The 227970-nt window shown below is 54.4% G+C and overlaps 6 protein-coding genes, 1 long non-coding RNA gene and 1 pseudogene across 19 annotated transcripts; 3 read left to right on the top strand and 5 right to left on the bottom strand.

The window, feature by feature from the left end:
- Nucleotides 1-625: 625 nt before the first annotated feature.
- KIFC3 (kinesin family member C3) lies at nucleotides 626-35008 on the bottom strand. 8 transcript variants are annotated; one of them, XM_045533616.1, is made up of 21 exons: nucleotides 34889-35008; nucleotides 30912-31122; nucleotides 27990-28132; nucleotides 24106-24244; nucleotides 21093-21295; nucleotides 12757-12822; nucleotides 12178-12324; nucleotides 11773-12012; nucleotides 11092-11265; nucleotides 10416-10563; nucleotides 10202-10332; nucleotides 8473-8584; nucleotides 7169-7350; nucleotides 6335-6439; nucleotides 4581-4711; nucleotides 4087-4210; nucleotides 3385-3514; nucleotides 3068-3297; nucleotides 2612-2746; nucleotides 2114-2222; nucleotides 626-1308 (listed from the first exon to the last, which is right to left on the bottom strand). In XM_045533616.1, the coding sequence occupies exons 2-21, from the start codon at nucleotides 31081-31083 to the stop codon at nucleotides 1283-1285; spliced, it is 2847 nt and encodes a 948-aa protein (XP_045389572.1). In that variant the 5' UTR covers nucleotides 31084-31122; nucleotides 34889-35008; the 3' UTR covers nucleotides 626-1282. The 8 variants fall into 8 exon arrangements, with proteins under 8 accessions (XP_045389572.1, XP_045389573.1, XP_045389571.1 ...); XM_045533617.1 differs by lacking the exon at nucleotides 34889-35008 and adding an exon at nucleotides 31724-31804; XM_045533615.1 differs by lacking the exon at nucleotides 34889-35008 and adding an exon at nucleotides 1520-1548 and having other exon boundaries at nucleotides 30912-31129.
- Nucleotides 35009-83713: 48705 nt separating this feature from the next.
- CNGB1 (cyclic nucleotide gated channel subunit beta 1) lies at nucleotides 83714-146524 on the bottom strand. The gene is made up of 33 exons (XM_045533613.1): nucleotides 146126-146524; nucleotides 143920-144098; nucleotides 141301-141361; nucleotides 140989-141061; nucleotides 140111-140198; nucleotides 139995-140025; nucleotides 139738-139783; nucleotides 137985-138060; nucleotides 137675-137714; nucleotides 137105-137255; nucleotides 135920-135995; nucleotides 134407-134443; nucleotides 129195-129351; nucleotides 128028-128258; nucleotides 121537-121561; nucleotides 121001-121040; nucleotides 116357-116519; nucleotides 110816-110923; nucleotides 108699-108856; nucleotides 107417-107572; nucleotides 106250-106458; nucleotides 105291-105341; nucleotides 104747-104833; nucleotides 102692-102756; nucleotides 102320-102442; nucleotides 99527-99668; nucleotides 98668-98827; nucleotides 97430-97527; nucleotides 97252-97335; nucleotides 94414-94532; nucleotides 94016-94162; nucleotides 89354-89573; nucleotides 83714-86550 (listed from the first exon to the last, which is right to left on the bottom strand). The coding sequence occupies exons 2-33, from the start codon at nucleotides 144088-144090 to the stop codon at nucleotides 86251-86253; spliced, it is 3693 nt and encodes a 1230-aa protein (XP_045389569.1). The 5' UTR covers nucleotides 144091-144098; nucleotides 146126-146524; the 3' UTR covers nucleotides 83714-86250.
- LOC123625480 lies at nucleotides 113629-114052 on the bottom strand (annotated as a pseudogene).
- Nucleotides 146525-148327: 1803 nt separating the features above from the next.
- Nucleotides 148328-167950, bottom strand: ZNF319 (zinc finger protein 319). 5 transcript variants are annotated; one of them, XR_006730444.1, is made up of 2 exons: nucleotides 163253-167523; nucleotides 148328-148371 (listed from the first exon to the last, which is right to left on the bottom strand). XR_006730444.1 is itself a non-coding variant. In XM_045533610.1 (2 exons), the coding sequence occupies exon 2, from the start codon at nucleotides 165372-165374 to the stop codon at nucleotides 163626-163628; it is 1749 nt and encodes a 582-aa protein (XP_045389566.1). In that variant the 5' UTR covers nucleotides 165375-165630; nucleotides 167751-167950; the 3' UTR covers nucleotides 161771-163625. The 5 variants fall into 5 exon arrangements, 2 of the variants coding, with proteins under 2 accessions (XP_045389566.1, XP_045389567.1); XR_006730443.1 differs by lacking the exon at nucleotides 148328-148371 and adding an exon at nucleotides 155768-155813; XR_006730445.1 differs by lacking the exon at nucleotides 148328-148371 and having other exon boundaries at nucleotides 161771-163397; nucleotides 163519-167523.
- On the top strand, nucleotides 150304-157649 carry LOC123625268 (testis, prostate and placenta expressed). The gene is made up of 8 exons (XM_045533612.1): nucleotides 150304-150503; nucleotides 151282-151506; nucleotides 154820-154881; nucleotides 155137-155311; nucleotides 155719-155780; nucleotides 155940-156004; nucleotides 156363-156395; nucleotides 157478-157649. Exons 2-8 carry the CDS (start codon nucleotides 151284-151286, stop codon nucleotides 157506-157508), a joined length of 651 nt encoding a protein of 216 aa, XP_045389568.1. The 5' UTR covers nucleotides 150304-150503; nucleotides 151282-151283; the 3' UTR covers nucleotides 157509-157649.
- Nucleotides 167951-168240: 290 nt separating the features above from the next.
- Nucleotides 168241-185652, top strand: USB1 (U6 snRNA biogenesis phosphodiesterase 1). Of its 2 annotated transcripts, XM_045533607.1 has the most exons (7): nucleotides 168245-168934; nucleotides 169794-169960; nucleotides 175618-175801; nucleotides 179677-179730; nucleotides 182044-182149; nucleotides 183381-183464; nucleotides 184529-185652. In XM_045533607.1, the coding sequence occupies exons 1-7, from the start codon at nucleotides 168837-168839 to the stop codon at nucleotides 184631-184633; spliced, it is 798 nt and encodes a 265-aa protein (XP_045389563.1). In that variant the 5' UTR covers nucleotides 168245-168836; the 3' UTR covers nucleotides 184634-185652. The 2 variants fall into 2 exon arrangements, with proteins under 2 accessions (XP_045389565.1, XP_045389563.1); XM_045533609.1 differs by lacking the exon at nucleotides 183381-183464 and having other exon boundaries at nucleotides 168241-168934.
- On the bottom strand, nucleotides 184707-188519 carry LOC123625266. Its single transcript, XR_006730442.1, has 3 exons — nucleotides 188255-188519; nucleotides 187834-187941; nucleotides 184707-184910 (listed from the first exon to the last, which is right to left on the bottom strand). It is a non-coding gene; the product is annotated as an uncharacterized LOC123625266 (long non-coding RNA).
- Nucleotides 188520-189750: 1231 nt separating this feature from the next.
- MMP15 (matrix metallopeptidase 15) lies at nucleotides 189751-208320 on the top strand. The gene is made up of 10 exons (XM_045533606.1): nucleotides 189751-190096; nucleotides 199790-199938; nucleotides 200579-200707; nucleotides 202020-202327; nucleotides 202656-202817; nucleotides 203692-203945; nucleotides 204270-204408; nucleotides 205152-205302; nucleotides 205426-205541; nucleotides 206665-208320. The coding sequence occupies exons 1-10, from the start codon at nucleotides 189935-189937 to the stop codon at nucleotides 207111-207113; spliced, it is 2019 nt and encodes a 672-aa protein (XP_045389562.1). The 5' UTR covers nucleotides 189751-189934; the 3' UTR covers nucleotides 207114-208320.
- Nucleotides 208321-227970: the final 19650 nt, after the last annotated feature.

Here is a 227970-nt window from a genome sequence, read left to right as displayed (position 1 = left end):
GTCGGAGACCCAGCAGCTGTACACTGCAGGGGGCCGAGACCCCAGTACCCTCCCCCAGGGCCTGCACGGGCAGGACTGAAGGACAGCGGGCCGGACAGAACGGGTTCCCTGCCCCCGTGGTCACTGCTAAAGGTAGACCCCTCCTGCGCCCAAGGCCCCCGCTGGGGGTTCAGCCCCCGTCAGGGAGAGGAGACCCCACTGGGCCCCTGCACAGGTTCCCCCAAGGCTGGGGCCAGGTACAGGCCAGCAAAACCCTGGGGGGGGGGTGGGGAGGGCTGTACCGGTGGTCAGGGTCCCCTGGGCACTGGGAGGAAGGTGGTGCTCGCTTCTGGCCAGGGCAGAGGGTGGCGCCAGGCCTCTGAGGAGCCTCTGACGACCTCTTGAGCCTCGGTTCCGCCAGTGACCGTGGGCACACAGTGGGCAGCTCAAAATGATAACTGTGACTACAAACAGAAAAAGTTACCCAAGGTAGGGGCAGTGCTGGCTCCCCTCCAGGTGTTCAGGACACCGAGGGGACAGGGATGCAGGGTGACCAGCCAGCAGTGCGGGTCCACAGAACAGGCCCGTGTCCTGCCCCCATGAACGGACCGAGAGGGGCTCCCAAGACCAACTCTTTCAGACTATACTTGTGCAAAAGGCTTTTATTTTAATAAGTAAAAATGGCTAAGCTTCCAAAAGTTCTTAAATAGGATCTCGGAGACAGGAAACCGGCAAGAAGCCAGTGAGCAAGGGCAGCCCGGTGCCCGCAAACGAGGGAGCCGCCCACTGGCCTCCTGCCAGCCATAAATACAGCCCGGCCCCGTGGCAGGAGGGCCGTGCCCTATGTACACCTAGGGACACTCTGTACAGGCCCACTGTGGGGTCCCCTCCTTCGGGGACAGTGGTGGGCAGGGTTGCCCTTGGTGCCACCAACCAGCCCCAGTTCCACGGCTCCTGTGCCTGCCCAGAGGCTCCTAGGTACCCCCCCAGGAGGGCGCCCAGCCCTGCCGGCCGGGAAGGGAGGGGGCCAGCCCGGCGAGAGGCCACCTCCCACACACTCCTGCCCGCCCCACGCGGGCCCAGCTCTGACGGCCAGGCCTGCCCTTCCAGCCCACGCCGCTTGCACCCAGAGCCACAGCCGAGAGCCACCGTTTCCTTCTGAACATGTTTCTCAGCTGAGGGGAGACAGGGCAGAAGAGGAGCCTCCGCTCTTGCCTCGGCCTCCCGGGGTCCTGGCGTTGCGGCAGGAGCAGACCAGCAAGGCCTCGGGGATGAGGTCCCGGCCTGACAGGTGGCGCGTCCCTCACACAGGCACCGGCCTCGACTTCCCTGCAGGAGCACGAGGATCGTCAGCCTCTTGGCTGCTTCCTGCGGACAGTGGCCCATGGCAGGTGCCACCAAGAGCAGGAGGGAGCCCAGCAGAAGCACAGGGACAAGCAGGCAGCGGAAGGACGGCCCCAGCCCTGAGCCGCTGGACTCCCCGGCACAGCCCTGCACCCCGAGCGGGCGGGCCGCCCTGGGCAGCCGGCCCCACACTCACCTAGAGACTCTGCAGCCCCAGCCGTCAGGCTGAAATCAAAGCGACAGGCGTCTCACTGGTGGACTTGCCTCCGGCCAGGACCCCACCGGACTCTGCTCCCCTAATGCCCCTTCGGACTCAAGGACTGGCCAGGCCCTTCCCTGAGTGGGGCCTGGAGCCCTGGATTCTAGTGCTGTGGGGGGGCTCACCCCTCATCGGGGACATGGAGCCAGCCCTGCCCTTTCCACCCTCACCCCAGGGAGCCTGAGGCCTGGGGCAGGGGCACCAGGCCTGCCCTGGAGGGGCTACGGCATGAGCACAGCCAGCCACCCTCGGAGAATCGGGCGGGCCTTGGGTCAGCAGCCCCAGCTAGGAGGCTGGGTTCTTCCTTACGCTGCCCCCTCCCCCTCCAGGGGCCTCAGGTGTCCCATCTGTAAAATGGACACGGCACAGTCTGCCCTGACTACTTTCCAGGGGCAGGGAAGACTGTCTATACGATTTTTCCAGAAAACTGTTTAATGTTTAAAAATGAAAGAAAAGCCCATGCAGGTAAGGCAGCCTGGTCCCCCGGTGGGGATGGACCCCACCCACCCCGGCCGCTCTCTCTGGGCTCACCTGAGGGCTGCAGCTTCCTGCGGATGGAGCCAGGGCGGCTCGAGGGCCCGGAGCTGGGGGCCGAATGGGCTCGTGCTGAGGGCTGTGGCGTCTGGCAAGCGGGCTCCCACTGCGGGCAGGGACGGGCAGGTGGGCAGGGGCCGTGGCTGCCCCCCACCCCGCCCCACTGTGCTTCCTTAAACTCAGTTTCCTCGTCTGCAAATGGGCGTGAGGATGATACCCTGCCCTACAGTCACTGCCGGGATTAGGTAACGTGGGTAAAGAAGTGAACTACTCATTACTGAGCACCAAGTGTGTGCCAGGCCTGCAAACCGCCCCATGACAGGGTGATCCCGGCAGGTACCTCTGAGGCCAAGAAGGAGCACGAGGACGACAGACGCTACTGAGTTTGGGTTCAAATTCTGGGCCCCGCCCCACCACTCCAGGCTGTCCTCGTGGGCATGTCCTCCTGCCCATGACCCGGAAGTCTCTGACCCAGTGCCAGCCTGGTCCTCATACCTCTAGATGCTCCTGGCTCGACCAGGACCCGAGCTCTGCCCGGCGTGGCCCGGGGCCCAGCTCCACCGAGCGCACCCGCTCCGCAAACTTGAGGGAATAGAGCGTCTCGCTGGTGTTCTTCTCCACGGGGGACACCTAGGGGGTGCGAGAACTCACTGCCACCCAGGCCAGCTGGCCAGCCCCATGGAACTGAAGGGGGCAGCAGGGTCACCGGAAGGCACTTGGCCCAGGGAGGCGAGAAAACTTCCTGGACAAGACTGAGAGGGACAGGCCGGAGGGCCATCAAGGTGGCAGAGGGGACGCAAAGGCGTAGAGCGACTGAGGTACACAGGTGTGTGTGGCCAGAGCAGTGGAGGCCGAGGGGCGCATGTCATTGACGCGAGCTGCTGACAAGGGGCCCTTCGCACAGCCTGGGGGGGCCCGGGTCTGGGTGCTGCCCCACCCCCAGGCGCTCACCTGCACCACCATGAGGGTCTTGCTGTCACCACTGAGTGAGTCCTGCAGCAGGTAGGTGAGCTTGGAGTTGCGAAAGGGCACGTGGCCCTGGCGGGAGCGCAGGGCAGCAATGACGTCCCCCAGCGCCGACAGCGACTTGTTAATGTGTTGTGCCTCCCGCAGGCGGCTGCCCTCAGCCCCGGACTTGCCCACACGCTCCGAACCAGCCAAGTCCACCAGGTTCAGCTTCCCTACAGGGCAGGCACCAGGCAGATCAGGGCTGCGTGCAGGGGGGACGCAGGGGTCCCCGGGCCAGGCCGCCTCCCGCCCCCGCTCACCCGTGGTGCGCAGGCCCGTGCTGCAGTCCACGCCGCGCACCGTCACGATGAGCAGCGCGTGCGAGCGGGAGCTGTGCTCGTTCAGGTTGGTGAACTCTGTCGTTCGGTTGGTGTGGCCGAACTCAAACACCTGGGGGTGGGGGCGGGAGGGGAGGGCGGAGGCACAGGGTGAGAATGAGGGTCTTCAGAGTGGCCCTGCCCTGGGATCGCTTGAGCTCAGGAGTTCGAGACCAGCCTGAGCAAGAGCGAGACCCCGTCTCTACTAAAAATAGGAAGACATTAGCGGGACAACTAAAAATATATAGGAAAAATAAGCCGGGCATGGTGGCACATGCCTGTCGTCCCAGCTACTCGGGAGGCTGAGGCAGGAGGATCACTTGAGCCCAGGAGTTCGAGGTTGCTGTGAGCTAGGCTGACGCCACGGCACTCTAGCCTGGGCAACAGAGTGAGACTCTGTCCCAAAAAAAAAAAAAAAATCACCCTGTCCCCCTGAGCACCCCATGAGGAGTGGCAGCGTCACCCTCCACGTTTTACACGAGGAAACTGAGGCTCAGAGAGGCATGGGGACTTGCTGAGGACACACACTCAGGACCCTGAGTGCTTCCTGCACGCAAACAAGGTTCTGTCCTCTGAGCAGCTCCGCTGTGGTCGGGGGTCGCCCCAGCATTTCCTCGGCCCCCCAGGTCCCCAGCAGCCCCACACCTTGTTGATGTCATCCACGCTCTGCACCTGGAACTCCGTCAGCCCCGGCACGTACAGCTGCCCGCTGCCGTCGGGGCACAGCCGGATCTCCAGCTTCTCCTGGGGCTCCTTCCCCAGCAGGTCCCTGGAGGGGCAGGAGAGAGTCACTCCCTCCTCCCACTTTCAGCCCCTGCCTGCACTGCACCCAGCCCATCGAACCTTCCCAAAGGCTCCTCTGACTGTCGGGCTAAGGCCACTCTCCCCCTCCAGCTCCTCCCCTCACTCAGCTGAGGCCCTGACTGTCGCCCAGAAGTCCTGGGGACGGTGCTGCTCCCGCCTCCCCGTGCACTGAGCCCCTGGGGGCAGGGCCCTGGCACCACCTGGTGCAGCCCGCAGGCAGGGGAAAAGGAGCGCCCGGGTCTGGGCCTCCGCGGCAGGCTCAGAGAACCCCTCCTCCCCCCTCAGGGTCCGCCAAGCCCCTTCCAAGCCCCCGACTCCACGCTCGGGCCCCGCACCTGAGGACCTCGTTGTAGATCTCGGCCGCGCTCACGGTGATGGTGTACTCCCAGTCGGACGCCTTCTCCTGCACCTCAGAGAAGAGCAGCTGCAGGGCCCGCTGGTTGATGCCTGGGTTCTCATGGGACCCCTGGGGGCAGCAAGAAAGGTCCCAGAGAACCAGGCCTCCCCGCGGACCCGGGCTGGGCCGTGCCGATACTCACAGGGCAGCTGTCGGCCCCAACCCCCTGGGCAACGCTTCACAGGTGAGCCTCCCCCCGCCCAGACCTCCCGCCTGCGTGCCAGCCTGCCCAAAATGCCCTCCACCACGTATAGGCAACGGCACCTCCCTGGGCCTCAGTTTCCTCACCTTTCAAATGGCATCACCCTGCCAGGACTGCCCTGAGACTTAGAGCCCGGGGGTGAAGGCTCTGGCCCTACTGGGCCACCAGAAATGAATGACTCCCCTGCCCACCACCCAGAGGGGGCTGAACGCCAGGGAGGCTTTGAACCAGGCTCTGTGGGTGGCAGAGGGAAGGCACAGGGAGGGGAGAGGTGCCCTGGGGTCGGATGGGCTGGCCCGCCTTTCTAGAAGGAAATATAGAGTCTCCCACCCCCAGCCCTCGCCTCTCCTCTGACGGCCCCTCCCACCCCCCATTCCTGCCGCAGGGCCCCCCCCCGTGCCAGGCCTCCAGTGCACCACGTGTGCCTCAGGACAGCCCGCGGGCTCTGCCCTAGCACTGCCTCCCCAGGGGGGCTGCCCACACTCCCAAACGCCGCGTCCCTCCCTCCCAGTCCCTCGTCCCAGGCCTTGTTCTCTCCCTGCCCCCAACGGCAGGTGCTGTCTCCTGCTGCCAGGTTGGCTCCGTGGGGGCAGGGACTCTGTTCTGGTCTCAGCTGTGCCCCGGTGCCTGGCACACCTCAGGCCTCAGCAGATAAGCTTGGAGAATAGAGGGGGTCACCCCAACTCTAAGCAACCCCACAACAGAGCTGGGAGCCCAGGAGGGGCTGCACCCCTGCCCCCACTAGTCCCAGGACTGAGAGAGAAGCCGGGTCCAGGCGGGGAGAGAGGGCCACCAAGGCAGGCTCCCGAGAGTGCTGACAGCCCTCTCCTCTCACCCAGACACCGGGAGACCTGCCCCCCTCCCTGACCTGGGAACCCCACGACACCCCCTTAAGAGCCAGGGAAGCGGTAACAGCCGGGGGCAGCTTTCCACGGCTCTGTCCACAGTGGAGCCTCCTCCTGGTCCCGCTCGCTGCCACCACGGAGGCGACTGGCCCCCGCAGGGAGATGAAGCCCTGCCTGGACCCCGGGCTGCAGGGAAGAGCGGGGCTTCCCCCGACCGCCGGCACGTGGCCTGTCTCTCCTGGGCCTTCCTGCAGCCCAGGGTCCCCCAGCCCAGCACGGGGCAGCCACAACCCAGGAGGGCACTCAGGGAACAGGCATGGGCGAAATGCAAGACGTCGTGGTGGCCTGTCCTGGACGCTGGCCCCAGGCTGAGGTTCCTCTGACGACCGAGGCTGGTGCCCAGCGTGCGCGTCCCTGCCCCTGGCCTGTGGGGACCGTCACAGGTGCTCTTGGGCAAGGCGGCCCCTGGCCTGGTGCCTCGGGGCTAACACAGGTAACTACGCCTCTGCTTTGGGGTGGCTGTGAGGACCCACTGAGGCAAAACACACACTGTGCAAGACGCCAAGGCCAAGGAGGGAACCCCCATCGGTAGCAGCAGGGGGTGGTCTTCACCCTGAGCCCCTGGCCCGGCTAGTGGGCACCCACCTCCATCGTGTACGTCTTGCCGGCGCCCGTCTGGCCGTAGGCGAAGATGCAGACGTTGAAGCCGTCGATGCAGGAGGTGATCAGGGCTTGGACCTCCTGGAACACCTGGGAGGGAGGGAGGACGGAGGTGGGGGCTGCCAGGGCCACTAGGGCCAGGGACCCCCACCAGCTGCAAGTCCAGCCACCTCCCCTGACCACTCTCTCCTTCGGCGGTAACAGCACGTGTGACTGCAGTCACCTGGTTCACTGCTGAGGACTCGGGACTAACGAGTCACTCGCTCAGCCATCAGAGACAGCCTGGCTACCACAGGCCCCTCCAGCCGTGCCCCGCTGTCCCGTAGAGGGCTCAGCAAGGGGAGGGCAGAGGCTGGCACATGCCGGGCACCGCTCTGGCCCGGGCCTGCCGGTGGACAGAGGACGGGGAGAGGTGCTGGAGCCGGACGGGAACAGGAGGGCACAGGGAAGACAGGCCCCGCAGGCTGCCCGGGCGGCTGAGACCAGCAGGTGCTGAAGCACGTGGGTCTCACACCGCTGAGGCCCAGCGCTGGGGCGGGCGGCGGGGAGGGTCCCCAGGAAGGCCTGTGGGACTGACGCAGAGGACGCTCCCGGCTGGAGAGGCATGCGAGGTCGCGGAGATGGGAGGGGCCGTGCCTGGATCTCCCCTAAGGAAGCCTCCTGGGACCTCGTCTTAGCTTCCCGTCCTCTGCTCTCCTCCCCAGGAGGGACCCTGGTTCCTCGCGTCTCAATCCTGCCCCCCTCTCTTACACCTCTCTCCCCATCTCTGCTCTGTGCTCCCCTTCCCAGCAGGGGTCCTCCCCCACGGGCCACACTCACATCCTGCTGCGAGGCCCGCGGGGAGAAGACCTTGTCCAGCTCGAAGGACACAGGCTTGCCCTTGTGCAGCAGGTGGATGATGGAGTCGTCGTCGGGATCGAAGGTCACAGCATTGGCTGCCTCAGGTCCTTCCCCGTCTTCTTTGGTGATTGGCCGGACACGAGCAATCACCCGGATGTTCCCTGGATTGGTTGGGGATGGAGGGGTGGGCCCAGGCACGGTCAAGACGAGACAGCCTCTACTCTGGCATGCACTGATGTCCTGGGGGCCTAGGGGTCCCCTGCCTTTTATGCAAAGCCCCCCAGGGCAAGGTGGCCTACAAAGCTGTTATCAGTCACTCACACTATAGTATGAATTCATTTAGCACATTTTGTTCCTAAGCAGACCAGTTGAGGGTACAGACCTTGCCTTGAGGACACGCAGGAGAAGCCAGCTATAGAGCTCAGCACTGTACCCATTCTAGATGAGACACTAAAATGGACACTTTTTCTCTCTGGACTTCAGTGTCCTCATCTATACAGTGAGGGGCTTGGGTCCCAGTGAGCCAAGGGCCTTGTCTCATCGGTCTAAAAGGCACTGTGAGTGCCAGGACGGGGCCTGGGAATCAGGGGTGCAAACAGGACCAGATGGCGGTGTGTGGCAGCACGAGCTCAGCATGCCACCCCCTCACTTCCAGCCCTGTGCTCTTGGAATGAAGAGAAAATGCCCCCTGCCCCCGCAGTCTGCATGGCCCCACCTTCCCTCCCTCCTGACCCACCCACTCCAGCAAGCCCCACACTCCTGTCTTTCCCAGCCCTGGTGCTGGGGCAGTGTCAGGGTTCTCTGGGTGATCAGCAGCCACCGTCCACCCTCCCAGCTGACGCGAGCACCCTGAGGCAGTCAGTCTGAGGGGCCACGGCCGTATCCTCAGCGTCTGGAACAGCACCTGGCCCGGAGCAGACGCTCCCCAGACCTCTTTGCACTGAATGGTGGAGTCTCAAGCTTGCCCAGGCCCCAGGGCAAAACAAGTGGCACTCCAGCCAGCCACCACCCAGTGCTCAATACCATGCCCCTCGGCCACCCAGGGCCTGGGGAGTAACCTGCCACGGACACTGGGGCAGGCGCTTCAGAGCTGGACAGATCAAGTTCAAATCCAAGGTGGACCATTTCCTAGCCATGTGGCTTTGAGCAAATTCCCTGACTTCTCTATGCCTCCATTTCCTTATCTACTAGAGCAGGGCTATAATAGCTCCTTAATGACGGGGCACAGCTCCAGGGATGTCTGCCAAGCCTGGTGGGGACCCCTATGCCAGCACCCTAGTCACCTTTTAGCCGCACGAGCTCGTTGTGGCACTTCTTGCGTAGCTGCAGCTCCCGGCGGTACTTGCGCAGCAGCTCCTGGTTGTTGCTGTTCACCTCCTCGATGGCCTGGCCGATCTGGTGGGGGGTGCACGCTGCTGTCAGGGGGCTGGCCCCATTAGCCTCGCTTGCCGGACTGCCCTCCCGACACGGCACTCACTGCCTCCCGCCCCGGGCTGAGCATTTGACATGCGCCGTCATGTGTCAAACTGTCCCAGTCACTCCTCTAGGTAGGTACTGCTACTATCCCCATTTTACAGCTGAAGAAACTGAGGCCCAGAGAGGTTAAGCCAATAGCTCAGGCTGCTAAATAAGCCAAGAGCCAGGACTCAGCCTTCGCTTCACAGCACTAGCACTCGACTCCAACATGATTTGGCTGGACTCAAATTCCAGCTCTACTCCCGAGTGGCTGGGAGACCTGAGACTATTGGCTCAATTTTCTCATCTGTAAAACAGGCATAATACCATCTAACTCATGAACCTGTAAAGAGAGGGTAGGTAAGGCTCTCCCAGTAACATTTCAAAGGGGAAAAAAAGCAAGATGCAAAACCACTCGTACAGTATGCTGGGGTGAAAGAGATGCACATACAGTTGTCTGTTCCTCAGTATCTGCAGAGGATCGGTCCCAGGACCCCTGCAGATACCACGATCTGCGGATGCTTGAATCCCTGACATAAAATGGCGTAGTATCTGCATATAACCTATGCACATCCTCCACGTACTTCATTTATTTATTTACTTTTAGCGAGGGGGTCTCCCTCTGTTGCCCAGACTGGAGTGCAGTGTGGGAGTATAGCTCACTGCAGCCTTGAACTCCTGGGCTCAAGGGATCCTCCTGCCCCAGCCTCCCAAGTCGCTGGGGCCACAGGCACGAGCCACTGCACCCAGCCTCTGTATACTTTAAATCACCCCTAATGATTGTTATACCTAATACAATGGAAATGCTATGTAAATAGTTGTTATACTATATTGTTTTTTTCTATTATTTTTTATTGTTGCATTGTTATTTTTTAATTTTTTAAATATGTTTAATTTGCGGTTTGTTGAATCTGCGGTGTGGAATCCGTGGATACAGAGGGCCTGCAGTGCGCTCGGACACGCACATCAACAGCCTTAATTGCGCTCAGAAGGCCCTGGCCAGGCGATGCTGGGACAGGCCGCCTTAGGGGGTGGGGCGGGGCGGGCTGGCAGCGAGGCCTCTCCTGTTCACCTGATGCCCTCGTGCAGGGCCAGACTTCGCACCACGTCCACGTATTACTGATGTGATTTCTTTAAAAGAGAAGAACTATTTTCTATTCCCAAAATATATTAGTCTCTGCAGAGCTGTCAAACAAATTCAAGGAGCCAACAGCTATAAAAGGCTCCACACGTGGGAGGCACTTAAGAGATGTTGGCTATTCTCATACTGCACAAGTACAACCTTAAAAAATTAAGTTAAAGCTAACAGGTGTGTGTTTGACATACACGTAACGGGTGTGTCTGAAGAATCACAGTAAGACGAATACCTGCCCCCCCAGTCTGTTGTCAAACGGGGCCTCTAAGGGCAGCAGTGCTGGGGCGGGGGTTGCCTGGGGGGCTTAGTCTGAGCTTTGGGAGGGAGGCCTGGTGGACACTGTGTCTGCGGCGGTTCCAGGCCTCTTCCCGGTGCAACCCCCGCCCCCACGGGCCTGGGTCGGCCACCCGCCGCCGGCTCACCTCGGCCTTGACGCTCCTCAGGGCCTCCTGCAGCAGCAGCGGGAAGCTGCGCACCTGCCGCTTGAGCCCGTTGTAGTCGTTCGTGAGGGTCCGCAGTGCTGGCTGCAGCGTCAGCAGGTTGGTCCGGACACCTACGGGCACACGAGGGGTGTGAGGCACACGGGGACCGAGGGGCAGCGGCGTGGGGCAGGCAGGGCCCAGCCCGCTGGCTCACCTGCCAGGTTCTCGTGCACGGCCTTCATCTCCACCTGGGCTCTGGCGAAGGCCTCCTCGATGGCCCGGTTCTTGTCCTCCTCCAGGGACTGCATCTCCTCCAGCATCTGCCCGTGCGCCCGCTCCAGCTCCGACTCGTACATGGCAATCTGGCAGCCGGGCGGGAGAACGCTCAGTGCCGTGGGGCATGGGAGGGAGGGCAAGTACCACACCGGGAAAGAAGCCCACCAGTCACCTCTCGTGCACATGCCGAGACAAGGGCTAGAATATGGCCTCCTCTCCCCACACAGGGCCGTGAGCTCTGTGCAGCGACTACCTCCCTGCATTAGCCCCGGCACCAAAACGGTCCCAGGCACACACCAGGTGCACGAGCCATGGGCCCCAGGAGAGCAGGGGCGTGCACGCGTATGACAGTGGCAGGAGCAGCAGCAGAGCTTACTGGGCACAGTCTGTGTGCTGGGCCCTGGGCGAACAGCCTTTTGGGATCACGTTCTCGAGTCCCCACTGTGAAGTGGGTTCTGGAACCAGATCACATTACATATGAGGAAACAGAGGCCTAGACACAACTCGCCCCTGGTCACAGGGCCCCTGGGGAGACGAGGGACTGGACCCTAGGTCTGCAATGTCCCGAAGGACCCCTGTTCCCGGCCCACACGCACCCCATGCAGCCTGCACACCTGCGCCCGGAGCTGCATGGTCAGCTGGTGCGAGCTCTGCAGCTGCTGCTCCATCTCCTTCAGCACCTGCCTCTGCATGGCCACCTGCTCCTGCAGGTGCTGGTTCCGGGCCTGGGACTCACTGAGGGCCTGCTTGGTCTTGGGCGACTCCACCTCTATTGTCTTGATGACGTACTGCAAGGCGAGGGGGCGAAGGGCACATGGAGGCCTGTGGGCACCTTGACCTCACCCGAGGGCCTGAGACACAGCTTTTTTCTGGGGCAGGAAAAACTGGAGGAGCCTTAAGGTCCTGGCTTTGCAAAAAGCTGTAGGACCTCCTGGAACCTTCTCATCTTAATGAGAGGCTACTATGAGCCTGGCTGTGGCCCCAGCCTGCGTACAGAACAGAGCAGAAGGGCCAAGACGAGGCAGAATGCAGAGGCTGCACTGCATGCGCCTGGCACGCGGTGGGCACCTTGGTTGCAGGATACCTACTCCGTGCCTGGCCCTGGACAGCGGGAAGGGGAAGGGGCCAGACCGAGCACAGAAGAGGAACGACTGCTGCAGCCACTCCCACCTCCTCGTTCACCAGGGCGAGCCCCTCTCGCAGCCAGCCCCGCCCTGGGCGCCAGGGACCGAGGGCCAAGGCACAGGCCAGGCTCACACGGGGTGCCACCCTCGGCCGCCCGGGCCGTGGCTCACCTTGACAGGCGGGGACTGGGCCCGCAGGCTGGCGATGGTCTCGTGGCTGTCGCGCAGGCGCCGGCTGAGCCGCTCCTCCTCCTGCGCCTTCTCCGCCAGGCAGTCCTTGAGCCGCAGCTCCACCTCAGCCAGCCGGTCGGTCTTCTGCTGCACCTCCAGGTTCAGCTCCGACAGCATGCCTTTGTTCTCCGCCACCTCCAGCTGCAGCTGGGACAGCCTGTCCCGGAGCTGGGCACTCTCCTGTAGGCGGCCGGGAGGTGCAGGACAGGCAGGAGGCAGACAAGCAGGGGTCGCCATTAGGGACTGGGGTCACCATCAGGGGCTGGGGTCACCATCAGGGGCTGGGCTCACTGTCGGGGGCCGAGCCCTCCGGGCGCAGGGTGGCGGCCGCGGCCGCCTGCTCACCTGGCTGTGCTCGCAGCCCGGGCAAGGGGAGGCTGCTGGCGTGGCCCGCAGGTCCTGCAGCTCCGCCTCGCAGCGCCGCATCTCTTGCCTCAGCCGCTCATTCTCCACCATCAGCAGGTCCCGGTGCTTCTCCAAGTTGGTGCCCCCCTGCGGAGAGCCAGGGCTGAGGGGCTGCGTGTGGCAGGGCAGGTGGGGGAGGAAGCGGGCAGGGGAGAGAGGAGGAGAGGCAAAGAGAAGGCAGAGGGAGGGAGAGCAAGAGAAAGGCGAACACAAGGCCAAGTGCCAGGAGAGAAGCAGAGAAAGACGCTGGAGGGGACAGGGGAGAAGGGGTGAAGCAGGGCCCGCTCCCGCCGCACCCACCCCTCGCTCTATCTTCCTGAGTGTGAAAGTAACAAGAAGTCATATTTATACCAGAGTCACACTCCCATTTTATGCTGGCAAACAAGAATTCACCTCCCTCCCCTCGGCATCGCTGGGTGGTGACAAGTACTCGGGGTGGGTGTGTTGAGATAGGTGGGGGGGTGTGGGCAGGGAGAGAGGGGGGTCGCACCCTGCACGGCCGGGCCAGGCCGCACTCACCAGCTCCGCCCGGAGTCGGCTCACTTCCTGGGCCTGGCTAAGGAGCTTCTCCTTCAGGCTCTCCACCTGCCGGCACAAAGCCAGGGCCACAGTGAGCCTCGGTCCCCACCCCGCCCACCCGGCACCAGGGGTGAGCGACGTGGCCTTGGCCCTCCCTGTGTTCAAGCACCACGTCACACCTGGGACTCCCGGTGACAGGCCCTGGGCCAGGGCCTGACAGCCTGCGGCACCCTCTGCCCCCGCAAGGCCAGGTCTGGAGAGCAGGCACTGCCCGGGTAAGCCCGACGCCACCCCGGGGACCCCTCACCGGCACAGGCTCCCTTTGTATATGTAACTTCCCGTTCTCTTTCTCTCAAACGGCCCCCGAATCGTATAAACTCCTACAAACCCCAGACCTATTCTTGCCCAGCCACCCAAATTTTCCACTTTGAGTGGTTTCCAGCAAGTCACCCGTGGAGATGGGCCTCCCAGCAGCCAGGGCACGTTTGGGACCCGAGTCCGCCCTGGCTCCCAATCTGCCTTGCGGGAGAGCCGGCCAGCGGGCTGTCAGCGAGAAGGGGCTGTGTGCCCCATCAGGAAGCCACGGTGACCTGGCTCATCCGGACCCCGGCAGACGGGAAGACCACCACGGTGCCAGCCCGAGAGGACAGAGCCCAGGAAGGCCACCCTTCCCTGGAGCGTCCTCCGGCTGCCGTCCCCTCCCAAAGGCCCAGACCCTGGTCTCCCATCAGCCCGTCTCCAGGAACCTCTCCTCGGGAAATAACCCAGTCAGACTTTGTCACTCGCGTCCAGACATCAGAGCACGTTTGGGGTTTCTCTCGCAGAATGTCCTGTGGTGACCACACCTCACCTCGGAGAAGCTGCAGCGAGAGTCAGACTCGCCCTGGGCTGGTACGACGGGTTTACACGAGCAGGCCGTGAAAGCACTGGGTTCTAATTACTCAACAACAACTACGTCCTAGGTGACAACGTCCCCTGCCTACGGAGGACAGCCAGGTAAGGCTGGCGAGGGGCTGGGCAGGGCCGGACGCCCAACGGTGACCTAAGGAGGCAGCCACGACACGCTCCTCTCAGACCACAGCCAGGGAGGAATGCGTTTCTGAGCAGTGTGTGTGTAACATCTCCCTGCTTTACGTGGCTGAGATGTCATCGAACCACAGTCTGTGGCAGCACTCAGCCGTGAAGGGCCCTGTGTCCTGGGGCTGCAGCGAGTGGCGGAACCACAGCGCTGGGCCCAGCTCCCCTGGGCAGGCAGGCAGGGGCCAGGGGCCGCCCCACCTGTGACAGAAAGGCCGGCGATGCCAGCCCCGCTCCCTCGTGGCGGGGAGGGGTATTCCACCATGCAAGACCCAGCTGAGGGGCTGGGAGGCCCAACCAGGCTGCCCAAGGCCTCCGGGCGGACAAGCAGGTGACCTACAGGCTGGGCCCCAGGAGGTCACCTCTGTCACTGGCTGCACCAGCATGTTCCTTCCCAGCAACGTGCTGGGCCACGGGCCAAGCAGGGAGGCAACGCTCGTGCCACTTCTCTGCCCACTAGTGACACCCGTTTCTGCGGCTGAGCAGCGGGTGTGGGGAGCGTTGCACAGTGGGTTCCCCGGGTGCACAGGTGGCGACACCCCGAACCCACCGTGAGCAGCGTGGCGCGTGCACACATGCTACACAGACTCTACGCAGTCCTTAGGGTCACGTTTACCGAGTTAGAATGACACGGGCGAAGGCTCATCAACACACTAAGTCAAAGAAAAATCTGGGGAAAAAATCGAGTGTACGATACTAAAAAGGGGCCTCTGTGCTGTGGAAGTAGACTTGGCAAATTCCTTGTGTTTCTCAGTCATTGTAAGGCTTGAAGAGTATTTATTCCTCTTGCACTCCCCCCTCCCTGATGTACGGGGGCCTACTTCCCCTGACGAGGCGGGGGTCCCCCACCCGCACTCCCCCCCAGACGGGCTGCGGCCTCAGCACAGGGCTGGGCCTGCTGACCTCGACTGTCTCCGCGGCTGCCAGGTGCTCAGACCCCGACACAGGAAAAGCGGGTTTGCCAGTGTCTGCTGGGGGGGGCGCCCACCCACCACCCACCACCCGCCACCCACCACCAGCCTGTGGCCCAGGCTCCTGCCCCCTTCTTGCATCACAATGGGAACCTGGGTGCTCCCGGGCTCTGTCTGGAACCTCTGGGGGGTAAGGGGCCCCCGAAGCAGGCGGCTGCACTGGGGCAGGCGTGGGGGAGCGACGGGGGGTTGAAGAAGGGGCTGTCAAAGACCCCTCGGTCAGCAATGTCAGACAGCAGGTCATTGGCTTGTCTCCGGCAGCGGGCAGCAAAGCCAGGAGACGTGGCTGAGAGGCAGCACACCAACATGGGAGCCCTGGCCAGGGTCACCTGGCGGTGACCTTGTCCTGACCAGCCAGCTCCATCCGGGGCCGGGGACTGCTTTGGAAGGGCTTACGGGAAAGACACCAGCTTTTCCCTGGACTTGAAGGCGGAGTGGGCAGAGGCAGGGAAAGCAGGCAAGAAGTCTGAGAGGAATGGAGCCACCCGGAGAAAGTGGCAGGAGATGGGGCCAGGAACAGCAAGGGCTGCGCCTTCACACACTCCCCGCAGCCCCGGGCCAGCCGTGGCCATCTGCACCCGCAAGCCCAAGCCGGGAGGGTCCCGAGCGAGTGCCAGCATGCGGTCAGCACACAGTAGGTGCTCAACAAATACTTGAACTGACCGCCAAGGGGCAGTGTGCGCAGTCCTGAGCCAAAGAGCCAGGCCAAGGGAGAAAGCAGGAGTCCAGCCAGGCGGCTGAGACGGTCCTGGGACGGCACCCGGGCTGGGCCTTGGGCAGCACCGTCCGGGCCCGGCTCCTCAGCAGCCGGGGAGACCGAGCTCTGCCCTGCTGAGGGAGGCGGCGCCGGGCCGCCCGCGACCTGACGCGACCTGTGTGCACCGTGCGGGCAGGGGCAAGCTCAGCGCGGGGTGGGGCCGGCCCGCCCAGGTCTGCCTGCCCGCAGCTGTCTGCTCCTGGGGCGGCCCGGCCGACGACGGGACCACCTGCCAATCACCTCCCTACCCCCCACCAAGCCCGGCCAGCCACCATCGTCTGCCTTCTGAGGACAAGAGAAAGCTGGGAAGGCCGGAGGGGCTGGAGCCCAGAGGCCACACGCCCCTTCCTGAAGGCTTGATGCTGGCTCTGCGACCACCCACCAGCCCTGTCTGGCCCTGTCCACACCCTGCTTCCACTGCCAGCCCTTCACATCCAGGTCCCTTTGCCACAGAGGGGCAGTAATAGCTGTAGACATTTCACATTCTCAAGCCAGACTGCCCGGGTTCTAATCCAGACATTTCCGTACCTGCTGGGTAACCTTGGACAAGTCTCTTAACCTCTCTGTGCCTCTTGCTTTCCTCATCTGTATAATGAGGCCACTTCATCGAGGTTGTCTTGAGGATTAAGTGAGATGCTGTAGGTGAAGTGCTTAGAAAAGGACCCAGCGCATTTCTCCAAGGAAAGGCCTGTGAAGGCAGGAATTTTTGTCTGTTGTGTTCAGTGCTGTGTCCCCAGCACCTGGGACAGTGGCTGACACACAGTAGCTATTCAGTGGGAAGAATGCTGACTGCGTGAGGGGCCAGGCAGAGCGAGGTCTGTGGGGGAGGTCGGTAAGCAGGGTGGGAGGCAGGAGGCGGGGGACTGGGCTGTGCTGCAGGACGCTCACCGCGACTCAGAGGCAGGAGCTGCCACTCGACTCCAGGCAGCGGGTGACACGTGGGAATGTCGGTCCAGAGGTGCCACCATTTTCCAGTATTTTATGACAAAAAGGAAGTCCAGATTTTTATGTGACTTTAATTAAGATTTAAATATTGGCAACTAATTGGATTTAAAAACCAGGCCAACTAGAACTAATAAATTCAGCAAAGTTGCAGGATATAAAAATCAACACAAAAATCAGCTGCATTTCTGCAACTAACAATGAAACAGTCCAAAAAAGAAATTAAGAAAACAATGCCATTTATAATAACATCAAAAAAGAACAAAATACTTAAGAATAAACTTAACAAAAGAGGTTAAAGACTTATATAATTAAAACTACAAAATATCGCTGAAAGAAATTAAAGAAGACACCAGTAAATGGAAAGACAGCCCATGTTCATGTATTGGAAAATTTAATATTGTTAAGATGTCAATACTACCCAAAGCAATCCACAGAGTCAATGCAAACATCAACGATGTTTTCTGAAGAAATGGAAAAAAATCTTTCCTAAAATTCACATGGAATCTCAAGGGACACCAAATAGCCAAACCAATCCTGAAACAGAAGAACAAAGCTGCAAGTCTCACACTTCCTGATTTCAAAACTTACTACAAACCTACAGCAATCAAAGCAGTGTGGCAACTGGCATAAAAACAGACATAAAGACCAATGCAATAGAGTAGCAAGCCTGGGTGACTAGCAAGACTCTTTCTCTAAAAAAAAACAATAAATACATTAAAAATAGAATTACCATATGAGCCATGCTTGCCTATTGGGATAACCACCCACCAAGAAAAGAACCACCATATGATTATGATTATGATCTGAGTATACACCCAAAAAAACTGAAAGCAGGGATTGTGTACTCATGTTCGCAGCAACCTTACACACAATAGCCAAGAGGCATAAGCAACCCAAGTGTCCATCAAGGAACGAATGGATCAACACAACGTGGTATATACACACAATGGAATATTACTCAGCCTTAAAAAGGCCACTGACTACTGCCTATAGAAAAAAGATAGACGAAAAAAAGGAAGGACATTCTGACACATGCTACAACATAAATGAATCTTGGGGACATTATGCTAAGTGACATAAGCCAGTCACAGGACAGATACTGCATGACTCCGCTCACAGGAGGCAGCTAGCGTAGTCAGACTCAGAGACAGCAGAAATGTGTGTGGGCGGGAGGCAGGGAGAATGGAGGGCACCATTTAATGGGGACAGTTCCAGTCTGGGAAGCTGGAAAGAGCTGTGGAGACGGACGGTGGTGATGGTGGCACAACAGCGTGAAGGTACTTACTGCCGCTGAACTTTACACTTGAAAGTGCTTAAGATGGCAAATTTTGTATTTTACCACATTTTTTTAAATGGTGAAAATGGTGAAAAAGTGACAAAGCAGGCCAAACAGGACACATTTGAGGGCAAGATCTAGTCTGTGGTCTCTGAGGACATTTTTTAAGGTTCCATGTTGAGGTGCAGGGGCAGGTAAGGGGTGGGGGGACACTGGCGGGAACCCAGGAACCTTGGGCTCGTGGCTTTAGAGACACCCACAAGAAGACGGGGGAGGGGAGCTCAAGGCCCCCAGAGCAGTCCTGGGACACGTTGGGGAGGGTCATCCCGACAGCCACAGCCTCCTTCGGCCACCAGACCAAGACCAGCGGCCCCTGTGGCCTGGGTCAGCCGGGCACCCGGGAACTGCAGACCTTTGGCCCAAGTGCACCATGAGCACAAGCACCCCTGCATGTGACACTTAGCGATGAGGGGACCTGAAAAGACCCCTGCAGTCCCCACAAACGAGCCCAGGTCCCAGCGGTGGTAACAGAGGCCCATCTCCCCAGTCAGCTTGGCCAGTGCGGCAGGCAGCGGGCTTCATACGGCCACCACCTTGAGTCCCCCAGTAATAGGTAGGTACTACCAGTATCCCCATTTTACAGGAAGAAAAACCGAGCTCCCCAGAGGTTAAGCCTTGCTTAAACAACTTACTTGAGGTCACCTGACCCCTCAGTGGCACGTGGGGTAAACTGTACTTTACAGTTTACCATCTTTTCCCTCTCCCCTCTCACAACTGTGCCACCCCATAACCACAAATAAAGAGAGATCTATTAGCCCCCGTTTAGAGACTGGGAATGAAGGCTGGGAGAGGAAGCGACTTCCTACAGCCGCACAGCCAGCGCATGGCACAGCCAGGACCGGAATCCTGCTCGCGGGGTTCCTGACCCAAAACTCTTCCCAGTAACGCAACCCCAGTTACTCCCTGGGGACCGGCTCACTGTATACGCTTATAACGTCCATTTCACAGATGAGGAAACTGAGGTGCGGAGTGGTTATTAACTAGCCCAAGGTCACACAGCTAATGAGCAGTGCCAAGGACAGAGTTTGAACCCGGCTCCAGCCCCACGTGGCCGGCCACATCGCACAAGCTCAGACCTTCCAGAGAGTAGCTACGCAGACCAGGTGCATCCTCTCGGAAACTTCCAGAAAAGAGCTGGCAGTCACAAAATCCAAGGACAAAGTGAGAGCAAAGACCAGAACCATTCCGAATCCCCAAGTCACAGGGGCAGGGGGTGGGGTGGGGATTTCTCCTAAATGGGGCTGGAGAGCGGAGCCCAAAGCCACCAGAAAGGCCAGTATGCTTCGCCCTCAACTTCCCTTCTTAAAAAGTAGCAGATTTTGTTAATTAAAGTAAAAAATATTTTCAAAACCTTGTTTAGAGACGCAAAAGGCTACATATTACTTCATTTGAATGAAATGCTCAGAAAAGGCAAATCCACAGAAACAGCGGGCAGATTAATGGCTGCCAGCGGCTGTGGGGTGGGGGGGGGGAACGCGGAGGGACCGTTAGGTCGTCTGGGGGGATGAAAATGTTCTGAAATCACAGTGCTGAGGGCTGCATCATCCTCTATATACTTAAAACCACTGAATTGTACACCTTAGAGGAGCGAATTTCATGGTATGTGAACGGTATCATCCCACCAAAGCTCTTTTTAAAAAACCTGTTTGAAAAATGAAGTGTCTGAACGGCCTAAACCAGGGAAGGTGGGGAAAGGAGGAGGTGCCGCCAGGCTCTCGCCTTGGGCCTGACACGGTCCTGCAGGGTGGGCCCTGGACTCCAGCCCCTCGAGCAGCACTCCAGCCACGCCCTTTCTGCTGCCACAGTCCCTTTGCACTGGCTGCTCCTCAACTCAGAGTGCACGCCCCTCTGCTCTGCGCCAGACCTCAGCTCCAGCACTGCCTTCCCAGGGAGGCCGACCCTGACCTCCACAACGGGGTCATGACCCCCTCGGACAAGCACTTGCAGCCCCATGTGTGCCCCTCCCAAACACCCCACTTTACGTGGGTATGTGGAGCGAATGTCTGTCTTCCCCCAAACGCAGCCTGTTTGCGTATGTCCGGGGCCCAGCTCAGGACAAAAGAGGTGCACGCGAACATCTGGGGAAGGCAGACGGACATGCAGCAGGCAAGAGGACTGCAGAGCTGGCCTTGAAGAGCCCCCGGTCAGTGGGGCAGACAGGCCCAGAGACAGCCCAGCAAGGAGGCGAGAGGACAGGGGGGAGACAGAGTACGAGAGGCGCCCAGGAGGCCCACTCAACAGGGGCGGGTGGGCAGGACAGGCAGTTCTTGAGCAGAGGACACACCTGTCAGGTAGAAGCAACGCTACATCTCAAGAGTGCACACAAACGACCTGCTGCCCTGGAACTGGGAACAAGCCACAGCCTCCTGCGAAGTGCCATGACAGACGGTCCACACGTCTGGGTAATGTCTCTCCTGGGACAGAGAACTTGACCCGACCGGAAGGCAAAGTTGTCAACAGAGAGCTCTGGGCCCAGAGCTCAGGGACCCAACGGCCAGGCCACGGTGCTGACTCCAACGTGGGGAGGATGTGGCAGACTGGGTTGGGGACCCTGGGGAAGTGTGTGAGGCTCAGACGCGGGCACAGAGACACTGAGGGTAAGAGAAGGGGGCCTGGGGCCTGCACGGAGCAGGGAAGGGGAGGAGAGAGAAGCAGCCATGCTCGCCAAAGAGGGCAGCAGTCAGCCCCACAGGGCAAGCAGCCCACAGGCCGAGCGTCCCCAAATGTCCTTCTGGACAGCCAACAAAGCAAACGACATTCACCGGCATAAACCCTGACTCTCCCTGGCTTCCAGAGGTTTGAGAGATCTTCCCCCACGGACACTCAGACCAGCCTCTGCCTTTGCCAAGAAATCGAGAGAATGAGAAGTGTCCTGTGGTCTCCCGTGGGGTGACCGTCTGCAGCGAGCTTTGTCCATGCAGCCTGCCCCGTCCAGGGCACCGTGGAAGATGGAGGATCAGCACGGGCCCCAGGGCGGGAAGCCTCCCTGCACCTTCCTGCTCCACTCAGGTCTACCTCACTCCCGAGGGGCAGGTCCTGGCCCCGGCAACCACCAGGAGATGAAGCAAAACGATGACCCGGGTGGGCGGCACAGGCCGCTGACTCTCAGCACCTCCCAAGCCAGGAGAGGAGACCCCACCTGTCTCCTCTTGCTATGCCGGCGGCCTGGAGGGGCCAGGTGCCCAGGCTGGTCCTCGGACCTGCCCTGCGGTGGGCAGCGGCCTCTGCCCATTCCAGCATCCCCAGGTACCTGGTTCTGCAGCTGGGCGGATGTGGCTTGCTGGTCACTGTCGCGGAGGACCAGCTGCTCCTGTAGGACCGCCAGCTCCTCCTGGAGCTGGGCTTTCTCCTCCTGAAGCTGGGACATGGCCTCCACCATCCTATGCACCACAGGGGCCGCACCTGGAGACCCCGCCAGGCTCGAGCACCTCCCGCTGCCAAAGAGCCGCCCACCTACGAGCAAAGCAGCGGCTGATGAGCTGGGCGGCAGAGGTCTCACAGCGGCTGGCGGAGGACGGGGGTCCATCACGGTGGGGCAGGCCATCGGGGAGCGGGAGGGGACGCAAGCAGAGGGTGTGGGGTGATCATCTCGGGCTGGAGTGGCAGCATGGGTTAGCCGGGGCCTGTGTCAGAGGAAGCCACTTTGGTGGGCAGCTTCTAGGGGACAGAATTGCCTGGCTCAGGACTTCGAAAACAACTTTCACTGACTACCCCTCTCAAAGCAGGTCTCAGGGGCTGCTGGCCCCTCCGCGGCCATGGTGCAAGGAATCGCAGCCCAGAAAGACGAAGGGTTTTCACCGGGAAAACACCATCCTGGTAGGAACGCGGTTTCTTTAAACCTCAAACCCTCTCAGGAGCGCACAGGAGAGGAGCGGGGCTGCCCAGGCTGCCCCGGCGGGAAGCGGTCCCCTGCACACGGGAGGGAGCAAGGGCAGCGTGTTCGCGTGTGCGGGGCAGAAAGACCAGGCACAGAGGCAGCAGCAACGGGCAGGATTGCAGCCAGGCCGGCCCCTGCGCTCGCTTGAGAGGACCCAGCACAGGGACCACACAGGCACAGGGAAGTGGTAAATACCGAGCTGGGCAGGAACTCAGCCTTCCTCCTCCTCCTCCTCCCCCCCCTGGCCCTCCACTGTCCTGTCCCCAGGAGCCAGAGACAGACAGACAGATGGACGAAGGCAGAGACACAGAATCGAGGCCCATGACCTGCCGCGGGCCTGGGATGCTCATCACAGCTTGCTCCCTGGACCCCAAGCACGGCCAGGTCTCTGCAGGCCGGGAGCTGGAAGAGTTTGGGGGCCAGAGACAGAGGAGGGGGGAAGGGCAGGGGATCTGCGTCCTCCCTCAGGCTGCCCAAATGGAGGCTGGCAAAGTGCCCAAGAGCAAAGAATGAAGAGGAGTGTCACAACTGCCAGCCAGATGGCCCCCTCCCCCCACCTCGGAGCCCCAGAGCCCTGAGCTTTCTGGAACTAGGTCCCCGGGATTCCCGGCCCCGTGCAGGCTGGCGGGGCAGGCATGCACGTGAAGTCACACACACCCTTGGCAGCCCTGACTGGGGGTGTGTCGGCTGCTTTGCAGGGACGCCAAATGGACCAGGCTGGACAGGGGAGCTGGGTGGGGGTGCCCTGCAGGCTGGGTGGGAGGAGGAGGGGCAGGTGGGCACAGCCGGGCTCCACTCTAAGAGGACAGGAGACCCTCCAGAGAGCTGCAGCAGGGCAGTCCCCAGTTGGATGGTGACCCTGGCTCTGTGGCCTGCACGTGACACAGCATGCACGTCACACAGAGCTGGCCGAGCTCCTGCGATCTGTTCTAGAGAGAGCCAGGTCAGACGGACGCTTCCAGGCCTGCACACGGGGCTGCTGTGAGCGGCATGTGACCTGCGTAGCCCTCAGCCCTTTGCAAACGGCTGTGGTGCGGCAGGGAACCCACCGGCCTCGGGCCGACAGCTGGGCCTGCCACTTGGGATACCTGTGGGAGGGGGCCGCAGGGTCTGCCCACGTGAAATGCGGACAACGGGCTCCGCCCAAGGGAACCCAGAACCGTGGGGATGCCCAGGTGTGGGCGAACGTTACACGACAGGCCACAGGGCTGAACTGAGACATCGGAGAGCCTGCTCGTGTCACAAGAGGCCACCCCTAGGGGGCTCAGGCAGACCCCAGCACCGCCGTGTGCAGGCGCAGGGCAGCTGACAGGGGGCCCAGGGAGTGCTCATGGGGGCAGAGAAGATCCTCAAGAAGCCGAGGCAGGGTCCGAGGCAGGGGAAGATGGGACGGTGAGGCGAGATCAAAGGGGCAGTTGGGTGCAAGGGACAGAATGGCCCTCATGCTGAGGAGGCTGCAGGCGCAGGCTGGCCTTGCCGATGGGGGCGAGTCCTCGCTCTTGGTTGGAGCTGGCTTTCTCCTCTCTGCTGTCCGGGGAGGGAGGCGCCCCGTAATCAGCTGGACGATGCCCCCTCCCAAGGCCTATCTGCCCACACCCCCCCCCCCCGCCAGGCCCCAACACCTGCTGCCAGACAGGTGAACGCGGCTCTGGCACCACCTCAGAGTACGGAGCGGCTCCTTCCACCACCCGGCAAGTTCAGACACACGGATTAACCCCTTGGAGACAAGAGGAGAGAAACAACACAAAGACCAGCTACCTTTTCCTCCACACGCTCTTGGCCTTCCCCTTGGGCTCCCTGAGGATACTGTGCCCAGTTGCCACTGGGGACCCCAGCATGGAGCCAGGGGACTACACATAACGCTCGGGGGAGCCTGGAGAGGCTTCCAGAAGAACCGGCCTCCGGATGCCACGGCAGGCCTTGCCAGCAGAGCGGAACCAGCGGCTCCTCGTTCTCAGCCTCCAGGCAGGAGACCCAAGGCCCTGTCCTGGAGCCTCCAGACCCACCAGCCCAGGACGGGAGGGAGGACGCCAGGCTCTCGGCAGGCAGTGGCGTCTCTGAGGCTGCCGCCCTCACCCTGCTTTTGACAGGCGCTGGGAGAGACAAAAAGCAGGGAAATTCAACCCCGGCCTGCAGTGGCCAAGGCCTCTTATCACTGGGTGGGGCCTTGGTGGCTTTGGGAGGAGGGTGGCACTGAACAGGGAGGTTACAGACACATCGCTGCCCCCAGATCCGGGGGGAAGCAGGCTGGGGTCTCCCAGGGCCACGTCAGGCAGCCAGCGTCTGGCTGGGCAGGACAGGGTTTGGGGACAGCTCAGCTGCCACAGGAGTCCTCCTGCGCTGGCCTCGCCAGGGTGTTCCGGGTCAGCGGGCAGACCTCCTTTACCTGTTTTCTCTACATTCATGGTGCCACCGGCTTCCGGGGCCTCCCGGTCCCGCCTGGGGGCCGGCGCCTGCCTCTTCGGGAGCTTCTCTTCTTTCGTCCCCTGACTCTTGCTCCTGCACCCCTTGTCCTGCAGGGCCTGCTGCCAAGACACAACCAGAATCCTCGCGTGAAGGGGACTGCGCTGGGGAGCGAATCCCTCACGCCTGAGGACGGTGCACACCTGGAGCCAGGGAGGACCCTGGGGCCCAGCAGGTCCAGTCTGTCACCGTGTGAGTGGGGACAACGAGGCCTGAGGTCTGGAAGAAAATGTGCCCAGATCCCACAGCAAGACAGCAGCAGTGGCTTCTCCCGGCCCCCTTGGCAGCCGTCCCTCTGCCCCAGCAAAGAAGGCTCGTGGGCACTTGAAGGCTTTAGGGGAAGCTCAGGCCATCCCCGCGGGCTCCAGAGGCAGGAGTCTCAGCAGCCGGCTTGATTCGGACCCCCAAGCCCCGCCGCTCACAGGCAACTGTCCAGCCCCACCACACACATCAACCTCAGGCAACTCCCCCAGGATGTCACAGCTGCCACAGCCCCCCACCTCCAGATGGTGACTGCCACAGAGGCTGCACACAAAGCCACCCAAGCAGGGGGAGGGCCCTGGCCCTGCCTCCTTCGTTCCCCCGCCCCGCGTGGCTATCTGGGGACCATGGGACCCCGACTCCTGGTCAGGGAGGAGCCCAGGCAAAGGAGGCTGGGACAGAGCACACAAGTCACAGGCATGGGGAGAGACCAGAGACAGTCACCTGCAGCTCGCACAGAAAGAGCCCCAAGGCAAGTGACAGAACCACACGGAAAATTCACTAATAAACATAGAACAGGTGCGGAAAACAATCTGGAGAAACACAGACAGAGGTTCTGTCTGGGAGGTGGGGGTGACGGTGTAGTGGCTGCGAGTAGAAACAAGCGTCATTTAAACGTTTTGCAAATAAAAAGAAACTTCACAACAGAGAGGATGGGGGAACAGGGGAAAGGAGGAGGCCTATCATTGCACTTTGAAACTTTCTGGCATTTGAAGTTTTAACCTTAGGAACACCAACACTCTTTTGGGCTTTTTAATGTCAACAGAGGTCATCTGGGAAGAGGGACTGCTGACAATTTTTGTGTGTCTTTGTGCCCTTTGAATTCAAAGCAAAATGACAAATGTTAGCTTTTAACAAATGCTCAGTCTAGAGGTGCCAGGCCTGGTGTGACGCCTGGCTCTGCCTCGCGTACGCTGTGCGACTGCGGGCAAGTTACTCACCTCCCCTGGGCTGCGTTTCCCTCATTCTTAAAATGGAAACTGCAGCAGCCCTCGTCTCAGCGAGACGGTGTGAACAGTAACTGAGAGAGGACTCGGAAGGCGTCTGGCAGGTAGTAAGAGCCCGACACAGGGTATAGCGGTATGGTTACGTTATTGCGGTAATCTTCACTTTTTTCACTTTGGGAATCAAAAAGCCAATAAATAGAACTGAAAAGATGAGAAAATCGACAACAGCAGGCTTGGCGGCTGACCGCCCAGCCGGTCCCTCTCGACCCCACGTGCCACTGGAGAAGGGAGGGTGGCGAGTGCCTCCCCTTGGACTTAGAAACATTCCCGCCAACTTTATTTTGTCCCCTCCCTTTGGCCAACTGCCACACCAGGCTCGTCAGGGCAGCAGCAAGGGCAGCAGCTGGGAGTTCCTGTCTGCCGACCAGGGTGAAGGTTACACTATTTCTGGCCTGCTGGCCGAGCCACAGGAAGGGCAGACGGCCCCCGGGGGGGTTGGGAATTTCTGCAGCACCTCGGTGGGGGCCCGGCGAGTCACCAAGCCTACTCGGTCACCTCACTGTGCTTGGGACCCACTCTGGCCCCGCATCCATGACCCGGGAGCACGTATAAACATAACAGAGCTTTATGGGGGCCCGGAAGGACGTGAACATGGAAGCTGGTTGCCAGTGGCACCATCTCAGAGATCCTCAGCAGATCTGCTGACCCCAGGACTCGGCTGCAACCACAACTCAGCACCCCGTAATCAAAACTCAACAGAAGAGCCACCACCCAGCTTGAGGCTGCGCGTTTCTGACCGCCACGTCCCCATTTAACTACCAATGGCTCAAGTCAGAGCAAAGACCAGGTTCTCTGGTTTCTTTAACTGTTCTCTCACCAGACCTGCTTTTCTCACGACCTTACAGATAAAAGGAGGACCATTTGGTTCCGTTTTCAGACGAACCAACCACAGGAGAAGGGCTGAGAAACACCTCGAAACACAAGACTGTCCCCGAAGCAACACCAACCGCTGGGCCTGTGTTCAGATTAGGGGTTGGGGCGACACGCCACCCGGGCCAGGGCTTAAGTCTGCACTAGAGAGGACATGTACGCTGGGAGGACACGTATGTTTCCCACACCCCATCCTGCCCACCATTTGGGACGTGTTCCGTCAAGGCTCTGCGCAAATGGGGCTTCCAGAAAGGGCGGAATCGGTGTGTGTGCACGTCAGGAGAACGTGAGCGAACCGCAGGCCCTCTCGCACACAAGCTTTCTCGGGGAGGCCTTGGCAACGCACCCAGACAACGCTGGTTCTTCATCCTCTGCCACCGCGTTCATTGGCCCTTGCCGGGTTTGTGTTCGCACATTCACGATCCCTCGGTTATGCTCTGCTGCCTCCGCTACACTCACATCTCTTTCCCTTCTTCACTGTGTCCCTGCACCTAGCACAGCACTGGTCACGGTGGGCACTTCATAAACACCTGCCGGACGGGTGTGTTCACCAGAAATGGGCAGAGCCTACGCTGCCCTGAAAATACTCAGCACTAACAGCTGCAGGAACGCACAGATATTGGTTTAAGGAGCTCACTGCAATCAGAAACCTCCCAGAGGATCGGTTAGATGATAATTTATGGTAAACCTTGTAGAATATTATGCAGCAGTTTAAAAGAATGAGGTAGTTCTCGACATGCACAAAGAGATCACCAACATTCACTATTGAGGGAATGAACTGGTTGCAGAATAGTATGTAAAAATAAATAATAAAAATCATCTAAATGTAACTAAGTGATTATGCAGGAAAAATAAATGGATAAAAACCAAACTCTTAATAGTGAATTTCTCAAAGATACAGGGCTACAGGAGGCATTGAGTTTCTAGGTACTAAATATATGCCTTGTGGGAATTCCTTATACCATGTCATAAGGCCAGTTCAGATCCCAGCTCACTGAGTGACCAGCAGCAAGTAACTTAACCTCTCTGAGCCTCCACGTCCACATCTATGAAGCTCAGATAAAACAGTAACCATGTCCTGGGACTGTTAATGAGGATTATAAGGACGGATATGAGATATACAATGCCTGGCACAAAGTCAGCGTTCAATAAACAGTGGCTATTATTAGTGTTATCATTACATATTAGCTCTACAACCAAATATACATAGGTATGTAAAGTTTGTCTTTTCAAAGTCACTTGGTGATAACGACAAGGGCAAGGAACCCGAGTTTTGGTGAAGGCCCCTGCGCAGCTTTGGATTCTCACTTCCAACAGGGCAACACGAGTACTGTCCCCCTCAGACTCACACGCCTGACGGGGAATGAACAGCTATCCAAAACCTGACTGTTTTCTCAATGCCGTCTCTGGGCTCAGCTCATCCCAGACAAGGCCCCACACTTCCCATTTCGACACCTCAGCCAGGGCGTCGCTGCAAAGCTTCTGTCACCTCCTGTAAGATTCCCCCCCCTCCCAGATAACGTAACAAAGCAAACTGCTCCATCCACAGGGGCTCGTGGGTGGGATGGGCTGCGAGGGGCTTGGCAGAGAGGCACAAGGTGGGTCCCCAGCTCCCCCTCGGCACCTCCTTCCCCCAGGAGGCTGGCGGGAACCGAGGTACAGTGCTTACCTGCACGGTCAGGTAGAGCCCGTGAGGGCTCCCGGGGCCAGTCCAGTCCACACTAAGGGCTCGGCACTGAGCCAGGGCTGGGCGAACTGTACTTCGGGCACTAGATTCCTCGTCACCGCAGACTGGGGTGTCTTTTCCACGCCCTGCACCGGAACAGAGCAATAGGTAAGACTTGTGGGCTGCTGGCTGAAGACGACTGGCCGGGGACCACTGGCCAGGGCTGAGGCTGAGCTCAGCCATCACACGCTCCCGGCTGGCCCAGGCAGGACCAGGAGGGACTCACATGCCCTCACACGCTTGCCCTACGCTCGGAGGGGAAGGCCTGGCACGTGGCAGGGGCTACACTCCTTCCTTACCAAAAGCCCTTCTTTTCCAGAAGGGGCCCAGGACCCCACCAGGGGCTCCCCGCCCCCCACAGTGGCTTTGGGGGCTGGCACTTGCTCGATAGAGCGGCAGAAGGAAGCCCATGCCAACTGGCCTGCGCAACACTTCGAGGAGGTGCACCGGGGCTGCGGCTTCATTACCCCGGCTGCCTCTAGGTGGCAATTTCTCCCCTGCCTTCATTAAGACCAAACCCATGCAGGGCGGCCAGTCTCTGCTGTCTCCGAAGGCATATTCCAAACAGCTAAAGCACATCCCCTCATGCCTCTGACACACCACCTCCCCCTGTGTCGGGGAGAAGGTGGACCCCGGCATGAACGCCCCCTCCACCCCCTGCCGCAGCCTGCAGAGCCGCATGGGGGACACGGGCGCACAAGGGCAAACTGCAGAGGGACAAATCAATATCCTGAGAGCCAGCCACTGCGCCAAGTGCTTTCTGGGCCCTACAGCCCTTCCTGATCCTCAGTTTACTTGTCAGTAAAACGGGGATAACAAACCAACCTTACGGCCCTGTGGTGAAGATGAAATGACATGAGACATATAAAGTGCCCACACAGTGCCAGGCACCCAGAAAGTACCCACAGTACAGGCCATTAGGACCACAGCTGCAATCAGCTCCTCACAGCCGCCCGGGGAGCAGAGAGCCACAAGGCAGGTCCCTGCCTCTCCCCCGGTGCGTCCTGACAGGCAAAGCACTGGAAGCCCAGAAGCATTAACAACATGTCCAGGGTCACATGGAGCCCGTATTCAAAGCCCACGTGCTAACTAACCCTCTGCCAGCCTACCCCTCTCCGGGTGGCAGTAAGGGAGTTGGGAGGGGGTGCTCAGAGGGGCCCAGGGGCAGCTGAGTTGGCAGAGACCCCACTCAGGGGCAGGTACTGTCCTTGTGTGTCACATACAGAATTTCATCTGACCTCTATCTTACGTGGATAAAAGTCTGTATGGTCATGTAATCTTTATAATACTGATTTAATAGGCTGGGCATGGTGTCTCACGCCTGTAATCCTAGCATTTTAGGAGGCCGAGGCTGGAGGATCATTTGGAGCCAGGAGTTCCAGACCAGCCTGAGCAAGAGTGACGCCCCATATCTACAAAAAATAGAAAAATTAGCCAAGTGTGCTGGTGCACACCTCTAGTCCCAGCTACTGGGGAGGCTGAGGCAGGAGGATCACTTGAGCCCAGGAGTTTGAGATTGCAGTGAACTATGATGATGCCACTATACTCTAGCCCGGGTGACAGAATGCAACCCTCTCTCAAAAAAAGAAAAACTTCATTTAATAGACCTATATGCACACACACACATACACAAACACACAGGAATGGAAGCAACTATATTAAATGTTCAGTAACTAACTTAGGTGATTTTTTTTTATATTTCTCTGTGGTTTTTTGTTTTCCAAGGAAAAACAATGTCTTACTGGAAAAGCAATACTCACGTTACATTTGTAATCCTTAGGACAACCCTGTGGGGTACAGGCCACCCTCTGCCCCTTTCGTACAACAAGGTCTACCTGACCCAAAGCCCAGCCTTTTCCCAGGGGCCCCTGGGGCCCTCCCCGGCCAGGCTGTGCCGTTCGGGTGTAACCAGCTCCTGGCAACCACAGAGGCAGAGACCTCTGAAGGCATCGCCGTGGCTGCCACCGAGAGCCCAAGTGTGGTGGGAGAGAGGAAACAACCAGGCGCTTGCTGTGTGCCCTCTCTGGGCCTCAGTTTCCCCTTATGTACATCAAGGGGCTTGGACCCGATGGCCCAGAGGGACTGTGCCAGCTCTGACAGGCTGATGATCTAAGCCCCTTTCCCTGTAGGTCAGGAGCGACAGAGAGCAACTCCTGAAGGCACCTTGCCTGGAGAGCCCCCCCCCCACAGTACCAGGGTGACCTGCCCGCGCCAAGCTCAGGAAAGGGTGGTGGCTCCCAGCCCCCGCCAGGAATCAGAGCAGCCACTCGCTTCTTGAGTTCGCGGCACCGGGGGACGTGACCCAGAAAGGCAAGCTGGCGCTGACAGCTCCCCGGGGGACAAAGGGGGCCCAGACTGTGACACCCCTTCACAGCCCACCTGCTGCCGGGGGCTCTACAGAAGCACCCAAGATGGAGCACATGGCACCCAAGTCCCGCCAGCCGCGCTCCGAGCAACCTCGGCCGGCTCCGCACGCCGAGCCCAGGCGGGATCAAGTGTCAGTGGCGGCGTGGACGCCAGGCAGCCACTTCACCTACCTTGTTTACCAGCCTCGGGCAGAGACGGGCGAGCCCTTGCGTTGGGCCGAGGACCGGCGGCGGCAGCGCAGGGCTCGGACCGGCTGGGCAGGGCAGCGCCGCCGTCCCCGCGCTGCGGCCCGCGTTACACTTTAACCCGGCTCCCGGGCGCCTCCTTCCAGCCAGGGCGCGGGCAAGGAGCGCCCGCCCGGGCTCTGGGCCGCCGGTTACCCTGTAATTACCTGACAGCTCTGACCGGGTTTAGGAACCGGTGAGAAACCTCAGTCTCATCTCTGGGATCTGGAGGAAGGAAGGGAAATAAAGAGGCATTTTAAAAATGCGGACTCACCAGTTCTCAACCTCCCCGGGCCGGTGTGTGGGAAAGGGCGGGCGGCCGGGCTGGCTGGGGCTGGGGCGGGGCGAGCCATCCCCGGCGCGGGCTCCCCGGCCCGGCCCACTCTCCACAGGCCCCGCAGCGAGGGCGTGGCTCCCAGGTTCCACGTCCTGCGAGAGGGGACCATGGCCCGGGGCTCAGCAGCCTCCTCGGGGCGCCGGGCAGCCTGCGGAAAGAACAAGGGGAGACCAGCTTGAGGACACGACCGGCACCTCTGGGCAGAGCCGGCCATCCGGAAGGACACCCGTTACCCAAGGCTGCAGACCCCGCTGCAGTGGCCCCCAGGGACCCCTGGGCTCACAGGACGAGATGCGGCCTGTACCCATCTGATGGAGTTTGTCACCAAACAGGGAGGCCCGGAAGTGGGCAAGGAGCATGGCAGGTGTGTCTGCGGCGCCCTGCGGAGACCCCACACCTGAGCCTTCCCTCCCTGAGCCCGGCAGCACGAAGACACGCCGGGTCACAGCCCCACGGGGAGGAAGCGCCAGGAGTCGGCAGCATCTCGGTAAGTCTGAGCCTTTTTCTTCAAGACGTCTTATTTTCCTAATGGCACCTAACCACAGGCTTAACCCTTAGGCTTCAGGCTCCTCCACCAGCCCTGTCCGGCAAGCAGCCAAGGCCCTGAATACGAACATTTCACTCAGGGAGGGCCACAGCAAGTCCTCTGCGAGGCAGCCCACTCACATGCCAACTGGCCTGCACTCCGTGCCCAAGTGTTGAGATACACAGATTCAGCCAGCCTTCACTTAATAATTACATATAAATACCTGCTAGATGCCAGGCACCTGCCAGGGGACCTCTGTGGCCTCAAAGCTCCTGGCCAGAAGGGAGATAAAGACTTCAAAAACACCCTCACAATCTGAACAGGATTCAGGGAGGCGGGAGGTATGTGCCAGGTACCAGGTGGCACGGGGAATGGGGGGGACTGGTTGAGGATAGAAAGCCCCACAGGTCCCTCATGAACTGAACAAATGAATAGAGTTCAAGCATCCACTGCATAAGCCTTTACTGAGCACCTACTATGTGCAAAGCAGCCTTGAGAGCATTTAAGGTGATCAAACTACTGTCCCAGACTCACACAGGGATGTGCCATTTGCAGAAAAAGTGAAGTCAACTTGGAGAGGCAACGTGGGGTTTGCTCTTCGTTTTGACTGAGCTGAGGGCACCCGAGGGACTTCCTAGTGGAGCTACCTGGGCTGCAGACCCCTATCCCTGAGGGCAGGGCTCAGGGCAGCCAGCCTGGAGGTGCACCCAAACCCAGTATTCTGCAATGGCTTGTTGGGTGAACGTCCTGAAACACACACACACACACACACACACACACACACACACACAAGCTCGGATTAAAGCCCAGAAGAGAGGTCAGGGCTGGACACCAAGACTCAGAGGTAAATAGGGTCACCGATGCCACAGGTGGGGCATCAGCCACCAAAGGCTGAGCAAGAGGAGAGACAGCTAGGTGGGGACGGAGCTCGCTCTGGGGGTGGGAAGTTGGAGGTCAGAGGTGGCAGGCGTGCCAGGCACATGCAGAGTCCTCAGAAGTGGCCGGAGGGCGTGTGGGAAGGAGAGCACGGTCAGTTCCCAGCGAGCCATGCCACAGAGGCACGGACGGCTGGAAGAAGCTGCAACAGGCAGAAAGCCCTGGGGGCTCTCAGAGAGAGAAGCGTGGTGGGCAGACTTGGGGGGCTCAAGGAGTGGAGGAGGAGCTGGAGGAAGCAGCCACTTCCTTCTATTCGGGGAAGTTTGGCCAGGACTCTACGGGAGGATGTGGTGTTTCGAGCAGGGGAGAACGGCGCAGGGGAGACCGAGGGGCAGGAACGACTGAAGCATTAGGAATCTGCCATCTGACGTTTGCGGAGCCCAGCCCTGGAAGAGCGCCAGGCTCCTGGCCAGCGAGTCACAGTCTCTTCCTTCCTTGACTGAAAAAAGACAACTAAGAGAAGGAGGGGGCTCCTGGGTGCAGTCGTACTGGGAAGGGAACAGGAATGTGGGCCAAAGGACAGGGCAGAGGCTAATCCAAATACGCGGGCCGGCTCTGATGAAATTAAGATGGAGCAGTGTGGCATGGAGGAAACCAAGCGTCCTCGTCCCCAGCTTGTCTGGCACGGCACTGGACACACAACCAACCCCGCAGAGCAGCTGCCCAGCAGGCAAGGGAGGAGAGAGACAGGTCCGTCTGCTTGTCCAGGGGCTGGGAGGGTGGGATGGTGCAGGGCACCAAAAGCAAACTGCGAGGTGGAGGGAGAAGACTTTGAGGGAGGTCTGTTAAGTCTAAGGGGCAGGGACAAGAGGAGATAACACTTCTGTGACTCTCAGGAAGGGAAGTTGGGGAGGCAGCCAGGAAGATGTCAGGAAGAAAGAGGAAGGGTGTGTGCTAGATCCCAAAGAGGAAAAAGCAGCTGAATTTAGCAGCCAGCGGGGTGTGAGGTCAAAAGTATCAGTGAATCTCAAATAAGCCAAGAAGGAAGCACTGTCTTGCTCCTCATTTGCATGGGCATTTGATACCCAACCTAACGTCCTAGGACCTCTACCAACCTAGGATTCATGGGGTAGGGCAGAGGGACGGGCTCAGAAGCCTGCTGGTTCAGAACCTGGCTCTACTATCGACTAGATAGGTGACCTTAGGAGAATCGCTGTGCCTCATTATTTCCATCTACGAAATAGGGGAGAACTCCACCTTATGGGATTGGTGAAAAGATTAGACAATGCTCATCGTATAAAGCGTTCAGAATGATACTGGCACATAAAAAGAGCTCAAGAATTTTATTTTTCAGTGACTCCACTCCAGTGGTGGGTGAATGCAGAGGGGCTGGAGGAAGAGAGAGTATCTAGCTGTCTCTCCAGGTTTAGGCCCTGGGGGCAGAGCTGCAGCCCTCCCACCTGCCCGAGACCAGGGACATTGCAAAGCATGGGGCACAGACTTGAGGGCTGCCCAGAGCCTCCTGCTGGGGAGGGTTCGGTCCCCCTGGGAGAGCAGACAGAAGGTGGAGGAGGTTGGACAGGGGCTGGCATCTCCCTTGCGCATGGTCACACATCCTGGTTTTTCCAGAGCAAACCAGATTTCAAATCCTCCGCCCCCTGGTGCCATATGAACAGCAGAACTCACCACCCTGTGCCCCTAAAGTTCAGTCACTGCAAACACAGGGCCCCATTCTGGAGCTGCATTCCTAGCAAATGACTTTCCCTGACCAAGGAGATGGCAACTGTCTCAAGGGCATGGGGAGTCCCTACAGACAGAGGGAAAGCCAGGGCAGGTGAAAGGCCACGGGTGGCCACAACCCCCAACCCTGAGACACATGTGTCGGGGGGTGGAGGTGAGGAGTGACAAATGGTACTGGAGAATTGAAATACAGCTTCCTCTTTAAAATCTCCCAGGACCAGGCCCTCCACTGCGCCAGCCAGAGTTCTGCTACTGGCAATGTGGGCTTGGAGGGGGTGGCTTCCGGGTTCACCCTCCCTGCTGAGACCCCCCAGCTACGGCTGTCAACGGCCCGATTCCTCACCGGCCAAGGCCCTCCCTCCTAACCTCGGGGCTGGCACAGTCCACCCCTGGCCCTGCCAAGCGTAAGGCGAATTGCCCAAGGGACGTGGCGGAAGGAACCGGCCTTCAAGGGAGCCCCGAGGGCGGGGAGACCCCGGCAAGGAGAGGGGCGGCGCTGACACTCGCGGTGGGCTCCGTGCTCCCCCGGAACCGGTCCGAGGCTGCTCCGATCCCACAGGACACGCCGCCCCCGCCTGGCTCTCGGGGCGAACGCTGCACCCGGGGCCTCGCAGGCAGGGCGGGTCTCGGGCCGGCGCTCCCCGCGCCCCCCGCGGGTCCGGGCAGGCGGGTCCCACGGGCAGGGCCGCGCGGACACAGCGCCCCGAGCGGGCCAGGCGGGGCCCGAGCGCCCGGCCGCCCCCAGCCCACCCGGCCCCGACTCCGGACTCACCGGCCTGGCGGACGCAGGATCCCGGCGTCGCCGCAGCGCCCGGCCCGCCGGGGGGAGGCAGCTCCACGCCGCCGCCGCCGCCGCCTCTGCCCGCTCCGCCCCTCCCGCACACTTTCCACAGGAAATGATTAACTCGGGCCGCGGCGCGTTCCCATGGCAACCGGCTCCGACCCCGGCGGGGGGCGGCGTGCGTGCCGCTTCCACGCGCACGCGCCGGCCAGGGCACGCGCCCCCCGCACACCCGCACGCTCACACTCCCGCGCGGGGCCTCCGCGCGCCCCGCACACGCCGGTGCACACGCACCGAGGCACGTGCTCGTGCGTTCCCAACCGGGCTCTCACTCTACTCCACGCCCGCACCCAGGCTCGCACACACGGTGGCACACACAGCCCCGCGCCAGGGGGCCGCGCGTACTTCTGCACAACCTCAAACCGCAGTGCAAAACTTTCACGTGCGGGAGCGACACACGTACACTTCTCACTCGGGCTCCCACATTGCCTGTGCATTTCCCCCCATTCCAGCACAATCACACACCCACTCTTACACACGACATGGGGCACGCACACACCTTCCCGTGTCCCCACGCGCGCTTGGTGCAGGCACATGCTCTTGCTCGTCTGGCACCAGCCGTAAGCCAGGCTGCTCCCCCAGCCACAGCCCCTCTGCCCCGACCCCCAGCCCACCCCTGCAAATGAATATCTCCAGAACAGAAAAGCTGGTTGGGGTCTTTTAAGGTAAAATATTGTTTCAAGCTCCAGTTAAAACGCCGGTAGTGCCGCAGCTCCCAGCCTAGCCCCAAAGGCCACCTCACACAGCCCAGAGCCTCAGCAGCAGCTGGGGGACGCCAGGGCCGGCGAGCAGGAGAGACAGCTGACCGGAGGAGCCACTGTGTTCTTTGTCTCCCAAACAGAGGCGGCATTTTATTCCAGAGCCAGCAGCAATATCCACCCCCCCAATACACACACACACACACACACACACACACACACACACACACACACACGGTGCCAAAGAGGAGAAAGAAAGCCGCTCAGGACCCAAAAATGACCTGTGGGATGGGCACTCTGCCCCTTTCTGCTTGGCTGGGGATGGCCCAGGGGGAGGAGCCCAGAGAGGACTGGAGCGGGGTCTCCAGGTCCAGGTGGGCTCTGTCTCCTGCAGCTGCCTGGGCACTGGGCTGGCAGTCAAGAATCCTGACCAGGGACAGAGCCAAGGGCCTGGGCCTCAGATTGTCCTGGATGTCAGACCAGGACACTCACAGTCCCCCAGCTGGAAGTGGACTTGTGCGTGTTTATTTTCTAACTGAGATTCCTGAGTGAAGGCCCAGTAGAGAGTAAATGTCACTCTCCTGGACCCGTTCCCTGGAGAGTCAGATTTCTAGCCAAGAACCCAGAGAACCCTCCCAATGAGAGACAAAGCCTCACTTTGAGAGACACCTTCTCTGAATCCTCCCGCCTCTGCCCCCCAAACAGCAGTGGTTGGATGAAGGTGAAATTTCTCTAGATTTCTGACCATGTATCTCCCTTTGACAGTCTCTGTTAGTTGATGGGAGGGGTGGGGGTGGGCAGCGTGCCTGTCCTTACGTCCTGGTATAAAACCAGAGGACTTGTCTTACTCGGGAGTTGGTACATTGACAGTAACTCTGCAGGTTCCTTCCGACAAAGCCAAAGCTACATTTTAAAATAATAACATTTATTGTGCTTTTTCTCTGATTATAAAAGTAATAGATGTTCATTGTAACCATAATCCCACCCACTGGAGATAAATACTACCAACACTTTTATACAATCTTTTTTTGTGTGCACATAATAGATACCATTTATTCAAAGCTAACACTGTGCCAACCACTGCACTAATCTCTTTATAAACAAATCCCAACCCTGAACATCCTATGAGGTGGGCACCATCATATCAGGAGAGGAAACTGAGCCTCAGGAAGTTCCTTCACAGACCTAGTGTGTGCTGGAGCTGAGCTCTGAGTCAAGTGGGTGTGTGTGTACACAAACATACAATACTGTCATATCTACGTAGGCATAGAGTTTATTAAGATCAAAGCACCAGTAAAGGGAAAAGAAATATTGAGGTGTTAAGGAGGAAGCATTTTTGGAATTCTAGCTAAACTCTGACATGAAATGTACAAGTTAATTATTTCATGATTGTTGGAATTTAAGAATGCACAGTGTCACCAGGAACTACATACTGACTCCAAGGTCATTTCTATGCCACAAACTTCACTCATGGTTTTACGCAGAGGCGGCTACCTCTCCTCTGGCCACAGGGAAGGTGGAGGATTTGCTGACACCTGGCCATGCCAGCACTGAGGTCCCGAACCTGTGAGTGAGGACTCAAGTTCGGCCTTTGGCCTTGATCCTTCCTGCCCACTTCTGGCAGAGGCATAGCTAGTGAGGGAGGGCCAGATGAAAAGCAGTGGGCAGCACACTGCAAATCCACACCCACATCCACCCTGCCCCCAGGCAGGGGTCAGTAGTGTCATCTTTGAGTTCAAAGGGCCTGAAACCCCTCACCTCTCAGGCAGCCATCAGAGGAGTACCCAACAGCCCTGAGAGTTCTTCTCCCCAAAGGGAAGGAAAGAGGGGAGAGGAAAAGCCAGATTGTGTTTGATCTGATTCTCATAGCAACCCAACTTAAAGCACAGATAAGATTTACATGATTTTCCAGTTTTCACATTTAACTTGAGATCCAATCTCCTCCAGACCTTTGCAAATGTTGTCCTCCCTGCCCCGAAGGCCTTTCTCCTCCACTCCACCTGCCTCCACTAACCTTTACCTGGCCAATTCCTGCTCCACCCTCCTTTAAGTTTAGGGGTCACTTTCCTTGACCCTCCCAGGTACCGGCAGGCGGCTCACCTCAGCCCCTGCGGCATCTCTCCCACTGGATTATACCGGCTTTTCTGTCTGCACCATCTGCTTCTTGAGGGCAGGGCCCTTTCCTGACTTGCTCTCAGGGAAAGCCTCAGCGGACCCTAACTCATGACCTGGTATCACGACATGTGCATAGAACAAACCCACAAACCACGGAGCATTCAGGGGGGGAGAACAGAGAACGTGAAACACGTCCAAACAGACTTTCCTCCCATGTCAAGTAGTGATAATTCTTACCAAAAGGATCGTTAGCATTTATTTTAATTTGGTCAGTGAGGAGTACACTGCAGCTGTGAAAAAGGTGTGTCCCCTCATGATTCTGGGTTCCAGACAGTTTCTTGAAGTTAGAGAACATCATTCTGGAATTAAGAGTTGCATGAACTGCTGTCTTGAACCCACACTTTCCAATACGGCTGCAATCATTTGTCAGGGACACTGCAGGAAGAGCTGCAGGGGAACCCCAGGAGGAGAAGGGCCAGGCTCTGCACCCAGCCCCACGAACATGAGTCTGATTCCCAGCTTTGTCCCTTGCCAGCTGCAGGACTTGGGCACATCACTCGACCCCTGAGCATGTTAGCGGGAATGGCACAAGGCTCACCCCTGCTAGCGCCTAAGCGCTAGGTCAGGGGGTGGTTTTGGCTACCCTTGGCGGGACTGTAAATTGCTTGCACCCCCCCCCCACCCCGTGTGCTCTAGACTCAGCTCCAGCAGCTCGATCAATATTTGAACAAATGGTACCGTCCGCACTGTTTTCCCCATCCCCCTCCTGCTGCCTGTGTCCCTTCCTTTCTAAAAGCTGTGTTAATAAGAGGAAACAATTCTCCCATTTTCAGAGGTCCCTGCAAAGAACCAAGGCAACCTCCCCCTACCGCCCCCGCCGCCTGAATAAAACCACCTTGCTTTCAAATATCCAGACGATGGGGGAGACTGGACTCAAGAGAGCTGCCCTAACTCTCAGGTGAGGGCAACCTAAAACCTCCTTATGATCCGGGGAAGAATTTCACAGATTCCCTCCCTCCTGGCACTCCAAGGTTGAAAGCAAAGACAGAGGCCTTTTTTTTTACTTTATCATTTCCTCTAGTCTGAAAAAATGAGAGGAATGCAAACACTGAGGAGATAATGTACTTAAGCACCAGGTAATAAAAAGATTTAGCAAGAATGGCCCTGCCAGAAGCCCGGCCAGATAAGCTCCGCCCCCCCCCTCTGACTCACGGGTCCTCCCACCGCCACCCAAACACTCCCTGGCCTCACTTCTGCTCCTAAATCGTTCTATCTTCTGGTTCTAAGCCAAAACATGCATTATTAACGCTGTTCCTACTTTTTCCCCATTTCCTCATTCATTTCTCTCCATCTGCTACAGATTCTAGGTGGTGGTTTTTTTTTTTTTGTTTTTGTTTTTAAGACAGTGGCTCCTTCTGCCAACTGGGCTAGAGTGCCGTGGGGTCAGCCTAGCTCACAGCAACCTCAAACTCCTGAGCTTAAGCGATCCTCCTGCCTCAGCCTCCCAAGTAGCTGGGACTACAGGCGCATGCCACCATGCCCGGTAGTTTTTCTATTTTTAGTAGAGACGGGGTCTCGCTCTTGCTCAGGCTGCTCTCGAACTCCTGAGCTCAAGTTATCCTCCTGTATCAGCCTCCCAGAGTGTTAGGATTACAGGTGTAAACCACCGTGCCCGGCCTGTTTTTGTTGTTTTAAAACTTTACATTTTTTTCTGCACACATGTAATAGAAAACCAAGAGAGAGGGTAAAAACCCCAAATCCCAAATCCCACCACCCTAGTCTATTGTCATTGGCCCAGACTATTCTTTCTGGTAGCTTGAGCAGACATCATTTCTGTATTAAGGAGAGACAGTATAGAGTAAGGGTTAAAAGTAGGTTTGGGGCCAGGCAGACCTGGGTTTGAATGCTGGCTCAGTCACTTCCTCTGTGCCTCAGTTTCTCCTGTGAAATCAGGGCAGTACTAGTACCGAACCCACTGGCTTACTATGCATGTAAATTAGAGCAAGCCCAGCGTCTGGCACACAATCAGCCTCTCTAGAAACACTCGCCGCAGTTCTGGTGCTAAGGAGAGAGTGGATAGAATTTTCTACTCTGCCTTTTCTCACTTCAAATACCATAATAAGTGCCAGGTGTGGTGGCGCACACCTGTCATCCCAGCTACTCCGGAGGCTGGGGCAGGAGGATCACTGCACCCAGGAGTTTGAGGCCAGCCTGGGCAACACAGTGGAATTCCATCTCTTAAAAAAAAATTTTTTTCTTTAACATTTTCCATGTAACTTTTTCCTACTGAAGTCTGCTCTTTTCTGAACTACAGACTCGAAACTGAGGATGAGGCTGAGGTCCCATTCAGCACCGGGGTCCCAGAGCCTGGGGCACACCTAAAAATGACTGAGAAGTGTCTTAAATGGCTGTACAATGTTCCACTGACAGGCTCTGCCCCGACCGAGCCGCCCACCCCAGGGGGGCCCGTATCTGAGCGGCTCCCATTTTCTTGCTTTTGTGAACTGCATGGCTGTCACCATCTCGGCCCCCCCCCCCCCAGCCAGTTCACTCCGGGGCAGCGGGTAGAGGGGAGGGAGAAAAGGGGTTGTCAATTTCACAAACTCATTCTGAATAAAGAGTCAGAGGATTTTTTTTCCACTTTCCAAACATGTTGACAGATTGCCCCTCAGAGGGGGTGTACCAAATTTACACTGCGGCTGGCAGCATTCTTTGACGAGAACTACTTTTCATGCTAATTTATAGTTTTTCTCTTGGATTTGGAATTCTCGCCCTGGCTGGTTCTCCCGTGAAGCATGAGGCATATAAAAAGACATCTGAGCGATGGCTGTCACCAGAGGGGAGTGTCTAGTTCCTACACGGGGTGCTCGGGCAGGGAGTTTCTGTCTGCTGGGCGGGGCCGGGCGGGGCCGGGAGCACTGACTCAGTCCTCCTTTCCCTGCCTGTAAGCCCCCATGCCCTCCTAGGTGGGTCCTGGGACATCCCAGCACCCTGAGGTCCAGGAGCACTCGGGCAATCCTAGACGGATACTTCTGGAAGAAAACTCCCCCTGGGTGGGGAGGTGGGGGCAGGGCAGCAGCCAGGTAAGGGAAGCCAGGGGCCCCCGGGAAACCCCAGCCACAGCCTCTGACCACCCTGCCGAACTCCTGGCCCCGCTGCCACTGCTGCCTTTAAACTGTAGCATCGCCTTGCCCCGTTCTGTGGCAGCCCCAGCATCTCCTCCCAACCCCTCCTCCTCCTCCGAGGGTGGCCCTTGTTTGCAAACAGCAACGGGAAGTTTTGACGCTGCTGATGAACCAGACTCCCACGGCTCTCGGGGGCTTAGTCATCACCACCACGCTCAACCTTCTGCCTGCCCCACCGACATCCCCAGCTTCCAGGTGACAGGGAAGTGACGGGGATCCCTGTACTTTCAGTGGCTTCCATCTGCCGGCTTCCAGGGGAGGGAAGGGAGGAACTTCCACCCCCCCACAACAACTAGAACGTGCAGGGCCCTGAATGCCAGGGTGGGAATCTGATCTAATTCAACTCAGCTTTCATCTGCCTGCCAAGCACAGGGCCAACCTCCACACACAGGACTGGCCTCGCTTTCATTTAATCTTCGCAATATTCCCTCGTTACAGATGGAGAAACTGAGTACTGTGGTGTAAGAATGGCCAGGGGAGGGCGGCTTGGAGTGCTGGCAAAGGTGAGTCCATGACACAGGAGATGAGTCCCCAGCCCCCTGTGCGAACTTGGGCAGATTTCCTCCCCTTTCTGGGTCTCATGCCACCCCCTGGGTAAATGAGGGTGGTGGGCTGGTGACCTTCCCAGTTCACAGCCCGGAGGAGGTGAGTGGGTCAGTCGGAAGGGAAGCCTGCAACTCTGAGATGCTGCAAGCTACAGCCTGGTCCAAGGGACGGGTCATCGCACCTCAGCACCTGGGCTGGCTTCACTGTTCACAGTGGCTTCACCAGTGAACGCCAGTGCAAGAAAGACCAGTGGTTGCCAGGGGCTGGGAGGTGGCAGGGAAAGTAAGGAGTGACCGCCAATGGGGCCTCTCTCGGGGGTGATAAAATGTTCCAAAATTAAATTATGGTGATGGTTGTACAACTCTGTGAATATACTAAAAACCACTGCACTGAACACTTTAAATAGGTGAATTGTATAGCATGTTAATTATATCTCAATAAAGCTGTTTAAGAGAGAAAAGGAAGGAAGGAAGGAAGGAAGGAAGGAGGGAATGAAGGAGGGAAGGAAGGAGGGAGGGAAAGGGAGGGAGGAGGGAGGGGAAGGGAGGAGAGAAGGGGGGAAGGAGGGGAAGGAGGGGAAGGAAGGGAAGGAAGGGAAGGAGGTCTACGGAGGTTGGGCCACAGCTGCCTTTGGGCTTTGCCTTCTAGGAGTGGGGCCCCAGCACCCAGCCCCCTCCCCGATATCCCCGTCCAAGCTCCCCAATTCCAGAGACCGGGAAAGGTATGTGTGAAGACACTCAACTGGCATGCAATTGCTCCAGCTGCCGCCCCGCCTGGGAGTGACATGAGTCCTGGCTTTGGGTGGTCACCTTCCTCCGAGGGGAAGAAGCATAAATCAAACAGCAGGTGCGTGGGGACCTGGAGGAATGAGGGGAAGCTGGTGAAAAAAAAAAAAAAAGATGGAGGCCAGAGCGGGAAGCCCCTGAGATGATTCAGGGCGAGGTGTTGCTCAGACAGGGAGAGCGGAGACAAAGCCTGAACTGGAAACGCCGGCTGGCCAGGCGCTCTCAGTTGCCTGGAAACATCTCGGCACTCCAGCAAGTGTGAGGAAGAAATACCTGCTGCTCCGGAGGGGCCCCCACCAACTGACAGCCGTGTCTGCTTGGCAGCAGTCGGGGCGCAGACAGCTGCAGCCCGCCCAGGGCAACGCCAGCCCAGACTGCACCCCAAGCCAGGGGCACAGGTGCAGGGCACCCACCATGGGAGCGAAACTGGCCAATAAGAGGCAGGAACTCATTCCACTCCTGCTGTTTGGGCAACTGGCTGTTGAAAGAGGAGAATCCCCGAGGGCCTTGGAGGCACAGCTTCCCTGTCTAAATCTCCAAAGGCAGACGGCCCAGAAAACAGCCCCCATGCCTCCCCCCAACCAAACCTCCCCGTCCACACAGGCATGTGCTCCCCATACCCTCCTCCTGGGGCAGATGGCCCTGGCTGGCCCCATCCTAAGTGAACAAAGGGAGACTCTAACCACCTTCTGAGAATCCCAGCCCTGGGGTCAAACCCGCGTGCCTGCCAAGTGCCTGCACGGCAATAATTAGGGTTTCACTCTGCTACGAGCTTCCGGCCTGGCATCCTGCTCATGCCCAGCAACTCCTGGCAGCCGCGCACCGTGCACCCAGGTGGGCTCGGCGTCCTCACAGCCCCTGCAGCATGTGCCTTCACAAGGAAGAGATCTGGGGACTCGGGAGACTCAAGGCATCTCGGGAACCACAGCCCGAAGACGGAACCGAGCGCTCTCCTGGGTACAATAAGCCATGTGGCGCCTGGCAGAGGTGGAGGAACATACCCGTCACTGCGGCCTGTTCCTCCTGCTATGGGGGGCACACGCTGCTACCGGCCCGATCTATAGATTTCACCCAGGCAGGCTGGCTCCAGAGTCCAGGTCTTGAACCACTGTACCACACTGCCTCTCAATGGTACAGTCAGTGGGGTCCTTGTCACCGTGGGTCACTCCTCTGCATGCACTCAAGGCTCTTCACCACCTTCTTGCAGCCACCCTGTCCAACCTTTTCTCCCACTGACCCCCGCCACCACCAAGGCACCCTCTTTCTGGTCCTTGAGTTTCTTACCTCCCTGCCTTTGCACTTACAGTTACCTCCATGGAGACAGCCCATTGACCTTGTGAGGCCCGATGGAAATATCACCTCCTCCATGGGGCCTTCCTGACACCACCCAGTCTGAAGTCCCGTGGGACCACCGACCCTTCCCTGAGCTCACCTAGCACTGGATTGTGAGGGACTGTCCATCTCCTACATTAGACTGGAGCTCCCTGATTCAGACTCTCATGCTGTGTGACTTTGGGAAAGGCACTTGACCTCTCTGAGCCTCAGTGTCCCTAGAAATGGGTAATATTTATTGAGCACTCACTATGTGCCAGGTATTATGTGCTAAGTACTTTATGTGCGTGATCTCATTTAGTCCTTACAGCACCTACAAGGTGGGGACTATTAATATCCCACATTACTATCATTAGGACTACCGCCATCATCATTATTGCCGTACTTTCTGTCTGCCACAAAGCCTAGCATGCAGCAGACACTCAAACTCAGTTAAATTCAAATACGGATGGAAATAGGATGGGCCTTGGATAGGAAGGAGTTCCAGAAACAGAGCCCTGCACATGCCCCAGAATGCTCCAGCCTAGTCCTGTCCTGGCTCAGCGACATCATCTTTGGAGGCTGATGCTGGCAGACTGCTGTGACTGGGGACCTGAGGTCACCTGCTCTCACTTCACCCACCAGCCTTTGCTCTACCTACAGACACAGACTCTGCCCAAACCAGCCCTGCAATGCACAGAGCCCCAGTGTGAACAGGCCAACTGGGTAAAAGGTGACCAAGATGCTAGGGGTCCCAGGAGATTGCCAGGAGGCAGAGTTGTGCACATGTGTAACCAGAGTCGCTTCAGGTTGGTTTTGCCAGCCCAAGGCCACAGGCCCAGAATGCCCTGCATCTCTGTGCTCCAAGCTCCAACCTACTTGGTGTTTTCTAGGATCCACCTCCAAACATTTCCCAGCAGCCCCAGCGGCTGCTTGCAAGGTTCTCTGCCCATCACCCCCCAACCTGGGTGGGCTGGGACCACATCAGCACCTGGCCTGACTCTTCTACCAGGATGCCCTCCAAGACCAACGCTGCCACCTGAGTCCCCTCACCAGGGTTGCTGCAGTGCCCCACGTGGGTGCTGCACCTGAGGTTGGAGATAGAGGCTCCAAAAACGAAAGTGGCGTGAGCCTTCCTGCAAAACATTCCTGCTGGGGCCTGGGAGAAGGGGAGCAAGTGTCAGTCTGCTCCAACTCCGCCCAGCCATGGCTTGTCCCACAGCAAAGCTGCCTGGCTTCATGGGGCCACCAGGTTCTTCTAACTCACCACAAATACCCCGAACACCCCCAGACTCCGTTCCTGCCACTGCCCCACTGCGGGCGGCACGCAGTGCTCAGCGCCTGGATGAGGTCCGGACCCTGTGGGGGGTAACTGGGGGCTCCAGCGTCCATTCTCGGACAGACTTGACTGGGCGGCCCCTACTGCAAATGGACTTTTACATCCTTGAACTTCACATGGGTGGAGGGTCTTCAGGGGTCCTGTCCCTTTTCCCCCTGGGGCCTCCTCAGTGCTGATGTAAATCTGTGGCCATGAGCAGGCACTGGCAGAAGAGGATGTGGTCAAACCCTGTCACCGGGTATGTGGGCCATTCGACCTGCTGCTGGAGATGTTGGGGAGAGAAGAGGGCACCCCCACTTCTAATAGCTCAAGTCTTCACAACATCCCCTTTCACAGATGGGAACACTGAGGCCCCAAACGAAGAAGTGGCCAGACCAAGGAAAGGGCCAGCACCAGGTATGCCGAGGCCGTTTCTGTCCACTGCCCGGGCAAGGAGAAGCCACTTCAACCCGAACCGCGACACTCCTCGCCCCAAACCCAGGAGCGGCGACAGGCCTGAGAAATGGAGTCATATCTGTCCTCCTCGAGTATCTTTAGCGTCCCGGGGGCCCGTCTCTCCTCCCTCGTGTTGAGCAAGGCCTCAGGAACCCCGCCTTCCGTCTGAGGGGAGGGGCGGAGAGGCAAGGGTTTTGGCTGCCACGAGGGAAACTCGGCAGTTAAGCCGAGATGAGTCACGGTCACGGCCGGGTAGCAGCTGACGTTCCCGTCTGCGTTACAAAACCACAACAGGCTGTGGAGTGACAGCCGGCTGCTCGAGTGTCGGAGGAATGTTGTCGCCAGACAGGTTTATGAGGCATCTGGGAGCTGTGTGCTCCACAAACCAGGCCTGGCTGGTGCCACGCCAGGCAGCCTCCGGGAGGCCGCCCCCGCCCCTCCCCACAACGAGGACTCACGGGGGACCCCCCTCCCACAAACCTCAACATAACCCCCTGCAAGGATTCATGGAGGGCAGCCACCCCTCCAGGCGAGGGCTCATGGGACACCATGACCCGGGGATGCCATCTCTCCCCACCCTGAGCAAGACTTGGCGCCAGGGAAGCCGCTGGCTGTCCCCCTGCCAAGTCTGTCGGAATCACAGTCGACCCTGAACCAGAAATAAGATAATACAGGAATGATAACAATAAGAGCAACAGCTGACCTTATCGCGTCCCACACGCTAGGTGCCGCAGCAGCGAGCATTTGTCCGTGTAATCACGCGCGTCTGTTTCCTGTGGCTGCTGTAACAAGTCACCCCAGATTGCACGGCTTGAAACAACAGAGATGGGTTCTCGCACAGTTCCGGGGGCCAGAAGTCCAAACTTAAGGTATCGGTAAGGCCATGCTCCCTCCAACGGCACTAGGAAAGAATCCTTCCTTGTCTCTTCCAGCTTCCGGCGACTGCTGGCAATCGTTAGTGCTCCTGGTTTGTACACAGATCACTTCAATCTCTGTATCTTTGCATGGTGTCCTGCCTATGTGTCTATGTCTCTGTGTCCAAATTTCCCTTAGGACACCAGTCGTACTGCATTTATGGTTCACTCCAATCCAGTACGACCTCTGTATACACAGGCAAAGATCCTATTTCCAAATAAGGTCACATTCACAGGTTCTAGGTGGACGTGAATTTTGGGGGGAGACCATTCGACTCAACATATCACATGTAATCCTTTCAACAAGACTGATACTACTCTTACCCCCATCTTCTATACAAGAGGCTCAGAGAAGTTAAGCAACTTACCAGAGGTCACACAGCAGGGCTCGGAACCCAGCCTGATTCTAGAACCCACACTGTATTTCCCCACCCATCATCACTGCCATCACCATCTCCTCATGGGGGCCCAGGTGTTCATGATTCACAAAACTTCTCCTGGGCTGGGCGCGGTGGCTCACACCTGTAATCCTAGCGTTCTGGGAGGCCGAGGAGGGAGGGTCACTTGAGCTCAGGAGTTCGAGACCAGCCTGAGCAAAAGCAAGATCCCATCACTAATTTAAACAACAAAAAAAAAAAAACTCCTCCTGGCCATTGTCACATTTTCTTTTTGCTGGCACAACCTTGAACGGCCTGGGTAAACAGTTTACAAAGGAAACAGAGGCTCGATTAATTAACTTGGCCAAGGGCACACAGCTACAGAATGGCAGGTCTTTTGACCCCAGGTTGATCATGCTTCATTACACAGGCCCCAAATAGGGACCTAATGGGGACATTCCAGGGCTTTGCTAAGCCAGTGGAGGCTATTTGCCCAGCGTGATCGATGGCATTGCTATGTTTACTGATAACACCCACCTGAGCTGCACCTGCCAAGCTGATAAAAGGTATTGTACATCTGTGGCTTAAATTCACCTCCTCGGGTAGCAACCTCTCATCCCCTGGCAGTTCTAGGTCAGGAGCAAGACCGGCTGTTTGAGCGGTTACGACAAAGTGGACAAAATTTAGGTCGAGAATGCACAGGGCCCTCACGGCTTACAGCTGAGCCGTGGAGGCTGGCGGGGCAGCAACAGGTGCGGCAGGCGCTGCTACTCCGCCGCTCCCAGTGGAGAAGGAGTGAGATACAGACACGGCCTGGCTGTTAGCCCCGTGTGGGACACGGCTCCAGAACAGCCCAGAATTTTCTCATTTAATGTTCACAAGGGTCTCACCAAATCGGTACTGTTGGCACTTCCATTTTTCCAGAAGAGGAAACTGAGGCTCAGAAGACGCTCAGTCTGCAGACACCTCACGTCTGGACACCACTGCATGGCAGCCAAAGTCTTAACATACGGAAGACAGTGCATCACCTTCCGACTTTAAAAGCCCCTCAGTGGCTCCCCGTGGAGCTTGCCACGGAACCCAGACTTTTTGCTGTGGTCCACCAGGTCCTGCAGGTCTAGCCCAGTGACCGCCCCACCTCAGCTCGGCCCCGGCCACACTGACTTCCTCCTTGCTCCCCAAGCATGTCACCATGCCTTTGCACTTGCTGTTCCCTCTGCCTGGAATGCCATTCCCATGCACACTGGATCCTCAACCTTAGACTCTCAGCTAGGCTGTCCCTCCTCAGAGCGGCCTTAGAGTAGGTGGCCTTATTCCTTGCTGACCCCAGCACCTAGCACAGTGCCTCGCACACAGTAGGTCCTCAGTGCCTATTTGTTGAATAAATAAATGGATAGATTCAATAGGGAATACAGAGTCACAGGTGGATGACAAAAAGACTGGGAAAAGAGTGGGCTGGCAGGTGGAAGCTGGGGAAATATTGGGAGAGCAGAGGGGGGCGGCTGGGCCTCAAGCCAGGAGGACTTCCTGGAGGAGGGGAGCCAGACCCTGGGAGAAGATACTCCGCCTCTGGCTATAGCTTTGGGCAGGGCAGGGAACAGGAAGGGGAACCAGGTAACTCTCTGCTGCTTCAGCTACAGCCACCACCATAGAGACCAGACCGGGGAGGAATTTCTTAGTCCATGTCCTGCCCCAGGCCCTGAGAGGGACTCGGGTTAGGAGGCAGGTTTTTTAACTCGAAGGGCGAACTTTCACCCTGCAATCGTCTGTGCCCATCTGCTGGCAATCTGTGCAAAGTGCTGACGCTAATTGCGCCCTTGTTGCTTGCCGGCCTGGGGAAGTACAGAGGTCAGAGTTCTGATTTCTATCAGTACATGGGGGTGGAGGGACTCACGGGTAGGACATGGCTGGGGACCTTGAGGACAATTTGCTGACCTCAGAGTTCCAGAAGTTAAAAGAAACCACATCTGCAAGTAAAGCACCAAGAAAATTCCCCAAGGCACGCCTGCCCGGTGGTTAGAGAATGGGCTCCAGGGCCGCCTCTCGTTGGCTGAGCAGCCTCAGGCAGGCCCCTTGGTCCCGAGCTGCTTCCTCCTGTGCAAAATGGGAGTCATCTTGCTTGTCCCTCAGGCAGTTGCTGAAGAGACGAATGAGATAATGTACAAGAGGAGCCTGGAACCTAGTAGATGCTCAATACGCGGGGGCACCTAGGGGGCCAGTTCTGTGCCAAGCACTGCTGGAGGGTCCCTCATTCTACAAGATATGTGGACTGTCCTCTTTAAAAATGTCAATGTCATGAAATACATTGGAAAACTCAGGGACTGTTCCAGGTTGAAGGAGACCAAGAGACGTGACAACTGAACGTAACACCTGAGCTTGGATTTCCTTTGGCCGTGAAGGGCATTCTTGGGACAGTTGACAAAATCCCAATAGTCTGTAGATTAGACAGCAGTATTGTTTCAACATTAACTTCCTGATTACGATCGCTGTACATTGGTTATATAAGAGAATGTCTTGTTTTTAGGAAAGACACACTAAAGTATTTAAGGGTAAAGAGGCATTATGTCTGCAACTTTACTCTCGAACAGTTCAGAAGGAGAGGAAAAAAAAGATAAACGCAATGTAATAAAATGTTAATACTTGAGAAACCTGGGTAGAGTGTATCTGGGTATTGTTTGTATTATTCTTGCAACTTTTCTGTAAAGTCTGTAATTATGAAAAAGAAGAAGAAGAAATGCCTGGCCCCCGCCCTTGATGGGATGCAGTCCCGGGAGGGAGAGTACGTCCTGCTGGTGGCAGGCTTCCAGGGAGGGTGATCAACCGTCCAGGTGTGTCTGGGACTGTCCCAGTTTTAGCGCTGAAAGTCTCGCATCCTGGAAACTCAGTCCTATGCAGACCGGGATGATCGGTCACCCTACCCCCAAGCGAACCCTGTAGGTGAATGACACCAGCACACAATGAGCCCCAGGGAGGCTCCCTGCTGTGGGGGAGCCGGGGGTGGGTTGCCATAGTGGGCTGAGTACAGACTGGACGTCTCAGCCCACCCAGCACAAGCTGGGCCAGCGCCTTCCTGGCAAAATAAGGTGTTCACTGCCCTTTGCCTGGTCACTGCCGAAGCCCCACAGTGGAATGGAACAGGCGGTGAGGCCCACCCTGCCCGGCTGGCACCTCTTAACTAGGTCCTCGCTCAGCCTCAGGCAAGTAGTTAACCTGCATCCCAAGCCTACTCAGCTGTCACCGCGGCCAGAACCCAACGAGAAGGATGGATGGATGTCAGCAACCTGCGCCCTGGCTCCGTCAACAGGGCACTTCACAGAGGAGGAAATGTGGCCAACAGCACCACGCGACCCCAGCCTGGCCCTGGAGCAAGCCCCAGCTGCTCTGCAACTCCGATGGCCTCCCAGGGGACTTGCCTCCTGTTCCCTAGCGAGGGGCAAGCCTGAGTGAGGTAGGGAGAGGTGCCACTGTCTGTCCTGGCTTTTGTCCCTCCCTCACAAATGCCAGGCGTCTGGGCCAAAGCAGGACTCTGGCTTGCTCCCAGCCTCGCAGGGCTCCGAGGAGGGAAAACAGGGTTTGCACGGGAGCTTTGAGCTCCATTCATGAAAACCTAGATGCATGTAATTATTACGAGGATACGAGCTTGCACGCAGCAGGCTCTTAAACACCACAGGGAGGACGCCACTCCACTTGGCTCCTGCGGCCGCTGCGGGGCCAACTGTGAGTCAGGCTTTGACCTCGCCACCTTCTTAATTTAGAGGAGTGGCAGCTGCCCACCCAAATTAGCTGCCCCGTGTTCCTCCTCAGCTCTGCAGCTCACGTGCCTGTATCTGCCTGGGTTATTCTGAAAACCAAGTCAGCACGTTGCACCGGGAGGTCGTTTGCTTGACTGTTTGTAAGCCAAACAGGTTCAAACGGTGCAAACGATGGTGAAAAGTCAGTGTCCCCTCGCCCCAACCTCTGCCCTCCACCCACCTCCTCTGAGACAATCACTGTGACCAATGGCTGCAGGATCCTTCCCCAAAATTGTCCCCACGTATAAGCTCACACTAAAAACTTGTCCCCTCCCTCACAAATATTAGCACCGTTCGCATGCTGTCCTGCATTTTGCTCCCACACTAACTCCTGGACAGCCTGCCACGCTACACAGACGCGCTTTGCGGGTTTGCTTTTTAAAAAAGAGTGGATGTACCCAACTGATTTAACCAGCTCTCCACTGGTGGATAATTGAGTTATTTCTAGTCTTTTGCAACCACACGGCTTCCAGAAATGTGCTTGTACCTAGATCCTTGCTCTCATTTACAAGTATAGTAGATATTCCTAGAAGCGAAACTGCGAGCATTATCATTTTTAAATCGTAGGTAGGAACCACCACCCTCTTGAGAATCTCATGAAAATGAAGCATCCTCTCTCCGGAAACAGACCCGTGCGATTATTTTGCATTCGGTTTCTGGAGGGAGACTCGCAGACTTCCTTTAAAGGAGTTGAGGAGAACGGAATACATGCAGGAAGATTATACCCGACCATCACGTGTGTGTATGTGTGTGTGTGTGTGTGTGTGTGTGCTTGCGTGTGTGCTTGCGTGTTTTGATTTGGTCGCCACACAGGAAGCAACCAGTGTGTTCTGCTCACTGTCACAGAGACACCCAGCAGAGCTCCGTTCCGATTCCAGAAGTCAGATTCTCTGACTTCTCCGCCGCCAGGGTACGTACCTCTCACTGTCGTCATGGTCCTTGACCCCAGACTCCGGCGCATGCTGCTGAGCTGAAGTGCCGGGCCTCGCGGGGGACACCGGGGACTCTGGGGCCTGCCGCAGACCCTGCCCACAGCCGCTGGGAGCCGTGAAACCAGACCCCGCCGAGGAAGCCTCCGCCGCTCACACGCTCAGCCGGGCTTTAATATTTTATGCCAGCAGCCAATAAGGACTCAGGTTCACACAAGTGGCCTCAGGAAAGCACCGTGCAGAAAGCACAGACCCTGTCACCTCTCGTTCAGGGTCCGCAGCAGACTAAAGCGATGGCACAAGGGAAGAGCTTAAAGGAAACAGAGTCGCCAACAGCCCGAGGCTGGCAGGAACCCGGCGTCAGTGAGCTCAGGGTCTGACTTCGGCGCCCCTGGGAGCCTGGAGCTTCCCTTGGGCCCCGGCCACAGGCCACATCCTGGTGTCCAGATGGCTGTACATCGGAGGGCACTGCCACCACGAAGAGCGGAGGCCGGACAGCCGAGGGCCCTGGCAGACCGTCCGCGGGGCCGGCCACCTGGCGGAGCTCCACGCAGGGCAGTTCCCACGAACCCGGAGCCCAGACGCTCCGCACCTGCCATCCCGTCCCTTCCTGCTGCCTCTCCCTCCGAGTTCCTAGAGCCTGAACTCTCTGCAGAGCCTCCTGCTGCCCTGCGACACGTCACGGCCGTTTGCTGAGGCTGAGCAGTCAACAGCGCGGGCTTCACCCGCCAGGCTGTGGATGGGCAGAAACCCTCCCGCGCTCCCTGAGTGACAAACCTCCCAGCGGGCAGAGAACGTGTGTCTCACACGTTGGAAAGGAAGGAACCAAGAACTCCCATTTCTGGAACCTCATGTCAGTTCTAGAACGTTCTGTCTAGAACTACTAAAGCCAATTTGCCAGCTCCTGCCTCACACTCTCCTGAGCACTCACTACATACCACGTGCTGAAGCACTTTAGATATGTTCATTTATTTCTTTCTCCCAAAAATCCTTTGCGGTAAGTTCTATTATTGTCCCTACTTTTCAGGTGAGGAAACTGAGGCACAGAAAGATGGAGACCTTGCTCAAAGTCACGCAGCTGGTGAGCACGAGGGCTGGGATTTGCAACCCAGGCTGCCTGGCTTTGCCCGGGGCCCTCTTGGGGGCTGTTCTCTGAGCAGCCTCCAGCACAGACAGGGCAGGAACCGGCAGCTCTGTTCCTCCTCCTCCTCCTCCTCCTCCTCGCGAGGGAGCCCCTGCCCGTGCCTGTCACTGCACAAGCGCTTTCCTGCGTCAGCTCGTGTCACCTCTGCCACGGCCCCGTGCGGTAGGAAGCGTGCCAACGTCCCTCTCGCAGGCGAGGATGCCAGCGTGAAGCAACCGGCCCAGCAAGGCGGGGACAGAGCCAGGGCTCAGCCCAGGGCTGTGCCGTCTGGGAAGCCCAGGCCTCGCCGGGCATCGCACGTGGGGAACCACGTGCAGACGTGACGTGAGGACACAGAGGGAGGGAGGCAAAGGCCGGGACGCAACGTGGGCGGCGGGAGCAGGAGAGAGGCTGGCGACGAAACCTTGTTTACAACTTTGCCAAGAAGATCTGCTTGTCGTCACCTACCGGAGGGTGGCACCCCTGGAGAGACAGCCTGGGGGGTGCCCACGGCACTGGGCTGGGGTCCGAGCCGGGGATCTTGTCCCAGCTCTGCCCTGACGGATCCAGTCCTTTCGTGGGCTTGGGCAGAGGGCAGGCCCGGTTGTCCCTCTGGCCCTAATGCTTTGTGACGCTGGAGCAGGAAGCAGGGCCGACTGCAGAAACCCTTGCCCGGAGTGGCCTTTCAGTAAGTGCCGGGGAAGCAGCCCACTCCCCAGGGCAGGCATTCGCCATCCACACATAAGCCCCTCACCCCCCAACAGAGGGCAGCGACGTTAGCATTGCTGACTGAGCACTAACTAGACACTAGCAGTCATGGAGCTACCTCTCTGTTAGCCACTTCCCATAGATTAAAGCAGACACTGCTTCTATACCCATTTTACAGATGAGAAAACTGAGGCTCAAAAGTCAACTCGCTCAAGGTCACCACAGACCCAAGCACCAGGCCAACTTATCCAGTAAGGTGCAGTAGACACAGTGCCTAGGGCACATAAAGCTTTTAGGGACCCAAAACATATTTTAATTTCACTTAAAATCAGAAGGGAAAAATGGACTTTTAGGACAAAGAAAACATTTTCATGTATAATATGAATATGTTCATCTTTATACCAATGTAGTCGTACAATCTATTTTTAAAATTTTCCTTTTTTTGGTGAAAAAAGGAAAATTTTTTTCTGGTGAAAAGGGCTCACAAAGACAGAAGTGCCCAGGGCTCCCACAAGTCATCGTGCCGCCCTCAACAACCAGGACTGGAAGCCAGATCCATCCCATCCACAGGCTGTGCCTGTCAAAGAAACCTCTGGCCTCTCCCCCTCAGTGTCAAAGGAGCCACCAGGGCAATCTCGGGGAAGTGCAGAGTTGACACCTGTCCCTGGAAGGGTCCCAGCCAGACGGCCACTCGGCCATGGGCATGTGCCCTGCTGGCCACAGTCCGTGGTGAGCAAGCGTCCCGGGCTCAATTCCTGGCCTTCCAAGAAGCCACTAGAGCAGAGAAGCCACACTGCAGGGGCCAAGTCACTCACGGGGAGAAGGGGAGGACAAGGTGAGCCCTGGGAGGCGCCTGCCCCCGAGCTGGGAGTTGCAAGAGAAGATGACCGAGATCATCTGGAAGAACATTCTGGCTTTTCTTCCTCACATGAAAGAGAAAACAACTGACAGCTTCCACCATGGGGATTCTGTCTTTGAAAGTGCAGACATGGCCCGGGCGAACCAAGAGTGCTGGCTTTGGAGACACACAGACCTGGATCTGGGTCCTCACTCTGCCATTTAGTTTGCGACTTGACCTTGAAAAACTTACTGTACCTCTCTGACTCTGTTTTTCCTTCCGTGAAATGGAAATCATAGCAATCCTCCACCCCCATAGGGCTGCCGTGAGAACTGGCTGAAATAAAATGCTTTCTATATAGTGAAGCAGTTGCAAAACGTAAAAGCCAGAAGAATATTTATTCACTTGTTCGGGAAACAAAAAAAATTGATCCCCACATTCCTAGGGCTCTCAGTAATTGCTATGCCGTGGGCTTGGCTGAGACATTGACACTTCTGAAGAAGCCAACGTAGTAATAACTGAGGTCACACCATGACATCAGCCTTTTTTCCCTTTCATCTTTAAAGGGACAATTTAGGCAGGAAGTAGGGTTCTTGCTAATGAAAGAAGAGCCACGCCTTCAATTAAGGTGTCATCAGAGTCGGAAATTCAGCAGCCGGGGTGACGGTGACCCATGCCACACTTGAGCCCTGCCAGTCCAGCATTACACAACCCAAGGCAGAAACCGTGAAACCAGAACAAAGGCCTGAGGAATAAGCTGACCCAGGGGTTCCATCCAGGTGAGTAGCCCTGTTGCTCAGGTGAGCCTGCCTCACCATGGAGACTGGGCGCTGTACTTAGAACACAGCTGCTAACCCAGCAGGGGAGTTTCTCGAGGTGGTGTGACAGCTCTCGGCAGTAGACACTCCTCTGATGACAGCACTGCCCGCCTAGCCCTGCTCTCTGGGAACGGCGCTTCTCCAACTGCACCGTGGGCTGGGCGCGGTGGCTCACACCGGTAAAGCCAGCACTCTGGGAGGCTGAGGTGGGAGAATCGCTTGAGGCCAGCAGTTCGAGGCCAGCCTGGGCAACATGGTGAGGAAAAAAAAAAATGTAGCTGGGCGTGGTGGTGGCCTCCGTAGTCCCAGCTGGTTGCTGGAGCCCAGGAGTTTGAGGTTGCTGTGAGCTACGCTGATACCACTGCACTCTAGCCTGGGCAACAGAGCAAGACCCTATCTCCCCCCTAAAAAAAAAAAGAAGAAGAAGAAATACTATACTGTGCACAGGAATCACCTGGGTTATTGTTAATGCAGCTTAAGCTTCAGTGGGTCTTGGGATTCTGCATTTGACAAGCTCCAGCTGACGCGGATGCAGCCGGCAGGCAATGAAGGCCTCGACATTCCTCCCACCCCACCGACCCCTTGGGCTGCCCTTCCCCACTGGACCAGGGAGCCGTGACCGGCTCGTACTCCACAACCGGGATCGGAGGAGCCAACAGCACTACTGTACACTGGCTCCTCCATGATTTCCCTGGGGGTGGGGGGAGAGGGATGGGATACAAAATGAATTAAACATGAACATTTCTGGCGGGATAATTTATTGAAAGGTCAGTTTTTCTCCCAGCATGCCACTGCCCACCGCCCATACTCTTTTCAGCTAGCAAGATTCTGGGATGCCTTCTTGCCACAGAGATTTAAAAATTACAACGAATTACAGTCATCAGACATTTTCCTTTTAAAAACAGAAGACTCTAGATAAAGGCCAGCCCTCTCCCATCTCCCCTTACGCCCCACCTTAGGACTTCCTTGCCTACACCTATGGAAAGGTATTTTAAAAAGGGAGATTTTTGCAGACTCATCTTGGGTGGGCTCTTCCTTTCTTTTATTAAAAATATAAGCCCAGGGGCCCAGGATAGCAGAGGGGACAGTGGCTCCCCAATCCCATCTTGCGCAAGATGTGCTTGGCCGGGGGCGGGGTGCAGAGAGGAGTAGTGATGACATCAAAGGGCCCATCAGCTCCACCAGGACCCCTTCCCCTAATTCTTGAGCATAGTTTAACCAGAGCATTCTGGGGGTATGAAGCCCAGCACCCTCGGGGAGAGTCCTTCCTGTAGGGACAAGCCCTGTGCTGGGGAGCAGGGGTGTGCACGCCACTAGTGCAGCTGGGCAGGGCTGAAGCCCAGAGGGGAGCTCCCAGCCACATCCCAGGCCCCTGCCCCAAGTATCCTCTGCCCCCACAGACTGCCAGGATCCAAAGGTCAGGGCACCCATGGTGTCAGCATCAGAGACCATGACACACAGAAGTGCAGAGCTCCTGCCCTGACTCTTGGTGGGTTTCCCATTCTGGTGACACCCGGGAGGGGCAGGGACCCCGATATTACCGAACAGGAATTTACAGCCACCTCTCTCCAAGGGAGCTTGGGGTCAGACCTAGAGAGTATCAGTAGTAATTTCTAAAGTGGTATCATACACACTGCAAATATTTAGTTTAATGATATTCGATACTTAGAAATGCATTTACCATTTTACTTTTATGTATTTACTTACTTAGAGACAGGGTCTCACTCTGTTGCCCAAGCTGGAGTGCAGTGGCATCACCATAGCTCACTGCAGCCTTGAACTCCTGGGCTCAAATGATCCTCCCACCTCAGCCTTCATAGTAGCTGGGAATACAAGGATGTACTACCATGCCCAGCTAATTAAAAAAAAAAAGTTTTTTTTTGTAGAGATGGAGTCTCATTGTGTTGCCCAGGCTGGTCTCAAACTCCTGGCCTCGAGAGATTCTTCAGCCTCAGCCTCACCAAAGCACTGGGATTAAGGGTGTGAGCCACCGTGCCCATCCCCATTTTAAAGTACTACATTCACTATAGCTTACGAACACATGATCAAATAAATTATCTGAAAAAAAATTGCTAAAGGTTACCATCTGTGAAATATAATCTCAGGGCTGTTTTTAAATGGAACTCTCCTTGTTTTAACTATTATAGACCTAGAAAACATCAATTTGTACCTAAGCAAACTGCATTCTCTGACATTTTTAAAACATTAAAAAAAATTATTGCAAAGGTTATAAACATTATACAGTTCATTCATTATTCAACCAAATAGTCGCCTTTCAAGTGTTAAAATTCTGAGTTCTCTGTAAAACAAAAATACCTTCAAATGCCATCCAGACCGGTGTCACCGATCAGTGTCTGCTGCACTCGACTCCGCAGAGGCAGCAATGAATTAGTAACACCCAGACTCTGCCATCGCTGCTGCCCACTGTCCTCCAAGGAGGGAGATCTTGCAACGGCGGGAGATACCCGGATGTGATAGTAAAATTCAGGAGGGAAAAAAAATGCAAGAAAAAAAGCTTCTTGCGCTTTTCTGTCTGGCAAGGCTGACCGAGTCCCCACAGGCCCCTCCGCCCCGTGAGTAAGAACAGAGGAAGGTTCCCTCTTTTGTTCCAGGCACACAGTCATGGGAGAGATGCTGCCTCTTCCCTCCAGGCACGACAGCCCCGGTATTTGAGGAGTCAGTGATACCTGATTTCATCAGAAGATTCTGGCAACAGGAAAACAAAAACCAACAGGCTGCTCTAAAAATGAAGCTGGAACGCATTTCAAAAACCAACAAAGACGAAAGCCTGGAAAGTTAGGGCACCTGTCTTCCAACTATGGAGATTTGATAGTACAGTTCTCCTTGGTGGATTTTCTGTAGAGACCAATATTACTCTCCTAAGTGCTAACGTTTAGTGGTACATGGTGGCATTTTGTGTAGTATTTTATTAGATTATCAGAACAATCCAGTGAGATGAGTACTGCTCTTGTCAGCCCTGTTTCATAGACTAGGAACAGAGGAAGTGATTTTTTTTTTTTTTTTGAGACAGAGTCTCGCTCCGTCACCCAGGCTAGAGTGCTGTGGCGTCAGCCTAGCCCACAGCAACCTCAAACTCCTGGGCTCAAGCGATCCTCCTGCCTCAGCCTCCTGAGTAGCTGGGACTACAGGTGCACGCCACCACGCCCAGCCAAATTAAGTGATTCACCCAAAGTTTTGTGGCTAACAACACTCCACTCCAGCCCAGCACCTGTCTCCAGCCCTTGCTCCCCACCCAGAATGCCCTGCACTCCAGAGTGAGACCAGCCAGCAGCTAAACCTGGCCCTCAGGTTACGCTTCTCAGCACAACTCAAAGGTTGGTGCAGGCATTTTCTCACTGGTCTTCATCAGAGTCCCTTGGAAGGGCTAAGAGCGTTATTTTCTCTTGACAAAGAGCTAAACCTCTGGCTCAAGAAGTTGAAGGGCTGATCCAAGGTCAAGAAGGGAATTAATGGTAGAATCATTCTGGTCTCAGGTTGAAAATTCCGTCTCATTGAACCATCCCAAAAAGGCACAAAAAGAAAACAAACGTACACTCTTGCCCCAAAAGCATTTTCCTGGCTTTCATCTCAGCCCTTTAAAGGTGCATCATTGGCTCTGTTTTTGTCAAACCAGTGTGTGTAGTGTGTACAGTGTGTATGTGTGTGTGTAGTGTGCACAGTGTGTATGTGTGTGTATAGTGTGTACAGTATGTGTGTATAGTGTGTACAGTGTGTGTGTATAGTGTGTACAGTGTGTGTGTGTAGTGTGTAGTGTGCATGTGTGTGTACAGTGTGTACAGTATGTGTGTGTGTGTAGTGTGCACAGTGTGTATGTGTGTGTACAGTGTGCACAGTATGTGTGTGTAGTGTGTACAGTGTGTGTGTGTATAGTGTGCACAGTGTGCATGTGTGTGTATAGTGTGTATGGTGTGCGTGTTTTGAAAGGGCAGCAGCGTTGGGGAGGGGGACAACTGAGGAATTCAATCATCTCAGTAGGAAAGAACCATCACAACACTGAAAATGTAGCAGCAAATATGACATTAGGTTGCCATAGCAACCACTTAATTGACATTTTCATTTTCCTAGCATTTGTTCCGGCCAGGTGTGGGCAGACACATGTCCTCAGGGACATGTGAGGATGCGGGTGTGCCCACTTCCCCCATTTGTGTTCATAACTGGGGGGCTGGTACTGCTCCCAGACGAGGCCTTTGGAACCGGGTCTCTACTGGTGCACGGAGAGCCCTGTCTCGCGGGGTCCACAGTACGCAGAGCCAACGTCACTGTGGAAAGACAGTGGAGGAGATGACATTCCTGAACTTGCTCATTGCACGGATGGGAAGCCGAGGCTCAGAGTGGCTGTGACCAGAGCCCAGCCCAGCCCCAGGCCCCCTGACTCCTGGTGGGCTGTTCCACACTGGCTTGCTAGGCCAAAGTCAAGTTGGGGGGGTGGGGGAGGCGGAGGTGGGCGGAGGTGGGGAAAAAATGAGATGAGGACACAGTGTAGCATAGCTTAAACCCATGGAGAGTGAGGGTCACCTTTTATCCTCTCAACGAGCAGTCATTTTCTGCACCAAACCACACACTCCCAGCAAATCTGCTGTCAAAGGACAAACAGCAAAATGCAGGCGACAAGCGGCATCTCCAAGCTCAGCAACCGGGGACGGAATTAAACTCGGATTTACCTGCCAGCGCAGCTGACGTTCCCATTACAAACCTCCTCCCGGCAGCCTCTGCCATTCAGAATTCATGTGTCCCTCGAGCTGCTCTGCAAGACGAGAGGCAGCCCTGGCTGGGTCCTCGCAGCCACGCTGTTTTTGAGGACGACGCTCACAGAATACTAAACACATGCCGGGAGTTCCAGACACGGCCGCCTGGTTACAGCCCTGCCTGCTCTTGTCTGCAGCAATTTCTCTGAAAAGTGAGGCTCCGTGCGTGTCCGTTACCAAGCGTGTGCACACAAGACAGCGTTCTGAAAGTACAATGCCACGTAGGGAAATCGGAGCCAACAGCAAATCATTTCAGCGGGGACAGGAAAATCTTTCGGCGGAAAATAATGCTTTCATGACTTCCCGGAGAGGGAAGAACAAGCTGAAATTGCTATGCTGCTTCCATATCCCAAAAGGCACAATGCTTTCTAGAAGCCCGTCGGGGTTATGCTTTAGCATAGCTTTCCTTAATCCATTTCTTGAAGGGTTTTGCCCTGTCATCTTTGCTTCCTGAACCATTCCTGCATCTTAGAGTCACCACAAATCTCATCATATGAAAATCTGCAGCATCTCTGTGTGTGAAAACCAAACAACAAAAAGGCACCGCCACGTGCAGGTGCGTTAAGCTCTTGGTGGAAAGAGGACTTGGATGAAATGGCCCCTGGGAAGTGCATGGAAGGCCCAAATAACAGGGTACAGGGTCGAGGTAGGGGGACACAATGGGCCTCTTCCTAAAAACTGAGGACAGCACCTGGGCACTAAGCCTTATTCTCGGTAGTGGCTTCCCTCCCCTAAAATATTAAGGATTATTTGTAAATGTCTCTGTAATGGAAACAGCCCCCTCCAAAAACTCCTCTCTATTGGAGACCACTCTCATTATCATTCACTGTATTTTAAATTTCATTGAAATTTATCTTAAATCATTTCCTGGGAGTTGAAAATGCAGGCATTTTGGCTAACATTATTCTTCAATGCTTTATATTTGAATTCAATAAAAGCATCAGGTTATCCAAACTTATTCAGATGGAGGTTTTACTTTTTTTTTTTTCCAGGACCTAAAATTCCATCATACTTGAGCAACTCATGTTTGTCAATTTGACAGTTTGGGCACTATTTTAAGCACTTTCTTTATCATCACCATCTTTTTCCATTGACAGCTCCACTCTTAGCTAACAATTCCTTCCTTAGCCATTGGCCCGTCCCCTCCCTGATCTTTCTTCCCAGCCTTCCCAGTCACAGTCAATGGCCTCGATTACTCAAGTCAAAAACCTGGAGTTCTCTCCCTCCTCAAAGCCACACGCCAGCCATTGGCCAATCCAGTGGGCCCTTCATGCAGACGGACATCAAACCCGACCACTGTGTTCTTCCTTGACGACTTTGGAAGCCTCCTCACTGCGCCCCCCGTGTCTGTCCTGGCCCCCCCAAGCCAGCCCCCCTCCGCCTGGCAGCCAGAGGGACCTTGTGAACACACAGCTGACACCATGTCACCCTCTTCAGTCTCCCCTTCAGCAAAGACTGGCAGGCCTCCTGTGGGCGGCGCTGTCCTGGCACTTGTTGGAACTTGCATTCTCGTCAGAGAACAAGCAGAAAATTAAAGAGTGAAAGGCAGAGTGTGGTAGAGGATGAGAACCGCAGAGAAAAATAACTCAAAGAAGGAGCACATGGCGTGGTGGGTGGCTGCATTCATTCCGGCTCTTCAGGGGGTTGCAACTTCGGGTAGGGTGGTCGGGGGAGGCCTTGATCAAAGGCATCCGGAACCAAAGGGGACAGGGGAGCAATCCATACAGCACCCGAGGGAGGAGCTGTCACCCTCCTACGGCTCCCTCTTACACTAAAATAAAACCCAAACTCCTTACCTTCGCCCATGAGGTCCTCCTATAGGATCGGGCCTCTGGAATCTTCTCTGCCTTCAGTTCCAGGCCTCCAGCCACATGGGCCTCTTGGGTCTGTCACCTTGCCAGGCTCTTTGCCCGAGTCTGGGCAACCCCGTCCACCCCCTCTACAGCCCCTCCAGTCCCCAGCTCTTCTCCTTTTCTCACTGGCTGGCTCCCGTCTACCCTTGGGGCTTACAAAGGTCACTTCCTCAGAGAGGCCTTCCCTGCCCACTCCCACCTCCCATCACCCACCTCCTGTCTGTGTTTTCATCTCATCAGGGTTCTTATCACTGCCTGAAACTATCTTGTTTACCCTGCTAGGAATGCGAGCTCCAAGGGGGCAGGACTGTGCTGGCCTGCTCAGGGTCAGATGCCCCCTGCCTGGCTCGGTATGGAGCAAACATTCACCGCGTATTTATGGGGGGAAGGACTTGATCAATCAAGTAGAAATAGGTAACAAACTTGTAAATAATTCACGCAATCAGGTGCAGCAAATCACTCAAAAACTCACATCCAATCCCCGTCTCAGGGGCTACCATTTTATCAACAACAATGATAGCAATAAAAACAATTCAATAATTTGATAATTCAATTGCACTGTTCAATCCTACTCATAATTCGAGCAGTGACGCAAAGCCCTTGGCACTCACTGTCTCTTTTCACCTTCCTAACAGCCCAGGGAGGGGGAAGGTCCATTATTCCCATGGTAATATGTCCAAAAGCAGGTTTAGGAGATGTTTGGTGACTGGCTCGAGAGCACACAGCCCGGAGGGGGCAGAGCGGGGACCCCAACACTGGGCTACACAATTGCGTTCAAATCCCTCCCGGTAAGTATCATGGAGCACCCACTGTGTGCCAGGAACCGCTTCAGAAAGAATTTCATAGACAAATTAGGGTAAAATGTTTCAGATAAAAGTTTTCCAATTAATTCTGAACCACTTGAGGAGACTCAACCATAGGGTGGTTGGAATGCTTCCTGTCAAGGCCCTGGGCCAAGCACTTCACATGCTTTAGTCTCATTGCTGCTAATTACCATCCCCTTTGCACAAGGGGAGGAAACTGAGATACAGCATGGTCCAGTGACTTGCCCGAGGCCCCACGCCAGGAAGTGGTGGGGCTGGGTTCTGAACTTAGCCCTGGCTGCATAGACACTTAGCATTAGAGAAACCTGGTGCTCCGTGGGTCAGATCTGGGCAGCGGCAGGGGCTTCTGAGAGTACAGAAGGCACCTTCAGACATGTCTGCAGGGCCTAAAGGAAAACATGCATGCTCCACCCTGGAGAAGGTTCTTCCCTTTAAAGGTAATGGGCCCCTCTGCTCCTTACCTGCAAGCCGTGGCCTGGCGTCTCTGAGATCAGAATGCTTCCTGGGGAGGGGGCTTGGAGTCTGGCAAGAAAATCTTCATTGGAAGGGCCTGGCCAGTTCCAGCCGGGGGCCTCCTCCTGGCCCATGCTGGGGTCTCTCTCCCACACTCCCCTCTGCTCCCTCCTCAGGGCCCAGCTCTTTGAGCTCAGCCACACCAGGGCTGGGACTACAAACATGGCGGCCCGCGGCCACTCCCTCTGCCAGCCTTGGGGAGAACAGCTTTCTAGGCTGGAGCCCGCAACAGCCTGTGCCCTGGAATTTTCTGCTCGGTTCACCAATTCCTAGCTGGACCCTGCAGCGGCTTTGCTGCTGAACAAGGCGGGTATTCGGTCTTTAGTTCGGCAATTGAAAGGCTTTGATGACAGGATCTTCTTCAGCATCCAGGGATGGCCCGGGTCACAAGCAAGGGTCTTGAAACGTTGCCCTTTGGGTTTTCTAGCCAGCACGCTCCTCTGCAGTCCACAGGGTCTTCAGGAGAGTTAGAATTGTTACAGCAGGGGGGCAAAAATAAGTTAATTAGGTTCCTGACATCCACGTGGGAACTCAAAACGTCCAAAATTGAGCTTTGGTTTTCACTCTTCCCCAAATTCCGCCTCACCCTCAGCCTTCCCAGCCCACCTACTAGCAACTGCATCCTTCCAGCGACTTCCATGCAAACTTTGCCAGTGTCTTTGCTCCCTCTCTCTTTCACCCTCCACCTCATAGCAGTTGCAACTGCTGTCGGCTCTACCGTCAAATGTTCTCCAGAACCTGACACTTTGCATCAGCTCCACTGCTCCCAGCTGGACTCCTCAACGGGCTCCAGCCTCAGACCCACCACAGCCACCTCTCAACTCGGCAGCCACAGTGATACCGATAAAAGCCGAATCACGTTACTCTCCCGCTCAGTCTTCCGTGGCCCCCATATCACTCCAAGTGAACGCCAAGGTTTTACAGTGGCCCCTCCAGCCCTCTCTGCCCCAAACCTCCCACCGCTCCCTCACTCTGCTCCCAAAATCCTCCAGGCACCTTTAGGGCCTTCGCATTGGCAATTTCTTCCACCTGGCTCCCTCCCCGCGTCCACACCTGCTCAGGTGCCCTTCCTCAAAGAGGCTCTCCCTGAACACGGTCCTCTCCCACCTCCACCCCCAGCTCTTCTTGGTCCCTTATTCTGTTTGACTGGGTTGTTTTCAGTCATAGCACTTAACACCTTCTAACATGCAAAAGGATCTATTTGTTTGTTGTGCCCCTCATTTAGTATCTGTTTGCCCCTTTCAGGGCGAGTATGATCTGCGAGGTGGAGATCTTGGTTTACGTTGTTGGCCAGCACATCCCAGGCCGCTGGCACGGAGCCTGGCATGCACATGGGGTTCTGGGAAGATTTGTAGAAGGAAGGGAAGCCCCGAGAGGGCATGGGGTCGTTGTCGAAACCAAGATGAGAAAAAGAGAGGGAATGTTTTTGACTTTCCTGTCCCTTGGGGAGATGAGATGGGGAGAGTAGGTACAGTGAGGGTCTGGGGACTATGTAGGCACCCACCCCCACCACAGCCCTGACACTTGTAAGCCTATGCCCACCCCCACCCCCACCCCACAGAGCGGGAAGGTCCTTGGCCTCCAGGGGTGGGGACCCAGGTGAAAAGAAAGCTCCACCCCCATCCTTGGGTGGGGCTGGGCGGTAGAGGACCCTCACCGTGGGGTCCCCAGCTACCCTGAGAGCACCGTGGGGCTCCCGTGCCCGACCTGGAACCAGGCTGGGAGAAGCAGACGTAGGATGCACCCCTTCCTACCTGCAGCCTCCCAGCTGCCTCCAACCCGCAGGGCCTCGCAGGCTTGCTAAACAAGCAGCATTGCTCAAGAAGGCGAGCGGTAGAGAGTGACCCCAGCAGAAGTGGGCTTGCCACGAACCTGCAACGCAAGGTTCTGCTGGGAAACCCGGCCACCCGGGCCGAGAGCGGACCGCACTGTTCAGCCCGAACAGGCGCAAATTCTCTGGTCAAACCCTTTAATGAAGCTGGTCGCAGACAGCCCGTGCTCCCTCCTTCCTCTCCATCTGGTTGTTAATGAGAATGAGAAAAGCAGATTAGAAGTGTCACCCCTGCGGCTGGTCCACGGGTCCAATTTCCTTCCCAAACACACACTCAGGTATTGGGTTTTGAGAAACTTTCTACTTAGATGAATTTCACGAGCTTGCCTATGACCTGGGGTAACTCTATTATGAACAAAACAAACGAATGAATTATACAAAGGAGTTTGTTTTCCTTTGTGATCCCGTGGTGTAAGAAATATATTTAGCGTTTGTCCCAGGTTCTTGGCACAGAGCTCCTAAAACCCTCGGAATTTCCTAAATGACAGGAGTGTCTTTTGTTACTGGTTAGGAGCCCCTGTCAATCACTCCTGAGTTTATGCTAATGAGGAGTCTTAGGGTGGAGCCCCTAGATAGCCTCTGGATGGGGCTGGTGACAGGAAAGGGATTAAAAGGACAGAACTTTAAGCCCCAGCCATGACCTCGGGGAAGTGCGGGGTGGTGCTGGAGATTGAGCTATTTAAAAACTCTTTAAACAAGATTTCAAGAGCTTCCTGGTTGGGGACTGGATCCACTGCCTGGAGGGTGGCCCACCCCAACCCCAGGGGACAGACCTTGCTCTAGCTTCCTCTACTGCTGAATCCTTTCTAAGAAACCAGTCAATTTAAGTAAAGTGGTTTGCTGAGTTCTATAAGCTGTTCTAGCAAAATATCGAACCTGCCCCTGAAGGTACAGCCTGTGGGTCAGAAGTCCCGGTGGTCTAGGACTTGCGACTGGCACCTGGAGTGGGGATAGTCTCTGGGACTGAGCCCTTAACCTGTGGGATCTGAGGCTAACTCCAGGTAGTGTCGGAATTGAATTAAATTGTAGGACACCCAGCTGCTGTCTCAGAGAATCAAATAATTTGAGGAAGAAAAACACACACACACACACGCGCGCGGTGCTAAGAGTATTCTATGGGCAGAAAGAGATCAGAGATTCCACAAATTGAGCCTGTGCATGTCAAACACACAGGGGATTTGCAGGTGATACTGGGTGCGTAAGAGAAGATCAAAGACTTGCTTTCCCTTTGCCTTATTGCTGAGTATATATTTTTAGATTAAGTCCAGATGCCAGAAGAGACCTCTGCAAAACAACTTTAAAATACTCTGAGAAATTAGCTTTGGAGCATCTTCATTGTTAACTAAGAAATAAATCAGAAGCCAAAGGTTTTTTATGGTTATTTTCTGTCTAATGCCTTGAATTTGCCGTACATTTTGGAGAGTCTATTAATGCTGCAAGCTCATTTTGTTCAGATGAGTATTCATTTGTTTTTATGATGCCCTGGGAAGAGGTGTCCCGCATTGTTGTCATTTAGTCATTGTTTTCTTTAGTCTAAAGCCGGAGAGTGATTTAACTGTCAGAAAAAGAATGACACAGACAGCCAAAATTCAGGACGGGCGTTAAGATGCCCATGTGAATCTAATCTCCAATTCTGTGTGCAGACCACTCAAGTATCTCTTTTGAGGCAGATGAGGTGGCGCACGCCTGCAATCCTAGTACTCTGGGAAGCTGAGGCAGGAGAATTGCTTGAGGTCGGGAGTTCAAGACCAGCCTGAGCAAGAGCGAGACCCTGTCTCTACCAAAAATAGAAAAATTAGCGAGGTGTGGTGGCGAGAGCCGGTAATCACAGCTACTTGGGAGGCTGAGGCAGGCGGATCGCTGGAGCCTTGGAGTTTGAGGCAGCAGTGAGCTCTGATGACCCCACTGCACGCTAGCCAGGGGGACAGAGCAAGACTCCCTCTCAAAAAAAAATAAAAAAAGAAAAAAGTGTCGCTTGCTACACAGAAGCCCTAAGAGTGACTACACAAAAAGATTGAGCCTGTCCTAGAACTTTATGCTTGTTAGACCTTCAGGCAGCCATAAGGAAAAACTGCTGAGGTTTTTCTGTAACAAAAAAAAATAATACTAAAGAATTTAGATTCCCTGGAGGCCATGACCTTAACTTGTTTGTTTTCAGGGCAGATAATACTTACATAAAACTAAGCTTTCTGAGAGAATTTCTATGATGATTTAATTTCTTCTTTCTTCCCCCGCCTCCTCCTTAAACATTGATCCTAGAATCCTAAAAATGTTCTTCCCTTAGATGTCGTAAGGAACACACTTTTCATGTGCTTTTGCACAGGCAGAGAACAATAGCGGCTGAGTGATCGGATGGTACAGGGATTAGCTGAGGAGTTAGTAATAAGCTTAGAGGTTTATACCTCTAGCTCCATTAGTCAGAATTAGAGCCCTATTTGTGGGAGATGAAAAAAAACCCCTGTTAACCAATTCAAGGCAATGACCACAATAGTTTCTTGATAATTTGTGCACTCAGGAGAAAGGGTGAGTTGTAAATAAGCAAAGCGGCGAAACCCAGATTTCACTCATCAATGTACTCCCTGCAGACCAGTTTAATTGAGATAAATTGCCTTGTAGATAATGGCAATGTAAACTTACACACACCAGATCAATTGAGATGAACTGCCGTGTGTGTATCTGTGGAAGCATTTACTTTGCCGTTACTGATTTAATTATTTTAAAGTCCTTATTAAGTTTTCCGTGGGTACCTGGTGGCACTTCTCCAAGAATCTGAAAGTCAGTATAGTCTTTTAAATCACAGAGTTAGTGCTCTGTGTCTTAGGGAGGGAAGGAGGACATGAACTTGCTGCTTCTAGGTGTGAGTACAAGTGCTTAGAGTGTTCAATGTTCTAAACAGCATGGTTTTCTTTTATTTTCTAATTTTTTTTTTAAGAGACGAGGTCTCGCTCTGTCACCCAGGCTAGAATGCAGTGGTGCCCTCGTAGCTCACTGCAGCCCCGAATTCCCAGGCTCCAGCGATCCTCCTGCCTCAACCTCTCAAGTAACTCGGACTACAGGAGGACACACCAACTTGACTAACTTTTCTTATTTTTTGTACAGATAGGGTCTCGCTATGTTGCCCAGGCTGGTCTCAAACTCCTGGCCTCAAGAGATGAATCAGTGGGACTGCAAGCATGAGCCACCTCACCCACCAGACACAGGATTTTAAGATTCAAAGGATTTTCAATGCTTCACTCTTGTTTGTAATGGGGAATTTTGTAAAGGGGGAACTTTATTAAAGGGAGAGATCAGCTACTTTTTCTCCTTCACTGATACTTTTCCTTAATGGTGGAAATCTCTGAGTAAAACACGCTGAAAATATTAATACCTGGAAGTGCCCGAGATGCCCACGTCCTTACAGAACGAGTCTTTCACCCGCGGTGCTCAGTACTCAGCGGTCAGTCTCCTTTCAGTGCTTCAGCCGTGGGCAATTTTTCCTGCGTTATTTCTTTGATATTTTTCTCCCTTTCATTTTCTTTGTCCTCTCTGGAATTCCTTGGGCTCAGGTTTTTTGACTTGCTGACTTAATTCCTTTCTTTTCTCTTCTCTCTTTCATCTTTCTCTTTCTGTCCTAGTTCCTGGAAAATGCCCTCAACTTTATCTTCCAACCCACCCATTGATTTTTCTCCTCATATTTTTTAATTCCCCAGAGACTTTTCTTGTGTGCTGAATAGTCATTTATTCAAGAGCATTTCAAGAGTGTGCAATTGCATCTCATTTCTGCCACTAATAATACTATTACTTTTGGTGAGTTTTTTTTTCACTCTTCTGCTCACTGGATTGTCTATTTTCTCTGTCTCTTTTTCTCCTATTTGTTTTGGTCTCTAGTTTTCAGTTAGAGACACGCTGTTAGATTTTCCTTGCTTTCTACTCATATTTAAGACTGCAGCACCGCAGAGTCCATTGGAGACGGTGTGCAAGGGCAGAGCGTGTGATCGGAGGAGTTCGCTGTGGGGTGATGGGGTGGTGACCTGGATTCCTGCCTGGAGGACCCCACTGTCGGTTTCATTAGATCCTTTCTCTTGAGCAGGTCTGTTTCCCCACAAGTGAATCATCCCATCTCCAGCCCCCTCCCTGGGTGCAATCCCAGCTGCCGATACTCTGAGACCTAAGAGAGGGAGGAAGGCCAGAGGTCGCACAGCTCAGAGTGACAGTTTCACTTAACTCCTGTTCCCGGTGCCTCATGGACTCCCACCTCTGTGCCAGGTGTTCCTAAATCCAGGCTCCTTGTCACCTTTTGTCTGCTGTTGTTTTCCTCTTCTACTATCTATGTCCCTATGGATTTTTGCTTTTTAAATCCTTTACAACTATTTCAACTGAATTTGGATTCAAGAAGAGATGAAAATGAATGTAAATGTTCCGGCCTCCAAATGGAAGTCCTACATGTTCATATCTTACATCAAGAGGTTTAGTTCATGGGTTTTAATTGGGCAATAAAAGAAAAAGAAAAGGTTTCATTCAAAGCACATTTATATTAGGAGTAATAATTGTTCCATGAGCTCCAGTGAGCCCAACTGGGGGACAGTAAAGGAACCCATAAGGTGAAAAGATTCTACGTTCCCCTTGAAATGGCAGAATAGCAATTCTAAGTAGACTGTGCAAAGCTAAATATGTATATTGTAATGCCTAGAGCAATTAAAAAAACTTTCTTTGTAGAATATTTCTTTGTACAGAATGGCTAGAAAATTTTTTGTACCAAACTAAAACTAGTACGTTCTAGTATATTTCTTTGTATAGAAAAACTACATAAAGAGATATAATCAAAACCCAATAGATAAATTAAAATGGTATCCTAAAAATCTTCAAATAATCTAAGAGAGGGTAAGAAAGGGCAAATAGAGAAAAAAATAGGAGGACAAACAGAAGCAATATAATGGTGAGCCTAAATTCAAACATGTTAATAATTACATTACATGTAAATATTGTAAACATACCAATTAAAAGACAAATTATTAAATTGGATTTTTAAAAAGACCTAACTATATAATATGTATAAGAAACCCACTTTATATATATTGATATAGGTTTATTTGTTAAAAGTATGAAAATGAAAAAATATATACTATGCAAACAAAAAGCTGGCATGGCTATATTAAGATAAATAAATTTCAGAGCAAGATAAATTACCATGGATAAAAAAGGATATTATGTGATGACAAAAGGGTCAATTTACCAAGAGACATAACACTCCTAAATGTATGTGCGCCTGACAACAGAGCTTCAAACTATACACAGCAAAAACTGATAGAACTAAAAGAAGCAATGGACAAGTCCACAGTCACGGCTGGAGACTTGAACATACCTGTGGTATTATCATATATATATCATCTATAGCTATATATTGGTTTTCATCCAAGGTTCTTGGCTCATAACTCCCATGGCCCTTGTTACAGTCTTTTGTTACAATGTTGGGCGTGTTAGGCCGTAGGAAACAGAGTCTCTCTGACCTTTTCCTGCCCTCCTTTCACCTGCACCAAGGCAGGCCTCTAATCTTCCCTACCTCTCTGATAGTGGTTCATAAGACCCTCATTCCAGAGATGGTCCCACCCCACATCCTGGGGGAAGAATGTTGATATCATGAAGCTTTCATAAAAACCCAAGAGAACTGGGTTCTGAGAGCTTCCAGGTAGCTCAACGCCTGGAGGTTCGTGGACAGTGGCGTGCCCGGGGAGGGCGGGAAGCTCTGAGCTCCTTTCCCCGATATCTTGCCCTACACATCTCTTCACCTGTGTCCTTTGCAATATTCTTTATAATAAACCAGTACACATAAACGTTTCCCTGATTCTGTGAGCCACTCCAGCCAACTTGCTGACCCAAAGAGGGGGTCATGGAATCCCTGATTTATAGCCAGTCGGTCAGAAGTTCCAGAGGCCCGGACTTGAGACTGGTGTCTGAAGAAGCAGGGAGGGCAGTTATTGGGGACTGAGCCCTCAACCTGTGGGATCGAGCACTATCTCCAGGTGGACAGTGTTGGACTTGAACTAGACACCCAGCTGCACACACGCACACACACACACACACACACACACACACACACACATACACACACATTTGGGTACAGAAGTCTGTGTTGATGATTGTTGTGTGAGAACAGAGGGAAAAACCCAGTTTGAGAGTTTTTCCGAAACAATACTTCTCTCAGTAATCAACAATACTTACTCAGAATAAGTAAGCAGAAAATCACCATCAACCCCCTGGATCTAATTGGCACCTATGGAATCCTCCACCCAGTATCAGCAGAACACGCATTCTTTGCAGTTGCACATAGAACATTTGCTAAGTTAGCCCATATTCTAGGTCACAAAACAAATCTCAACAAGTTTAAAAGAATTTAAATCATATTTAAACTGAATGAACACGAACATACAACATATAATGTAGGCAAGAAGTGCTTACAGGAAAATTTACGACATGAAATGCTCATCTTAGAAAAGGAAAAAAGCTAAGCTTCCACCTTAAGACACTAAGAACGAAATAAATCCCAAGCAAGCAGAAGCAAGGAAATAATAAAGTTAAAAATAGAAATCAATACAATTGAAAATGGAAAAAGAATAGAGAAAAACAACGAAACCAAAAGCTGATTCTTTGAAAAGATCAGTAAAACTGACAGACTAACAAAAAGAGAGAAGACAGAAAGTGCCAACGTCAGAAGTGAAAGAGTGGGTGCAGTGAAGACCCCACGGACGTCAAGGATAGTAAGAAAATATTACAGACGACTCTATGCACATAGGTTTGTCGATTTAGATGTAATGGACCCAATCCATAAAGCTACAAACTAACAAAAGTCACCCAAGAAGAAAGAATAGACTAAATACTGCTACATCTGTTAGAAGTTGAATTCAAGGTCAAAATAATTCCAAAAAGAATATTCTAGATCTAGATGGTTTCACTGGTAAATTCCACCAGACCTTTTTTTGGAGACAGAGTCTCAACTCTGTCGCCTGGGCTAGCGTCCCATGGCATCAGCCTAGCTCACAGCAATCTCAAACTCCTGGGCTCAAGCGATCCTCCTGCTTCAGCCTCCCAAGTAGCTGGGACTACAGGTGTGTACCACAATGCCTGGTTAATTTGTTCTATTTTCAGTAGAGATGGGGTCTCCCTCTTGCTCATGGTCTCAAACTCCTGAGCTCAAGTAATCCTCCTGCTTCGGCCTCCCAGAGTGCTAGGATTACAGGCATGAGCCACTGTGCCCAGCCCCTCCACCAGACATTTAAAGGAAATATAACCAGGCATGGTAGGTCATGCCTGTAATCCCAGCAACTCAGAAGGCTGAGGAGGTAGGACTGCTTAAGGCCAGGAATTTGAGACCAGCCTGGCAACATAGGGAGCCCCTGTCCCTAAATAAACTGTTTTAAAAATTAGCTGGGCATGGTGGCACATGCCTGTAGTCCCAGATTGCTTAAGCCCAGGAGTTCGAGGCTGTAGTGAGGTGTGATCACACCAGTGCACTCCTGCCTGGGCAACAAAGGAAGACCTCATCTCAAAAAAAAGAAAAAAAAGATGTAGAAAATACCTGTTCCTTACACAATCTCTTTCAGAAATAGACAAGGGAACACTTCTCATTTTATGAAGTCAGCATTACCCTGACACCAATGAACCTGATAAACTGCTATTAATAATGCCCACAACTGACCACGTACCACAAAATCCATCTGCTAAGGGTACCTCAGTGCTTCAGTTCCAAGGCAGAGAGGCACAGGCCCACCCTCCCTGTGGGCCGTGTGTCTTTCCAAGGATCTCCGGAACAGAAGCACATATTCTTCCGGTTTCTGCCAGCCTCCCCAGGGAAGAGTGAGCTGGGAAGGTCAGGAATCCCCACACCTAAGATGCTGCCCTTCCTCCACGGGGAAGCCTATTCCGGAACCTTCCTCCAGGTCCCCATTTCCGACTTTGTGAATCTCCCAGAGCCCCCAAAACTTCCTTCCTCTCTCTTTTCAAACTTCCTGATACTTAATGAGCGATGAAATTTAGCTTCCTTAGCGTCAGAGCCACGCTGCAACCCACGTGCCCACGGTAAGGCTGCCCAGCGTAAGGACCTGCAACACAGAAGCCGCTGAGGCCACTTTTAGTTTTTTGTTATTTTTGCTTTTTGCTTTGTTTTTATTTTTGCCTTCTGTCACACTGCAGGCATAGAGGAAAGACGCCCACTGTCAGGTCTGTGAGCTATTCATACAACATCAAAGCGCACACCATGACAGCCGGTGGTGTCCCTTGCTGGAGTTCTGCTCCAGGTGTGTCATTAAGTGTCATCTACTTCCTGCCCCTCACTAACTCACAAGTATCCCTTTTTTAAACCCTCCCTTCCCTTAACAAATTTAAATAGAAGTACGTCATTGAATCCTCAAAACAAATTCAATTTCGATGTGTGTCAAGACAGACAAGTACATGGAAAAATAGTCTATGAAGTATTCTTCGCTTTTATGACAAAAGAAGGTAAACAAAAAGACACTTTTCCTGTACACTCTTGTTGTCTTACTATGATACATAGGACCACATCCACCTCTTTATTTCAGAAAATACTCGAACAGTTTCTATTCGGGAGAAGCCAGAGTGAGAGTTCCCTGAAGCTATGGTTACCCCACAACTGTGCCCCGTGGTGGGCAGCAAGGATGACACTGGGCCTCACCCCAAAGGGGACACACAAAGCCTTTCCAGAAACATCTACGCTAAAGACATTTGTCTCCCGCACACCAAAAATAGGCGGATAGATTACTAGTGTGTATTCTCCACTGAGTACTTCTCCCTCCTTCACTTCTGGACTTAAGAACAGGCCTTGTTCCTCACCCCCCTCCTCCGGGCTTTGCTCAGAGCAGGTAGAATGGGCTGAATGACTAGTTCAGAGGGCACTGAAAGGGATATTAATTATAGCTGTTTCCACTGCGCTTTCAGCGCTCATCCCTTCCAGCTGCGCTGCCGCGGGCCCCAGCATTATGTCGTCTACACGGGCCGTGGAGATTTCCCTCACACTGTTCTCCACGCACATCCCCGCAGTGATGCTACAGTTACTGCGCTGGCAACTAAGAACTGAACTGTCGGTTTCATTTCAGAACACGCTCCCCCCAGAATTGAGAAGGGAAACGAGCGGGGCAGCGGAAGCTCTTATGCAAAGGCAGAGTCAAGTTCAGAAAGTCAAACCGGGCATCCGAGTGAGACGCACTTGCATGTTTTCACTCACCGCCACCTGCTTCAATCTTCTGTCTCAACATCTTTCCCTCTAACTGCATCGCCAGGCAGCCTTAGAGAACTAAGCTGTCGATTTCATAAGTCAAACGGAGTTGACCAGGGCAAATGGCCGGCCGGGACATCCTCGGGGGAACGTCACAGGTGGCAGGTGGGGCTCGTGGACGCTTGTGAAACAGTTTGCACTGAGGGTACCCAGGGTGCCGAGGGCCAGGAGGGCGGAAGGCAGCCTTGTGAGAGAAGCAAGCTTTGCCACCGGTAAAACATTGTCACGCTGAAGGCGTGGACGCACCAGTCATCACTTATATAGCGAACGGATAAGGAATGTGCAGGTGAACTTCTGGGAGCAAATCCTGGCAGGGGAGGTTTGTGGAGACAAAATGCTAAAAGCTAAAACACTAATACTAAACATGCCTGGCACTTAGTAAGCCCTCCAGAAATGGGAGCTATTATCACTCTTAAAGTAAACCCCAAACTTGGAAATCTATACAAGCAAAACAAATTATCGTGAGCTTAAAACATTTAAAGGATCCTCTTTCACCCAAGATTTTGCTGCCCCCCTTTCCAATCACGCCCCCCCACCCCCGGACATATCTGAAACATGATTCAGTCCACAGACCATTAGTTTGGGGTGCCAAGTGACATTAATAGTAATAAGTATAATGAGTGCTTGAGCAGGGCAAAAGGAAAACAGGATGGTTCTGGGCTTGGAAATTCTTAAGAAGACACAGTTTCTCCAGGGCAAAGGGGCAGCCCCCCCCCCCCCCCCCGGCAGCCCCAGAAGTTCTGTCCCTCCAGCCACAAAGGAAGCCACAGCTGCCCACCAAGAAGGCCACTTCAGGCTGGTCTTGGTGACAGTGAGCCCAGGAGAGAGAAATAATGTCCTCAGCCCTCATCGATGGTGGCAGCCAGAGGAAGGGGGCTCCGGTGGAAACAGGATTTGGACAATTAAAGGGAAATTGTCAGTGGCATCTCCCAGAAGAGGAGGAGGGCAGTGAAGGTGGCAAGAGGAGTCTGTTTCCTCCTAACTCTAACTGGTCAGTGCTGGGGGTGGGAGAGGGATTGGGGTTTGTGGTGCCGTTAAGTCAGGTGGGGCGTTGCTCAACAGGAGCATTTTATGTACAGTTGCCCCCCCTTATCTATGGGGGACACATTCCAAGACCTCCCAATGGATGCCTGAAACCGCCGATAGCAGGGAACCCCACAGATACTATGTTTCTCCCATCTGGCAACCCAGACGCCTGCGAAATGACTAATAGGCAGGAGGGAGTGTATACGGCGTAGACACCCTGGACAAACGGACGATTCATGTCCTGAATGTGACTGTGAGAGACTTCATTAAGCTACTCAGAATGTCATGCAATTTAAAAGAATTGGTTTTTTTTTTTTTTTTAGAGACAGGGTCTTGCTATGTTGCCCAGGCTGAAGTACAGTGGCCCAATCACAACTCACTACAACCTTGAACTCCTGGGCTCCAGTGATCTTCCTGTCTCAGCCTCCCAAGTAACTGGGACTACAGGCGAGAACCATCACGACGAGCTAATTTTTAAAATTTTTTAGTAGAGACGGAGTCTTGCTGTGTTGCCTAGGCTGGTCTCGAACTCCTGGCCTCAAGGGATCCTCCCGCCTCAGCCTCTCAAAATGCTAGGATTGATTACAGGTATGAGCTGTGGCACCCAGCCAAAACTTATGAATTGTTTATTCCTGGAATTTTCCACTTAATATTTTTGGACCACAGTTGATCGCAGGCAACTAATACTTCACAAAGCAAAACCGAGGATAAGGCGGAACGAACATACTTCAATTTGAAATGCCATTAAATTGCACTTAAAAAATAATTTCAAACATTTTATCCAAGTAATATGTGCATTTAATTAAAATTTAGTTCCTTCAATGTGCAAAAGTAATTCAAGCACCAGAGTGATAACAATCTTCCCAGGGTATTAGCTGCAATCCCAATCACTGTTTTCCAAGGAGTTGTCAGTCCTGCTCCCGAAATCTCTCTCCAGCACGCCTTCCCCTCCCATCCCCACGGCGGAGCGTCACCTTACCGAGACTTCCTGGCCTCTGGGCCTCCATGCAGCTGCCAGGGTGCTCTTTCCGAAAAGCAACTCCGTCCATGACATTCTCTGAGCTCTACTCCTTCCTGGGCCGTCCCACAGCCTTCAGGACAAAGTACAAATTCCTCAGTGTAACACCTCTGAGGAAGCCTTTCCCGTCTGCCCCTCCGTCCCAGATAGCCGCCTGCACCTTGCCCTGTGCCCTTCGGTCCTCAGCCCCAACCCGCTGCTCTCTCTGGCAAACTGCACCAGCTCTCCAAGCCTTCGCCTGTGATGCTGTCTGCCCGGGACCCCTTCGTCCCATCCCTCAGCCTACAAGATCCTATGTGTCCTTCAGCCTCCAATGTTACTTCACCGGAATCTTCCCTTTAAATCCCTGATGCCGCTAGTTGCAAATTCCCTTAAATGTACTATAATCATATCTATTGTAGCATCTTTGATTTAGGGTGTGTTTTTTAATTTTTAAAATTTTTATTTAATTTTTATTTTTTCAGACAAAGTCTTGCTCTGTTGCCCAGGCTAGAGTGCCATGGCCTCAGCCCAGCTCACAGCAACCTCAAACTCATACTCCTGAGCTCAAGCGATCCTCCGGCCTCGGCCTCCCAGAGTGCTAGGATTACAGGCGTGAGCCACAGTGCCCGGCCAGGGTGTGTATTTTATTTTATTTTCTGCATTTCTGTATTTCCTAAAAGAATGTAAATTCCTGGAACCGTCATCTCGTCTGTTTTGTAGACTCAATGTCCAGCACCATGCAAAGCAAAAAGGATTCAATAACTGCTTCTCGAATGAAGGAACGGATGGTACCACGCAGCTGCCAAAGCGCTTTCTGCAAAGCGAATCTGACCGAATCCCTCCCAGGGCTGCGCTCGTCCTGGGCTCACTGGTTCCTGGCTGATGAGGTAACACTGGAACCTACTAACAGATAAGAAAAAAGAAAAAAAAAAAAAGGAAGACAGCGATCTCTAGGGGTCTGATAAATTACTTATTTTTCACTGAGTTTCTGTTTCCTCATTTGTAAAACAAAAGTGTTGCCCGGATGAGGTTTAAGGGTATCTTCCAGTTCTCCAATTCCAGCCTGCCCGGCTCCTGCAGCGGCTGGAGCCTCTGGCAGCCACAACCCGAGTCTTAGCACCACCTAGTGGTGAACAGGCGCCTAACAGAGGGGAAGGAAACGCCAGCCTCGGTTGTGTTATGACACCGCAGAGAAGTAGGTCGAACTTGCAAACCTGAAGTTCAACCGAGAAGCCTAACTTTATCCTGGTGATGGTGATGGAGTAACTAATTCGCCTCAGAACATGTATGAAGTAGACAGTTAGGGTGCCTAAAACGTGCAAAAAGCAATAAAACAATTCCTGTGTACTCCGGCCTTCTTGTCCTTTTATGAATTTACTGCTTGCCTTTTTTATTTTCTTTTTCTTTTTGGTAGAGATGGGGTCTCACTCTCGCTCAGGCTGGTCTGGAACTCCTGACCTCAAGCAAATCCTCCCACCTCAGCCTCCCAGAGTGCTGGGATTACAGGCGTGAGCCACCGCACCCGGCGGGAAATGTACTTTTGAAGAATCTATGGTGTAGAACTCTAATGACTCAATAAAACCAAAAATTAAGTATTTAATTAAGAGTATATATGTATTTTTCACATTTCTTTCTTTACCTTCATTGGATTGTCATAAGAAATGTTGGCAGGGCCAGGTGGCTCACGCCTGTAATCCTAGCACTTTGGGAGGCCGTGGTAGGAGGATAGCTTGAAGCCAGTAGTTTGAGATCAGCCTGGGCAACACAGCAAGACCCCATCTCTACAAAAAATGAAAAAAATTAGCCAGGCGTGATGGCGGGTACCTACAGCCCCAGTTACTTGGAGGCTGAGACAGGAGGATCACTTGAGCCCAGGCTCACTGTCGAAGTTACAGTGAGCTATGATTGTGCCACTGCACTTCAGCCTGGGCGACAGAGCAAGACCTTGTCTCTTTAAAAAAGAAAAGAGAAAGAAATGATGTTAAAAATCCAAATATGACCAATGGACACTATAGTAAATATTAAGAATGATTCTGAGAAGCACCAAACCATGCTCATGTGTAAGTTTCATTAAAACTTACTGACTAAAACAATTTTATTAACCTAATATTTGTTTTCTAAATTGCTTCCTAGTTGCCAAAAACCAAGAATCAACCAACCACTTAAATAAAAACAATTTTTTTAGTTGAACATTTACTGAAGGAGAACTACATTGAGGATTTACTATAATCTGTCCTGAAACCACTTTCTGGACAAAGCAGACATGTGAAGGGGTCGGTACTTTACAGGCACTTCAGTTAACAAGGGCCCTCGTGTGGGGAGCCGGTGAGATCAATCCCACATTTAAGCCATTTCGAATGTGAGACTCCAATGTAATGGGTAATTACATTTGCAAGTTACAGTCACCTATGTCTGACTGCACACTACTTTATATAGTAAGTCTGTTCTTATACATCCTATCTCATTGGGGCTGATAGAGTTTTGGTAACTATTTATTGAAGGACAAATTACTATATTTGCAGTAATTCTTATTGCATAAGCCCAGGAACACAGAGAGCATAAATTTGAAACTGGACAATTTCACTGTGGTGCTGTATGTTCCAAACCAAAAATAAGGCTACTTGTACAGACAAGAATGCTCACTCACACAAGAGACAAAAGGAAACCCGGGACTGCCAATACATGTCGCCTCCAGGTGATTTCTCGCATGACAAATTTATGACCTAGAAGTGTCTGAAAAAGGAAGAAATTGCAGAAGAAAAAACAAGTCAGCGCTTTTATGGCAGGAGTCTGAGCCCAGTGGTGAGGTTTTGGAGACAGCTTTGAAGGAAGAGGATGACTCGCTGGGCACAGGCATTCCAGACATGAACAACATAAAAGAATGTAGCCAGTTACGGGTGATGGACGTATGTGGCAGGCCCGTGCCTGATCTTTATATTTTACCTGCCATTAACTATGTGCCTCAACCTGTACGCTTACTAGATGTACCTCTTTTACGGCTAACACAGTAACATTAAGGATGCTAGGGGGGGGGGGGTGCAAAAAAAAAAAGGATGCTGTGTTTTCCATTTGGATCTGCTCAATGTTATCCAATAAATTCAAAAAGAGTTTTAAACATACAGAGTTGAAAAACAAACCTTAAATAAGTAAAATGTTTAACTTCTAATAACGCTTAAATAGGTAACCAAAGCACTTCCAGAGAAGATCCATTAGCCCAGTGCAAAGTCAGGAAGTTCATAATAAAAGCACGACGAGAAAAACACCTGCAATTAATGTCATGTCTCATGATTTAAAATATATTTTACGTTAACGTGAAAAATTATCTTCTGAAGTCGCACCCATTGAAATGTAAATGTGCTCGTATTCTCCAGACTCCTCCATTTCGTCCTGAAATTCCATTGGTAAATTCTACATGTCCATAGACGCCATAGTCTTTACCTCTTTGTTGTAAGTATGCTCTGCTTCGAGGTTTTTATAAGAGTTATTTTTTCCTGTGATGAATACTCGGCAATTCAGGCCTGTCTTTTCACATGCTGGTGTCCCTTGATTAATGAACCTGCCATCTCGATGAGCTGATATCACACCAACCAAGCCTCAGCCTGAAAAATGTCACAGCTTATCCGGGTTGTCCAAGCACTCCTCTGTTTGATGAGCTTTGTGTGCCTCCCAGCAGCACGTAGTGTTTCATCTTGGGTTTTGTTAATAATAAGGAAAGTTACATTAAAGTGGATAATTGAATTATTTAATTCAGTAGAAATAACTTCTTTTGTTCAAATAACGTGCTTCGTGTGATGGGCATTTTTTTTCTATTTTTCACTTCTGTCAGCTAAGCTGCTACCTAACCAGAATGCTAGGATTACAGGCGTGAACCACCGCACCCAGCCCCGGTCCCCACCTTTCTTTAAGGAGCAAAACACTTTTGGTTTCAGAAATTTGGAAATGTGAAAGATGGGAGCCCAGTTTCCTGAGACTCTTCACGTACCTGGGTAATCAGCTCTGTAGCCAGTTAATTGCTTTCATCTGGAAGGATAATAAAGCTTCCCTCACCTCCAAATAGCCACAGCTGTGTCTAGGTCCTTAGGGTAAGACCCGAGGGGCCAGAAGACTGCAGCCCTGTAACCCTCGGTATTTACATGTCAAAAGGGATGAAGTCCCAGAACTTGAAGATACCCCGAAGTGGTCAAAGCAGAGACACGTGGGGCTATCTAGCTCCTGGAGAGACTTTAGTTACATACCAAAGGGTATGGCTAGGTTAGGGTAGGTAGGTAAGGTTAGGTTTGGGGTCCCTTGTTTCCAAGCAGACCCTTCCAGGACTGGAGGGGACAGCCACCTCCTTCCCCTTATACGCAGAGACACGTTACTTTTTCTTGTCTGTTGTGTCTGGCTATTTGCAGAGGACATTCCCTGGCCAGGAGTGAGGCCTGGGGGAAGGGTGAACATGGGGAAGATGTACTTATTGTTTATTTTATTGTAATTATTATGGAATCTCTCTCTGATTCAGAAGACCTCCTGTATGCATTCAAGATAAAATTGATAAAGATCTATGTTAAAACCCAAACACTGACAGCAGACTGGGCGGGTCATTGTCCTCCCCCTCCACCAATCATGACCAGCTCTGGAGCAGGGCAGAGGTGAGGCATCCAATCAAAAGCCTAGCCCCGCCCCTCCAGGCTGGGCGGGGCCAGGGGGTTGGCAAGGCCACTGCCGCCCTGAGAACGCGGGGCGGGCGACGCTGGTGCCCTCCTTGTAGAGTAGCCAGGTAAAATGCTGGACACCACGCTGAATTTGAATTTCAGATAAATAACAAATAAGTTTCTTTAGCATAAGTGTCTCCCAAATATTGCACGAGACGATTAACGTTTTTAACAATCCCAACTCATCGTTCACACGACATGTAAATTCCACTGGGCTTCCTGTATTTTTTACTTCCTAAATCTGGCACTCTACTGTGGTGACCGGGCAAGACCCCTGGAGATGCCAACACCTCGAGCCCATTGAAAGAATAAAAGAAAGAAGGACACTGGGGCCTTCCTACTCTTCATTCCTGAAGGGCTGTTGGAGGCGCTTGTGCTCGGGATTTGGAATCCAGGAGATGCGAATCGACAATTTTGTGGTTACAGTTAGTTTGTCTGTATTTGCTTAAAGGTTGTCGAATCTTCTTACAACAACCTGGGAGTATTGTTTTATTACTCCCAATTTAGAGATGGAACACCTGAGGCCCGGAAAGCAATCAGAACAGTGTTTGGCACAAAGACAGAATTTTAAAAAAATACTTAATGAATGAATGAAAGTGACCCAGCTGAGGTCACACTGTAGGTTAGTGGCAGAGGCAGGACATTGGCCTCCGGGATCTTTTCTCTTGGCTGTTTCTATCTCTAGCCACGGTGCTGACTTTCTGAGTTTAAGTCCCTTTGTCCAGTCTTAACTTTGAACTTCCACAGCTATAACTTGGGTCTGATAATTCTCTTCTTGATCACCCCACAGCAGCCAGCACTGTGGACAAGACTAACTGATAAGGAAGCTCTCTGAAGCTCTGAAGCACAGTCACTTCTGTTCCTAGCACTTAATTGTTAAAGACAGCCATGAGGCAGGATCTGTCTAAAAAGTCATTAATGAGGAGGGTTCTGTCCTGAACAGGGAGGGAGCTGGGAAGAGCCCGTGGGACGTGAGCCGTGATGCTCAGATTCTCCTTGCTGGATCAATCACTCTCTCCCCGTGGGCTGATCGTTCACTGAGGGGTGTTTGAATTTGGTCTCGGTCAAAACAGCCCCCTCTCTCCTCTATTCCCTTCTCGGAGGGTCTCTTCCTGAGAGGTGGATTTAGAAACCACAGGTGCCCGTGCTAGACCAAAAGTCACACCCAGAATGCCTGGCCTAGATCTTGAGTTTTAAGTAATCAGGAAACTCCCAGGAGTATTTTTGTCTGCATTGGTTCGGTTTCTTTCATTGTGAGCTATAAAAACCAACTCTGACCGACTCAAGAGCAGAAGGTGACAGAATTCAAAATACACAAGGTAGCTCGTGTAATCAGGGAAAGGCCAAAGACAAGGTCAGGAAGGACAGGAGCACAAGCAGTAATGACAATCTGAGCAACAGGAATGAATGTCCACTGTGGTCAGGGGGTCAAGGTTGTGAGGCATCTGCTCCCACTTTCTTTCTTTTGCTCTCCGTTTCAGTGCTCTTATATTAGGATGTTTTCAGCTGCAGGTAACAAGGATGGCTTAAATAATAAAGATATTTCATTATCTCACATAACAAGTTGTCTGGAAAAGCATGGTTTTGGGTTGGTTTGGCAATTCAAGCATGTCACTGTGCACATCGCTTTGATTTTTAGCTCTAAAGTCACAAGATGGCTGCTGCAGCTTCCAAAACGTCTTCACATCAGTATCCCAAGCAGGAGGAAAGAAGGGCAGCAGCAATAGGGGGTTTTCTTGATTCATTCATTGGTTGGAACAGGGCCAAATGGCCACCCCTAGCTACAAGGAAGGCTGGAAAGGCAAGAATCTGGCAAAAGAGAGCTGTGATTGGCTTTTACCAGGGCTTTATCTCCTGGGGCTGGGCATGTTGTAAATCAGGGTTCTGTTAGCAAGGAAGGGGGGTAATAACTCTCAAGATTCACTTCCCAGCGAAGACAGCCAATGGGCTTCGATTGGGTCACCATGTTTAAGTCACCATGCATGACTGCAAGGTAAACTTCCAAAGGGGAAGCAGGACCCTGGGGCTAGAAGAAGACAGATGAAAGCTGAGTGCAGACAAGACTTCTCCACCTCCCTTTCTCGTGGGCTTTTCAGAGAGAGGGTAGTAACCCAACCTAGCCAGGACAGGCTATATCATTTGTGGGGCCCAGAACAAATAAAAATGCAGGACCCCTCATCCAAAAATGAAGAATTTCAAGCACAGGGCCTTTTTGAGTGTGGGCTCTGTGTGACTGCACAGGTCACAGGCCCATGAAGCCTGCTCCGGGCCTACCCCAGAATGCTGTGATCACCCAGGAGAGTAAGCCTTGCTGGAGTGTTTTAGTTTCTGTTTTTGTATTAAATTGGGTTAAATCATTAATGGATGGTAGAGAAACCTGTGCCATATATTAGCATAATTAATGAGTATCCAAATCCTTTGTACATACTCTGAGTTAGAGAGCCAAGAAAGAGGTGATCAGACCCCTGTGTGTGTGTAACCCTGGGCACAGTCAGAATTCAGAGAAGACAAAGTTCCCCAGGGGCTTCCAATCTACTGCGACTGTAAGAGAGTAAGGGCAGTGGTGAGTTGGTTTTGTTCCTCATGCCCGTTCAGACTTCACAATGCCAGACTGCGATTTGATCATCACAGGGGGCCTGAGCAGTACAATACATTGTCTCCATCTTACAGATGAAGTCATGAAGAGGTCTGTGGTCATCCACGGTGTTCGGCCAGGGTGGGATCGGAAGCCAGGAAGTCTGAATCCAGAGCCCATGTTCATTAGCACTTTGTGGCATTGCCCAAATGGGGTTGGGGAAATTGTGAGCAGTTGCCTCGGTGAGACCAGACACAAAGGGGCTATTGATTTGAGGAGCTTAGAATCCTAGCGGGCCATGGAGGTTTGGTAAGGATATTACTGCAGCAAGAGGAATGCAGGGCGGATTGTAGCCCCAAGGATGTCCACAGGACATTAGCTAGGAAGCCTGAGCCTGGAAATGCAGTTAGGTTTTCTCACAAAGATGTGTGTCACACACGGCCTATTTCTGAAATGAATCCGCAAGCCAGGAACATTTGTCTAAATAGTTTAATTAAAATGCATTGTAATATGAAAGCTGGAGTGTAAATACAGTGTTCATGTTGACTAAGAAAACAGATTAAAATATTCCAGGTAGCTGAACACATTTTGATAATGAAATTTTAAACAGCTTCTAGGTTTTAATATTATTTAAAATATTTATGTACTTAAGAAAATAACTTGCTATTCATTTTCTATCAAAATGCAGGAAATGTTGAGACATTTTAATTGGGTAGGGATTCAGCATTCATAAATAAAGGTCCTGTTTCAGCTGTGGAATTACAGTACTTCCAAACTATACCATTCATACCTCAGGGACCGAACAGTCCAATTCAATTTAGAGAATAATGCCAGCCTCAAATTCAATTTACTTAATATCCAAGGTTGCAGAAGTGTTTCGTTTAATGAGATAACTCAGTGAAATTAAGAGACTGCTAATCTCATTTCAAAATCAATTTCCTTTCCAGGACAATTCTTGGGAAACTCAAAGCTCTTGCTTTGTATAATAAACAGTATACGTTCAAGAATTGCTATCTAAAAGACTAAGTACATTCATATAAAAAAAATTCTTCCTTGTAAAGTATGATCTCACAGTGAAGGTGCTGTTGAAACATTTTGCCATCTACTGGAAGGCAATGTGTTTACTTTATTAGTATATCTGGAACACTTGCGAAAGATGGCAGCATTCTCCATGCTTGGATCTTAGAATACATGGGGCAATATGCAAATGATGAATGGAGATCATAAGAGAAAACAATCTGCCTAAACTCCCAGACTGCCCCCATTTAAAAATAGCGTTTAGCAGTGAACTTCTCTCTGTACAAGATTTTTTTATTACAGCATTATTTAACAGCATAAGATTGGAAGCAACACAAATGCCCATCAGTGGGAGAGTGGTTTAAATGTTATGATGCATCCATGCAATGGACTAGATTGCAGCCGTGAAAAAATAAGCATGCTCTTTATGTTCTCCTTGGGAACGATCTCCAAAAGAAATTAAGTGAAAAATAACAATGACTCTGGGATGTCAAACCTCTTCTGTTAAAAAAAAAAAAAAAAAAAAGGAAATAAGAAGAATGTACATATTTCCTTGTGTAAGTGTAAGATATCCCTGAAAGGATACATGAGAAACTGATGACAGTGGTGGTTTCAAGGGAGGGGAGCAGGGAGGGTGCCACTTTGTACTTATGTAGCTTTTTAAAAGGGCAAAATAATAACGTCAATCGTCATTATATTCAACATGATGATTACCCAAGTCACGTGAGAAGTCATCAACAAGATAAATCTGTTCATGACTCCGGGATTTGGAGATGCTTAGACCAGTCCCAGAATTCCCACAGTGTTTAATTTCTTTCACAGTGGAAATGAATGTTGTTTATAGGTGATGGACAAATATATACATTTGCAAGCCCTCAAGTACCCGTGATTTTGTAGAAAATGGGCAGTGCCTACTGAATTCCAGGCCCTTTGTGTTCATTGCTGCTGGTGGGAACAAATGCCCCAATACTAGAATATTAGATTTCATTTTTAATCACTTGCTCCCCCAAGAGCCATTCAGTATGCAAATAAAATCCTCTCAATAAATATTCATGGATGGAATGACCCTGTTTTTTCTTTCTTTCTTTCTTTCTTTCCTCTATTTCTTTCTTTCTCTCTCTCTCTCTCTCTCTTTCTTTCTTTTTTTTTGGAATCATAAAAGCAACATGAGCTGATCTGGAAAGCTCTGGGGAATTTAAGTGTTGTCATCAGCTGTGGGATTTCATTTTCTAGGATTAATCGAAGTTGCTGGCACCATCTCTGTGGCAAGGGTGTCACAAGCAAGTAACAAGCTGACTCCTGTGACCGACATGGCTTCTCAGCGTGGCAGGCAGGGAAGGCGCTGCTAAGACACTGTCCCTTCACCACAGGAGCACCCCCAGTCCCTTGCCAGTAAGTCCGTGTCCATTTTGTCTGTCCTGAGATGATGGCATCTGACTCAAAGGGAACGGAGTCTGCGGAAGATGAGCGCTAGCCACCTAATGAGCAGCGTGACTGTCACCGCCCAGCAAAGGGACATAGCGTCCCATACCCAGGTGGCAACTGCCACAGTTCCCACCGAGCCCGACAGCACGGCTGCCTCGTTTTTGCCAAGTGTTTTCTATCCTTGAAATGTGGGAGAAAATTCCCTAGGGGACCCCCCGCACCCCCTGCTTTCCGTAACTCTGGACTTCACCCGTTGCTCCCCGCCTCCACCGAGCTTCCCACCGTGCTGGGGCCCCGCTCCACGCTGCCTATGAAAAAAAAGTGGGAAATAATTTTGTTCCTAAAAATAGTGACAGTCAGGAAAATAGGGACAGTCAGGAAAATAGGGACAGTCAGGGGAAGGCGGGGATCCCAAGTGATGCTGGGAGCTCAGGGACGCGACACCTGACGGAGGGTGTTGGTTACACGAGAGCCTCGCAGGGGCCGAGGTCGCGGCAGGCGTGTCGCGGGCGGTCGACTGCGAGTCGCTGGGGCCACCGCGGCGGTGGGTGCCGGGGCCGGGGCGCACCTGCCGGGCGGCGCTGTGGCCGCCTCACTCCGCCGCCTCCTTCTTGTCCTCGGACGTCTCCACCGACAGGACCTGCTCGCCGGGCTCCGGGCCCGGGCTCATGCGGATCCGCACCGAGTGCTCCGCTGGCCTGGCCGCCCCCTCCTCACCTCCCTGGGGACTCCCGGGGGTCACAGGCGGCGGAGAGCGCTGGGCCGGGGGATCCAGGGGCTCCGGGGGCTCCGGGGGTGCGGGCTGGTCCAGGGGTGCGGGCTGCCCCGGGGGTGCAGGCTGGTCCGGGACGGCCGAGCCTGCCTCTCCAGCGGCCTCCTGAGATCTCTTGGCCTGGAATCCGAAAAGGGTGACTGGTGAGGCACAGTCCGTCCAAGGGGTCTTGAACACCTTGCTGTTCCCGCCTTCTCCCCGCCCCCACAAGAAGCCAGCAAAGTGTGCAGGGGGTGAAATCTAGCGGATCAGCGTGGAGCCGCAGCGGGGTTATTTGGGAGAAACAGAATATGCAACGGGGAAGAGCAAGGAGTAGACCTCCACGGTGGATTTCGTGGAGGGCCTTGGGCATGTTTAGATCGCTCCTGCCGGGCTGGAAAGCCGGGTGAAGCACCGAGTTCAAGGGCAGAGGCGGGCCCCTGCGCTGTTGAGGAAGGTGGTGACCTGCAGGGAGCTGCCACCAAGGCCTCTGCAAAGGCTGAAACGCCCTGCCCCGCCGGGTTAGCAGGAATGGGTGCTCGCGGAGGTGATGAGCCCAACTCCAGGCACACAAAGTGAAGAGAGATGAGGGCAGGAGCCAGTGGGGCCACTTTTCTGGAAGGTCTCAAAGGTTGAGAGCCTCAGGGGAGGGATGGGGCTGGGTGCCACTGGCACTGGGCAGAGCTGGCCCATGTTGGGGACGTACGTGGTGGGCACCCCCAGCCTCTGGCCTGCACGGCCTGCCATGGACGTTCGCCACGGTCTGGGTGTGGGCAGGGAACTGGGGAAAAGCCCAGGCCTCCGTGAACACCTGCAGCCCCGCCTGCTCTGGGCAACCCATCTCTGCACGGAGGAGACTGGAGAGGGTGCAGCTGCACGGGAGGCCAGCGTGGTCCTCGCCCCCGAGACCCACGTGACGCGGCAGAAGTGAATTTAAAGTGAGAGCAGCCAGAGTGCTTGTGAGGAATAGAGACCCGCCCCCCCCCCCCCAAGTTTGCTCAAGTCATGGGGTGTGGAAGGAAGGGAACAGAGAAGGGGGACAAAGATGTCCTTGGAACTCGAGGCAGCCCTGGGGACCTGCTGCGTGCTCTGTCTCAGTGTCTCTGCATGCTTTGGTGCACCTGTCCCACCCTCCTCTGTCCACCCTGAACTCTGACAATGCACTTCCAGGGCAAGACACTCAGATGGTGACCGTTGTGACACTTCCCGAAGCCTCATGCCATGAATGGACCAGAATGACACCTTCATGGGCAGGTAGTAAAGTGCTTTGCTATGTTCCAAATGCTTTTGCAAAAAGCATCCAAGGGTTCCTGCTTGATTTTTACAACCCCACGCGGCAACTCCGAGTAATCTGGGTCTCGGAGAGCTTGAGTAGCTTCCCAGGGTCTCAGAGCTAGCCGGTGACAGAGCTGGGATTTGGACCTGTGTCTCAGGACTTCTAGTTAAGAGCTCCTTGCACTCTGCTGTTCTGCTCTGGTTGTTCTAACTCGGAGGGGAAATGCCTTTTATTAGAGCACTCATGCAAATTTCATTCACGGCTCAAAGCTGCCCCAGCAAAGAGCTAATACTTAGGAGCAACAAACCCATTTCAGCTAAATGCCTTTCACTGTAGTGAGAGATTTTTTAAAATTATTTTTTAAATTTTATTTATTTATTTTTTTTAATGAGATGGGGTCTCGCTCTTGCTCAGGCTGGTCTTGAACTCCTGAGCTCGAGCAATGCTCCTGCCTTGGCCTCCCAGAGTGCTGGGATTACAGGTGGGAGCCACCGCGCCTGGCCCCTGAGAGACTCTTGAAATTCACATCTACTCAGCCCTTCACAGGAGCCAGGGCTAAAGACCCCACCGTGGCACGTTGACCGTGACAGTTTGTGAGCCCGGCAGTTGTGTCTTTCCTCAATTTGGGGCCATTGGTGGCTGTATCTTGGAACCCTAAGTGGCTTTGATGTCACTCACTAGACTCCTGTTGTCATATGACTCTGGATGGGTCCCCTGGACTCTAACATCAGCCTGGATTGAGACCGAGTTTGTTGTGCCCCTTTGAACTCTGTCACGTGGACTGTTGCCCTGCTCTAAAGAGTCCCTGCCACTGAGCCCCCACCTAACCCCGGCCCCTCCACCTTTTCCCAGCAGCCTTCCTAAAGGACAGTGGTGATTAGACATAATTAGTGTAATCATTCTAATTGGCATTCTTGGCTTTAGTCACAGAAAAAAATCCCAGAACTAATTTTAGTGCTCTCTTTGGATTTACGGGGGCAGAGGCGGTTGGCACTGTGCCTGCTTATGAGGCTTTTCCTTTCAGATATTTTAAACTGTCACCGACGCAACATTAACTATGAGGCATCACTGTCATCTGGAGAGGGACCTCCCCTGCCCACACCTTCTCTTTCCTCCTCTGCAGCAGCACCAGGGCTTTTCCTTGGAGACCCTCCCGGCCCCAACCCTCACTTCAGGGGTGGGCATGTGACCCAGGCCTCCCCAGAGCACCACAGTCCCTGGGCCACACTGAATGGCTCAGGAGTTGGCATGTGAGCCAGTGTGGGCCGATGACGGTGAGTCCTGGGACTTCTGCTAGGCTCACCGGGAAAGAGCGCTTTCTGTCGGAGTTACCACAGCAAGAGGAGATAATCCTAGAACTCGCAGAGCCTGCCTGGAAATGGAGCCATCACCAAAGAAGGCGGGGACGATAGAATGGGGAACCTAGTCCCTGGCATCACCTGGGCTTCTGGAACCATCTTGCCTGAACTTTTCAATTATGTGACCCCCAGGACCCCGTTTTTGAAAGCTAATTTGAACTTGCACTCTGTCACTGGCAACCAAATGAGTCCTGACTGTTGGAAACAAGGGGGGAAAAGCCCCTAAACCTAAATGTGGGGTCTGCTCTCCGAGGTCCCTCACCCTTGTCCCCAGCATGCAGGGCGGGGTGGCTGGGTCCGGCCGCATTACCTGTTCCAGCAACTCTTGCTGTTTGGCGGCCGCCTCCAGCGCGGCCAGCTCCTTGAGTCGCGCCCTGAGGTGGGCCAGCTTGCCTCCTTTCCCCCCCTTGCCGCCCATCTTTCCGGTCGCAGCGAGGGCAGCGCTGAAGAGCTTCGGGGTGCCCGCCCGGGGGGGCAGGATGAGCACGCTCTTCTCCTCCTTGGGCTTGTTGTTATTCTTCAGCATGCGCCTGCAAGACAGCGGCACCCACTGACAGCATGAGCACGAATGGAATGGAAGGGGAGCCTCGTTTATGGAGAGCCCTTTGGCCGATGATTTCCAAGGGCTTTTTCTGGGCCGAGCACAGAGCTGAGTGCTTTACGCATAGGATCTCCTCAAATGATCAGAACTGTAATGAGTGGGTCTTACTGTCTGCTTTGTATAGATGAGGAAACTAAGGCTCAGAGAGGTTGAGCAACTTGCCTGAGGTCACACAGGTAGGAAATTCCAAAGGGCACTTTAATACATGGAATCAGAAATAAGATGCCCAGATGAAAAAGGACCCAAAGAGTTTTCCTTCTCCTTCTGCTTTATTGTCACCTCCCCGTCATCACCATCACAGTTATCAGCACTAGTTACTGAGTGGCCATATGTGTCAGGCCCTCTGTTCTGTCCTTTACAGCCACTCCTAGGTGGCCCCCATAATCCCCCTTCCTGGTGCTCACATCTGACCCCAGCACCCCAGATCTTAATGATCACAAAGCAACATCGTGGCCATGATGTTCTTGGATGCTGGCAATACTCCTGTGACATCGAAAAGTCTGGGCTTATTGTGGCTCTGACAGTTGGTGAGACCGAGGCTCAGAGTGCGGGGAGTGACATGTTCAAGGGTACCAGAAAGTGGCAGAGGCAGAATTACAACCCAGATCTGATGCAATGTACCCCCCTGTTTCTCTAAGTAAGGATAGAATTTTCCATCGAACAGAGTCCCAGCCTCTTACGGGGAATTTTTCACTCTACAAGCATGTGATGAGTGGTTTGGCTGAAGAACAAATGAATTTCGCCTGCAATCAGCGGGCTTAGACGATGAATCGGCAAATTCATTCATCAGGTTCCAGCAAAACTTATTTGTTTAAAAATGAGGCCGTTCTTGGCTGCTTATCTAATCAGAGGCAATGGGTTTAAATTGTGTATACTGATATTAATTGCCGAGGATTTGCATTTCCTCGCTGGGGCTCCCCGGGGAGAACACAAACATGATTCATCAGAGGCCTCTCACACGCCAGCCGGCTCTGTCCCTGTGTTATTTGAGTCCATAATTCACGGCGTGACAGTCCACAGGAAGGCTCAGCGTGGTGCTAAAACGACACAAGAGCTATCTCTTGGGCCTTTGCTGATTGCTAACGGCTGTCTCTGTTTTGAAACTCTGAGATGGCTTCTGGGACATTTCCAGGTTAGGGAAATTTATCCTTATTATCAGATGATGTATCTTCCCTATAATTAGGATAAAACAGTTGTCCCTGGAGCAAGTGACATGCGTAAGACCTCATCATCCCCCTTTTGGAGTGGTCAAGCCAGAGATATGAGCATGTCACTTTTTGGGGGGCCCCGGGTCCCCCATCTGTAAAGGTGGCGGATTGCACAGCACAGAATCCCACACGTGGGCCCTCTGTTTCTCAGACAGTGTCTCTCCCTTGATGAGCAGACCCCATACATGATCCCCTGCCTTTCTAGTCAAGCCTGCCCCGGTCCCACACACTGAGCCTGCTCCTCCTCAGGGCCCTTGCCCATGCTGTTCCCTCTGCCTGGAATGCTCTTCCCTGCAGGCAGTACCCCAGCTCCCTCCTTCACTCTGTGCAGGTCTCAGCTGAAATGCCACCTCTTCAGAACTGCTTCCCTTGACCTGTTTGGCTCAAATATCTCCCTCCACCACCTCTTTCTCCTCCAGTGGCTTGTGTTTCCCCGTGGCCCTCAGCCTCGCTGACACATCACATAATCCTTCATTTTCCCACTGTCAGTTTCCTGAGTAAAATAGTCAGCTTTATTTGGTCCCTGCCGAGTCCCCAGGGCCTAGAACTAGAATTGTGTACTCAATAAATTACTGCGTTGTATGTATGGATGTTGGTGAGCGTGTTCCCGTTATTAGGAGCATAACAATTGTGGTTTATTTATGGCATCATTTCACAGAGCAAACTGGAGAGTAAGAATATGCAGTAAAAGGCAAGGGGGGGGGACCAGATGTGTGGATTAAAAAGGTCTTATCCAATTGAATTATAGAGAATTTGGTGGATAAGGAAGAACAACCATCATTACTAACACGTGTTGAACTCTCCCAGATGCCAGGTGCCCCCTGCAGACATTCCTGCCTACTATTTTATTTAATCTTCACAACAGCAAAGGAGAGGGTTAGTACCTTAATTTTACATAGTTGAAAACTGAGACCAGAAAAGTTAAGTAACTTTCCCAAAGTCACACAGCCAGTACCTCCCTCGGAAGATCTGAGCCCCGCCAGTCTCCCAAGCCTATGGTGAGAGTCCTATCACACCGCGCCACCTCTGTTGCTCAGTTTGAAACCTGATCTTAAGGGTTCGAAAGCAAAAATCTGCTTTTCTTAAAAAAAACAACAAAAAAGAGTTACCTGTTCCCCAATAATGCAAAATGCAGCTGCACAGATGCATTGTAGCACTGGTCGTAATTGCAAAATATTGGAAGTGCCCTAACTGTCACAGGAATGCGTGCAACTGGGGAAACGGAATGACAAGCGATCTGTGGACTGACAGAAAATGATTTCGGGGACGCGCTGTCATGTGAAAAAACCAAAGTACAGAAGAGAATCTCTAGCGTGCCACCTTTTGTGTAAGAAGCAGGGGGTAATGAGAAAATGTTCACAGATCCGCCTATTTGTGCAAAAGTAAACGCAGGAAGAAAAAGAAAAAAACATGAACTAACAAGATTGGTCACCTGTACAGGGTGGGTGACAACGAGGGGAGGGAAAGTTGGGACACTTTTCTGAGTAGACCATTTTGTAGAGTTTTGGCTTCCGGAAACATGTTAATGTTTTACATACTCACAACAACAACAACAACAACAAAATCAATAAGGATCCGTGGCCGGGGGAGCCCTAAACCAAAATGCAAACTGAAACAGACAAATATACCTGTGTTTTGCAAGAACCGCATTCAAGGGAAGAGGGATGAGGATGAATGCAAATAGCTTGAACACGATTCTTACGCTATACGCACTCAGAATGAAGACAAAAAGAGCTGCGTCCAACGTCTAACTCCACTTAGAAGGCTTACTTTTTTGTTTTTCACAGTGGTACGGGAATTCTGAAACTATGTCTCTCAGTGTTGCAGGGGGATTTACAAGTGTGGAAAAGGAAAAGATAAGAATGAACTCTGTGCTGTTGGATTGGAATAGTTTTATAGATAGATCTATCGATAGGTGGACATGGACAGAAGAATCAATGCATATGTGTGTACAGATACGTATCAATATATGTACATTTATATTTATACATACAGTAAGCATGTGGGTGTGTTTCTTAGGTCTGTCCCCCGAGGAGGCCTAGTCTCACCCCAGTAGCAATGAGTGCACCTAGGACTCAGATCTTGGTTTCTAAAAACCATTTCCCACTAACAGGAATCAAGGCTCCTTGGAGAAATGGCCATTTCCAGGCGTGCAGCAGGGAAGGTACAAGATGAGCCAGGGCATCTCGTTCCTTATTCTCCCTGTGTAAGCCTGGAAGTGCTAAAATATGATGAAGATATAACAAAGGGTCACAGAGCCAGCTGGAAAAGGTGCCAGTGGCCAAAATGGAACAATCTGAGCATCAAAATAATGACTGTAACATGATATTCATGGAATAGAGCAAATCTATACTTATATAAATAGATCAGTGAATAAACAAATAAACGAGAGACAAGGAACAGCCCTTCCTGCTAGCTAATAAACGTGGAGTGAAGGGGTTAGAAAATTACCATCTGCAACCATCACAGCAATCACTGATTTAGCCAGCGGCCATCAGTGGATGCCACAAGTAGCGGATGAAAGCTCAGTGGGGCACAGGACATCTATATAGTTTCAAAGTGACTCCCCACGGATCACTTATGAATTAGTAAGTAGTGACTTTTCAGTCCAGAAACCTTAACCAAGCGATCAAAGCAAAAATCATCAAAGTTGGGAGAAACTGGCATCACGTGCTTCTCCATACACTCACTGAGAAAGACACAACATTGCTGCTGCGATATTCCTGCCCAAAATTCAAGACCTGAAGGTCATTACGAGAAAACATCAAATCCAAATTGAGGGACATTCTACAAAGTGACTGCACGCTCGAATGACTTTGGTCATTAAACATAGAAGAGGACTGAGGACCTGTCCCAGATCAAGGGGGACTAAGACTGCATCGCACCTTAACGCCATGTGTGACCCTGGAATTGATCCAGGGATGGACAAGGAGAAAAGAACAGCTATAAAAGTTGGGGGCAGGCGGAAAAGAAAATTAAAAAGAACAATAAAACTATCAAAGTCACTACTGGCACAATCAGCAAATCTGAGGGTGGATTATGGATGAGATAAAATATCTTTGGTCCAATACCGCGTTTCCTGATTCTGATAAAGGTACTGCGGGTAGGTAAGAGGAGTCCTTGTCTTTAGCAATCTTTTTTTAAATGAAAAAAAATTACGTACCTGGCCTTCTTCCGGAGCAACTTCTGAGACTCAGGATAATGCACCAAAATTTCGTTCAAGTCCTTTTTATCCAGAATGAAGAGGTTGGCAAAGCCGTGGGCCACCACGTTAGCTGTGCGCCGGTTCCCGCCCCCAACAGCCAGCAAGCTGGGCAGAGAACGGAAGGGTGAGGCCCTTCGGAGGCTGCACTTTTGACCACATTGGGGTCTTCACCTTCACCCCCTGCACAACGTGCCCCACGCAGGTGAGAGCCTCCCTGCCATGCATCAGCAGGTGCCGGTGCCGATCCACAACACCTCCCCCATTTCCACCCACAGGGCACCCCCACCCTCCCCAGCCCCCCTCCCTGTCCCCAGCCTTGGCCAGGGCCCCTCATCTTACCCCAGCTCCCCTCTGACCTTATCTCTCCAAACACAGATCCAGCTTTTAGTGTCACCAGCACGGATTTCCCATCAGGGCCGCCCAAAACCTGCACCTGCCCTGCCTGGATGATGTACATCTCGCGGCCAATCTCGCCCTGAAACAGAGAAGCCGGCGAGTCCCTCTGCTCATCCCCCAGAGCCACCAGAGAAGCAGCCAGTGCTGGGCCCGGAGGCTGGAGGTCCAGCAAGGAGGAACCCAGGCCGGGCTGTGGCCCTGCCACCATGACGTGGCGTATGGTGAGGGCCAGTCTCTTCCCTGCCGGCCTCAGTCTCCTCAACTCTGCACTGGGCGGATTGACCACCCCTTGCTCTGCCAAACTCACAGGATTGTGGTGGGGAGTTCGTGCTGTCATGGACCGGAAAGTGCTAGGTCACCTGGGAGGTGCAGGGGTATTCTGCAAGTTTCCAATTAGACCCACGTGGAGGCCTGGCACATCCAGCACTGGTTCATGCCATAAACTCATATCCACTTACCAGGAGCTGGGTAAGCGTTCGCTAGCTGCGACAGGAATGATAACAACAGCAACAATAATAAAATCCAACAGGCCCACAACGTTTTTCTGGGCCAGGCACTCACTGGTCTAATTGCTTTATGTGATTACACCTACCTAATTCCCAGCAAGCCTCTGAGGCAGGATTACTCTTTGCCCAAGGTCACACATTTAGGAGGAGGCAGAGTGGAATTTGAACCCAGTCTGGTTCCAGAGTCCATGGTTGTTATGGGTTGAATTTTGTCCCCGCCCCACAATTCACATGTTGAACTCCTAATCCCCAGCAACATTTTGGTAACTAAGATGAAGTCATCCTGGAGTAGGGTGGGCCCCAAGCCAATATGACTGGTGTCCTCATAAAAAGGGAAATTTGGACACAGAGATCGGCACAGAGGGAAGATGATGGGAGGAGACACAGAGAAGTGGCCGCTGCAAGCCAAGGGACAGTTGTGCTGTACAATGGTAGCCCTAGCGAACTAATGCAGTGGTCTGAATCCCAAGTTAAACTGAATGAATGAATGAATGAATGAATGGCGTGCTGTGGACTGCAGTCAGAAACACCCAGTCTGCCCCGCGCCTTCCGATAGTCACGCCCTCATGGGCCCCTGCCCTGGCCTGCCACCTGTCGGTCACCCCGGGCGTGGTTAAAAGGGGCAGAGACCTGACCACAGAGGAGGTCTACAGAAAATATAATAAATAAAAAAATGTTAAAGGCGGGTAGAGAGCAAGGGCGGTAACTTGGTCACACTTTTGATTTATTCAACACACATTTCCTGTGCATCTCACACATGCATGGCCCTCTTAACAAAAAGAAGGAAGGTTTTGTGTGTTTCTGTGCAGTTTCACACCAGCGGAAGGGTGGCGGGACCCTCACCTCACTAGCCAGCCCCCTGGGTGTCTCAGAGAGATTGTTGCAGAGCAAACTGGACAGCAGAGGGCGCTGTGCACACGCGCTCACCAAGTGCGCAGTTTAACTTGCAGACTCCTGCCCAACACCTGGTTCACCTTTTCTCATCTAAAGCAAACGCTACATTAGCCACGACGATGACAGCAACAGCGCCCGGCACGGTGCCAAACTGTACGCACATCTTATTCAGTCCTCACAACTGTAAATATCCCCACTTTACCCATGAGAAGAGCAGGACTCAGAGAGGCCAAGCCACTTGCCCACGGCTACACAGCGAGGAAGTGGCTCCAATGGCAGAAAAGTCACGCTATTGTTCCCAGACCCCTCTTGGCCTTCCTAAGACTGCGGCTTTAAATTCTCAGCCATCTGCAGCATCCTTTCTCCCTCTTCCCCCAGCTCTCTGCTTCCAGAAGCTTCACTGCTGCACAGCACAGAACCTGGAGACAGAGACCTTCCAGAGATGGGGTTCCCAAGTCTCACAGAGCCTGCCTGCATGATATTGTCACCCCTGTTCACACTCCCAGCCTCTTTTTTTTAGGGGGCACCCGGATTTGAACCTCGTTGACAGCTCTGTACAAGAGGACTGAGGCCCGGGTTCCTGCCCACCCCCCTTCCTCACCGAGTGACTTTGGCCTCACCTCGGGTGCCAAGGACAGGGAGCAGAAAGGGCTCCAGACACTGTGGTTCTAGGGTCAGCGGGTGGTGCCAGGCAGGGAAGGGAGCCTGGTGCAGGGCGGTGGGGAGAGGTGGGGCCTGTGGCATCAGGAGAGGGCACGACGCCCCCCTGTGGGGCAGCCCTCCCTGCAGCGCAGCCGACTCTCGCTATTTGGGAAAGTGGGACCCCATGTAAGCAGATTTGCTATATTCAGCCAGAGATCTGGATCTTTACGTGAAACCTTCCAATGTTGAAAGGTTGGGGACTAATTCGACTAATTTTTTTTTAAAGATTAGAAAAAAAACCCACAAAATATCTGTGGGCCGGATCCTACCCAAGGGCCACCAGTTTGCAGCCTCTGACCTTGGCCCACTCCTTGCCTGACGGGAAGACCGAGACCCTGGAAGCAATTCCAGCTACACTGTCAAGGTCCTGCCCCTCTTTAGGCTCCCCGGTTTCCCTTTTTGTAAGGTGGGGTTCCTCATCCAGACCCCCACGGTCCCACATGGAGAGAGCCGTGGAACTGCTTTGCAAGGCCCGAGGCACATTTGTGTTCACTGCCTAGAGCTGACAAAGCCTCCTAATCCGCTCCAGGGCCAGGTGACCGGTGCATGGAGCTGCAGCCGCCACTGTCCCTCCCCAACAATCCTGCCCTGTCCCCGGCCTGCAAACCTCACCGAGCCTTCACACGAGCCCCTCTGGCCCGGCTCTTTGCAAGGCAGGGGGCCTGCGAATCCCACACCCCCCTGCAGCCGCCTCACCTTCTTGCACACGTAGTCGTTGGGCAGGTAGACGACAGAGCGAAGCCTCTTCAGCATGTCAAAGATCATCTGCCGGTCGCAGCCCTGCCCGCAAGGAGGGGAAAGGAACTCTGTTTAGAGGGAGGTTTGGGCGCGGAGCCCCGCGGAGCGCTGCGGGTGGGGGCGCTGGCGGGGGTACCTGAAAGAGCGCCACTTTGCTGACGATGCTGTAGTTCACGTCGATGGCCAGGTCCAGCCGCATCTTGTCCGGAAGCTGCACCATCAGCTCTGACTCATCTGCAGACAAGACGTGGCAAGGGTCAGAGGCAACCGAGTCCCTCTCCACGCACACGTCTGGGCAAGTCCCCACTGCACTGCTCACCTGGACACACCACCCCCCTGCCACACGGAACCACCCTAGAGCAGAGAGAGCCCTCCCTCACCTCCAGTCCTTTGCCGACACTGTTTCCTCTGCCAGGAACACCCCTGCACACTTCCCCGACTAACTTCTACTCATTCTTCACAACCACCACTAATGTCACCTCCTCCAGGAAGTCTTCCCTTGACATCTCCCACCCAGCTACTGTTAGCAGCCCCTGTGCCCTAGCTCTTATCACAGCCGTTATGGCAACTGTTGATGATCCGTCTTCTCCACTCACACTGTGAGAACAACACTGGCAAGAAAACTCTATAGAAGGCCGAGCGCCATGGCTCATGCCTGTAATCCCGGCACTCTGGGAGACCAACGTAGGAGGATCGTTTGAGCTCAGGAGTTCAAGACCAGCCTGAGCAAGAGCGATGACCCCATCTCTACTAAAAATAGAAAATATTAGCCAGGCGTGGTGGCGCATGCCTGTAGTCCCAGCTACTCGGGAGGCTGAGGCAGAAGGATGCTAGAGCCCAGGAGTTTGAGGTTGCTATGAGCTAGGCTGATACCATGGCACTCTAGCCCAGGTGACAGAGTAAGACTCTGTCTCAAAAAAAATTTTGAAAAATAAAAAAGAAATAAAAAGTAAAGTCTATCAAGCACTTCTATCAGCCGGGCACTTTTTTACTAAGTGTTTTACAAAGATTATTTTATTAAATCCAGCAAGCCAAGACACACCCACTACTACAGTCCCTGCTTTACAGACGAGGAAAGGGCAGTGACTTGGCCCAGCCACGCAGCACAGGGGGTGGAATCACGATCCCACCCGAGCTGGGGATGCATTTCGAGGTGGGTGCGGGAGGTGGGCGGCCCCCAGAAGGCAAGCCCCTCATTCTTCAGGGATCTTGTGCCAGCCCAGCCTGAGGCACATCACGGGCCTTGCTAGACCCATCTCACATAAATTTGGGGGCCACAGCCTCAGGGACACAGAGGATGAAGGAGGCCCCAGAAGGCCCCGAGGGCACCAGGCAACTGGAGCTGGCTGGGGCCTGGGGGGGGGGGAGTCTTACCCAGCATGCCTTGCGACTGCCAAGTGTACTCGTACCAGGTCTTGACGCGGTTCTGCACGGACTTGGGGATCTTGTAGAAGTTCATGTACTTCACCGTGCTGTCCATGCAGCTGCGGTAGTAGGTCTGCCCTGCCGTGGCGGCCCCCACCACGTCTCTCATCTGGGGGAACATGTTAGGCCAGGTCAAGGAAGCCACGGGGCCAGAGTGGGGCCATCAGTGGGTTTGCGATGTGTCACTTTACACAGACCAGGAGCAGGTGCCCACGGGAGCGGGCGGGGGTGCCGGGGGTCGGGAGAGAGGCAGGCAGACCTCCATGCACGGAGAAGGCTGTACTGACAGCAAGTTCTGCCTCCAGAGGAGGGAGGCTGCCGGCCCCTGGGGTGGCTTCAGCCCCCTGGGACCAGACGAGGAGGGAACACCGTGCTGGGCTGGGCTGATTCTGGTACAGCATGGCCCCTTGGTGTCTGACGCTGGAGGAAATACGGACCCAGTGTACTGTCCCTCAGGGTGGGGCCCTTCAAAGGCAACTTTGAGGACCCGCAATTGTCGCTTCATGCACCGGCTGGAATGTAAGATGCTGCCCCAGCATGTCGGGAACACCAGGGGTTTCTCTCAAAGGGAGCAGCCCAAATCCTCAGGCTTCGCAGAAAACCTTTCAGCCCAGCTCATGCAGGTACCCCGAAGGGATGGACGTTTCAAACGGGAATGGCCTCAGAGAGGGAGCGGGAATCATGCAGGGCCCAGGCTCTTTCCCAGGCTTAGTCCGAAAGGAACAGGCACGGGGGGTGACACTCCTGGCAGTAGCAGACGGGGCCCTGCAGTCAGGTGGGAGGGAAGCCAGCCTGGTGCCCCAGCTACCTGTCCAATCATCACAGAGAAAGCGAAGACGCCCGTGAAATAGTTCAGCCCCTGGAAGACAATTTCAAAGAGCGTCCTGGGGTCAGGCAGCCCGCCAATGGTGATGAGGGTCTTCACGGCCCAGTAGTAACAGCGAACGTAACTGGAGAGAGGAGGAAAGCACCTCGGTCACCAGAGGCCCCGATCTGCTGTCCCTGGGTGTCCTGGCTCAGACACCTCTGACAGATGCATATTGTGCAAACGAGAGAGACCTTTTATAGCTCGAAAATGCAACACAAACTCTCTCACGCGTGCAGAGCATGCTGCAGTTTGCAGAGCAGCTGTCTGGGTTGGTCGTGGATCTCACCCAACCCTGCAGGGACATGATATCATCCTGATTTACAGATGTGGAAACTGAGGCCCCAGGAGATTTCTAGGAAGAGTCAGCAGGAGGATAGGCCAGGGTCTCTTGACTCCTGCTGGCTGTGCTCCTTCAACTCCTCCAACGTTCCTGTAATTGACACTGCCTTTCCCTTTGCTATTCCCATTGCGTTGGTTCATGGAAAGCAAGGGAAACATCAGACTTGGAAGATGTCTTGAGGACCAACTTTTCTGACCCTCTCCCTTGCCTGACCATCTTCCAGACAGGGAAACTGAGGCCGCCAAAGGGAAGGGGAACACCCACAATCACCAGCTGGCAACTTCCAGAGCTGGGACTAGAACCCGGGATGCTGTCTGCTTCTCCGAGCTGTCATCTGCCATCAGTACCCCCCTGACACAGGCTGTGAACCCTCAGGAAGTGGGGTGTGGGTGATGGGGTCCTACTGTGTGGTGAAGGGCATATGAAATTCCCCGAGTGCTGAATGTGGTCTGAACGTGACCCCCCACATTCATGTGTTGGAGACTCAATTCCCAATGCAACAGTGCTGGGGGGCGGGGCCTTTGGGAGCTGTTTAGGGCGTGAGGGTTTTGCCCACATGAATAAAGCCCACTATAAACGGGCTTGATGGAGGGGGTCTTGCAAGTGGAGACTGAGCCCTTAACAGACACCGAACCTGCCTGCACCTGGACCGTGGCCTTCCAGCCTCCAGAACGGGAGAAATACGTTTCTGTTGTGTATAGATGACCCAGCTTCAGGTGTTCTGTTATATTAATAGCCGCGCAAAATGGACTAAGACGCTGAGCTTGTCTAATGATCACAAAGCAGCACGAGGCCCCCACACTCCTGCCACACCTTCGGGCTGAGCCCTCCCAGAGGTGGGCAAAAGGTGGGGTCAGCAGGGTGGCTTTTCTGCGCCTTCCTGGGCTCCGCTCACCAGCTACTTACGCAGCGTCGTAAACGGGACATGGGCTCTGGAGCCAGAGCGCCTGGGCTGCAGCCGGGCTCAGCCACGTTCTAGCTGCACAACTTGGACAGATCACTCAGTCTCTGCCAGCCCGAGTCTCCTTCCCCATAAAGCGGGGAGACAACAGAACGCCTTCACAGGCGACCACGAGGACAGAAGGAGATGCTAGAACAGAGCCTGGTGCGCGGTGGGCTCTCAGCAAGACAGCTGGCAAAGCCTTCACCGTCACGGGTGCCTGCCACGTGCCTGCAGTGGGGGACCGGACAGACCCGGGCATGCCCTCAGGAAGCCTGCCGTCCAGCGGGGACAGGCTACCAATGTGCGACGAGTACTGGGAAGGGGAAACAGCGGCTGCTACGGAGGGGGTGGGCTGGGGCTTGGGCGGGCTCGGGCCTCCCTGCCTGTCATTATCACCTGTTGCCGGCAAGTTCCACAAGGCGGCAAGACCGGCCCGGCCGATCAAGCCCTGTCCTACTAGTTCTGGCCACTAGAGGGCGCATGAAATGGCCTTTGACGGAGCAGCTCCCAAGGCTCTGGTGCAGGTGCCACTGGGCCACCAACAGACAGAGGACACAGGAGCCAAGTCCACACATCTCCGGCTTCTCCCCAGACTCCGGTTGGAGGCATCTTCCGTTGTCACGACACATCTTTGGGACCTCCCTGAAGTCCTGGTATCCCATGCTACTTGGGACACGTTGCCTGCCCTGTGGGGACACTCCGTGCCCCAGTGTGGGGCAGAGCCAGGGCAGGAGGGGCCGGGAACAGGATGTGGGACCAAGCACACGCAGGGACTCCGGGCCTTGAGCCCTCCACAAATGGTGGCTTTCTAAGAGTGGCTATTTTTCACGCTACCGGACTTCTCAAGAATTCTCCCTCGCTGCTTGCACCGTTTCCCGTGCTGGGGTCCCCTGCAGGGCGGCATTTGGAAAGAGCACTGCTGCCAAGGAGGGGCGCCCCCCCTCACTGCTGGGCAGCCAGAGCCCCTCCCCAGGGGGCCCTGCAGAAGGAGGTCCCAGCCAGTTGTCGCCTGTCCTCCCCTCCCCTGCTTGCCGTCCTTCCCGGAGCTGCCCGGTGGCAGTGGTGCCCGGCTTCACCCCAGGGAAGACGGTTCTTAGTTTACTGGGGCAAAAACCCCTTTGAGAATCTGAGGAAAGCTAGGACCCTTTCCCTAGAAAAGCCAACGTATTGTCAAAACGTAGCTCCAATTTCCAGGAGGGGTTGTGACCCCTTCATTCTCTCCGCCCCGGGTTAGGAAGTCCTTTCCCGGCATGCTGGGTTCCCCACGACAATACCCACAGCTGGCAAGTGGGGCCACTGACTCCTGTCCAGGCACAGTCTGGACATGTGACACAGATTAATTTATTATTCCTCCTCAGAAATATGAATGTAATACCACCCCCATTGTACAGATGAGAAAACCGAGTCTCAGAAAGGGGAAGGAGGTCACGGAGGTGGCCGCGAAGCTCACCTGTTTCCCACGCCGTCGTAAACCCAGTGCGTGGAGCCGATGCCCTCGTAGTCGGACGCCCAGTAGTAGAGGCAGGAATTCAGGTGCAGGCTGTAGAGGAGGTAGGCGGTGGTCCTGATGACCCTGCAGAAGGGGGGGGACGCGTGAGCACAGTGGCAGGGAGGGTGGTGGCGACATCTCACTCAGGGGCCAGGACTACAAGGAACGAGCCAATCCTCCCCTCCCCCAGATGCCCACCTCCGAGGTCCCCCCGTTGGGACCTGCCCCTGGAGGGATGGACACCCGGCCAGTGGGAACCAGCCGGTAACTGGGCCGGCCCACCTGGATGTGTTTTGGGGACTGTGCTGTGCATGCCTGGGGCGGGGGGCTCACCTGTAAACGTAGGCTTTGCTGAGCACGGATTCCAGGCGGTTGTTGAACTCGAAGAAGGCCATGTACTGCAGGAAGGGCGAGGCATCAGGGCGGCCCAGGCCCCTGCTGGCATACTGCCCCCGCCCCACAGGCGCCAGGACCGAGGGCCCTCTCTGCAGCCCCGGGAGGAGGGGACGGGACAGTGAGGATTCAGAATCAGAGCTCCTCAGCCCCTTGAAGGGTGGAGGCTAGAAACTCCATTCAGGAATCTGATGAAAGCCATGGCCCACCAGAAATGACGCAGAATCACGTTCTCACAACTGCATATAATTTCAGAGGACACCGGGACCTCCCGAATCCTGCCATGAAACTTTCAGGGATGCAGGTGTCCCAGGCTAAGGATGCGGTCTGGATGTTTACTTATAAAGAAAACCATTTTGTGAAGAAACAGCTTCCCTAACACCCCTGCCTTCCATCCTTGCAAGGCTGATTTGTAATAATAAAAGTCTAATCATAACTACTCTCCTTTCTCGCGCACCTGTGACACGACTGGCACTTTATATACATTGCCTGATTCCCTATGTACACGTGAGGGAGGTGTCACCATTCTCCTTTGACAGAGAGAAAACGGGCACCCGAGAAGTCCAGTCGCTTGTCCCGAGCACACGGCTGGTGCATGACGGAGTCAGCGCTGGAACCCGGGTCGAACTCAAAGCTTCGAGCTCTTGCCATGGTGCTACATCACCCCCAGATCTTTGCACACATTGATGTTTTTGTATTTGGCAATAGTATTTGTCAATTTGTGAAGATTCCCTAAGGGCTATGCCAGTCATCATTCGAGGGTTCATTCTAATTTCCACCCAGAGTTTAAACTGGATGCAGAATAACCACGAGCTCGGGTCCCTCTCAGCGTCTCATCCTCTGAGTTGAGCAAACGTGTGAGTTACACACACTCACCAGGGCCAGTGCGTGAACCACGTCACGGACCTCACCTCTGTATCTGGGGTAAAACTTGGCCTGTGGACTCCACCTTGCTCGTTCTGACGTTTGGCTCTAAGCCGCTCCTTGCACCCCGGGAGGCCGGCATGTGTCAGATGAGAATGGTGCCACTTACAGTGCCCCTTGCTCCTGCAGCCAGGAAGCTCAGAGGCAGCTTCGTGCTCAAGTGCAGCCAGGTGCGCTTGCTCTCATCGGAGCACCTGCAGGCCTCCTGCCCTTCTCTGCCCTGTTCCTCTGGGTTATTAATGTTACTACATTTGCCTTTTTTTTTTTTTTTGGTAAATTCCTTCAATACCGTTTTTGGAAAAAGACACCAGGCATTGTGTCAGGAGGGACATGAATATAGGTGGTTGGCCAGCAAAATCCATCTGGGGGGTCCCGAGTGTTCCAACTGGCTGTCCATGCTGGTCACACTACAGGATGGTTTCCAGGTCTCCCGTCCGTGCTGTGCCAGCCAGACCCTCCCTGGGACACAGGGTCTGCCCAGTGAGTAGCAGAAGGAACAGATGTATTGATACTCTGAGCACTGACCAGTGATGAAAAGGGTGTCGCAGTGTACACTCCAATCCGCCCCGGGCACTTCCTCGCTCCTGCAACTTTGGCGAGTCACCCAGCCTCTCCAAGCGCCAACTTCCCCTTCTTTTAGACAGAGACCATCACAGAACACAAGCCCTTCTCTTGACAGTGTCTGTAACTACTGGACGCATGAACAGCAGAGACAGACTGCCTGCATTCAAATCCCGACTCCACTCCTTCCTGGCTGTGTGACCTTGGGCAAATTACTTAAACTCTCTGTGCCACAGTCCCTTCATTTGTAAAATGGTGTTAATAACCCTCCCATCGCGGGTTGAGGAGTAGGCATTTGTAAAGTCCGTGGAATGATGCCTAACGTAGTGCTGCAGGAAGCACTAGCCATTGCGATGAACTTTCCAGAAGATGCCTATGGAATAAATGCATCTCCCCTTGGGCCGCCCCGAAAGGACACCTCTCCCTCCCCGGTGCTGCCGGGGGAGACTCCGAGACACCAGTGCGGATGGAGGAGTTGAAGGCCCGGCATGGTGGGGCCCTGAGTCCTACCTTTAAACAGCGCGGCAAGCGGAAGAGGGGTTTCACACCGAATTTCAAGTACAGAAGATCCAAGGGCAGGAGGCAGAGCATGTCCATCTGAAACACCAGCCGGACGCCACAGTGAAACAGGTGAGCCCGGGGCAGAGGGCAAGGGGCCTGGGGGCGGTCGCTCCCTCCGATGGGCAGGTGAGGGCAGAATGCCCCGGAAGGCCTACAGTGAGAAGGCAGAGGGCATCCCACCAGCAAACCCCCGTTTGGCCTTAAAGCCCATGTTGCCAACCGTAAGGGCAGCTTCGTTACCGTGGATAGTGGCTCTGTGCCACAAAGGGACCTGGTGTGGCACAGACACAGGGAAAGGTGGCCTCCGAGGGCCACCCAGACTGGGCTGGTCTCCTGGGGCCTGTGGCCTGCAGGACACTCCCATGGGAAATGGGACCTACATCCCCCCATGTGGCAGGAACCACGTCACAGGGGCCCCCAAAGCACCCAGGGCCTCTGAGATGTCACCTTCCGAGACCCCGAGGACGCTCAAACTTGCATCCCGGGCACACACCTTAAAGCGCTGAGACTTCAGGTAGTTATTTCGCATGTCCTTTTTGTCGGTCTGGAAGAAAATGGAATAAAGACAGTGAATTGACCCTGGAGTGTAATCCCCGACCCCATGGGGAGCAGTGGAAATCCTCGAAGAGCTTTGCCTTCCTATGAGAGCGCCATGTCACCGGCTGGATGCTGACTGCTTGGATGAAAAGCGAGAATGTCACACTTACTCTCTCGCCCGTTGGTCCTGCCCAGACCAGCTGCATTTACTGAGGATCAGGCCGGAAGGACTTGGCCACGGGATTCTCTTTCCTCTAAATTGTTGGCACACAGTGGAGCAGGTGCCACCAGTGTGGAATTTTGGAAAGTGACCGGCACAGGGAGAGGGGGACTGTGTCCCCCTCTCCTGATAAGTCACAGTCGGGGCCTCAGTGTCCTCCCTGGTAAGTGAAGGCCAGGCCAGAGCACGGGGTCGCAAACTGGCCGCCTAGGAGAGCATCAGCGTGTTCGCAGGACCCCCAGGTAATGTCGGCTGCCAGCAGTTGCCTGTACCGAGCACTCTGTGTTTCAACTCATCCCCGCTGCAACGCTACAAACTGGGAACGAGGTCTGTCCCCATTCTACAGATGAGGAAACTGAGGCTCAGAGAGGTGATTCGGCTAGGTGTGGTGAAGCTGGGACTTGAACCAAGTGCACGTGCACTCAAGGCCATTCTCTGGACCACTTCTTCATCTTTAAATCCATCGGGTGGTCCGGGGACTAATTCACCTATGAACAGTACCCGATGTGTTCATTTGAGCACATTAAGGGTGTGTTAAATAAGCAACCACACTGTTGAACAAGCACAGGCAGCAGTGCCTGAGATTTCCTTGTTCGCTTATTTTCTTGTCTCTGACAGCATCCGGGCTCAGTCCCCCGAGGGCTCTGGCTGGGGGCTCTGCCCCTGGTCACCCCCTCCATCTGCCTGCGACTCACAATGATGTCCCCGCCTCTGACAAACTGCAGGCGCATCTGGAACAGGGTCATGTCCAGGAAGTAGATGAGGTCGCACAGGTAATCCATCAGCAGCCAGAGGTGGATGTTGGCCGGCGTCTGGTAGGGGAAGGCCCAGCGCACGGGGATCAGCCAGCAGTTCCAGTTCCAGGCCAGCACCACGAAGAACAGCCACAGGATGTACATCAGGTCTACGGGGAAGGGAGGGGGCAGGAACGTTCTAGAATGTCAGCCAGAAGACGCTCTTCACCGGAGACATCAGGGGAAGAGCACCAGGCGAATGAGGCATCCTCATTCTACCTGTCTGCACTTGCCTCCAGATCCAACACGCGGCACTTTTGGAACCGGGTGTGAGTGTGTAAAACCATCTTTGTTTTAAAAATAAATCTCTGCTAGGCTAATAAATCGGGATACTCTGGGGAGGGAACATGGTGACATTATTGGCTAATAAGGCAGCTAACTAGGAAACCCTTTTGCTTTGATTCTTTTTGAAATTTTTCCAAAACTGTATTTCCGGCCTTGGTAAATGCTGCGTGGAGGACGGACGGACAAGTGGACAGATGCTGCGGATCACCTGGTCGTTTCAGAAGCCCAGGGTCAGAGTCTTGCCCCAAAATGATCTCCTACGTGACCCTGAGAAAGTCCCTCTCTGGCACCTGCCATGCCCTTCTCAGAGAAGTCACAGGAAAAGGTCATACAAGAGAGGCAGGGAGGTCCTTTGTAAACTGTAAAGCACTGCGCACACACGAAGCAGTGTTATTCCTGAGGAACGTGGAATGGCTTAGAGGGAAGCCAGGGGAACTCACTTCAGACGCTGGAAGAACTCTGCCCTTTTCTGCTCAAAGCGGGGGATCCAGGGAAGAGCCAGCATGACCCGAACAGAAACACTTGGCCAAGAGTCATGAGCTCTGGTTCTTATGTTCCTATTCCAGGGAGTTTTGTTGTTGTTTGTTTGTTTGTTTGTTTTGAGAATTAGGTGAGCAAGTGTGGAATCATTTTGAAAAGCACAAAAGGTCACAAACCCAGAATGTCCATGGCCTCTCACCCTGGCTCTCGTGTCCCCTCCACTAACCCTCCCCGCATCCCCCTCCCACCGTCCTGCCCTCTCCTGGGACCCAGAGGGCGCACCCACTCCCACCAAGAACTCACTGGTCAGTGGATCGATGCTCTGTGGAAACCGGTACTCCTTCCAGGGGCGGCGTTTGAACTTGCAGCAGAGCATGTCGCAGTAGTGCTCCTCCTCAGCCTGCTGTGCTCCAGCCGGCTTCGCGTCTGCAGGCGACTCTGGGGCCTTCTTGGCTGGGGCTGTGGGACGGCATTGGGGACAATCTGACCCAGCCCTGAGGCCCAGGTAGAGGATGCAGAGCGAAGGGTCCCAACTACAGAGCCTGGAATCGGAGCTGAGGGCACCCTGGCACCATGACACAGTCTGCGGCAAGCTCTGTGTGCAGAAACTAGGGTGCTCTCCTGGGGTGAGCCCCGTAGCTCCATCTTCAACGGAAGGCTGGAGCCCACCCAGAAACTCTTGCCAGCCCCCCGTCTGGGAGTGCTTCTCAGAAGCCACCCCAGATGAGGTATTTCTGGGCAAGTTGGATGTTTCAGTGTCTGCATGTCCGTGTTTGGGCCCCCTTGGTTCTCTGATGGTTTAGGGGCATTTTGTACCCAGTGCTCCCCCCACCACGGTTGAAATGCTAGAGGGCCCAACAAAATCAAATCAGGAAAATATTGCTCTAAGTTCCCGAGAAGGAATCTTAGCTCCTTCTTCTCTAAAAAGAGAGGCTGGTGGAACCACAGCCTCCCCGTGCAGCTGTACTGATGCTTTTTGTGACCTAGGGATCGGCTTTTATAGGTTCAGTATGGCTATGTTCCCAGCTTGGGGACTGGGGAGTCAGGTTCTGCTAGGTCTGTTGTGGACACCATGGATTCCAGGACATAGACCTCGTCTGGAAAGACCTAGAAAACCTCTCTGACAAGACAGCGTGTTTCTTATTTCCTCCTGAGACCTTGAAAGAAAAGAAGCTTTCAGGTAGCACCATAAGAACTTTCAAGGCACTGAGGTCTCTGAAAAACAAGACTGTCTGGTCCCAGGGGAGGCTGTGGACAGCACCTGAGTGTAAGATTGTGAGACACAACCCCGGGTGGCACCACCCACCCGCCAGTGGGAAGGGGCAGGAGGGTCAGTCAAAGTGCCTGCCTGGTGGGGGAGGGAGCCAAGTACGGCTGGAGGGTTGGCCAGAACGCTGAGCTTCCCCTCCTGGATTCAGATCTAAACCTACACATACGGGGCCCCAAATCCAGAGCATGCAGATCTGGGGTTCTCTCGTGCACCCCAACCCTTTCCTTATGGCCACCCTCACCATGAGTTGGCAGGGGGCTTTGGAGTCCCCACCCCATCCCTGGCCAGGTGGGCCACCTCCAGCTCTAGACTCACAGGGCTTGGGGCTTTCCTCATCCGAGGTGACATCAGGGTCTATGAGTTTCTCCTTCACCTTCTCTGTCCGCTCCTTGAAGAGCTTCACCAACTCCTGCAGCCGGTCGTTGATAATGGCGCTATTCTGGCTGGCCGTGGAGACGGCACGGTCCTGGCCACTGTGGGAACACCACCACGGCTGAGCAGGAAGGGACCCCCGTGGCCTAGACCAGAGCCGGGCAGCGTCTGTGTCCCACCTTCTAGCAGAGCCTGAAGGAGGTAAGTCCTGCCCTGTCTCCTTCTGACGTCAGGAACCACAGACCCACTGTAATAGCTCCTAGGAGGAAAGTCAGTCTGGGGACAACGACCAGGTGCTCCGGCCCAGCTTCTAGAAAATGTACCCCACAGGATCTGATTCAGACGGGCAGCTCTGAAAAAACCTTTCCACCTCTAGCTTAGGGGGAACTCTTAGAACTCAGTTTGGAGTTCAGCCAAATCTGGCTGTTAGTCCCAGTGTGGGGTTCACATGGGATATGTGTCTGGGGACAGAACAGAGAGGGAAACAGGGCTAGGTTTTCAGGTTTAGGAAAGAGCTGGGAAAAAGCAGTGCAGACACATTATACATCCTTTAACTTATAGGAATTAACATTTATGCCCTGGTAGTGAGAGAGAGAGAGAGAGAACGCATGAGAGTCTGCCTGGCATCCTACTCAGCATGGGGTGTGCCCTGGAGGAGTCGAGACAGCATGTGACCAGCTCTCCACTGAGTGGCCTCACTGTGATCACCTCGCTGAGTGTTTTTTTCATGCACAGTTGCCACCCAGCGGGGACTGCATTTCCCAGGTGCGGTCGCGCGAGCTCTCGCCGCGGGAATGTGAGTAGATACGGTACGTGCAACTTCGGGCCTCCCTGCTGAAGAGAGGCCTGCAGCGCTCCCTTTCTTACGGGGGCCAGTGGGACCTTGGAAGCCACACAGAGAAGGCGGCAGAGCTGCTGTCAACTGGGTCCCTAAACGATTGCATGGAACAGACCCTTCCACTGACCCTGAAACACGCAACTAGTGAGACAACCATGACATAGGAGATACATTCTTGTTCCTCAAGCCACTGAACCATTGGGGTCTACTCGCCACAGCAGCTTGCCCTAGCTGATACATGGGCCTCCACGTTGACCTCCTTAAGGGTTCCCAAGGGTCATTTGAATTATTATACCTCATTTCTGCCTTATTCTCTGATATTAAACCCTAAGCCTACCCTACCCAACTGCATAAAATTTGCCTCCACTGTGTGCCAAAATGGACAACTGACTACAGCTGAGGCTTGGATATTTTTTTCCTGCTTCTTTATCTTTTCTGCACTTTCCACAGCTCTGTTAAGCATAAACTGCATAGAATTACGGATAGAAAAAAATGACAGGAAGGAGGAAGGAAAGCCTGCTGTCCCCTGTGGCTAGGCCAGGAGTTGTGGCCGGGCAGGGAGCGTGATGGGGACTCCAGGCCACAGCCCAGGGCCACCAGGGCATTCACCATCACCCAGGGCTACTGGAACCCTTCATGCAACACCTCCCATTGGCCCAGCTCTTGGGACAGTTAGATGTCAGAGGCCCAGAGGCCAACGGCATCACAGTGACTGCCACACATTGTACGGAAGACCAGCTACATCGGAATCCCCTGGAGGGGAGCTTGTGGAAATGCAGATTCCCAGGCCCACAGCCTTGGCTCTGAGCTAGCGGAGCTGGTGGGGCTCCCCAGGGTTCTCACTGGAGATCCTGGCGGTCCTCCCTGCCCCCACTGGCCATTTCAGGGGTTCAGCAACAGGAGCCCCTGCCAGGGGGCACCCCTTAACATCTCCTTTACAAGGGGGGCCTCTGCCTAGAGACACCTCCCTCTCTGAGTGGGTCATGGGCACAGCTAGGCCCACAGTTGCAGCTCACTCTGCAGATTTTGCAGGACTCCTGGGCCAGCCGGAAGCAGCCTGGGCAGGGGACCCTGCCCTGTCCTGCTGCTCAGAAGCCGCTGGCGAAATCTGCCTTGCAGTGCAGGGTTCTAAACACACCTGTGCTCCCTCCCTCCTTTCCCTCCCCACCCTTCCCTGCCCCGCCTCCCAACTCTCTGAGACCGCAGAGGTGGCCCCACTCACTCAGTGTCCTGCGGGGTGGTGGGGTCCGACAAGGCGACCATGGGGGACTCGGCTGGTGACAGCACCTTGAGCTCTTCAGCCTCATCATCCTGAGAGGGCAGCCTGCTCCTGCAAGGACACAGACGTAGAAGGGGCCTTGAGTGAGGGCAGTCTCCACATCTGCCCAGCGGCCTCCACATGAAGGTGACAACACTGACTCGGTATCAGGCAAACTTCAGTTTGCAGCCTAGGCCTGCCTCCTACCAGTGCCTGACCTTGGCAGGTGACTAGTACACTCAGCTGGGACCCAAACCCAAGTCTTGCCAGGCTTCCAGGCCGGCGCCTATCTGCAGTCTCCACCATCACGACCCGGGATTCCAGCATTAGGGTTTCCAGGGGGATACAGGAGAGACAGCAGCAGCCACCTTTATTCCAGAAGGCTCTGAAACTATCCCGTTACCTTTTGCCAACTTGCCTACGTTGGCAAAACTCATGGATTCACTTCTTTCTCATTGGAATTGAAAGGGCATCCCCACACAAGAAGACTGGGGACAAAGGTCCCATAGCCGAGAACTAAAGTCGGTCCTCCTGCGGCCAGCCCAGGGCGCCCTGCCGAGCCTGGGGGGCACGTGCTGCCCCAGAGAACCCGGAGCCAGGAACGGAACAGCAGCTCCGGCCCCTGCACCTGAGCACCTGGCGGGGCAGCAGCTCCTTAAATTCTCACAACGTTTTAGGAGACAGGTGGTGTTTTTACCCTTGTCTTACACTGGGAAAATGGAGGCCCAGGCAGGTTAAATGACTCGCCTTAAGGCCAACATCTTGCAAGCAGTGAGCTGGGATTCACTCCAAACCACAGCCTTAAGCTGCAAGAAGGGCCTTGCCAGACTGGCCCTCAGTCAGGGCCCTGTGGTTTCCATGGCTTCGTGGCTCCCATCAGTTGCTCCTGATGCTCGTTCTGTCCCTGCCCACGGTCAGCCCTGCCAGCCTCAGCTCTAGAGGCAGGCGTCAGAATTCGCCCCTCTTGGGGGCAGGCAGAGGTTCACCCCCTGTTTCTCATGGGTACTTTCAATTTAGCACCTGCTTGTTTGTCTGGTTACTAGTTCGTTGTCTATCTTGGCCCCACTAGAATGTCAGCTCCACCTTGATGCGTCCCAAGCACCTATGACAACGTCCAATAAATGTTTCTGAAGGAATGAATGACAGGGACAAGAGGAGCCTCATAGGCCCAGTTCACATGCAGAAGGCCAGAGGCTTGGATTCTAGTTTCACATCATCTTGGTCCCCTACCCGCCCCTAAATATGCCCCCCCAAGCTGGGTCCATATAGCTTCTCTGCCCATATAATGGGAACAGAGGTAGGTAGACCAGATGTCTACAAGCATGGTGGCACCATTTCTGGAATTCTTCCTGTGCCTTGTGCATAATTCAGGGAACTCAACACAGGAACGGATGGAGCAGTGAGCTGTGTGCTTAGGCGCATGAGATTGTGTCTTTTCTCCGTGTTAAAATCTGAGAGCCCTAAATTTGCCACATCCAGCCATCTGCACTCTGGCAGGCTCCAGACCTCAGCTGAGAAATTACCCAGGAGCTCATGGATTAGAGAAAAAATTAAGAAGAAAAGAACCATTTCTCCATCCAGCCAATGCAGGAGAAGCACTGACAGCTCCCCCTTCACTGAAATAGTCATTCATAAAGCACTGTCCTGCCCTTGACTGTGAGCCTGAAGCTGTATTCAGGGCCTTCTGTCAGTTACCTGCCTCAAGTTCAAAAGCAACTCCAGCCACTCGGCCACAAATTTGTCTCAAGAGGCATAAAAATGTGCCCAGCCTTGACCAAGAGTCCCACTCTTGAGAGAGGAGCCCAAGGACAGGGAGCAGAAGACCAAACACAAGGTCATAGTACCATGATGACAGTGCCCAACAAGAGAGTGGAACTGGAGGAACGTCACACAGCCATCATGAATGTGCACTAAGGAGACAGCCAGCAACATGGAAACGGGCTCATGGAATGAGATGGCACCTCAGATGGGATCACTTCTTCAGTTAAAACCACACAAATCATGGGCCTATCAAAGAGGCAGGGAAGAGAATACAGAGCAATAAAAACACCATCTTGTGGGATTAGAGATGATTATTTTCCTAGTGTTCTGCAGTGTTTCCATTATATTATCTAATATTAAAGTGAGGGGAGGATGCCAAAAGTACAGGTAACAGAAGCAAAAATAGACAAGTGGGACTATATCCATCTAAAAACATCTCCATAGCAAAGGAAACAATCAACAGAGTGAAAAGAAAACCTACAGAATGGGAGAAAATGTTTGCAAGCCACATATCTGATCATGGGTTAATATGCAAAATATATAAGAAATTCCTACATTCCTACAACTCAATAGCAAAATAAACAAACAAATTGACAAAAAATGGGCAAAAGACTTGAACAGACATTTCTCCAGAGAAGACATACAAATGGCCAACAAGCATATGAAAAGGTGCCCACCATCTGTAATCATCAGGGAAATGCAAATCACAATGAGATATCACCTCACACCTGTTAGGATGACCATTATTAAAAAAACAAAAAACAAAAACAGAAAACAACAAGTGTTGACGAGTATATGGAGAATAGGAACTCCTGTGCACTGCTGGTGGCAATGGAAAATGGTATAGCACTATGGAAAATAGTATGGAGGGTCCTCAAAGAATTTAAAATAGAACTACTGTATGATGCAGCCATCCCACTTCTGGGTATATATCCAAAAGAACTGAAATCAGGATTTTTGCTTATTTGTTTGTTTTGTTTTTGTAGTTTTATAACTTTATTTGATGTATCTGACAATCAGCGGTTAGTTTTCATCCATGTTGACTGTAGATTTTTGAAAGTGGTAACAGGTACTTAGGTAACCAAAGTGTAGAGCTTGTGTGGTGAGTCTTCATCCTCATTACGTTTTCTGGACAACTGAGCACGGATACGGTGTGGGACATTCCCAGACAGTTTTGCTGAGCCTGGTATCAATGCTCACATGTGGAGTCCCCACCTTCTCGGCAAATTTCCAGATCTTTCTGAGTGCCAGAGGGACATGCTTCTTGGAGCCCACTCCAGGGATGCGCTTGTGAGTGTCGATGATGTATCCGTGGGCCACCCCCTTGTTGGTGGCAGAATGGTCCATCTTCTTCTCCACACCCTTCTTTGCGGAGCCATTCTGCTGGGCCCAAGTTCTGAAATTGGGATCTTGAAGAGCTATTTGCCCTCCCACGTCCATTGCCGCATTATTCACCATCGCCAAGAGGTGGAAACAACCTAAACGTCCATTGACAGACGAATGGATAAACAAAATGCGGTGTATACATACAATGGAAGATTATTCAGCCTTAAAAAAGGAAGGAAATGCTGTCATATGCTACAACGTGGATGAACTTTGAGGACCTTATGTTAAGTGAAATAAGCCAGTCACAAAAAAAGCCAAATACTGAATGATCCCACTTATTTGAGGCATCTAAAGTAGTCAAATTCATAGAAACATAAAGTAGATCGTTTCTTGGCCTTTTGGCTGAGGTCAAGTGTAGAAACATACAGTAGAATGGTGGCTGCCAGGGGCTGGGTAGGGGTGGAGGGAGGAATGGGAGTCACCATTCAACAGGTATAGAGTTTCAGTTGTGCAAGATGAAAAATTCTAGAGATCTGCTGTACTTTGACAACGTGCACATAGTTGACAATACTATACTGTACACTTAAACATTTGTTGAGAGGATTTAAAAAAAGACCTGGCAAGTTATAACCATATACAAGTTTTCATAATAGCATCCTGTCAAAATATAAAATAAAATGAGAGGGTAGAAATTAGTTCTGTCACATTTATCATATATTATTATACTATTTATTATTATATTACCCCTTCTAACCTATGAGTTTGGATCATAATCCTGAAAGACACAATCCTAAATGCCATAATCCCAAATACTGAAATCTCAAAAGATCAAAATCTCTAATGTCTAAAATCCCCCAAATCACCATCATGGGATAGTCGCATCCTGCGGTCTGTATACAAGTGCACGGGGAATGAATTTTCTTGTACCTAAGATAAGATAGAAGCATGGCAGAGAAGATGAGAAAATGCAATACGGAGTGCTCCTGTCGGTGTATAGCAAATCATAGAACTTCAAAAAGAGCAGGGCTACATAGAAAATGTGAACATATCCCCTGATGTCCTAAAAGAAAAACATCAGCTATCCGTCATGATGCGAGACTTCGAAACACAGCTTATGACCGTGAGACCGTGAAAGCCGACCAGCACTTATGGACTACCTTGGTGTGATCGCCCATAATCTATCCCTGTAATACCACTTCTCATATGTTAAATTTTCTTTTTAGTTTTTCAGGGTTTTTTTTCTTTTTCTTTTCTTAGTGTTTTTTCACTATTTTAAATTGCTAGCATTATTTTTTACAATTCACTATGTGATGTATTCCATCTTTGCATCGCTTTAGATATCGGAGGTATAAATTGCGTAGAGATTTTTACAGAGTTCTAATTGGTTTTATGAACTTTTTGCAAATTTGACTCGATAAAAGCACATTATTACAAGGTTGACTTTGTGTGTTAGCGTTGTGTGTGTACACAAAAATGTTGAAACTTCCTCAGTAAATGAAGAACTGTCCTTTTTGTACATCTGCCCTTATGAAAGATAAAATTTCTCAAGATCTTGGCTCTTTGGGCGACTGTACACGTGGTGGTGACCCCTCGCGGTTTTGGATCCACCTCGTCAAGAGACTTGAGTTGTTCATTGATGACTGCAGTTGTAAAGGTGGATGCACACAATTACCAGCCATAGTAATCTGTAGATATGCATTTATACATTTCCCTTTTTGACCGATTTCTTCATAAACGCAGGTCGTATGCTTATAACTGTTATAATAGTGCAACTATCGTTAGTATACCTAAGTGTTGATGCTTGCAAAAATATTTATGTCGGGCTGGGCGCAGTGGCTCTTGCCTGTTATCCCAGCACTTTGGGAGGCTAAGGCAGGAGGATCGTTTGAGGCCAGGAGTTCAAGACCAGCCTGAGCAACATAGCATCTCTAAAAATATTTTAAAAGTTAGCCAGGCTGGTGGCGCATGCCTGTAGTCCCAGTTACTTGGGAGGCTGAGGCGGGAGGATCGCTTGAGCCTGGGAGTTCTAGACTGTAATGAGCTACGATTAAGCCACTGCACTCCAGCCTGAGTGCACTGCACTCACTCCAGACAGTGTGACCTCCTCTCTAAAAAGCAAAACAAACAAACAAAAAAAATTAGAGAAAGAATGTTCTTATTCCCTATTTACTTGTAAAGTGGCCCATAAAGTGTTCTGTCATGTTTTTGTTTCTCAAATGTCAATAAATATATTTTAAAGATTATTTTATCCAGAATTATATCTTTGGGATTTGGATCTTTTGGGGTTTCAACATTCTGGATTATGGCATTTGGGATTGTGTTTAATGGGATTATGATCTGCTCCCTGATCTCCGCGTCTGCCATAGGGACAGGTGGCACAGTGCTGAGAAAAGCCCAAGAGAAGCATAAAAAAATGACCTGTGTGTCCCCGAGGCTGAGCCCGGGACCGCAAGGGTGTCAGATTTGACAGGAGATGGTGGCCGCAGCGGGGGCGAGGGTGGATTCTCCTCCACGATGAGGGGGCGGCTGTCAGCATCGGTATCTTCCACCTGCACTTCTGGGTGCTCTTCTGTGGCAGCCACTTGGGAAGAGGGAGGAGAAGAGAGAGTCAGAGAGAGAGAGAGAGAGAAGCCAGGTCCCAGGGGGCTGGCTGTGTTCTTGAAAAAGCATGTTTGGCGGGGGGAGGGGCCCTCTGGCAGCTTCACTGCCCAGCGGGGCCCACAGGCAAGCTCCATGCAGGGGTGCGAGAGTGCAGTGCCCAGGGTCCTCTGAGCGCCACGGCTACTCCAGCCACTGGCCCAGGAGACACGAAAGAAGCCACGGGAGCTCCTGGACACAGCCTGGAACTCAGCCCTCCAAAGCCCAGCCCGGCGTCCCCGTGTCTGGACAAGCGTCAGGGACCCAGGGTGGTGACAGTGCTCAGAGAGGGCAGGAGGATGCTGGGGGAGCTGGAGACCTGGGGCCGGGCCTAGCACAGCCTGGTTCCCCTCTCTGAGCCTCAGTTTCCCCATCCCAAGGTAGGGTGACAATGCCTCCCCAGGCGCCCCGAGACAGCCTCGCAGAGGATGAGCCAGGCTGGCTGCCTGTGGCTCCGCGGGGCCCTGCGTGGGTTTCTTCGCTGCTCTCTGCTTCGGTTTCCTCATCCACAGAACAACGACACAGTAACAACTACCTCGCAGAGTTTAAGTTTAATCTCTGCCGTCGTCCTGAGGTCACGGCCCCTGGACATGAGGCCTCCGTTAAAACAACATCTCAGCTCAGAAGGTGCCGGAAGCCTCACTGAAGCGGGCGTCATGCTCTGGCTGCACCTTCTCACGGCCTGGTCTGTAGCATCTAAAATCGTCGTGTCCTACCACGCCTAGGTCTGTCCACTGTCCCACTGTGTCCCTGGGCACATTTCCCAGAGTGTGGGGCTCCCAGGGACCAGGGCAGACGCGAGACGAGGCGGAGGATGACAATGAGAGCGCTGCTCCCGTTTTAACTCCCTCTAGACCCTGAAACCGCAGAGAGCAAGTCTGGGGTTAGAGCTGCTCCGGCCTTAGCGCCTCTGACACCGCCCAGCCCCCTTTCTGCTAAGAGAGCAGACCCCGGCTGCCAGCCCCCAGCGGGCCACCAGTCTCACTGGAAACCGTCACCCCAGTTGGCTTTCAGTGTGTTTGTGGGTATTTCTATTTACGCCTTCTATTTACGGCAAACAATGCTGGTTTTCCATTTGCATAGTAATAAGCAGCCTTCCTGTATGAATACACATTATTAAATAAAAAAGAATCCAGTGGGAGAAAAATAGGAAGTAAATGAAAGTGGGGTTTATCAGAGAGTGGTCTGTGGGGTGGGTGTTGGAGGAGGAGATTCGAGGGCTGCCCACTGGAAGGGGAGTCTGGGGTAGCACCACTTACCGCAGGAGGACTTGAGTGCCACCTTATCCCCTCTCTGTGACCACCTTGGAAGACGAGGGAAGGGTCACAGTGGACCTCTTCTCCCACCCGAGTGCTACCCAGGCCCAACCCCGCTCAGCTTCCAAGATCAGATGGGACCAGACACATTCGGGGTGGGAGGGCCATAGGTGACTTCTCATAAAACGTTCAGTTCTAACTGCCTGTGCTGGTCTCAGGGGCAGCTTTGCACAGTGTCAACCGAATACACACACACTGTCAAATCAAAGGTGGGCAGGTCTGGCTTGGGTTAAGGCAGAAAGTGACAGGGGTTAGTCCAGAGGTGCCAGGATGTCCCCGAGTGTTTTGTCATCAGGCAGCTGGAATGCCACTATGGGGAGCTTGTCACAATTAAATGGATCCAGACAGGCCTTCCCTCGCACTGGCCTCTGCGGGTGCTTCTCCTGCCTGTCTGCCTGCCTGCACCTGCCAGTTCTCATTTCCTGAAATGGAATTTGCTGACCAAAAAGTCCAGCTCCCAGCAGACTCTCGTGAGTAGATTCTATCTGCACCGGGTCCCCACATTCCTCTTCTGTTCTCCTTCTCTCCTTTTATTGCTGCCCAAGCCTCTTGGCCTGGAGATCTGAGTGAGTGACTTGTTTAAACTAAGATGGGAGTGACTATCTATTAAAAAAAATGATGGGCCTGCAGAACGGAATGTTAAACCAAGAGAAAAGAATTACTGATTGTGGAATTTTAGGCGTGGGACTAAAATCCCTCAAGCAACCACCACAAAGCAGGATGAAGGCGTTGATGAGCAGAGCAAGCAGGGGTGGTCTTCCACGAGCACATGCCATGACCATGGCACCCACGTGGGAAGACAGTCCAAGCCATGCAGAAGCACACGCCACGGACACGAGCATGCTGAGTAGGTGAAGGTGAGGTCACGCTACCTAGGCGACGGATGGAGCTCCTGGTCTCCTTGGCGAAGCTGGAATTGGACAAGGTGGTTCTCCGGGAGGTGAGAACAGGGATGCGGGTGATGGGGCGGCGGTGGTAGATGGGCACGTTGGGGAGGTGCTCCGCCAGGTTTGGGGGGCCAGGCCCAGGGGCCCTCTGGCCAGGGAGCTGGTCCTGCACCAGGCGGTTCAGCTCCATGTTCCAGCCTGTGTTAGCCATGGTGCTGGGGCCAGAGGGTCTCAGGCAGAGGCAGGACCCTGGGGACTGCAGTCAGGAGCACAGAGTTGGGGAAGGCAAGATAGGTGGGTTCCTCCCACCAGCACCAACACACACCAGCCTGGAGCCCCCCTGCACTGGCAGCAGTGCCACCCAAGCTCCGAAGCACACTCTTGTCCCTGGAGTTCAACATCTAATGCGTCATCAAGTCACGGGGTGGTCTGCCCAAGAGCTTTGGGAGACAGCCTGGCAGCCCCCCAGCTTCTCATGCTGTCTCTGCTTACAAACCAGCAGTAGCATTTCCCACCTCAGACTCAACATGAGTTAGAATCAAAGAACCCAGAACTCACAGACACTAAGACTCCTAGACCCAAAGAACCCTGGACTCAAACATGCTTAGCTTGGTAGAATTTTCCAGTCCAGAGAAACCCTGGAGATCAATTCAGTTCACTTCTAACCAGAAGCAGTAACTTCCTAGGGCCCTGGGACCTAAACTGGGCGGCACACTGGAGTCACCTGGGGAGGTGTGACAATTTCTGATAGCCCGGCCCATCCCCAGAGACTCTGACTTAATGGTCTAGAATGAGGTGGCAGCAGGAATTTCTGAATCTCCCCATGAGTCCAATGCGCAGTCAAGTTGGAGAACCAGGGCTCAAGGCTGTTGCCCCTCAGACACTCATGTGCGGACAAACCGGTCACCATGCAGACGCTGAGGATGCAGGTCCGGGATGGGGCCTGGGAATCTGCATCCCTAACCAGCTCCCAGGTGATGCCAGAGCTGCTGGTTCTAGGCCCACACTTTTGAGCAGCGGTGGACAAATGGCTACGCCTCAGCGCTTCTCAGAGTGTGGTCCCCAGACCTCCTGCTTCCAAATCACCTAAGCAAGGGGCAAAGCCACCCGCAGAGCCTGGGTCTGCACCTGTTTGCTCGTGGTCTTATCTATGTGGGGCCCAGCCTCGGGCAGAGACTTTGTAGGTCCCCTGCAGGTGTGCGTCGAAGTTAACAGAGAACCCTTTTCAAAAATCAGGTGGGCAGTGAGCTCCAGACACCCAGGGTCAGGACACCTGGGTGCAGGCTCATTTCTGTCACTGGCTGGCTGGGACATATCATTGTCCCCATCACCAACGCCTCCCTCAGTGCCAGCCACAGTTCTGGGCGCACTGTCGCCCCTACTCTGCCCAACAGCCTGTGGGGTAGGGACTGTTATTGCCCCATTCTTCTTGATTTGGGAGTCATGGCTCAGAGAGGTCACAGCATGGCTCTGGGTCACACAGCGAGGAAGAGAAAGAGGAGCCAGGACTGAACTGTAGGTTTGCACCTTGACCTCAGGACCAAGTGCACACACATAGAGCCTCAGTTTTCTCATCAGTAAAATGGTCTGTCCACCTCCCCGTGGAAGCACCTGTGGCTTGGGGAACGTGGAGGAGGGTAAGGCATGCAGTACCCACAGGCCAGGGCTCAGGGCCCACCTGTCCCCAGCTACCTGGCCCGGCCGTTGTGGGGCTCTCCTGGACTCTTTCCCCACCGTGCCTGGAGTCCTCAGGGGTGGGGGTGGGGTGGCAAATAACGGCAAAGAGCCTGTGCTGGCTGCAGCCTGGAGATCTTGGCAGCCAGGAAAGCCTGGTAAGGAGACGTGGGGTCTAGCACACGCTGTTTGCAAGCTCTGGTCGCAGTTTTCACTCAGATACGTTATGTCTGAGTCAAACCCTCACTGGGCCGCCGGTAGCCCAGAGAACTGCGTTCTCACTGCGCGGAGCTGGCAGGAGAGGTTGGCTGGGAGTGGGGTCTCCGCAGCCCCTCTGGGAGTCCGGGGGCCTCAGCTCAATTGCCCTACGGCCTCTGAACTCCATTATTGGGCTCCGATAACGTGGCCCCACGACACAGAAGCCGAGAAGGAGACAGAGGGAGAGGAGGAGGGGTTGCCCCTGCACGAGGCTGTCCCCAGCCTGAAAGCATCCTCGACCTTCCTGTACGGCCGCCACCCCACCGCACGCCACCCCACCGCACTCCTACCTCCTAAGCTGGCGGCCTCCGACTCAGACTCAACCTCAGCCTTCAGCGCAGCCTCCGCCTCGAACTCAGCCTCCTCCAGCACCTCCTGCAAAAGTGACAGTGGAGAAGAAACTGTGACCGCCAGCCTCTGCCAGGAGCTCTGCCTCCAGAAGTCCTTGCGGGCCCAATCCTGCCCTTGCCCTGCCTGGCCGGTCAGGCCCTGCCAGCTGCCCCTGCCCGCCCACCCTCTGGGCATCTGGAGAGGTGGGCCACAGCCCTCAGAGGGCAGGGCACAAAGGAGCCCTGGACCTGTCACCTGCGATGAGGGGAACTCCCCGTGCAGCCCTGTACCTGTGGGGACAAGAAAACTAAAGCAGCCACCAGGACTCCCCACCCCAGGACCGCACTGCACAGGTGCCAGCCCTGTCGGATCCTGCCACAAACCCCGGGAAGGCATTTATAGCCTCATTTTACACAGGTGGCGGCTTAGGCCCCCAGGTGGGGCGGCGACTTGCCCAGAGTCAGGCAGCCACGTGGGGACTGGAGCCCAGACCTACCCGACTCTCCGCCCACGGCCGAGGCCTCTCCTGACACCGTCTGACCCTGCTCTGAGCAGGGCCTTGCCGGACCCCCCGCCCTGCTCCCTCTGCCCTGTGGGCATCTCACCAGCCAGACCCCCCCCCCCGGAGACCAGGTGGACAAGGCCCCAGCCCTGCCGCCGACACCAGGCCGGGCCTCCGAGGTGCCCTGGTGCCTGGCGCTTCTCCATACCTCGCATGAGGCCTCCGGGCACTGGGTCTCGCCTACTGCGCTCTGGTCCTCGCACGGCTGCTCCACCAAACAGCTATCCAGCAGCACTCTGTGACCCCCGGGGGCAGGAGGAGAGGGCTCGGGTTAGCGGTGTGACAGGTTTCCTGAGTGCCAGGCTCTGTGCCAGGAGCAGCGGGCACAGCGATGCCCAAGAACAGGTCCTCCCCGTCCTCAGGCTCCCAGGCCAGTGTCCTGCTGAGAGCCACTCCATCTGAGATGGGGGCCGTGAAGGACATGCCACAGCTCTGCTAGGAAGGAGGGTGCCCCAGAGGAGGTGGCCTGTTGTAACCTGGGCCTCAAGGGTGATGATTTTACCACCAGGAACAGGTGTTGGAAGGGTGTCCAGGAAGGGGGACAACGTGGGCCCAGCAAAGCATGGAGGAGGGTGGGAGGAGCTGGCCTTTGGGGTGTAGCCCAAAGGGCCGGTGGGGCTTCAGCATGCACGCCCAGGCCTGCCCCAGAGCGCCTCCAGGCAAGCTCGGAGATGCAAACAGTTGAGAAAAGTGAGGCTCAGAGAGGTGAACTGACCCGGCCAAAATCACACAGCAGATTGTGCCAGACCACACAAACCTCAAAGCCAGGCCCTGGTTCCCTCCGCACCGTGAGCTCAGAGCCACGCTGCGAGTGCTGATGGTTTCGGGAGCCGCTGGCCCAGCGGCAGGCCCACGTCAGTGACGGGGCCAGGGACGAGGATGCAGGCGACAGGGAGGGTGGTGGCAAATTGGAGAACCCATGTCCAGCTAAAGGCGCCAACCCCATTGCACTTGGAACGGGGACCCGGGCGGCCAGATCTTCCAATTTTCAAAAGGCGACAATGATATGGTTTTTTTTTTTAGACAGTCCCCCCCGCCTTAAAAGATTTAAAAAAATTTTTAACTATATGTTTTTTGGGTGGAATTTTCTGATTTTAGATGCTGATAATTAATTCAAATTGATACATCATATTAACATGTAGATATCTAAAGAGCCTGTCTCCAGGGTTAATTGGGCTCTTAGATGTCCACTTGTGACCTCTGGGTTACAATGACTCAGGACCAGGGGCGAATGTGGTTTTTGTAGTTAGGATTAGGTCCTGCTTCCTAAGAGCCCCACCCCACCCCTCCTGTCACTGAGGGGCTCCTGGGGGTCTGCCACCCAGAAACCCTGGAGTCACTATCCTCTGCCCAGAGGGCCCAGGCTCAGCCCTCCTGAGTGGGCAAGGAGGTGGGGACGGGTCGGCAGCCAGTGGGTTTGCAGCCGGCGGCCTGGGAGCAATAATTAGCCAATAATTACATCGCCACCGGCTCGGGGCTGGGCGCCAGGCACTCTGCACGCACTGTCTCCCCGATCCTCCTCCAGATAACTCTGAGCAATCGACACACATGAAACACCACATCAACAGAATGAAGGACAAAAACCATATGATCATCTCAATCGATGCAGAAAAAGCATGGGACAGAATTCAACATCCTTGGGTGATAAAAACTCTCAACAAATTAGGTATAGAAGGAATGTACGTCAACACAATGAAGCCCACACGTGACAGACCCACAGCTAACATCGTACGCAACGGTGAGAAGTTGGAAGCTTCTCCTCTAAGGTTAGGAAAGAGACAAAGACGCCCACTCTTCCCACTTCCGTGAGTAGGTAGTACGTGAGGTCCCTCCCGGAGCAATTAGGAAAGAGAAAGAAATAAAAGGCATCCAAATTGGAAAGAAAGAACTTAAATTCTCCCTCTTTATAGGTGACATGATCTTATATAGAGAAAACCCCCAGGCCAGGCACGGTGGCTCATGCTTGTAGTCCCAGCGGGAGTTTGAGACCAGCCTGAACAACATAGCAAGACCTTATCTCTCCAAAAAGTTTTTTAAATTAGCCGTGTGTGGCAGCCTGTGCCTGTAGTCCTAGCTACTCGGAAGCCAGGGAGTCTGAGGTTGCGGTGAGCTGTGAGCACGACCCTGCACTCCAGCCTGGGCAACAGAGCAAGACCCTGCTTCTTGAAAAGAAAAAACCAAGCAGGGCCATATTAATGACTTCCACGGGTCCTGGGCTTATTAGCCTTCATGGGCCCCTTCCTTCCCTTAAAAAAAAATTAGAAATTATTTTTGTGCATTTGTATGAAGATTGATATGTTAATATTATATCTTAAGACATTACAGTCTATCTAAAAGTTCGTTTTTGGGGTCTGATTTTAAAAGAAATGAAAACATTCTTGCGGGCCCTGCAAGTATTTGGAGCACTGTGCCTGCCACAGGAAGTCAGCCGTGCACAGAGGGGTTAAGACGCGTCTGCTGCTGCAAGGGGCTGACTGCAGTCTTTCCCCGAAACGAGGCGGGGCCCTTCTCAGCTCTCTGCCTACAGCGCGAAGGCTCAGGAAGCGAACGGCCCACAGCCCCGGCCTGAGGCTTCCCGGGTCCTGCTCACTCTGGCTTCAGGCCAGGAAATCAGTGTCTGACCTCGGGCAAGTCACCTGGAAGCCCTTGGGCTGCCTCTGCCTGGCCTGTAAAGCCTGACTTATTTGAGCGAGGTCAGAAGGACCAGTGAGAATCTCACAGAATAGTCAAAAAAGACTGTCACGTGTTGTTTCTGTGATTCTTCTGGATTCTTCCAGCGTTCCTTGTCTTTACTACTAAATGTCCACTTTGGAGCCAGCCTGACTCGGGACAGAATCCCAGCTCTGCACTTCCTTGGTAGGGCACCCCGGACGTGCAGGCTGCCATCTCTGAACCTCAGTTCTCTCATCTGTGAAATGGGATTAGTAATAGACTCTGCCATTCAGGCTGCCTTAGCATGGCGTCTGGCACAGGAAAAAGTACTAATCAAATGGTAGCTTTGATTACTATTGTCCTTGTCATTATTGTTATTAATCCCAGAGGAGGTGGCAACCTGCAGGGTTATGAAATCACCGGCATGGATTGGGGAATGTTTTGCACAAATACCTCCAGCTATCAGGAGCCCTGTGGTGGCCCTGGCAACACCACCATGGGCTGTTTGGGGGCCCGTGTGCCACAGCCACATTGCCCCGGGTCACCAGTGTGCCCAGTGCCTGCCAAGGCCCCCTCTTGCCCAGCCCGGAAACAGCAGGCCATCAACTCCCAGAATGTCCCCAAGTCCCAGGGATTTCCAAGCAGAGGAACAGACAGGGACAGGCTGAGCTGGGCTTCCTGGAGGCCCCCTGGCTTTCCAAGCCAAAGGTCGAGGGAACAGCAGTGGCAGCCAGCTCTCCAGGGTTTATCAGTCATTCCTCCTCCCCCAACCGCCCCAGAAGGCTGTGCCCCTGAGTTAAGGTTCTCACATCACCTTCAGCAGACTCTCTGCTTAAAATCCCAACCCCAAAAGAAGGAAGGAGGGGAGCCCTCAGGGAGAAATGGCCACCTACTTGGCTCTGTCTCTCTGCCAGCAGGGATGCCCATGGTGCAGGAGTTCAGCTGGGGGCTGTGACATTCATCCCACGCTTGGGGTCGGTGCGTGCAAGTGGAGAATTTGCAGAGCCCCGGCCCAGCCACGAGACCAGCTCCGAGCCAGTGTGGCTCGGGTGGCAGATGAGCCACGGATGCTTCCTGCTGCTAATCAGATTGAGGGGATGTGCAGGGAACTGCAGAAGCGCCCCCAGGGAGGCCAGGTGGAACCAAAAGGCCACGGTTGCTAGGAAAAGCTGAGCTGTTGCCTGCAGAGACCGGGTCGCTAGGCGACCATCTGCCTGTTACCAGGGCCCTCACGTCATCGGTAACCTGTGCCTCTGCAAAGCTGGCCAAGACCATCCTCCCCCAGCCAGTGACGGCCCAGCTCCACTTGCCCCAGGCTTCACACCCTCCGGTCCTGGCCCTCGGATCACTCACTCCGTCATCATCGTGCCCTTGTCCCTCCCTGGGCCTGGGGCCCAAAAGTTCCCTGAGTTTAAAACTCTGGGTGAACGTTTGTGTGAAGGTGTGTGTGCCTATAGCATCTGTGGGTAACTCTGTAGGCACGTGCTGGTGTGCGTGAGCATGTTTGCAGGGTGTCGTGTGGCTACGTGCAAGTGTATGCACGTGTACCTGTGCGCACACACGTGTGTGAGTGTGCTGTGCATGCCTGTGCATATGTGCAGCATATGTGTGGAGGTAAGTGTGTGCATGGCTATACATGTAAGTGTGTGCATACCCCAGCATGTGTGCTGGTATACGTGTATAGTGCAGACACGCACATGCGTGTGCCCATGTGTACTGCATTCTGAGAACATGTATACAGTTAGTGCATGTGCATATGTGTGAGCACAGTTGATCACTGGCCTTCAAGGGGTGTCTCAGCTCAAGAGCAGGGGCAAATACAGGAGCCTTCAGGCCTGTGTGTTGGTGCACAAGTTTCGTGGAGGAGACGCTCAGAGCTGTGCGCTCCACGTGGAGGCAGGTAGAAGGCAGTGGGCAAACAACCTGCACTGATGAAACCAGGCAGCATCTAAGGTCTTCGCCTTCCTGGGGTTGGGGGGAGGGTGCCCAGAAGGCAGAATTAGGACTCGGTTATAGAAATCATAGGGGAACAAGCTTAGTTTCGGTGTAAGAATAATTTCACAAGTCAGAGGTGCACATGGATGAAATAGACAGCCTTTGAGAGGTGGTGAGCTTCCTGTCATTGGAGGTAGGCAAGTAGAGGCTGTATGGCCTCCTGTCAAGGATGGCAGGATCATATGTGAACTGAGCAAGGGTGGACTAAAAGCAGACACCACCGAACAGGCTTCCAGCTCTGAAATCCTGTGTTGGTCTCGTGGTTTAGGTATTTCTTGATGGGGACTAAAAGAGACCCGCAGTGGGGACAAGAACATCAGTGAGTGTTGATGGGGCACGTACTCCAGGCCAGGCCCTACCACTTCCGCCATCACTGCCGGCCTATGGCCCCGCTGCAGGAGGCTGTCATTATCCCCTGCTTGACAGGTGTGGAAGCAGAAGCTCTGAGCAGCCACTTGCCCAGGCCACTCCGCAGATAGGGGCAAAGTGGCATTTCTGATGCCAAAGCCTGTGCTCGTGATACCCACAGTGTTATCTTATCTCAGGCCATGGCCAGAGGGACAGGTCAGGGAGAAAGGATGTGGGCCAGGAGGTACCATGGTGGGCAGAGTGACAGGGACAGGGGATAACGCAGCGGCTCGAGCGAGGGAAAGGGTAACTTACTCTCGCCTGATCCATGACAACAGCCTCACTGCTCCCCCTGCCTCAATCTCTCCCCAACACACCTACCAGATCATGCCACTCTCCTGCTCACAAACCTTCAGTGGCTCCCTATTGCTGTTGCCCTTGGGAAATTAAGTTCAAGGCCTTTACAGCCTGCTTTTGAGGCAGCCTCTCCTCCTTGAAATACATTCTAACCTGGCCTCTCGGCCCCACACTCTTCTCACTCCCCCTTCACTGGGGGAGGGGCTCCTCAGTCCTTTTGGGTTCCTCATCTCCCTGTCTCTAATCGGGCCCTCGGGCTGCTCCCTGGGCACCTTCTGCAGCCCCACAGCTTTCAGTGCCATCTGTGACCAGAATCCCGACATCGCGTCTGCAGCCCAACCTGCCCCGCTCCCGACTCCGGACCCAGGTGTCCCGCTGCCTGCTCTCCACCCCCATGGGCGCTCACCTGCCACCCCTCCTCCTGCCCACCCCACGCTGCCAACAGCCTCTCCCTCTTAGTGGTTCTGATCTCCATTTCTTAACTTTCGTTTTAGCTGAACTCTTCTGTGTGTTTTAATGTTGAAACCGTTACGGATGTTGGCGGAGAATCGACCGTTAATGGGCAACAGAGCAGAATCCAGGGCGGCCTTAGAGGCGTCAGTGGCAACCTTGGCCTCAGTGGGGGTGCGGAGGGGACACAGCCGTGGCTTTGTCAATGCTGGGGGAGCCGCGAGCCCACCGCACATGTCCACCCACGTGTCCATTCATGCATTCAGCTGACATTTATCTGGTGCCTGCTGTGCGCCAGGCACCATTCTAGGCTCTGGAGACCTGGCAGTGAAAACAACAGACAAAAGCCCCAGCCCTCATAGAGGTTGCATGCATGTGTGTGCGTGCATGCGTGCGTGTGCGTGTGCATGTGCGGGGGAGTGTTGAGTGGTGGGTCATATGGCTCCCAGGTCATTATGAGCACAGCAGGGGACCCCCAGCTTCTCCCAGCCTCTCTGGTCAAAGCCCAGGGCACACAGCACAGAACAAACGGCAGGGGCTCCCACCCCAGGAGCCCTGCAGTCCCTCACCAGAACCCCTCCCTGGGGCGTTCCTTAGCCAGGGGACAAGGGACTTACTCAGGCTCCTTCTCCTCCTCCTCCTCTTCCTCTTCCTCTCCATTCTCTTCCTCCTCCTCTTTCTCCTCTTCCTCCTCCTCTTTGTCCTCTTTCTCTTCCTCTTTCTCCTCTTCCTCCTCCTCTTTGTCCTCTTTCTCTTCCTCTTTCTCCTCTTCTTCCTCCTCTTTCTCCTCCTCTTTCTGCTCTTCTTCCTCCTCTTCCTCTTCTTCTTTCTCCTCTTCAATCCGGGGCAGCTCCCTGAGTTGGGGTTAGAGGCAGCAGGTGAGCCCACCTGGCGCTGTCCCCAGAACCCACCTCCTTCCCGTTTTCTGCAGGACATCACGTGACTCCCGAGACTGGGCCTGGACTCTCCACCAAGGCCCTCCAGCCTGGGAGCCCCACCTGAGCAGCCGCGGGCTCCCTCCAGCAGCACGCCCTCTTCCCTGCACGAGGGGTCTGTCCCAGTCCCCGCTGTCCTGGTGGAAACCCTAGGTCAGCCTCTGACCCTCTCTGGGCCTTAGTTTTCCCATCTGAGCAATGTAGGTTATGGGCTTGAGAACCCAAGACCTCCTGCTATCACCAAGCAACACCAGTGGGAACAAAGACGGTGACATCTCTGCGGAAGGTGAAATGGCAATCAGCACTCACAACTGCACACTCCGTGCCCAGAGACACAGGAATCCCCACTCTGGAAATTTCCTGCAGATGTACTCACACGTGTGCAAAGACATGCATACAAGAGCGCTTGTTGCAGGATTGTTCATAATGACAAAGTTTTGGCATTGACCTAAATGTCCATCAGTAGTGGGCGGGTTAAATGAATTATGGTACGTCCACATGATGGAATACTATGTAGCCGTAAAAAGTGAGATGTACTGAATGCGGAAAGACCCCAAGCTATACTGAATGAACATAGCAAGGCGCAGACAGGTACATGCGATAGGCTATCTTCCGTGCAAAAGAAAAAAGGTGGGGCGGGGGCGCTGCGTGCTTGCCTACGCCCAGACTGTTTCTGGAGCAGCGAGCAAGAACCTGGTGGCCGCTGTACCCACGGCGAGGGGGGGAGTCTGAGGCAGGGGAGGGCAGGCTCGTTCCCTGCTCTGTGCCCTTCCAGGCCTTTGGGATCCTGCACTGCGTGCTTGTCACTTTCTCAAACAACGACTCATTTTTTCAGGGCCTTCTCTGATTCCCCACCTGGGCATCTCCACGGCTTTGTTCTCTTCTTCATAAGCCGGAACCACCTCTGTCCCCACCGGGCAGCCGCTGTCACTCTCGTGGGCGTCCTCCCAGCAAGGGTCAACCTCCTCTAGGACGAGGTCGGGCTCCACTTGCCCTCCAGGGAGGATGCTGACTGCAGGGCACACAGGAGGAGGAGCCGTTTGTGGGATGTGGGGGAGGGTGGGCTTGGCCTTGGCCGTCACGAGCAGTGGGGAAGTGGCACCGTTGTCAGCGGGACCTTTAGCAACCAGATCCGTGCTCAGGTGACGGGCTGAAGCCCGCGCCCATTTGCCCTGTCTCCGTCTGATATTTCTCCGCTCCTCCCTCTTGAGACAGAGCTTTGATTACGGTTTACCAAGTTCGTGTCTCACTGGGGGCTCCTTCTCAGAGGTTTGTGCAGAAGCAGAAACGACGCTTCTAATCCCAGCATCACAGGTGACGCCAGAAGACCCAGGCTTGGGGCCCGCTTTGCTCCACCCAGGTGCAGGGTGGCCTGGACCGTCCTGAGGGATGAAGAGGAAGCCTGCCCACCGCCTCTTCTCTCGAAGCCGATGCCGCCCCCTGGTGACAGCATACGGTAAGCTCAGCACTTGCTTCCGGGAGTCCTTCTCTCTCTCCTGGGCCTAGAGGTTCCACCCTTCAAGGGAATTTGACTTTCTCATGGGGACGGTCCCACCTTCGGAGAGGAGTCTGTAACTTGCAACCCTTCTCCATGCACCCTGGCCCTTGACGATGAAAACAGTCTGGGCGGGTGAGCTTGGCGCAAGCGCACAGAAAGTGCAGAGGTGCCTCATGGGAACCTAAGCCCGCCCCCAGGAGGGTGCCAAGGAGAAAGGGGGAGACAGGCTGGGTACCAGGTGTTCCCCAAAAGCTCCAGGGATCTTGGATTTCCTCTTTTCATCTCTACAGCCAGCCTGTGACATGCCCCATACCGTCCCTATTTCATAGCTAGAGATTCTATAGCTCTGAGAAGAAGATGGTGGCCTTGGGCACAGATGGGGCACTCTGCCACACAGCCCCCTGGCAGGGGCCCAGCGAGCCTGGTGGAGGAGCCGCTGGCCTGCCCCTGGAGCTCCAAGCCTCGCCCTGCAGGTGTCTGGTTCATGGCTCTCCCAGCTTTGCCAGGTGCCTGGGAGCTATGGGTGCTCCGGCTCACGTGGAAACTGCTGCTCTATCTGGTCAGCACTGCCCCCTCCCGCTCAGTGACCTCTCTGCCCTCAGGGCCATCAAATGGGGTTCGGACCCAGCCAGTGAGAGTCGGCAGCCTGGTCTGGGGAAGGAGCTCCTAGGCCAAGGCCCCACCCAGACCCTGGGCCACTGTCAGAGCCCTGGCTCCAAGCCTCCGTCCTCTCGGGCAGGCCTGGCGTCCCCCTGCCCCTCCCTGGTCCAGGCCCACATGTCCTCCTGCCTGGCTCCATTCCCAACCACTCACTCACCGGACATTTCTCACAGTATGGCCCCAGCCCCTCCCCCTCATCAGAATCAACTGGGGAGGTGGGTGCTTCTCAAACAAGCAGATTCCCAGGCTCCCGGTAGATCTAGGGGTGGGACATTCTTTTTTTTTTTTTTTTTTTTTTGAGACAGAGTCTTGCTTTTTTGCCCGGGCTAGAGTGAGTGCCGTGGCATCAGCCTAGCTCCCAGCAACCTCACACTCCTGGGCTCAAGCAATCCTCCTGCCTCAGCCTCCTGAGTAGCTGGGACTACAGGAGTGCACCATGACACCTGGTTAATTTTCCTATTTTCAGTAGAGACAGGGTCTCACTCTTGCTCAGGTTGGTCTCAAACTCCTGAGCTCAAGTGATCCTCCCGCCTCAGCCTCCCAGAGTGCTAGGATTACAGGCATGTGCCACCGCGCCCAGCCTGGGACATTCTTCATAGTTGTCACCAGGTGCTTCAGAGGTGGCCCTGCTTTGATTGCTTTCCCTGCCTCAGATGCTTGCTCAGCCCTAGAATGATCTTTCTGAAGTCACTCCCCTGCTCAACCACCTTCAATGGCTCCACATTGCCAACAGCCTCGTCTCCTAAAGTCAGGCCTCAACTTTTCTAGTTGTATCTTCTGCATTAAGGACTCTGGGCTGCAGATGAGCTGAAGCACAGCCCCCCACTGTCCGGTACACTCCCTCCCTCCTGTACCTTCAGGCATTTGCTCACTTTATTCTACCTATGGGCATTGCCCTCCCCCCTGGACAGTTTGAGGCCTTGGTGGGGTCTCAAACTCAAAGGCCTAGTGGGGCAGGCGCCAGCTGCTGCTCAGAACGTCCTGAGGAGCACAGAGTGGGCCCATGACAGCCAGGGCTGCCCAGTTTTCAAAATAAGCCAGGTTTTTTTACATAAAGCCACCTGACATTTAAATGTTCACAACTAATTCTAATTTTTCCAATCACTCCTTGGCTAAAGCAAAGACATCTGAGGGCCAGCTGGGCCCCAGGGCACCCAGCTCAGGCCCCCCGGCTACTTCCTCCCTTCCTGCAGCCCCCACACCCCAGCCACGGCCTATATGGCCCACCCGCTCTCAAAACCTAAGCAAGCTTTGTCCTAAGCAATGATATTGTGCCAGCGCACGTTTGATTTATGCTTTTCTATGCTTTTTAAATGTTAATTACAACATGTGTAGCTGTCCACTGGGCGTCCCCGACCCTCCGAGGGAGAGAACGGGGCCAGGCCTGAGGAGAACCTCTCCTGGGGAAACTGTGTCCCATGACTGTGTCAGGTGCCACACCAAGGACTATACAGGTGTCCCCTCACAAAGACCATCAATGTCAGAGTCCTCCATGGGCCTTTTATTTTAATTAAAAAGAATATTTCAGAGATGGGGTCTCTCTCTGTCACCCAGGCTGGCCTTGAACTCCTGGGCTCCAGTGATCCTCCCACCTCAGCCTCCCGAATAGCTGGGGCTAACAGGCGATGGAGCTTCCCCCAGCCTTCCGGTGGGAAGTCCTCCTGTTTTCTAGCCTAAATCTCACAGGCTGCCCGGGGCTGGCCTTTCCCTTGCTCCAGTCTGGTCCTGGCCCCTTGCCAGGCGCTGGGGAGAGGCTCTGGGGCTGGTGTAGGTGACTCTGGCTCCCCTGGTCCTGCCTGGAAGTGGGGGAGGGGCAGGGGCTCAAATGGGGGGCAGCCCGTGGCCACCTCCCCACCCCCGGGAGGTCTTCTCTTCAGGGCATCCTTCTGTCCTTCCGTCCGTGTGTCCACCGCGCTCCCAGATCCCTTCTCCCTTGTTTCAGAGGCCTCCAGCTGCCATCGCCCCTGGAACAGAGGAGAAGACAGAGGGTGGGCGGCCGGGTGGACAGGCGGAGGGAATGAATGAGCGAGTGACCGGATGGCCGAATGGATGGGGGCCTGGGACACTCATCCCCCAGCCCCTCAGAGTCTCCCCGCGTCGTGGGCTGACTAGGGTCCCCCAAAGAGATAATCCCAAGTCCTAACCCCATTACGTGTGAATGTGACCTTATTTGGAAATAGGGTCTTTGCGGGTGTGATTAAGCTAAGGATCTCTAAGTGGGATCAGCCCGGATTTAGGGTGGGCCCTAAATCCAGTGACTGACGTCCTTATAAAAGAAAGGAGAGGGAGCTCGGACGCGCAGACACAGAGGAAAGGGCTGCGTGGAGACGACGCAGGGGCTGGAGCACAGCCAGGAAGGCCGAGGACGGCCAGCAGCGCCAGAGGCCGGGCTGGGGAGAGAGGCAGGGGACGGACGGTGGCCCTGTCAGTGCCTCAGAAGGGACCAACCCTGCCCACGCCCTGAGTCTGCACTTCTGGCTCTTGGATTGTAAGAGAATCGATCTCTGCTGTTCCGGCAGCCCCGGAGACGAATGCACGCGGGCTCCCGGCCCTGTGCCGGGTCTGTCCTCGCGGCCTCCCTGGCGCCCACCCATGACACGCTCCGGGAACTGTGTGGTGGTCCCCGGCTCCTTCCACAGGAGCAGAGGGGCCTGGGCGCCCCATCCTCAGAGCAAGGCTTGGCCCCCGGAGGGTCTCTGCCCCAGGAAATATTTTTGGTTCCTTTAACCTTTGCCTGACGGAGCAGCTGCTGCCGGGCCAGGTGGACTCTAGTCACCGCTCCACAAGATGTGCTGTGTGACCTTGGGCAGCTTCCTTCAGTTCTCTGGGCCCCGCTCGCTGCCTGCCCCCACAGCTATGGGGGTCCCTGCTCTGTCTGCCCCAAGATGGCCAGGAGCTCCACGGGAGACCGAGTGTGCCCTGCTCAGAGCTGGCAGGCTCTCCTCCTCCTCACATTGTCACAATTACCACAAACCATGACGCCTCCCTCGGACCCTCGTCAAGCCCGAGTGCCACAGTCGGCCAGCCTGACTGTCCCAGGCCACGGAGGCCACCCCAGCTTCAGAGTGCTCATGAAGACCCCCAGCCATCGGCCCAGTGGGGCTGGGGCTGGGCACGGCCTCACAGACACAGTGGGGCAATCCTGGGACATCCTGAGGCCCAGGGTCACAGGGCTGGTGTCCAGGATGGAATGGGATGCCACCACCCACAGGCCCTGAACTCTGCTTTGCTCCCCGCTAGGACCCACCACAGGCCTGGCACATGGTAGGCCATCTGTAACTGTTTGTTAAACGAACGAATGAATGAATGAATGCCCAGTGCAGCCCTCCAGAGGCCAAGGAAAGAGTTAGAGCAGATTCTGCCTCTAGGCCCTTCCTGGCTTCAGTCCTCTGTCCCCAGTCCTGACTCGGGGCTGGGAGGAAACGTACCACATACCTGCCCCACCCGGCCGCAGGTGAGGGGGACACCCAGCAGCTCAAGGGAGCTGGAGTCTGGGGACTCTGGTTCCTCCAGGGAGACCCTTTCCCTTCGCCCCTCTGCCCCCAGCGGACTCTGCTTGGCCAAACCCGCTTGCCCACTGCCAGGGGGAGGTAGGGTGAGCTCTCTCTGGGGGTTGCCAGCGGGAAGGGGGGCCCATCTGACTTGGCATTCGCTGTTTTCTCCGAATAGAAAGGAGCTAGAAGCCAGGCCCAGGAGGCCCTCCAGCCACCGACTGCTCTGGCTACCTGCTGGGGCTGACCAGAGGCAGGGCCTGCAGAGCTCCAGGCCTGGAGACCCTGACTGTGCCCCTTCCCCGTGTCAGTCCAGGCCTGGCCAGGGACTGCCCCACTGCCCACATGCGCTCAGACCCGAGGACGCCAGGCAACCCTCCCAGAGATGCACACCAAGACCCGCTAATGTGCCACTCACTAGTCTGCACGTCACACGTCCCAGGGCCGTCGGGCTCCTGCTTGGGGAGAAAAGAGGAAAAACTGCTGTGGCCCCCTTGCCACGCTCCCTGCTTCAACCCCCAGCCCGCACAGGCAGGAGCAAGAGGGGCTTTCCTGCCAAAGACCCCAGAGCCTCAGCCCACTCCTCCCTACTTCGCTGTCCTGCCTCAGATCTGCCCTCGCTCCAGCCCCCATCCCGCCAGAACTGCTGCTTGGCACGGCCCCTGCCTGGAACACCCACTCTCTGTTCTCTCCGCATGAGAGACCCCTCCCGCCTTCCTTGGAGGGTGGTCTCAAAGCTCCCAGCTCCACACCTTCCCCTGCCCACCCCAGCCCTCAGGCCCCCTCTCCTGAGGGCATCATCCTCAACCCATTGTCCCTGCCCTAAGGTCCCCTTCCTCCTCCGGAAGTTCTAAGCTGAACTTCCTCTGCCACCTGCCGGGCCGCAGGCACACGGAGCCTGAGGCCTCAGCCCGCAGGGAGGGGGTCCTGAGGCTTCCTGCCCCTCCACTGCAGCCTCCCTCCCACGCAGGACCCAGCCCTGGGAGAGCGCCAGGTGCATGAGGCTGCAGGAGCCCAGACCTGGGTTCGACTCCAGCCATGTGACTTGGCCCACCTCCCTGAGCCTCGGTTGCCCCATGAACTGGAGAAGAGGGTCCCTGCTGTGCCCAGCGCCAGTGAGAGAATCGGGGGAGGGGCTTTGAGAGCCTAGCAAGGTGGGGCTGCCCCCAGACAGCCACAGGAGGGCCACTTGCTCAGGAGAGCCAGGCTGGGGCCTTGAGTGACCCAGAGGCCCAGGACCTGGCCAGGCCACTCTCTCTTCTGGGCCTGGACATCTTTGTTTACAGAACTCTGTTCCTATATTCTCATAGCCCTGGGTGGTAACAGGGGACTGTTAGCCCATTGCTCAGGTGGGACAACTGAGGTTCTGAGAGGACCAGGGCCAAGGTCATGCAGCCAGAAGGGAGATTTAGGCCTCCCGCCTCCCAGTTCAGGTGTTTTTATGACGATGTCCAATTGTCACCGAGAAAGAAGGGCCAGGTTCTTAGGGAAGGAGAGGAGAGGGGTGACAGAGGCCCTGCTCCCCTGGCCACCCAGGTTGCAACCCCAGGCTGTCAGGAATGCACATAGGGTCTGCTGGCTTCCTGTGAGCCCCACTTCTTCCCAGAACATTCCAGTCTCTTTTGTTTCTGGACCTTTGCATATGCTTGGAAGCCACCCCCACCAGGAAGCCTTCCTTGATGATCCTGACAGGCTCTACCTCTGTGGCCCACATCCTCTCTGCTCCCCCCACGGAAGCACCTCCCCACCATTGACGAGCTCCTGGCAGGCAGGGCTGGGCCAGCACTTCACCACCACCATGGGTGGGATGAGCACGTGCCAGTGTAGACAGGCAGCCGTGTGAGCTGGGCTCCCTCTGCAGCTCCCTTCCTCCCCCTGTAGCTCCACCCCCAGGGACACAGGCCAGCCCCAATCCCCGGCCCGGCACTCACCTGCTCCCCCGCTTTCCCGTGGAGCACTGGCTGCGGCAGGGCCTTCTCCAGCCTGTGCAGGACCCACGCCACCAACCTGTGGGTGGGAGAGTGGGCCGTGTCCAGATAAAAAGGCTTGTGGGGAAACTGAGGCCAGAGTCAGCTCCCTCCCAAGGCAGATAGCAAGCCTACCAAAAGGCAGAGCCTGCTGGAAGCCAGAACCCTGTCCTCCTGGCGGACCATTTCTTCCTCCTCCTCCATCCTAGGCGAGCCTCCGCCAACTGCTCGGGCCCCGGCCGGGAGCTCAGGCTCCACCATCCTCCCCCACCCCATAAGGGCACTGTGGTCTTTTCCCATACCGCAGGGGCGGGAGCATTTGGCAACATCTATCCCAATTGTAAATGCAAGTATTCTTTGGCCCAGTAACTCCATTTCTGCTGATTTAGCCTACAGGTTTACTTATACGATGCGTGTACTATTCAGTGCAGCTTCAGAGTGCAAACAGACCTAAATGTCCGCTGCATGGTTAAATAAAATCTGGTACATCCATATAATGGAGCACTACACAGCTATGAAAAGAAAGAACAGCCAGGCTCGGCAGCTCACGCTGGAAATCCCAGCACTTTGGGAGGCCGAGGCTGAAGGATCACTTGAGGCCAGGATTTCGAGACCAGCCTAAGTAACATAGTGAGACCCTGTCGCTACATAAAATTAAAAAAAAGAAAAACAAGTAGCCAGCATGTGCCTGTAGTTCCAGCTACTCAGGAGGCTGAGACAGGAGGATCCCTGGGGCCCAGAAGTTTGAAGCTGCAGTGAGCTCTGATCAGGCCACTGCTCTCCGGCCTGGGTGACAGCGGGAGGCTCTGTCTCTCAAAAAAAAAGAAAGAATGAAATAGACCCATGTGTATAAAACCACCACTAAGATACATTCTTTAGTAAAAAAAAAAAAAAAAGCAAGGCGCAGAAGAGTATTCTAGTTTGCCCCTGTGTGTTTGAAAAGAAAAACGTGCTCACGAGCCCGGACAGATGTGGAGAATGTGAGGAAGGGACGAAGCTGCTCGCGCAGTTGCCCCAGAAACGGGCCTGGAGACCCAGTCGCAGATTCTTCCAGGCGCATGTGTTACATTTAGCATTTTAAAAACTAGTTTTGTGAAGGGCGGGTGTTGGGCTGGGCTCCCGTGGGGGCGTGGCACCTGGGTGGCTCACCTGGCAGGGTCCGAGGGTGGCAGGGAGGACCCAGGCTGGGGCTCTGGAGCCGGCTCCGCCTGGGGCTCCGGGGGGCCGGGCGTGGGCAGAGAGGGGCTCTCCGGGGCCTGCGGCGGTGGGGGCTCTGTTTCCTGGGCCGGTCCCAGAGGCGCTAAGCAGTGGGGAGAGCAAGGAGCTAAAGATGCCACAGCAGGGCTGCCTCCGACCCCGCCAGGGCACGGGGGCGCCACATTTGAGGCGCTAGCATGACTGACTGAGCAGGGAGCCCCCCGGGACCACCCCAACAAGCCCTTTCATCAAACAGCCCAGACAGTCATGGAAACTGAGACCTAGGGACAGGGAGGGACTTGTCCAAGACTGCACAAGTCTGTCCCAGGCCTCTGGCTTCCCAGCCTGGACTCGGGAGGGGGTCCAGTGCCCCCACAATAGCCTGTTCCCAGCCAGCCCTGAACTCCTCCCCAGCCTGGGTGAGGGCTAGGAGCCCCCCCGGGCTCCCCGGGCCCCAGATTCCACCCCCCGCCCAGCCTGTGACCATCCCAGGCAGCCCCTCCCAGTCCCCCGTCCCTGTACCTGAGTCCAAGGCAGGCTCTATGGGCTCATCTCTCCAGTCCTGGATGATAAACAGGGAGTGGGGTCACGGGTCAAAGCCAGCCCCGTGCACTCCCCACCCTGGCCAGTGTGCCCTGGCCTGAGGCTGGTGGCAGGGGCTCTCCTCCTCCCCTGCATCCGTCCACCCCTGTCACAGTCACTGCTCCCCACCAAGGACTCTCCAAGGAGGAGATCGTCTCCTCTGTGGGTCCTGCGGGTGGGGAGAGCCCACTGGGGCCCCAGAAACGCTCCCAAGGGGTCAGCGGCCGGCCCCTCCTTCTCCTCGACTCACCTCGGCGGTTTTCGGGGGCTGCGGCAACACTTTCTCCAGGTTCTGTTCCAGCCACCGGAGCAGCCATGGCCCAGTCCTGCGCAGGGGCCAGTGGTCAGCCGAGTGGCCTGAAGGACCGGGCCAGCCACACTGCCCTGACTGCCCACTGGGGGCCAGGCCTCAGCCAGCCCTCCCTCGCCCTTGGCTCCCATTCTGCGTGGCGGGGGCTTGTCCAGGATGCTCTCAAAGGGCCCCAAGGTGGTGGGGAAATTGCATCCACCTCAGAGCCTGCCAATCTCGAATGCTCACCCAGGGCTGGACCAGGCTCCGAAACCATAGACCCAGCCTTGGCCTCCTGGGGCAGCAGGTGAGGAGTGGGAGCTGCTTGGGGACCCGAATGCAGCATGGGGGGCTGCCTGTGACTGGGACAGTCAGGGCTGGCTTCATGCGTGTGTGACCCGTGCAATAACATGGGGCCCCGTACCTGGAAGGGCCTGTATCTGGTTTCATGCTCTGCTGTCACAGTCTGAAAATTCTTTAAAAACCGTTTTAAAGGGGTCCTGCATTTTCATTTTGCTCTGGGCCCACAAATTATTAATATGTAGCTGGGCCTCGGGGCAAACGAAGGGTCCAGACCCGCCTGGCCTCCAGCAAGCCCCACCCTCTTCAGGGAAGCTCTGTGTTCCCAGGGCAAACTGTCCCCACCGGGTATGGCCCAAAAGAAAGCAGGCAAGTCCTCTGGGTGCCCTCATCCTAAACCACCTGAACGGTCCCAGGAATTAGCAGAGCAGCCCTCAGAAAGAAATCGTGGACCAAAAGAAACAGAGAGAAGGAGAGCGAGCTGGAGCAATGAATGAATGAATGAGTGGAATGTGCTTACGTATATATACGTATTCATTCATGCATTCGTTTGTCCCACATGTGCCGGGTCCCCACCCTATCGCAGGCCCTGTGCTAGGCACCAGGGGTTCGGCAGTGACCAGGACAAAAGCCCCCGCTCTCAAGGAGACAACAGTCTAACGAATGAATGAGCAAAAGAACGAACGAATGAGTGGGAATGAAGGGCTGGGAATGAAGTGAACGGAGAGTCCCAGCGGAAATCGCAAACTGGAAGCTTCAGGCTTTACAGGTTCACAGGGTCCTGAAAACTTCTCGACTAGTTGGCAACATCTAAAATTTAAGGCTTTTACATAAAAACCTGGATTTCTAGCTTGTCTTGAGAAACGGGAGGATCTGGCCACACTGGCCCGCACTCCCGTGAGGCTGAGACACGCCGGAACCGAGCAGGGCCCCTCCCTGGAGCAGGACACGGGTCCCCACTTGCCACCGTGCCCCTCCCCCAGCCTGCCACCCTCACTGATGAGGCCCCTGAGTCAGCTCTGAGGAGTCAGACGCTGTTGTCAACTGTGAGGCCAACCTGGGCACCCCGATGTCCCCACGGTGGTCCCAGCCTTGCTTCCAGGCTCCACACGGAGCCTGCGGACATGACGCCCCTCTCTGAGGGTCCCGTCCACACCTTCTCCCCCTTCTCGGAGGGTGGCCCCCACCCAGGGATCTCCCAGTAATCAGCAAACCAGGGGCAGCACAGGGTCCATTGTCCCCATTCTATGGGTGGGAAAACTGAGGTCCAGAAGAGATGAGAGGCACCTTCCAGGTCCCACACTGAGGTGGCAATAAACCCTGCTCCTGAACCCAAGACCCTCGGCTCTGGGCACACTGCTCCTCCCACCACACACACTACAGATGACAGTGACACTCAGTGACAGGGACTGACCCAGTGTCCTCAGCTGTAGAGGCCTCATTGGGTCCCTCTGTGCACGCTGCAGGGACAGAAAATAAAGAAAGGCAGTCAGCAGCAAGAGACCACGCGGAGGCCCCTGGTCAGCCTGGAGCAGGTGCCAAGAGCCCGCTCGAACCCGGGGCCGGTCAGATGAGAAGCTCCGGCTGGGGTGGACTCTCCCCAAGGGCAGGGCCCACCCAGTAGCCCCTCAGCTCCTGCTCCTGAAAAGCCGTCCCGCCTCGTGGTCTTACCTGCGTCCCCAGTGCCGCACTGCCCAAGGACCTGCCGGGGACAGACAGACGGACGTGGGCAGGGAGCCCAGGACAGCCTCCCCCAGGCCCTCCCCGCCCCCCGCCCGCCGCAGTACCTGAGCCGGGTCCTCCCTGCTGTAGACGGGCTGCGGGACGACCTTCTCCACACCCTTCCAGAGCCAGGTCAGCACCCGGCCGCCGGGACTGCGGACGGACAGAGGGACCAGCCTACCCTCGGCTCCCCTCACCCCCTCTGGTCCGCGTGGCAGCCCACAGTGTCCTGTTCCCAAACCAGTTTCCCCACTGTAGACTTCAGACATGTCACCTCCCCCCATCCCCGTGTCCTCCTCTGGAAAATGAGGGACACCAGGGCTTTGGGAGGCCAGGTATGCCCAGCGCCATTAGGAGCCCACCCCTGTGGCACGCTCGGGACGCAGCAGCCAGGCTCTCTCCCGTCTGCCTCCCGCCAGCTCCAGGGCCCCCCGCCTGCACTTGGCACACGTCCGGCTCCAGAATGCGCGGCTTCCATGGGGTGTACCCCGCGGCTAACGCTGAGCAGCCTAATGTGAGGGCCACAGACCCACTGGCTGCGGCCAGCCCCGCCCGGCCAGGCTCAGGAAGACAGCCACCCATGGTCTGAAATGTCTGAGCCACCTGGGAGATTCCATGCGAAAGCTTGGATTTCTGGTTTCTCTGGGAAAATCAGAAGCTGGGGCATGTTGGACCTGCACCTCAGCCAAGCACTGGCGCCCGCAGACGGGGTGCTCATTACTGTGGCTACCGTCCTCCGTGTCTCTTGTCACTTTGCCCATTTGGCCCAGGAGACGCCCACTCTCCTCCCCAATGTCCTGGGGATGTCGCAGGACCTTTGCCCTCAGTGACTACAGACCTCACTGCAGTGCTCATCCCCCACCCCCACCCCACCCCAGCCTCCCTAGCTGGGAGGGAAGCTGGGTAGGGGCTGCCCCTGAGGGTAGGGGAGGGTGGTGTTTACCTGTTCACTTCTGGAACCACAGTGACCTGGGCCTGCAGGGACGTGGGCGGAGTAGGGACAGCCTCCTGGGTCTCTGGAAGAGAGTCCCTCATACTTTAGATCTAGGGCTTCGGAGAGGCCCGTTGCTACCCCCTGGGGAGGTCAAGTCAGAGGCAAAGGGGAGGGGAGAACTCCAAGGGGTCAGAAGGACAGGGTTCCAGCTCAGCCAAAATGTCTCCAGGAGCCCAGCCTCAGCTTCCTCATCTGTGGAATGGGCCTGCCAGCCACATGGGCCGCTGCAAGGGTCTGCCAGGCTGGGCTTCCAGCACTCACCCTGAGGGCTTGGGTCGGCCTCAGCCACTTCCTCCTCCTCTTTGGGTGGCTCTTCTAGGGGCTAGAGGATTCAAACAGGACCGTGTAAGCCCCAGGTGAGACCAGCCTGGTTTAGACAGGGGCGGCCCCTGATTCACCCACGAGGGAACCCCACTCCCCAAAGGACTGAACGGCTCTATTCTCACAATTGTCCTTGTAAATCCTGGGGGCTCCCCTTCCAACCAGGGACACTCCTTCCCCCCCAGCCCCAGGGGCCCCTCGTCCATGGCTGGGGCCCTCACACCCCTCAAGGTGGCCTCCCAGGCCGATCACGTCCCCCAGCAAACTGCCCCACTTTAGTGGCCTAGGAAGAGGAGGGACAGTTAGAGATAGGCTCGGGGCAAGCGGGATGGAGGGGTGGGGGAAGAGGGAGGCGAGAGGAGCCCATCCCCTTCACCCCCAACCAGGACCCTCCCTCTCTTTCTGGCCCAAACTTTCCATTCCTGTCTAGCGGCCAGGTGGAGCTACGCTCTCCATCTGCCTCTCACCTGCCTCTGCAGCCACAGCTCCTGCCACTGTATGCACATATGTGCATGTGCAAACATATACATGCATACCTACACAAACACACAACATGAGCATACTCTCACATACATGCACAGACACAAATATGAGCATATACACACAGACACATGGACACAACCAGTGATGCACAAATGTGTATATAAATGCATAGACAAAAATAAGTGCACGTGCATATGTGTACAGACAAAAAATGTGTGTGCATATACATTTGCACACATATATGCATGCATATCCCCAACACACATGCACATGTGTATAGGAACATACAAACGTGCATATGCACACATGCATACAGGCAGACACACATATGAGTATACCTGCCAGCATATGGACAAACATGTGCATATGCATACAGATACATTTCCACATATATATAGATACAGAAATATGTGTATACACACATGCATATGTATGCAGTCACATAAACATAAACATATATACATACATGTGCATAGTTATAAGACACAAACATTTGCATACGTACATGTGTACATGCACATGCACACAAACTTCTACATCTAAACCTATGCCTGAGCATACATGCACAGACACACATAATGTGTATATATACACATGTTGAGGCATGCAAATATGTGCATACACACAATACATGTACAAATGTACAAACACATGCATACACAAACACATGAGTGCATTCACATCCTCAGAAACATGAATATATACATACTAGCATGCCTATGTGCACATGGAACCACAGACACACTAAAACATGTACACATACACATAAACATACATGTGCACACACATGCACATGCACACTTGCACATATAAATGTGTGCACACATTGGCGTGCACACCCAATTTGCAAATGCACCTGTATGCACACAGACATACCACTAAGGAACACCACACATATATGTACATATGCATGTGTACACATGCAACACACACACACACACACACACACACACAAACTCTATACCTATTTCCTAAACACACTCTGCACTACTCCAGTAATGACCTTTCCTCTGCCAGGAATGCCCCTACCTCCCCATCTCCCTCCATCTCTGCTCCACCCTCCATGTCTAGGAAGTACTCCCCCACCAGCTTCCAATCTCCAAAGTTAAGATGACTCTCCCTCTCCGGAGCCCCGTAGCTCTCAGTTTGACACACTAATATGGCCCTCCCAGAGGGTAGAGCCGAGGTCAGTGCTGGAGCTCAGCATACTCCCTCATCACCTGCATCTCTTGGCAGAATGAACTGCCAAGGTACTTTTCAGCTAATCCCCAGGCGCAATGCCTTGTTCATCTTTATGCCATCAGCACTGAGCACAAGGCCTGGCATCAATTAGAAGCTAAATCGAATCTGTCGAAGTGAGCTGCTGAAGTAGTTGTCATCGGGCTCCTGAATGGATAGAACGCAGAACTGGCAAGTTCTGATGTGCTCAAAGGAAAGTTCTAGAGAAATGCTCTTCAAACTGTTACTGGCCCCTGATGACTAAGCAGTTTGCATCAGAACATGTATCAGTGCATTGTTTCCTTCGCTGAGAAAGTCTTACTGCAAAACAAATATTAACAGCAACTGAACTTAGCAGTGTGCTTAGTTACATAGTAGATTTACATTCTGGTGCAAGCTCCTAACCTCATCACGGACTGAAAACAGTCCATGGACTGCCTCCTTTTGAGTAGCTCTGTTCTAGACTGGAAAGTTTGCCAAAATATGGACTGTGGGCTAAATACAGCCTGTTACTTATTTTTGTAAATAAAATTTTATTGGAACACACCTATGCTCATTTGTGTATGCATCATCTATAGCAGTTTTCACACTCTAATGGTAGAGTTGACTAATTAACAGAGATGGCATGACCCACAAAGCCTAAAATATTTACTATCTAGCACTTTACAGAAAAAGCTGGCCTTGGGCGGTCCAGTCTCTGGGCCTGAGCTTCCTCACTCGCATGAGTGCTGGACCAGGCACTGCCACATCTCCTTCTGGCTCCAGTTGCTGTAGGCGGCCCATGGGGAGCAGATGGCTCAGGCTAGAAGTCCCCAAGCAGCAAGGCCAGCCTGCCCCTCCTCGCCCTCCGCGTCTCACCGTGGACTCAGCCTCTGGCTCGGCCTCCTCAAGGGCTGTTTCAGGCTCCGGCTCTGGTTCTATCTCTGGCTCTGGCTCCGGCTCTGGTTCCGCCTCCTCCTCTTCCTCCATCTTGGTCTTCTGAGGGGGCCCTGGGGGCTGGGGCAGCACCCTCTGGACCCAGCCCAGCATCCTGATGCCTGTAAGAGACACAGTACTTAGACCTCCCCAGAGTGCTCACAACAGCTGCCACCATTCGTGGGCCACTTCTGTGAGTTGCGCATTTCCTTTTCCTCCCATCATCTTTAAAAATATTTCTACCGTTAGATCTCTAGGTATTTACCTTATAGAATTACTCGAGGCCACACATACATGTGTATAAAGAGGTTGGGTGCAACAATGACATAGCAAAAGATGAAAAACGCCCAAATACTCATTAAGAGGAGACTGGCTATTGCAAAGTCCTCAGATGATCACGTGTAAGAGGCGCGTGTATTAAATAAATTACGACACTTGCAATAACGGAATATTATGGAACCGCTAAAAAGAAAGAAGCAAATCTATCTGAACCAACATGAGAAGACATACATGCTCTGGAGTCAAGTCATAAGCAGATCAGTTGAACTCTCTGTGCCTCCATTTGCCTGTCTGCAAAATGGGGATATTAATAGTACCTCCCTCACGGATCGATTGTGAGGATGAAATGAATTGATAAGTGCAACATACTCAGAACAGTGACTGCCACGTGCCAAGGGCTTAATTAATGTTGGCTCTGACTGTTACGTGGTGTCAAGTGAAAACACTAATTGTCAAATATCACGTGCTGCGTAATGCCATTGGAAATTTTAAAATATACATTATGAGTAACATATGAATAGAAAATCTGTTTTGCTTACGATAAAATTAACCTATGCTCATGATTTTTAATTTTTAAGATAAAATGCCAGGTAAACCTCTTTTCGTGGTTTACTGTGATATTTCAGTCCTAGCTTATATGGGTTCAGTTTCTGGTTCATTTACCTTTGGGGAATGGGGAGCCCCAGCCCTTACGACTGAGTCCCTGCAGGATGGGCTGGCCGAGCCGGCACCGTGCAGGTCAACGTGTGCAAACTCTCAGCCCTGGACGGGCCCTTCCAAGGCCATGCCCAACACCCAGCCCTCCCCCAGCCACGGGCAGCCCGGGCATTGGCAGAGTGCGTCTGTGCCTCTCTCTGCCAGGGACCCTGGCCCCAGGACCCAGGACCCCTGCCCTGACCTCCGTGCCTGCTCTGGCCTCAGCAGCCCAGCTTCTCCCATGAGAGGCTGTGATGGGGGCAGAGCCCTGGGTGGGGTGTCAGATCCCTGGCTCAGCCTCCAAAAAGTGAACTTGGGCCAGACACGACCCCGCTGGCCTTCCCTTTCCCTGTGGGGGGGATGTAGACACAGTGATCTCCCACAGCAGGACTGCCCACGGTCACATGACCCCAGCAGGTCACAGGCAGCCCCAAGACACAGAACTGAGCTACGTGCTCTCCACCCACAGCCACACTCATCCTCACTGTCACCACCACGCCTCACACCCCCAGTAAAATAAGGGTGGTCCTCAGGGAGCACAGAAAGGTCAACAGACTTGCCTGAGGTGGCATGGCCAGCAAGGAGAGTTTACCCAGGGTCTGCCCCACACCTGGCCCCAGGTGGTCCTGGCATGTGCTGAGCATTGGCCTCTTCTCTAGGCCAGACCTATAGACCCTTTCCCAGCAGGCAGCCATTCAGGCTTGCGTTTTGGAACCTTCTGGAAATGACTAGGGAAGCCTCTCCCACTCCCAGTTTTTCCTCTTCCCCTAGTCTCAGCCATTTCCTCCTGGATGGACATTTTTGTAGGTCCCTCCCACCTTTCTGCCATGTCCCTGCTGACTCCACTTTGATGAGGGAGGCTTGGAGGGGACAGGGAACTGGCAGTGGCAGCTCAGGGAACCAGGGGTTGGACCCCTGTGTTTTCAGAATCCTCCAGGCAGCTGGTGAAAATACAGATTCCTAGGCTCCCAAACCCTCTGGGGGGACTGGAACTCACACGTCACAAGCTGCCCTGAAGATGCTGATGCACGCTAAAGTTTGAGCTCCACAGGGGGAGAGGGAAGCTGCGGGCCCCCCACCATGTCTGTTTCATCCTGCCCAAAGGCCTTGCGAGAGGGAGAACATGGGGATCCCACCAGGGGTCCCACCAAGCCTCTACCTAATTCTGAGTTACCTGCTCAGATGCCAACCGCCAGCCAGCAATTGCCTTCTCGCTGCTACTCAGAGCTCGCCTCTCAGACCCAAGAGGGATTAATTGGCAGTAGCTGGGCCGTGTGCAAAGGATTAGCAGGTGCCGGATGGGGGCAGGGTAGAAAACAGGTGGCTGATGCCCAGGGAACAAGCAGCAACCACCTAGGGTCCAGCAGGGACACGGGTCCCAGGTTTGGGGTACCATGGGTTGCCAGGGGACCTCCCCAGGTACCAGGGACCCAGTTTCCCACCCACCCTGGCCAAGCCACAGAGTGGCTGGTGGGAGAATAACAGCTTGGAGTCCCCATGTGATTCTTGGAGACTCCTCAAGGTGGCAGGGGCTTGTCAATGCTCAGCAGTGGCAGCTCTCCAGCCCCAGTGCCAGGGTTCAGGCAGGTTCCCTTTAGCTCAGAGTCTGCTGTAGCTTGCGCAGGGTCTCAGCAGCCCTGCCCTGGGCTCTGCCAGGGCTGAGCCTTTAGGATGACCCAAGGACTGGCAGGTGACTGATGCATCCGACTTGCCCTGTGAACTGAGGCTGGACGCTAGAAGGGAGATGGAGATCTGGGGGCAGGAGGTGAAAGGGACAGAGGCCCAGAGAAGAGTGGCTCCATGTGGGGGCAGGGCCGGTGAGGTGCAGTGAGGGGATATTCAGCAAAGAGGCGGGGAATTGATTTGTCGATCTGCAGCATCGCTCCAGCTCTTCCTATGCGCCAGCCTTGGCGTGTTGAACAAGACAGGCATCGGCCCTGCCCTCACAGAGCTTATCTTCCAACAGAGGAGACGGCAACAAAAAAGATCAGTGACAAGTAAAGAAATATTGCAAATGATGTAAGTGCCATGAAAGAAACAAGGGCAGAGACGTGCGTGGGGGAGGAGGGAGGGAGGGAGGTAAACAGGCTGAGGAAGTAGAAAAATATAATATTTGAGCTGAGACGTGAAAAGCAAGAAAGACTCAGGTATGAAAGATGTGGGCGAACGGTGCTGCAGGCAGAAGACACCACACAGGTAAAAGGTCCCGAGGCTGGAAGGGGCCTTACGGAACAGGAAGGGGCCCCAGGGGCCTGGAGTTCAGTGGGTGCAGGGGGGAGTGGCGGGAGATAAGGCCCAGAGGGGACCGGGTCAGCTCACGTGGGGCCTCTAGTCCACAGGAAGGAGTTTGGGTTTAGTTGATGGACCCTGGAAGCCCATGATGGTTTTGAACAGCGGCTGGACGTGACTCATGTGGCTGCCGTGTAGCGGGCAGGAGTGGAAACAGGAAACTGGTCGGAAAGCTGCCAAGGGACAAGCCAATTTGTGACTGGATGACGCCTGAGCTCTTCCTCCAGTGCTGGGATTCAGGACATGCAGCCCCCCTCCCCCAAGGCAAGTGGCGTGAAAGAATGTTCTCTCTGCCAGCAAGACCAAAGCCCGATGGCAAAGCTCAAAGTGGTCCCTGCCCCGCCCCTGAAATATGCCAGGCAGCAGGGGGTGAGAGTGCCTCCCCACGGCACCCCCAGCCAGGCCCCTGCAGGGACCAGCAAGCTCTTCTGCTCTGCCTGGGCCTGCAAGTGACACCTTGTGTCATCGGTGACATGCACCCTTGCCTCCGGCGTGGTGGGGAGAGATGGCGGGGCTTGGACTATGCGGGTGGCGGTAGAGACAGAAGTGAAAGGGGATAGAAAAGGGTGCTCAGCTTGGGCAACTCGGTGGCTGGTGGCACATTTCCTGCAAAGGGGAGGCCTGGGGCTGGTGGTTGGGAGGACAAGCTTTGGGGGGAAAAACACGAACTCTACTTTGTTAAGATGTCTGAGAAACATCTGGATCCAGCTGGAAACGCGCAGTAGGTGGTGAAGGGTGTGTGTGAGTGTGAGAGTGTGTGTGTGTGTGCGTGTGTGGCTTAGGGAGACGTGAACTGGAGATGGAAAGTTTGGAGGCATCAGCTTGCAGATGATGCTTAAGGCCCGGGACCGACTGAAATCACCTGGGGAATCTCAAGGTAAATGAGGGAGAGGACGAGAGGTGGCACCTGGAACACTGTGGCCCACGCAGAGGGTGGGGCGAGAGCAGGAGCCAGCAGAGGAGGCCAAGGCACTGCCGGGAGCGTGAGGCGAGGTGAAGGCCAAGGGCAGAGGCTGTGTTGGGCCGGGGAGTAGTCAGACGGCGGCTGATGGCGGCTGCATGGTCCGAGGCCCCAGATGCTCCCCTGGCTTGGAGCCCTGCGGAGCGGGGAGCAAGGGCAGAGTTCGGGGCCTGGGTGAAGAGTAATGGGCTCAGGGTGAGTCAAATGAACAAGCCACAGCCGCACACCACAGTTTGAGCACGCAGTGAATCTCACGTGCGTACACACGCAGGGAGAGAAGCCAGATTCAGAACCCCCCAGCAGTCCATGTATACAAAGTCCCCAAACGGCAAAATTAACCTGTCTTGTCTGTGGCTGCAACCACGGGTAGAAAAACTACAAAGAAAAGCAGCGGTTATACTCTAAGGTGGGAAAGCGGGTCCCTCTTGCAGGGTTGGGGGTTGTGATTGGAGAGGCATATGTGGTGGCTTCTGGGGGCTGGCAGGGACTGTCTTGCTTTCTTTTAGTAATTTAGCTGGCATCTATTTTTAAAAACAACTTTATGGAGGTGTGATTCATATGCCATAAAATTTGCCCGTTTTAAGTGTACAGCTTGATGATTTTTCAGTAAATTGACTGAACTATGCAACGATCCCACCACCTAGTTTAGAACATTCCTGTCTCCCTAATAGGATCCCTCATGCTAGGTGACAGTCCCTCTCCATGTCTCGCCCCCAGCCCCAGGCAACCATGAATCTGCTTTCTATGTCTATAGATTTGCCTTTGCTGGACATTTTATATTAATATAAATGGATCATACAACAGGTGTCTGGTTTCTTTCACGCGGCACAATGTTTCAGCGGTTCTTCCACCTCATAGCATGTATCAGTACTTCATTTCTTTTTGCTGCCCAAGAGCATTCCATGGTATAGATACACCACGGTTGGTTTCTCCACTCACCAGCCAGGGGACACTTGCATTTATAGCCACTTTGGGGCTATAAATGTCCCTGTCCGACATGAGCATTTTCATGAAAGTCTTTGGGTGGACATATACTGTCATTTCTCTCCAGAAGATTCCTAGGGGTAGATCTTCCATATGACCCAGTCATATGGAAAATTTGTTTCATCTTTTAAGAAACTACTAAACTGTTTTGCAAAGAAGTACCCCATGTCTTGATCTGGATGGTAGTTATAGGCGGTCTCGCTTTATAAATTATTATTCTGGTTACATTATATATTATGCATGTTCTGTATTTTCTTCTATTTTATACTTTTTAAAGAGTCAAAAAATAAATTGGGGATGGGGTAGTGAGTGGCATCAACTCTGGGAAAGCTTTCTGTAAGCGGCAGGACTCGGGGCTGCCGCTCTGGGGGCCGTGTGGAGACTGGAGGGGGAACAGCCAGGGAACCGAATCCTGCAGGAATCTCACAGGACCAATTAGGCTCAGCACCTGGGCAGGTATATGCAAAGCATATGCCAATATAGGCAAATAAGTTTGGCTCCCCCAGGGTTTCCTCACCTTGGGGGTCTGTCTCTAATGGTTGTGACCAGGGTGGTGAGCAGGCCCCAGGGCTTCAGGGTGCTGGGCTCAGGCACTCCCAGCCTGACTTTCCAGGGAGGGAGGAAGCGTGCAGTCCTGCAGGCGGTTGGGGTGGAGTATCACCTGCTAATCCCTGGCCTGCTGAGGCCACCACTCTCCCTGATCCCCTCACGCAAACCCTGGATACTGGCCACAGCTGATCTCCACCTGCTGGAGAACCAAGGCTGGTGGACAGTGCAGTGCCCGCTTCCCTGAGGTTTGCACTCCCAGACACCCCTACTGCAGGGGCTGGAGCCCTTGCCTAACACAGAGGGGACACTGAAGGCCCTGAGAGAGACAGAGACTAGTCCAGGCTCACACAGCCTGTCTGGTGTGCGCTCAGCAGCCATCCCCGGCCTGCCCTGGCACGGCCACCTCCAGGGAGCCCCAGCGCCCTGTCCGACATTTCCCAAGATGCCTGGCCTGTGCTGAAGCCTGGGAAGCCACAGCCTTCAGGAAGGCTGAAAGGACGTGGCCAGGGCACAGGATTCCGGCAGTGGCTCTTCTCAGAGCCTGTGGTTGCCGAGGTTGCCAAGGTTGCCAAGGACTGGGAGCCTCACAGTCAGGCTGCGACGGGCATTGTCACTGCACAATGCTCCTTTATTCTGCTGCTGTGTATAAGGCACTGGGGTCTGTCCCGGCCTCCCTGCCTCTTCAGTCCATTAAGCAGTCAAAGAGCTGAAAGTCCTCATAATCCCGTGCAACTGGGCCCGTGCCCTGAAGGTGAGGTAGCCGCTGTCGGTGGATCAGAAGGTGGGAGTCCTCTCCCTTCTCTTTGCTCCACTTTTGTGCCCCACACCATGCAGTCCCTTCTGGGCAGCTTCCTCCTACCTTGTCACTATGCCCACTCCCTGCTCCTCCAGGGTCCAAGACCCTCTCTCCTCCTGCCCACCTATCTCCCACCTTCATCTCTGACTTTTCAAAGCAAGCTGAGTCAACAAATTCTCACTAAAGTGTTAATGACTAAAAGGCTCCTGGGAACATTTGCTTTATAAAGGGAGGCACTGGGTAAACAGCAATGTTTTTCTAGTTGAAGTCTATCATGTCACCCCCCTTCTTTAAAACTTTCCTATGTCTCTCTGTAGAATTTTGAAATGCCAGATACCTTAGCTAAGGCAAGTCCACAATTATTCACCCAGAGGCATACAGCATACTGAGCTACATTCTGAACCCACTTCTGCCCTTTCCTGCTTATCATTTCAGAATAGACTCAAATGCCACCTCTTTTAGACCATTCCTTGAATGCCCCGACCCCAGCCTCCCCAGACACACACCCTGTGCTGGCCTCCCTCACAGCCATGGCACATCCTGTATGTGTTTGGCGGGGGTGTCCCTCTGTTGTCCGAGTGTTCCTGCCACCACATCCTGAGCTCCTGAAAAGTGGCCTGGCACACAGTAGGTGCTCAATAAGTGTTTGACATGCAAACAAATCGGCACTGGCCAAGGTTGGGTTCCTGCACAGAAGGGTGTCTGGCTGGCATGAGCCCAGGGGGGCCCCTTAGTACCCTCTACTCCCCAGCTATGGCCCACATCATCGACCTGGTGCCCTGGGACGACGGTTCCATGCACGTGTGTGCATGCCCCGTCATCCCGCTCCCGCTGGAGCGGCAGCGCAGGCAGCTGGCCAGCGTGAAGCGGCAGCTCTACCACCCCGCCCTGCCCACCCTGCGCCGCATGGACATGGACACTGTCAAGGCCTGCCTGCCGGACGAGCACTGCCAGACCACCACCTACTGCCGCAAAGGTCAGGCCACCAGCACTGGGTCCCCTTCGGGCCTTTGGGGAGGGCATGGGTGGTCTGGAGAAAAGAGATCTCAGCGGGAAAAGCTGTGAGTGGCAGGTGGAGGGATTAATGGGGCCAGGCCCTGCTCTGCTGCTCCTCCTGGATGAGGTCTGAGCCTGTTTGCTTATCGGTAGAGTTCTCAAGACGGCAGGGCCTGCCTCACCGGGCTCTTGCAGGGTTCAAAGGAGATAAGGCATGAAAGGCACCTAGAGCAGTGCCTGGCACATAATATGTGCTCAACAAATGCTGCTGCTGGTGGTGGGGTTTGTGGAGAGAGAACTGGCCAGAGGTTGGTGGGTGCAGTAGCAGGAGTCGTAATAACAGCAACAATAACGACTTGGCCCAACCATCTCTCCATCTGGAAGAGGGAGGGAAAGACCCCTCCTCACTTCCCCCATGAATCGGTGCAAAAGGGCCCCGTGGGCCAGCGGGTAACCTCACATGGGCTGCGGAGCTTGGCTGTGGGGGGGATTTGGAAGATATTTAGGAGATAAAGTCAACAGGAGTTGGTTTGGGGGGCTGGGGTGGGAGGAGGAGAGGGGCAGTCCAGGGGCATATCTAGGCTCCAGCTTGGTGACAGGCGGGGTGAAGGTGTCAGAGACTGCATGGAGATCACCAGAGGCCCCCCAATGGGAAACACAAATCAGGGGAGCAGGTGGGGAAGAGTGGGGAAGGAAGGGCTGACGGACCAGCAGGGGAGCACCCACACCTGCCGTCTGGAGGGGGCAGCCCCTGGCCTCCACTGACCGTGCTGTGTCGGAAGGGCCAGCGAAGTCATCAGTTCTTCCAGTTTCCTGCTTCCAAGAGAAGCCAGGAATCTGGACTTTTAAGGAAAGTTCTGATTTAGATATGCATTTTAATGTAAGCACATGCTTTAAATAAAAGTAATAGAATCACAATTTCAAAACTCAAAATGCTGTAATAACATACACAGTGGCAAGACTCACTCCCAACCCCCTTGCCGGCAACCACTGGTAGTTTCTAATATATCTTTCCATTGTTTACTAATGCAAATACAAACATATATTCTGTCGCTCCCTGATTTTTTATTATAAACATTTTCAAACAGAAAAACTGAAAGAATATTACTATGAGCACCCATTACCTGCCTCCTGCTTCAACTGATTTTTGCCAACTTTGTGCCCCTCTCTCTCTCACACACACACACACGCATGTGCATGTGTTCATACACACTTTAGCAAGCAGTTCCCAATGACAAGAAGAGCCTCCTACATGACACAATACCATTATCACACCTAGGAAAGTTAATAATTCCATAATATCTAATACCCAGACCATATTAAAATCTCCCCAATTACTTCAAAGATGTCTTTTACAGCTTTAACAAAAGTTTTTTTGGAACCAGGATTCAGTCTAGGATTGTACACTGCAATTGGTTGTTACATCTTTAGTCTTAGTCTAACATAGTCCATCCATTTTCCATTCCCCCCCTCTTAATATGAACTTTTTTTTTTTTAAAGACAAGGTCTCACTCTGTCACCCAGGCTAGAGTGCAGTGGTGTCATCATAGTTCATTGCAACCTCAAATTCCTGGGCTCAAGCCTCAGCCTCCTGAGTAGCTGAGGCTACAGGTGCATGCCACCATGCCCAGCTAATTTTTCTATTTTTCATAGAGACGGGGTCTCACTCTTGCTCAGGCTGGTCTCAAACCCCTAATCTCAAGTGATCCTCCCGCCTCAGCCTCCTATAGTGCTAGGATTGCAGGTGTGAGTCACTGCACCCAGCCAATATTGACTTTTTAAGGAGGCCCAAACAGTTGTGTTGTAAACCATCTTCCATGGTGGATGTGAGTGACTATTTCCTCATGGTGTTCTTTACCTCGTTCATCTATTTTCTGTAAACCAGAGCTAGGTGTAGAGGCTTGGTTAGCCAGGCTAAACGTTGCTGGTCAGAATCTTTCACAGGTGATGAATGCCACATTTGCCAGAATACTGCAGCAGGAGGCCCATAATGTCATTATCCCACTATTCGTGATGCTAAGTTTGATGATTTGGTTAAGGTGGTGACCTGAATGTATATTCTTCTCTGCCTCCAGTAGTTAAGTTTTAGGTTCTAAGATAAATGGTAGTGGCCGGGCATGATGGCTCATACCTATAGTGCCAGCTACTCAGGAAGCTGAGGCAGGAGGATCACTTGAGGCCAGAAGTTTGAGGTTGCTGTGAGCTAAGCTGACACCATGGGACTCTAGCCTGGGCAGCAGAGTGAGACTTTGTCTCAAAAATAAATAAATAAAATAAACAGTAGTATATGGTATATACTCTTCTGCATCTTGGAGGTCTTGTATAGAGAACTTCCTCAATCTATCTTTAATAGCTACCTAGTGAGGATGTAGTATAATTTATTATCCAGTCCTTTAATGACACACATTCGAGTTGTTTCCAATCAAAGTTCCTATTACAAACAACACTGAAATGGGTAACCTTCCACCCACATCAACACTTGTACAACTGTAAAGTGGGATGAACTTCCAGAAGTAAGATTGAAATCTCAAAAGGCATGTGCATATTTATAGGTCTGATAGATAATTGCTCTTCCTAGGCCCCAATCAATTTATACACACCCTGGCAATGGATGAAGAGGCCCTATTTCCAAAAACTGCATTAACTTTTGGATTGTTTCCAATCTGATAGGTGAAAATTGGTATCTTAATGTAGTTTGAGTACACATTCATCTTATAAATGAGGGTGAACATCTTTTCATACATTTAGGGACCATTTTTATATGTCTTGTGTTGGAACTACCTCTGCATGTTGTTACCTGTTTTTCTTTTTCTTTTCCTTTTTTTCTTTATTGTCTTGATTTCTAGGTGCTCTTTCAGTATTAGGGAAATTGCCTCTCACCTGTAAAATAAGTGGAAAAAATTTTTCCATTTGTCTTTTGACTTCTTTTATGTTTTTGCCATGTAGAAGTTTACTTTTGTGTATCCAAAGTTATCGAGCTTTCCTTTAAAGTGTCTAGATTTTTCATTAGAGATATTAAGGCCATCCTTACCCCAAGATTATAAAGGAATTTGCCCATGTTTTCTTCTAGTACCTCTGTGGTTTTGTTTTTTCCATTGAAATCTTTGATCTCTTTGGAATTTATTCTGTTGTAAGGAGTGATGATACATGGATACTATCTTACCTTAAATTTTTAAAAGGCATCAGATATTTCAAAAAGTTTTTAAAGCATAGTGTAGGCCAAATCTCTCCTGTGTGTGCCTGTGATCCCTGGTGGAAGAGATATCTCTTCTCTCTTTCTCTTCTTCCAATAGATGAGTTTGACAACGCCCATTTCACTCTCCTCGGGGTCCCCAACAAACCCCTGCAGTGCTTGGTGAGTGTGCTTTGCCCCCAGCTCTGGGTTCCCTAAGAGGCACCAGCCTGCCCGCAGCCCCAAGCTCCTCCATGAGCACCTCCCCAGCTGCCCATTTGGGGCCCCACCGCGACCCCCCATCCTGGCTCCCGGCTTTGGGCACCCCGTCGGTCGGACGGGCCAACTGGCCGACGGGGCCCAGAGTATGGTGCGGGCTGGGACGGCCCCCCGGCTCCCGCGCCGACAGCCGCAGCCCTGACCCACGCGGCCCCGCAGGACGTCACGGCGACCGGCCGGAAGCTCCACAGCAGGTGCCGTGAGGGAAAGCTGGCGCCCATCGCGCCGGGCATCAACCGGGTCGACTGGCCGTGTTTCACGCGCGCCATCGAGGACTGGTCCCGCCTGGTGTTCTCGGCCGGGGAGTTCAAGCTACCCTGCCCAAGCCAGCGGGGTCAGTCCGGCGGCCGCGGCGGTGCGGGGAGCGGGGGCTGCGGGCTCCGTCAGGGACAGGGCGGAGGGGCCGGGGAGCTGCTTGGACACTTACAGTCGGCGGGACTCGGCCTGGAGGGGGGCCTGGGGGCGGGGCTCGTGCTGGGCGGGAGGCGGGGCCAGGTCTGGGCCAGGAGGAGTCGCCACGGGGCGGGGGCTGAGGGCGGGGCTGGGTCTGGAGGCGGGGCTGGGTCTGGAGGCGGGGCAGGGTCTGGAGGCGGGGCTTTGGCACGGCGCGGCGGAGGGGGCGTGGCCTGTTCTAGGAGCAGATGTGGGGCGGGGCTCGGCCTGGGGGCGGGGCCTAGATGGGGAAGGGCGGGGCTTGTCTGGAGCGGGTCGGGCGCGTAAGAATAAGCGCTCTCTCTGCAGTCGAGGGTTTCAGCGGCTACGCGGTGCGGTACTTGAAGCCCGAAGTGACCCAGAGCTGGCGGGTAGGGCCGCGCACTGACCGGTCCCCGGGGGTCCTGGTGGGGAGGGAGAAGACCGAGAGCAGGGTCTCCCAGGGCAGGGAGCTTTGTGTGGGGCGTGGGCGGCAGGGGAGGTCCACGCTTCCCCGCTCACCGGCCGCCCATCCCTGTGACCCGCCCCAGTACTGCCTCAACCAGAACCCCAGCCTGGACCGCTACGGACAGAAGCCCCTGCCTTTCGACTCCTTGTAAGTGATGCCACACGCCTCGGGACCCCGTAGGAGGGAGGGTGGGGTCGCTGCCGCCTTCCTAGTGCACACCGGGGCCCTTGGAAATGTGAGACCTGGGAGAAAGTGATTGACTCCGATACACCACAAGAAAATTGCAATTTCAAAAGGAATAAATGTTGAATTCCTACCAAATGGTGCACCTTATCATCCAGTCCCCGGCAACTCCACCCTGTCGGAGTAGGGGCGTTCAGGTGGAGTGAAGGTGCAGTGTAATCCTCCAGGTGGGGCGGCGGGGAGAGGGGGGCTCCAAGGCGGGAGTGAGCCCCTGGGGGAGGCGCCTTTCTCACCTCGGACACCCACCTCGTTCATTTCCCAGGAATACCTTCCGCCGCTTCGGCTCCCACTACAGGTAGGGGAACCACCTCGCCCGCGCCCCGCAGCTGGCCAGGCCCCCGTCGCTCAGCCGAGTCTCAGTGCCCCCCCATCCACGCGACCCTGGCGAGGGAGGACGTACCCTCCCGGACGATGTCACGGGGCGCGAGCTGCTCTGCTCCCGAGATATCCGCATCTGGCAAATGCTGAGCCCATTGGGCGTGGGGTGGGGGCGAGGGTGGGAGGGGGTGCATATCCCACCGGGTTTGGCCCAGAGGAAGCCAAAAGGAAGGGGGCGTTACCTGGAAGGATAGAAACGCGACGGAAAGAGCCAAGAATCTGCCTCCTAGGATGCAGTCCTAAGGGAGGGGGCTTCATATAAAGACTTGAAGATGAGAATAAGATGGGGGATGCTAAGATATTCAAACATCTTCATAACTGGACCTTCTCCCACCTCTCCAGCCCCACTTTGTACACGTCAGCAATATCAGACTCCTGGTGCCACCCAAACCGAGCAGCACCACCAAGCCCTCCCTCACACCTCTGCCCCTGCTGTTCTGGCTGCTAGATGGCCTTTCCTCCTCCGCCTGGAAAACTCCTCCTTACTCTTCAAAGCCCAGCCCAGATGTCCCATCCTCCTTGAAGTCTTCCCTAACCTCTGCCTCTTCCCACCAGCTAACATTCCTTGGTCACCACCTGTGGGTCCCTATCTCAGACCACTGCACTCTCATTATTGATGAAAATTTGCCTTCCCCCTCCTCATGCACACACAGAAGAAAGCTTCCGGGTTTTACTACTGTATGATGCCTAACAGAGTAGGTTCAGCAAATCATTGAAAAGTGGGGGGAAGCAGTTCACGGTTGGGGGTCAGTGGGAGAGAAGGAAAAGGCCAACCCAAAATGCAGGGGGCCTGAAAGCTAAGGAGAACAGCTGGAAATATATAAAAGACAATAGGGAGCCATTGAAGGCTCTAGAGCCACACAGAGGCGGGATGGAAGCTGTGTTTTCAGAGCCTTGAGGGCAGGAAGATGGGTTTGGGGGGAAAGGCCTAGAGAAAGAGCCTGATTTTTCCCCACGACACCCTGGAGGCCTCTACCTCACTCCTGCTTCTCTCCACAGTCGTGTCAACTACCTGACCCCCTGGCATTAATCTGTGGAAAGGAGGCTGACCTCCAGGCTGCTGGACTGTGCCACCTCAGGTCCCCTGGCCGGACAGAGGGCATATGGTGGCACCACCCATCTCCCCAGGGGTTCATCCTGACTAGAAATAAACCTGCTGCTTCCTCAGGGAGGCATGAGACGTGTGTATATCCCTGTGTGTGTGTGTGTGTTGCGCAGGCTGGGAGAGGGTCAGGACCACAGCCAACCCCTGGAGGACTGGTGAGGGCTGGAGAAAGATGTTCGATTACCCCCGGTAGAGAGTCAGGGTCTAAGCCCCAAGGCCCAGCCAGGGCTGAGGAGCAAGGGCCAGCCTGGGAGTTGGGTTTTTCTTGTGCTCCTGTCTCCTGCTTGTAGCCCCACAGCCATGCCCCCTCCAGCTCAGATATTCTGAATTTGAACCCTAAGGAGAAAGGGAGGAGGTTAGAAGGGATTTCTAGGTGCCTCTTTCTGAAGCCCTTGTCATACCTGGGTGCTCTGGGGGGCTTCCCTGTGCCCAGGGTCTCCCTAAAGAGGTAGAGGCAGGCTTGGGGGGGGTCTCTATTCCCTGTGAAGCAGCCGAATGTAGAATATAAACGTGCGTGAGGCCCTTTCCCAAGCCCTTTCCTCCAAGCCCAGTGGACAGTCCATGCTGGCTTGAACCTTGGAAGGCATTGGCAGAGCCCCCTGAGCCCCCAGTGTCCCCCCTGCAAATGACAGCTCAGAGAAGAGAGGGGGATTTGCCCAAGGCTCACAGCAGGCATGGTGAGACGGACAGGCAGACAGGCAGGGAGCTCCGGCGAACGTGCTGAAGCATGCGACAGGGAACCAAATGACTGTTTTTCCTGGCCCTGCATCCTTAACACTGTGACAGGGCAAGTCCTTCCCGGAATGTGGCCCAGCACACATTTGAGGCCTTTGCCTGGGCCAGGACCTGTGCTGGGTGCTGGAGGGACCCAGACAAGATGCCACCCCTGCAGTGCAGTGGGAGAGAGGGGCAGGCCCAGCCAAGTCAACCCTGAAAGCAGAACGTGAGCACCTCTATGTTCCTCCAGCCCAAGACGCCATGAATGGTAACCCACCCAGCAATTTAATTAAAGGTTCTTGCCCACCAATTGTACATTTAATCCTGATTTCACAAGTATAAAATATATGTGCCTAAAGATAAAGGAAATACAGAATAGATAGGCATAAACAAGCCTGATGTTGTGTGCAATTTCCATTTTTAAGTGGAAGGCAATGCATTAAGCACTTCGCAGGCCCCATGAAGTGTATACATTTAGACCCACTTTACAGATGATGCAAGGGACTTGGGGAGGTTAAGTGGCTGGCCCAAGACCACAAAACCAGTGGAGCTGAGAACTGAAGCCAGCTTGCCTGACCCCCTGGCCTGTGGCCACCATGCTCTACTCCCTGCCATGGGAGAGATGCAAGCCAAGGGTAGGGAGGAAACCAGAGGGGGCTTCCTGCCGATGGAGGCATCCGACCAGGGCTTAGAGGGAAGACAGGTTGTCCATCAGAAAAAAGCTCTCTTGAAGTTGCTGGCGGTGGCAGAGTCTGCAGTCAGAGGACAGAGGCTAAGAGATGAAAGGAAGCCCCATCCCCACCCAGCCTGGGCCACTTTCTCCCCACATGTCAACCTCCTTTCAGCCTCCAGGGGCTCTTTGCTCATTATAAACAGACCACATCAGGAATCTTCCCTGCAACCACGGCCTTGGGGACAGCCCAGCCTCCATGGTCTCACCTCTAGGCCTTCCAGGCCTGACCCCAATCCACGACCCTAGCCCTTTACCGCAACACAAACCTCATGACAGCCTTGCTGTTCCAAATGCTCTGGGCTCTTGTCTACCTCTGAACCTTGGTTCAAAGTCTTCCTTTCACCCAAAATGCTTCCCCACCTCCTCCTCCTACACAAATCCTACCCTTTCTTGCAGGCAGGCTTCTATCAAGCCCTCACACCTCCCTGCACACTTCCCCAAATCCACAAGGACAGGGCCCGTGGCTGTTTCAGGGCACTAACTCATGCCCTCTCGTCCACAGTGGGCTCACGTGCCAGCTCCTCTCATCTCTCCAGGCGGACCTGGGGCCCAGGAATGGGGCCTGTGGTTTCCCAGAACCAACACGCCAATCTGGACTAAATAATTTTTGTTTTGAGACAGGGACTTGCTCTTGCTCTGTCACCCCTGGTAGAGTGCAATGGCTCATAGCTCACTGTAACCTCAAACTCCTGGGCTCAAGTGATCTTCCTGCCTCAGCCTTACAAGTAGCTGGGACTACAGGCACGCACCATCACACCTGGCTAATTTTTTTATTTTTTGTAGAGACAGGGTCTCGCTCTTGCTCAGACAGGTCTCAAACTCCTGAGCTCAAGGAATCCTCCCACCTCAGCCTCCCAAAGTGCTAGGATTACAGGCGTGAGCCACTGTGTCAGCCCATGTGGACTAAATTACGTACCTACTATTAATACAAAGTAACATGCAAAATACACTTGCTCACTCAGGGCCTGGGGCTGCCATGGGGGGGTGCAGGGGTCGGGTGAGGCTGAGCTGCTGGCACGGAGGATGCTTGCATATAACATTTTGTACCAGATGTCAGCAGTTTTGACATGTTTTTGGCCCTACCTTTGTAGACACGAAAACCTCAAAACTGTCTCATCTGAAGTTCTTGCTTTGTGCCCTGTAGCACCAGCTCCATGCCCAGCAAACAGCAGGTGCTCAGCAATGCTTGCCGATGAGCAAAGGCAGGAAGGCAGATCCAGTGTGGGGGTGGAGAAACACACAGAGAAGACGGAGGCCCCTCCCACCCCCACTCTCCCTTGACCTCCTTTTCAGGGCCCTGTGGAGGCCCCGAGCATCCCGGCTGGAGTCTTTGCAGATTTGAGAAAATCAATAGCAGCCAAGGCTGTTCAAGGAGTCAAGACCTTCAAGGAACAAAGAAACCACCTGCTGGAGGATGGGATGTGGAGCTTGTCACGGGGGAGCCTGGCCCATGCTGGGAGGCCTTTATGGCCCTGTCTTTGCACATCTGGGAAGACAGCACAGTGGCTCAAGGGGCTGAAAGGAAGCTGGAGGGGCTGGCTGCCCCGTCCGCCCGCTGCTGAAGAGCTGTCCTGCTCCCTTGGCCAGACCCAGGGCCGGGACAAGCTCTGGCCAGCAAGGAGTGGGTTGGAGCCGGCACCGCAGGCTTCAGTGGCTGGAGAGGGAGACCTGCATGGCTCAGAGCCCAGTCCTGTCCTGGCCCCCCTGCGCACACCGCCTGCGTGCAGGTGCCAGGCTCACCTGGCCAGCCCCACAATTACAGGCTACTTTCAGCACTAACTGTGTGGCACGGGACAACCCCTGGGCCCCTTAAGGGTCTGCAAAAAGGGAGCAGTCAGGTCTACCCCACACACAGAGGGAAAAGGAGGAGCATGGGGTCTGGGCCACACCTGGGGGCCCCCGCCTTTCACTAAGCCTTCTGCACCCAGCCTCTGAGCACACTGCAGTGTGGATAGCTCTTCCCTTTCAACTGTCTACGCCCACCGATCCCCTCCAGGGCAGGGCCCCGCTCACCACCCTCCACCGGCTCTCAGACGCCCAGGCCTGGGGGGCCGTTTCTCCCTTTCTGTCCCCATCGCCACCCTCACAAGACAGCAATGGACAGAGCCTGAGTTGCAGCCGGGCCACCGGGGCAGGGATGGGATACAGGAGGAAAGGTGTGTAGGCCAGGCTGGGCATGCAGAAGGGTCACTGTGAGACAGGGTGAGTGACCAGGGGCCAGAGCAGGCCACCCCCTGGGGAGGGATGGGGCTGGCCGGGTCCGCCACTGCTGCAGGCAGGCCCTCGGTTCTCCATCAGGGCTGAGCAAGCTCTTGTGCTTGCCGGGCCCAGTCCTCAGCCTCTGGCCCACCCTGAGCTGCTGCTCCCTCACAGCCTAGCTCCTTCCTCTGGGGCTGCGGTTAAAGCCCAAGGAGGTCCCGAGGCTGCGGGCCCATCCCCGAGGGCCCCGGGTGTCCAGCACTTGGTACTGTCAGCATCTTCACAGATCCCCAACCAGGGCCTACCTGCAGGCTCCATTTAATTCTCACAACAACTGAGCAAGGCAAGGTTAACCTCCCCATTTTACAGATGAGGTGACTGATTCCCAAAGAGACCCCAAAGCCACACAGCCAGACGTTCGTTCAAAGCTCCGGATTCAAACCCAGCCCCAAGTCCCAGTGCCCGAACTGCCACTCTGGCCTGCACACCTCTCTGCCTCTCCATTCCGCTAAGCAAGAAGGCCCAGGACAAGCGGTGCTTTGGTCTCTGATGGTCAGTGTCTTCACTTCTAAAGCATACATTGGCTCACTATACATTAACATCAAAAGTGGCTACCGAAAATGGAGTCATTCTTTTTAAAAATCCAGATTCTCACATTGTTATATAAGATCCAAAATGACATGAAATTAAACTATACAATGATATGAATAGTATAACAAACTGCTTTTAGAAAGCAAAATGAAAGGAACAAATTAGCAGTTGCGACTGTTGTAAGCCTGGGTTCCATGTCTTTTGAGGCATTGTGACAGAGAGCCAGCACCGAGGGAAGGAGCAGCCCCTCTCTGCAGGCACAGGAGGGAACCCAGTCTGATAGCGGAGGCGAACGCAGCTGTTCAGACTTCTCACAGTACGAGAGAAGCAAGGTGGCATCTCCCTGCCCCTCTGGGCCCTTGGTGTGCACTGACTGGTCTTCTTTCAAGACCCACGACCAGGGAGAGGCGGCGCTGGAAGAGGGCAGGAGGCAGAGCTGGCTTCAGAAAGATTATTTTGCTAATCAAGGTCCTTCTCGGCTGCCCAAGGGGGACCCTGGCTGTCCAGCGACGCAGTCAACTCCATCCATCTGCCAGGCACCTCTGGTTTCCTTAACCTACTTGCTCCTTCGGCTCCCCCGCCCCATGCCCTGGGCACCCTCTGCTCCATGGGCCCTGTGGACAGCCAGACACCTAGAGGGACTCTAGGAGGACCCAAAGAATGCTCTGGCCTTTGAAGTAGCTGGATGCAGTCCAGGACACCTTGGCAGCACAGGACCCCTGGGGTCTCGGCCAGCAGCCAGGCTGATGGGGGGGTGGTATTCCCATGGGCTGGGAGGGCACTGTGGGGTCAGAGGCTGTTCCCCCACACTGGGTGCCCAGGCCTGGTCTTGGATCTGGGGCAGGCTGGGGCAAGCTGATTGGGGCTGAGCCCCCGACACTTTGGTTCATACAATTCAGGAAGAGGACGTTGCCTCTGCTGGGAAGGTCACGGGCTAGGTCCTGATTCCTCCCAGCCCTGGGTGGTCTAGTGATCCCCTCCTTTCACACCAGCAGTTTTGCCTGCTGGAGGGCGCGTTCCCCACCACACACCGGACCCATGCTGCAAAGGTAGGAGGGGTGTTTCCAAAACTGTGGGATTAGCCCTCGGCACAAGCAGGCTGCCTTTCCTCTTTTCTCCATGGATGGCACTGTCCCTTGGCTGAGGTGTCACAGCAACCTCTCTGCTTTCCCTTCTGGCTGAGCCCACTGGTCTCTAGGCAGATCCAGACCAAAGACCCCCATCCTGCACATCTTAGAAACCAGGGGTCACACTGCCCTTGGCTGGACCAGACAGAGGGCTGTGGCCCATGGTCTGCCCTTCTGGCCCCCAGGACTACATCACAGAGCTGGCCTTCTCCCCCACACAGCAACTTGATGCCCCACACCCAGCCCACCTCTGGGGTCCGGGCCCTTCTCCCAGACCTCCCAGGACCATCCTCTGTTCTAACCTATCTGGTTCTAATGAGGTTGAAAGCTTGGGGAGGTTGGGCTGGCATCACCCCATCCTTGGGGCAGGGAGAGGCCACTTGACTTCCAGCCTGGTTCCAATCCTCCAGAAATAAGGGAGGCTGATGGCTCTCAAGAAAGCAGATCCTGTGATGGGAAAGAGATTTATGGAATGAGGACCGGCCACAGCAATCTGGCTCCCCACTGCCAGGCTGGTGCCAGGAATGCTAAGCACCCACACCCACCACCTGCCTAGTCCCCTTCTGACCTCACTCCCAGGGCCGCAGAACACGGAGCTGGGTGGGGGGCTGGCTGGGCTGGGCCTGGTGGGCCCAGGGCGCGGACTTGGGGCAGGCCTGCAGGGGCCGTGGCGCCTCAGGGCAAGCAGGCGGCTACCTGGTAGGCGCCCTCGGCGGCCGCCGCGGCCGCGCTGTGCTGCGCGCTGTGCTCCTGCAGCAGGGCCACGTCCAGGAAGCGCTCCCCGCACCACACGCACTTGAACTGCTGCTCGCGGGCGTGCACGCCCTGGTGCTTGTTGAGATGCTCCCGCTGCTTGAAGGCCTTGTCGCAGTTGGGGCACTTGTAAGGCTTCTCGCCTGTGTGCACCCGCCGGTGCCGCTGCAGGTCTGACGCGTACTTGAAGCGCTTCTCGCAGTCCGGGCACTTGAGCGGCTTCTCGCGGGCGGGGTCGCAGCGGTGCTGCACGAACTCCGAGGAGGAGAAGAAGCGGCGCTCGCACATGGTGCAGCGCAGGGGCTTCTCGGCCGCCGCGCAGTGGGCCAGCTGGTGCTTTTGCAGCGCCGACGCCCGCTTGTAGGCCTTGTTGCACACGGGGCACTTGAAGGGCCGCTCGGCCGCGCCGGGCAGGCACTTGTGCCGCAGCAGCTCGGCCGACTGGTCGAAGCCCTTCTGGCACACGGGGCACTTGAAGAGAGTCTCGAGGGTGTGCACGTGCTGGTGGTAGAGCAGGTGGCTGGGCTGCCCGAAGCCCTTCTCGCACAGGCCGCACTTGAAGGGCTCCTCGGTCTTGTGCGTGCGCCGGTGCCGCATGAGCGCGTACTGCTGCTTGAAGCCCATGGGGCACAGGTCGCACTTGAAGGGCCGCTCGGCGCTGTGGGTGCGCTCGTGCTGCCGCAGGTCCGACGGCCGCTTGAAGGCCTTCTGGCACTCGCCGCAGCGGAAGGGCCGCTCCCCGCTCGGCGTGCACGGGTGCTGCAGCAGCTCCGACGACTCCTTGAAATGCAGCTCGCACACGTTGCAGCGGAACAGGTGGTGCTCGCCCGAGTGCGCGTACATGTGGCGCACCAGGTGGGAGCGGTGTTTGAAGGTCTTCTCGCAGACCGCGCACTTGTAGGGCCGCTCGGAGCTGTGCGTGCGCTTGTGGTGCACCAGGTGGGAGGACTGGCTGAAGCTCTTGTCACACAGCGTGCACTTGTACGGCTTCTCGCCCGTGTGGATCCGCTCGTGCCGGGAGAGCTCCGACAGGTGCTTGAAGGGCTTCTGGCAGATGGGGCAGCTGTAGGGCTTGTCGGCCTGTTCCGCAGGGGCCACAGCAGCCGGCTGCGGAGCCGGGGGAAGCGATGGGGCGGCAGTGGTGGCCGGCTCGGCTGCCTCCGCTGGTTTGTAGGTCTTCTCGCAGATGGAGCATTTCACCAGGCCGGTGTGCGCACTGTGGTGCTGGGCCAGCGAGGTGAGCAGCGAGAAGCCCATCTTGCAGACGCCGCAGACGAAAGGCTTCTGCTCAGCCTGCACGCACTGGTGCTCCAGCAGGTCCGTCGCCTGGTGGAAGATCTTGAGACACTGCGTGCACTGGAACGAGCGGTCGTGGCCTGCCAGGCACTGGTGCTCGTGTGGGCTGGACAGGTGTGCCAGGTCGTGACCACACACACCGCATTTGGGGCCTGGCTCGCCTGCTGCCTGAAGGGGCGCGTGCTGTGGGGGCTGCAGGCCCGGGTCGGGCTGCAGGAGGATGCCGTAGACGGCACAGCCCAGGGGGTTCTCAGCCGTGCCCGGGGGCAGCGTGTGCTCGGCTAGGGCCGGCGGTGGCTCCGCGTGGTGCTGCGGCTGCGGTGGCTGCGGCTGCTGCGGCTGCGTCTGTGGCGGCTGCTGCCAGCTTTCCGACATGCTTGGGAAGATGAAACAGGGTTTGGAGAGTAATGGCTTCAGTTTCCCGCTTAAGGTGACCCAACCCAGAGAGAGAAGCTGCCCGATCTCAGGGATGGACAAGGATCTCAGACAAGGCACAGAAGAGGACTGCTCAGACAGCCCAAGTCATTAACCAAGAAGACAGACTACAAGGCTCTGTCTACACGACATGGGGGCTCTTCAAGGCAGGGTCCCAGCAATGCCAGGGAGGCTCTGCCGTCCCCAGTGATCGGTTCTGTAGGGAAGAGAGAAATCGTGAACTTGAGGCAGGAACAAGTAGCCATTCCCTGGGCCCTCTCCCTGCTGTCACAGCACTCACCACACGGACATAACCACAACAGGGAAGGGAAAGGTGCTCAGGGCTGGGACACCTGCTCCCGTCACCTGTGACCAAAGAGGTCTGCTGCCGGCTCAGCTACTCCAGGCAAAGGGGATGGCAGCTGCCTCTACTCCTACCCCCCTCAGTTCCGCACCTCTGAGCCAGGGCATCCCAGCTTCCACGAGTCCCCTGTAGGTTTATGCCAAGCTGCTTCAGCCAGGTGTCTCACAAGTGAGCGTCTGGGATGATCTGACCACAATACAGAGGCCTCCTTGAGGCCTGCCAGCTCCTCTCCCACTGCCACCCTGAATCTCAACCCAGGACCCACTGCTCACAGGAAGAGCCTGCTGGGCCAAAGAGGCCAGACCTGCCAGGTCTGAGAGCCCACTGGTGGCCAATATTTAGGACAACTACACAGATCCTAGGACCATCTCAAAAACCCTCTCCTGTGAAAGGCTGGCCCACACGCCCCTCAACTGTCCCTGGCCACATGCCTGTCCTCTCTCTACCATAAAAGGATGGATGGCCTTACAGGGACCTGAGCCAGTGGATGATGGGAGCTAGATGACAGGTCCACAGACCCACCAAGCCTCAATGTCCACATAGCAGAACTTCCTTATTTTAGTCATCTCCTAGAGCTGCGGTCCCCAACCCCTGGTCCATGGCCTGTTAGGAAACAGGTGCACATCACCACCTGAGCCCTGCATGCCCCTCCTCCCAACAACATCCCCCCCATCCCCAGTCTGGGATGTGGAAAATTTTTCTTCCATGAAACTGGTCCCTGGTACCAAAAAGGCTGGGGACTGCTGTCCTAGAGCACAAAAAAAAAAAAAAAGAAAGAAAGAAAGAAAGAAAAGAAAAAAGAAAAAAAGTCCTAAATCTTCTGAATCTGACAGTATTGAGGCCTGAGGGAAAATGTAAGAAAGTGCACTGGTCTGCATGGGCAATGTGGGATGTAGGTAGCATGCTAACCACACAGCGTTTCTCTCATCACCTTTCCAGAGACAAGCCCGTTCCCTTGCTCCAATCTGTAACATGCTGTGTAATGAATGGAAGGTAAAGCCCACCCAGCCCAGGCAAATCTCTAACTCACCACTTTGTGGCAGCATAAGGTAATGCCAGCGAGAGGGAGGAACTTTTAGAATCAGATGCAACCCACTTCCAGGTTCCCAGCTCATCTGCCTCGCACATATAAAAGTTTGTAAGTTTTCTCCTGAGCAGAGGAAGAAGGAAGGGGATGCCTTCACAGGCCAGTCTGGCCTCTAACTGTTCTGCCAAAGAAACAGAAGAGTCAAGCTAAATGCTGTCATCCTCAGCATCTTCCGGGAAGGGAGGGAGGAAAGGAGTGGCCGCTCTGGGTGGAGGCAGCAGGTTGCATGAACAAGCAGGTACCACTGGGTTATTCAAGCCTTCCTAGGGCAGATATGGGAAGGTGGGCTTCTCTGAACGCCATTAGGTCGGACTGCGCCACACCACTGTTTTTTGTTTTCCGGGGTTTTGTTTGTTTGTTTGTTTTTTTCCTGGCATGAATGGCTGCTAGACCCAGCGACCCCTGGCCTGGGCTCGCAACCTCACTGCCCACCCTGGCTCTCCTCCGCGAAGGTGCAGCCAGGAAGCCTCTCTGATCACTTGGCAAAGGGGAGGAGGGACGAGGGGAGGGAGGTAGGGGAGACCCCCACCTGCGCCCCACCCCAGACCTTCCTCCTCCCTGGGAAACCGAAGGAAAGCCGATCACCTCCCGCCGGCCCTGCCCTCCGGCCCAGATGGGCTGCGTCCTGTCAGCCCCCGCTCGGGACGGCCGGGCCGGGGCAGCCCGAGCGCCGGCCCCCCGGGTGGCTGGGCCCGAGGAAGGCCCCAGGGCCGCAGGCCGGGCCCAGGAAGCGGCTGCGCGTCCAGGCCGGGCCTGGACCGCCCAGGAGCTCAAGAGGCTGCCGGGTCGGGTCGGAGGGGCGGGGGGCGGCCGGGCCGGCTGAGGAAGGGGTGCGGCGGGCGCGGGAGTGGCCCCCAGACGCGGCCCCGGGCGCCCCGCCGCTCACCTGCTCCAGGCCGCCCGCGGGGCCAGGCGCGGGGCGAGCGGCGACCAGCTGCTCTCTCGGCCGCCCCTTTATTCCGGCTCCATCAGCGGCGGCGCGGCCTACGCGCGCTGCCAATCCCCGGCCTCGCGTAGCGGCAGCGGCCGGCTCGGGGGCGGGGAACGGGCAAGCGGCGGCCTGGACGGAGGAAGCGACGCGCGCGGCCACGGTAGCGGGGCCGGGGCGAGGAGCGCCGGGAGGGCGGGCGGACGGACTGATGGCCTCGCAGAGACAGGCGGACGGGCGGGCGGCGCGAGGGCCAGGGAGGCGGGGCCGGGGGAGGAGCCGCAGCTCGGGCGGCGGCGAAGGCAGGGGCTGCGGGAGGACCGGGCGGCGCGGACCGAGGCCGCCCCCTGCCGGGGACCCCGCGGCCCGGCCCGGTCGGACACGCCGGGTGCTCGGGGCGGTCTCGAGTCGCCGGGCCCGGGAGCCTCGGCTAACCTTGAGAGGGCGCTCTGCTCCCGATCACCAGCTCGGCCTTAGGGGAGGGGGCTCCCGGGGTCCGCCCTCGGCCCGACTCTGCACCCCAGGGAAGAGGCTCCCAGATCCTCTGGTCTTCTGGAATCGACCCGCCTCTAACTGCTCCGCTTGGCTCCAGGAGGAGGGGCCCCCAAGGCTCGGACTTTGGGCCAGTTTGAGGAGGGGGCTCGGGGACCTCTGATCCTGGAGCTCGGAGGGCAGGGATGCCTGCTGGGTCTAGTGCGCTGACCCGGGGACCGTCGAGTCTGGGAAATCTGGTTCTGGGTGGCTGCAGACAGAGCAGCAGAGGTGAGGGGACAGAGCGACCTGTGAAACGGGCACACGAAGGCTGTGGGTGGGGGCTGCCCCGGGAGGCTCCAGGTAGCCATCACTCTGCGAGCGCCGAGCCGGCCAGCAGCGGGGACCGGGTGGGCTGAGTCTTTGCTGCTGTCCTGCTGGGTCCCGCCCCTCCTGGCCCCGCCCCGAGGCGGTGCTAGCTCCGCCCCTGGGCGGGCACTTCCGGCGCAGCGGAACTCCGGGTGCCGGGTGAGGTTGCCGCCGGATCGCCTCCGTAGGCTCGGACGAGGACCCATGAGTGCGGCGCCCCTGGTGGGCTACAGCAGCAGCGGCTCCGAAGATGAATCCGAGGCCGGAGTGCAGACCAGGCCGGGGTCTGGGGCCTGCCGTCGGTGAGGAGCGGGGAAGCCTCGGCAGGGCTCGGATTCGCACGAGATCCCTACCGGACCTGAGGGTCGGGGGTGCCGGGCAGCTCCCGGGGAAGGAAAAGGGGCGCCCCTGGACAAAGCCCCAGAGTGTCCCCACCTGGCTAGGGCAAGATTGGGAGGTAGGACACGGGTTCGGGTCCAGCCTCCGCCGCTGGCCCACCCTTTCCTGGTGCGCATCACCGTGCCATCTTAGGTCTGTTTCCTCGATGGAACACAGTTACAATAATAATAATTGCTAAAGCGTATGAGAGCTTTTGCATTCATCCAGTATTCCTTGAGCGCCCACGCAGCGCCAAGGATCGGGTCTGGAAACTCAGCAGTGAACAAAGCCATGGAAGTCTCTTAATTCCTGGAGCTTAGGTTTTTAAATGCCAGGCCTTACCTTTCCCGAGTGCATTCCAAGCAGTATCTCAGTTGATCTCACAATAGCTCTACCAGGTAGAAATATGCTTTACAAATGTGGAATCTGAGGCCCAGAAAGGAGACATGACTTGCCTCAGATCACACAGCTAGAAAGTGCTACACCAGCTCAGGCCTGTCCAGCTAGGGAATGTGATGTCTGAACTACACATTGCTGTCTGTCCAGTGGTTTCCCCGTGGGGACTATGTACCCTGCTAAGGTCTGCCTCCCAGAGTTGTTGGAGACCCCAGTGAGACAATACTGGGGAAACAGCTTTGTGACTAATCTAGAAGCTGCTTCCAGCATCTGGCAGGAAATACACACTCAGGGTCACAGTACATAGGGGGTTACAACTTTTGTTGTATGTACAAAGGTAGAGAATTCGAGGAGGATAAAGGTTCTAGTTTTCTTTTTCTCTTGCAGTGGCCAGAGCCCCCCTCCCAGTCAGAGGTTTCCCGTACCTGACAGTGTACTGAACATGTTCCCTGGCACCGAGGAGGGGCCTGAAGATGACAGCGCAAAACACGGGGGACGGGTGCGCACCTTCCCCCACGAGCGGGGCAACTGGGCCACCCACGTCTACATACCATGTGCGTAATGCGTGAAAGGCAAGTGGCTGAGACCAGTAGGTGCCACTTGAGGGAGGAATCTAGCCCCAACTAGAAGGAAGAAACCAGGAACCTGTGACATTGGTGGTGGGAAAGATATTGACTCAGCAGGGAGAGAGCAAGTTTCAAGAATTGGGGATTTTTCTATACCCTTGGTTTCAGTTTGAACTCATTGCCTGAAATATTTTTTATTAACCCAGGTATAATGTTCTCCCTGCTCATGAGGAGGTGGTCAAAGGAGGTTCTGGGGCAGGATGTTAAGGCCATCCCAGGGTGTAGCTAGCAGTTTATTTCTGAGAGTGCCCAGGCTGTGCTGGGTTCAAGTCCCACCCCATCCCTGATGAGCGGGTGGCAAGCAGAAAATGCCCAGGCTTCAGAGTCAGACCTCACACCTCTGCCCACTACTCTGGGTGCCCTTTATTAAGTTACCGGACTTCTCAGAGCCACAGCTTCCTCACCTCTAAAGTGAGCATAATAGTAATACCTATCTCCTAGGATTTTTGCAAAGATTAAATAAGATAATCTATGTCAAATTCTTAGCATAGTACACAGAGTAAGTGATGACTCTTACTATTTTGTGTTAGATCAGGTAAACTCTTGGAACCTTCATTTCCCCATCTGCAGAATGAGAATGAGAATCTCTACACTGCCTATTTACCAGGGCATTTGGGCAAATTGAGTAAGATGCGGGGTGTGAGAAGGCTGTTAACCATGCAGCTCTAAGCGCATCTTTGGTAAAAAGCAAATAATATGTGAACATATAAGGGTGGTCATTGGAGTGTTCCTTGTCTTTGTGAAAAATTGGAATCCTGCTAAATATCTATTAATAGGAGACTGATTAAAGAAATGCAGTGTTTCTCATTAGTGAATTCCTATGGAGCTGTCATTATGAGCTTGACCTCTACTGAGAGAAAGGATGTCCAGCATGGAGTGTTACATGTAGAAAGCTAGTTGCAGAACAGTTTGAATGGTGCACTCATTTTTTTTAAACAAATAATATATATAATTAGTATATGCATTGAGAAGAAGCTGGGGAAATAGGTGCCAACACATGTTTATCTCTAGGTTAGTGGTCTTGAAAGTGGGATGTATGTCCCCTGGCGGCGGGGGGAAGCGGAGAGGAGGTCAAGGTGATCCATTAGGATATGGGAAAAAAGCATTAGAACTTTTTAATCCATTTCTTTGTCTCATCTTTTAAAATATCTGTTTTTTTGAGAGTGCACATTTTATAACATGCATAATTTTACAGAGAATTTATAATTTATAAATATATATTTATTGGATGTATGTGTGCAAACTCATTTTACTAATGGGCTGTATGATCACAATACTTTGGAGACCACTGCTCTAGGTGATAGGATTTCAGGGGCCCCTGCTTTTTGCCTTTGCATATTTTTTTTAACTTTTTTTGTTTTCATAAACTTCATTTTTTAAAGCAGCATTAGGTTCACAGCAAAATTGAGCAGAAGGTACATAGATTTCCTGTATACCACCTGCCCTCACACATGTGTAGCCTCTCTCATTGTCAACATCCCCCACCAGAGTGGTACATTTGTCGCAATTGACAGGCCTCCATTGACATAGCATAATCATCTGGAGTCCATACTTTGCATTAGGGTTCACACTTCGTATTGTACATCCTACAGGTTTGGATAAATTTAAAAAGACATGCGTCCGCCATTATAGCATCATACAGAGAAGTTTCACTGCCCTAAATATCCTCATGCTCTGCCCATCCCTCCCTTCTCCTTAACCCTTAGCAACCATTGATCTTTTTACCATTTCCATAGTTTTTCCTTTTCCAGAATGTCATATATATTTGGAATCATACAGAACGTAGCATTTTCAGATTGGTTTCTTTCCTTAGTAATATGCATTTAAGGTTCCTCCATGTCTTACCATGGCTTGCTTGAAAGCTCATTTATTTTTAGCACTAAAAGTCCATTGCCTGGATGTACCACAGTTTATTTATCCACGTACCTACTAAAGAACACCTTAGTTGCTTCTAAATTTTGGCAATTATGAATAAAGCTGCTGTAGACATCTGTAGGCAGGTTTCTGTGTGGGTATAGTTTTCAGCTCCTTTGAGTAAATACCAAGGAGCACAATTGCTGAACTGTATGGTAACAGTATGTTTAGTTTTATAAGAAACTGCCAAACTGTCTCTGTCAGTTGATACAAACAGTGGCTGTATGTATCATTTTGCATTCCCACCTGCAGCGAATGAGAGTTCTTGTTGCTCCACATACTCGTCAGCATTTGGTGATATCAGTTTTATGGAGTTGAGTCATTCTGATAGGTGTGTAGTGGTATCTCCTTGTTTCTTAATTTGCATTTCCCTGATGACATATGATGTGGAGCATCTTTTCACATGCTTTTTGCCATCTGTATATCTTCTTTGGTGAGGTTCCTGTTAAGGTCTTTGGCCCATTTTTAATTGAGCTGTTTGATTTCTTATTGTTGAGTTTTAGGAGTTCTTTGTATAACAGTTCTTTCGAATAACAGTTCTTTAATCAGATATGTCTTTTGCAAATAGTTTCTCCCAGTCTGTGGCTTGTCTTTTCATTCTCTTGATGACAGTGTCTTTCACAAAGCAGAAGTTTTTAATTTTATTGAAGTCCAGCTTATCAATTCTTTCCTTCATAGATCATGCATTTGGTGTCATATCTAAGAAGTCATTGTCACATCCAAGGTCAAGTAGATTTTTCTCCTGTGTTATCTTCTACAAGTTTTATAGTTTTGCCTTTTTCATTTAGGTCTGTGATTCATTTTGAGTTAATTTTTGTGAAGGGTGTAAGGTCTGTGTCTAGATTCATTTTTTTGCATATGGATGTCCAGTCGTTCCAGCACCATTTGTTGAAAAGACTGTCTTTTCCACATTGTATTGCCTTTGCTCCTTTGTCCAAGATCAGTTGACTGTATTTATGTGGGTCTGTTTCTCGGCTCTCCTTTCTGTTCCATTCATCTATTTGTCTATTCTTTCACCAATACCACATTCTCTTGATTGCTGTAGCTTTATAAGTCTTGATGGGTAGACTGGGTGAGTCTTCCAACTTTTTTCTTCTCCTTCAATATTGTATTGGCTATTCTGGGTTTTTTTGCCTTTCTGTATAAATCTTATTATCAGTTTGTTGGTATCACAAAATAACTTGCTGAGATTTTGATTGGGATTGCATTGAATCTATAGGTCAAGTTGAGAAGAACTGACATCTTGACAATATTGAGTCTTCCTATTGATAAACATGGAATATCTCTCCATTTAGTTAGCATTTCTTGAATTTCTTTCATCAGAGTTTTGTAGTTTTCCTTATATAGATCTTGTACATATTTTGTTAGATTTATACCTAAGTATTTCAGTTCAGGGGCTGCTAATATAAATGGTGTTATGTTTTAATTTCAAATTATACTTTTTCATTGCTGGTACATAGGAAAGCAGTTGGCTTTTGATTTTTTTAATCAATTTATTTATTTATTTAGACAGAGTCTCACTCTATGGCCCCAGCTAGAGTGCAGTGGTGTCATAATAGCTCACTGCAACCTCAAATTCCTGGGCTCAAGGGATCCTCCTGTGTCAGATTCCCAAGTAACTGGGACTACAAAATGCATGCTACCACGCTTGGCTAATTTTTTTCTATTTTTAGTAGAGATGGGATCTCACTCTTGCTTAGGCTAGTATTGAACTCCTGACCTGAAGCAATCCTCCTGCCTTGGCCTCCTAGAGTGCTAGGATTACAGGTGTGAGCCACCACACTCGGCTGAGCAGTTGGCTTTTGTATATTAACTTTCTATCCTATAATCTTGCTATATCATTTATTCCAGATTTTTTGTCAGTTCTTTCAGATTTTCTGCACAATCATGTCACAATCTATGAACAAAGACAGTCTAATTTCTTCCTTCCCAATCTGTATACCTTTTGTTTCCTTTTCTTATCCTGTTGCATTAGCTGGGACTTCCAGTGTGAGGTTGAAAAGTGGTTCCAGGCACAGTGGCTCTTACCTGTAAATTCCAACTACTCAGGAGGCTAAGGCAGGAGGATTGCTTCAGGCCAGGAGTTCAAGACCAACCTTGGTAATATAGCGAGACCCGATGTCTTAAAAAATATTTTTTTGTTTAAATTACCTAGGCTTAGTGGCATGACTACTTGGGAGGCTGAGGTGGTAGGATCACTCGAGCCCAGGAGTTCGAGGCTACAGTGAGCTATGATTGTTCCATTGCACTCTAGCCTGGGCAACAGAGCAAAACTCATCTCTTAAAAAAAAAAAAAGAAAGAAAAGCAGTGGTGAGAAGGGACATCTTTGTCTCATTCCTGATCTTAGTGGGAAAGCTTTGAGTTTCTCATTATGGTATAACATTAGCTGTAGGTTTTTTGTAGACATTCTTTATCAAGTTGATAAAGTTCCCTTCTCAGTTTACTGAGAGTTTTTACCATGAATGGGCATTGGATTTTTGTTCAATGATTTTTTCTGCATCTATTTATATGATCAAGTGATTTTTCTTCTCTAGCCTATCGATATGATGGATACGTTGATTTTTGAATGTTGAGCCAGTCTTGCATACTTGAGATAAATCCCACTTAGTCATGGTGCATTATCCTTTTTATATATCATTGAATTTGATTTGCTAATATTTTGTTGAAGATGTTGCATCTATGGCCATGAAAGATATTGGTCTGCAGTTTTCTTTTCTTATAGTATCTTTGTCTGATTTTGGTATGAAGGTAATGCTGGCCGCATAAAATACGTCAGGAAGTATTCTCTCTGCTTCTATCTTCTGAAAGAGTTTCATTTCTTCCTTACCTGTTTCGTGGAATTCCCCAGTGAACCCATCTGGACTGGGGGGCTGCAGCTGGGGATTTCACTTCCTGCATGTCAGTTAGGGTCTAATGAAACACCAACAGGTTAGGCTCTGATTAAACATTTCTCCTATTTAAGGACAGAAACTATTTTCTGTTAAGAAAAACAGAATGCTCCTGTGTACATCAAAATGGTTCCTTTTGCTCTCCCCCTGCCAGAAACGCAAGGGAGTTTTTTCCCGATACTCAGCATGATAACCTAGTAGAGGTCCGGAAGATAAACCTCACAGAAGTACAGCAGTCCCCCCGACTGGGTATCCCTGGAGTTTCTAACTGTCAGATTTGTACATGCTGAGTCTCCAGCAATGCGTCCATTGTAGTTCAGGTTTCCCCACATGGCCCTGGTTCCTGCAGAGGTTATAGCTGTGGGTTTCCAGACTGGTCTGGTAATCTGTGAGTCTCTATATTCCTGCTGGTCTCCCTGATTTGGGGGCAGCAGTTGACCCTGTGACGTCACTTCTCCTATAGAGCTAAGAATAGTTGCTTTTTCAGTATGTTGTTAGGACGAGGAGGTGGCGACTTCCAAGTTTCTTACATGCTGGACCAGAAACTAGAAGTCCCCTGCATATTTCTCATTTACTTGAATTTTTTATAATGAGCATTTGTGTCTTCTATACCCAGAAATACATGGTAAAACATGGGAATACACAGACATAGGCTGCTCCCCAAGTAATTTTTTCCCGAAACCCAGAGTCATAAGGGCCTCTCTCTGCCCGCTGGGCGTCTTCATTTCGCCATGACACCTTGGCCAAGAGAACAGCCCACCCACTTCCCTCTCCCGCTGCAGACGAAGCCAAGGAGGAGTTCCTGGATCTGCTTGACCTGCTGCTGGCCCGCGCCCAGACCTATGTGCCCCGGCTGGTGAGGATGGAGGCGTTCCACCTCAGCCTGTCCCAGAGCGTGGTTCTGCGCCACCACTGGATCCTCCCCTTCGTGCAGGCTCTGAAAGAGCGCATGGCCTCCTTCCAGAGGTGAGCGCCTCCCCCTGCCTCTCAGTGCCTTCCCCCCCAAGGCTCCTCCTCCTTTTCTGAGCTGCTGTGGGCAGGTAGGTGTGGGGTGTGTGTTACCCCAGCAAGCAGTCCAAACCTAAAGGGCAGAACACAGAACATCTTCCGGGGCTGCCTGCTCTATAGCTCATCCTTTGTGACCTTGGGCACGCCAGGCAAGCCCTTGACACCTCCGATCCCTTACCTGCTACACAGGGAAAACCAGCTATTTTCCTGCACACTCTCACTCGGTATTTCCACCGCTCCTGTGACTAGATGTGTGGGGTTTTTCTCACACCAGCCAATTCTCCAACTCTCCAGACACCAACTGGATAGCCTACAATTTAACTCAACTCAGACACTAACAGCCCAGAGTTAGGGAAGACTTAGTAGGTTAAAGGCGAGTGCCACAGGCTGCCCTCCACTTGAGGTGCCAGCTGCAAGTGTCGGGTCCCCAGGTGACCCACAGCCTCTGTCTGATTTTGCTACAAATCAGACGTTCTTATGATCCCCTCCTCAGGTTCAATCATTTGCGAGAACAGCTCACAGAACTCGGGCAGACCATTCACTTACTAGATTACCTGTAAGTTCCAAGCTTCTGATCACGGCTTGGTCTTTCTGGTGACCAGCCCCCAACCAGGAGCCCACCAAGAGTTGCCTCCTTAGAACAAAAGACGTTCCTATCACCCAGGAAATTCCAAAGGATTTAGGAGCTCTGTGTCAGGAACTGTGTAAAAGACCAAATAATAGAACAAAAGAGGCTCCTAGCACCTCCACTGCTTAGGAAATTACACGGCTTTCAGGATCTCTGTCATGAACTGGGGGCAGAGGCCAATATACATATTTCTTGTTATTTCACATCTGCCTACAGGTCATGGTGGTGGTGGCTACCTCAGACGGGGCTTGTGAGGGTGAAATGAGACCCTGTGTGCCCTCAGAGTGGCACTTGGTAAAGGATCAAAACAGGACCCCACCTGGTTTTGTCTGCCAGCCTAGGGCCCTTTTTTCCCCTGGACTATTTCATAGCTCTTCTCCTACCAGAAATGCCTTCACTGCTAGACTTGCCCAGATCAAAACCCTGCTCTTGCATCGAGGCTTTCCCAGCGGGGGTCCCCCACACCCCCCACCAAATCCCTCAGTCCCAGTGATCCTCTGGTCCTGCTGTTGTTCCCCCTCCTAGTGTTCAGTTCACTCGTCCTCATGTCCAGTGGTTCCTGTGTCTGTCTCCCCTCTGGAGCCCAAGCTGCTCCAGGCCAGGACTGTGGCTTCTCCCTGAATTACCCCACAGCCTTTTCCCACGTCTCTCCTCATTGTAGGCATCAAACAGATGCTGAGTGATTGAGCAGGAATGAGGGGGCCCAGAGAATAGAGTCCTCTGGATCCTCTGAATGTTGGTACTAGAAGGAGCCCAAGAAGCCCCCCAGGTGGTAGTTTTCTGACTCTGTTTTTATCAGCAGAACCTATCTTCAAACCTTGCACAGAAGCCTTCTAGCCAAAGCCACACCCGCACAGCCCGGGAGGCCTGGAATTCCATAGAATGTCTCTGTCCAGTTGGAAAACTGCCCATGTAGTTGAATCCACTTCTGAAGACCAGAGGAGGAAAGAATTTATCCCAACCCAGTCAATTAGCCAGAGATTCAGACTAAAACTCATCTTTCAACCTAGTCCAGCCCTCCTTCCTTTTTTGATTGTCACTCTCAAACTTACTGAGCCACATGTATGTTACCAGGACTGTCTGGACAACAGGTACCAGAAACCCAACTCAACGTGGCTTAAACTAAAAGAGAATTTATAGGCTGGTGTCACTGACAAGTTCAGAGGTTGCACTGGCTTCACCGTGAGTGGATCAAGGTGACCAGAAGATGTCAGATGGCACCTGACTCTCACCATCTCAGCTCTATCCCGCTGTGGTGGCGTCATTCTCATAGTGACAGAGGAGGCCACCAGCATCTCCAGGCTGATGGTCTACCAGCCTGGAAAGACAGCCCTCTCTTCTAACTGGCTTCAGCATAAGTCACGGGATGACAGAGTGGTCTGACTCAGCTTACGTGCTCTCCCTTTGTGAGTGAAGAGTTCACAAACCCTTTCCTCTTCTATATGAGAGCGCTTCCCTTATCCTGCTGAAGCTCTGAGCCCTAGATAAAGGTGTCAGCTGTGTTACTTTTGTGGAAACGACCGACTGGTGCCTGGCATCTGGACTGGGAAGCCTGAGTGAACGAGGCCCCTGGTGGGAAGCCATGGCTTTGGGCTTCCCTGAATGCAGTGGTTCTTTCACTGGGCAAGTACCTCACTGGTACCTCTAGAGACTTTGCCCAAGGGCCATCGCTAGAGGTCCCAGTGGGGTGTATACGTGGCTGTTCCCTTGCTCACTGGGAGGCCAGAGAACAGCACCTGGCCATCTCTGCAGAGATAGATCTCATGTTGCCCTGCTGGCACACAGCGTTTCCTGCCCCGTGTCCTCAGGGAAGCCAGGCCAGGTGTGGTCTCTTCAAGTTCGATTGTCTGGTTGAGCTTAAGATGACCAAGAGTGGGCAGTGCACCCCCGACTCTGTCGCTGAGACTGAGGAAGTGCCGTGCTCTGAATGGCCAGGCCTGGGTCAGGGGCCCGCCTCTGGCGTAGGTTGGGGAGCAGCCCTCCCACACAAGGGTAACAGGAGAAGGGGTGTTGGGTGGGCACGAACATCCAGTGTCCATACTAGGATTTTTGGTAGATACTTTGCAGAACTCTTTCAAAAATCTACGCTCCAAACTCGTGGTGGTTCTATTATCCCTTACAATTTCCCCAAAACTGATGCATTAGGAGGTTGAAGGCTGTCTATGGAAGCAGAAAGTTGACTGACTGACTTTCTGTCCTTGGAAAAGTTGTAAGACTCTACCCAGCATGCTGGTGTATCGTGCTCCCTCAGATTGGGGTGAGACCCTTGGCCTGGGAGATGTAAAATGATCTTTACCTGTGATGGGACTTGCCAAGTTGGCCCATGAGTAGCAGGACGTCAGTCTGTCCCTCTGAGATCTCTACTGTCTCACAGAACTCAGCCAGAACCAGCCATAGTCAAAGCACTTAACCTAGTTGAACCTCACTGGTCTCTGTGTTACTGATCTGAGGGGTGGCTGGGTGGGGTTTCTGTCTTGATTTCACACCAACAGAGACCCACCTCCCCTCACTAAAGGGTCAGAGGTGAGAGAAGGGACGTGGAAATCAGGCAGACTGAGGTTCAAATCCTGGTGCACTAAACTCACCTTCACCAAGCTTCAGTTTCCTAGTCTGTAAAATGGGCACAGTTACAGTGCCTGCCTTACAGAGGATTCCACAGGCTGATGTGCACAAAGGTTTAGCTCAGCCCCCGGCACACAGGACATGTTCTCATTATTGCTTAGACTAAATGGGAGTTGTCTTTTTTTAACCTGCAAGAACCAAATTGGCCCTGCTCTTTCGTTATGACAGAGGGGTCCGTTTGTCGTCTGTGGTGAATGCATCTTGCTCTTGCTCTGTAAACCCATCTTGCCCTTCCTCAATAAACTTCATTTCACGCTTAAAAAAAAAATTGGCCTTTAAATGATCTGTTATCACCTACCTAATGAATAAGACTCAGTTCCCATCAGTAAAGTTGAGATGGTCTCAAATTGTTCATTGGAATGAATGGCTATTAGCAGCGTGAAATTTTTGCTAGCATCTGGATGAAGCTGCTATGTGTCACTTGGACTGGGTTCAATCTACCTCCTCTATAATGGGGTGTCAATATTAAGTGTAAAATGAGCTAATTATATTTTCAAAGGGCTATTTTTAACATAAACTTTTTTTGGCTTTTTTTTCCTTATTATTCTTTCTGAACTATTGTCTGTCTTCTTCTAAATTTCAGATTCTTCTTTACTGCCAACCGGGTAAAGATTTATACCAATCAAGAAAAAACCAGGTGAGTTCCCCCCGACCCCAGTCACTGCCTGAAGGAGATTCTTTGGTGCAAAGATCGAGAGGGTGCTTTGCTTCTGGGCTTGTTTGTCCCCCACCTTTTTGTTTGTTTTTAACCAACTCTGACTACGAAGATGGAAGTTCCCAAATCTGAACCTTTCGTTAAGAAAAATAACTGGGGAAGGAGGGAGGGGAGGTGCAGAAGTTGAGAAAACCATCTTGGTTTAGTGAAAAAAGCCTGTGAGAGTCAGAAAACCTGTCCCTGTCCAGCTCCGTCCCCAGTTGCGACATGTGGCCTGTCCCTTCCCCTCTGTGACCTGCCATTTCCACACCGACACACACCCCGCCTTGATTCAGCCATCACTGGGCAGCTGTGAGGTGCAAATGAGCTCAGAGGGGGCTTTGAAAAGTTAAAAGTACTAAAGTGTTAGATGAACATAAGAAGAAATTATTATTATCAAGACTTCAAAGCGAGCCTCCCTGTCTGATCCACTTCACTTCTGAAAGGAGGGCTCATTCGCTCATTCGTTCCATGCTGCACAAGTTTGTGAGCACCCACGCACACGTGCCGGGCACTTGCCGTGTGCTATAGATTAAACAGTGAAAGGCAGACACAGCTCCGGCTGCAGGAGAGACAGACAATAAGTAGATGAGAATGTTAATAACTATAGTGTGATACGATCAATAATCAGGAGCAGGCGAAAAGGAGGGTGCCAGGGAAGTGTCCAGGGAGATGGCACTCGATGGTGACCCGAGGATGAGAAGGAGCCAGCCTTGGGAAGAGCTTTGCCGCAAGAGCTTCAAGCAGAGGACACAGCAGGCAAAGCGACTCCGAGGCAGGGAAGAACCGGCATGTTTGAGGACGCCAGTGAGGTGGAACCCGGGGGCACCCGGGACAGTGGTGGGAGACGAGTTGGGCGGGGTTAGCTCAGGCAGCGCCTTCAAGGCCAAGCAAGGAGTTTGGATTTTCAGTGCAGTGGAAGCCGTTGGAGGGATCGGAACAGAGGAGAGGCATGATCTCACTTACGTTTGTAAATGTCAGTCTGGCCTAGACTGTGTCTATGTCTGTGGCCACAGAGTCTGGAGAAAAGATACAAGGCAGCAAGGCTAGATGCAGGGACACCAGAGAGGAGGCAGGTGTCGTCCGGGAGAGGGACCCGTGGGTGGCCTGGCTTAGGGTGATAGCAGTGGAAGAGCCAAGAAGTGGACACATTTGAGATGCACTGCAGGCAGAGTCAACCGGAATCACCAGTGGGTCGGATTTGAGTGAAGTAAGGGGAAGAATTAAAGTCGATTCTTGGGTTTGGGGTTTGAACAACTGGCCCCGTTTTCTGTGATAGGAACACGGGTGGGATGAAAATCAAAAGTTCTGCTTTGCCCCTGTTTTTTTGTGCCTGTTAGGTTTTGCTGCCCATTAGACCCCCAGGTGGAAATGTCACATATGCAGTTGGGTATCCAGGAGAGGGGCCAGCTGGAGGTAGAAATGTGGGTGTCACTGGCCTGTGTGGTGACGTGGGCCTGGGTGAGGTCGGCCGCTGGCGAGTGCAGAGGGGGAAGACCAGAGGGCCGAGGAATCAGCTCTGCAGCCCCCCTGGGCTGGGAGGCTGGAGAGACGAGAGGGTGGCAGGGGAGACCGAACCAGGAAGCCAGAGGTAAGATGGAACCAGGACTGCGTAGTGTGTGGTGTCTTGGAAGCCAAGAGAGAAAAGGGCTTCAAGGAAGGAAGAGTCAACTATGTCAGGCACTGCCGAGCGGCTGATATGCAGCTAGAGAAGTGTCTGTTGGACTAGGTTTCGTGGAGATCATGGCAACTTTGACGGGGGCACTTCCAGCAAAGCGGGCTGATGATGGGAGGTGAGGAAGTCGAGACGGCAGAGGCCACAAATCATCTTTTGAGAAGTTTTGCTGAGAACAGGGTGGGGGCTGGCTAAAGACAGGGGCTCGGGGAGGTTTTTAAAGATGAGAGCACGTGTCTGAGTGCTTATAGGGTGGGGTAGCAGAAGCAGAAAGCACAGTCCTTGAGAAGAGGCATCGATAAGGACAGAGCAGGGACACAGAAACTTCTGGGTTTGTAGACGTGGCAGTGGCAGGGAGGGAGGAAAGGTGTGTGTTAGAAGTGGGGAAGGAAAGTGTAAAGGCAGAGGAGGACTGGGTGGGTCGGCTCGTGGGGCAGGAAAGGGAGCCCACGAGGGAGATGGGAGATGGGGTGGGACTCACGGCCCAGGCCTCCGGCACGTCCTCTGCCACAGCTCGGACGTTGGTGTTCTCACAGGCTGCATCTCATGTCCATGTTGTCACCACTTCTTCCTCTTCCCAGGACCTTTGTTGGGCTTGAGGTCACCTCAGGGCATGCCCAGTTCCTGGACCTGGTTTCAGAGGTGGACAGAGTCATGGAGGAGTTCTGCCTTACCACTTTCTACCAGGTAACGCACAGGGCTGCTGCCTCTCCCTGGGCCCATCTGTAACTGGGATAAAACCATCCTTAAAGCAGCCCTCATGAGAGGCGAAGCAAAGAGCCTTCAGCACTTTCCTGTGTGGGGTGTCCCCTATGCCAGCCTTCGAAGGACACACGTCCCTGGGAGGTGAGGACTCTGAGGTGTGGTCAGATGCAGCCCAAAAGTCCGACATTCCTTAGAAATCTTGTGTTCTATCTTACACATGCTTGAGACTTGTACCTTCTACTCCATGATGTATCCATGTTTGTTTCTATGTTTGTAAGGAGTAGTTGTCAAAAAAATAGATGCTCCAGGAGGAGGGATTCTAGCTTCCCACGCCTTCCTGCATCTTGCCCAGTGCCCTCCAAAGGTACCTGGACTCTAAGAGGACTATCAAGGTTTGAAAGGGCCATTAGTTTTATTTGATATATTTTTTAAAACCATGTTGAGGTATATAAGTATGAATTTGAATGGACATAACTATTGTTTCCTCAAAATTTTAGACATTTGGGGTTTTGTTCATTTCATCTGAAAAGTATGGCATCTACTGGAATGTCCTAGACCAGAAAATAGAATAAGAGCCTGGATTTTCTTTCACGTCCCCAGATTTAAAGATTCTCTCTATGATAATTTTAAGGAAAGCCTGTGAGAACAGGACTGTCTTAGTTCAGCTGCCACAGCAGAATACCATACCCATGTCTGGGTGGCCTCGACAACAGAAATTTAGTTTTGCACAGTTCTGGTGGCTAGAAGTCCAAGATCAAAATGACAGCATGGTTGGTTTCTGGTGAGGGCTTATAGACAGCAGCCTTCGAGGTGTGGCCTCACATGGTGGTAGAGGAGAGAGATAGAGAGAGATTGGAGTGCACAGGCTCTCTGGTTTTCTTATAAGGGCACTAATCTGATCATGAGGACCCCACCCTCACAACCTCATCTAACCCTAATTATCTCCCAAAGGCCCCATCACTAAATACTATCACATTAGGGGTTAGGGCTTCATGAATTTGGGGGAAGCCCAAATTCTGTAGCAGGGACCAACCCTAGACTATTTTGTCTGTCGGTGGAGGGTGCTTGGGATCAACACCGAGGGTCTAGTCTCCCACACGGCAGGCCAGCGATCCACAGGGATACCACGGCAGCTCTGTCACAGACCTGCTCTGATGGCGGGGCCTGCTGGGGCAGCCAAGGGACTGCCTGCCTCCCTGCCTTTCCTTCCCAGGACCCTTCGTTCCACATCAGCCTGGCCTGGTGTGTGGGTGACACGCGTCTCCAGCTGGAAGGGCAGTGCCTGCGGGAGCTACAGGTGAATGCCCAGGGTGGGAACAGAGGGCGCTGAACTCCAGGAATGATGGGATGGATGTTGGGAGGGGGAGGATTGGGCATCCAAACCCAAATTCCTGGGAAACAAATGACATGGCAGGAGACCCTAACACCTTACCTTGCTACTCAAGCTGTGGTCCCCAGGCCAGCAGCCTCCGTATCACCTGGGAGCTTATTAGCAATGCAGACTATTTGGTCCACCCCAGACCAAAGAAGTCAGAATTGCATTTTAACCAGATCTCTAGGGAGGTATGTGCACATTAAAATTTGAGAAGCACTGCCCTAGAACACTGATCTGTGAGCAGGCTGCAGGCTTCCCCTGAAGTCCTCACCTCCCACCCAGAGGTCAGAGGGTTGGGTCTGGCAGATACTGGAAATGAGTGAAATGTACTAGGTATAAGGAACATCCAGCCCTCGGAGCCTATCATATTTTGATAAGTAGGTGAAATGTTTCACTTTCCCATCTGTGCCCTTGGAGGAGAACAGTGTACTGCACCGGCCTGCGGTAGGGGAGCCGGCAGGGAGTTTGGCCATTCAGGAATGTGGGCCTAGTATTGCTACCACTTCTGTTTTTCAAGAGAAGCTGGAAATACAGATTTTTATGTGTAATCTCCCAATTTTCAAATGTTGGCAAACTAATTTGGATTTTTAAAAACCATGTAAGCCAAACACAACATGTGCAGGCTGAACACAGCCCGTGGACTGCCTTCAGGAAGCCACCTCGCTCTCGGCCTGATGACGCCAGAGGTGGCAAAGAGCTCTGGTTTCTGGCCCCAGCAGACCTGGCTCCCACTCCTGCTTTTATTGGCTTCTGTAACCCAGGGCTCTGAGCATCCGTGTGCTCATCTGTAAAGCTGAAATGACAGGACTGACCTCACAAGATTACAGAAGTGATGAGACGAGATGACTAATGCAGAGCCTGGAGCCTGCATAGCCCTCGGGTCCCTCCACCTCTGAAGGAGTCGGGCAGGCTGGTTTTGTTTGCAGTGCCCTCTGGGTCCGAGATTTTCTTTAACGTGCCTGTCCTCTCCCGGCTGCTGGTTTAAGGAAATCGTGGATGAGTTTGAAGATGCCGAGCTGCTGCTGCGTGTGCACACTGAGCATGTCCGCTGCAAGTCTGGGAACAAGTTCTTCTCCATGCCTTTGAAGTGAGCACCAGACGCATGCCTATCCCAGGCCCCTCTGCAGGCCAGGCAGAGGTGGAGAAGCTGGCTAGAACCGCCTGGGATGCTTCTAGCCTCCCGCTAGGAGGCCCCAGCCCTGCCTTCAGCCTGGCAGGAGGTATAGCCACTCCTCATCCTCCCTAGGGGCTCCTCTCTTCGTCCCGGCCCTTTTGGGTTGCAGGTTGAGAGCGGCTGTGTTGTGGTCATTCCTACAAATTGCCAGTAGAGGGCAGCCTGGGCATCTTAATCCTTGCTCTATGGTGTTTCTGCAAAAAAAAAAAAAATATTGGGGTCACCGGTGAGCCCACCCACACTCAGCCAGAATCTCCACTGTAGTCCCTCTAATGAACAGCCCCTCCCCGCCCTCCCCCCTGCCCCCACTTCACAGTTTGCATTTTGATGCCATTGGCCTCATCATGCCCTGGTTCATCCCTGGTCAAGCCAGGACATAGAGTGCTTCAGTGGGTCTGTCACTCTCCTTCCTTGACGCATGTCGCATTTATTTATTTACTTTTAATCTCACCCCCATCCTGTGCCAGCAGAGGCCATTTCAGGGCCAAGGTACAGGGTGCTAATTTGTGGTTCAGCACCAGTTTTCTCCATTCCTTCCTCCCACTCGCCCCCAGCCAGGTGCCTGGGGAGACTTGAGCAGATGTTTCATTTTGGCCGGGCCGGTGGCCAAAAGCCAGGCCTCCAACGCACAGTGACCTCTGGCTTCCCGCTTCCCGGTCAGCTTGCCCAAAGAGGCAGAGAGGGCCCTTCCCCCAGCCAAACTTCTCCCCCTGTTGCCTCGTCCTGCCTGCTGTGGCCTGCGGGCACTCTGAGGGGGACCACGGAGGTGGGCCCGGGGGGATGTACAGGATTTTTATTTTTTGATCAAGCCCTCTTCAGGGTGAAGCCCCCGTCCTCTCCAGTTGTCATCTGGATTGCTGGTGATGGATGAATAAATCTTTCTATGTTATAGTTTTAGATTATGTTCACCGAATAAAAATTGCATTTTTTATTTTGGATCTTGTTTTGGACTGCGTGTATTCAACACACTGGAAAATAACTTTCCTCTTCCCCCAGCCTCTCTGGCTGTGCTTCGCAGTTTAGGAGGACTCTTAGGAATCTCTGCTGTGACCTCTAAGGGGGCCTCGAGAGACATTAATGATGTCTTGGTAAAATGAGGGCGGGGTCACCTGCCTGGCAGGCCCGCACCCAGAGGTCACACATACGGCATCTGGCCCAGGGCTTGGCATGTGGCAGGGGTCACCACCCCACTGCTCACCAGTGTAGGCATAGACATTTAGACCTTGTGCTGCTATGCCACTTACTAAGGGCTTCCTAGGACCTTCTCTTCTATCCCTCCTAATAACCCCGCTGAAAATTAAACAGGGTAGGAAGGAAGATTACGCTTTTATGGAAGAACAGGCGATGTTACTTCTTGGGGTCACGTGAGAAATCAGAAGTAACAGCCTGACTCAGCCCACGCCTCAGTGCAGCTCCGGGGCACCCCTGGCACACTGCCTCCTGGTCAGGCCTGGTCTCTGGGCAGGCAGGCTCTCGGGGGCCTGTCGCTCTGGCTCCCATGATGCCCCCTTCAACTCTGCCCTTCCTGGACCAGGCTCCCAGTCACTGCACTGGAAAACCCAGGAAATCACAGCCTGTGTCTTGTTCCCCCACCCTCACTGCATCGATCTGCTGACTGGGACTGGTCAGTATGTTGGCTCTTCTGGGGAAGGAGAGGAAGCCAGGCATGCTCTCTGGCTTGCAGGCAACATGGCAGCTCTGGCCGTGCAGCCTGCACTTAACTGACACCTGCTCTGTGCCAAGCCCTGACCTGGGCACTTGGGTCAATCCAGCTGGGTCTGGTCCTTTGGATGCTCACAATAGGGGAGCAGGCAGGGTGCACAGAGAAGACTCCCCATCCCAGCTTCGCACTCCCCAACATTTGGGCACTGGCTCTTCTTGAAGGGGGAGGGGACGGCGTGATGTAGGGCCTCCATTAACAAGGCCGGGAAGACAAGACTGGGCCTTTCCCCTGGGGGAGGATGTGGCTCAGGGAGTCCGTCTGTGCTGAGGATGGAATTAGAGTGCAGCAACTTTGAGAAATGGGCCAAGATCAATAACTGGCTCTTCAGTGGAGAATGGAAGGTGGCAATGGGGGAAGTAGGAGATTCGCGGAGGGGGAGGGGGCAGCAGGCTGGGCCCAAGGAGGCCGGGCAGCCAGGCTTGGCGGGCACCCAGACATTGTGCCTCTGGAGCACAGCGGTCCAGCGAGTGCGCCCGCCGACAGTGCAGAAGCAGCCAGGGCTCTTCCATAAGAGGAGATGTGCTCTGAGAAAGCCGGAGGGAAGACTGGGGCAGGCCGGGGTCCCCCCCAGGCAGGCTGGCGTGCAAAGAAATGCTCTTGATGGGGATTTTATCACACCAGGGAGAGTACAGAATCAACACATCTGGCCTCAGTGTCCTCAGATGTTCCCCGCAGGGCAGGGAAATGATCATCTCACAGCCAATTTGGCCGATTTCCACCTGGCACTCTCCAGCCTCTCCAGACCACCCCAGCTTTGTTTCTAAGGGAGAGGGAAATTACCTTGGCTTGCTTGTTTATTCTTCCCTTGTCTTGGCACCAGCAGTCCCAAGGCCTGCCTCACCTTTGATGGTGTGTCTGGTGCACCGCCTGACTGCGGGGGCCCTGGAGGGGCAGCTGGGGGAGGGGGTGGCCCCGGGCCTAGCTCCAGCCCACAGCGACTTTCCTTCACTGAACAAGAGACCTTGCTACTACCTGACTCTGAATGCTCCTTTTGCAAATAGGGAAACAAACCGAAAGAGGCAATAACTTGCTCCAGGTTCCCCTGTGAATAATTTGTGCTGGGCCAAGAACCCAGTGACCTGGCTTCCAATCCAGAGCTTTGTGTACAACCCCTCCCACCACAACAGAGTCCCAAAGTGAAACTGCTCTGAAACGCCATGTCTAGTTTTTAATTCAAAAGACTCCAAGAGAAAAATCTGGGGTGGGGTGGGGTGGGGCGGGGGAGGGGAGGGTTGTCAGGATATAGATGAAGCAATACTGGCAAAATGCGGACAATGGTAAAAGCTAGTTGGGAGTTCACACGGCTGGGCCCCCCTGGTGCCCCCAGGCCTTGGGTACTGGTCAGACCCGGTAGGGACTCAGTCAGCTTGTGACAGGTGGATGCACAAACTCACCTTGGAGCCCCGAAGTACCTGGAGCAGCCAGAACCAGTAACTGGCAGCTCCAAGATCTGGTCACAGGGGATGTCATTTTCTTAAGGCAGATTGACCCAAGAGAGGAATCTGCAGAGAGAAAGCAATCACCAGGCCTGTCCCACCACAGGCTTTTAAGACGGTTGCTCGGGGTTCCCGGGCTCCTCTCCTTCCTGGGTATCCACATAAACACAAACTTTGTTCAAAATTAGCTGATTGGGAATAGACACTGTGAAAGAATGCGACGCGGTCATTCAGCAGGGACGACCCTGCCGTCCGTTTCTGAAGACCGCTGCACATTTCCCGAAAGCAAATTTCACAGCGGAGAATTTAGAAACCCATCTCCCAGGTGAGAAGCCCCCACGGGGAAGTCAGTCCGTGGAAGTGGGTGAAGGTGACCCACCTTTTCTCCAAACTCCGACTTCTTTTCCCCCAGGAAGCTCCGCCAGGCGCCAGGGACCGTCCCCGGGCCTGTCTCCCCGCGGCAGGTGGGCTCAAAGGCGCTCCGCCAGCTCCGAGACCCGATTTCGGAGGCGAGGCCGGCTGGGCGACCGGAGGGCCTGCTCGGGGAGGGCGCCCCCGGGTGGGGAAAGCGCCCGTCCCCGCCCTCCGCCGTCCCCCGCGCCAGGGCTGCCCTGGGCCCGGACGCGCGGGCTCGGCGGACCTGCGACCCGGGCCCCGGCGCCCCCACCGACGCCCCCTCGAGCGGCTTCCGCCCCAGCACTGAACCCAGCACGTTAAACTTCGCGGGAGGCTCCGCCACGAACCGGTGGCCCAAGCGCTTGGACGCCTACTTTGCGCCAGGCCAGGAACCAGGGTTGGGGAGCCTTACCTACCCCCCAGCCCAGCGCTTCGCCCCGCGTTTTAGGTATTGACTCGGAGGCTCAGAAAGATTAACTCGCCCACGTCTGAGCCGCCGCCAGGGCGCAGACGCGGGACTCGAACCGCGACCCTCCCGAGCCTGAGCTCCCGCCGCCCGCGGCAGCCTCGGGGCGCCCGAGCCCTCACTCTGCGACTGAGGAAAGTTTCCGACGGGCCAGAGACGCCTTCAGGGTTTTGAAAAGACGGGTCGGGCCGACAAATTTCCAGATTTGTCCTTTTTAGCCTAAAACAGGACACTTGGGTCCCTCCTCCAAGACCTCCCTCCCGCCCGCCTCTGCCTCAGTATCCCCCAGCGCGCCAGGTGGAAGGAGTCGTCTCCGCTCCTCCCCCTCAGGGAGGCCACGCCTCCCTCGCCGCCTCCCTCCGCGGGGAGTCGCGCCGGAGGTCACCCCCGCCCCCCAGAAGCAGGGTTCGGAGTGATGCGGGGCAGGCTGAGAAGAGTGAAAGAGCCACCCGCCTGCCGGGGCTCCGCCGCCAGCACCTGCTCCGAGGAAACCCCAGGCCCGGGGACCGCCCCCGGCTCCCGCCGGGGTCCGCGCGCGGGGAGCGCGCTGGCCCTTTAAGAGCGGCGGCGGCCGCGGCGCGCGGGGAGGAGTGCCGGGAGCGCCCGCAGCCGCGCCGAACTCGCCGGGGACGTCGGGCGCCCGCTGCCTGGCTCGCCCGCTTGCTCGCTCGGGCCGGCTCCCTGCGCCTCCTCCCGGGACCGCGTGGGGCCCCGGGCCCGGCGGGGCGCGGCGGCGGGCAGAGTCCCCGGGCAGGAGGCGCGCGCTCCGGGCAGCGCCCGGCCCCGGGCATGGACAGAGGGAGCTGGGCGCGCAGGGGGCGCCGCGGGACCGGGCGGCCGGAGCGCTGAGCCAGACAAAGGCTCCGGAGTTGCGCCTGCTCTCGGGGGCCGGGCCCCGGGCGCGGGGCGCCGAGGCTGCGGGACCCCGCGGCGGGCAGCTCCGGCCGGCCCCCTCTCCCGCCGGCGGGCTCCGCGCGCCCGGACCCGCCCTGCCCGCTTCTCCGCGGGCTTGGGCATCGGCCGAGGGGATCTGAGCGGCTCCGGCGGGGACCCGGAGCCAGAGGTCCGCCGCGCGCCCGGCCGGCCGGGAGCCAGGGAGCGTCGCAAGTTTCCGAGGCGCGTGCGAGGACCGGGCGCCCGCGAGCGAGCGAGCGAAGCCAGCGTGCGGCGCCTCGGGCCGGGCTGGGAGCCGAGAGCATGGGCAGCGACGGGAGCGTGGCCGGACGGCCGGGCCGGACGGGTGGTCCCCTCGGCGACCGGGAGGCAGCGGCGCGGCCGCGACTGCTGCCGCTGCTCCTCGTGTTTCTGGGTTGCCTGGGCCGCGGCGTAGCGGCCGAGGACGCAGAAGTCCACGCCGAGGTAAGGCCCCCGACCTGCCCCCTTGCTGCGGGCTGGGGACCTGGGGGAGGGGAGCCAGGCCTCAGCCTGGGGCGTGGAGGTGGAGGGAGCGGGGACGCGCCCCCTGTGCAGGGCGCGGCGGGGAAGAGAGGGGACCTGGCAGGCTGCTCGTCGCCAGCTCGCCGTCTGCGGCTCGCCTCTTTCCCTGGGGGGCGTAGGGCTCGCACCCGCCCTCTGCCACAGCAGCCTACCTTGGGCACTGACCCGCCCCAGCCTGCGTCCCGGGAGCCGCTTCCGCACCCCCCCGACTTTGCCCCCCCCTTCTCTCCTGGGCAGCTGATTCCTCGAGAGCCGGGCGGGCGCGCCGTGGCGCTCTTTGCCAGTGGGGAGGGGGCTGCTCCGGGGCGACCGCGGAGGCGACCAGTAGCCTCTGGTTCCGGTGACACCGAGCCGCGCACGGCGGGCTGGGATGGGGGAAGGGGTGCGAACCGCTGAGGCAGCAGACGAGGGTTGCGGGGGCGCTTTGGCGACTTTCTTGCGCTCTTGCGCGGATCCCTCGCCACGCCCGGGTGGGGACCGAGGGAGAGACCCTGTCGCCCCAGCGGCCCTACACAGAGGCCGGGTCGGTGAGGGTGGACTCTGCGCCCGTTTTCGCTGCGAGCCCGCCTGACGCCCCTGCTAGCGCCCGTCTCTGGATTGGTCCCGCGGGTGACCAGGCGCGGCCTCCCGGAGCAGAGCCGAGTCCAGCTAGCACCCTTGGCTCTTTAGGGTCGCCGGGCACCGTCCTCCCGAGCGAGGACAGTGAAGGCGCCAGCTCCATTGCCCCAGGGCAAAAGTGGGTCCGTTCTTTCCCGACTTCTAAGACCCTGCGCCCTGCCCCAGATAGCAGAGGAGGGGATTGGGCTGGGAGTGGGGAGAGAGAGCCACCTTGGAGCCTCCTCTGTGCCGGGCCGGGGAGGCTGGAACCTCGGTGCCCTTGGGCTGCCCGGGCTGCAGGCCTGAGCGCCGTTTCTATTTGCAGTGGGCCGGTGCTCCCTCCCAGCCCAGGGCGGCTTTCTCACCTCCCGCGGCTGCCTGGGAGATTTTTCCGATGGAAGCCTGCCCTTCCCCGCCCTACTTTAATAAAAGCATGGAGGAAGGGCAGGGAATTCCTCCTGGGCTCAAGTTACACCTGCTCTGCCCTCTCTCCCTGGCCGGGCCTGGCAGGAGGCAGGGTGGGAGCCCAGCCCATGCCCAGTCTGGCTGCCCCTCCCCCACTCACGCGGCAGGCAGGGGCTATGGGGGCTCCGGCTGGTGGGGATTGCCCCTTAGCTTGTGACTGAGCACAAAGTACTGTTTGGGCCCAGCAGCCACCCTGGAGTGGAGTACCAAAGAATTTCGTCACACAACCCACCCTTGAGGAGTTATAATCTACTTAGGGATGGCATCTCCCCACAGGAAGCAGTTCCGGACCAAGCTGGAATTTAGTGGCCGCGCATTGCGAATTGGCATCCTAGACGGCCAGGTGCTGAGGTGCTGGAACCTGTGGTTTAAGGGGTTTCACTCTCTTTGCTTCTGCAGTTCCATCACCCCCCCAAACCCCCACCCCCAGCCGAGGAGCCACCTACAGCTTAGCGCCTCCCGGCAAGAGAGCCCTGACTGTGCTGAGGCCACTGACCCCGGCCCTAAGCCTGCGGTGCACTGGCTAGGGACTCTGTGACAGGCCTGCAGCCCCACTCCTGGGATAAACTTGGGTTGGGCCTCGACTGTGGCTGGAAGAGACTCTGGAAGGTTTAGGGAGCCCTGAATGCTGGAAGCCATGGTGGATAGAGGGCTAGAGATAGGTGGACTGTCCCGGGTCCTAGAGTTGGCCTTGGGGTACAGGCTGCTCCTGGAGTCCCATCAGCCAGGGGACTGTGGCCTCAGGGCCTCCTGGGCCTGCCCTGCACCCTGTGTCCAGGACCTGCCTCCCTTGGACAAGGGCTCTGATCCTCACCCCATAGCCACACAGCTCCAGGCTTCTGGTCAGGTCATGGCTGGGACCCTCTCTGAGCAGCTCTGCAGCTGAGCCAGAGCCAGCCCCTCTCCCCTCCCCGGTGGAACCCACAGGAGTTTCACCAGGCTAAGGGGTCAGGGAGCCTGGCATGTGCTAGGGGACGGCAGACACCTGCAGCCTGTCGGGCCACGACCTCGGGGAAGCCACTACTGAGCTACTACTCTGCCCTGTCCCACCTTCTCCCTTGAATGTGCGGGCTGGAGCCCCACCTGGCTGCGGTGCCGGCTGGAGCTCCCCGCCTACAGGGCTGAGAGTCCAGGCCCCACTGCAGGTCTCTGTCCTGATCTCTCTGGCCACAGCACCTGGCAGACTTCGGTGCCTTTAGTTTTCACCATAGGAGCTCCTGTCTTTACCCACCTACCCCCAGCCCCTCCTCCCCAGGCACAGTTCAGGCCCTCAGCCCGCCCTGCGGTGGTGACTCAGGCTGCCAGAGTTCACAGGTGTGGTGCCAGCGACACACCCACCTTCCCCAAGGAGACCCTCGGTACCTTCCATGCCTCCACCTGGCAGCTGAGCAGGAAGCGCCCGGGAGGGAGGGGGCAGCTGGAATCCTCATTTTGACCTTCGAGGCTGCCTGGTGAGCCACAGCCCAGGCTTCCTGTGCTTCGGTCTCTTCCAGCACTTCTGTGCTGGCCCACTGGTCCCCTCTCACTGATACTCTTTCTTGAATATGGAGCATAAACGGTGGAGGCCCTCCGTGCCCACCCTCCAGGGAAAAGGGGTTAATGTCAGGACCTTGTCATTGGGAACCTACAGAAGCTGAATCTTCTCTCCTCCCCCCCTCCCTCCCTTCTCTGCCTTTTACTCGGTTCTCTTGCTACTAACAGACCAATCCTCTCCTACTGTTTCAAGACCTAGAGAGAACTGGTCTGATTGGGCCGTGCCCTTCATACCCAGCCCTTTGTCACGTGTCCGTGTCTGGGCTGCCCTTGGGAGCCTGTCTGCTGCCTCCTTGCAGGGAACAGCCCAGGATGTGCTCCTTGTCTGAGCAGCGCATTGGCTTAACCTGCCCACTGTGACCCCTGGACACAAATACCTCCTGTGCCCCACCCTGAGCAGGGTGGAGACTTGTAAAAGACATTCCTGAATGTGGAAGGGAAACACACCTTGGCCCCACCCCCAAAGACTTCCTCCGGAAGCCCACCACCCGTCTCTGATGGCAGCACTGCAGGCATGGCAAAGCCCCTCCCTGCCGAGCACTGCGTCTGGCTGCCCCTCTATGCTCCTTTTGCTCGATTCACATATTCCCTGCCATCGTCACCTCTGCCCAGCTGGGAGCTCCACTTATGCCTGAGGCCAGCTGTAGTGGTCCCTGTGGGCAGCACTGCTCCCCAGGTCAGATCAAAGTTGACATCCTCCAAATTGTCCCAAGACTTATGTGACTCCCACAATTGGACACTCAGGAGGGGGCAGAGCCCCATGGCCAGCTTGGATCACTCTCCATTACAAAGAGGGTCCTGGGAGAACCCCACAGATGAATGTGAGGACCTGGGAGCCCGAAGGTGGCTGAGCACGCCAGGTGCTTGTCCCCGTCTGGCTGGACAAGCACCCCTGAATTAGGGCTCCTATGTCAGAGGGACTCCAGGATATTGATTCTGGGGCTACCTGGAGCTCCCCCTGTAGGGGAGGCGACAGATTTTGTAGCCTCAGGCAAGAACAGCAGAGGTGTTTGAGCTGGCTTGGATCAGAGAGACCAAGAGGGATGCCTCTTGCTAGATCCCGCTGCCCTCATGGGAATGGAAGGAAATGTGTGAGAAGACCCAATTCAACCCCCAGGGTCAGGATAGATGGATGAACATCTGAGTGCCAGCCATGAGGCAGCCCTTGGAGAGGCCCCACGTCCTACCACCATCAGAGGGTAGATCCTGGAGGCCGTGGTCTAGATCAGCTCTCTGGGGCTGACCCTTAGCCCTAGTGACTGCCGCCCTGCAGGGGTGACAGCCCAGTTCCATGTCCAGCATTTATAAGAGTGGCACCTGGTACATAGGAAGTACTTGCAAAATAGTGACAAAAACACCATGACAGTGAGAAGCAAAGGCCTAAGTCATTGAACCTGTCTGAGCTGCAGTAGCCCTATAACATGGAAATAGTGGTAGTATCTGCTTGATGGAGTTGCTGGGCAGATCCATCGCATTTACATGCAGAACGCTGAACGCTGTGCACAGTGTTCGGCACGTGGGGCCTGAAGAGGCTCAGGTGTTATTTTTGTACACCTGCAACGTATTTAGTTCTGTCCAGCACACAGCCGAGGGGTGTTCTGTAAGCATTTTCACATTTAGTCCTCATGTTAACTCTTCAAGTGTAGGTGCTGTCATTACCGTGTTGTGCAGAAGAGGAAACTAAGACTGTGAGTTGAGAGGAATTGCCCCAGATGCCACGCCAGGGAGTGGCAGAGCTGGGATTGGAACCCAGATCAGTCTGGCTTGGAGCCCAAGCTCCCAACCCCCATGCTGGGTCAAAGGCTGCAGGTCGGAGCCCAGGGTGCTATCCTGGGGAAGTTCTGCCGGGCAGGGGCCTGTGGGCCTGAGCCAAGTGGGAGGAAGTTCCAGAGGTGGGGCCAGAACTGCCCTGAGCTGTGGGCTCCGCCCTGTGGGCAGCCACCTAGGAGTGAGCCCCTGCAGGGGGTTTCCAGGTGAGGCCCCAAGGCCTGGCCCTCAGCCGAGCCCAAAACTCCCGGCCAGCAGAGGCCTCTTTCGCCCCACCCACTGGCCAAAGGACCCGTTTATTTTTTCCTGCAGGTTAAGGAGGGGGGTGGGCCGGAAGGCTGCAGGGTAAAGTGGCAGGACGTCTGCCTCCTCGCTGCTTCTCTGGCTGGACTCTCCCACCGCCCAGAGTCCGGGCCCCAAACTGCAGCTTTCTTTAAGACCCACAGTAGGAAGCAGACTTAAGCCCAAAATGAGCAAATGAGTCCTTCTAGAACTGCTTAAATATGGACCATGCTGCCTCTAAAGGTAGTAAGAAACCCACCAAGGACTGGAGACCTAGCTTGGTGTCCCTTTTCTTTACTGGCTGTGGGGCTGTCATGCTGTTTATTCTCAACCCTGTACGGCAGGTGGGAGGTGAGAATCTTGGCCCTGTTTTGCAGGAAGAGGAAACTGAGGCTTAGAAAAGTTGTCTTAACCGTCTTCAGTTACACAAAGGCCTGTTGCACATGGACAAGCAGTCAGGACCGAGAGGCAGAGATGTGCCCGCGAGGCTGATTTCTGCTCAGCCCGAGGAAGAGCTCTCTGATAGTCATGGCTGCCCCGAGACAGGACGGGCTGCTCGGGCGGCGGTGAGCGCCCGTCTCTGCGGAGATGCAGGCTGGACGAGTCCTGGCCCAGCTGTAGTACACGGAGGCCTCAGGGAGGTAGCTGGGCTTGGTGGCGTTGGGGTCTTCCAGCTGGCGAGTGGGCTCTTGACTCAGGTCTCCTGGACAGGGTGGGCCGTGCCGCGCAAGGCTCTCCTGCTCGTCCCTTTCAGCACCGGCTCTGTCCCCGCACGGCTGCATGTGCAGAGCCAGACAAAGCCTTGGCCTGCTCCCAAGAGCCCTCAGTACTGGGACCGTGGGGCAGGGGAGACAGGCGTGGTGAGGACCTCACAAGGCCAGAGAGGTCTGGGGGCCGGACCCCTCGCTGGCAGCCCTGACAAGACTCCTTTTGTGCCTGGCTGGGCAGCCCTGCCCCGGTCTGCTCAGAGAGAACCTGGGTGACAGAGGCAAAGCAGAGCCCAGTAGAAATTGTCCTTATCATCGCCCAGGGTCTGATAAGGGCCCAGTGGGAGGGGCTGCTGGCTGACTCCACAGATCTGAGCCTGGGAGGAGCCGTGGCTGCAGTGGTGGCAGCAGCGGGAGCTCACCCCCCGCCCCGCCCCCGCGCTGCTCACTGCACAGCATCGATCTAGAGGCTCCTTCCCAGACCAGCCCTCTCGGCAGGCCTCGGGCAGGGCCACATGCCCAGCGCCCAGACCCCGCTGGAGATGCTACGTGTGGGGAGGATTAGGGACCCTCCCGCTGGGCTGTCCTGGGCAGTGCCCCTGAGAAGGGCCGTAGAGCCCGATGTCCCCAGCCTCAGGCCAAGAGGGGCTGTGATTCTTCAGAAACAGCCTGGTCCAGTAGCACCCCCAGTTCCAGTCCACATGGCTGTGTGCGCCCGTGTGGACCACTCACCCCCTCTGCACCTTGCTGTGTGTATCCGGGACGTGCCAGATTCTCAGCTGCTAGGTTTATGGCCTCTCCTGGTGGCCCTACATCCCCTTGCCTGGGGGCAGCCACTCACTTGAAGTGTCAGTAAATACTTATGGGATGGGGTCTGGGGCTCAAGAAAGAAATGGCTGAGAGAGCCGCGGTGGCTCGGGGCTCCTGCGGCAGCCCACCACCCGCGGCTGCAGGTAGAGGAAGCTTCATGGCCCCAGAGCCTGCCTTCCCGCCCACTGGACGGTGGCCTTCATGGAGGAGGAGACCAAGCCTTGCTCTAAATCCTGCCCCTACTCTCCCACCTACTGACTTCCCTGAGCCTCAGTTTCTCCACCTGAGAAATAGCTTCGCCCACTTGGCTCACCCCACCTGTGAGACTCTAAGTGACAAGGAAAAAAGGCCTTAAGGGACAGTTTTTACAGTCACCAGTAGAAGCAACAGAGGCTTGAACACAGCCCCTCTACCTGCTTGGGGACTGGGAGGTCGTGACCTTGGGGATCATTCCCACCTTTTGCCCTGTGGCAGCAGAGCACCTCTGCAAGCTGCCCCCCAACCCCATGCTGTCTTTTCCTCCCAATATGTCCTCACGTCCAGAGCTTGTCCCACCCAGCGTGGCAGTCGGGTAGCAGGAAACTACCTCCTGGACACTGGGGAAGGGAGAAAGCCCACAGCCCTGCCGGTGGTGTTGCTGCTGCCGGGCAGATTTATTGGCACATGGCGTTCAGCCATCCTGAGCACGCGTTTGCCTGAGTCAGGCAGGCCCTGTCGCTTCTCCTTGTCATCTGGAGGCTCGGCTGGTCTGCACCAAGGCCATGTTTCTGCTTACTCGACCCCACCTGCGGCCGAAGGGGTGGTGTGCCCTCAGCCTCTGGCTCTCTGCCCCAGCAGCGGCTGTGAGGCACTTGTCACCAGGAGGCTGAGGTTTGGGTTTGACTGATAGTGAGATGGAAGCTCTTCACTTCCCTGGGTCTCACAGGGTGCTCCTCCGCGTGCAGGAGGGTCCGTAGGGCCTGTGGGACCTTCCCAGCAGCCCCTGAGCTGGCCCCGGAGTGGAAGGGGCCTCTGCCCCATCCCCCCTGCTGGTCTCTGGAGCTCTTCTCTGCAAACAGGCCTCCTCCCTCCCCTTCCTCTCCAGGGCCCCAGCCTGGGCCTCCGCTGCCCTCCCCTCCTGTCACTCTGCAGACACTGCTAATCAGCCCCTTGGTGGCCCGTGATTGCGCTCCCGGAGATATTTTTACCATATGCAAATAGGTGATGTAGAGGTGCCCTCATCTGTCAGCAGCCAGCCCTCCCCACTCCCTGCCTCCAGCCGGTCCCTTGCGCTGTTAGAGCTGGCTGGGGCTCGTGCCTCGCCTTCTGGAGCTCTCCGAGCATCTTCAGGAAAACTGTCCTGTTGGGGGGTGGTGGATCTGCCGCTACCCACCGCAGGAGCCTCGGGAAAGGCTCCCTGTGCAGGGGAAGAGAAGGGAGGGTGCCCACGACATCACCCGTGTCTGATGGAGCTGGGGGAGGCAGCCCTGGGCCAGAGAGGTGAGGAGAGCGGGCAGAAGGGCCGTGGGTGCTCCTGCATCCCGGGCTGCCCAGTCTCTGTCATTGACGCATGTGGTGAGCACCTTTCCCTCCCCAGCACAGTGCCAAGCGTGGCATGCACTTCCCGTTTAATCCTCCCAGTGCCCGTGAGATGAGGCGGGCCCTCACACAAGCTCCCATTCACTGATGACGGACTGAGGCCCGAGACGGCCTGGGGTTGCACCCGGGGATGGCCAGGCCAGGATCTGCCCCAGCTCCACGTTCCTGGCTCCGTGTCTCCACCTCATTGCTCTGTGGCTGTTTCCCAGGGTCCTGAGAGGCCTCGAGGCTGTGGCCGTGCATCCGGCCTGCGACTGGGCAGCTCCTCAGCTTGGCGCAGCAGCTGCTCCGTCTGTCGGCAGCCCAGCCACACCGGGCGCCTGGCCAGGTGCCAGGGCTGGCCTGGCCATGGCACCGAGGGAGCAAGTGCCTGAGGACTTGCATGTGACCGTGGCAGGCAGACTCGTGGGCGTGGCCCCCGCTGGCCGACAGCGTGGCTGCAGCAGCCACCTCATCCAGCTACTGTCCTGCCTCATGGGCCCTCGGTGCAGCCCTCACCTTCCAGGGCGGCTCAGAGGGCCACTCTTCCCACTCTGGAGGCCCCCAGAGGCCTGGGGTAAGCAAAGACACTTGCATGTGGCCAAGGCCCAGAGCAGCCCGGCCTCTGCTCACCGCTCCCGTGGTGATCACATGCTCTCGCGGCCTTGAGGGCGTGAGGTGGGCAGGGCGGAGCCCCCTTTCTTACCGTAACTCAGCCTCCCTCTGGACTGTCAACATGGAGGTGTGAGTTCCTTGCTCTGTGGGTGTGCTGGGTCTCCCAGGGAGGTTGCACGTGCCTGGAGGTCAGATCACCCCAGCGTAGTCTCCCGCCCCCGGCCCCCGGCCCCCGGCCCCCAGCTGGCACAGAGAGGGTGCTCAGGGAAGCTTGGCTGGGTGAGTGGGTGACAAGACTTGCTGAGCAAGCTCTCAAAAGGGCCGTGCATGCCCACTGTATACCACATGCTTCTCCCTCAAACCTCACCCCAGCAGCCCCCTTGCTCCCTGTTGTGCAGATGAGGAAACTGGAGCCCGGAGAGGATAGAGAGTTGGCAGCAGAGCAGGGACAGGGTTTCGGTCCTCTGTCCTACCCTCTTGGGCCTGGGTGGGCTGCCGGATCTGTGTGCTCCCCTTCCAGGAGGTTTAGGGTCTTTGGGGGAGCAGTGCCAGGGGGCTGGTTTTCCTACGTGGTTAGGCCTCGGGAGATTCTGAACCCTTTAGGGTCTCTGGCAGTCCACTTAGAATAGAGGGGCCCACCCTGGAGGGGCCAGGGCAGTAATTAGGAGAGCTACTATGGACACAACTTCCATCCTAATGGGGGAAGACAAACAGTAAATACCAAATATATAGTGTCACAGGGTGATAAGTGCAGGGGCTGGTGCAGAGTATAGCTGGTGGCACCTTTTTTACATAATGGCAGAGAATACCTCAAATAAGGTAATGTTGGGGCAGAGACCTGAGGAAAATGAGGATGTGAGCCATGGCAGCGTCTAGCTGGGGAGCATGCCAGGCAGCAGGAACGGCAAGTGCAAAGGCCCTGAGGCAGGAGCGTGCGGCAGGCATGGGTGGTAGGAGTGAGGTCAGAGGGCTAAGGTGGGGTCAGGTAGTGAGCGCCTTGCAGCTCCCGTACAAACGGCTTTTCCTGCTGCAATGGGAAGTCTTTGGAGGGTTCTAAGCAGAGAACTGACCAGACGTGACTTGGCCTTTTGTTCTGGCTCTTGTGTGAGAGTGGACAATAAGGGAGGTGGGTTCCCAGGCTCACACGGTGGCCCTGGCAGGAGGCGATGACGGCTCAGATGGGGCGGTGGTGGCAGCGGTGGTGAGGGGTGGTCAGTGCAGGCTGTGCTTGTCTGTAGGTGGTGGTGCCAGGACCTGCTGACGGGTTGTGGCTTCTTTGCAGAACTGGCTGCGGCTCTATGGCTACCTGCCCCAGCCCAGCCGCCACATGTCCACCATGCGCTCCGCCCAGATCTTGGCCTCAGCCCTCGCGGAGATGCAGCGCTTCTACGGGATCCCCGTCACGGGCGTGCTCGATGAAGAGACCAAGGCGTGAGTGTCCCTGTCCAGCCCCTCCCAGACCCCACAGGCACCTGCCCTCCTTCTCGCCTAGTCTCAGGAGGGCGTGGCATGTGGAATTTCCAGACAAGAGTGGCCTAAGTAAGAGGTGGCAAATGGTTTGGTCGTCCACTCTGATCAATTGCAGTGGCCGCTTGAAGCCTTGTATAGGGAAAGCTGAGGCAGGATCTGGGCTCAGCAGCGAGGAGCATAGTGATCGATTAGTGATGTCTGCCACAGGCATGGGAACGGGAGACATAGTACTGAATCCCTGGATGGGATGTCCTAGCTGGGCCTTGCTCTGAGTCTATTCAAAGTGACATAAGCTAAAGCTGTGTCCTTGAGGAGAACGCACAGAGCATAACATAGCGAGGACAGGAGGCCTCAGGAGCGACATTCCTGGTCTTGGGTGGCACTGGTGAGAAGGGGCTCACCTTACTGAGCCACTGCTGGGCACTCAGGCTTCCGTTGCAGGGTCATTTTGCCTGTTACTGGAAGGGGCAGCTGGGAGGCTGGACGCGGGAGGGGCCTGGCAGGAGGGGCCTGGCAGGAGGTAGACCTGGAGGAGGCAGAGCCAAAGCAGGCGGGCGTGTTGCGGGAGGCTCCGCGCTCACCCCTCTGCCCCGTGGTCCAGGTGGATGAAGCGGCCCCGCTGTGGGGTGCCAGACCAGTTCGGGGTGCGCGTGAAAGCCAATCTGCGGCGGCGGCGGAAGCGCTACGCCCTCACCGGGAGGAAGTGGAGCAACCACCATCTGACCTTCAGGTAGGGCCAGCTGCCCGGGGAGGCGCCCTGCCTCTCTCGACGGGCTGAGCCTGGGGCTTCCTTTCCCGGCAGCCCACCCCAGGGTGCCCGGCCTGGACAGTGCATCCTGCTCCCACGCTGATGGGACCAGCCGGCACTCTAGGCAGTCTCCCTCCAGAGGAGGTCGGGACCCTTGGGGCCACTTCCGCTCTGTCCTTCCCCACCTCCCACCCGCCAGCAATGTTCCTGCACCAGCACGAACTGCAGGGGAGGCCGGGGTACAGGAATCTATCCTGTGAGCAAACAGCAAGTCGCCTGCGAGAACCCTCGTTCAGGGACCCTCATCCTTTCTGCCGAGTCCTTCAGCTAGAAAACCCCCTGAGCCGAGTGTGCGAGTGATGGTCCCCTAGGGCCCCCCTGTCCTGTTCCAGTCCAGCCACCGCCGCATCCAGAGCTCCATCTCCCAAGGAAGAGCAGCTCCGAGGCCTTAGATCTCAGGCCCCCAGAGTGAATTCATGGTCCAACCAGCCAAAATACTCCGTTCACATTCGATGGCAATCTGTCCAGCACTCAGAAACTTAATCTGATTGACGTGGGTAATAGCAGGCCTCACCACACTGCCATGGCAGGCTCTGTTGTGCTCTTCCTGAGTCATTTAATCCTCCCTGGAACCCGTGAGGAAGTTACTCCCCCACCCCCTTTCCACTGAACAGATGAAGAAACTGAAAATCAGAGAGAGAGTCACTTGCCCAAGGTCACACAGACGACACTAGAGCTAGGCCTTGAACTCGGGTCTGCCTGACCCTGGAGCTCCACATGAAGAAGTGCATGGCCTGTGTTTCCCAAGCCTCAACGTTTACATCCCATTCCCTGGGTCCTTCCCCCGGCCACGTAGCTCCTGTACTTCTGTTCACTTAATGTCTTTTGTGGTTTTTGTTGTTGTTGTTTTTAGAGGCAGGGTCTTGCTCTGTTCAGCCCAGGCTGGAGTGCAGTAGTGACATTCATAGCTCACTACAGCCTCCAACTCCTGGGCTCAAGCGATCCTCCCACCTCGGCCTCCCAAGGTGCTGGGATTACAGGCGTGAGCCACCGCGCCCAGCCTATTTAATGTCTTTCATACTTAAAATCAGTTTATTTGCTACAGTGCAACCTTATTCAGTGATATCTTAATGAACTCTTGGATTTGACAATTCAGATTACAATTCACGTCAGAGTAAACTGCTGGTTGACACTGACGGGCATGTCAGCTCACACGCTCCTCGGGAACGTGCTAGCCGTGGATGGCAGCACCCCGTCCCTGCACCCACTCGCTCGTCTTCCTGCCCGCCCGCAGCATCCAGAACTACACAGAGAAGCTAGGCTGGTACCACTCCATGGAGGCGGTGCGCAGGGCCTTCCGCGTGTGGGAGCAGGCCACGCCCCTGCTCTTCCAGGAGGTGCCCTACGAGGACATCCGGCTGCGGCGGCAGAAGGAGGCCGACATCATGGTACTCTTTGCCTCTGGCTTCCACGGCGACAGCTCGCCGTTTGACGGCACGGGTGGCTTTCTGGCTCACGCCTACTTCCCTGGCCCCGGCTTGGGCGGGGACACCCATTTTGACGCAGATGAGCCCTGGACCTTCTCCAGCACTGACCTGCATGGTGAGGACGGCTGGCCAGGGTGGGGGCAGGGCAGGCAGAGCAGAGCTGGGCACAGCTCCTGAGAGGGTTCGCCAGCCGTGGGGTTGGGAGGAGCGAGTTCCCCTGTGTAGGTCCTCCAGATCACCACACTTGATCTGTCTGTTGTCCCATCATCTCCAAGGGGAGATAGGAAGGGATTGTACCCATTTCTCAGATGGGGAAGCTGGAGGCTAGAAGTCTAAGCAGCTCAGCCTCTTCCAGGAGTGAAGCAAGGGCAGGCTGTCTGGAGGGTGTAGGGTGGCCAGGAGCTGGGACAGGCCAGAGCTGATTGTGCTGCCCACCCCTCAAGGGAACAGCCTCTTCCTGGTGGCAGTACATGAGCTGGGCCATGCACTGGGGCTGGAGCACTCCAGCAACCCCAGCGCCATCATGGCGCCATTCTACCAGTGGATGGACACCGACAACTTCCACCTGCCCGAGGACGACCTCCGGGGCATCCAGCAGCTCTACGGTGAGTGGGCTGCGGCCAGGAGGCCCTGTGTACCTGCTTCCAAGTCCCAGCCTAGTGGGCATAGAGATTACTGCTGTCCCCATTTTGTAGATGAGGAAACTGAGGCCCAGTGAGGATTAGTGACTTGCTCACATCACTTGGGGAGTAAATAGTGGAGCCGGAAATCAGACTCGGGGCTGGTGGGTTTCAGGACCCAGCCCTAACCGGAGCTCTGGGCTGGGGCCGTTGAGGGGACTCATGTGGCTCCAGGGCCCATCGTGACTCCTTTCCTCCTCGGCCTCGGCAGTGTCCTCCCCAGAACAAGAGTGCCCAGGGACCCCAGGAGCCCTCCCCTCTCACCGTCACTCCCAGCCTGAGCCTGTCACGGCTCTCGCCTGAGCATTGCTGGTGTGTCACTTCCCAGTGACTTTGAGCAGGTGTCACCCCCACCCGGGCCCCTTCTGAGAAAGCCTCCAGTGGTGGGGTCTCCTGGGGCCCGTCCAGTGGGTCAGGGACTGCACCCTGTGCCCACACCACGCCCTTCCTCGGGGCTGGCAGCACCTGCCTTGCTGGGCCCCGACAGACGCCCCTCACTGCTTCCCCAGCGACCCGGAAGTGAGACGGGCAGTCCGCAGAGGGGTCAAGATGTCTGAGGCCAGAGCTGTGCTCTTGCCCCTGCGGCGTCCACTGCCTCCCAGAGCCTCCACTGGGGCAGCCTGGCAGCCTCAAAGGACCCAAGCCCGGTGTGGGGGAGGGTCTGCCGTGGACGGATAGGGCCTTTCATGGGGGTGGGCCTGTGCTGGGGCCCTGGGGGTCCAGGGTTCTGCGGAGAAGAACCCGCCGTCTGTCGTCTGGGGATGCCCTCTCACTTCTCGCTCCCCACCTCCCTCTGCAGGCACCCCAGACGGTCAGCCGCAGCCCACCCGGCCTCTCCCCACCGTGACACCCCGGCGGCCGGGCCGGCCAGACCACCGGCCCCCCCGGCCGCCCCAGCCACCACCCCCAGGCGGGAAGCCAGAGCGGCCCCCAAAGCCGGGCCCCCCAGCCCAGCCCCGAGCCACAGAGCGGCCCGACCAGTACGGCCCCAACATCTGCGATGGGAACTTTGACACAGTGGCCGTGCTTCGCGGGGAGATGTTCGTGTTCAAGGTCTGGCACGGGGACGGCCTCCCCCAGAGCCTTGTCCTGCCTGGCTGCTTGGGCGCCCCTGCCCGTCCCTCCCTGAGCGGGCCCTGGGGAGCCACCAGACCCTAGACAAGGAAGAAACCAGGCCCAGCAAACTCCAGTGCCAGCTCCCCAGCCCGGGGCTCTCTCCCGGGTGCGGCTTTGGCTTTCCAAGCTGCTCCCCCACCCAGTATCTCAGTGACCTCCCCCCAGACACTCCCGGACCTGGGAGGGGGCAGACTGAGGACAGGGCCTCTCTGGACCTGGCAGCGAGCGTGCACCACCCACTTACGCCCATACCCTCCCCAGGGCCGCTGGTTCTGGCGAGTCCGGCACAACCGCGTCCTGGACAACTATCCCATGCCCATCGGGCACTTCTGGCGTGGTCTGCCCGGGGACATCAGTGCTGCCTATGAGCGCCAGGATGGTCGTTTTGTCTTTTTCAAAGGTGAGCTGGGGTGGGGATGGGGGCAGGGAGGAAGACAGGGGCGGCTGGGGGGGCAGTCTTGCTACCCTGGAGGCCAGAGGCCGTCCTGAGTGGGGGCGAGGGCCTGTGCACGCTCTGCAGCACAGGGGCTCAGCCTGGTCTCCCTCCGTCCTGGTCTCACAAGCGCAAGTCGCCCAGCCCACTCTGGGGCAGGATCTCCGGTCTGTCTGCAAAGACAAAGGCCTCGAGGACAGACACCCTCCCCACCCCGCAACCCCCGTGGATTGGCTGTGTCCCCTACTGGCCGGAGCCTCAGCGAGGCAGGAGCTGCCTGAGGACAGGGCCGGGCCCACACTGAAAGCAGGGAGCCCTGGGCCATGTGCCGGGAGGGCTGTGGGGTGCTCCCGATTCACAGCCCCCCGACCCAGAGGCCAGGCAGCCCCCTCAGTACTAGAGCTGTGTGTGGGAGGGTGTTCACGTGGGAATGCTGGCCCATGCACGGTGTGTGGCGTGTGTACAGGCGTGAGCAGGTAACTTATGCTCGTGGAGCCGAGTGTGTGACATGCAGGTGAGTTGCACTGTATGTTGTGAGCACGTGGGTGTCGACAACTGCCACGTGTACAGGGCTGCATGATTTTGTGTGCGTGTGTGTTGGGGGAAGGCGGTGGATGTGAATAGACAGAGCATGGCATGGTCTGTCCCCGTCCCGCACACAGCCCTCAGCCCCAGCTCCATCCTCACACGGCCTCCCGTCCCTCCTGCAGGTGACCGCTACTGGCTCTTCCGAGAAGCGAACCTGGAGCCCGGCTACCCCCAGCCACTGACCAGCTACGGCCTGGACATCCCCTACGACCGCATCGACACGGCCATCTGGTGGGAGCCCACGGGTCACACCTTCTTCTTCCAAGAGGACAGGTGAGGAGTATGCCCCCTCCCCTGCAGGGAGAAGGCCCCACCCAGCCCCCTCACCCTCAGGCCCACCTGGAAGGAGAGCCCGGCAGGGTCTCCAGGTCCACAGCCTGGGGCTTTTGGTCACAGGTACTGGCGCTACAACGAGGAGACGCAGCGTGGAGACCCTGGCTATCCCAAGCCCATCAGTGTCTGGCAGGGGGTCCCTGCCTCCCCCCGAGGGGCCTTCCTGAGCAACGACGCAGGTACCAGGCTAGCCCCTCCCTGTGTGCCCCACACTCACCATACCCCTGCCACACACACAGGGAGACAGGGCTTGCCTGAGGTCACCCAGCGATATGGCACATGGGGGACACAGCAATGTCGTGCCCAGAGCTGGGAGCCTCCTGAGCATGTCCCTCCTCCTCCTCCCTGTGTGGTCACCTTCTCCTTTTATTGACGATGAACTAAGAAACCGGAGAGCTTGAGAAAAGGGCCCAAGATCCCCCGGCTAGGAAGCTGTGGGCTCGAGCTGCCAGCCCAGCCTGCTGTGTGCAGAGCCGGAGCTTGGAACTGCCCTGCTGCCCCCTGACAGCCCTCGGGGAGCCTCGAGCCAGAGCGGGGTGGGCTTGGCTCAGAGTGCTGGGGGGGGCTGGCGTCCTCCCAGAATGTCACGTGCCTAGAAGGGAAGCCTGGTCTACCTGTCCTTATAAGCAACAGGGACCTGTGGCCCTTATTTCTCCAGCAGAGTATCTGGTGCATTTAAGAAACACCACCAGCCCTGGTTCTGAGGTTCATGGTTCTCAGACCCAGGGCAGACCTTGCTTGCTCTGCCAGGGCTCAGTCTGGTCAGACAGCTTCTGTGCCTGAGCTTCTCACTCCGCTGTGATCTTACTGTGTCCAGCAGAGCACAGACTCAACACCTGGTTCCAACCTGGCCCTCCCAGTGTTGACAGGGCACAGGCAAGGTGCCCAAGGCCAGACAGCCAGTCCAAGGCAGCATCAGGCTCTGCTCCAGGGCCACTGCAGGGTGGCCTCGTGGCTTTGAGCAAGACCCTGGTCTCTGGTGTGGGGTGCAGCCGATCCCAGGATGGGGCAGCAGGGTTCCCCGACCCAGCAGGCTGCAGGACCCTTCCGTGCCCTGCCCCAGGCAGTGTCAGCCCGGTCACGAAGCCCAGGATTCTAGTCGTGCCCTTGACCCAAAGCCCTCTGACCTTCAGTCTGGCTGCTGTAAGTTGGGCAGGGGCAGATTTGAAAACGCTCAGCGAGGCAAGTAAGAAGGGGACACGTTAAAGCCAGGGCCCTTTCAGCGCGTCCTGGTCTCCTCTGGGGGCCTCTGTCGGTGGAGGGACCCGGCCTGAAGCCGCTCTGGCCCGCTTGCCCCCGCAGCCTACACCTACTTCTACAAGGGCACCAAATACTGGAAATTCGACAACGAGCGCCTACGGATGGAGCCCGGCTACCCCAAGTCCATCCTGCGGGACTTCATGGGCTGCCAGGAGCACGTGGAGCCAGGCTCCCGCTGGCCCGACGTGGCCCGTCCACCCTTCAACCCCGACGGGGGTGCGGAGCCCGGGGCGGACGGTGACAGCGCCGAGGGCGATGCAGGCGGCGAGGGGGACTTTGGGGTGGGGGCGGACGGGGACAAGGACGGGGGCAGCCGCGTGGTGGTGCAGCTGGAGGAGGTGGCGCGGACGGTGAACGTGGTGATGGTGCTGGTGCCCCTGCTGCTGCTGCTCTGCGTGCTGGGCCTGACCTACGCCCTGGCGCACCTGCAGCGCAAGGGCGCGCCCCGCGTGCTGCTCCACTGCAAGCGCTCCCTGCAGGAGTGGGTCTGACGGCCCCCCCAGCCCTCCTGTCCTCACGGTGCTGGGGGCCTGTGGCTCCGAGATGGCTCCAGGGCCTCCTTCCGCCCCTGGGTGGGGACCCCTCCGAGCCCTCAAACATCCGGTGGTCCTGCCCTCCTTATTTATGCCCAGGTTTTTGTTTTTTTGTTTTTGGCACCTTAAGTGAGCATTTGTTTCTGCCGTCCTGACCAGGGCAGGGTGTTTAGAGTTTTCTAAATGCAGTTCTGCTCCAGACAGGGAATTAGGCCCTCGTCCACCCCTGGCTTGGCCACGGCCAGGGGAGCACAGGGGCAGAGGCCTGCATTGGAGCACGGTCTGCCTCAGCCTGAGCCCCAGGGCCAGCACCGGGACTCTGTTTGCCAGGTGGGAGACTGGTCAGCCCCGCTGGGTCCCGTCCCCCCTGAGTCTGGCCTTGGGAAGAGCTTTTCGCCCAGGGGAAGCCCCAAGGTGACGGGGAGGGGCCCGGGAGGTGGGCCACTGGCCCCTGAGTCGAGTTGAGGCTTGGTTCCTCCCTGGTGCCCTCTGACAGCTCCAGCAACCCTGAGGACCCGCCCCGGCCCAGACAGCCCCCAGCTCCCATGTGCCCCTTGGGCCCACGTCTCCTTCCCTCCCTGGAGAAGGCCCCGGGCCTGCCTTACCGAGGACCAAAGGGAGTCTGCCAGGGCCCCTCCCCCAAGGGTAGTACTGGCCTCACCGCAGCACAGACCAGGTGTGGGGTCTTCCCTCCAGCTCCCTGTCCCCCAAGGGACTTAGAAGACAGACACTGATGGGGACAGGCCAGCAGCGCCCCCCAACCCCTCATGCAGACTGTGGAACCCCCAAAGGAGCCCATCGTGGCCAAGAGGCTCCCCTCCTGCTGGGCTCAGCCCCGAGGGCGGGGATACTTCCTTCCCGTTTTCCCTCCCAGACCAGGCAGGAGGCCGAGGCTGGTGGGAAATGGTACTGTAGGCCGGCTCTCTCCTCCGCCCCCCACAGCCTGGGCAAGAGGGGTACGACCCAGATCCCTGGGGGGCAGGGGGTTCTGCCGGCCTCTCTCCAAGTGGTGGCTTCTCATGGCCGGCACGGACGTGGGTCCCCCACCTCCCCCCACCTCTGCAGAACGGGAGAGCCAGCCGAGGGGTGGGCGTGGGGGCCCAGCGTCCACCCACATACATGTATGTCTGTAAATAATCTACACTGATTAAAGTGTACAGCCGGCGAGTGTGGCCTCGTTTGTAAGAGGCCTTGGGCTGGAGCTTACAGCTGGAAGGCCTGCAGGTGACGGGGACTCAAGTCCACACTAGGATTGGGGAACTTGCCCTCAACGCCGCGGGGACCATTGGTTCCCAGTACTGTGGGGGCTCCTTCCCAGTGGCCTTTGGGAACGAGGCCTTGGGCAGCCAAGCTTAGGGCAGCCCCCAGTAGGCCAGGGGCGGGGCGGAAGGGGACCGGGACTTACCCTGCCAGGGTGGGGCGGGGAGGGAGGGTGGAACGTGTTTGCCCTTCGTTTGTGCCCAGCCTCCCGCACACCCTCCACGGCCAGGAAGGGCCAGGCCGGGCTGCCCAGTCCCCCCAGCGGCTCACACTGGGTCCTGGGCAGCCTGAAGACCCGCCCTGCACAGGACCCCAGAGCTGGGCACAAAGATGGAAAACGGTGCCACTTTGATTCCAAAGATCCTCTCACCACACACGGCTCAGAGGGTGAGGGGAACCCAAGACCTGCCCCCTCCGCTTTGAGAAGCCCACGCAAGGCCTGCGCTGGGTGCAGATGAGACCCCAGGAGAGCGGGGACTGAGGTGTCACTGTCCCTTGGGTCTGGGTGTGGCGGGTAAGCTAGGAGGTCTGCCTCAGCCCCCACGTCCCTGCTCTCAGCCTCGCCGATTCGGTACCACCCTGGGCCCCCAGGAATGCCACGGCCAGCCACGGCCTGGGTCCCAGCCCCCCACGGAGGCCAGGTCTCCGCGGGTCCCCGGGCAGGGTCCCTGCGGGCTGCTCCCGCCCCTTCCTCTCTTTGTGTTGAAACTGGCGAGGAGAGTAGGAAGTGCTGACCCTCGGAAGCCCCGAAGGCCTCTCAGGCCCGTCTAGGAAACCGCCCGTGGGCCGCCCCCAGCGCAGAACGAGGGCCTGGGCCGGGCGCCATCTTGGCTTTCCTGTGGCAGCAGCCGCGGGGCCCCACCCAGCTCTGCCCCCGCCCGAGGCCCTGGGTCGCCCAGAAGCCCAGAGGTCACCGGGCAGGGGGAGGGCAGTGTGGGGGCCCAGGGGCAAGAGAGGGGAGGATGAAAGGCCGGAGGGGAGACTCGGCGGAGGCCTCAGCTCCTCAGGAAACTGCCCGAGGACCGGCCACCCCCAGGCTCTCTGCTGACGCCCCGAGAGGCCACTGGCCGAGGCACAACCTGTCGCTGCAGCCCCGTTTATCCCCACTGGGGGCTGGGGGGCGATGGGGGGGCAGCGGAGCAGCAAGGCCCGGCCTCCCCAGGAGTAAACGGGAGCTGCGTCTTCAAATAGGGTTTTTTTTTTTTTAAATGTGACCGTAGCCTAAACTCGTGGCCCCCATTCCCTCAGCGTCTTTTCTTTTCTTTATATTTTCCTAATTCACAAGTAAGGAAACTAAGACATTAAAGATAAACAAAAAGGAGCAAGTATCCGTCACTATAATCGCCCCCAGCCAGCGCTGACGGGTCAGCGTGTTTCCTGCCAGCCGCCTTTTTTCTCTGCATTTACACAACTTGGAGTCTGAGGGTCTAAAACAGCCGGGCCGAGCCCCGACGCTGTGGCACTTCGGCCTCAGTACAGCAGAAGAGGAGGATGGGTGGCTGCCAGGTGCTGGCGACAGGGCACGTGCTAATTGTGTGAGTGTGACCCAACTGACTAGCATGTTCCCCATCTATGTTACTCATGAGAAAAGGCTCAGAGAGGTGCAGTGACTTGGCTAAGGTCACACAGCTAGGAAATGGCCATGCCAGGATTAGGCCCCAGGTGGACCGACTTATACAGCAGCCCAGCCCCACCCCAGCCTCGTGCTGCTAGAGCGTCAGGACAGGGACAAGGGAGCCCCTGCCCACCAGCCTCCCCTCCCCACACATTCTATGCATTGAAGACCCCAGGGCCACCAACAGAGCCTTCTTTCAGACCAGGGCGGGGGGGGCCAAGCGTGCTGGTTCCTCCCCCTCCGACTTGGCAGAAAAGCCTTTTTGTCGTGGCTCACACAGAGGCCATTCTCCTCCAGCTCATGGGAAGGAATGGTGGCTTCCTGTTCATCCACAGCTGCCCAGGCAAGATGGGACCCTCCGTGTAGGTCCCAGAAGAGGACCCCTCCATGTCCTCCAGTCCTGCCTCTGGGGCCTTAGGCTGCCAGGCTTTGTCTGCGCCGCCCCCCCCCCCAATTCTGTAAACCACACAAGGGAGTACGGGACAGCCAACCCTGGGGATCCTGGGCCTTCAGGCACTTTCGGGGCACAGCAATTCCACCCCCAGCCCACTGCTCAAGTGGCCTCTCGATCCACAGAGCATGGGCAGAGACCCCTGCCAAACAGCTTGCCCTGTCTCAAACGTCCCCCGCACTTGCTCACCTCTGTGTCTTTGCTTATGCTGTTCCCTCCCCTTGGAAAACCCTTCCCTGCATATCATGCTATCCAAACGGCACTGGCTGTTTCCAGATTCCTGCCCTCCCTCCTCAGGGTGGTTTCATTCCTCCCCTGGCTCCCCCAGCACTGTGACTTGGTCACTCAGCTCTAAGCCCAGTCTGCCTGTCATTACAGGCACCCAGACACTGACCATGGCTCCATCACCCACGGGCTGTGCATGCATCCTTGGACACGTCACTCCACCTCTCTGAGCCCAGACTGCCCATCTGCAGAATGGGCCCATGGCCACGCTATTCCATACAGTCCTGAGGCTTGATCGAACTGATGCTTAGAAACACTCCCTGCTTGCGGGAGGCTCTCAAGAGTTAGTTGCAAATATCCCTATTTTAAGTGCAGGTAACTGGTAGGCACCGGGGCGGTGTCCAGTTTCCTCTTTGTAGGATGGGGTCAAAAGTCGACCAGCCCGAGGACAGGTGCCCGGGAGGAGGGACATTCCTGTCCCATCCGCTCCCCTGCCAGCTGCTGAGGCCTGCCCTGCCCCAGCCCCTCCCGCACTCGCAGCACCTGCCCCCCTACCCAGACCCTGGTCGCCAGGCCCCAGGCTCAGCTTTCCTCTCCAAGTGCCCCGACACCTCCCGCTCCTACACGTTTCACCCATCTTGGTCTTCGCCGGAAATAGCCTCCAAACCCCCTGCCCTTATAGCCAAGCTAATAGGCTCCTCCCCACAAGATCGGAGCACGAGTTCTTAATGGAACACACCGGATTTCACTATGAAATTGTTCTGAGTCAGTGGAAAGTGAGGGGCAACTGCACCCCAATAATTTCATCAGAAAAATACAGAGCACAATCCTAAAACCTGTAGACTCCTGCAGATCACCCTCCCTTTACAGATGGGGATACTGAGGCCTGGAGAATGGGATGATTTGGCCATGGCCACTCAGCGCATCTTCTTACTCTCAGGCAGGACTCTCCTCCACCCTCCTCCGCCTTACCCTCCACCTCCCGCCTTCCCTATCAGAAGATTGGTTCAGCTTTCTTGATAAAGGACAGTTCCGTGCTTCATGGAGCAGTTTTCAAGCCAGCTAGTGAGGGGGAGCTCTGTCTGGCAGCCCCTTCCCTCTGCCAGTAGCCCCCCTATTGTCCTGTGAGGACAACCCCTCGGTCCCTCCTCCCAGTCCATGGACTGTGGCAGAGCTGGCTCCGCCCCCTTGGTGGCTGGATGGGTTTGTGGCCCAGGACCAGCTAATCAGCGCCCCGGTGCATGGTTCAGGGTGGGGTAGGAAACCCAAGTCTGGCCAATCAGGGCCTCCCTGTGACTTTTTCTGGAGTGCCTGGGAGGGAGAAACCCTCTGCGGGGATTGCTGAGCTGCTGGGCTGTGAGCCTAGAGCCGTTTAATGGGTCGTCTTGTCACAACACGGAGAGAGCCTGCCTCAGAGAGAAGCCAGCACAGAGGAAAACGGAGCCTTGAAGAGACAAAGAGATTCTGGAAGGCATCGTTTGAGCACCCAGATCCAGCCATGCCTGAAGCTCGGGGCCCCTAGGCTTTTCATTTACATGTACTGATAAACTCCCTTTATAGCTTAAGCCAGTGTGAGTTGTTGGGTTTTGGTTTTGTTTTGTTTTTAAATGTTTGTCATGGTACCCTGACTTCCAAACTTGTGCCTAGTTCAGTGCATTTTTTTTTGGCCATCTAGGACTCCTCAGGGCCTCGCAAAACCCCAGGACTACAAGGCATCCATCTCTTCAACCCTCAGACGTTTACTGAGAAACAGGGCTCACTGTGGGGTCCCTGGCACTACCCGCCGGCCTTGACGATGCTGCCTAAACAGCAGAGGATGCCTGGGTCTTCCAAAGAGCCCCTGGGAACCAAGTAGCCAAAGGGTGGCAGTTGATGGGTGGGGAATCGGGGGGCACAGAGTTAACTGCTACATGGGCTTTTCCAGATTACACAAAATAACCCTTGGTCAGCCATCGTAGGCAATGAGGAAGCCACAGGAAAGCCAGAAAAGACTGAAAAATGCTAGCAATCTCTACGCCCCCCTACCAAACATCCTTAACATTTTAATGTAAATCCTCCAGGCTTTTCCATATGAGTGTATATGAATGTATTTTATTTTTTAAAAGTGAGTTTGTACTAGACATATTATTTCCTCACCTGCCTTTTTCATTTCCTATAGCATGAAATTTGGATGAGAAATTGTGGGATGTAGAGGACATTCAGTTTTTACTTTGTTGCTTGAATTTTTATGAGTGTGCATTCTATGCCCATAATGATAAAATGAGTAAACAGTACAGTAAGTCCTCACTTCATTTTATCAACAGGTTTTCGGAACCTGCAACTTTAAGTGAAACAACATACTATTAATATGTAATGAAACCAATTTTACCATAGGCTAACTGATATAAACAAGAGTTATGTTCCATTTCCAAGAACCTACTGATGGCCTTAAGTGAGGACTTACTGCATATTCTAACCCTTTTCCGTGTCCACAGATCTTTTTCTACAACATCCTTTTGGTGGATGCTTCTATGGACGCTTGGAGTTTCTTCAAACCAAGGCAGAATGAGTATAGATAATATTCGGAAATGCCCATAATTATCACAAATGGTCCTCCAGAGCTCACACTGCACCAGACTTTATACGCCTTACCTCCCACAAGGGAGTGCTTCTGTTTGCACTTCACAGCAGAGGAACCACGGCTCAGAGAGGTGAAGGAGCTTGCTTAAGGCCACACAGCTAATCAATGCTGCAGCTTGGACTCAAGCCCACAGCTGCTTCCGATCCCAAAGCTCATGCTCTTAACCTTTCATTTATTCAATGATCAGCTCCTGGTGTCAGGGGTCAGACCAGGGGTCTAGCAGTGAGTAACACAGAGACTCTCCCCCATGGCGTCACATTCTAGGGAGGTGAACATTCCAGGCAGAGGGACTAGCAAGCGCAAAGATCTTGAGGCTGGGCCAGGCTTGGCATGCTTGAGGGACAGAAAGGGGACAAGCAGGCAGTGACGGGGGGTGGAGTCGGGGGAAAGGGAGTAGGGCCAGGCCACGTGGTAAGGAATTGGAGTTGTATTTTAAGGGGTAGGGAGGGAGGTGACATGATCTGATTTATTTCTCTGGCTATTGTATGTTTCACTGAACTACCTTTGCAAACATCCATGATCCTTCAGGGCGTCCTAGAAGTGGAATTGCCAGCAGTGTCAATTCCAACTCACAGTGTCCTGATGCTTATATTACATACCAACCAATTGCCCTCCAGAAAGAAAGCAGCACCTGTTCCCAGCCCGCCCCCTACCACTGCCAGGTGTAAGGGCGTCTGTATCAACACGACTGGTGAGAGTCATAATAATGCTTTGTTGGTTTTACCTGTGGTTCTTTGATTGCCACTGAGTTTGAACATTTTTTCATATGTTAGTTGTTAAACCTTTTGGGTTTTGGGGGTTTTTTAGGGGGAGGAGATAATGGCCCACTCATCCTCATTGTCCATTTTTCTTTCGGGATGTTTCTTCTTATCGATTTGTAGGAACTCCTTATAGTGTGAGGAAGTTAACCCTTTGTTAATCAATGAACTTTAGAGCTAGAAAGTTCTCAGTCTAAGCCCCTGGTGAATAGATGGGTAAACTGAGGCACAGACAAGCATGGGTACTGACCCTGGTCAGTTTTCTTAGTTCTCTGGAGCCATGCTGCTTCCAGGAGGAAGCCTCAGGCAGCTAGAAAGATCCCCTCCCTTCCTCTACGCCCCTCCCAGTGTCTACAGGGTTCTTTCCCTGCCCCCACCCCAATTCCCTCCCTACCAGCGCCTCTGATTCAGTTCCTAAGGGAGGGAAAGGTGTTCTGCAGACAACTGGCTCTGTGTGCAGACGCCTCCAGGGAGGAATGGGTCCCAGAAAGCAGAGCTTTGTTTCCTGCGGTCAGGGGAGCTGTCCTCCCCTTGTCCCCAGATACCAAGAGGGACCACAGGATTAGGTTAGGAGGCTTGCTGCACACATGCGCTGTGCCAGTAACCTGTTCTAGGCGGTGCAGGCTACAGGAGCAGAACTTTGAACATTAAAGGAGCATCAGAGAAGGGGCAGTGGGTTTATCTAACAAAGTCCTGGATCAAGGCTCAGAAATCCTTGATCGGAGCCCGGCTCTACCTGGGTAACTTACTCGACCTCTCGGCCTCTGCGTCCTCTGCTGTGAGATGGGGATCCAGTTCCCGAGGAGGTGCTGAGAGTCAGTGAAACGATGGCCCTGAGTAGGTGCAAACCTCTCTGTAATGAAGAGTTCACGATCTTCAACAGAGCGGATATTTCCAGAGGTCAACTGATAGACGGCAGATAAATGTAACAGTCTTCTTGAAGATTTCCTGCAAGAGGTATATATTTCAAGTATTCTGTCAGTTGGGCCCCTCCACTCCAGGGAACCTAATTAGTCACCCAAGTCGCAGGCCTGGTGATGGACCCTAGCAGTGTGTTGAAAAGCTTTTCAGGCTTTTTATTCTGTGACTCCTCAGGCTCCCCTATTACTCCTCCACCAAAATAGGAAAGTGGTAAGAATCTGTGACTTGGAGAAGGTGAGAGCAAAACTAACATCTTTTTTAGTTTGAAGAAATGATCTGGGCAGTTACCTGGGGCTGTTCCGGAATAGGGTGTTAATGGAACAGAAATATTGAGCTAGATTAAGGCCAAGTAGTCTCAAAAGGTGGTATTTTGTAAGTGTTTTGACAGTGTTGGTGAGGAAAGACTGTTATGGTCTTTGATGTTATAAAGCCTTAATAAATTACTGTTATAGCCGCTGTCAAAGAAAAAGAAAAGTATGTGCAGGTGCAGACGTGAGGTTCTGCTACTGCAGTGGCATCGGCCTTTCTCCTGCCCAGCACACATCCTCCCATCTCTTGGCTACATGCCCTGGTTTTCCTCTGGAAGCTACTGCTCCCCAACCCTGAGTTACAGAAAGGCTGCTCCCTGCCCCCAGCAGCTCCAGGGGCAGATGGGACCCAGGTGAAGTCCCTCCCCTATCCCCAACTCCATCCCTGCCAGGGAGGGGCAGTGGTGCAAGTCATCTCTGGCCTTTGTGGTCTTGAAATGAGCATCACACAAGGGCATAGAGCCACAAGATGGAAAGAGGACATTGTTTCAGCCCCTGGATACAGCCAGACCTGAAATCAAGGCCCCTTACTCTTCTGCAAGAGCCAATCAATACCATCCTTTTGGTCAATCCAGTTTGAGTTGGAATTTCTGTGATTTGTAACTGAAAAAAACACAGCCAAACACAACTGTCCCTTAATCAGGTTCTTTCATTTTGTCACCCAAGTCTGGGGCTCAAGGAGGGGAACAGACCTGTCCCAGGTCACATAACAAGTTAGCATCAGAGCCAGGGCTTTGGAAGCCCAGACACACGCATCCCAGCCACGGTGCCTTGCTCGCCTGCGTCTGCTGGTTTACACGACGCACAACCCCCAGTCACCGTCCCCGCAGCCGTGTGAACTGGCAAGTAAACAAACAGCTTTGCAAACACGGGTCTTGTTTGGTTCCATAAGCCAATCATGCAGAGTTTGGAAATCGATACTAAGAAAGCGTATTTCCAAAACGTGGGGAAGGCTTTGTGCACAAAAATGTTCATTCAGCTTTATTTGCAATGAGAGAGACTGGAAACAACCAGTCCAATGAGACACTGATTAAATAAGTTGTGCCACACTCTTTGATGAGATATCAGGCAACAATTGTTCAGATGGTGATTCTGGAAGTAGTTCATGCAGCAACATGGAAATGGATTTGATACAGCTTTAAGTGAAAAAAAAAAAAACAGGATAGAAATTGAACAATGATGGTTTTTAAAGTGCAAATGAGTAGGAAAGAAATTGGGAAGAAAAAGGGCTGGCAGTGCTAGATTTTGTATGAGATGTGATGGGATAATGGGTGGCTTTTCTTATTTCTTTGATCTTTTCCAAACTATTAATAATGTGCATTCGCTATGGAAAATGTCCACTTGTTTTTTTTTAATTATAATTAGGCCTTTTGTACAGACATAGAAGCAAAAAGATGCTTTGATTCTTTCATGAAACAAAACAGCATAAATACTTTGATATACAAATCAAAATAAAACAGAAAGAGGCCAGGTGTGGTGGCTCATGCCTGTAATCCCAGCACTTTGGGAGGCTGAGGTGGGAGGATCACTTGAGGCCAAGAGTTCAAGACCAATATGAGCAACATAGCAAGACCCCGTCTCTACAAAAAATAGAGAAATTAGCCAGACGTGGTGGCATGTGCCTGTAGTCCCAGCTACTTGGGAGGCTGAGGTGAAAGGATTGCTTGAGCCCAGGAGTCTGAGGCTGCAGTGAGCTATGGTGACGACACTGCACTATAGCCTTGGCTACAGAGCGAGACCCTGTCTCTAAAAAAAAAAAAAAAAAAAAGGAACAATAAATACAGATGTAATTGAGCACCAAAGTTCTCAGGCAGCCAATCTGTGCTTCAGATGGTCAATCATAGAGGATTTTGGTGGGGGCAACGGAAACTGGGGCTTCTTCCATCAGGCTGGGGGTCTGGCCCCTGAGACACGACCTCCAGCTCTGAGCGACTGTCCTGGCCAATCCACAGTCCTCACAATGGGGCATCTGGGGCCACCTCTGGCCAGATGTGTGCCCAGGAGCAAGTGAGGGGTGCACGTGGCACATTGCCACAAGCCACTACCAGCCACTGCCAACTGAGACCAGCACCTTCCCCCATCCTGAGAGGCAGGATGGAAACCTGACAAGCGTGTTTTCACCAACCTGAGAGTTTCGGCCCCTCTCTGGGGACTGTTTGTGTTTCGGGTCACGCGGTTGGCTGCCCCCACCCCCTTCTTTCCTCTGCCAAATTGACATTCCCCAGGCTGCCAGGCCTCCAGGAAGCTGGCAGTCCCTACCCTGAGCTGCCCAGTGGGAATCTCCTCTTCCTATTCCAGGCACTTGCACATCTTCCGGAACGTTTCATCCCCCAACTAGTCTGCAAACGGGCGGTACCGTGTCCATCTTAGAGACAGCTCGCCCAAGGTCACACAGAGAATTAGGGGCTGGGGTAACAGGAAAACTGACCCCCAGCCCCCTGGGCAACCCCCTACGCTCTCCCCTCCCCCAAACTCAACCACCAGACAGGAATCAGGCCTGGTTAGCAACCTCCCCCTCCAGGTCATTCATTCATTCTGCAAACACTGTACCGGCATCTACTGAGAGCGCCACATGCACAGGTTGTAAACTCTGGCCCTCTGACCAAACCTGGCCCACTGCCTGCTTCTGCAAATAAAGTTCTGCTGAAGCATAGTCATGTCATCCATTTGTGTACTCTCTATAGCTACTTTCTGCCACAAGGGCAGAGTTCAGTCACGACAGCGACCATCTGGCTCCCAGTCCTGAAAATTTTACTATCTGGCTCTTTATGGAAAAAATTTGTCCTGGAACCACAGTATGACTTTCTAGGCTCTTCTGTCTTCATGAGCCCTTCCTTATAAAAAAAATTATATAAGTTTTAAGTTATAAATATATATAATTTTAATAATTTTTGTATTGTATTTATACACACACAATATTGTATCTTATGACTGTGTTGATATAAAAACAAACATAATCTGGGCTGGACTGTATTCTTTTTTTTTTTTCTACTGATTTAAAAAAATATTCACATATTTTCATGGGCCCCTACCCCTAGAAATGTTATAGGCCCCAGGCACTGGGCCTGCCATACCTCCTGGAGAGTTCAGCTCTTAGCATGAGGCATGGGTCCCTCCACTGATGACAGCAGCACCCCCAAAGGGGACATCCCCTATGTTTAGCCCCTCACCTTGGTCCTTCCCCTAATAGTAGGGGCAGGGAGAAGTTTTGACGGCTTTGAGGGGCACCATAAAGGGCTCAGACAAAATGTATATGTTTCTTGGGGTGAAAATTTGCATTCCTTTTCAAATTCCTATACTTCATAATTTTCAAATTTTTAATTAGTTTTTGGAATAAATAATAAATACATGTAGGTTAAAAAATTTTTGAATGCCCCAAATAACTTGCAAAGGAATGTAACTCTCCCTCCCACCTCTGCACCCCTACCCCCTCCCAAATAGGTTGTGCATACACAAGACCAGACGTATACATATGGTTTACCACCCCTGCTGTTCTACCCCCTGTTCTACCCCCAGCTTTTTTCCCTCTTAAGTCTATATTCTTATGTGTAAATTGGCCTTGTTCAGGAGGATCGCTTGAGCCCAGGAGTTTGAGGTTGCTGTGAGCTAGGCTGACGCCACGGCACTCTAGCCCGGGTGACTAAGCAAGACTCTGTCTCAAAACAAACAAATCAAAAATAAATAAATTGGCCTTGTTTTGGTTGAATGGCTCTTTAGTATTCTATTGAATGAATATAACCCAATTAGGATATTTGGGCATTTCCAGTCTTATCCTATTACAACAATGCAACAACAAATACTTCTGTATGACCAGCTACTCCTGAATATTAGGAAAGGGTTGCTTTTTTTTTCCCCTACCAAAAAATTCTTCAGAAAAGAGTGAGTCCCTGCAAGTACGAGTTCTCATAAAGATTCTTCTATTACCTGATGCTTTCTGATTCCTTTATTTTATTTTATTTTATATTTAATTTTATTTTTCCGAGACAGAGTCTCATTCTGTCGCCCGGGCTAGAGTGCCATGGCGTCAGCCTAGCTAACAGCAACTTCTAACTCCTGAGCTAAAGCGATCCTCCTGCCTCAGCCTCCCGAGTAGCTGGGACTACAGGCATGTGCCACCACTCCTGGCTAATTTTTTCTATTTTTAATAGAGACGGTGTCTCCCTCTTGCTCAGGTGGTCTCAAACTCCTGACCTCAAGGGGTCCTCCCACCCCGGCCTCCCAGGGTGCTAGGATTACAGACGTGAGCCACCTTGCCAGGCTTGATTCCTTTATTTTAAACAAGGAAATACTATTTGAGGAAGATACAATAGCCTGAAATGACCTCAGAGCATTCTAATTTTGGATGTTTATGGCGGTCACCCAACGGAGTTGGTTGGGGGCTGGGGAGAAGGAGGCAAAGATATTTAGCACAGATTTAGTAATTTTTCCTGAGGATGTGACTTCACAGTTGCAAGTGTTAAATAACACTGTAAACAAACCCTTTAAAGATTACCTTGGAAAGTGGCGCTTTAAAATGAAGAGCTTCCATTCATCAGACACCATTGAGAGAATGAAAAGAAAGCCACAGGGTGGGAGAAGACACTTGAAAGCCGTATGTCCAGAAAAGTCTCACATCCAAAATATATAAAGCACTCCTACAAAACAACAGGGAAAAAACCAGATGACCCAAGGAAAAAAACGGATAAAAGACTTGGCCAACATTTCATTTTAAAAGGATATCCCAATGTCCAACAAACATACGAAAACAAGCTGGGTGCAGTGGCACGCGCCTGTAGTCTCAGCTACTTGGGAGGCTGAGGCTGGAGGATCGCTTGAGCCCAAGAGTTCAAGGACAGCCTGGGCAATATAGAGAGACCTTGCCTCTAAACACAAACAAACAGACAATCAAACAAAAAAACGTATGAAAACATGCTCAACTTCATTAGCTATCAGGGAAGTGCAAATTAAAACAACAAGCTACCTACTGAGTGACTAAAATGAAGAAAGACAATACTAAGCATTGACAAGAAGTGAGGCAACCAGAATTCTCATATACTGTTGATGGGAATAAAAATTGTACAACTTTGGAAAACAGTTTGGCATCATCTGTGAAGGCGAAACATGTGCATACTCCGCGACCTGGAAGCTTCACTCCTAGATATATACTCTAAAAAATGCTTACATATATTCATGAAAAGGCAATATAAGAATATTCATAGCAGTACTGTTTGTAATAGCCAAAGACTATAAAGAAATGGATAAATAAATTGTGGAATATGCATACAAAGGAATACTTTTACAGCATTGAAAATGAACAAACTATAACTACATGTAATGGCACGTAAGAATCTCATACATGTGAGCAAAGAAAGCCAGATATAAAGGAGTATAGGCTATATGAATCTATTTATTTGAAGTTCCAAAATAGGCCAAACTAGCCAAAAGGTGGAAACAACTCGTGTCCATTGACAGATAAATGGATAAACAAAATGAAATTTATCTGTACAACGGGCTATCATTCCACCACACAAGGGATGAAGTCCTGACACATGCTACAACATGGATGAAAACATGTTTGAAAACATTATGCTCAGTGAAATAAGCCAGACCCAAAAGGACAAATATTATATGAATGATCTAGAATAGGCAAATTTATGGAGATAGAAAGTAGATTAGACTCATGCCTGTAATCCTAGCCCTCTGGGAGGCCGAGGCGGGTGGATCGCTCGAGGTCAGGAGTTCGAGACCAGCCTGAGTGAGACCCCATCTCTACTAAAAATAGAAAGAAATTATATGGACAACTAAAAATATATATAGAAAAAATTAGCCGGGCATGGTGACGCATGCCTGTAGTCCCAGCTACTGGGGAGGCTGAGGCAGTAGGATCGCTTAAGCCCAGGAGTTTGAGGTTGCTGTGAGCTAGGCTGATGCAACGGCACTCACTCTAGCCCGGGCAACAAAGTGAGACTCTGTCTCAAAAAAAAAAAAAAAAGAAAGTAGATTAGAGGTTACCAGGGGCTGGGGTGATGGGGAAACAAGGAGTTACTGCTTTATGGTTAAAGAGTCTTTCTTGGGGGGTAGTAAAAAAAACATTTGGAAATAGATAGTGGTGATGGTTGCACAACACTGTGAATGAAATTAATGCCACTGAATTTGCTCTTAAAAATGGTTAAAATGGCAACTTTTTAAATATATAAAAACTATATAATAAAAAAAATTTTAAGACTCCTATATTACAAATAAAGAAATGAAGTCAAGAGGGGGGAAAGAAAAAACAAGAAGCCAAACCACTTGCTGATGTTATAAGTCAAGATATTTTATGTTTCCCCCTGGGGTGGGGGATAGTGACCAGGGGACAGGTTCTGGCTCCTCACCCGGGTGCTGGTTAAATGGATGGGTTCTCTCTGTGAAAATGCATCAAATGGTATGTCTTTCTGTATGTATACAAGGCGATGAAATATACCCGCAGGACCTAATATTCTGTAAATAAATAATTGTGATTGGGTTAAATTTCCAAGAACACCATCTTAGGTACACTTTGCAAATACTTAGATGGCAGTAACACCGGGAAAGCTGGGGAGACGCTCAGAGAGTGATCACAGTGACAGTGACGAAAAGAAGACAGAGATGCATGTGCAGAAGAGTAGTACAAAGAGGAGTAGAACATAATTGTTTGATGGAATATGACAGGGACAAAGCTACATTTCTAAAATGATGTATTGTTTTACCTGATAGGTGATTTCAAAATATATATGTGTGCCTAAATTAATACCTTAAATATTTTAAGTATTTGACTTTTTAACCTTCATACCTAAAAGTTATAGATCTAAGCTGGCCCACAAATGTCTTGTTGGTTGTATTTGTCTTTATTATTTTAAACTGTGGTAAAAGGCACATAACATAAAATGTACTGTCTTAGCCATTTTTAAGTGTACACACAGTTCGGTGGTGTTGTGTTCACACTGCCGTGCAGCCACCACCAATGTCTATCTCCAGAACACTTGTTACTTTGCAAAACGGAAACTCTAATTAAACAATAAAGCCCTATTCCCCCTCACCCAACCCCCGGCAACCATCATTCTACCTCCTGTCTCTATGAATGTAACTACTCTATGTACCTCGTATAAGTGGAGTCATATAGTATTTGCCTCTTTGTGACTGGATTATTTCATTTAGCATAATGTCCTCATGGTTCATGTGTATTGTGGCATGTGTCAGAATTTCCTTCCTCACACCTATAATCCTAGCACTCTGGGAGGCCAAGGTGGGAGGATTGCTTGAGGTCAGGAGTTCGAGACCAGCCTGAACAAGAGCCAGAACCCATCTCTACTAAAAATAGAAAAAGTAGCCCAGTGTGGTGGCATGCATCTGTAGTCCCAGCTACTCGGGAGGCTGAGGCAGGAGATCGCTTGAGTCTAGGAGTTTGAGGTTGCTGTGAGCTATGATGATACCACTGCACCCTAGCCGGGGTGCCAGAGCAAGACTCTGTCTCAAAAAAATTTTTTTTCTCTTCCTTTTGAAGGCTGAATAATATTCCATTGTTTGGATATACCACATTTTGTTTATACATTCACCCATCAGTGGATACTGGGTTGCTTCCACCTGTGGCTATTGTGAATAATGCTACTATGAACACTGGTGTACAAGTATTTCTTTGAGTCCCTGCTTTCAATTCTGAGGAGTGAAATTGCTGGATCATACGTAACTCTATGCTTCATTTTTGTGAGGAATTGCCATACTGTTTTCCACAGAGACTGCACCATCTTACATTCCCACCAACAGTGCACGAGAGTTCCAGTTTCTCCACATTCTCACCAATGCTTGTTATTTTGTGTTCTTTCTTTCTTTCTTTCTTTTTTTTTTTTTTGACAGTAGCCACCCTAATGGATGTGATGTTGGTTTTGATCTTCTCAGGAAATAGAAGATTGTCACGTATTCGGGCAATAGGCTACTTCCTAGAATCCATGTGCAAGTATGAATATCTGTGGGATAAATTCCTAAAAGTGACATTCTAGATCAAAGGGTATGGGCATTTCAGAATTACCAAATTGCCCCTATAGAGGTCCCCTGCATTTTACTCTGCCACCACCCGTGTGCCAGAGTGTTTCCCACACGCCATCCCTACAAGTGATCAAATGTTTTCATCTGCTAACGCTCCTTTCTAGTGTCCTCGGTCTCAGGTGGAGGAAGACTCGACCTTTGCCTTTAGTTCTGGGCTGGTGACACCCTCCTCTCAAATCTCACCCCCTCCATCCCACCCTCCACAGAGGCAGCCAAAAAGACTTTTTTTCTCAGCCACTCCCCAGGCTTGGAACGTTTTTTGGGTCCCCATTACACACCGTTGCCTTGGAGTTTGCCAATGATTTGCTTTTTGAAAATCGATTAAAGCAGCTGCCAGGTTACTCCTGGGTCTTAGTTTGGGTTCTCCCAGAAGAAGACCCCGAGACAAGGATTGTCGTCTATTGTTGGTGATCCAGGAACGTGATAAAGGAAGGGAAGACGGGAAATAAAAGGCATGCTATCAAGCTAGTTACCGGGGTGGGCACCCACAGCTTGACCCCACTGGACAGCCCCGGGGGGTGAGGCGGTGTGGAAGGTACACGTCAGAGAGCTGGGGTATCACACACCGACTCCCAGCAGTCGCTGGCTGGGGGCCGCTCTGAGGGTGTCCGTCCCTGGCACCTGCCGCCTGCTGAGTGCGCGGCAGCACCCACCCCTGTGAATAAAGCCACGCAGGAGCTGGCACCTGCGAGCCGGCCCGGCATGCCCAGACGGGGAAAGGCAGGGCCTGACAGCATCCGCCACACCCTAAAGTCGCGTCTCCCGCACTGTCTCTTCTCGAGTGAGCAAGAGAGCCGAGGAGACACCGCTGGTGCACGGAAATGTGTCCCGGCAGCTCGTCTCACCCCAGCCCCGGGCCCAGCGAGGAGGGCCGTTCTGGCCCGTGCCTTTCCAGGACCCCTCCAGCCTTCTTCTCTCGCCAGCACCCTCATTCCCCTTGGAGGAGTGGCAGCCATTGCAGGGTTCTCAGTCCACGTGATTGGGGAGGTTGGCTCCACCCCTCAGAGCCAGACTGGTCACATGATCCAGGCCCGGCCAATCGTCAGATTCCATTCTGCTGGTCCTTGTGATTGGTTCAAATGATCACGTGATCCAAGGTAGCCTGTCCCATCAAGGGTAATCTCGAGATTTTTGCTGTCCCTGCTGGCAAGGTGACCCTCTTTTTCTGATGGGCTTGCGGATCTGGAACTGCTGGACGCCACCTTGCCATCTGAGGTATATGTGTGTTGGGGGAGGGGCTGCCCAAGAGCCACTGCGGGGGACAGGCAGAAGGGCGGGGAGACTGATTATGGTGACATTGTTTGAACCCTGGATGTCCTCATGCCTGAAGTGAGGTCGGCCTCGGCGCTGTTCAGATACCGGGGCCAATAAGTGCCCTTTTAAGCTAAAGTCAGTTGAGTTGGGTTTCTGTTGCCTGCAGCCAACAGAGGGCTGACCAGGGCACCAAGGCACCTTGACAGATACAGTCATTGACAGTAACTGTGGGGCTCCCCTCACCCACACATTTGGGGGGTGGCGATCATCAAACTGGGTCTCCTACTGAGAGAGGCCCGGACACGGGATGTTCTCCCCCATCACTGGGAGGGTCACAGCAGCAAGGTGAGAGGCTGCCAGCCCACAGGCTAAAGAGGCCCCTGCCTCACCTGCACCATGCCTTCTCTTCTCTCCTTCCTTCTCCACACCCTGCTGTCCAGGCCACACCAGGGTCTCCTAGTCACTCTCTGGGTCTCAGTCCTGCTCTTCCTGCCTCTGGGCATCCCCACACTTTCCCATTCCCACCCAGCCCAGCGCAAATACACCATCTTTGTGAAGCCTACCTAGACGAGGCCCCAAACAGAATGACCTGTTTCCTCCTCTGTGCTCCTACTGCACTGTTTATATCCTTCTATTTAATGCAGAACTTGGTGCTCAGTGTGATCATTCATTTATTTCTTGCTTCCTGTTTTTTACTGAGTGTCTTCTGTGTTCTCAGGACTGCTTTGTGCATTGGGAATATAGCAGAAAACAACACAAACATCTGTTTTCATGGAGCTTGTATTCTAGTAGGGAAACAGACAAATCAATAAATCAGTAAGTGGTAAGTGCTATAGAGAAAATCAAGCAGGGAAAGAGGATAGGCAGAGCTGGAAAGTGGGGAAAGGGTGCCCTTTAAAATACTGTGGCCAGGAAATGTCTTCCTTCGAAGGTAATATTTGAGTAAAGGCCTGTAGGAGATTAGGAAGTGGAGCAGGTTGAATGGTGGCCCTGAAAAGATATGCACATCCTATTACCCAAAGTCTATAAATGTCACCTTATTTGACAAAGGGTCTTTGAAGATGTGATTAAGATGAGATTATCCAAGAGGAACCTAAATCCAATGACAAGTATCTTTACAAGAAACACACAGAGGGACACACAGAAAGGAGAAGGCCATGTGAAGATGGAAGCAGAGACTGGTGTTATGCAGCCACAAGCCAAGGAACACCTAGAGTCACCAGAAGCTGGAAGAGGCTGGAATTCTCCCTCGGAGCCTTTGGAGAGGGTGTGATTCTGGACGTCTGACCTCCAGAATGATGAGAGAATGACTTTCTTTTGCTTAAGCCACCAAGTTTGTGGTCATTTGTTATGGCAGCCCTAGGAGACTAATACAGGAGGAAAATAATGTGGAAATCTGGGGAAGAATGTTCCGGGAAGAAGCCTCGAAAAGACCAAGGCCGGAGGCAGGGATTACGCTTGGTGGGTTATGGAAGAGCGAGGGGCCCGAGCAGCTGGGTGGTGGAATTGGGGACAGCGGTAGGAGGGGAGGTCAGAGAGGCTGCAGGGGACCAGCTTATGTGAGATCATGTAAAGCCAGGTGGGCTTTGACCCCGAGTGAGGTGGAGCCACAAGAGGGTTCTCTACAGAGGAGTGACATGATTAGACTTAGTTTAAATAAACACAAGAACAAACAAATGCATAGCAGCCGCCACACCACATCCCAGCTATGTCCCTATCTGTCTACCCTGCTAAATCATGGGCAATTTGAGGGCAGGGACTATGCCTTAAAGTTTTTTTTGCATCCCTAGGGTCCAACACTAATAATGAAAGAGGCTCTACAAATCAATAAGAAAAAGACCAAAAAATAGGCAAAAGAAAAAGAAATTCAAGTGTCTAACAAACATGAAAAGAGTTTGGCTCAATTGCATTCCTGGAGAAATTGCATTCCAAGAGAAATGAAAACATCTGTTCACAAGAAGACTTGTATGTGAGTGTTCATAGCAGCTCTAATATTAATAAGTAAAAACTTAAGCGGACCAGGTGTCCATCAACAAGAGAGTGAATAAACAATTTTTATATCCATACAATGACTATGGCAATGACATGGGTACAGCTCACAGACATGATGTTGAATGAAAGAAGCGAGATACAAACAGTATGCACAAATGGTATGATCCCATTTATAGAACGTTTCAGAATAGACAAAACTAATCCATCATGAAAACATAGAACAGTGATTGCCTCTGGGCAGTGGGGAGGGCAGAGGTTGACTAGGTAGGGGCAGGAGGGAGTTTTCTGGGGGCCATGTTGAATGTCATGTTAGGGAACTGGGTTACGTAGGTATACACATTTGTCATAAGTAATCAAACGATACATTTAAGATGTTACATTACCATATGCAAATTTTACCAGGGTGGGGTTGGGAAGAACTATAAACAAATGTTGAACTTTTGTTAATAGTAAGCATGCTCAGGTGTTTAGGGGTGAAGTGTGCTGATGTCTGTAACTTCGAAATATTTAAAAAATAAGTAGTCGTGGGTGGATAGATATGTGCTCAGCAAGTCTAGTAAAATGTTAATTGCAGAGTCCACATGGTGGGTAGATAGGTGTTTGTCGGAAAATTCTACTTTTCTGTACGTTGAAAATTTCAATGATCAGGGATATGTGAATTACAGTGAGACTCTATCTTCCACACACGGGATTGCCAAAGCTGTTAAAGACTAGTGACACGCCATGGTGATTGTCCTACACTGTAGATGAATGGGACTGTCCTGACGAGCCTGCCAAAGTCACTGGTGCTTATGCCCCATGGGCTTCCTTCCTGTCCCCTCCTGCCCTGAGCATCTCATCCTTTACATACGACTTATACAATGTCATATCCTGTTTTTCCTTCAGAGTTAGAGGGAAAAACTTCTTTGAAAAGGTCTTTGTAAACACTGTACTTGAAACAGGTACTGTGGGATTTGGGTGTTGTTTTTCTGTGATTACAAAGTTCACTGCAGAAAAGTTAGAAAGTACAGAAAAATACAAAGAAGAAAATAAAATTCCCCTACACCCCTACTGCCTTGACCTTACGTCGCTCCTCCTTCCTGACTGTTCTGTGCATGTCCATACACACACATGTTCACACAGATTTTTTTTTTTTATTTATTCTTTTGAAATGGGGTCTCCCCCTGTCAAGTGCAGACTAGAGTGCAGTGGCAAGATCACAGCTCCCTGCAACCTCCAACTCCTGGGCTCAAGTGATCCTCCTGCCTAAGCCTCCTGAGTAGCTAGGACTACCGGTGTGTGCCACCATGCCTTGCTAATTTTTAAATTTTTTATAGAGATGGAGTCTCGCTATGTTGCTCAGGCTGGTCTCAAACTCCTGGGCTCAAGCGA

This window comes from Lemur catta, chromosome 20 (genome assembly GCF_020740605.2).
Source record: "Lemur catta isolate mLemCat1 chromosome 20, mLemCat1.pri, whole genome shotgun sequence".
NCBI classification, from domain to species: domain Eukaryota; kingdom Metazoa; phylum Chordata; class Mammalia; order Primates; family Lemuridae; genus Lemur; species Lemur catta.
This window is presented reverse-complemented; position numbering and strand designations above follow the sequence as displayed.

Excerpts from the sequence above, each read along its gene's own strand:
- ZNF319 (XM_045533610.1), bottom strand. The coding sequence starts at position 165,374 with ATGTCGGAAAGCTGGCAGCAGCCGCCACAGACGCAGCCGCAGCAGCCG.
- CNGB1 (XM_045533613.1), bottom strand. The coding sequence starts at position 144,090 with ATGCTGGGCTGGGTCCAGAGGGTGCTGCCCCAGCCCCCAGGGCCCCCT. Across the intron at positions 140,199-140,988 it reads GTGGTTCCAGAAGTGAACAG|TCCCGGCGGCCGGGTGCTGA; the intron begins GTAAACACCACC and ends GTCCGTCCGCAG. Across the intron at positions 138,061-139,737 it reads TCTACAGCTGAGGACACTGG|GACTGGGCCATGGCTGCTCC; the intron begins GTCAGTCCCTGT and ends GCCCCTGCGCAG.
- KIFC3 (XM_045533616.1), bottom strand. The coding sequence starts at position 31,083 with ATGGTCCCCTCTCGCAGGACGTGGAACCTGGGAGCCACGCCCTCGCTG. Across the intron at positions 24,245-27,989 it reads GGCTCTACCTGACCGTGCAG|CAGGCCCTGCAGGACAAGGG; the intron begins GTAAGCACTGTA and ends GTGTCTTGGCAG. Across the intron at positions 21,296-24,105 it reads CATGAATGTAGAGAAAACAG|GTGGGCGGCTCTTTGGCAGC; the intron begins GTAAAGGAGGTC and ends CTTTGCTCGTAG.
- LOC123625268 (XM_045533612.1), top strand. The coding sequence starts at position 151,284 with ATGGCCCACATCATCGACCTGGTGCCCTGGGACGACGGTTCCATGCAC. Across the intron at positions 151,507-154,819 it reads CACCACCTACTGCCGCAAAG|ATGAGTTTGACAACGCCCAT; the intron begins GTCAGGCCACCA and ends TTCTTCCAATAG. Across the intron at positions 154,882-155,136 it reads ACAAACCCCTGCAGTGCTTG|GACGTCACGGCGACCGGCCG; the intron begins GTGAGTGTGCTT and ends GCGGCCCCGCAG.
- MMP15 (XM_045533606.1), top strand. The coding sequence starts at position 189,935 with ATGGGCAGCGACGGGAGCGTGGCCGGACGGCCGGGCCGGACGGGTGGT. Across the intron at positions 202,328-202,655 it reads CTCCAGCACTGACCTGCATG|GGAACAGCCTCTTCCTGGTG; the intron begins GTGAGGACGGCT and ends CCACCCCTCAAG. Across the intron at positions 204,409-205,151 it reads TCGTTTTGTCTTTTTCAAAG|GTGACCGCTACTGGCTCTTC; the intron begins GTGAGCTGGGGT and ends TCCCTCCTGCAG.
- USB1 (XM_045533607.1), top strand. The coding sequence starts at position 168,837 with ATGAGTGCGGCGCCCCTGGTGGGCTACAGCAGCAGCGGCTCCGAAGAT. Across the intron at positions 182,150-183,380 it reads GCCTTACCACTTTCTACCAG|GACCCTTCGTTCCACATCAG; the intron begins GTAACGCACAGG and ends TTTCCTTCCCAG. Across the intron at positions 183,465-184,528 it reads AGTGCCTGCGGGAGCTACAG|GAAATCGTGGATGAGTTTGA; the intron begins GTGAATGCCCAG and ends TGCTGGTTTAAG.